Source organism: Gorilla gorilla, chromosome 1, assembly GCF_029281585.2.
Source record: "Gorilla gorilla gorilla isolate KB3781 chromosome 1, NHGRI_mGorGor1-v2.1_pri, whole genome shotgun sequence".
Taxonomy (NCBI): Eukaryota; Metazoa; Chordata; class Mammalia; order Primates; family Hominidae; genus Gorilla; species Gorilla gorilla.
Genome location: NC_073224.2, coordinates 220,043,185 through 220,328,691, shown reverse-complemented (window position 1 = coordinate 220,328,691; position 285,507 = coordinate 220,043,185). Strand labels below are relative to the sequence as shown.

Here is a 285,507-nt window from a genome sequence, read left to right as displayed (position 1 = left end):
AAGCGAGGCATTTATACTCCCTCTTGGACCAGTCATTGGATGTAGGATGCCTTTGGGAAGGGCACTCGATCTTGGACAAAGCAACACTCTTTGGCTGAGCTGGGGTAGTGAGTGCCTCAGCCGCTGACGCAGGGGATCTGCGAGACTATCACAGCATCCTCCACAGAGTCTGTCTTTTTCGTAGTGATGTGCAGGCATTCCCTATACATTTTATTTATTTATTTATTTATTTTTTTGAGATGGAGTTTCACTCTTATTCCCCAGGCTAGAGTGCAATGGCGTAATCTCGGCTCACTTCAACCTCTGCCTCCCGGGTTCAAGCAATTCTTCTTCCTCAGCCTCCCGAGGAGCTGGGATTACAGGCGCCCGCCACCATGCCCAGCTAATTTTTTGTATTTTTAGTAGGTATGGGATTTCTCTATGATGGCCAGGCTGGTCTTGAACTCCTGACTTCAGACGATCTGCCTGCCTTGGCCTTCCAAAGTGCTGGGATTACAGGTGTGAGCCACCGTGCCCAGACTCCTATGCATTTTAAATATTAGCTTCTTGTCAGTTTTAGACATTGTGAATATCCTCCTTCAATCTGTCATCAGCCTGTTAGCTTTCTCTTAGTGTTATTTCTTGGAGCAGAATTCCTTAATTTTGATGTAGCCAAGTTAATCAATTTTCCTCCTTAAGGATTTATGCTTTGAGAGGTTTGTTTAAAAGATCCATCTCAGGCCGGGTATGGTGGCTCACGCCTGTAATCCCAACACTGCGGGAGGCCAAGGTGGGTGGATCATTTGAGGTCAGGAGTTTAAGACCAGCCTGACCAACATGGTGAAACCCTGTCTCTACTAAAATACAAAAATTAGCCAGATATGGTGGTTGGTGTTTGTAATCTTAGCTACTCCGGAGGCTAAGGCAGGAGAATCCCTTGAACCCAGGAGGTGGAGGTTGCAGTGAGCTGAGATCAAGCCTCTGCACTCCAGCCTGGGTGACAGAGGGAGACTCTGTTTCCAAAAAAAAAAAAAAAAAAAAAAAAAAAAATCCATCTCCATTCTTTAGGCCACAAATATATTCTCCTACATTATGTCCTTGCTTTGAACACATTTTTACCTTTCACATTTAGGTCTTTAATCCTTCTGGAGCCCACTTTGAATGTGGGTGTTAGCCAATTTTCTTCTCTTTTCCTGTGTTATGAACCAGTTTTCTGTACTTGTCTTGAACCCTCTGCTCTCTGGTTTCTGCTTCACCACTGTCTTAAGATACTACATCTGCAGAGAATTGCATCCTCTTAATATTCTTATTCCATGGCTTTAAAAAAACTCTCCTTCATCTCTCCCCGTCTGCAGTATGGGGCACATTCGACCATCTCCCTTTCTTGCAACTCTGTGTGCAGTGCCCTTTCTGAACTTATTATCCTTGTTTGCTTTTTCTTCTTTTATCTCTTCCTCCTCTTTCACCCCTAGGGCTTTCCTGGCTTAACTTTCTCTTGCAGCTCCTAACAATCGGTGAAATTTAAGACTATGCTTGTCTTTCTTTTTATCCCTCAAAACTCCATCGTCTCTAAGAAATTCTCAAAATTTCAGTCTCTCTAGGTGGGTGATTTCCCTATTAGTAAATCCAGCCCTGACCTCTCTTGTGAATGCTAGTGACCATTTAAAAAAAAATACTTTAGTTTTTACTTTATCATTTTATTATTATTATTATTTTGAGACGGAGTCTCACTCTGTCACTCAAGCAGGAGTGTGATGGCATGGTCTCAGCTCACTGCAACCTCTGCCTCCTGGGTTCAAGCAGTTCTCCCACCTCAGCCTCCTGAGTAGCTGGGACTACAGGTGTGTGCCACCACACTTGGCTAATTTTTGTATTTTTAGTAGAGACGGAGTTTCACTATGTTGGCCAGGCTGGTCTCGATCTCCTGACCTCGTGATCCACCCGCCTCAGCCTCCCAAAGTGCTGGGATTACTAGCGTAAGCCACTGCACCTGGCCTAAAATACTTTATTTTTTAAGAGCAGTTTGGGGTTCACAGGAAAATTAAGCAGAAGATGGCCAGGAACAGTGGCTTATGCCTGTAATCCCAGCACTTTGGGAGGCTGAGACGGGAGGCTTGCTCGAGCCCAGAAGTTCAAGACCAGCCTGGACAACAAAGTGAGACCCAGTCTCTACAAAAAATCAAAAAGTTATCCAGCTGTGGTGGCACATGCCTGCAGTCCCAGCTACACGGGAGACTGAGGCAGGAGGATCACTTGAACCCAGGATCCTGGTTGAGGCTGCAGTGAGCCAACATCCCAAGATTGTGCCATTGAACTACAGCCTGGGCCACAGAGTGAGACCGTGTCTCAAAAGTTTAAAAAATAATTTTAAAAAACAAACAAAAAAAAGCAGAAGAAACTGAGATTTCCCATATACCCCCTTCCCCAACACATGCACAGTGCTCCCCATTATCAACATCCGCCACCAGAGCAGTACATACACTACAATTGATGAATCCACGTTGACACATCATTATCACCCAAAGTCCATAGGTCACATTTGGATTCACTCTAGATGTTGTACATTCTGTGGGTTTGGACAAATGTATAATGACGGCCAGATGCAGTGGCTCACACCTGTAATCCCAGCACTTTGGGAGGCCAAGGTGGGTGGATCACTTGAGCCCAGGAGTTCGAGACCAGCCTGAGCAACATGGCAAAACCCATCTCTACTAAAAACTACAAAAATTAGCCGGGTGTGGTGGTGTGTGCCTGTAATCCCAGCTGCTTGGGAGGCTAAGGCAGGAGAATCACTCAAACCCAGGAGACAGAGGTTGCAGTGAGCCGAGATTGCACCACTGCACTCCAGCCTCGGCAACAGAGTGAGACTCTGTCTAAAAAAAAAGTATAATGAAATGTATCCACCATAAAAGTGTCATACAGACCATTTTCACTGTCCTAAAATCCTCTGTGCTCTGCCAATTCTTCCCTCCCTCCCTGCAACACCTGGACACCACTGATCTTTTTACTGCCTCTGTCGTTTTATTGTTTTGTTTTGTTTTGTTTTTGAGACAAAGTCTCGCTCTGTTGTCCAGGCTGGAGTACAGTGGCACGATCTCGGCTCACTGCAATCTCCACCTCCGGTGTTCGAGCAATTCTTCCTGCCTCAGTCTCCTGAGTCGCTGGGATTACAGGCGCCTGCCACCACGCCTGGCTAAATGTTGTATTTTTTAGTAGAGATGGGATTTCGCCATGTTGGCCAGGCTGGTCTTGGACTCCTGACCTCAGGTGATCCACCCACTTCAGCCTCCCAAAGTGCTGGAATTATATGCATGAGCCACCGTGCCCAGCCTGCCTCTGTAGTTTTTTTGCCTTTTCCAGGATATCATATAGTTGAAATCATATACTATGCAACTTTTGCAGATTGGCTTCTTTCATTTAGTAACATGCATTTAAGCTTCTTGCATTCAGCTTTAAGCTAAAGACAGATGTGTCTGAGCCTCAGGATAAACAGTCCCTTTTAGGAGCATCCTGCACAGCCAAGGGGGAAAGTCAGGCTGAAGGTCTCATTAATCCACACAGCATCCCTATGCATCTGTAAAATAGGTGGAGAGAATTGCAGTTGTCTTCTCTTTACAGATAAAGAATTTGAAGTACCAAGCACCATCGCAAGAACATCAAATGAGTACTTCCTATAGCTTTACAGTTTACAAAGGCTCAGAACTCAGGCTTTCCTGAAGGGGGCTTACTCCTCACTTTAGAGATGGCCAGTGGAGGATATAGCATCAGGCCGTTCGACCACCACAATCCCCTGAAATGACCTGAGCAGCATATTCAAGTTAGCACAGGGGTGAGATTTAAAGTTGCCACAAGAGACCCAGAACTGTGGCTCATGCCTGTAATCCCAGCACTTTGGGAGGCCGAGTCAGGAGGATCACCTGAGGCCAGGAGTTCAAGACCAGCCTGGTCAACATGGCAAAACGCCATCTCTACTAAAAATACAAAAAAAAAAAAAAATAGCCGGGCGTGGTAGCGTGTGCATGTAGTCCCAGCTACTCGGGAAGCTGAGGCAGGAGAATTGCTTGAACCCGGGAGGCAGAGGTTGCAGTGAGCCGAGACTGCACCACTGCACTCCAGTCTGGGTGACAGAGTGAGATTTCATCTCAAAAAAATAAAAAAATAAAGTTGCCACAAGCATCCCCAGTTTGTCTCTGGAATCCTCCCAGACTACCTCCTTGTTTTTCCACCCTGCTACTCCTTGTTCATAAATTTCTTGGTTCTCAGCTGACTTTGTTTTGGCTTTACATTATGGTTTCTATCCTCCACCCATGTCTTTGCTGGATGATCTGCTGGGCTTGACTCATTCTTCTGGCTCTCAACAACCATATGGATCCACGCCACTGCCTTTGGTCTTTGTTCTTCAATCCCCCACATTGCTCCCAAAGGGAAGAAGCAGTTCATCTGTGGGATCCACTTGATGTGTCTCACTTCTCACCAGGACCACGAGGGGTGTGGGGGCCTGCCAGCTTCAAGATGGCACAATAAAGGCATTTCTGCTACCGTCTTTTAAAATCACTCCAAAATAAGCAGTACAATAAATTTTAAAATATGTATATTATTTAGGAAACCAGGAGACAACAGCAGCCCCTAATCATACTAATTGAACTAGAGAGGGAAAGGGCAACGCACACCAGGTGGTTCTGATAATGGTGGGTGTTAGGGTATTTAGACTAGACCTTGAAGATAGAGAGTTCTTCAGTGTTTCTTTATTCCCAGAGCTTAGCATAGAACCTGGCCAAATCAAGTCCTCATCAAATACTTGTTGAGTGAATTACATCATTATATATACTTATATCCTATAACAGTTATCAGCACATGAAAACATTTTACTATAAGGAGAACTGTTAGAAATGTTTGCTACATTGCTAAGCTGGGCTTCCGTTCTTTCTCTTGGAGAGAGGACCCTTCTACATCCATAGACTGAGGAAGAGAACTCTGACTAATACCTTTGCCCTGATGATTAGCATTTCATTGCTTCAATTTTTAAAACATTCACAAAATCTGCTCTTTCATTGGCTCTGTTTCAGTCGTTCATTATTTTAATGTGAACTTGGCTCTTATGGAGGTCAGGACTTGATAATTGCATTCAGCCCTTTGCAATTATTGGTAAGAAACCAGGTAAGAAACCACTGACATTTAATATTTAATTGTTTTTGATCAGCATTAATTAGTCACAGATGCACACCAGATTCCCATTTAATTAAATACTCTTGGGAACATATTTTGGGCTCAGGGATTCTAACCACATCAAAAAATAAGTGTTCAACTTTAAAAGTTGGGCCCCAGAGACCCAGGCATCCATGGAGAGGAAATTCCAGATGTCTAGCATTCTCCCTTTTCTTAGAAATAAACCTACTTCTAGCCCTCTGGAATAGAAAGTCTCGGCATTTCTTTTCTCTTTTATTTTATTTATTTATTTTTTGAGATGGAGTCTCACTCTGTCACCCAGGCTGGAGTGCAGTGGCACGATCTCGGCTCACTGCAACCTCCACCTCCCAGGTTCAAGCGATTCTCCTTCCTCAGCCTCCCAAGTAGCTGGGACTACAAGCATGCACCACCATGCCCGGCTAATTTTTGTATTTTTAGTAGAGATGGGGTTTCACCATGTTGGCCAGGCTGGTCTCAAACTCTTGACCTCATGATCCACCCATCTTGGCCTCCCAAAGTGCTGGGATTACAGGCGTGAGCCACCAGGCCCGGCCTCTTTTATCCTTTTTTTGTTTGTTTGTTTGTTTGAGACAGAGTCTTCCTCTGTCGCCCAGGCTGGAGTGCAGTGGTGCGATCTCAGCTCACTGCAGCCTCTGCCTTCTGGGTTCAAGTGATTCTCCTGCCTCAGCCTCCCAAGTAGCTGGGATTACAGGCACTTGCCACCACGCTCAGCTCATTTTTGTATTATTAGTAGAGACGGGGTGTCACCATGTTGGCCAGGCTGGTCTTGAACTCCTGACCTCAAGTGATCCACCCGCCTCGGCCTCCCAAGGTGCTGGGATTACAGGCATGAGCCACGGTGCCTGGCCCTCCTCTCTCTTCTTGCATCATCAGTTTTACCCTCTTTACTGAATCATTCCCATCCACATACACACATGAGCGAGTTCTCCTATTCTAAAAAACCCGCTGTCAACCCCACCCCTTCTCAAACTATTGCCCTTTTTCTTTGTCCCTCTTTGGAAATAAACTTCTAGAGAAGACTGTGTGCACTTGCTGCCTCCAGCCCCTCTCCTCCTAGTCTCTCTCAAACACACTGCATTTGGACTTTGGCTCCAACTACTCCATGGAGACCATCCTTGTCAATGTCTCTAAAATTACCTTCCTGATGTTAAGACCAATGGCCACATCTCCACCCTCTTTCATTTGGCCCAGTTAATCATGTTGTCTTTCTTGAAACACTTCATTTGGCTTCCAGGAGACCATTTTTTTCTTGGTTTTCCTCCTGTCCATGTTCCTTCCTTCTCATTTTTCTTTGCTGATTTACCCTGATCTCCCTAGCCTCTAAATGTTAGGTGGTTTTAGCAATGCTTTTAACTTCCATTTGACCTCCCTATTTACTCTGCATTTCCACTTGAATGTTGGCTTAGCCTGGGTTCCTTAGACATCAGAGCCTGAGGCAAAGCTTACACACTCTTGCTCTATTGGAGAAGAAGGAGAGAAAAGGAAAGAAGGCAGGGAGTGAGGGAAAGTAAGGTGCATTGTTGAGCGAGCCAAACATTCACAAGAAAACACAGCTAGTCACTTGGTCACACAGGAACATCTCCAGAGAGGCGAGTGGAACCATAACACCTCGATGCTGCTGCATCTTGGGAAGGAGAAAGTTGATTTCTGGCCTGCAGAAGAAAATGGAATTCATCTGTTGGCTCCTCCTCTCCTGTCTTTCAATGTTAGAAGTTTACCTCTGCACTTCTAAGTTGTGTTCTCCGGCCTCTTTGGGCTGCACTGGGGATAACAGCTCTCTCAGCCCTGGTTGAGAATTTAATCTGGGCTCAGAAACAGTGGGAAGACCTGTAGCCTTTGCAGTCTAATCCCCGGAGCATTATGCACTTCCTGTTGCAGCTTACGATGGGGTCAAGCTGGGCTGGCGCTCACCCTGGGAAAGACTGAGGCAGCCTTCCATCTCAGCAGAGGAGGCACTTGACTGTGCTGGCCACAGCTCACAGCTTTTCTTCTTCTTCTTCTTCTTCTTCTTTTTTTTTTTTTTTTTTGAGAGAGAGTTTTGCTCTTGTTTCTCAGGCTGGAGTGCAATGGCACAATCTTGTCTCACCGCAATCTCTGCCTCCTGGGTTCCAGCGATTCTCCTGTCTCAGCCTCCCGAGTAGCTGGAATTACATGGATGTGCCACCACACCTGTCTAATTTTTGTATTTTTAGTAGAGATGGGGTTTCACCATATTGGCCAGGCTGGTCTTGAACTCCTGACCTCAGGTGATCTGCTTGCCTCAGCTTCCCAATGTGCTGGAATTACAGGCGTGAGCCACCACGCCCGGCCTCAGGGTTCTTCTTTGAGTAAACAGTCAAGGGAGAGTCCAGGCTTGGGGCAGCAGAGAGGATTGAGGGAAGATGGGGTAGCATATAAACTGGGTCTAACAGGCATCTCCAAACTTAACCTACCTAAAATTGAACTGATTCCAACCCCTCCCATCCAAACTTTTTTCTCCTAGTTTTTCCCATCTCAGTGTCAACTCCATCTTTCCATTGTCTCACACCAAAAACCTTAAAATCATCCTTAACTCCTCTTTCTTTATTCTTAAACCTCACATCCAACGTATCAGCAAATCCCATCAGCTCTACCTTCAAAGTATATCCAGAAGCCAGCCTCTCCTTACCACCTCCTTTCCCATCATTCTTGGATCATTATAAGGGTCTTCTATTTGGCTCTCTTGCCTTTGCCCCCAACATTCTATTCTCAATGCCATGGTCAGAGCTGTTCTTGTAAAAAAAATTAATAAAATAAGAGAGATGGTGTCATTCCCCCTCCTGAAACACTCTAGGGCCTTCCCCTCTCACTCAGAGTTAAACCAAAGTCTTTGGCATGGCCTACAAGGCCCTACACTATCTGAGTCTATCACACCTCTAACTTTATCTCCTGCTGGTGCACTCTGGCCATCCACTGTGCCTCTAAAGGGCCAAACAGCCTCCCACCCAAGGGCCATTGCACTTGCTCCTCTCTGTGCCTGCAAGACTGTCTCTCCAGTTAGCTACAAGGCTTGCTTCCTTAATCCTTCCGAGCCCTTAACCTCTATGCTTCAATGCTTTTTTTTTTTTTTTTTTTGAGACAGAGTCTTGCTCTGTTGCCCAGGCTGGAATGCAATGGTGCAATCTCGGCTCACTGCAACCTCTGCCTCCCGGGCTCAAGCGATTCTCCTGCCTTAGTCTCCAGAGTAGCTGGGGCTACAGGTGCACGCCATCATGCCTGGCTGCTTTTTTGTATTTTTAGTAGAGATGGGGCTTCATCATGTTAGCCAGGCTGGTCTCAATCTCCTGACCTCAGGTGATCTGCCCACCTTCGTCTCCCAAAGTGCTGGGATTACAGGCATGAGCCATCATAACCAGCCCTCCACTGCTTCTTTTCAGTCAGAAAAGGCTCAATGGCGGAAGAAGAAACTGAAGGATGGGAAAGAGAATGAAAACAGGAAGGAAGGAGTAACCTCTTCAAGAGCTTTTTGGAAAGCCCAAAGCTTTCCAGAAACAGTTTTGCCAAGATGGAGACTTTATGAGTGGGAGAGTAACAAAAGAGATAAGAAGAAAGTGAAACCATTCTTAAAAGTTGAGGAGCTGGCCGGGCGCGGTGGCTCATGCCTGTAATCCCAGTGCTTTGGGAGGCTGAGGCAGGTGGATCACCTGGGGTCAGGAGTTCGAGATCAGCCTGACCAACATGGAGAAACTCCGTCTCTACTAAAAAATACAAAATTAGCTGGGCACAGTGGCACATGTCTGTAATCCCAGCTACTCGGGAGGCTGAGGCAAGAGAATCGCTTGAACCAGGGAGGCAGAGGTTGCGGTGAGCCGAGATCGTGCCACTGCAATCCAGCCTGGGCAACAAGAGCAAAACTCCACCTCAAAAGAAAAAAATGTTGAAGAGCTAGGGTGTTTATTCTATGGGTATGGGTTATCCAACTGAGAATCAAAGTTAGTTCACTCAAATTTCCACTGAAAAAATGTCTTCCAACCAGGACCTATGGATCAACGGTAGTCCTGGTGGCCTAAACATGTTCTTGAAAGAAGCAAGAGAAATCAAGATTGACCAAGGAGCAACAAAGCTTGGAAAGATATTTGTCTCTGGGAAGAATCTTCCAGGCCCTTTTAGGAAGTTGAAGGGAGAAGGTGATCTTTCTCAGAGCCACTGCTTGAGCGCTTATGCATCCCATGGTGTGGTAACTGGGGTTGAAAATGGGATCTCAAAACCAACCCAACAGGAAGGGCAGGGGAAGGTCTGAGTTGCCTTTTGGTGCCCTTGGGTCAGGTCTACCTGGCTCAACCTCTCCAAGCTCTTGATAACCAGTATTACAAGGTCAAGGAGGTCGGTGAATGTGGGCGCCACTGCCCTCTGCTGGAGGGACTGGCATCCTCCCAAGACCTGTATTTGGCTCCTGGTCAATGGGTCTTTACCTTTGTACCTGCGTCCCTTTGAGAAGCTGAAGAAAGCTATGGAGTCAAAGCAAAAACAATACGCACTCATGTATAAGATTTGTGTGGAGTTTCAGGGATTCACGGACAGACCCTCTGAAACCCATCCATCCACCTCCCAGGTAAAGGTGTGGCTTTAGAAGCAGATAGACCTAAGTGCCACTTCAGAACTGAGATACCTACCCTTCCTCTGTAAGACAGAAAAAAATTCAAGAAGAGGCTACCCAACCTATTTCTTGCCAAGAATGCCCTTCCCCCTACTTGAACCCCATGTTTAGAAATATTTTCTATACCTGTAGCCTCAGCAGTTTGGGAGGCTGAGGTGGGATGATCGCTAGGGCTTAGGAATTTGAGACCAGCCTGGGCAACAAAGCGAAACCCTGTCTCTATAAAAAAAAAAAAGATACAAAAATTAGCCACATATGGTGGTGTGCACCTGTAGTCCCCGCTACTCAGGAGCCTCAGGTGGGAGCATCCCTTAAGCCCAGGAAGTTGAGGCTGCAGTGAGCTGAGAAGGTGCTACTGCACTCCAGCCTGGGAGACAGAGTGAGACTCTGTCCCAAATATACATATATATATTTTATGGAGTGCAGTGGTGCAATCTTGGCTCACTGCAACCTCTGCCTCCTAGATTCAAGTGATTCTCTGGCCTCAGCCACCCAAGTTAGCTGGGAGTGCAGGCACGTGCCACCACACCTGGCTAATTTTTGTATTTTTAATAGAGATGGGGTTTCACCACCTTGGCCAGGCTGGTCTCAAACTCCTGACCTCAAGTGACCCGCCTGCCTTGGCCTCCCAAAGTGCTGGGATTACAGGTGTGAGCCACTGCCTGGCCGCTCTAATTTTTGTTTATTTATTTTATGTATTTATGTATGTATTTGTTTATTTTTAGAGACGGAATCTTGCTGTGTTGCTGAGGCTGGAGCGCAGTAGTTATTCACAGATGGGATCGAAGTTCCCTACAGCCTAAAACTCCTGGGCTCAAGCAATCCTCCTGTCTCTCAGTTTCCTGAGTAGCTAGGACGACAGACACATGCCACTGTGCTGGCTTTCTAATTTGTTGTTGTTGTTGTTGAGACAGTGTCTTGCTCTATCACCCAGGCTGAAGTGCAGTGGTGCCATCATAGCTCACTACAGCTTCCACCTCCTAGGCTCAAGCAATCCTCCCACCTCAGCCTCCTGCATAACTGGGACCACAGGCACTTGCCACCACTCCCAGCTAATATTTTTTATTTTTTGTAGGGACAGGGTTTCTCATGTTGCCCAGGCTGGTCTTGGATTCCTGGGCTCAAGCAATCTGCCCACCTCAGCCTGTCAAAGTGCTGGGATTACAGGCATGAGCCACCGAGCCCAGCCTCTAATTTTTTTTTTTTTTTAATGCGAGTCTTGCACTTTCAGCCAGGCTGGAGTGCAGTGGCACGATCTCAGCTCACTGCAACCTCCACCTCCCAAGTTCAAGCAGTTCTCCTGCCTCAGCCTCCCAAGTAGCTGGTATTACAGGCATGCACGACCATGCCCAGCTGATATTTTTATTTTTAGTAGAGATGAGGTTTCACCATGTTGGCCGGGCTGGTCTGGAACTCCCGACCTCAAGTGATCCACCCACCTAGGCCTCCCAAAGTGCTGGGATACAAGCGTGAGTCACCAAGCAGAGCCTCTAATTTTTAATTAACCAAACAGAACCAGGCAAGCAATAACCAGTTACTCCATCAAGGCTGAGTTCATATAATCCAGATAAAAATCAAAGCTAACTTGACTGCAGTGGCTCATGCCTGTAATCTCAGCACTTTGGGAGGCTGAGGCGGGAGGATCCCTTGAGCCCAGGAGTTTGACACCAGCCTGGGCAACATGGAGAAACCCTGTCTCTACAAAAAATACAAAAATTAGCCAGGTATGATGGCACGTACCTGTAGTTCCAGCTACTTGAGGGGTTGAGGCGAGAGGATCACCTGAGCCTGGGAGGTCAGGGCTGCAGTGAGCTGTGATTGTGCCACTGCACTCCAGCCTGGGCAACACAGTGAGACCATCTTAAAAAAAAAAAAAAAGCCTGGGATTGCTCTGTTGTAGACACATATACAGGGTTTGGGCTGGACTTTGAAGTATTCATACTCAAGCTTTAATGTTGTTTGTTTGTTTGTTTGTTTTGAGACAGGCTCTGCCTTTGCCACCCAGGCTGGAGTGCAGTGGCACCATTTCAGCTCACTTCAACCTCTGCCTCCTGGGCTGAAGCGATCCTCCCACCTCAGCCTCCCAAGTAGTTGAGAGTACAGGTGCACACCACCATGCCTGGCTAATTTTTGTGCTTTTTTGTAGAGATGGGGTTTTGCCATCTTGACCAGGCTGATCTGGAACTCGTGAACTCAAGCAATCCTCCTGCCTCGGCCTCCCAAAGTGCTGGGATTACAGGCGTGAGCCACTGCGCCTGGCCTCAAGGTATAATGTTTAAACTTTCACTGACTTACTCTAAAGCTCACATACTTAAATCTAAACTAATTCAGTGATGCTATTTGCCTCAAACTCATGCTGTCTCACAAATCTATTTATGTGCACCTTTAAATGTGGGTAAATGAGAAATTCCACCTTCAAACACACCTTTCCAAGCATTTCCTCAGCTCAAACTCTCTCTAAGGTTAATTTAAACACATACTGTACATGAGGCCACATTTAAACTCACTTTGGTTCTAACTCAAGCTTGTGTCCTACACTGAGACCTTCTGGCCGCAAGGGTAGGGCCATGTGAGAACATAGAACATCAGTTGAAGCTGGGCACAATGGCTCATGCCTGTAATCCCAGCACTTTGGGAGGCCGAGATGGGTGGATCTCTTGAGGTCAGGAGTTCAAGACCAGCCAGGCCAACATGGTGAAACCCCATCTCTACTAAAAATACAAAAATTAGCCGGCTGTGGTGATGTGCACCTGTAATCCCAGCGACTTGGGAGGCTGAGGCAGGAGAACTGCTTGAACCCGGGAAGCGGAGGTTGCAGTGAGCTGAGATCACACCACTTCACTCCAGCCTGGCTGACAAAGCAAGACTGTCTAAACAAACAAACAAACCAAAAAACCACATCAGTTAAGCATCACTGAATACCTGCCATGGCTAATACTAAAGATGTAAAAAATATAGAATTCCTGCTCCCAATTCATTCATTCAAGAAATATTGATTAAATGCCTACAATGTACCAGACACTGCAAGGAACTAGGAATATAATGATAACAGAACTGATGAAGTCCCTGCCTTCATGGAGCTTACAGTCTAGAGGGAGAAACAGCGGGTGTGGGAGGAATAACAAATAGACGAGATAATTGGAAACTGTGGTATGTAACATGAAGGAAACAGAGGGGAGTGGGGCTAGGGAGGGAATGGGGCAGGGCAAGGACCTCTCATAGATGTAGCAGTCAGGGTCCTGACAGGAAACAGGTGGCACATTCAAACTGGGAAGTATTCATCCCTGAAGGGCATGGGAGAAGAAACATAAATACATCCATTAATAAATATTTAAAAACACAAAGGAAATGGAGGAGAGGCAGGGCACAGTGGCTCACACTTGTAATCCTGGCACTTTGGGAGGCCAAGGCAGGAGGATCACTTGAGTCCAGGAATTCGAGACCAGTCTCGGCAACATAAGGAGACCCAGCCTCTACAAAAAAATAAAAACAAAAAAATTAGCCTGGGGTGGTGGCTTGCACCTGTGGTCCCAGCTACTCAGAAGGCTGAAGTCGGAGGATCATTGAGCCAGGGAGGTTGAGGCTGCAGTGAGCCAGGATTGCACCACTGCACTCCAATCTGGGTAGATAGAGTGAGACCCTGTCTCAATAGATATAGATAGATGATAGATAGATAGATAGATAGATAGATAGATAGATAGATAGATAGATAGATAGGCCGGGTATGGTGGCTCACACCTGTAATTCCAGCACTTTGGGAGGCCAAGGCGGGCAGATCAACTGAGGTCAGGAGTTTAAGACAAGCCTGGCCAACATGGTGAAACCCTACTAAAAAATTAAAAAAAAATTAGCCAGGCATGGTGGCGTGCACCTGCAGTCCCAGCTACTCAGGAGGCTGAGGCAGGAGAATCGCTTGAACTTGGGAGGTGGAGGTTGCAGTGAGCCAAGATGGTGCCACTGGTGCCACTGCACTTCAGCCTGGGTGATGAAGTAAGACTCCATCTCAAAAAAAAAAAAAAAAAGATAAAAGGAAAAATGGATGAGAGTTTAATAAAAGGGCTATTTACAAGCAGCGAGGAATGGTGCAGTACCCTAGAGTTAGTAACAGTGGGAGCCCTTCCCAGCCTTAGGCCCGAAGGTCCAAGGGGAGGCAGCAAGCACAGTCATGAGTCACTTAAACACAGGGATACATGCTGAGAAACACGCTGTTAGGCGACCTTGTCGTCATGCAAACATCATGGAGTGTACTTCATGCTCCAGCCTACTACACACCTAGGCTATGGCAGAGCCTATTGCTCCTAGGCTGCAAACCGGTACAACGTGTTACTGTACTGAATACTGCAGGCAATTATAGCACAATAGAAAGTGTGTACCTAAACATATCTAAACATAGAAAAAGTACAGTAAAAATACAGTTTTGTTTGTTTTTTTGTTTGTTTTGAGACAGAGTCTCACTCAGTCGCCCAGGCTGGAGTACAGTGGCACCATCTCTACTCACTGCAACCTCCACCTCCTGGGTTCAAGTGATTCTCCTGCCTCAGCCTCCCGAGTAGCTGGGATTATAGGCATGCACCACCACGACTGGCTAATTTTTGTATTTTTAGTAAAGACAGGTTTTCACCATGTTGACCAGGCTGGTCTCGAACTCCTGACCTCAGGTGATCCACCTGCCATGGCCTCCCAAAGTGCTGGGATTACAGGCGTGAGCCACCACGCTTGGCCATAAACATATATAAACACAGAAAAAGTACAGTACAAATACAGTATTATAATCTTATGGGACCACCATTAGATTGCAGATGACAGAAACGGCATTATGCGGTACATGACTTACTATACAAGAATCTGAAGAGGCTGGGCTTGGTGGCTCATGCCTATAATCCCAGCACTTTGGAAGGCTGAGGCAGGGGGATCACTTGAGCCCAGCCTGGGCAACATGACAAAATACGGTCTCCACAAAAAAAAAAAAAAAGTCAGGTGTGGTGGTGGCTTATGCCTGTAATCCCAGCTACTCAGGAGGCTGAGGTGGGAGAATTGCTTGAGCCTGGAAAGCGGAGGTTGCAGAGAGCCAAGATCATGCCACTGCACTCCAGCCTGAGCAACAGAGTGAGACTCTGACTTAAAAAAAAAAAAAAGAAAGAAAGAATCTAAAGAGGTGAGTCCACAGAAAGGCCCACCTGGTAAGACAGGCATGACTACATGTGCAGAACCAGCAGTTAACGGCAGAGTGGAGACTGGGGTGCAGCTCTCATGATCTTCAATCCAGTGTGCTCCCTGCTGTGTTAGTTCTCTCACGATGTCATAACAAAGGACCACAAACTGGGTGGCTTTGAAACAACAGAATTAGAGTGTTTCTCAGTTCCAAAGGCTGGAAGGCCAAAGTCAAGGTGTCAGCAGGACTGATTCCTTTCAGGGGACTCAGAGAGAGCATCCGTTCCATGCCTTTCTTCTGGCGCCTGGTGCTTGCTGGCGATCCGTGGTCTTCCTTGGCTTATATCCACATAAGCCAAATTGTCTGCCTGTGTTGTCACAGGGTCATCTTCTCTGTTTTTGTGTTTCTTCTTCTTTTCTTATGGGGACACCAGTGTTTTTGGTTTAGTGTGCATCTCACTCCAGTATGAGCTAATCTTTTTTTTTTTTTTTTTGAGACAGGGTCTCACTATCGCCAGGCTGGAGTGCAGTAGTAGTGGTGTGATCTTAGCTCACTGCAGCCCTTGCCTCCTGGGCTCCAGTGATCCTCCCACCTCAGCTTCCCAAGAAGCTGGGACTATAGGCATGCACCACCACGCCTGGCTAATTTTTAACACTTTTTGTACAAACAAGGTCTCACTATATTGCCCAGGCTGGTCTCAAACTCCTGGACTCAAGTGATCCTCCCACTTTGGCCTCCCAAAGTGCTGGGATTATAGGTGTGAGCCACAGCACCTGGCCTAATTTTAACTAATTACTTTTTTTTTTTTTTGACACAGAGTTTTGCTTTTGTCATCCAGGATGGAGTACAGTGGTGCAGTCTCGGCTCACTACAACCTCTGCCTCCTGGGTTCATGCGATTCTTCTGCCTCAGCCTCCCTAGTAGCTGGGATTACAGGCGCCTGCCACCATGCCGAGCTAATTTTTATATTTTTAGTAGAGAGGAGTTTCATCATGTTGGCCAGGCTGGTCTCGAACTCCTGACCTCAGGTGATCTGCCCGCCTCGGCCTCTCAAAGTGCTGAGATTACAGGCATGAGCCATCGCACCCAGCCAACTAATTACATTTTCAACAACCCTATTTCCAAATGAGGCCACACTGTGAGGTTCTAGGAAGGACATCAATTTGGGGGGACACTACTGAACCCAGCACACCTTCTTCAAGTTGGCAAGGCATCACTTTAGCAAAATGTCTCTGTCAATTTCCCTACTCTTTCAGGGCCTCTTTGATTTGATTGGAATCCCCCAGTCCTGCTACATTATATATTCAGAGTACATGACTAGTAGCTCACTCACAGGAAAGAGCAAGCACTACCCCAATGAGATACTGGCATACACCTACCAGACTGGCAACAATACTAAAGTATCATTACAGCCTAACTGTTGGTGAGGACATGGAGTAACAGGAATGGTCATATGCTGCTGGGGACAATGTAAATTGGTACAATCACTTTGGGATAAAGTTTGGCAGTATCAACTGAAGCTGAAGGTATACATACCCTATCGCCCTCCTGACTTACATATTCTATAAAAATATATGCCCATTGAGCCGGGCGTGGTGGCTCACACCTGTAATCCCAGCACTTTGGGAGGCTGAGAATGGTGGATCCCTTGAGCCCAGGAATTCGAGACCAGCCTGGGCAACACAGCAAAACCATGTCTCCACAAAAAAAAAATGTAAAAATTAGACAGGGATGGTGGCATGCACCCCTGTGGTTCCAGCTACTTGGGAGGCTGAGGCAGGAGGATTGCCTGAGCCTGAGGGGTTGAGGCTGCAGTAAGCCTACTATGCCACTGCACTGCAGCATGGGTAACAGAATGAGATCCTGCCTATATGTATATAAATGCCAGTGTATATCAGGATATTCATAGAAGAATGAGAAGACTTGTTGGCAACAGTCTCAAGCTGAGACCAGGCACAGTGGCTCATGTCTGTAATTCCAGCACTTTGGGAGGCCGAGGCGGGCAGATCACTTGAGGTCAAGAGTTTGAGACCAGCCTGGCCAACATAGCTGAACTGTGTCTCTACTAAAAATACAAAAATTAGCTGGGTGTGGTGGTGGGCACCTGTAGTCCCAGCTATTCAGGAGGCTGAGGCAGGAGAATCACTTGAACCTGGGAGGCGGAGGTTGTAGTGAGCTGAGGTCATGCCACTGCACTCCAGCCTGGGCAACAGAAGGAGACTCAGTCTCAAAAAAAAAAAAAAGCCTCAAGCTGGAAACAACCCAAATATCCATGGACAGTAGACTAAATACATTGTGGACAGCATATAATGGAATATGATATAGCAACGAAAAAGAACGAACTATAGTTACATACAGAAGCATGGATACTAATGAGGAAAAGAAGCTGAATACCATAACATACAGACTGTACGATTCCAGTGAAGCAAAGTTCAAAATTAGGCAAAATTAAACTATATTGTTTAAGGATATATAACCAGGTAGTAACACTTAAAGAAAAACAAGGAAATGAATAACATAGAAGTCAAGATATACCAGGTGCTGTGGCTTACTTCTATAATCCCAGCACTTTGGGAGGTTGAAATGGGAGGATCACTTGAGCCCGGGAATTCATGACCAGCCTGGGCAATACAGCAAGTCCCTGTCTCTACAAAAAGTAAAAAGCAAAAAATTAGCCAGGCATGCTGGCACATGCCTGTAGCCCCAGCTACTTGGGAGTTGGAGGCAGGAGGCTTCGAGGCTGCAGTGAGCCTTGATTGCACCACTGCACTCCAACCTGGGCAACAGAGTGATACTCTGTCTGGGGAAAAAAAAAAAAAAGTCGAGATAGTGGTTATGCTATCCTGCCTTGGCAAGGAGGGAGCAGTTTGGATCTGCTGAAGGAAATGCAGAGAAGGGTCTTCTGGGGTGCTAGTCATGTTCATTTTGCAACAATTTGTTAAGCTGTATTTATGTTTTCTTTTGAGATAGGGTCAAGCTCTGTTGCTCAGGCTGAAGTGCAGTGGCGTGATCATAACTCATTGCAACCTTGAACTCTTTTACTCAAGCAATCCTCTGGACTCAGCCTCCTGAGTAGCTGAGACTACAGCAACTCGTCACCACACCTTACTAATTTTTAATTAATTAATGTATTTATTATTATTATTTTTTGAGGCAGGGTCTCATTCTGTCACCCAGGCAGGAGTGCTGTGATGTGATGTGATCACGGCTTATTGCAGCCTCAACCTCCTGGTTCAAGCTATCCTCCCTTCTCCAAGCTATCCTCCTGCCTCTTTTTTTGATTTTTTTGTAGAGACAAGGTCTCACTATGTTGCTCAGGCTGGTCTCAAACTCCTGGACTCAAGAGATCTTCCAACTTTGGCCTCCCAAAGTGTTGGGATTATAGGCGTGAGCCACCGCACCTGGCCATGTTCTTAGCACTTTTCCGAATGCTTGGAATATTTCATACATACACATACATTAAAAAGGGGAGGGGGTCCCTGGGCTTTGGAACCAAACAAAGCAGCTATGTAGATTTTGACTCTGAACACGTTCCTGAAGGGACAAAATGATATAGGACCCCTCTTGGAAAAAGAAGATATGAAATACAACAAAAAAATGTGACTCTTCTTTAAGAAAGGAATTAGAGGGTTTTTTTTCCTTTTCTTTTCTCTTTTTTTTTTTTTTTTTTTTTTTGACAGGGTCTTGCTCTGTCACCCAGGCTGGAATGCTGTGGCATGATCACAGCTCACTACAACCCAGACCTCCTGGGCTCAAGTGATCCTCCTGCCTCAGCCTCCCAACTAGCTGGGACTCTAGGTGTGCACTACCACACTCAGCTATATGTTTTTATTATTTGTAGAGACAGAGTCTCCCTATGTTGCCCAGGTCGGTGTTGAACTCCTGGGCTCAAGTGATCCTCCCACCTCGGCCTCCCAAAGCGCTCAGATTACAGGCGTGAGCCACTGCACCCAGCCTAAGAAATTAGTTTTTAATTGAAGAGAAACCATGAAGAAAATCACTGGCATCTAAAGGCCCTTTATTTATGCAGGTGCTGTGGTACAGAACATTCTAATCTGCGACGTTAAGGAAGCTGAATTTACAACCTAGTAAACTAAACAAAGAGTTTATGTTTAGTTGATTAACCAGTTGAGGCTAAAGTCTAGCCTATTCAAGTGACAGTCTTTGGTTTTTTATTTTTCTTCAATACAGTGTAAAAAGATATTGGCTCTCTTCCTCTCACAGGAGTCTGTCTTTATTCATTTGAAATGTAAACTTCTATCTTTGTGAAACCTGCTCCAGACAATTAAGAGCAGTGCTATAATAATAATGAATTACAGAATTCCAATTAGGAGCCAAGCACTATTTTAGGCAGTTTGTAGTTACTAAATCAGTTTGGGCTGGGCGCAGTGGCTCACACCTATAACCTCAGCAGTTTGGAAGGCCAAGGTGAGAAGACTGCTTGAGCTCAGGAGTTCGAGACCAGCCTGGGCAATATGGTGAAACCCCATCTCTACAAAACATACAAAAATCAGCCAGATGTGATGGTGTGCACCTGTAGTCCCAGCTACTTGGGAGGCTGAGGTAGGAGGATCACTTGAGCCTGGGAGGTAGAGCTTGCAGTGAGCGAGATTACGCCACTGCATTCCAGCCTGGGTGACAGAGACAGACTCTGTCTCAAATAATAATAATAATAATAATAATAATAATAATAATAATAATAATAATGATAAAATAAAATAGCAGGCCAGGTGGTATGTGCCTGTTGTCCTAACTACTTGGGAGGCTGAGGTGGGAGGATTGCTTGAGCCCAGGAGTTCGAGGCTGCAGTGATCTATGATAGTGTCACTGCACTCCAGTCTGAGCAACAGAATGATATTTTGTCTCTAAATAACATAAGTAAATAAAATACTTCGACATGTCACTATCATCCTCTGAGTACTTTCTTATCTTTATTATATTAAATACTATGAGGTCATACTGACACCTTCAATTCCAATCCAACAGCATACAGTTCTTTGCAGCTTTCCTCCTTTCCATGTTTGTAACCCCAGCAATAAGAAACCTATTTTTAACCATTTTGAATGTAACTAAGTTTATAATGAGTGTATTGCTGGGTTTTTTTAAAAAATATTTTTCCCCACTTGTATTAATCTTTGTTCTTCAAGAAGTACAAAAACTCCAGAGTTTTCATTCATCTTATTCATTCAACCAACAAATATTTATCAAGCAGACACTATGTGTGAGATAATCTTATAGGGCTAGGGATATAGCAGTGAACAAAACATTGTATTGGGGAAGGAATGGTGGGAAAACAGAACAATAGAAAGAAGGCTAGGAAATGGGAAAGCTGGGATCTGCACCCAGAGAGCCTGGCTCCAGATTCATGCTATCACATCTGCCTCTGATTGCTTTTGTAATTTGCTCTCTACCTTTTGCAAGAGTTTACAACTCTCTTGAATCCAATAAAAATGCCTTTGTCAATTTTAAATCTACACAACGTGGAGCTTTGTGCATCTTCTGTGTTGCTTAACTTCTTGGAGACTCAGTTTCCAAATCTGAAAATGAAGATGCTAATCTTGACCTGCTGTGAGAATAAATGAAATTATGCGAAGTGCCTGCAGCTATTTATGACACACCATAGGTATTATTTATTTAGAGACAGGGTCTCGCTCTGTCACCCAGGCTGGAGTGCAGTGGCAACATCACGGCTCACTACAGCCTTGACCTCCTGGGCTCAAGTGATCCTCCTGCCTCGGCCTCCCAAAGTGGATTACAGGAATGAGCCACTGCACCCAGCCATGTGATAGGTATTTTAGTGAAGTTTATTTTCCTTTCTTTTTCAACAGAAATGTTACACTACACAGTTTCCCCAGAACAGGGACTTTTTCTCTTTCTGATTAATTAAATCATTTGTTCATATATTTATTCTTTTTTTTTTTTTTTTGAGACAGAGTCTTGCTCTGTCGCCCAGGCCAGAGTGCAGTGGCGCCATCTTGGCTCACTGCCAGCTCTGCCTCCCGGGTTCACACCATTCTCCTTCCTCAGCCTCCCGAGTAGCTGGGACTACAGGCGCCCGCCACCATGCCCAGCTAATTTTTTGTATTTTTAGTAGAGACAGGGTTTCACCGTGTTAGCCAGGATGGTCTCAATCTCCTGACCTTGTGAGCTACCCGCCTCGGCCTCCCAAAGTGCTGGGATTACAGGCGTGAGACACCGTGCCTGGCCTTATTTATTAATTTTTATGTCCATTCGACAAGCATTTATTGAGAATCCAATATATACCAAGCTCTCTGCTAAGCATTAGGGATACAGAAATGGCACGGCCTCCATTCTCAATTTGCTCACAGTCAAAATCCAAAAGACACACAAATAATTGTTAAAATTACAAATAATTATTAAAAACACAAATCATCTGATAAGTAGCTGTGATGAGAATTAGAAGGGGCCGGGCATGGTGGTTCATGCCTATAATCCTACTACTCTGGGAGGACAAAGTGGGAGGATGGCTTGAGCCCAGGAGTTCGAGACCAGCCTGGGCAGCATAGCAAAACCTCACCTCTATAAAAAAGGAAAAGCAAAGAAAAATTTAAAGAATAGGAATAATAGGGCTGGGCACGATGGCTCACGCCTGTAATCCCAGCACTTTGGGAGGCTGAGGTGGGTGGTTCACCTGAGGTCAGGAGTTCAAGACCAGCTTCGCCAACATGGTGAAACCCCAACTTTACTAAAAATACAAAAATTAGCTGGGGGTGGTGGCACATGCCTGTAATCCCAACTACTCAGGTGGCTAAGACAGGAGAATTTCTTGAACCTGGGAGGCAGAGGTTGCAGTGAGCCAAGATCATGCCACTGCACTCCAGCCTGGGTGACAGAGCAAGACTCTGTCTCAAAAAAAAAAAAAAAAGAAAGAATAATTTAAAAAAATAGAGAACTAGGAGAAGGGAAGGGTGGTCATAGAAGTTATCTTGAAGGAAGAGGCTGTCGTAGCAAGATCTGATACAACAGAGTTTTGCTGTCATAGTTGCAAATAATAAATAGTTGAACGATGCCTGTAATCCCAGCACTTTGGGAGGCCAAGGTGGGTGGATCACTTGAGGCCAGGAGTCAAGACCAGCCTGGCCAATATGGCGAAACCCCATCTCTACTAAAAAAATACAAAAAGTTAGCCAGGCATGGTGGTGGGCGCCTGTAATCCCAGCTATTTTGGAGGCTGAGGCAGAAGAATTGCTCGAACCCAGTAGGCGGAGGTTGCAGTGAGCCGAGATCACGCCACTGCACTCCAGCCTGGGCGACAGAGCGCGACTCTCTCTCAACAAATAAATAAACAAATAAATAGGTGAATAAATTCAATTCAGTTCAACAAATATTTCATAGAAGACCCTACTATCCAAGGCATTGTGCTCTGACTGGAAGTATGAAGACGAAGGGGCAACTTCTAGTTCTACTAGCAGATAATATCTACAACCAGATGTTTCAGTATTAGATAGAGAAATCAATGTGGGTAGGCAGAGTAGTGGGACAATGAGAAGGGGAAGGCAGCTCTAAGCTCTGACTAGGCTTCCTAGAATCAGTGCAGTGTTGAAGCTTGGATAGATCCAGTGTATGAATGGGAGTCACTGACAGCTTTTTTTTTTTTTTCTTTTGCGATAGGGTATCACTCTGATGCCCAGGCTGGAGTGCAGTGGCATGAACATGGCTCAGTGTAGCCTCCACTTCCCAGGCTCAAGTGATCTTCCCACCTCAGCCTCCTAAGTAGCTGGGACTAAAGGCACACATCACATTAGCCTGGCTAATTTTTTAAATTTTTTGTAGAGACAGGAGTCTCACTATGCTGCCTAGGCTGGTCTTGAACTACTGGCCTCAAACAATCCTCCCGCCTCAGCCTCCCAGAGTGTTGGGATTACAGGTGTGAGCCACTGCTCTCGGCCTTCATTGACAGCTTCTAATCAGAGGCATAACGTGGTCAGATTTCTATTTGTTGGTAGGATGGAAGACTAAAATCAATGACACTAGCCAGCAGGCTGGATATACAATCTCTCTTGATAACTGTGGGCATTTGGTTTCAGGATCTTGCAGTTACCAAAATGCAGGATGCTCAAGTCCCATATATAAAATGGCGTGGTATTTGCATACAACCTACACACATGCTCACATATCCTTTTTAAAAATTACTTATTTTTTTTAAGAGATGAAGTCGAACTCCTAGTCTCAAGCAATCCTCCCATCTCAGCCTCCCAAGTAGCTGGGACTACGGTCGCATGCCACTGCGCTGGCTCCCATATACTTTAAATCATCTCTAGATTACTTATAATACCTAATACAATGTAAATCCTAGGTAAATAGTTGTACTGTATTTTAAATTTTGCATTATTTTTTATTTGATTCAAAAATGTTTCTGGTCCATGGTGGGTTAAATCCATGGATGCAAAACTCACAGATACAGAGGGCACTCTGTGTATGTATGTGTGTGTGTGTGTGTGTGTGTGGGTGGGTGTGTAAATATATACATGGATAGGAGGCCTGAGGTAGACGTTTTACCTGGAGATATAATTTGGCAGTGTTTGCAATTACTCAGGGAGAGTCTGTACAGTGAAAAGAGAATTGATGGAAGCTTGCGAACCAACAGTCCTTAAACAGCTGGCAGAGAAAAGGCAGCCCTGGGGGAAACCAACAGACAACAGCAGATGGGGAGAAGAGGAAAGAGTGGCGTTACCGGGAGTGAAACGAATAGAGGAGCCAGGGAGGATCAGAGGGAGGGAAAATTGTGTGGAATGCGGTACAGAGGTCAGAAAAGCGTCCATTTGATTTGGCGGTAGGTAATCTTTCCCAGAGCAGTTTCGGTGTTAGTGGTTCAGGCGGGAATTCCAGTGCAAGAAACCAGTGAACGAATGAGAGAGTGAGTAGGGAAAGTGAAGGTGAGTACGTTGATGAATGAATAAATCAAGTCTGTACCCTCTCTTGCCCGGGGGATCTCCAGGGCCAATGTCGCACTTTGGTGCGGAGGAAAGGCCTGGTCACGGCTTGGGGTGACGCCTAGGAAACTGTCAGCCTCGCAACCCATAGGCGCAGCCCCAAGGTCAGGGTCACCTCGAGCCTCCAGGCAACTCGTCACCTTGACGACCAACTGAAAAAACCGGAAGGGATGGAAGCAGCGGATCATCTCGCGATATCTGGAGCGTCTTCGCCGGCCTTCCTGACCTGGGACTTGTTTGCAGCTCTCGCGAGACTTGCAGGGGTCGGAGCGCGGGGGCAGGCCGAGAGGAAAGCTGGAGGCGCGGGTGGGGAACATGTCTGAGTCGGAGCTCGGCAGGAAGTGGGACCGGTGCCTGGCGGATGCGGTCGTGAAGATAGGTAAGGGGCTTTTCGCCCCAGCCGGCCCGGCCGGTGCAGAGCTGCTGGCTCCAGGCTGCGCTGCCCAGGAGGAAGGAAGGGAAGCCCCACGGGAGGTCAGGCCTCTCGGCCTTTTCCGGCCCCTCCGGCCAGGGCGAGCCGCCCGGGCCCCGGCGGGAGGTCACTCGGGCGGCGGGCACAGACCCGAGGAGCCGGAGCAGCAGCCCGGGTGCGGGGTGGAGTTGCAGCCCGGAGGAGGTGGTCGGGGTTGGCAGGTGGCAGGAGAGTCGCAGAGCTCTTGAGTGGAAGACAGTGTCGGGGCACACCCTCGTGCCGGAGCCGCGGGGTTCTCCTCCCGGGTGGTGCATCCCCCGGCGCGCGGCGGGGAACCGGCTCAGGAGGCCACGCTGCTCCCCGGCGGAAACCAAAGTGCCTTCTGGAGAAGGTCACCTGGAGCATTTCATAGACACCGCCAGGCCCTGATGCGAGTTGCTGTCATTCCCGACTTGCCACCTGATTTATTTGAATCAGAGTAGTCTGGGGCCTGAACTTAGAGGGGTGATGATCTGGAATGAGAATTGCGCTGGAAAGTAAGAAGTTGTTCACGTTAAGTTTTTCTGCGTAGTCCTTTAACACGTGCTCAGTGACGGCACAAATTATGAAGTCACTGTATGGTGGGGAGGAGAAAGGAAACTCGTTTATTGAGCGTATATTGTCTTCATTATGCGAAATAATCTTTTTACAGGCCGTGAAATGGAGAGTCAGGTGAAGGAATTTGCCCACGGTCACAGCTAACAAATGGCAAAATTAGGGATTTTACCCAGGTTTTCTGGGGTCAAGTCCCATGTTCCTTCTTCGATACTGATTTTTGTTACCCAAATGTGATATTTTTGTGTGGTAATCTTAGGGTGTTTAAGAGGATTTAGGATTGTGTCTTTGAATGAAAACATTGAGGAATAAGATTGTAAGCTCCATGAGAGCAGGGATGTTTTCTGGTTTAGTCACTGCCCCATCCCCAGCCCCTAAAAGAGTGCTTAATAAAAATTGTTGAGAGTGAGTTAATAAATGAAACAATTTATCAGTTACCATTTCACCTCTGAATTCAGCACTTACAGTCAAGTGATTTGGGGCAAGTTATTTAACTTTTCTGTGCCTGATTCCTATTTGGAAATCGGCAGTAATAATTATTACTATCTCATAGAGTCGTTGGGAGGATTAAATGAGTTAGTTTGTGTAAAGGCTTGAATATGGATCACTTAGGAATGGGTTATTTTGGAAGCGACTAAACAGTCACTTTTGTTTTGTTACTGTTAACAGCTTGCAGTTCAGAGAGAAGACTTAACACCTAGCTACGAAATGACCAAAGTAGTTACTAGACAATGTCATATAGTTAAGAAAGGGCTTTGAGCTGGACGAAGTGGCTCAGGCCTGTAATCCCAGCACTTTGGGAGGCCGAGGCGGGAGGATCGCCTGAGATCAGGAGTTGGAGACCAGCCTGGGAAACAAAGTGAGACCCTTCCCTTAAAAAAAAAAAAAAAGAAGAAGAAGAAGAAGGGACTTTGGAGGTAGACAGAGCTGAGTTCGAATCATCCACTCTCACTCTTCTCACCCATCCTTACTAATTTTGTAGCTTTGGGTAAAGTCTCTTTCTCAACTACGAAATGGTGATAAAAAGAGATTTACCTGGAAGTATTAAAAAAAGTAAAGGAAAGAAAAATACATAAGCTACTTAGCACAGTGCCTGGTGCTTTATGTATACAGTAATGGTAGTCATAATAACTGGCTTTTAAAATTTTTTAATGTATTTATATTTATTTTTAATTAACTTATTTTTTTTATACAGGCAGGGTCTCCCTATGTTGCCCAGGTTGGTCTTTTAACTCCTGGGCTCAAGCGATCCTCCTGCCTCAGCCTCCCAAAATGCCAGGATTACAGGCACGAGCCAATGTGCCACACTCGTAGTTGTTTTTTATTTTTTGAAATAGGGTCTCGCTCTGTCACACAGGCTGGAGTGTAGTGGTGGGATCTCGGCTCACTGCAACCTCTGTCTCCTTGGGCTCAAGTGATCCTCCCACCTCAGCCTCCTGAGTAGCTGGGACTATAGGTGTGTGCCACTATGCTCAACTATTTTTGTATTTTTTGGTAGGACGGTGTTTTGCCATATTCCTCAGGCCGGTCTCAAACTTCTGGGCTTAAGTGATCCATCCTCCTCAGCCTCCCAAAGTGCTGGCATTACAAGCTTGAGCCACTGCACCCAGCCAATAGTTGTTGATATTAATATTATTGTGCTACTGAAGACCACGTGAGGCAGTGAATAGTGTCACTCTGTCTCTCATGCGTAGAACGTTGATAGGGGTGCGGCATATACATGTGGAGTAATCAAATGAGGCAAGGTGATGTACGATCTCAGGTATAAGTTAAAATGAGTGATTCAGACTCTTTTGCTGTAGGGTTGTATATTAAGTGACTGAAGGGATGAGCTGAGGTCATTCAATAAGAGTGTGGAAGGGCCTTCAACTGACCTTTGTAGAATGGCTTGGGATTGAATAGTCAGGTAGGATGGAAGAAGAACTTAAGCAAAGGTCAAGTTGGATTTTTATGAGGAGTAAATCGAAGCGCAGAGAGGTTAAATAGCCAGAAGTGGAGGAGCTGGGGTTAGAACCCAGGCATCCTAATTTCAGTGCAAAGAGGCTGGTTTAGGTGGAGTCAGAACTGTGAAATGTCTTAGAGAGATTCCATTTTATCTTGGAGGTGTTTGAGTTGCCTGTTGACTTTTTCACATGCTTTCTGCATATTCAACAGCTCTGCCTTAAAAATCTATTGCTTCCAGGGCTCACTAGGCATAGGCTGGTGGGTAATCATGGGATGGTTTCAAGCAACAAATATTTATTGAGCTGTGGGTCAGTCAGTGGGCAAATAGAGAAGCATAAGACATTTCACTGCCCTCAACAGGGAATTGATGTAATATATTAGGTTGCCATTAAAAAAAAAATTGGCAAAGACCACAGTTACTTTTGCACCAACCTAGTAAATGAAATTTTAGTATGATTGTTCTGGCAGAATGAATTTGGAACAGAGGAAACTAGCAGTACTGTGATTGTGAGGTGATAAAAGTCTGACCTGTTAGACTGGAATAAATGGGCATATTTGAGAAATTTCAAACTTTTTCCCATCTGTGAAATAAGGGAGTTGTCCTGTTGGTGATGGGCTGAGAGAGAGGGTGGAAGAGAGAAGAAGTAAGGGAGGCTTTAGTCTGAGTCGTCTTTGAAACCATGAAGGTTTACGCTCTTCTGTAGTGAGCATGTTGCTTCCTGTTTTCTCTGGGTAGTGAGGTTCTGGAACTCTTTAAACCTCATTGGCTGCTTGTTTTTCTGGTATTTCAAAATGGAGATGGAGACTCAGGGAATGGCAGCCTGTCATAAGATAGGTAAGAGGTTTGGTGGAAGATATAGACAGGAAGAAAAGGCCAATGCAGGCTTTCAGCTCCATCTTGATAATTTCACTGTGGGTTTTTGTTGTTTTTAAGACAAGGTCTCACTCTGTCACCCAGTCTGAAGTGCAGTGGTGCAATCACAGCTCACCACAGCCTTGACCTTCAGAGCTCAGGCGATCCTCCCACCTCAGCCTCCTGAGTAGCTGGGACTGTGGGTACGTACCACCATACCCATCTAACTTTTGTATTTTTTGTAGAGATGGGGTTTCACCATGTTGCCCAGGCTGTCTTGAACTCAGGGTCCAAACGATCCACCTACCTTGGCCTCCCAACGTGCCGGGATTACAGGCATGAGCCACCACACCTGGTCCATCTTGATAATTTCATACTCTGGCTTGGCAAAGACTGAAGGGAAGCCATGGTGAATGCACAGCAACTTCTGTGAGTCCTTCTCTGTTTGGTTGTCTTATACCTAAAGTGTTTTGCTTCCAGGGTTCACCAGGGTTATTTTCCCACCTGTTTGCTGTAAGATGACTATTATAATCACTCGTGTTTAGCATAGGTGTTGTATAGCTGAGTTAAATAGCTTACTTAAGCCTGTACTTTAGGCAGTGGTCCTTTAAAAAAGTAATCTTCAAGGATCTTTTCACCCTGAGGCTTGAGTAATATCTTAATAGAAAATTATCATATGATTTTGTCCTGTAGGAAGAGACATTTATTTATAAATACCCTTGCCCCCATTACTATCTTAAGAAAAGCAGTTCTAGGCCAGGCACAGTGGCTCATGCCTGTAATCCCAGCACTTTGGGAGTCTAAGGTGGGAGGATCACTTGAGCCCAAGAGGTCGAGACCAGCCTGGGCAACATAGTTAGACCCCATTGCAGCAAAAAATATATATATTAGCTGGGTGTGGTGGCATACGCCTGTGGTACCAGCTACTTGGGAGGCTGAGGTGGGAGGATCTCTTGAGCCTAGAGGTTGAGGCTGCAGTGTGCTGTGATTGCACCACTGCACTCCAGCCCGGATGACAGAGCAAGACCCTTTCTCAAAAAAAAAAAAAAAAAAAAAAAAAAAGAAAAAGGAAAAAAAAGAAAAGCAGTTATATTTTACCTGCTTATTCGGGTTTTAAAACCTCTATTTATTTTGTATCAAATAGTGTGGAAGAATAGGTGATTTCTAGTATGGTTTGAACTGATAAATTAAGCCCATGGATCTAAAAACAATAGCAAAAATTAAAACCCATCTTTCTCTTGGAAGGGAGCTCTGAGTGATGGGCACAGTGGGCCCTTACTTGTTACACATCCACTTCTCTTTTTTCCACTCTTTTAGCCCTTGTTCCTTTCTTTTTCTTTATTCCTGTCACATTTTTACACTTCTTTTTGACCTCTATTCTTATTCCTGCCACTGCCACTACATACATTGCCTAGTTCATCTATAAAGTTTGACATTGATAGGTCTTTTTTCCTTAGTAACCCTGTTAGCATTTAAGAAGTTCCTAGGTATTCTATTTATTCTTTATCACATCATTTTTCTTAATAGCATGTTTCACCATTTGAAATTTGTAATTGGTTTCTTTACTTGATTGTTCCTTCTCCCTGGAATGTAAACTTCATAAGAACCAGAGGCTGTTGTGTTCACTGTTGATCCCCTAACCCCAGGTTTAGAGGAGGCGTACAATAATTATTGTTAAATGAATGACATGTATTGCTGAGAATTTTGTAGACCGTTCTCTGCCCATATTTGCTTCTCAGAGTATGTTTATTAACTGAATGAATTAGTATTTAACTGAAAAACTCCAAGTAAAGTAGATTTCTGCCCGTTCACATGTTTGATCGTGTATCCTTGTGTTCTTGGGACTTATACCAACTTTTAATTTTATCTGGGAATGTGAATTACTGTCAGTAGATCTTAATAATAAAGTAGTATTAAAAATGTTTGGGAATAGTCAACTGAGAAACATAAACCAGAGAGCACTTTTGTATTTAAACAAGTAGAGGGATGATGTTGGCTTAAGTGGTAGTGCCAAAGCCTTATTGCAGGAAATTAAAAAGGAGTGAAGAATATTACATTTTATGAATGGCATGTTCCGTTAGTTTTATGTAAATGCGTCATTAATGGGTTTTGCTTATTTTATGGATTTATTTTTAAGTTCTATCAGATTTATTAAATGCTCTGGCTTTCTTTATCCACTCAGTTCAAGGGCTGTGGTGTTTATTTTCCTTGTTTGTATGGGTAATCTGTCTTAGTACCCGTGAGCATGAATAAGTCACACATTTCTTGTTAGTGAGACTAGAAGGCATAGTGTCTTATCAACCTAGGAGACTTTAAATCGTTCTGGTCTCCACAGAGCCGATGTCCTCAGCTTGGGCTTGTCACCCTGGACTGGATGAGAGCTTATGTCTGTTTTCAATTTCCCAAGGAAAATAAGATTTTAGGAGATGAGAAAAGTCATAGACTTCCAGGGGCTGCTTCCCTGTGGTTTGAGAATTTATGAGCCCTACAAGTGTGGGTCACAGAAGCACTAGGCCGGGCGCACTCGCTCATGCCTGTAATCCCAGCACTTTGGGAGGCCGAGGTAGGCAGATCCTCTGAGGTCAGGAGTTCGAGACCAGCCTGGACAACATGGCGAAACCCCATCTCTACTAAAAATACAAAAAATTAGCCGGGCATGGTGGTGCATGCCTGTAATCTCAGCTACTGGGAGGCTGAGGCAGGAGAATGGCTTGAACCCGGGAGGTGGAGGTTGCAGTGAGCCAGTATCCTGCCATTGCACCCCAGCTTGGGCAACAGGATCAAAACTCCATCTCAAAACAAACAAACAAACAAACAGAAGCAGAAACACTGTCATTGCCTCAGAATTGTGTTACAACTTACTCTTCTTGAATGCCGAAGGCTCGCACCAGCAGGCTGTGGACCTTTTGACCAAGTTGATGTTGCTTGTGTGACAGTGGCCAGTCCTCAGACTATGGATTTGCCAGAGCACGCTTTGAGGAAAATCTGATTCCGGCACTTCCTGGATTCATACGGAGGTCCTGGGAATCCCTAGTGTGACTTGGATAGCTTTAAAATTGGCTGTGTCCGTTTTCTCTTTGTTTTGCTCCAATGTGAGACCACAGTAAGGAATATCTAGTCTTACTAATCCATGTATTGGTTTAGAATTCTAGTTTATTCTAAAAGAAGTCAGGTTGTATGGCAACTCTGTATTTTAGCATTTGAAGAAATTCATTGAATGGTAAGCTGAAGAGTGACATGGTTGAATTTTTGATTTCAGAAAAATCATTGATGAGAATGAATCAGAGGGCTGGCTAGGATGAAGGCAGGGAGGAGATGTCATGGTGGAGGGAGAGGTCCCAAAGCTGGAGAGTTTCCTGGAAAAGACTGTCCTGGCAAGCCAGGTGTGTCAAGCACAACAATGATTTCCATTAGTAGCAAGAAAAAAGGCAAGCCATGGACATTTACAAGCAGCCCCTAGAATGTATTCAGTTCAGTGAACTGTAGTGGCATACACAGTCATTTTGTTTTTCTTTTCCGCATTTTTTTCATTCAAAATTAATGTACCAGTAAATACCTCACAGCCTCAGTTTTCTTATCTATAAAATGATAGTACTTGCCCCAGAGGGTTGTTGCATGTGAGGATAAAATGAGATAATCTCTAGAGCAGTCAGGACGTTGCCTGTACTTACTAAATATTATTAACTGGAGGCTGGGTGCGGTGGCTCATGCCTATAGTCCCAACACTTTGGGAGGCTGAGGTGGGTGGATCGCTTGAGGCCAGGAGTTTGAGACCAGCCTGGCCAACAATGGCGAAACCCAGTCTCTACTAGACATACAAAAAATTAGCCAGGTGTGGTGGTACGCACCTGTAGTCCCAGCTACTCGAGAAGCTGAGGCATGAGAATCACTGGAACCCGGGAGTTGCAGGTTGCAGTGAGCTAAGATGCAGCCACTGCACTCCAGCCTGGGCAACAGAGCGAGACTTGGTCTCAAATAAATAAATAAAAACTGGAGGCTGTCGCTGAAGAGTAGAGGTAAAAGAGTTAAAATGATTAACACATTTACCCTGATCTTTGCTATTGTGGGTCGTAGGTGGGTCTTATTGTGGGTCATGGCTATTGCAGGTCTGACAATCAATATTCCTGTTTATATATGTAATAGTAATCCTTAATGTGTACTTCTTGAAACAATTTGGTACCAGGTATTGTGGTAAGCCTTGGCAGGGGGTGGCACAGAGGTGAATAGGCACTGGCCCTACCCTCGAGGGGCTTACTACCTTGAGGAATGTGAAAAGGATGAGGGACATTTGACCCCCATTTTGGAAAACATGCAGACATTTAATAGGTGGACCAGGTGGAGGAGTGTGTTTCACTCCTTGAAGGTGTCCCAAAGGAGAGGGATACTTTGGTTCCTTCTGGGAATGATGAGAATGACCATCACTTATTGAGCACTTAACCGCATGCCAGGCACAGTGCTGAGCATGTTATATTTTACATCATTATCTCATATCCTTGTAAGATACTTCTCCATTTTTACAATGGAAGCTCATGGTGGCAGAATCCCTCCTTTAGGATCACAGGCTACAGCTGCAAGGGTAGGAAGGTGAACCCCATTCTTGTAGCTATCACATGTTAATGCAGGAGATTTTATCCTTTAGGGGTTAAAGGATTTACGTGGGGAGGGGCAAAAGATGAGGCAGGAAAGGTGGAAGGGTGTAGGAAGTTGTGGAGATTTTTTAAACTACTTTGTTGAGATATATTTCATGGCATACATTTTCCTATTTAAAGTGTACAATTTTAGTTTGTTCACCAAATTGTGCAATTATCACAATCTAATTTTAGAATATTTTTAGCTTCCCCCAAAAGAAACACTGGATGCAGCTGCTCCTATTCCCAAACTCTCACCCCTACCTTAGCCCCAAGCAACCACCAATTTACTTTTTGTCTCTGTGGAATCTCCTATGCTGGACATTTTACATAAACAGAGTTATATAATATGTAGTCGTTTGTATCGGCTTATTTGACTTAGGTAGTGTTTTCAGTATTCATCCATGTTGTTGCATTTATCTGTTCATCATTCTTTTTTGTTAACAAATAATGTTGTGTGGTGTATTTGTACTACATCTTGTTTATCCATTTGTCAGTTGGTGGACATTTAGTTTGTTTACACTTTTAAATTTTATGAATAATGCTGCTGTGATCAAGTGTACACGTTTTTGTTTTGTTTTGAGATGGGGTCTGTGTTGCCCAGGCTCGTCTCAAATTCCTGGGCTCAAGTGATCCTCCTGCCTCAGCCTCCTGAATAGCTTGGATTACAGATGCATACCGCAGTGCTCAGCCCCCCAATTTTTATGTGGACATGTTTTCATCTCTCTTGTATATATAGCTAGGAGTGGAATTGCTTGGTTGTGTGGCAATTCTATGTTTAGCATTCGAAGAAATTCATTGAATGGTAAGCTGAAAAGCGACATGGTTGAATTTCTGATTTCAGAAAGATCACTGATGTGATGAGAATGAATCACTCTCTGGAGTGCTAGGATGTGGGGGCAGGGAGCTAGCTTAGTATATTATTGCAAAATCTTGCCAAAGATGAGCTGATCAAATGAGAGGAAGCATGAACTAAGATGGGAGCAGCAGGAGTGGAAAAGAGAGATATAATGATGCTAGGGCAGAGGTTATATTTACAGAACTTGAAATGCAGGCTCAGGAGTGGGAGCAGTCAGGTGGTGCCAAGCCTACATAAATGAGCATGGTGTTGCTTTTGACAAATAGGAGAGGCAAAGAGGGGAATAACATTTTGTAGTTTCTTAATTTCTAGTATGTCTTGAGATAGGTCTCTAATTATATGCAGCTCAGTTAACAGATGAAAGTTATTGGTTTGTCATGCATTCATCTTTATGAAAAGAAAGGATTTGGCCTTGCTTCTTCCTTGTTACGAAAGTATGGCCAGGGCTGGGTACGGTGGCTCACACCTGTAATCCCAGCGCTTTGGGAGGCTGAGGAGGGTGGGTCACCTGAGGTCAGGAGTTTGAGACCAGCCTGGGCAATATGGTGAAACCCCATCTCTACTAAAAATATAAAAATTGGCTGAGTGTGGTGGCGCATGCCTGTAATCCCAGCTACTCAGGAGGCTGAGGCAGGAGAATCGCTTGAACCTGGGAAGGGGAGGTTGCAGTGAGCCAAGATCAGGCCATTGCACTCCAACCTGGGCGACAGAACAAGAAGGCTCTGTCTCCAAAAAAAAAAAGAAAGAAAAAAAGTAGGACAGTAAAAGACTTAGCAGCTGACTTGCCTTAGAATTAAAGTTAACCAGCAGATTTTGTGTATTCATTCAATAATCAAGTCTAGTTAAATTGCTTGAAGCCATTTTAATGTTTAAAAAAATACTAAAAGAGGCCATTGAATAGTCATGGAAAAAGAAAGCAAATTATTGTTTTTCTTTAAGTATCAGTTCATCTGATAGATGTGGGTTACCACAAAGCATTGGTGGCTCACCAAAAATTGCCTGTTGGTAGCCTGTGTTTGCAAACTGATACCTCTCTATTTCATGGAGTGATATCAATTAGGTTATACTTAAATACTTCAAAGGCTTTTGGTTGTTTATTGGTTTGGGTTTTAAATTAGTACATGTTAATTGTTGAATTGGGTAGCCACATTTTGTTTGTTTTATGTATATTTAAACAATGTGACGAAAAATACTTTTTCCATTTGCGGCAGCAATGTGAATAATGGAACATTGTGACCTTCTAGATTCTGTTAGTATTACAGAATAATGTAATTAGGCGCTATATGGAACTTGAAAACATACTTAAATTTTTGTTCTGGCTGTGGTTTTATGCTTTGCTAAAATGTGGCCTGTAACAGTTTATTAGTAAATATGCTGAATTGCTTTCTTTGGCAAGTGCATTTCAGTATTGAATCCAACTAAAAACACAAATATTTACTTATAAAAGTCATTTGGTGTAGTAATATTTTTACTATGGCCACTGACCCACTAGTGCAACGTTAGGGCATTGCTAGATTGGATCCTGTTTATTTAAAGGCCGAGAGAGAGAGAAAGAGAAAGCTAACATTAATTGAATGCCTATTAATGTGCCATCATATTTGGTACACTATTATCTCTTTTTTGCTTTCCCAGCAACTCAGGAAGTTTATATTATCTCTGTTTTTCCAGCAAGAAAAGTAGCTCTCAAAGAAATTTATAGAAATTGAGAAGTTGATTTTTAAACTCTGAAAATGTAAACAATCCAAAATTGTCAAACCAATTTTTAAAAAGAACAAAGTTGAGATTCTTGTATTAGCTGATTTTAAGACTTACAGTAAAGCTACAAGACAGTGTGGTGTTGGAGAAGAGCTGCACATATAAATCAGTAGAGTAGGATAAAGTCCAGAAATAGACCCATACATACATGGTCAATTCGTTTTTGACAAGGCAATTTAATGGAGAAAGGAAAATCTTTTCAACAAACCATGCTAAAACGACTAGGTTTCCATATAGAGAAAAAAATGAGCCTCGCTTAAAAGGGTCGTAGACCTAAATATAAAAGCTAAAACTATAAAACCTATAAGAGCTTTCCCGTGTGGAGTCTGGAGACGACGTGCAGAAATGGCACCTGGAAAGGGGAAGGAAAAGAAGGAAGAACAGGTCATCAACCTCGGACCTCAGGTGGCTGAAGGGGAGAATGTATTTGGTGTCTGCCATGTCTTTGCATCCTTCAATGACACTTTTGTCCATGTCACGGATCTTTCTGGCAAACAAACCATCTGCCGTGTGACTGGTGGGATGAAGGTGAAGGCAGACCGAGATGAATCCTCGCCATATGCTGCTATGTTGACCACCCAGGATGTGTCCCAGAGGTGCAAGGAGCTGGGTATCATTGCCCTACACATCGAACTCCAGGCCACAGGAGGAAATAGGACCAAGACCCTTGGACCTGGGGCCCAGTCGGCCCTCAGAGCCCTTGCCTGCTCGGGTATGAAGATCGGGAGGATTGAGGACGTCACCCCCATCCCCTCTGACAGCACTCTCAGGAAGGGGGTCGCCGTGGTCACCGTCTGTGAACAAGATTCCTCAAAATATTTTCTGTTAATAAATTGCCTTCATGTAAAAAATAAATTAAAAAAGTGAAACCTGTAAGAGAAAATCCTTTGTGACCTTGGAGTCAGAAAAGATTTTGGGGAATACAAAAAGCAAGTTTCAAAGAAAACTGATATACTGGATTTGATAAAAATTAAAAACTTTTGCTCTTTGAATGGCACCATTAAGAAAACAAAAAGGCAAGCCGCAGAATGGGAGAAAATATTTGTAATACACATATCTGATAAAGGGCTTAGAATACATAAAAATCTCTTAATTTTAAGGTCCCCCCCCCCCCCCCCATAGACTCAGGGTCTCACATGTTGCTCAGGCTACTACTTCTGGCCTCGAGCAATCCTCCTGCCCCAGTGTCCCAAGATTCTGCAATTTAAGATGTGAGCCACTTTTCCCAGCTTTTTTTTTTTTTTTTTTTTTTTTTTGAGATGGGATCTCACTCTCGCTCTGGCTGGAGTGCAGTGGCACAGTCACGGGAGCCTCAGCCTCCTGGACTCATGATCCTCCCACATCAGCCTCCTAAGTAGCTAGGACTACAGGTGCATGCTACCACATCAGGCTAATTAAAAAAAAATTTGTTTTTAATCATAGGAAGACAACACATGGGTAAAATTATACCAGTGGCAGATAGGCACATGAAAAGATACTTAACATCAGTGGCTGTTAGGGAAAAGCAAATTAAAATCATGAGATATACCTACACACCCATTAAAATAGCTAAAATTTTTAAAAACTGCCAATACTAAGTGTTGATTAAGCTGTGGAACAACTGGGACTCTTATACACTGTTCATGGGAATGGGAAATGGTAGAACCACTTTGGAACACTGTTTGGCCATTTATTATAAAGTTAAACATATGATATAGCCATTCTACTCCTAGATATTTACCAAAGAGAAATGAAAACGTGTCCACACAAAGACTTACACATGCGTGTTCATAGCAGCTTTATTTGTAAGAGTTAAAAAACTAGAAACAACTGAGATATCCATCAGCTGGTTAATGGAAAAACAAAATGTGGACTGTCCTTAAAGTGGAGTATCTGTAATAAAAGGAAACCAACTATTGTTATATAAAACAACATGAATACATTTCAGAATCATTTTGTTGAGTGATAGAAGCTGGACTCAAAAGAATACATACTGTATGATTCTATTTACATATTTACATACAAATTTGTAGGAAATACAAACCAATCTAATGAAGTTGAAGGAAAGGGGGGAAAAACAGAATAATTAAAATGACTAAAGAAAGCATAGCCTGGCTGGGCTCGGTGGCTCATGCCTGTAATCCCAGCACTTTGGGTAGCCGAGGTGGGCAGATCACGAGGTCAAGAGATGAGACCATCCTGGCCAACATGGGGAAACCCCGTCTCTACTAAAAATAAAAATATTAGCTGGGTGTGGTGGTGTGCGCCTGTAATCCCAGCTACTCGGGAGGGTGAGGCAGGAGAATCTCTTGAACTCGGGAGGCAGAGGTTGCAGTTAGCTGAGAGCGCTCCACTGCACTCCAGCCTGGGGACAGAGTGAGACTCCATTTCAAAAAGAAAAAAAAAAGCATAGCCCATAATTCTTAGGTCTTATAAACTTGTCATTTTTAAAAATAGAAGGCAGAGATTGTTTTAAAATGCCCTTTAGATAGACAGCATGAAAGGGAAAGAAAGGGTAAATGAGTACAAATCAGAAAAAATGTTGGAGGCTCTAGATAAATGAGGAGGTGATCTAAGAAGACAGCAAATCAAAGTCACCCCTTCCCCCCAACCCCCACCCCCCGGCTTTTTTTTTTTTTTTTTTGGGAGACAAGGCCTTACTCTTGCCCAGGCTGGAGTACAGTGACACAATCGTGGCTCACTGCAACTTCTGCCTCCTGGGCTCAAGCGATCCTGCTGCCTCAGCCTCCTGAGCAGCTGGGATTACAGGCTCGTACCACCATGCCCACTAACAGATTGATCTTAACGGATACTGAGAGACAAGGTATATTTGGAAGGAGTCGAAATCTAGTGCTTTTACTTCAGTTTTCTTTATCCAATCTAAGCCATTAGGATGCTTAGGATAATTTATAGTTATTGTAACACTCTGACATAATTGTCGACAGATTTGTAGACTTACCTTACTTTGATAAATGTTTACAAGTTAGAACAAATGTTTCTGATTGTCAGAACCTGCACATATAAACCACTCAGAATTCCTGTTTGATAGATTTTAAATGATTAACTAAAGCAACTGATTTAAGCAACATAATTCACTTTTTACTAGGAAGGTAGTCTTAAGAAAGCTGCTAGTTTCTTGGCATCATTTCAGATGACTAAATTGAAATTCATTAGCTGTAGGAATTTTTTATTTATTTCTCTTTTTTTTTTTTTTGAGACAGGGTCTCACTGTCGCCCAGGCTGGAAGGCTGGAGTGCAGTGGCACGATCTTGGCTCACTGCAACCTCCACTTCCCGGGTTCAAGCAATTCTCCTTCCTCAGCCTCCCAAGTAGCTGGGATTATAGGCGCCCACCACCACACCTGGCCACTTTTTGTATTTTTAGTAGAGACAGGGTTTCACCATATTGGCCAGGCTGGTCTCGAACTCCTGACCTCAAGTGATCCCCCAACTTCAGCCTCCCAAAGCGCTGGGATTACAGGTGCAAGCCACTGCGCCCGGTCAAAATTTTTAATTTCTTTACCATTTCAGCATAGTCCTGTATGTAAGAAACCATGAGCTTGTTAGCTTATAAATATCCTATTCTGATTAGATGCAAAAACATATTACTGTTTCAATCACATATTTTGTCTTGACACTAAAATAAATGCTACTAATTCTATGTATTCCCAGAAAAGATTATGAAGAACTTATCTTTCTCTTTATTCCAGTTGCAACTTGATTTTTTTTTTTTTTTTTTGAGACAGGGTCTTCCTTTGTCACCCAGGCTGGGGTGCAGTGGCACAATCACATCTCACTGCAGCCTTGACCTCCTGGACTCCAGTGACTTCCTGCCTGGGCCTCTCAAAGTGCTGGAATTACAGGTGTGAGCCACCATACCCGGTCTCAACTTGAAATTTATTTTAGCTCATAACTTCTACTTTAGAAGATGTTTTAAGGCCAGGCGCGGTGGCTCACACCTATAATCCCAGCACTTTGGGAGGCCGAGGCAGGCGGATCACTTGAGGTCAGGAGTTCAAGACCAGCCTGGCCAACATGGTGAAACCCTGTCTCTACTAAAAATACAAAAATTAGCTGGGCGTGGTGGCATGCGCCTGTAGTCCCAGCTATTTGGGAGGTTGAGGCAGGAGAATCGCTTGAACCTGGAAGGTAGAGGTTGCAGTGAACCAAGATCACGCCAGTGTATTGTAGTCTGGTGACAGAGTGAGGCTCCATCTCAAAAAAAAAAGATTTTTTTTTCTTCACTCATTTTATGAGAAATAAATTCTTAGGTTTTTAAATTTTATTATTCATTTATTTATTTGAGACGGAGTCTCTGTCACCCAGGATGGAGTGCAGTGGCGCGATCTCCACTCACTGCAAGCTCTGCCTTCTGGGTTCACGCCATTCTCCTGCCTCAGCCTCCCAAGTAGTTGGGACTACAGGCGCCCACCACCACGCCTGGCTAATTTTTTATTTTTTTTATTTTTTTTATTTTTAGTAGAGACGGGGTTTCACCATGTTAGCCAGGATGGTCTCCATCTCCTGACCTCGTGATCCACCTGCCTCAGCCTCCCAAAGTGCTGTAGGTGTGAGCCACGTGCCAGGCCAATTCTTAGTTTTATAATGTATGCAAGTCCAGGGATTTGGAGAGGTTTTTTATGGGGCTTGGTAGAGTAGTGCAGCCTTTAAGAAAGACTCTAGCCAGGCGTGGTGGGTCATGTCTGTAATCCCAGCACTTTGGGAGGCTGAGGCAGGTGGATCACCTGAGGTCAGGAATTCGAGACCAGCCTGGCCAACATGGTGGAACCCCACCTCCATTAAAAATACAAAAATTAACTAGGTGTGGGGGTATGTGCCTGTAATCCCAGCTACTTGGGAGGCTGAGGCACGAGAATCACTTGAACCCAGGAAACAGATGTTGCAGTGAGCCAAGGTAGCTCCACTGCACTCCAGCCTGGGCAACACAGTGCCGCTGTACTATCATGTCAGCTGGGTGCTGCTTCCTGGCCGTACTGTCCTTGCCAGATTTTAGCAGGCTCTCAGAAGGCCTGAAACTCAGGCACATTCTTTCAACACCTTTTCAGATGCTGACTTCGGATATCATCATTTGTATCAACACATCCTAAATGCAGAAACATGGGTGTACTTAGAAATATTCGACTGCCTTTTCTGTTTATCTTTGTCCATGAGGCTTTTTAATATACTCTTTCCTACAGATCCCTGACCTATGAATTGTCGTTAAGTGTGGTCACTTCCCCCTTCTCAGAAGTTCCTAGTCCTGGTCAAACCCTTGCCTTTGCCTGTACTGGTTGTCTTCCATACCATCTCTTTCATTTCTGCCTATCATGGAATACAGGAAAGGTGGAGAGAGGGCTGTTGAGAGACCACAGGATGCAAGGTGGTAACATTACCAGTCAGATGAGCTGAGAAGGGTCTGAAGTCTGGACCTTAGCTCCCACTTGCAGTTGCTTTGGGGCTGCAGAAGCCAACTGGTATTTTCACCTCTGATGGCGGCTTCTTCAGATCTGTCCTCATTGCTCCCAGAGTGAACTACATAAAGTACACATCTGATGTATAGCTTCTCTACTTAATTCCCTCTGTTGCTTCCTTATTGCTTAAAGGGTAGAGGCCACGATCCTTAGCATGGATGGCATAAAAGGTTGTCGTTCTTTATCTCCTACCTTACACTTGATAATTTGGCAGCAAGGAGCTTGCTGTAGCTCCTGTCTCTTGCCACCTTACTTCCCACTTCCTTCTCTAACCCTCCTGGACAGTTTGGGTATCCTCAGTGCGCCTAGTACATCCTGTTTCTGTCATTGTACCCTGTACTTTGTGGGTCTGATTATCAGTTGGCTCCAACACTGAAACAGTGAACATAGTGCGCGAACTTATCATTCCCCAGGGCGCGGCATAGTACCTGGTACACGGTAGGTACACGGTTTGTATAATTAAGGAAATGCCCACACATAATGTTGGCCAGAAAGAAGTTTGGAGGATGTTTAGTTTTCCCGTGGTGGGTTTAAAATGTATTATAATAGCTTCATACGTCTGTGAGAAGGCTGCACTGGGAGCAGTATAGTGTGGGGATGAAGCACCACGCCTCTGGAGTCAGGCTGCCTGGCTCACATCTCACATGTCTGACCTGAGGCAAGTGACTTCACCTTTCTGTGCCTCAGTATCTCTATAAAATGGAGCTCATAAAATAAGTTTATTGTGAAGATTAGATGAGAAAATTTAATCCTTGAGCATAAGTGCTTAGTGAATGCTATTCCCTTTATTTACTATTCCAGAAAACAATGTAGATGTTTTTATAAATCAAGTTAAATTATATTTTTTTTTATTTATTTATTTTTGAGACAGAGTCCTGCTCTGTCACTCAGGCTGGAGTGTGGTGGCGTGATCTCAGCTCACTGCAACCTCCGCCTCCTGGGTTCAAGAATCAAGTTATATTTTAGATTGATTAAGGGAATTTAGTGTTAAAAGATTATCTGATGCCTGTTATAAGTAGCATCATTGTTTTTATAATTATCTGGGTAGAAGTTCTCAGCTTTTTCTTTGGCAGCCTTCCCCCATTCACCTCCCTTATAAAAAAAAGCCCAGATACACACACACCTGCACACATACACACCCACTCTCTCTTTCACACACACACACTCTCTCACACACACACTTTCACACACACACACACTCACTCTCCTCTCTCTGTTAGACACACACACCACTCACTCACTTTAATTATTTTTTTTTTTTTTGTATTTTTAGTAGAGACGGGGTTTCACTGTGTTAGCCAGGATGGTCTCGATCTCCTGACCTCGTGATCCGCCCGCCTCGGCCTCCCAAAGTGCTGGGATTACAGGTGTGAGCTACCGCGCCCAGCCACCACTCACTCTCTTAATCAGTTGTTAAGTCCTGTGAATTCTGCCAGCAAAATGCTCTTCCTTTCCAAGCAATCCTACACACCTTAGAAGAGTCTTCCTAGAGCAGAGCTTCAGTCATGTTATTCCTTCTAAAACATTCTTCAGGGAAGCCAACTGCTGACTGAGTGAAGTGCTGCAGACCCAGCTTCTGGTGCCTTCTGCAGAATGGCCCAAGATTCCTTTGTAGCCTCCTCTCCTGCTGTCCTCCTGGATGTGCCTTATGCTTCAGCTGGATTGGGCCACTCCTCAGTTCCCTGCACAGCCCTGCTTTTCTGCCACTGAGTGGAGTGCGTTCCCGTCTCCACAAACTCTGGCTGTTAAATGTCTGCCTTTCTGAGACAACTCAGGTGCCACCTTCTTGAAAACTTAAAAAAAAATCTTCCTAGCCAAATGTATTCCCATCCTCCTTCTCTGGACCCACAGAACACTGTCCTTTCATGGCACTGAGGTTCTGCTTTTGGACAGTTTTCTGGGTAAGATGGACTTCTTTCTGACTTCTTACCCTTCTTGATCACAAGCTCCCCAGGGAAGAGACTGTCTTATTTCTCTCTGACCCTTGCTGAAGCCAGTACTCTTGCCCTTTAGTGCTCAGTAAATATTTGGACTTTCGATTTGTTCTTGAAATGTTTTTTTGTGGAGGAAGAAGGTGAACCACAGTTACTATGTGCAGTGTACTAGTCTTCCAAGTGTTTTACACATCTCCTGTGGTTTCATCCTCACTATTCCCCAGTTGCAGAAAGGCACTGTTAGTGTTCTTCTTTGCCATATGCAGAAACTGAAACATAGAGAAGTTACATAGTTTGCCCAAGGACTGAGACACACAGCTAGTAAATAATCTAATAGTATTCACAATCGTTTTAACCTGTCTTACCCCAAATCCACATAACCTCAAAACTGAAGAATAATCATTGTACAACACTTTCCTCTTTTACCCCCAAGACAGAGTCTCGCTTTGTTGCCCAGGCTGGAGTGCAGTGGCACAATCAGGGGTCACTGCAGCCTTGACCTCCCAGGCTCAAGTGATCCTCCCACCTCAGCCCCCCACCGCCCCCGAGTAGAGCTGGGACTACAGGCGTGCGCCACCACACCCTGCTGAACTTTCCATTTTTCAAAGAATAAACACTCTATACTGGACTGAGATTCTCCAAGGATAAAGGAAATCTTCCCCGGTGCCTTTTACTTAATAAATGTTAATAAATGTTGATCAAGTCAGTGTGTGTAAGGGAAATACATTAATGATACTGTTTCTCCATTGAATTTTTTTTTTTTTAATTTTTATTTTTTAGACGGAGTCTTGCTCTGTCGCCCAGGCTGGAGTGCAGTTGGCATTATCTTCGTTTACTGCAATCTTCGCCTCCCAGGTTCAAGTGATTCTCCTGCCTCAGCCTCCCGAGTAGCTGGGACTACAGGCGCGTGCCACCGCCCAGCTAATTTTTGTATTTTTAGTGGAGATGGGGTTCACCACGTTGGCCAGGCTGGTCTCGAACTCCTGACCTCAGGTGATCCGCCTGCCTCGGCCTTCCAAAGTGCTGGGATTATAGGTGTGAGCTGCTGCACCCGGCCACTTTCCATTGAATTTTTTATTTGAATCATAGGAATAGGCAGCAACACAATAGCTATAATGATGTATAAATAGGATATAATGAATCCCTGATTCTTATATTTAATTTCACAAGGATGAGAATCCAGTTACTGTTGGTACAGATGAGGAAGAGCTGGAGATATTGGAGATGTTAGGGAAAAAGGGAGTCCATAGAAATACCCTTTTCAGCAGTTTATAGGCCTCAGCACATTTGGATTCATTGTATCTCCAGCCAGTGCACAGAGGGAAGGAAAGTATTCTCTGGCTTGATTTGTTGCAATTTCTCATTGATTCTAAGTAATTCAGGTTTTGTTACCACTCCTGTAAGTCAAACATCTATGGTTTCTGTTTCCTTGAGGGGCTGCAGAGTAACATAGTCATAAATTAACCATGGATAGTGTTAAAATCCAGAAAAACACATTGTTGTCGTATGTAACAAGAGACAGTCACCTTGCTGCTCTGCTGACCTCTCCATGAGGTCTATCCCTTTGTGTAGGAAAGAGCCATGACTCGGAGTCAGACAGCCTGGGTTTGAATTCTACTTTTTATAGGTTTTCATAAGGTTTCATTATAATATGAGGTTTTCATAATAAACTTTATAATGTGGTACACTGCCTGACGCTTTGTAGGTGTTAGTACCTCCAAAGCACACCCCCCATAAATGTGATCTGTCTTTAATGTGTTTATCTAAACTTGGCAATTTTGTATCTTTTTTTCTCAGCTTCCCTTTAATAATTAATCTTCAGAGCTGCTTCTCATTTTCCTACATACTGTATCCACATGTGCATTAACTAATTATATTTTGGTAAAATGTCTCCAGCTATGTTTCTTGTTTTATGCATTCTTGGGAGCTGTATGGCTGTCAGCATTCTGAAAGTTGAACTAAGTGCTGTACACATTCATTTAAAAGGACCCCTTTTTGAGTTTGGATTTTCTTGAAGCAGAGCACACCAGTAATGACTCCACATTTACCTTTCATATCTTTGTTTCTTTCCGTTGCCTGGTTTGTTTGCTTGTTCTAATCAGAATCCTGGTAATTGATGTCCACCTGAGAAATCCCTGCAGATGTTCCAGCCTCTGTCTAGTCCAGATAGCCACAGGAAGGGTAAGGTCTTGTAAAATAGCCACCTTCTTAGTATGTTTCCTAAATGCTCTTTGTCAGTGTTGACTTTTGAGAAGCTGATTAATACAGACTAAATTCACCATCTCTGGGTCCTTGGTCTGGCACTTTCCTGGTTAATTCACATGAATGGCATTTACATGTGGACACCTGGGACAATCTGTCTTTTCCTCAAAGGATTAAGTAACACAGTTTGAAGCTGACTTATTTTTTCCCTCATTAATGGGGCCCTGAGCATCTTTCATAAATCAGGAATGTGTCTTGGAAATGTAATTCTCACTAAACTCAGTTCCAAGGGTATTTTCTATAAAAGCACATTCTTGTTTGTTCTGTCATAACACATGCATTTGATGATTGTAATAGCGTTGACAGAAACACGATTGAACAGGAAGCACGGCCATTATAAATAGGTCAGTTTGATATAAATTCATGTTCAAAGCACAAATACAGCTTTATTAGACACAAGACAACTCTAGGAAAATATTGATTACATTTTAAAGCAAAATGGTCTAGTTAAGCACTAAGTCTGAAAGGATCCTCTATTAAAATATATATATATATGTGTATATATACACATACACACACACCAAAGCCTGATGTGTCATATAAACAATTACTGATGTCAATGAAATACAGTCGACTGTGCAAAGGGTAGGAAAAAACTGGTTCTGATTTTCAGCTGTAGCTTATCCACAGTGTGATCCTACGCAGCCAGTGAGTTGTATTTTAATAAAGGATTAGCTATTATACTACACTTTTTTTTTTTTTTGGCAAGGTCTCACTCTGTTGTACAGGCTGCAATACAGTGGTATGATCATGGCTCACTGCAGCCTCAACTCCCAGGCTAAAGTGATCCTCCCACCCAAGCCTCCTGAGTAGCTGGGAGCACAGGCATGCACCATCATGCCTGGCTGATTTTTATTTATTTATTTATTATTATTATTATTATTTTGTTTTGTTTTTGTTTTTGTAGAGATGCAGTCTGACTGTGTTGCCCAGGCTGGTTTCAAACTCCTAGGCTCAAGCGATCCTCCCATCTTGGCCTCCTAACGTGCTGGGATTACAGGCATGAGCTGCTGCACGCAGCCTGTATTACACCTCTGAAATCTTTTATCAGGGAGGTGGCAGAACTTACTACCACTTAGTGTATTCCATGTCAGACACTATTAGAGACTTTCCATTTTTCTAATGTAGCAACCCTGTAAGGTTGTTTTCACTCTACAGATGAGCAGGTTGAGGCTGGGTAGGGTTGACTAATTGGCCTGGGGTCAGAGAGCTGACTTGTAGGGACTGGAGCAGCGGTTTGGGCCCGGCCTGTCTTGCTGCAGCATCAGTGCTCTAGCCACTCACTCAGCAGGAGAGTACATCCAGCATTTATTTAGAAATTGGATCCTTTCTTTCAGACATGTAAGAATGAAGAAGTTGTCTGGCACAAGGCTTCTAGGATCTTAAAGACTGGTAATTCCTGTAGCTTCTCATATTTGTGAACTGCCAGTTGAATATGGTACTTAAGTTTTTGCTCATGCATCTTGATGTAAGTTATACAAAATAAAATGGAGTTACTTTGCTATTTTAACTAATCTTTTAGATGTAGATTAAAATGTAGCACTGACAACTATACCTTAGGCTTATGAATATAGGAGCCTTGTTGAAAATGTTACATGTAAGCTGGAGTGAGGTCTTAATAATTGCCATAAGTTATTGATAGATGAAATGGGTCTATAGTCTTTTTTCCCCTGTGATCTATTATAGAAATATTTCAAAGTGAATTTCTGTTTCTGTTCCTCTTCAGTGAGTTGTTCTTCCTTCATTGAAAGTCCATAGGCAATTGGAACTTTTGTGAAGTTGGTCGTACAGGAGCATATATGACTACAGCTCATTCTGTTAGGGGCTAACATCCAAAATACCTTGCTGCCCAAAGACTGCAATCAGATTATATAGCCTACTTGTTAATTCCTGCTGATTATGTTTGCTTCTAATTATCTGCAGTGAGGTAAAGCTTTATGATCTGTGGCATGGTGAGAACAAAGATTTTTCTAAATGTAAAATACAGTTGCATTGAGGAACTAGAAATTGTCCATAACTGTAATGGACAACAACATACATTTTCCCCCTTTTATTACCAAAAGGTGGCTTAAGGTGTACATTGCTGCACCTCCATTGGTTGTTCTCCTTTTAAATTTGTTGTAAAATCCTCTTAGGCATAAGATAAGGCCTATTATTTTATGTATCTGATCAGTATTGTATTTATAGTTCATGGGCGCAGAGTTTTCTGTTCTTTTTACTGTTAAAATATCATCCGATGAAATGTTAAGGAATTGCTCCTTCTTAGAAATGTGTGTTTATCTACTAGCCTTTTTTATGATGTTCTGTTGGGCACTAGGCATGCATTAAATTGCATGGTTAGATTGATTCAGAGTAATTTCATTTTAGAGGTGTATGTGCCAATTCTTTTTCCTCTCCAAAAGGCATGGTTTCAGAGCATGGCCCTGTGCCTAATGTTAATTCCATAAGGCTCCTTTGTTATGTTCCCCACCCCCTACCACACACCCGCAACTGGCCTTTGCCATGAGGAAGATGTGTACCTATAATCAGGCATTTCTTTACTTTAGGGTTATTTGTCATTTCAGACAGCATGGACTTTTGAGAACAGGCTTAAGCTAGGGAAGGCAAAGTTATATAAACTGTATTCATTGTTAAATATTTGCTTCCAGGGAAGGTGAAAAATGCTTTGTACTTTTTCCTTTGGCTTTTTTCCCTCAAAAGAGCTTGTCATGCAACAGCAACAAAAAGTGGCCAAAGGCAGAGAAAACTCTTCTCTTTTCCATGTTGGTTTGTTTTTATTGTAAGACAGACCTTTCATGTTTTATTGTTATGAAGTTTAAACCTGGCCTAGAGGTGCCAGTCTTTAGTGGAAACAGCTGCAGAGTTGGTGTCCCCCGATCAGGTGGGACTTCTTTGAAGCAACATGTTGCCTTTTAAAAGAGAATTGTGCATGTGAGAACTTGAATCTGTAAAACTCATCAGCGGTTCCACCATTGTTTATCTTTTAAGTAACTGAGATAGCTAACTTGAAGTAAAACATTGCAATTAAAAATCATTTTCTGAATTATTTTTTTTCTGAAGAGAATAGTCTTATTACTTTTTGTCTTAAAAATACAGAAATGAGGGAAAAATCACCTTTAAGAATTGAAGATACAGCAGCCCAGTTGAACTAAGACCATAGAGCACATTCTTTGATAACTCCTTTTTGCTGGTCTGAACTGTTGATTCTTACTTCATATTTATACTTGCAGATAAATGCCTATAATAGGAGCAAAACTGGGTGGTTGGGCATATGTCTGAATTCTAGAGATTAAAGATTTTCTACTTGATATTGATTGATGTGGAAGCATTGCTCATCTTTTTGATTGAGTGGTACTGTTAGCAATGGAGTCGGCATCATTCTTGGTCTACTGCTAGGAAAAGTTGAGCATCAGAGAGCTTTTTCTCCTTGGGGGAAAATAGAAGAGACAGGCATGGAGTCAGAGGGACAAGAAAAATGCTGAAATATTTTCCTTTGGGGCTTTTGATTTCTTTGCCAAAAAATTGCCTCCAGATGGAGAAGAGCAAAAGCTCTTGATTGTAAGCCATTATGTTTTTACTGGCCTATCTCCCCATTCCGTTGCCTGGTTTGGAATCTGTAAGCTAGTCCAAATCCTTTACCTCATTTTCTAGTACCAATTTACTGTCTTACTCATCTTCCAGCTGCAAGGAGTGAGGCAAGTCGCCTTAAAATTGAACCCTGTACCATTTTATAAACCAAGCAACAGCAGAGTCTTGCCAAGGAATATCAGTATCAATGGCTTCCATGTCCCTGAGGTTCTTGAATCACACCTACCAGGTCAACTTCTTGTGTCTGTGACTTGTGTGGTAGGATTGGTCTGGGAATGAATCTAACAGGCCCTTTTGGCTTTGTGAAGACTTGTTACTACCCAGGTTGTCTAGCATTCTGAGCTATATGGGGAGCACAGTCATGTTTTGGCTGTATTTCACTGGCAGTAGAAATCTTGACATTCCAATTTCCCTTGAGGGGTAGTAATTGTTTAGGGGTTGAAACTGGAGAGGGATCCAACATCTGGACATGGCGGGTACAGTAGCTTTGGAATCTGGCAGACTTAAGCCCAGATGACTGTTCCGCAACTAACTAAACAATATCCTTGGGCAAGTCATTTTCTTCATCTGGGGCTCTGTAGGGCCGTCTTTTTCTTCTGCCTAGATATTCTGGCTTGTGTGATAGCTCAGCCTTTAGGAATTGTTCTGGATTACTGCTTTTTATCTTCCTCAAAAAGTAGCCATCACTCCAAGTGCCGAGGTGACAAGGGGAGCGTCCTGTTGGCACTATCTCATGTTTTGGCTGTGGTGTCCCTCTTTGAGGTGGGTAGGAGAGCCCAGGATGCTGGAGGCTCCTTGCCAGCAGTGTAGAGAGGGTCCACTCTAGAACAGTCTCCTGGCTTGTTCCCCTGCCCCACACCCCGCAACTTGTCCAGAGAGAACAGGGAGTCAAGTTTTTATTTCATGTTGGGCAGGAGAACCAAAGGCATCTGTAAAACCTCTGACAAATAAAGACGGTTAGAAATTAGAAAATTAATTCTCTACCAAATTATGAAAAAAAATCTGTTTGACGATGTTCACATTTAAGAAATGTTAATGTTATCTTTGTGAAGTTACTGCTATGAGATTTAGCATGTTTTTTCTCCCTCTTTGTAGGTACTGGTTTTGGATTAGGAATTGTTTTCTCACTTACCTTCTTTAAAAGTAAGTGTCATTCTGTCTTTTCAACATAATGTGGTAGTGTATACATATACGTAGCAGAGACACTTCCAGAGGACACATTGGAACCCATCAATTTGTGGGTTGCCAACCCATCCATTTATGGGGTTAGGTAGCCCATTATAAAATGAATTAGATAAAGAATGTGGACTTGAAAGAGGTCAAAATGGGTTAGGCATCTCCAGCATTCCCCTGGGCACTGAGGCAGGGTGCCTGTTATCCTAAATATGATATCATTGCAAAAGCCTGTACTTGATGCCAGTGAGTCATTTGGCCAAGTCTACACGCTCAGATATTTCTAATTAATTGTAATTTTTTCTAGAGGAATTGAAAATGAGAATCCTGCTGGTAATAGAAACAAGTAGACCAGAAATACACACACTTCTTGGTCAAAAATTATCCTAAGCAAAGGGCAGGCAATATTCTTTTCATTCTGTGGAAGAACTTCTGAAGTTTGGATACCGAATAGATGCCAGAGGGATCCTTTTGACCTCTTTCCGTGAAGAACCAGTGGGAAATACTTGACTAGAGAATCATAATTAACACATAATGCTGATATGAAAGAATCACTTACAGAGTGGCTTAAATAAACCCCATGACTTACTACTACAATCAAAGCATGTAAATATCAGTAAAATGCTTACATCTTTTTGGAATCCATGCATCTTACTGGCTAAGATATTAGTTAAACTGAGCAGATGATTAGAACTGATATAGAGAAGTTAAAAGGTTTATCTAGTGTTTTCGTATTTTACTACTTTTTTTTTTTTTTTTTTTTTTTTTTGAGATGGAGTCTTGCTCTGTCGCCAGGCTGGAGTGCAGTGGTGCGATCTCAGCTCACTGCAACCTCCGCCTCCCTGGTTCAAGCGATTCCCCTGCCTCAGCCTCCCAAGTAGCTGGGATTACAGGCACACGCCACCATGCCTGGCTAATTTTTTGTATTTTAGTAGAGACAGGGTTTCACCATGTTGGCTAAGACGGTCTCGATCTCCTGACCTCCTGATCCGCCCGCCTAGGCCTCCCAAAGTGCTGGGATTACAGTCGTGAGCCACCGCGCCTGGCCTTTACTACTTATTTTCCTCAAACTTATCAGCATAGGCACTTAACAAGTATTTGCTAAATTAATAACTTCACTAATTTACACCTCTTTTTTGGGGCCATTGTGAAACATTGATAAAAATGTATGGTTATTATAGTCATTAGTATGATTCACGTTGAATATTTATTGAACCCTAAGTAAATGTATTTAAGAGGATGGGGAGCTTTATCTTCTCTTAATAATTCCCTATTGGGATTTTCCCTTTTTTGCTCGCTAGGAAGAATGTGGCCATTAGCCTTCGGTTCTGGCATGGGATTAGGAATGGCTTATTCCAACTGTCAGCATGATTTCCAGGCTCCATATCTTCTACACGGAAAATATGTCAAAGTATGTACAGAATATATATTTCTCTTTCCTTCAGAAGAAAAAGATTTCTCCTGAGCCCCTGAAGAATTCTTTAGACTGTTTGTAATGAGTAAACCATGTGTGTCATTGTGGCACCGCTCTCAGATACTAATTGCTCTTTGGCCTTCAGTGATGTTATCACTGCTTTGGTGCTAAAGTCTCCCCTGTGCCTTCAGATGCATATGTACGTTCAGATATATACTCATGTGCTAGCCGATTGGAATTAAGGAGCCTGCTTGAATGTTTATCATCAATGGTAAGGTAGATTGTGTTAACTATCTGTAAGTAGCACTTTTCGTTTAAGAGCTCAGAGTGCCCTGTAAACATCTCATGTATACTTAAGCTAAACCCAGAGACTTCCGGGACTCAGCCATGATTCTGCTTTTTATTAATTTGTTTTATTTTTTTGAGACGGAGTCTTGCTTTGTCGCCCAGGCGGGAGTGCAGTGGTGCCATCTTGGCTCACTGCAACCGGGTTCAAGTGATACTCCTGCCTCAGCTTCCTGAGTAGCTGGGATTACAGGCACCTGCCACCACGCCTGGCTGATTTTTGTATTTTAGTAGAGACGGAGCTTCACCGTGTTGGCCAGGCCGTGGTTCTGCTTTTTAATTGAAGAAGGCAGTCTGGACTGTAAGTCTCACATTCTGCTGAAGTCCTGTCTTCAGGTGGATTTTTATTTTTATTTTATTTTATTTTATTTATTTTGTGGGGATGGAGTATCACTCTGCCACCAAGGTTGGAGTGCAGTGGCACAATCTTGGCTCACTGCGACCTCCGCCTCCCGGGTTCAAGCGATTCTTCTGCCTCAGCCTCCCGAGTAGCCGGGATTACAGGCACGAGCCACTCACGCCCGGCTAATTTTTGTATTTTTAGTAGATGTGGGGTTTCACCATGTTGGCCAGGCTGGTTTCGAACTCCTGACCTCAGGTGATCCACCCGTCTCGGCCTCCCAAAGTGCTGGGATTATAGGTGTGAGCCACTGCACCTGGCCTTCAGGTGGATTTTTAATGCTGCACACAAGCTGGGAACTTCTTACCCACACCTCCAAAGGGAAGAGGGCAGCAGGCTTCCTCAGGGCTTCGTGTGTAGCAGTATTTTCTTTACTTGATGATTAGTTACTGTGGGGTTTAAGTGACAGGAACATTGGAGGCTGGGTGCCCAAGGACAGAGGTGGCACTTACTTTGTATTCCCAGGGCCTGAAACAAAATAGGCACTCAAATAAATGTAAAATGAATGAATGAGGTAAATTATTCTATTAGAGGTAAGTGCTGATGGCCTCAGGCTTACTAAGGCATAACCTTTGTAGCAGCACAATTTTCAGTGAACAACTTCACATTCCCTGCGTGCACAGAAGCCTCAGCTTTCCAGGTTACTCTTGGGCTAGAATCACTGTGAACAGGGCAGCAGTGGGGCTAGTGGAAAGGGCACAGAAGCCAGGAGACCTGGGTGCAAGCCTGTCACTTGCTTCTTGTGTGATCTTAAGTTGTTTCACTTCTGAGCTTCCATTTTCCTCCATAAAATGAGGGTAATAATTTCTACCTATAGTGTTGTTGTGAGATTTAGACACAAAATGTTTTTAAGCTGTGAAGTATGAAATATATAAAAACATTGGTTATTATAGATGAGGCCAGCCCAAAAAGGGTGATTGACTTGTCCATTGTTCCACTGTAATAACAAGTAGAGTGGAAAATGTGGTACAAATGCATGTCCTAATTCTAGTCAGGAGCTGTGGCCACAAGGGCCACCAAATCTGAAGTAGCAGTATCCTGCCACGGCCCCTGCACCTGCCATTTTAGAACCTGCTCAAACCGTCAGCTGCCTGCAGCCAGCCCATGTCTGCTGGAGAGATGGGAGTAGGGGAGCCATCTCTGCACCAAAGCAAGAGTGAGGTCATCACAGGGACCATGCAAGAAGAGGCGCAGCTGTGTGGCACTGAAGCCGGCAGCCGGCCTTTTCCACCACTCCCTGGCTCCTCGCTTTCCTGGCACCAGAGCTGATTGTGGGGAGAACCGAAAGGAGCAGACAGAGAAGCTTCAGGTCTTTTGCTTAAAACATTTCCATTGTTCCAAACTGAGTTGTCAGGGATAATGGCTCAGGGGTGATTATATGCATATTATGTATTTAATGGCTGGGAGTTCCTGTGGAAAATATTGTTCCATTTTTTACATTTGTGTGTCCTGCTCCAAAATGGCCTTGTAACTTTATCTGGACTTGAGTCTGTGCCTCGATGTTGTCATCCTCCATTCCCTGAAAAATGGAGCAAAATCCCAACCTGGGCTTATTCAGTGTAGTCCTATTGTAATAACTGCCTCCTGAGTGCCCAATCTGCCCCCAGGACCATCCTGGGTGCTTTATCTTTAATAATCTTTCCCTCTAGACCTGCCAGTGGATTTGTGAGAGATGTTACTATCCTCATTCAGCTGATGAGAAAGCAGACTCTTACCGGGGTTGAGAAACTTGGCAAGGCCATGTAGTTCGTAGGCTGATGAGAACCATGCTCTCCCCACTCCCCTGGGACGCCTTCGACAGGTTTTAGGAATTGTTATCCAGGTCATGATGGTTTGGCCCTGTTCCACTCACTTCCCACTCTTCTCCCTGGAAGATTGGGGCTGGGGGGCACTCTTAGGAACCTAGGTAGGGTGTACATAGTCCTGTTGTGAGACAGTTTTAACGTAAACAGTGTGATAAGGTTTTGGCCTCTGGCCCTTTGGGTCTGACCTGATACAGCAATTAGAGAGGGTTGTCAGAATGCCGTCTGCACAGTTTTAAGCTGAATGTCCTTGCTTTATAGGAGCAGGAGCAGTGACTTCACCTGAGAACATCCCAGCGGGAGGACAAGAGAAATCATGTTTATTCCTCAGGAATACTGAAGTGCCCTGGAGTAAGCTGCCATTCTTCTGTAACAATGTTATCAGTAATGCTTTAAACTCCAGCACCTGGTTATGCATTTGAAACCAAGTCTGTTTCTTGTTTTGTATTTTCTCTCTGGAAGTTGTAAGGAGGTGGTCTTAAATAAATTAAACAAAAATAGGAAGTCCATTGCATGGCCTTTGTTTCTTCACCTTTGGTCTCTGAGCATGAGGAGGACTGTGTGTGAACTGCCAGCAGCTGTAGCCACCTGCTCACAGCCTCTCTGAGAACCCCCTGAAACCAGTTGTTGGGTATCCTTCCCACTTGCCCCCTCACGCGTAGTTTTCAGAACTGCTTCCACCTCGTAATCAGAAGTTGAAGATTGCTGCTGCATGGCCTGATGGAGATGACTGATGTCTTAAGGCGCCTTTCCTTCTGTGGCACCTCTTTGTGTGTTCTCACCTGGGGACCTGGCAGGGCACATCTCCGCTGTGCCTACTGCAAGGCGGTCCCACTGCTGCTGTATTAGCAGGGGAAGAATCCTGGCTGTGTGGATGGCCCACTCCATTGAAGTCAAGTCCTGCAGCTTCATAGAGCTTGAGACAGTCCAAGCTTCAGCTCTGGAGGGCGGAGGAAAGCTCATGGCATACCCACCTGGCCGGAGGAGCCCGATTGGGGTTAATTTTATCTTCACGTAGCAGCTGAAGTTTGAGGACAAAAGGGCCACTTCTGATGCCCCTCTGAGTTTGTTCCTGTGGTTTCACTTGAACCAGGGATGCTAGATGCAAAAGTCATATTTTAGCAATTTCTTCAGACAATATACAGAACCCCAGAGCTCAGCCGTTCTTATTTCTTTTTCCTTATCGTAGAATTAAGATAGGGAGAGCCCGATCCCACTTGCCCCTGTATCCTGTAAATGTTGATTTATCATCTACTGTAAGCGAGGCACTGTTGTAAGCAGCAGAGATAAATGGATAAAAAGACACAGGCTTCTGCCTTCAAGGAGCTTAGAGTCTGATGGAAAGACAGACATGCAAACACAACTCTGAAAGAAGTGTTTTAATGGAGAAGAGAGGTGTAGGCAAAGTACATTGAGAACAAAGGAGAAGGAGCAACTACATCTCCCTAGGATGGCCCCACAGGCGACGGAATGCCTGCGCTGAGACCCGAAGTTGACTGGGAATCCCAGACAGAAGGAGGGTAGCCTCTGTGTTTGCTCAGGATCATGTAATGCATATTATAGCTGGGAAATCACAAGTAGTTCAGCATAGCCAGGGTGTGTAGGGGCAGGGGAAAGGCATGGAGGGGGAGGCTGGGCAATAGGGTACAACTCATGTCTGACTCCAGTTCTGGAACATTGATTAGACCTTAGTTCTTACAAGTGCTATAGTGAGTACATTCAGGGTAGCAAATACCCTCCCTCAGCCTCCCCACTCCCTTTTCCAGAAAGGTCTGCTAGGCTCTGCCCTACAAACTGTCCAGGCTCCTCTGCCCTCTGGGCTTGTTTTCCTCTTTATTGCTACTTGGCTGTTTTTCACTTGGTCCTCTTCATTCTATGATTAAGGCAACCCATGTAATTGAAAGAAAAATAATGTGCAGCCTGTTTCAGTCCTTCCACTTGTTTTCTTAACTATTTATTTATTTATTTCTGAGATGGAGTTTTGCTCTTGTTGCCCAGGCTGGAGTGCAATGGTGGGGATCTTGGCGTGCTGCAACCTCTGCTTCCTGGGTTCAAGCGATTCTCCTGCCTCAGCCTCCCAAGTAGCTGGGATTACAGGCATGCGCCATCACACCTGGCTAATTTTGTATTTTTAGTAGAGACGGTGTTTCTCCTTGGTCATGCTGGTCTCAAACTCCCGACCTCAGGTGATCCTCCCGCCTCGGCCTCCCAAAGTGCTGGGATTACAGGCGTGAGCCACCGCACCCAGCCGCCTATTTGCTTTAAAAGTAATTTCGTGGCCGGATGCGGTGGCTTACGCCTGTAATCCCAGCACTTTGGGAGGCCAAGGTGGGTGGATCACGAGGTCAAGAGATCAAGACCATCCTGGCCAACATTGTAAAACCCTGTCTCTACTAAAAATATAAAAATCAGCTGGGTGTGGTGGCGCACACCTGTAGTCCCAGCTACTCAGGAGGTTGAGGCAGGAGAATCATTTGAACCCGGGAGGCAGAGGTTGCGGTGAGCCAAGATCGCACCACTGCACTCCAGCCTGGCGACAGAGCGAGAATCTGTCTCAAAAAAAAAAAAAAAAAAAAAAAAGCATTTTCCTTCCCCAATTTTTCTGTCATTTTCCCATCCTCATTCAAGCAGAGAGAAGAATAGCATGCCCCCTTCCAAAAAAGACAAAACACAAGGTAGCCACAAATTCCCTAGACACATTAGAAAAATAGGGAGTGGAGAGGGGCATTGGAATGAAAGTTCTCTATCTCATTAGCTGTTAGGCTTTAGGCATTTATTTGGATGGATCCCTTTGGCACCTTGGAAGCACTACTGAAGTGCTCTGAGAAAGGGGTCAGCTGTCTGAGGGAATAGTTCTGGATGGAGGCCACAGGAAGCACTGGCCAGTTGCTTTAGTTCTAGAGAGCTTTGTATTCCCGCCTTGTCGCCCTTAGCAGAGGCTGGCCCAAAGCACACTTGATCTTGTCCCCACTCCCTGCCCCCATCTCAGATCAACCTTCAGAAAGTCCCGGCTTGTTGGCAAAGGCACACATTCTGTGTTACTCTTAAGTTTCATTAGAAATTCAAGTCCTCTGGGGCCCTGTTCCCTTGTGGGCTTGTGCAACTGACTGTTTCTTGTCTGCCTTTCTGGAACCAAATCCAAGGAAATTCATGGGTTTGGGGAGACAGCGATGGGAACCCAGCAGGGCACAGGATGCTAGGATAAAGCTGTGGCGCCCCAAAAGTGGCCTGCTCTGCCAACATACATAAATACATACAGTCTGAGCTTGACACTGTATAATTTGGCCCAGAACAATATGTATTTTGAGCTCATTTAGGTGAATGACTTTGGCATTCCATGTACCCACTAGGGGAGGCTTTATCAGGCTGCATTTGCCTTATGCAGAAGTATGCCTTTGTTCTGAGAAATGGCCTCAGAACACACTGTTGAGCTGTCTCCTTTAGTGAGTGTCATCCTCTCATCCATTTCAAAAGATCGCAGTACCGTCTTGAAGTCCTGCTTGTAAGAAATGCAGGGGTTGGGAATGGAGGAGATGACGATGTAGTTTTGCTTTTAGTTTTCCCAAACCTCACTGTTTACATTTTTTAAAAATGTAACCAACCCATAATTGCATTTTACTTGTCGTGGTTCGATCTGATTGTATTGTCGAAGGACTATTTTTGAACCTGTCCAAATAAACTCTGCAAAGTATTTCCACAAGGATGTGACTCCATGGCGCTTGGACAGCCTTCATCCTGAATGGTACTGAGACACAAATGGTTTCCTGTTGCGTGCTTTCTAATTACCTAAATGCAAACGGGGTGGAAGGGAGAAAGTGGAAATTCTAAGTACCAAAAGGAATGTTAAATTTAGAATAATAAGCTCATCTGGAAGCTATCACCACTTTTTTCTTTAAGTGCGCTGCAAGGATTGCTTCCCCTTGGACACCAAATCATGGTATTGGGGTAAAGACAGACTTGGGCAGGAGCAGGGGAGAAGCCCCATGTCATAATGAGCGGCCTCTGTGTGGAACAAGAGTGACAACTGTTCTGCTGTCAAGTGCCCTGACAAAGAAGAACCAAGGGAGAGGCAGGGCTGTAAATGATTTGGAGTCAGGGGACTGGATCTAAGTTCCCACTCTACCACTTATTTGCCAGGTGACCACGGGGAGTTTCCTTAACCTAAGGGGTTGTTGCAGGCTGGGCACAGTGGATCACACCTGTAACCCCAGCACTTTGGGAGGCTGAGGCAGGTGGATTGCTTGAGCCCAGGAGTTCCAGACCAGCCTGGGCAACATAGCAGGACCCCATCTCTACAAAAAACACAAAAATTAGCCAGGGATGGTGGCATGCACCTGTTGTCCCAGCTACTTGGGAGGCTGAGGAGGGAAGATCACTTGAGCTCAGGAGGTTGAGGCTGCAGTGAGCCATGATCATGACACTACACTTCAGCCTGGGTGACAGAGTGAGACCCTGTCTTAAAAAAAAATAAAAAACCACACACACACACACACACACACACACACACACACACACACACACACACATTTACTGAGCACATGGTCTTTGAGCTAGGCTAGGAGGGGAGAAGGGAAAAAGACACTGAAGAAAGAGAACTCTAGGAGCTTCTGCCCAGGTAGGAACATAGAACTATTACTGGGCATTTGCATTCAGGATAATTGGCTTCAATTGTTTGACCCTCACTTAAGGAGTTCAGAGCCAGAAGGTGGAGGTGGAGGAAGATGTCAAGAATTCTTGAAGGAGGCGTGGGCAGGTGATGAATCTTTAACGGGGAAGAAATTGGGGCTAGAAAAAAAGAGCTCATTATCAACTGTCAATCAAGTCATCTTTATTCCTGGTCCATCCAGTTTGAGCTAGGCAGAACATATATCACGAGGCTTACTTTTTACAAGCTTATGATAGAAGTACTATTATCCTCATTTTATGGATGAAGAAACAGATTTTGGAAGGGCAAATTAACTTGCCCAAGGACAAGTAGGTGAGACGATGCAGGTGGAATCTGAACCCGATTCCGGAGGCCAGACTCTTACCTACTTTCTATGCTGGTCAAAAGCTGTTTAAAGTGAGGAGGGTCATTTCAAAGGAAAGCAGTTTGATCCAGTTTAAACCTGATTTGAGATACTTAAACTAGTTGAAATGGATCAGAGCCAGTTTCACTGAGTTTAAATTAGTAAGAATAAGTTGATCCAATTTGAAGTCAGCTATATTTGTTTAAAAAAGTAATTCCTATGTCTATTTTCTATTAATCAGAAACATAATTATCAATCAGAGCTTTGGGTCAGCGTTGCTGATGAGTTTGGCTAAGTCCTTGCAAATGTAACAAAGCATCGTGACATTTTATTGGAGTAGGCATCTTAAAATCTATACACTTTTCAATTAGATAATTAGATTTCTTTTTCTTTTTGTCCTTTTTTTTTTTTTTTTTTTTGAGACAGGGTCTTACTCTGTTGCCCATGTTAGACAATTTTGGCTCACTGCAGCCTTGATATCCAGGACTCAGGTGTTTCTCCCACCTCAGCCTCCTGAGTAGCTGGGACTACAGGTGCATGCCACCATGCCTGGCTAATTTTTTGTATTTTTTGTAGAGATGGGGTTTCACTATGTTGCCCAGGCTGGTCTTGAACTCCTGGGCTCAAGCGATCCACCTGCCTCAGCCTCCCAAAGTGCTGGGATTACAGGCATGAACAACTGCTTCTGGTCCTAAATTTATTATTTCTTATTACGTGGCATTCTATAGAGAGAACGTTCCCTTCTCCCTCATTTATTTTGTCATTTATCTATATCAGTGTGGACTCATGGATTCTCATTTTATTCAACTGATTACAATCCATTATTATTAATATTTAACTCAAATTGTCTAGATTTGTCCAGTAGGGTCTCTTTCAAATGGTATCTGTATCCCTTTGACATAACCATTCCATTCTTTGAACACGAGCTATTGCAGACTCTTCTTGTATTTGCCCCACCCAGCTCTGGAATCAGCAATTTCTCCAAGGAGCCCTGGTTCCATTGAGTGGGGAGTAGTAGTTAGAAACCAAGCTCTCTAGGTGTGCTTGCTGCTGTTGGTGTGCCATTGCTTAGACACACCAAAAGCTTTGTCCACCTCTTAGCCGACATACTAGAAAATGTGTGTGTGTGTGTGTGTGTGTGTGTGTGTGTGTGTGTGTGTGTGTGTGTATGTGACCTTGAGTTCATGCTATCTTAAGTCTAAAACCTAGGATTTAGTCTAGCCTTCCTTCCATCCATATTTGTAACTCCCTTATCTAATAGTGAGAAATGTGGCTCTAGGGATTTGATTTTGAAGGAGCAGTATCTATAAATTAGGTCTACTTGGCTTCTGTGTGTGTGTATATGAGTATAAATGTGCTGTGATTCCCTCTCCAGTCTCTCCGTCTTTGTCTATCTGCACATGTATATGTCTTCCAGTTTCCATCACTGTTTGCCCTCTAGTTTTTCTGCTGTCTGTATCTCTGAAGAGTACTTTTTTTTGTTTGTTTGTTTGCCTGGTATTTATTTTTTATTTTTTATTATTATTATACTTTAAGTTTTAGGGTACATGTGCACAATGTGCAGGTTAGTTACATATGTATACATGTGCCATGCTGGTGCGCTGCACCCACCAACTTTTTTTTTTTTTTTTTTGAGACAGAGTCTCACCATGTCACTTAGACTGGAGGGCAGTGGCGTGATCTCAGCTCACTGCAAACTCCGCCTCTCGGGTTCAAGCGATTCTCCTGCCTCAGCCTCCCAGGTAGCTGGAATTACAGGCGCCTGCCACCACACCTGGCTAATTTTTGTATTTTTAGTAGAAACGGGGTTTTGCCATGTTGGCCAGGCTGATCTTGAACTCCCAACCTCAGGTAATCCACCCACCTCGGCCTCCCGAAGTGCTCGGATTACAGGCGTGAGCCACCTCACCCAGCCTAGAGTACATTTTTATTATAATAGTTATGGAATAGTTTTATTCTTACTATTTTTCAGTTAGGTAGTTGAGTTTAATGCTTTCTATATTTTTATTTTTTATTAGTTATTATAAGTAATGTTTGCTATATTTTTAAAGCCCTTAAATTAACTTGCTTTTTAAGTGGGTGCCTCTGACTGACTGATCCTTCCGTGGGTCAGTGACTTTCAATCAGAAGAAAGGCTTCCCCAAATTCTTACTATAGAGCATCCACTGTTCTCATCGGAGCGTCCCTGGGTCACTGTGTAATCATGAGAAAGTCACTTGATCTCTCTGGGCCTCATTGTAAGATGGTTTTAATGATCCTTTTCCCTTCCTGCCACATGGTCCAGATGTGAGGTCAGGCACACTTATTGAGGAGAGAAGGAAAACCAGCTAAAGAGTTCATTTTTTAACATAATCAATTATATAATAAATTATGATGGAAAGAATCATCTCCCGTCTACATGGGAGTATATCCATTATAATACCGCATGATAGACTCTTCATACCACAGAAATTAAAGACTCGCCACTGTTCCAGACATGACTTCGTCTTCTCCCCATGGAAGCAGACTTCATGGATAAAACCCAAATCCTACTCGGTTTATAGGAGAAGTCTTCCTGTCAAGGAATAGAAAGATGATTATAGATCTTCTCTTCATCAATTTGGATACCTCTCTTGAAGATTAGGAGATAAAGTCACAGAAGGTAACACTAGAATTTGTCAGTCAGGAGCCACATCTATTAGGGTTTCCTGAATCCTCTCCCTGGGTCCCCAAAACCAACCATAAAACTTCTTTCTGGTCTGGACCTGTTATCTGTAAAGCCTCAGTTTGATTGAGGATGGGGAACCTTGGGGAATTTCTTTGACCTTGCCAGAATCTCTGCAAGTCTTCCAAATGGACTCCCGGCTTTCCATCTCTCCCTCTCCAACCAGTCTTAACAATATTTTATGCATGTTGTTTTCTGCTCAGAAATCTTCAGTAGCTCCCCAATAAGCACAAAATATAGGTCCCAATTTCTTAGCCTAGCCTTCAAAGCCGCTTAACTCCTATCTCCACCTCATCCCATGTGGAGCAGGATAGGGGCTAAGAGCAGGGGGCTCTGGAATAGATCTGCAGGGTTTGAATTCCAATTCTTCCACTTATTATCTGTGGGGCCTTGGAAGTTGTTTACTCTGTCCATGCCTCAGTTTCCTCATCCACAAATGGGAACAATGTTAATAATACCTACCTCAAAAGGTTATTACCTACATGATAATTAATTAATATATAAAAAGGCCCCTTCATCAGTACTTGACATATAGTAATGTTAGACCGTTGCTCCCCGACACACCCTTTTTAATCTAGTCTCCACACGGCAGCCAGTGTTAAACATAAATTGGATTATATAATTTCTCTGCTCAGAATTCCCCAATGGCTTCTCATCCCATTTGGAGAAAAAGTCAAAGTGGATACAGTGGACTGTAGGACTCTACAAGACCTGGCCCTCTTGGTACGTCTCTGACCTCGTCTCCCACCCACCCCTCCCTTGCTCCTCCGGTCCCGTCCTCCTGTCATTGCTGTTCCTGCACACACGGGCCCATTCCCACCCCCGGGCCTCCGTTGTACTTGCTTTTCTTTCTTTCTTTCTTTCTTTTCTTTTTTTTTTTTTATTTTGAGATGGAGTCTCGCTCTGTCACCAGGCTGGAGTGCAGTGGTGAAATCTCGACTCACTGCAACCTCCAACTCCCTGGTTCAAACAATTCTCTTGTCTCAGCCTCCTGAGTAGCTGGGACTACAGGCATGTGCCATCACGTATTTTTTTTTTTTTTTTTTTGGTAGAGACGGGGTTTCACCATGTTGGCCAGGATGGTCTCAATCTCTTGACCTCGTGGTCTGCCCGCCTCAGCCTCCCAAATTGTGGGGATAACAGGTGTGAGCCACTGCGTCCGGCCTGTGGTTGCTCTTCTCTGCATAGACCGCTCTTCCCCTAGAGATCCATGCAATCCGCTCCTTCGTCTCCTTCAAGCTTTGGCTCAAATGTCACCTTTGCTGGGCATGGTGGCTCATGCCTGTAATCCCAGCACTTTGGGAGGCTGAGGTGGGAGGATCACTTGAGCCCAGGAGGTCAAGACCAGCCTGGGCAACATGGTGAAACCCCACCTCTACAAAACTTACAAAAATTAGCCGCACACGGTGGCATGCGCCTGTAGTTCCAGCTACTGGGTGTGGGGTCCAGAGAGGCTGAGATGGGAAGATCGCTTGGGTTGCAATGAGCCAAGGTCGCACCACTGCACTCCAGCCTGGGCGACAAAGTGAGATCCTGTCTCAAAAAAAAAAAAAAAAAAAAAGTTGCCTCCTCAGGGAGACCTTCCCTGAACACTCCAGTTTTTGTAACCCTCCCCCTGTCTCGACACACACAGACTCTAACTCCCTTTCCTGCTTTCTTTTTCTCTATGGCATTATATTTACCTATCTATTTTGTTGGTTGTCTGTCTTCTCCCACTGGAATGTAAACTCCCTGAAGGCAGAGAATTTCATTGGTTTTTTCCACTGCTATATCCTTAGCGCCTACACAGAGCCTGGTACATGGTAGGCACTCAGTAACCATTTGCTGAGTAACTGAATATTAGTATACTAACTGTATTTCTTTTTTTTTTTTTTTTTGAGATGGAGTCTCGCTCTGTCGCCCAGGCTGGAGTGCAGTGGCACGATCTCGGCTCACTGCAAGCTCCGCCTCCTGGGTTCACGCCATTCTCCTGCCTCAGCCTCCCGGGTAGCTGGGACTACAGGCTCCTGCCACCATGCCCGGCTAATTTTTTGTATTTTTAGTAGAGATGGGGTTTCACTGTGTTAGCCAGGATGGTCTCTATCTCCTGACCTCGTGATCTGCCTGCCTTGGCCTCCCAAAGTGCTAGGATTACAGGCGTGAGCCACTGTGCCCGGCCAACTCTATTTCAATCAAACTACTTATTGATTTATGAAACATCCCTTTCCTAGGGGTGACAAATGCATTCAAACAAGGAAGTTCCTTTTTTTTTTTTTTTTTCTTTTGAGACAGAGTCTCACTCTGTTGGCCAGGCTAGAGTGCAGTGGTGCCATCTCGGCTCACTGCAACTTCCATCTCCCGGGCTCAAGCAATTCTCCTGCCTCAGCCTCCGAAGTAGCTGGTATTACAGGCATGTGCCACCATGCCCGGCTAATTTTCGTATTTTTAGTAGAGACAGGGTTTCACCATGTTGGCCAGGCTGGTCTCAAACTCCTGACCTCAGGTGATCTGCCCGCTTCGGCCTCCCAGAGTGCTGGGATTACAGGCATGAGCCACCATAACCTGTGGAAGTTCCATTTCTTAGCGTGGGCTGCTTTCTTGACGTGCCAAGTCTTGCTCATATCTCAAGCCCCTGCTCAAATAACACCTCCTCCAGCAAGCTTTTTCTTTTCTTTTCTTTTGTTTTTTTGAGACAGAGTCTTGCTCTGTCACCCAGGCTGGAGTGCAGTGGTACAATTTTGGCTCACTGCAACCTCCCTGTTCCCGGTTCAAGTGATTCTCCTGCCTCAGCCTCTCAAGTAGCTGAGACTACAGGCATGCACCACCATGCCCGGTTAATTTTTATTTATTATTATTATTATTATTATTTGTATTTTTGTATTTTTAGAAGAATTGGCCAGTCTGGTCTTGAACTCCTGACTTCAAGTGATCTGCCCGCCTTGGACTCCCAAAGTGCTGGGATTACAGATGTGGGCCACTGTGCCCGGCCCAGCAAGCCTTCTCTAGCCATGCCAGCCCCCTGGGAGTTCTTCCTTCTCTGAGCCCCCATGGCCCTCATGCCTGGGCACCCTCCTTGGCAATAAGCCTTCCCTTTGCTGATTCATATGCTGGTCCTTTTCCCTTAAAGGGCAGCTCATATGCCTTATCCTATCTGTAATAGCTTGCACTGTGCTGGACACTTAGCAAGTAGTCTAAAAATCACTGTTGCTTTAGTCAAAATGTTTTAGGAGGCAAGTAACACACTCCTTCAAGTCAGCTTGAGATCGTGAGATCCTGGAGAAGCTCATAGAATCCAAGGTAAAGCAGAACATTGAGGATACACTGGCAAGAACCAAACCCTTGTCAGCTCCTTCAGCAGCCAGAGTTCTCGAAAATTCTGCCCTTATGGGTTGCAGTTCTCCCACATGGGCACTATGCCCCTCAGTTCAGAAAGATAGTTTGATAGGCTCAGCCTGGGTCAGGCATCCTCTCTGTTCCAATCCCCTGTGTCCAGGAGGGCAGGTTGGTGGAGAACAAGCATGGCTGCTGGATGCCCTGTGTGTATCTGTGTGTATCTGTGCACGTGGTTGGAGACCGGCTCTCTAGTAGAACGGCTGGGCAGATACAGAGATTCTTTTGTGCCTTCTTTTTCTCCAACTCCCATGTTCCTAAAAACATGATTTTTTTCAACAAATGTATCTGGAGCACAAAAATCTCAAGAAAAAATATTGCTATAGAAGAGGATAAACCTATCAATTCTGCTACTGAATAGAAAAACCTATTAAAATTTTCATATCTGTGGCATATTAAATATTCACAGAAGGGCCCACTCTTGGCCAGGCGCAGTGGCTCATGCCTGTAATTCCAGCACTTTGGGAGGCCTAGGTGGGAGGATCACCTAAGGTCAGGAGTTCCAGACCAGCCTGGCCAACATGGTGAAACCCTGTCTCTACTAAAAATACAAAAATTAGCCGGGCATGGTGGTGAGTGCCTGTAATCTCAGTTACTCAGGAGGCTGAGGCATGAGAATGGCTTGAACCCGGGAGGCGGAGGTTGCAGTGAGCTGAGATCGCACCACTGCATTCCAGCCTAGGTGAAAGAGTGCAACTCTGTCAAAAAAAAAAAAAAAAAAAAAAAAAGCTGGTGAGGGCTGCTCTTGAGGAGGGAGAAAAATTCTTCTCCCACTCACTGTGGATATGTGTGGGCCACGGGGAGCTGAGAAATGGAAGGAACAATATAGGGGAAAAAAAAACCTGGAACCATGACATTGTAATATTTTTACAGATTTGCCGAGGCCGGGCACGGTGGCTCACGCCTGTGATCCCAGCACTTTGGGAGGCCGAGGTGGGTGGATCATGAGGTCAGGAGTTCGAGACCAGCCTGGCCAACATGGTGAAACCCTGTCTCTACTAAAAATACAAAAATTAGCCGGGTGTGGTGGCACGCACCTGTAATTCCAGCTACTCAGGAGGCTGAGGCAGGAGAATTGCTTGAACCTGGAAGGTGGAGGTTGCAGCAAGCTGAGATCACGTCATTGCTCTCCAGCCTGGGCAACAAGAGCAAAACTCCATCTTAAAAAAAAAAAAAAAAAAAAAAAAAAGACGCCGGGCGTGGTGGCTTACGCCTGTAATCCCAGCACTTCGGGAGGCCGGGGCGGGTGGATCTCGAGGTCAGGAGATCAAGACCATCCTGGCTAACATGGTGAAACCCTGTCTCTACTAAAAATACAAAAAAAATTAGCCAGGCTTGGTGGCAGGCACCTGTAGTCCCAGCTACTCGGGAGGCTGAGGCAGGAGAATGGTGTGAACCTGGGAGGTAGAGCTTGCAGTGAGCCGAGATCGTGCCACTTCACTCCACCCTGGGCAACAGAGCGAGACTCCATCTCAAGAAAAAAAAAAAAAGAAAAAGAAAAAGAAAAAGAAAAAGAATTGATTTGCCTAACCTCTAGCCCTATGTATCGATTAAGAAGAGAACCCAGGGCTACCCATCACCATGGCAGCCTTGTTCACCATATTTACCATGGGGGCCAGGGTGCTGGCAACGGCTTTGTGGAGGACCTGCAGGCATTAGGCCCTTTCCTGAGAGCCCCGTCCTGGTGCTGTCACATGGAGGCTGTGTCTGTTACCGTGGGGTCAGACAACCACAGCTGAAGGAAACAGTGAATTCAGCTTGGCAGCATGTGGGGAGTCACAGGAAAGAAGAAAACAAGTGAGGAGTGAAGTGCCTTGATCTCCCTTCTTGATTCTTGGTGTCTCACCCTACCTACAAATAGTATTTTATTATTTTATTTTATTTTGTTTATTTATTTATTGAGATAGGTTCTTTCTCTGTCACCCAGGCTGGAGTGCAGTGGTAAAATCATAGCTCACTGCAGCCTCTAACTCCTGGGCTCAAGAGATCCTCCAACCTCAGCCTCCCACGTAGCTGGGACTACAGGCCACATGCCGCCACACCAGGCTAATTTTTAGTTTTTTTCTTTTTTTTCTTAGAGTGTCTTTCTATGTTGTCCAGGCTGGTCTCGAACTCTTGGATTCAAGTGATCCTCCTGCCTTGACCTCCCAAAGTGCTGGGATTATAGGCATGAGCCACTGTATCTGGACCTACAAAGAACATTTTACATTTTTCCATGGGGCCAAGGACCCATGGAGTCCTTGGGGCCTCATTCCTGCTCTCCCGTCCAGGCCAAGACCCTCTGCAATCCTTGAGAGGACAGGCCCCGTACTGTGGAACTCACAGTGCATGGCCACCTTCTCCTTCTGAGTCTTCTGAGTCCAAGATGGGGCCCAAGGTTTCCTGAGCCCACCAGCAGGGAGGAAGAGGCTAGAGGACACAGCCCAGGTGGATGGGCTCAAAGTCAGAACACCTGTTTCTGGTCCTGGATGTTCTGCTGACTTGCTGAGTGGATCTGGGCAAATCCTTTTTTCCTTTATGAAGAAGGATAATATAGCTGAGCTCAGTGGCTCATGCCTGTAATCCCAGCACTTTGGGTGGCTGAGGTGGGCAGATTGCCTGAGGTCAGGAGTTTGAGACCAGCCTGGCCAACATGGTAAAACCCCATCTCTACTAAAAATACAAAAATTAGCCAAGCATAGTGGCACACGCCTGTAGTCCCAGCTATTCAGGAGGCTGAGGTGGGAGGATAGCATGAGCCTGGGAGGTGGAGGTTGCAGTGGGTGGAGATCACACCACTGCACTCCAACCTGGGTGACAGAGCAAGAGTCCATCTCAGACAAACAAACAACCCACCATAGTAACTACCACTTCCTGAGAGCCAAGCGTGTGCCGGCTCTGTGCCTCACATTCACGTCTCTCAGTGAATTCTGGGTGATCCTGGGGATGGGTCCTATTACAATTCCTGTTTTCCAGATGAGGAAACTGAGGCTCAAGAGATGCATTACTGGAGTAAGGTGAAAAAGCTTTGTGCTGAATCCTGGATTTGATCCAGGGCATCTGACTCCAGCGCCTTTCCTGGCTATATATATGAAACCTCCCTGAAATAGCTTTCATTTTATGGAGCACGTGCTATTTTCCAGGAACTGTGCCGAGAGCTTTGCATCCATTTATCTCCTTGAATCCTGGCTCCATCTCATTATAATCTCACCTTAAGTGTCACCTCTTTGCGACGTTTTCTGAGGCTTCTCAGTGAGTTCATACCTCCCCCACCACATCGCCCACTCTGGCTTAGTTCGTTCATAATGCTTTTTCTCCTTTTTTTCTTTTTTTTTTTTCTGGAGACAGAGTCTCGCTCTGTCACCCAGGCTGGAGTGCAATGGTGCGATCTCGGCTCGCTGCAACCTCTGCCTCCCAGGTAGCTGGGATTACAGGCACGCACCACCACACCCAGCTAATTTTGTATTTTTGGTAGAGATGGGGTTTCACTGTGTTGGCCAAGCTGGTCTTGAACTCCTGACCTCAGGTGATCCACCTGCCTCAGCCTCCCAAAGTGCTGAGATTACAGGCATGAGCCACCGCGCCTGGCCTCTCCTTTTTTTCTTTTCAATAAATATTATTATGATGATTATTTTTCGAGACAGAATCTCACTCCATCACCCAGGCTGGAGTGCTCTGGCATGATCTCGGTTCACTGCAACCTCCGCCTCCCAGGTTCAAGCAATTATCCTGCCTTAGCCTCCCAAATAGCTGGGATTACAGGCACGTACCACCACACCGGGCTGATTTTTGTCTTTTTATTAGAGACGGGGTTTCACCATGTTGGCCAGGCTGGTCTTGAACTCCTGACCTCAAATGATCCACCCACCTTGGCCTCCTAAAGTGCTGGGATTGCAGGCGTGAGCCATCACGCCTGGCTCTTTTAAATAAATATTAAACAACTGAACCTGGAACCTTCAGAACACATTGGTTATGTGAGATCCACTCATCTGTTTATCTGTTGCACAATCTGCCTGGGTGTGGCAGAACATGAGCTCCTTGGAGGCTGGGACCTTATTGGTCTAGTCTGTTGTTGTGTCCTCAACACCTCTGTGCATGTCTAGCGCGTAACAGGCACAATAAATATTTGTTGGATAAATGAATGACTCCAGACAACAAATCTATGGAGTACATAGCACTACTAACTGCATTTTACAGATAAGGAAACCAAGGCCCAGGTGTGAAACAACTAGCACAGAGTCAGAGGGCAATGCAGGAACAATGTAAACCCTGAGCCTCCCCTGATGAGTCTGAATGGCTCCTCCCAGCTCCAAACCTGGAGGTGTGAATGCTCTCATCTTTATCGTAAAAAGAGAGGGACTGTGTACCAACCCTCTGTTCAGTGGGCTGGACTGGGAAGACAGGCCTTTTGCTTGTTTTCATTCTATTTCTCCAGCGAGAGTGCAGAGGTTTGGACCCCCGTTGAGGCCAGACTGACAGGATTAGAGGAAACAGCTGGGCTGAGTCCGTGCCCTGCAGGAGGGAGCTCACATTCCCGGGCTCTGGGAGAGAGCAGCTCCCCACAGCTCAGTCACATTCCAGGTCGGTCATTTTCCTGAGCCCAGATGTTTGCTAATGAGCTGGGGAGAGGGGCTTTTAGCCCTGAGCCCCAGCTCTGGGCCCCACATTACCTCGGCCCCAAGAGGCTGGCCCAGGGCCAGGAGGCTCTGGCCTCAGGCCCATGCCCTGTGCCAGCCAGGCCTGTAGGGGCAGCTGGAACACCACTGCCAACCAGGTGCATCTGCTCGAGCTGGGACACTCTGACGTGACAGGTTCTGCCTTTCCCGCTGGGGGCCCTGGGGTCCATCATCAGTGCAGCATCCCTGCTGCAGCCTGATGGGGAGGAGCACTGAGGCAGCCGAGAGGGTGGAGAGGGTGTGGTGGGCACGGAAGCATGGACTTTGGTGTTGAGAGGTCTGGGCTCAAATCCAGGCTTTGTTAATCACTAGCAATGTGGTCTTGAGCAGGTAATGACGCATTTTGGTGCCTCGATTTTTCTTACCTGTAAAATGGGAACAATGATGGGACTGTGGTAAGGATTAGAGGAGATGAAGCAGACAGAGTGACCAGCATAATGCCTGGCACAAAATGGGTAGATATTACTACCAAGTTACTGCCCAGGCCCCCTGCCCACACTGTAGCTTTCCCGTCACCAGACAGATGGTGACTCAACTCCAAACCCTTTGTCCCTGATTAGGGGGTTGGTGTTGTTCTTGCACCTCCCCGTGTTTGAGAGATGGCGGGCTGCCCTGTCAAGGGCACTGGCTGGAAGCTGTGGCTTCTACTCCTGGCTCTATGTGTGATCTGACCAGCTCATCAGGCTCCACAATCAGCTTTCTGCAACGTGGGAGTGGATTCTTACAACATGTAGAACTCTACTTTCTACCCTGCTCAGGGTCTGCGTGAAAGATGGCGGGGGTAAGCTTTGGCTGCAAAATGGTAAATATTTCCTGAGTGTCTACTGTGTACAGTGCAGTGAGGCTGGTTTCTGCAGTACATGGTATATAGTTATCCAACAGACACTAGCTGGCATGGGCTCTTACTGTGTGACTTTAGGCGAGTTACTTAACCTTTCTCTTGACGTTCCTTTTTTCACTTTTTTTTTTTTTTTTTTTTTTTTTGAGACAAGGCCTTGCTGGAGTGACAAGCTCATTAGGTTCCACAATTAGCCTTCTGCAATGTTGTCCAGGCTGGAGTACAGTGGCACAATCATAGCTCACTGCAGCCTCAAACTCCTGGGATCAAGTGATCCTCCAGCCTCGGGATTTTTTTCACTTTTATTATTTTATTTTATTTGTTTGTTTGTTTATTTATTTATTTATTTGAGATGGAGTCTCACTCTGTCTCCCAGGCTGGAGTGCAGTGGTGCAATCTCGGCTCACTGCAACCTCCGCCTCTCAGGTTCAAGTGATTCTCCTGCCTCAGCCTCCCGAGTAGCTGGGACTACAGGCACACGCCACCACACCTGGCTGATTTTTGTATTTTTAGTAGAGAGAGGGTGTCACCATATTGGCCAGGCTGGTCTTGAACTCCTGACCTCAAGTGGTCCTCCTGCCTTGGCCTCCCAAAGTGCTGGCATTACAAGCATGAGCCACTGCGCCTGGCACTTTTAAAACAGAGACAATACTTACCTCAGGTTTATTGTGAGAGTGGCAACAGCTTGCAATGGGATGAGGCACATGGTAAGGTGCTCAATATGTGTGAACTATTATAACGGTCATAGTTACCATTAAGGGAAGACCTATCTGTGCTACATTAATGGGGGATAATAATTACTTCATTCGCTGGGCATGGTGGTTCATGCCTATAATCCCAACACTTTGGGAGGCCGAGGCGGGAGGATCACTTGAGGCCAGGAGTTGGAGACTAGCCTGGGCAACAGGGCAAAACCCCATCTCTACTAAAAATACAAAAACTAGCTGGGCGTGGTGGTGGGCGTCTGTAATCCCAGCTACTCGGGAGGCTGAGAATTGCTGGAACCCAGGAGGCAGAGGTTGCAGTGAGCCGAGATCACGCCATTGCATTTCAGCCAGGGCAACAAGAGCAAAATTCTGTCTCTAATAATAATAATAATAATAATAATAATAATAATAATAATAACTTCATTCAACCAAATACATTGTACATCTCTCACCTGGCCTGCCCATAAGCAATGGAGACACTGAAATAAACACGATTCCTGCCCTCAAGGTCTAATGGAGGAAAGAGATGTACACAGCTATTCTAGAGGGAAATTGACATGAACAGAAGTTCTCATCCTGTGCTCCAGGATCACACTGGAGGAGGGAGATACTCCCAGAGGGTCTTGGGAAGGCTTTCCAATCTGGAGCTGGAAGAATGTTTGCCAGAGATGAAAGGAGGGGAAGGGAATTCCGGGCAGAGGGAAGGGCGCAGGCAACAGCTAGGAGGCACAGATGCAGGCTGGGTGTGGAGGGTGCGAGTAGGCTGGAGTACACCAGGGAGTTCCCAGCAGGCCACTAGGAGCCACCCAGGATGCTCGGCAACCTCATGAGTCAGACGAGCAGGGCTGTCTAGCTGGAAGTTTCCAGCCAAGCTAGGTAAAACACATGGACACAGGTAACTATGCTGTAAAGCAAAATCCCCAAGTCCTACAATCGTGTCCCAGTGGTGTCCCTGGGCCACCACTTTCCAGAAGCAAAGTTATTTTCTCACCCCGTTGTTAAGCACACAGAATAGAGAAGGTACGGCCGCAATCCACCCAAGTGCCCACTGATTAGATAGGAACCCCCGAGGTGAGGCTGGAAGCTGGGGCCAGGAGCTCCACTCTTCCCAGGAGTCAGAGAAGTGAGTTCATTTGCTGGCTTTTTAGTTCCTAATAGTCCCTGGGGCTTTTCGGGATGCTTAAGCCAAGGGCGTGGGGCCGAGAGCGACACTAGCATAACACCAGGCAAGGCTGAGCAACCCAGGCTACCAACAGCACGGACTTGAACCGGGTCGCATGCCGGAGCGGACGGGATGGGGTGCACCGCAGAACTGGGGACTCCTGGTGCCGGGACGCGGCGGGCTGGGGCGCCCCACTCTCGGGGCAAGTCTGCAATGCCCGGTGCCCACAAAAAGGACACATCCATCTTTGTCACCCCGAGGCCTGGCACGGCCTGACGGCCCAGGCTCGGTAAAAGTCGGGCGGAGAGAGTGGAAGCGCAGAGAAACCCGGGGAGGGCGCTTAAGAACGGGCCAGGGCGCCCGGCTGGGCTGCCCTGCCTCTCGGGCGCCGGCCAGGCGTCCCGGCCGCCCCACCATGCCGTCGGAGCGCGCCGAAGCTCAGCCCGGGGCGGGCGGGCCGGGAGAGGGCCCGGGGCCCCTGCCGCTGCGGCGCCCCCTCCTGCGCACCCGGAGGGAGAGGCCGCGCGCGCCCGCCCGCTCTTTCTGCGCGCGGCCCTCCCCGCTGCCCCCGCCCTCGCGCCCTGTTTGGAGGGAGCCACCCTGACGTCGGAGCCGCTCCCCCGCGCCGCGCGCCCGCCCGGGGCCGCAGACAGCGCGCAGCGCAGCCCAGCCGAGCGTCGCGGGGCCGCCCCCCAGCCCTGCCGGCCGCCTCGCCGAGCCTCCTGGGGCGCCCGGGCCCGCGACCCCCGCACCCAGCTCCGCAGGACCCGGCGGGCGCGCGCGGTAAGTCCCGCCCGGGCCGGCATGCGGGCGCCCGGCTTCCAGAGGCTTCGGTCGCGGGGGCAGTGCCGCGCCCCCAGCCCGGAGCTGCGTCCCCCGGCGCGTCCGGCGGCCGCGGGCACCGGGTGGAGGCGCCGCCGCCGAGCTCAGGAGCCCTGGGGGACCTGGCGGGCGCCTCCGGACGCCGGCGCTGGGGACGTGGGCGCGGCACGGGGTGGCCGGGGGGCACCGCCGCGTCCGGAGCCCGTCCCCAGACTCGCCCCGGGGTTCCGTTTCTGGATCGGAGTTTCCGCGGCCGGGAGAGAGAGGGAGTGAGGGAGGGAGATGCGTGGCCGGGCGGGCCGGGCTCGCATGTCCCCCGGCCGTGCCCGGGCCTCGCCGCGCCGCGCCTCTCGGCTCTGGACGTTTCCGCCTCCCGCAGCCCCCTCTGCTTCGGTCCCCACGTCCGTGTGTCTGTCTCTCCGTCGCTCCGTTTCCGCCGCTCACTTTCCCCTGGTCTGCCCGTCTCTTTCCGTTCCCCGCCTGCCTCCGTGTTCGGCTGCCCGCGTTTGTGTCTCTGCCTCTGGCTTTTCTCTCCCTCTCTCTGTCTCTGCGCTGCCCTCTGTGGGGGTCTCGCCCTGTGTCTGCGCCTCTCCCTGGTCCCCCGCCCTCCGATCCAGACAATCCCCCCAGTGTCGGAGGCTCGCCTTCCCCCAGCAGGGTTCACGAATAGTTTCCTAGACCGGGTGCGGCAAACCCTCCCCCTGCCTCCCGCCGGCCCCGAGGCCTGGCCCGGGTCATCTCCCTGGAATTGAGTCTGGGGCAGGGAGAGCCAGCCTTTCCGGGGGCTCAGTTTTCTTAAGAATTCCACCCCCGCGAGGCCGGCTGGACGACAGGCCCTGCTGCGGGCCACCTGCCCGGCCCGCTCCCAGGGCGGGGCGATTCTGATCGTTTACAAGCGGCGGCAAAGGGGGCAGCCGCCTGCCTTGGCGTGGCCGGAGGTTGGCGGGCATCAAGGGAGAAGGCCACACTTCCAGGCTTTCGGAGGCCCTCGCTCCCCAAGCTGGACGCCACCGGCCTGTAACTAGGGGCACCCCAGGAAAACAGAGGTCAGGGCTGGAGGCCAAAGACCGGGCGCTGGCGGGGAAGCAATTTGTCAACAAGGAGCCCCTCACCCTTTGTTACTGCGGAATGGGGCCTCCCTAGACTCCCCCAGATGCTGGGACTGCTTGGGCGTGGTTTGCCTTGAGTTGGGGCCAAAGAAAAGGCGAGGCTGCAGCGTTTCCTCGGTGACCCCCACCCCTGCAAGCTGGACCTCTCTCCCGGGCCTGTGTTTTGGAGGGGTGGACAGGGGAGTAGGTGTTCTGCATCGGCCAGGGATATCGCCTCATTATTTTAAAGTGAAATTTCAGGCTGAGTTTAGCTGCTTCCCCCACCCACAACCCCAAGGGTCGGAGGCTGCCGGAGCGGGCAGGGTTGTTGGTGAGGTCTGCAGTGGAACTTCTGCTGAGCAGATGTGCAGCCTGGCCCTGCAGCAGCTCATTAGCATGGATTTGTTTTGGAGGCTGTTTTTGGTTTGCGGGCAGGAGGGTCTGCGGTAAGGAGGGCCGTGGCCTGGGTTGGGGGGCTGGCACAGAGGTGGCCAGGGCTGGAAGGTGCAGGCAGGCCTGGGTGGCACGGGGTCGGCCCTGTGTGTCCGCCCCCTGGACAGTTGACTCATGCTCTCCCCAGTGCTGAAGGAAGGAAGGAAAAGCCACCCTGCCGTGAGACTGGGGTCGTGGAATCACAGTGGCCTTAAGCAGTATGCTGGAGCGAGGCTCCTCCCTGGGGGATCTGCTGAAATGGAAGTTCCCAGGCCAGGCTGCCCATTTTACAGGTTGCAAACGTGAAGCTTAGAGAGGGGAAGCAAATGGTCAGTGGCTCGAGCTGTAACCATTAGACTCTCCTGACTCCAGGCACACAGAGAGCCAATGTATGAGCTTTGGCCAGAACTCATCCTCAAACCCCAGGGTGAGCCCAGGAAACCCGGTTGGGCTGACCAGAGTCGGGGCCTGACCTGGGTGCGCAGGGAGCCCCAGGCCTGACACTGCCTTGCCCCTTCATAGAGCAACAATTTCAGTTGCACCATTCAAGGAAGTCCCTGTGCTCATTTCAAGACCTGGAGCGATCGCCCCGCCCTTGCCAAGCCCCAAGCCTAGGGCTGCAGCCCAGCCACCCTCCACACCCTCTGCACCCAGCAGCATGCTCAGCCTGGCAGTGGGGCACAGCCTGTTTACTTGAAGTTGGATTCTGGAGGAGGCTGGTGTCTCCACGACCCTGTCTTAGAGTCTGAGTGGGATCTTCCTCCCAGTTCCCACCTTAGATAGGGAATCATGTTGGGTGGCCCTTGACAGTTTCTAAAATCCATTCCCAGCTGTCATCCCACTTGCTTGAGTTTCACCTCAAGGTTTTCCCTAAATCCAGTTTCACTGGGGCAGATGCAGCTCAGACTGAAATAGCCTCAGGACCTGCCGAGGATCCTGTAGGAGCGAGAGGCCGAAGGGAGCAGGCAGAGGCCAGGGAGGATAAGAGGCCCAAGCTAGCACTTAAAGTGCCATGGACTGAGGGATTAACTATGATGGGCGATCTCTCCAGAGGTTTCCATGTATTCTTCAGTTTAATTCTCACAGCTGTCCTGTGAGCTGGATATTAGCACTGTCCCCACTTTGCAGATGAGGAAACCGGCCCAAGCTAGCACTTAAAGTGCCATGGACTGAGGAATTAACTATGATGGGCGATCTCTCCAGAGGTTTCCATGTATTCTTCAGTTTAATTCTCACAGCTGTCCTGTGAGCTGGATATTAGCACTGTCCCCACTTTGCAGATGAGGAAACCGGCCCAAGCTAGCACTTAAAGTGCCATGGACTGAGGAATTAACTATGATGGGCGATCTCTCCAGAGGTTTCCATGTATTCTTCAGTTTAATTCTCACAGCTGTCCTGTGAGCTGGATATTAGCACTGTCCCCACTTTGCAGATGAGGAAACTGAGGTACAGAAAGGTTAAAATGGGGCCAAGCGATCCTAGTGCTTTGGGAGGCTGAAGTGGGAGTTCAAGACCAGCCTGGTCAACAAAGGGAGACCTTGTCTCTCCAAAAAATACAAAAAATTAGCTGGGCATGGTGGTGTATGCCTGTAGTACCAGCTATTCTGGAGGCTGAGGTGGGAGGATCACTTGAGCCCCAGAGTTTGAGGCTGCCGTGAGCTATGATTGTGCCACCGCGCTCCAGCCTGGGTAACAGAGTGAGATCCTGTTACAAATAAAAACATAAAGATAGAAAGAGAAATATTAGAATAGCTGAGCTAAGATTTGAAGCCCAGTCTGTCATAATTGTGGAGAATGGAGGAGGAGAGCCAGACCCTGCCCTTAGTGAGTGTGGGGGGAGAGGAAAGGTGGGAGAGGCAGGGGAAGGGGAGCATCTGGTTTGAAAGCCACCAGCCACAAACGCTGCGTGCTCGTTGTGCATGCGGACTGTGGTGTCACCTGAATGCTGAGCCCACAGGTAGAATTGTCCATCCCCATCAGCTGGGGCCAAGTGTGGGGAGGTTCCCAGAGGAGGTTCTGGAAGCAGGAGGTGAAGATGGGGAGGGAGAGCCCTGCCTTTCCACCGAGGATTTGTCAGCCCTGCCCTCCACGGCTCTGCACCGAGTGGTTGCTGGAACCGGTAACAGGAAAGGCCTGGGGGGTGCGTGTGTGTGTGCGCGCGTGTGTGCATGCTTGTGCGGGTGTGCATTTTCTTGTGCATATATAGGCATGCTTATATATGCGTCTGTGTGTTCTGCGTTCATAGGGGGCGCAGGTGGTTTGGGGTATGCCTGCTTTTGTGTGTGTGTGGGTCTGGGGTGAGTGGATACACTCTACCTTGAAAATCCTGGTATATCTGGCCTTGAGTGACCTTGAATATTCAGACTTAACCCAGAAGAGGAATTGGGGAGGATGGTTCACTTGTTATACCAAAGCTAATCCACTCTACAAAGGGTTCTGCGGTGGGCGGGAGTCAGGAAGAAGTAAGTGTTCCTTGAAATCTAGGCCACTCCCGTGTATTTAGGGTGCATTTAGGATGCCTTTCCAGGTACTGGAATCCAGGCAGTGGGGCTGGGGGGCCTCAGCGGCAGTGCTGTTAATCGAAGCCCCTTTCCTGGGGGCTGGGAGGCCGTTGCTCCTGGCCTGGCTGGGCCTCAGAGTCCCGTGGGGAGCACATTCAGGTGCCCAGGCCGTGCCTCATACCTGGGGGGTCACACGAGGAGGGCCGGGCCCCGGCGTCTCAGTTTTGGCAGGCATCTCAGGAAAGAGGTTTCACAGGCCTGACCCCGAAGCTGGCCTTCCTGGGGGACCCTCTGGACCAAGACTTCCAGGAAAGCAACCAGGGCAGGGCTGCTGTGTTTGTTCCCTGCCCTCTTCCCCGGAGTGGGAGCTATGGGTGGGTCACTTCCTTGACCTGTGCCTCAGTTTCCACAGTGCCAGAATGGGTCTGCTGTTGTCACCTCCCGGGGAATTTCCTTTCTGTGTGGGCGGCAGCTCAGAATATACCAGGCATTGGCAGAGGGCCGCTGAGGAAGTGGAGGGCTTGGATTTGGGAGTGGTGGGTGGGTGGGGTTGGGAAGACACTCACCTGTACTAAGGGCACCTCCTTTAAAGCCTCACAGCGCCCCCATGAGGGAGGATCGTGTCACACATACCTTTACCAGGGCTCCAAGAGCCAGGGTCAGCCATGGCCACAAGACGGTTGGCTAGGGAGTCAGGAATGGGATTTGAACTCTGGTCTGTGGAGCCCCCAAGCTTCCAGTCCAGGCAGTGGCTGAACGCTAGGGTGTTAACAGGAATGAGAGGCACAGTCGGCTGGGGCAGTGGTGGGAGCTCCAGGCCTCATCCTGACTCCAGATTCCATCGTTTCTTGCTTCTTTCTCTTCAGTGAACCTTTTCACCTGCAAGGGTAGCCGGGGGTTAACCTGCTACCCTCCAGGTTCAAATCCCGGTTCTCCTGTTTACTAACAGTGTAAGCCCAAGCAGATTTCTTGGCCTCTCTGTGCCTCAGTTTCTTCATCTAAAAATGGGGGAAAGAATAGGATCAGGCAGTTATTGTAGGACAGAATAAATTAATATCCAGTCACACACCACATAATGATGAACCACATACACAATGGTGCTGCCATAAAATTATTATTATTATTATTATTATTATTATTATTTTGAGATGGAGTCTCGCTCTGTCCCCCAGGCTGGAGTGCAGTGGTGCAATCTTGGCTCACTGCAACCTCTGCCTCCCGGGTTCAAGTGATTCTCCTGCCTCAGCCTCCTGAGTAGCTGGGACTACAGGCATGTGCCACCACACCCGGCTAGTTTTTGTATTTTTAGTAGAGACGGGGTTTCGCCATGTTGGCCAGGCTGGTCTCGAACTCCTGACCTCAAGTGATCTGCCCACCTCGATCTCCCAAAATGCTGGGATTACAGGCGTGAGCCACTGCACCTGGCCTCCCATAGAATTATAATACCGTATTTTTACTACACCTTTTCTTTCTTTCATGATTGTGTAGTGGCACGATCCTGGCTCACTGCAGCCTCAACCTCCCAGGCCCGAGTGAACCTCTCACTTCAGCCTCCCAAGTAACTGGGACCACAGGCATGCACCACCACGCCTGGCTAGTTTTTAAATTTTTGTAGAGATGGGATCGTCTTATGTTGCCCAGGCTGGTCTTGAATTCCTGAGCTCAAGCAATTCTCTCACCTTGGCCTCCCAAAGTGCTGGGATTACAGGTGTGAGCCACCATGCTTAGCCTACTTTACGTTTTCTTTTCTTTTCTTTTTTTTTTTTTTTGAGACAGAGTCTCTCTTTGTCGCCCAGGCTGGAGTGCAGTGGCGTGATCTCGGCTCACTGCAAGCTCCGCCTCCCGGGTTCACGCCATTCTCCTGCCTCAGCCTCCGTGTGTGTTACAGTGACCTACAGTATTTAGTACAGTCACATGTGGTCCAGATTTGTAGCCTAGGAGCAATGGGCTATGCCATATAGCCTAGGTTTGTAATAGACTAGACTATTCAGGTTTGAGTTCACTCTATCACCTAATGGCACATTTCTCAGAGTGCATCCCCATGGCTAAGTGACGCATGACTATAATTGCGCTCTTATATTTAGTTCAGAATTCAGAACCTCTGCTTCCCTCCTGAGAGCCATCTCTGACTGTGCCAACTCAAAACAACTGCCCCCTTTTTACCCACGTCCCTGGACCTCCCCTCAGGGGAGTGTCTGAGTGGGCATAGGGTCTGTGCCCCCAGCTCCCTGCCCTCACCCTTGCCTTTCTCCCCACCCTCCTAGAAGTGAGTGAGTGTGGAACTGCAGGGCCCTGAACGGCCCAGGGCAGGGCATTGCTTTGCCTGACTTGCTGGGGGCCTTGGGACAGCCCCTTGCAGAGCAGGGAGACTTGGCTGGGAGATCTCCAACTTTCCTTCCCGCCCTCGCTTTTGGGGAGTCCCATGACTTGCTGTGTGACCTTCAGGGCGGGAGGAAGGGTTGAGAATCTGGGTGAGGCTCTCAAGGCTCAGGAAGGAAAGTACGATCGCTGCTTAAAAAAAAAAAATAGATGAGTTGCTGCTTGAAAAAACAAAAAAGCATAAACCAACAAAAAAAGAAAACTTGCTAGCCAAGAGCCCACCCCACCGGTAGGGGCAGCCTGGGCTCTTCGGGACTGGGCAGGAGGGTGGGCGGAGGCAGGTGTGTCTGGATGACAGCCGTGTGTGGGAGAGACTTCATCTGGCATCCTCGCTGCCTCCTGTTCCAGCCCAGCCTTGGCTCTGATGCTGGCCCAGCCTTTCCCATGATCCCCTGGGGGGAAGAGAGCTGACCTTAGTGGGTGCCTCCTAGGTGCCGAGTACCTTCATTTACTCCTCCCAGTTATTCTCCAGGGAAGGTGCAATGCTTCCCATGTTAGGGTTGAGAAGGGCAGTTTCTGAGGAGTGAACTTATTTCTGGAGTCACACAGCTCCTAAGGGGAGGGGCTGCAGTTCAAACACTGGGGACTCCAGGGTCCACGCTTCCAGGGGGAGCCCGGGGAAAATGCTGGAGCTCCACGCTGCTGGCCCGGGGAGGCCAAGGCCCCAGCGCCCTGCGGAGAGCCTGCTAGGGCCTGGTGGGTTGGGTTATAGCACCCCTCTGTGGACACAGCTGGCCCTGTGATAACCTCAGCTGTGCACTGGAAAGGGTGGGAGGTAAGGAGGGGGCCTTCTGCCTCAGTTCGTCTCATTTCTCCTAACCTCTGCCCCAGCCTGACGCTGATAACCAGTTCCTGATCTCTGGGCCTGCAACCTCTTCCAAAAAGTCACCATTACCCCATTTCCCAGTAAGCCTCCATTAGCCTCAACCCCAGTCTCAACACTCGGCTTCAGCCTAGTTGTGACCCACAGCCTCAGTTGTGACCTCTCCTAATTCCAACTCCAAGTGCTCACCCCAGCCTCCCTCCCTCCCTCTTTTCTTTCCTGTCCTTTTTTTCCCTTTCCTTTTTGACAGGTTCTTGCTCTGTCACCCAGTCTGGAGTGCAGGGACGCAATCATGGCTCACTGCAGCCCCAAGCCTGGTCTCAAGCCATCCTCCCGCCTCAGCTTCCCACATAGCTGGACTACAGGTGCATATCACAATGCATAATGTGATAATAAAAAATGTGTTATCACAGTGTGATAATAAAAAATATTTTATTTTATTTTATTTTATTTTGAGACCAAGTCTCACTTTGCTTCCCAGGCTAGTCTTGGACTCCTGAGCTCAAGTGGTCCTCCCGCTTTGGCCTCCCAAAGTGCTGGAATTACAGGTGTGAGCCACCATGCCTGGCCCAGGCTACTTGCATTACAACCCCAGTCTCAATTCCAAATCCACATCACTTTCTGCCCCAGTCACCTCCCTGGCCCCCTGTGACCTGTTGTTCCTGAGGAAGCAAGATGGGGTCAGATATAGGAGGACAAGAGTCCCTGGACCTCTCCTAAGGGTCTAGGGGGCCAGTCCAGCCCAGGGAGCCCTGGCCTTAAATGGACCTCCAGGACCCTTCAGGTGTGCTGTGGGCAGACCCTGACTCAGGAGTGAGGAAGCCTCCTGCATGCCAGGCTTGTTGAAAAATTCACTGGGTTGCCAGTTAGGGAGGAATCCATTCTATTTTGTTAGGATGTGGTTGTACTGGAAACATGGGCTTTGTCAGCGAGACCGGAAATGCGTGGGTGAGGGCCTGGATCGTGACAGGAACTCATCTGGGAGGCAGCGGGGGGGCAGCCTGTCCGACCTCACTTCCAGCTGCCCTTCCTCCCCAGTGGGCTGGGAGTGGGGCTTATCCCGCCATTGGGGTCCCCTGAGATGGAGACCTGCAGGAGAGGGGCAGGAGCTGGGGGAACTTGCTGGATGGGGAGCGGAGTGCTTGGAGGGGGTCACAGCCCTGCAGGAGCCCCGCTCAGCCAGCCCTCCTCTAGACCCCTGCTCCCCAGACACTTTATAAAGTACTTGGCTCTGGGCTGGGCGCAGTGGCTCACACCTGTAATCCCAGCACTTTGGGAGGCCGAGGTGGGCAGATCACTTGAGGTCAGGAGTTTGAGACCAGCCTGGCCAACCTGATGAAACCCCATCTCTACTAAAAATACAAAAATCAGCCAGGTGTGGTGGCGAATGCCTGTAATTCCAGCTACTCTGGAGGCTGAGGCAGGAGAATCACTTGAACCCGGGAGGCGGAGGTTGCAGTGAGCCAAGATCATGCCATGACACTCCAGCCTGGGCGACAGAGTGAGACTCTGTCTCAAAAAAATAGATAAGTAAGGCCGGGCGCAGTGGCTCACACCTGTAATCCCAGCACTTTGGGAGGCTGAGGCGGGCGGATCACGAGGTCAGGAGATTGAGACCATCCTGGCTAACACGGTGAAACCCCGTCTCTACTGAAAATACAAAAAATTAGCAGGGCATGGTGGTGGGCGCCTGCAGTCCCAGCTACACGGGAGGCTGAGGCAGGAGAATGGCGTGAACCCGGGAGGCGGAGCTTGCAGTGAGCAGAGATCGTGCCACTGCACTCCAGCCTGGGCAACAGAGCGAGACTCCGTCTCAAAAAAAAAAAAAAAAAAAAAAAAAGTACCTGGCTCTGCCATCTCCATGGCCCATGGTAGGATTGTCCTAAATGGGATGCCCAGTCCCAAGCCACCTGACTCCTGGTGCTGGGCTTCTGTGGGGCCACTGGGACCAGGACTTGTCCCCTCTTCCTCCTGATTTAGCCTCACCCAGGCCCTTCTAGGGACTGTCCCAAGGTAAAGAATCCCTGACTGAGCGCATAGCTGCCTAGGAAGCCTGATCAAAACGCAGACTCCTACCCACCCTAGAACTTTTACTCCACAAGTTCCTAGGGAATTCTGATCATTTGTCAGGTTTGGGAACCACTGGCCTGGCTCACTGCGCTCATTTTACAGGTGGTGGGGAAACAGGTCTGAGTGTCCCGGTCACCCAGCACACGTGGACCCATGCCCTTTCTCGGCTGTGCCGTCCTCCGAGGGTTTGGGGGCCTCCTTGAAGAAGGCACTGCCCTCATCTCTGAAGCCTCCCTCCCCCGTGCTTTTTGCACTGGGGGGCATGGGTGAAACTTACCTGGGGCGAGTCTCCTGCAAGCGGAATCCTTTGACACAGACTGCCCTGCAGCGCCACCTTTTGGCAGATTCTGGTATTGTTTTAGTATCTCGCTCCATCCTATAGCAGGGGAATTTGCAAATGGCCAAGTGCTTAGCTTTGATTGGCTCCCGCTTGACTCACGTGTTAGAATGGGGCTGGGGACAGTGATCTGTGTAGAGCCCTTGTGGATTCGAGTTTCTGGTGAGGCATCTTAGAGATCAAAACTGTCTGGTTCAGGGTCAGTTTTTTTGCCTGAGGTCTGGCCAGCCAAGGTGGCCCAGGAATTCACTGCAGACCAGGTGCGGTGGCTCACGCCTGTAATCCCAGCACTTTGGAATGCTGAAGCAGGAAGATCGCTTGAGCCCCAGGAGTTTGAGACCAGCCTGGGCAACACGGCGAAACCTGGTCTTTACAGAAGTTAGCCAGGTGTGGTGGCGGACGCCTGTAGTCCCAGCAACTCGGGAGGCTGAGGTGGGGGGATCACCTGAGCCCAGGGAAGTCGAGGCTTCAGTGAGCCGTGATCATGCCACTGCACTCCAGCGTGGGTGACCGAGTGAGATCTTTTCTCAAAAAACAAAACCAAAAAGAAATCACAGCAACGTGAAGGTTAAGGCTAACTTTTCAAACATCAGAATCCTGACAATGGTTGCAGTAGCTTTCAAGGAGACATGGTGTGTGGCCAGCCCCTCCAGGGCTGTGTGGACAGCTTTTTGTGTATTTTCCTGGATGACTCACAGCATCAAAGGGAGAAAGGAGGTAGTAATTATTCAGCACTTGACATGTGCTTGAACACTTCGTAATTGCAATCCTGTGCCAGGCAGTGGCACCATCTCCCCTTTTTAGATGAAGAAACCGAGGCACTGAGATAAAAAGTAACTTGCTCAAGGCAATTTAGGAAGTTGTAAAACCAACCAACACATATGGAATGTGTATTATCTGCTAGCCTCATTTAATATCTCATCTGACCTTCCAGATACCCATCTGATGTAGGTACCACTCCCAGCTCCAATTGTGAGATTCAGAGGGGAGAAATAACTTGTCCAAAGTTGCACTTGGTTAGTAAGTGGGAGAGCTGGGGTTGCGCCAAGGAGTCGGATGCCAGAGCCCATGCTGTAACACCACTGCCCGGCCCCCTGCACCTTGCTGTGCCTCACCTGGCACCTGTGCTCCGTTCTAGGGCTCTGGAGGCCACGGGCATGATGCTTCGGGTCCTGGTGGGGGCTGTCCTCCCTGCCATGCTACTGGCTGCCCCACCGCCCATCAACAAGCTGGCACTGTTCCCAGATAAGAGTGCCTGGTGCGAAGCCAAGAACATCACCCAGATCGTGGGCCACAGCGGCTGTGAGGCCAAGTCCATCCAGAACAGGTGGGACCCAAGTGATGGGTGGGGGGATGCGGACAGGGGCCCAAGGAGGGAGGAAGAGGACCAGGGCTGCCCATCCCTGCCTCCCCAACAGTGACACGGGCATGGTGACCTCTCCTCCCACAGGGCGTGCCTAGGACAGTGCTTCAGCTACAGCGTCCCCAACACCTTCCCGCAGTCCACAGAGTCCCTGGTTCACTGTGACTCCTGCATGCCAGCCCAGTCCATGTGGGAGATTGTGAGTACTGCCTGCCTGCCCCATCCAATCTCGGCCCGGAGCCTGCCCCAGCCTTGGCCTTTCTCCCCGGGCTCCTGTATTCCAGCAGATGGCCACAGGGCCTTAGAAAGGCCCCACTGTGTGCAGGGTGAAGGGCTTGTGCTGGGGATACAAGTGTGGGCCTCCCCCACAGGATGGCTCAGAAGTCTGACACCAACTTGTACAGGACAGGGATGTTCCCGAAGTTCCATTCTGATGTCTCTCATGGGCTGAAGTCCTTTCAGGGGCTTCCTGTTGTTATAGGATGAGACCAAAATCTTTGCCCTGTCCCGATAACCTGGCATGGCCTGGCTCAGTGGCCTTTCCAGCCTCCTCCTGCTTCCTGCCTTCCTTAGTAGCTTGACGCTTAACACAGCCACCTTCTTTCAGTGCCTCGCACCTGCTCCGTTCGCTTCTACCCCAGGGCCCTTGCACCTGTTCTTTTCCCTGTTTGGAACACCACCTCTGTCCCCTTTCTCTAGTTCACTTCTATTCATTCTTCTGCCCTTGGCCCAAGCAGCGTTTCCTCAGGGCCCCTTTCCAGGCCCCCTGACTGGGGCACACCCCGGTACCGTTGGCTCTCAGAGCACAGTATGCCTCCGCTTCAAGCATCTTTCACACCTGCAGTCTTCCATCTGCATCCGGGTGATTTTGACAGATCTGTTTCCCCCACTAGACTCTGATTTCCTTGAAGGAAATGTGTCTTTGTGTCCCCAGAGCTGGCACAGGGTAGGCGCTCTGTGGAAGGGAGGAAGGAAGAGAGGAAGGGAGGAAGAAGGAAAAAAGGTACTTAGATGGGTGATGATAGGGGCAGAGTAGGAGGTAGATGGGGTTCCTGCAGGGTGAGCCTCAGCTGGGCTGGGCTTTGGGGTGGGGCTCTTTTGAGGAAGTGAAGTCTGAGCTCAGACCCAAAGGCGCAGTTTAGGGCATGTGGTAGTTGGTGGGGGTAGGGGGGTGGGTGGGGGGAACCTTCCAGGCAAAGGGAACAGCATGTGCAGAGTCCCTGAGGCAGAGCCCAAGCACGGGATTGGTAAGAGTGGTGCAGGGTCAGGGGTAGGGGGGCCAGCCAGCTGGTGGCACCTGAAGGTCCTGGGTGGCCTTAGTGAGGGGTCAGGGTTTGTCTCCAAGTGCAGGGGGATCGCGGCGGTGGGGGCGATTTTAGCAGGGGCAGGCCACACTGGTGGCTGCTGGTGGGGAATGGGTGGGAAGGTGGCAGGACTGGATGTGAGGAGACAGCTCTGGTGGCTTGTGCAGGGGTTCAATTTCCCCCTCCCCATGGGACCCCAGAGCTAACTGGGCATCACAGGTGGGCTCTGGGATTCTTGATCCCATGAGGAAGTATTACCCTAGGGGCTGCCTTACCTGCGCCAGGCCTTTGGGAACATGCCTCTGCTTCTCTCTTGCCCTCTGCAGGTGACGCTGGAGTGCCCGGGCCACGAGGAGGTGCCCAGGGTGGACAAGCTGGTGGAGAAGATCCTGCACTGTAGCTGCCAGGCCTGCGGCAAGGAGCCTAGTCACGAGGGGCTGAGCGTCTATGTGCAGGGCGAGGATGGGCCGGGATCCCAGCCCGGCACCCACCCTCACCCCCATCCCCACCCCCATCCTGGCGGGCAGACCCCTGAGCCCGAGGACCCCCCTGGGGCCCCCCACACGGAGGAAGAGGGGGCTGAGGACTGAGGCCCCCCAACTCTTCCTCCCCTCTCATCCCCCTGTGGAATGTTGGGTCTCACTCTCTGGGGAAGAGTCAGGGGAGAAGCTGAAGCCCCCCTTTGGCACTGGATGGACTTGGCTTCAGACTCGGACTTGGAATGCTGCCCGGTTGCCATGGAGATCTGAAGGGGTGGGGTTAGAGCCAAGCTGCACAATTTAATATATTCCAGAGTGGGGGGAGGAAGCAGAGGTCTTCAGGGCTCTTTTTTTGGGGGGGGGGTGGTCTCTTCCTGTCTGGCTTCTAGAGATGTGCCTGTGGGAGGGGGAGGAAGTTGGCTGAGCCATTGAGTGCTGGGGGAGGCCATCCAAGATGGCATGAATCGGGCTAAGGTCCCTGGGGGTGCAGATGGTACTGCTGAGGTCCCGGGCTTAGGGTGAGCATCTTGCCAGCCTCAGGCTTGAGGGAGGGCTGGGCTAGAAAGACCACTGGCAGAAACAGGAGGCTCCGGCCCCACAGGTTTCCCCAAGGCCTCTCACCCCACTTCCCATCTCCAGGGAAGCATCGCCCCAGTGGCACTGAAGTGGCCCTCCCTCAGTGGAGGGGTTTGGGAGTCAGGCCTGGGCAGGACCCTGCTGACTCGTGGTGCGGGAGCTGGGAGCCAGGCTCTCCGGGCCTTTCTCTGGCTTCCTTGGCTTGCCTGGTGGGGGAAGGGGAGGAGGGGAAGAAGGAAAGGGAAGAGTCTTCCAAGGCCAGAGGGAGGGGGACAACCCCCCAAGACCATCCCTGAAGACGAGCATCCCCCTCCTCTCCCTGTTAGAAATGTTAGCGCCCCGCACTGTGCCCCAAGTTCTAGGCCCCCCAGAAAGCTGCCAGAGCCGGCCGCCCTCTCCCCTCTCCCAGGGATGCTCTTTGTAAATATCGGATGGGTGTGGGAGTGAGGGGTTACCTCCCTCGCCCCAAGGTTCCAGAGGCCCTAGGTGGGATGGGCTCGCTGAACCTCGAGGAACTCCAGGACGAGGAGGACATGGGACTCGCGTGGACAGCCAGGGTTCACTTGGGCTCTCTCTAGCTCCCCAATTCTGCCTGCCTCCTCCCTCCTAGCTGCACTTTAACCCTAGAAGGTGGGGACCTGGGGGGAGGGACAGGGCAGGCGGGCCCATGAAGAAAGCCCCTCGTTGCCCAGCACTGTCTGCGTCTGCTCTTCTGTGCCCAGGGTGGCTGCCAGCCCACTGCCTCCTGCCTGGGGTGGCCTGGCCCTCCTGGCTGTTGCGACGCGGGCTTCTGGAGCTTGTCACCATTGGACAGTCTCCCTGACGGACCCTCAGTCTTCTCATGAATAAATTCCTTCAGCGCCTGTGTTGTCCTCCTCACTGACTGGCTCTGCCGACCCATTTTCTCCGGAAGTGCCGGCAGCGAGGCCCAGGGGCAGCAGGGCCTGGGCTCAGGCAGTGGGGTGCTGAGCAGGCCTGCCTGGCCCCCATGCGGCACCACTGTCTCTGCATCCTTGTGGCCCTCTCCCTGTCTTGCCCTGTGCACCCCTGGCTCCTGATCCTCTTGTCTCCCCAGCTTTCACGTCTTTCCTTGGGTGCCAGTTTCTGGCCTCGCATACACCTTGGGTGGGCCTCCAGAACTGGGCTTCATGGATTTTGGCCCCTGGTCTCCTGGGCTTGCCTCATGCCATCTCTTCACCCACACAATGGCCCAGGATCAGCCCTTGCCTGGGCCTGGCCTGCCTGGCCCCCTGGGAGAAGGGGAAACAGACAAAAGTATTGGTTACAGATTAATATATAAGGCTGGGCCCTGTGCGGGGTCCTCGCCCAGTCCGCACCACCTCCCAGTGATGCGGATATTGTCCTCAATCTGTAGATGAGGCATCTGAAGAGCAGGTGCTAGTAAGTTTCCCAGGGTTATGCAGTGAAGAAATGGCAGCAGGACTGGAACCCAGGCATTGGCTCAGGGCCCACACCAAGCTTGGGCATGCCAGCACTCATTTGATCATTGAACAAGTCCATAGTAGGACATTTCACCTTTGTTCTACGGAGTGGGAAACTGGGGGTCTGGAAGCACAGGTGACTCATATAAACTCGCAGTTCCCTTGACTCCTGACCTCACACCTGGACACTTAATGGCGGCACAGTCTTGGGCAGGACCTGCCTTCATCCTGTGTCTGGAACAAAGCTGGGTGTATGTTCATAGATAAATAAGGGCTGGGCACAGTGGCTCACGCCTGTTATCCTAGCACTTTGGGAGGCCGAGGCAGGAGGATTGCCTGAGCAACAAAAAGTGAGACCCTGTCTCTATAAAAAATCAAAAAATTAGCCAGGTGTGGTGGTACGCGTCTGTATTCCCAGCTACATGGGAGGTTGAGGCCGGAGGATTGCTTGATCTCTGGAGGTCAAGGCTGCACTGAGTCATGTTTGTGTCACTACACTCCAGCCTGGGCAATAGAGTGAGAACCTGTCTCAAAAAAAAAAAAAAAAAAAAAAGGGAGGAAAGGAAGGGGAAGGGGAAGAAGAGAAAGGAAGGAAGAAAAAAGAAGCTTGTAAGGGTCTGCTGGAAATAAAGCAATAAAGCAAGAAGGTGAGTTGGCCTGGCTGGCGCAGCCTGGAATGCTAGCCAGAGTTCAGACTTCATTCTCATTGCATTGAGGCGCCCTAGAGGCGTCTGCAAAGCTGGGTTTCAGGAGACTAAGCTAGGTTGGAGGAGGGAGATGCTGGGGCTATCAGCGGGGACTGCAAGGCTGCAGGCGGGAGAGGATGGGGCCAGTTATGTCAGGCCGTGGGGTTGGAAAGGCAGGGCCGTGAGAAGCGCTGCTGATTGGATGTGGGATCCCAGAGAGGGAGTAGCCTGGCTGGAGAGACGTCAATTGAGAAGCATCTCTTGGTGTGCCACCTTCCGGGGATGGAGGGAGTTGCATCCTGCATCCTCCCCCTAGTGAGGAGGGACTTAAAAGTTTTTGTTTTTGTTTTTGTTTTGAGACGGAGTCTGGCTGTGTCGCCAGGCTGGAGTGCAGTGGCGCGATCTCGGATCACTGCAACCTCCGCCTTGCGGGTTCAAGTGATTCTCCTGCCTCAGCCTCCCGAGTAGCTGGGACTACAGGCGCCCGCCACCATACCCGGCTAATTTTTTTGTATTTTTAGTAGAGATGGGGTTTCACTGTGTTAGCCAGGATGGTCTTGATCTCCTGACCTCATGATCCGCCCACCTCAGCCTCCCAAAGTCTTGGGATTACAGGCGTGAGCCACTGCGCCTGGCCAACCCTGAAATGTTAAGAGGTCTAGGACTTCGTTATTTCATGGCCCAAATGACAGTTACAGGAGAGCACACACGAAGCGTCTATAAAGGTCTCAGCCAGGTGCGGGCCTCATGCCTGTAACTCTAGTGCTTTGAGAGGCTGAGGCAGGAGGATCAGTTGAGGCCAGGAGTTTGAGACCAGCCTGGGCAATACAGCAAGACCTTGTCTCTACAAAAAACTTAAAAAATTTAGCTGGGTGTGGTAGCGCACACCTCTAGTCCTACCTACTTGGGAGGCTGAGGGGGGAAGGTACCTTGAACACAGGAGTGCAAGGTTACACTGAGCTATGATAGCATCGCTGCCTCCAGCCTGGGCCACAGAAGGAGACTCTTGTCTCTAAAAAAGAAAAAAAAGTCTCAAGTTCAAGATAATAACAGTATGGCCGCAAGGTGGCACCATAACCCTGGCCCAATCTTAAAATAAAATTTTAAATTTTAGCACAGAGCGCATTATAACAAACATCAGTGGATCCATCACCCAGAATGAACAAATGTTAAAGTTATTGCCAGGTTTTCTTTAGTTTGTTTGTTTGTTTGTTTGAGACACTGTCACCCAGGCTGAAGTTCAGTGGCTATTCACACGTGTGATCATAGCTCACTGCAGCCTTGAACACTTGGCCTCAAGCAATCCTCTCACCTCAGTCTCACAAGTAGCTGAAACTAGAGTCATGCACCACCACGCTCGGCTAATCTTTAGGTGTTTTTTTAAAATAAAAGATATCAAGTATTGTGGGAAAAGTGAAAGCAGAAAGACTAATATTCTATGCACTACCTACAGATTTTTACAAAGCAACATTTATCAGGCAAAATTTTTTACTCATCTCATTCACAGCTCCACTGCCTTGGTTTCATAGCAGCAGAGAATTTAAGAGGCTTTGCACAACTTCACAGAGCAAGTGGCAGACTCTGGATGATGAACCCGGGTTGCTGGGCTCCAAAATCCTTCCACACAGCACCTCTCAGGGTTGCAGCTGTCCACGTCAGAAATCCCTGGGCTCAAGGAGTTAGCACAGAGCTGAATGCATTATGATTGTGCTGATGGGAACACTAAGGCCAAGAGCTAGCTTTTTTTTTTTTTTTTTTTTTTTTTTTTAGATGGAGTTTCGCTGTTTTTGCCCAGGCCAGAGTGCAGTGGTGTGATCTCAGCTCACTGCAACCTCTGCCTCGTGGGTTCAAGTGATTCTCCTGCCTCAGCCTCCTGAGTAGCTGGGATTATGGGCGTGCATCACTACACCTGGCTAATTTTGTATTTTTAGTAGAGACGGGGTTTCATCATATTGATCAGGCTGGTCTCGAACTCCTGACCTCAGGTGATCTGCCCGCCTTGGCCTCCCAAAGTGTTGGGATTACAGGCGTGAGCCACTGCACCCGGCCAGCTAGTGTTAACATAGTATCAAAGACACAGATTACATCAGTGTCATTTAATCCCCTCAGCTACTCTGTGAGGTGGGTGCCATATTGTTCTGCTAACTATTACAGAAGAGAAAGCTGTGACCCAAGGAGATGGAGCCACTGGCCCTGTAATCCCAGAGCTGGGATGGAGTGGGGATCCCAAGCCAGGTGTTTCTGACTCTCTGCCCAGGCTTGCTGTACTACGTTCTGTTCCTTGGGGGCATGGCAGAAATCGTCACAGCGGTGCAGTGTGGTGGCAAGGAGGAAGGACAGGCCTCCTCTAGCTGCTTAAAAGATGCTTCTGTGGGCAAGGCTGGGGCTTTGAGCACCAAATAGCAGCTTAGAGTTGGCCGGTGGGTGCTGCAGGCTCTGAGGTGCCTGAGGGGAGGTTTTTGACCATCTGTAATGGGCTCTCTTTGCCATGGGCATCGAGCAGATCTGGGTTTCAGTTCCACTTCACCACTTGCTGCTGGTGATCTGGGGCAAGACCCTTGGCCTCTCTGAACCCCAGTTTAACGTCTACCTCTCAGCATTATTGTAGGGGTCGGAATAAATAACTGGAGGAGTAGGAACCGTACAACAAAGCCCCTGGGGACATCGCAGGAGCCTTCGATTTGGAAAGTATTATTTTTCTGTTTCTGTGGAGAAAAAATGATCCCACCCCGTTCTCTTTATACTACATTTTCTTTTTCTCTTTCTCTTCTTTCTCTTTCTTTTCTTTCTCTCTCTTTCTTTCTTTCTTTCCTTTTTTTTTTTTTTTTTTTGACAGAGTCTTGCTCTGTCACCCAGGCTGGAGTGTGCAGTGGCACAATCTTGGCTCACTGGAACCTCTGCCTCCCAGGTTCAAGCGATTCTCCTGCCTCAGCCTCCCGAATAGCTGGGATTACAGGCGCCCGCCACCACGCCCAGCTAATTTTTGTATTTTTGATAGAGACGGGGTTTTACCATGTTGGTCAGGCTGGTCTCGAACTCCTGACCTCAGGTGATCTGCCCGCCTCCGCCTCCCAAAGTGCTGGGATTACAGGCGTGAGCCACCGCGCCGGGCCCACTTTCTCTGTTGATTATGCTTATTGTTTATTGTCTGTTTCTTCCACTAGAATGTAAGCTCCATGGAGGTGCGGATCTTTGTTTTGGCCACTGTAGTGTCCTGATGGGTCAGAACAGTGCCTGACATCTAGTGGATGCGCCTTAAAAGATGCATTGAAATATCTGTTCAATGAATGAATGAATAACAGTATTAACCTGCACAGCAGTGTTAGGCAGAGACTCTTCTCAGCCAGAGGGGAGAGGTACAGAGGGAGGTCACACCCAGGGGAAACCACACCCCACGCCTCTGCCTGCAGCGACTCTAACACACCTGGCCTGGGGATTCTCAAATCTGTTCACACTCTGTTAGACTAGGAGCGCCAACAGCTCAGGGACTTCATCCTTAGTACCTGGCCCCTTTGGGGATCGGGATGGTTTCTGCGGGAAAGACCCTGAGGAAGGTTAGCTTCTTGCTCAAACTAACGGTGAAGAATGCCCAGAATTACTAACCCATTTTACAGATATGGCAACTGAGGCCCAGAGGGGTGTCAGGCGATTTGTCCAATATTTCCCAACTCCTGGCTCCCCTGAAAGCCCGGTGACCCCGTTGTGAGTGGGCAGGCATCCATTAGGGAGCAGCCCCTGGATAAGGGCAGGTCACAGCCCCCTGCTCCGAGTTCCGCCTGCGCCGCCGCCACGTGCGGGTTGGGAGGGGCATCTGAGGGTGTGGGGACTGCCACAGCCCGGGAGGTGACCCCGCGCAGCTGGGGCGCTCTGATCTTCGGCCCACAGGCCCAGGGTGCCGGGACCCCGCCCGCCTGCAGGGCCAGGGCTCGGCTCTCCCCGCCCACCGCGAGGCGGGGCGCACGCTCCGCGGCGCGGGGACCGCGCGCTCCAGGCTGCACCCGGCCTCTCCTCCGCGCGTGCGGGCCCCTCGCGGCGCCTCCCGGGCTCGGGAGACCCGGGCCCGCCGCCCGCCCGGCCCGCGGCCGCCTCTTTCTCTCGCAGCCCGGCGGCGCTTGCCGCAGTCGCAGGCGGCGGAGCAGCCAGAGCGCCCCAGGTACCAGTGCGGGCGGGAGACGGAGGCGACCCTGCGGCCGGGTGGGGAGGGGGCGCCGCGCGGCCGCTGCCCTCCTCTTCCCGCCGGGCCTGGCGGCCCCGCCGAACCCCCGCGCCGCACAGGCCGTGTGCGCCGGATCCCGGTGCCTCCGCGCCGGATCCCGGTGCCTCCGCGCCGGCGCCAGCTGAGACCTGCCTTTCCCAGGGGGGGCTTTGCTCCGGCCCCTAGGCCCCCGCCCTGCGGACCCCGCCCTGGCACCACACACACCCACCGGCCGCGGGGAGCCTGCTCCGGCCCGAGAGCCTCCATTCACCCCCCTCACCCACCTCCCCGCGTTCCCACTTCCCCGCACTCTGACCCGGCCGGACGCCCCTCCCCTATCTTGCCGCCCGCCCCCTCCAGGGGGCTCTGCTCTCACCTCAGGGAGCCCATCCGACCTCTGCTTGACTTCCCACCGCTTCCTTCAGGGGCCTCGGCTCATCGGGTCCCCCTCCCCAAACTTCCAACCGGTTTGCTCCAGGAGTTCCTGCCCCATCCCCGAGGGCGCCCAAATAGCCACACAGCGTCCTCCTGTAGTCGCTGCCCCCTGACCTAGCGCGACCCAGCGCCCCCGCCCATGTCCCCCCACTCACCTCCCCGGGGGGGCGTGGTGAGTCGCGGTCTGTTCTCACCGACGGTCCCCGTCCAGCCTGCGCTTCGCCGGGGCCCTCATCTGCTTTCCCGCCACCCTATCACTCCCTTGCCCTCCACCCTCGGTCCTCATGGTCCCAGAGCCGGGCCCCACCGCCAATAGCACCCCGGCCTGGGGGACAGGGCCGCCGTCGGCCCCGGGGGGCAGCGGCTGGGTGGCGGCCGCGCTGTGCGTGGTCATCGCGCTGACGGCGGCGGCCAACTCGCTGCTGATCGCGCTCATCTGCACTCAGCCCGCGCTGCGCAACACGTCCAACTTCTTCCTGGTGTCGCTCTTCACATCTGACCTGATGGTGGGGCTGGTGGTGATGCCGCCGGCCATGCTGAACGCGCTGTACGGGCGCTGGGTGCTGGCGCGCGGCCTCTGCCTGCTCTGGACCGCCTTCGACGTGATGTGCTGCAGCGCCTCCATCCTCAACCTCTGCCTCATCAGCCTGGACCGCTACCTGCTCATCCTCTCGCCGCTGCGCTACAAGCTGCGCATGACGCCCCCGCGTGCCCTGGCGCTAGTCCTGGGCGCCTGGAGCCTCGCCGCTCTCGCCTCCTTCCTGCCCCTGCTGCTGGGCTGGCACGAGCTGGGCCACGCACGGCCACCCGTCCCTGGCCAGTGCCGCCTGCTGGCCAGCCTGCCTTTTGTCCTCGTGGCGTCGGGCCTCACCTTCTTCCTGCCCTCGGGTGCCATATGCTTCACCTACTGCAGGATCCTGCTGGCTGCCCGCAAGCAGGCCGTGCAGGTGGCGTCCCTCACCACCGGCATGGCCAGTCAGGCCTCGGAGACGCTGCAGGTACCTGGGGTGCGCAGGGAGACCCGGGCTGTGGGATAGAGAGGAATGAGCAGCCCCTGGGGACCCCCTGGGCATCCCCACTCAGCACACATTTGCTCATGGCCCTGCGTGGCTGTTGTGAGCGCCCACCTTTCTTCTGAACTCCAGAGCCAACGCCTGACCCACCCACCACAGGATAGCTCCGTCAGGATTTGGGGGCAGGCTTCTCCCAGGTACCATGTACAACAGGGAATTTATGGTGCCCCAACTCTCCCCATCTTTGCCTCCCTGGTCTTCCCCATCATGGCAAATGGCACCATTGCGGCATCACATGCCAGGAACTTAGGAATACTTTTCTCCCTCACCCTCATGCCATTCATTAGCGAGACCTGTTGGCGCTGCTCTAAACAGGTGCCATCTCCCCTGCCACTTCCTACCAGGCAGGCTGTGTAGACTTCTCCTGGCTCCCCTGCTTCTGCCGCAGACCCAGTACTCTCCATCTTCTGCTTAGAAGCTGGAGCACTTAAAAAAGAAGTGATCATGTCGCTCCCCTGCTTCAGACTCTTCAGGCTTCCCACTGTGTTCCAGATAAAGAAAACCTGTCTCAGGATCTGGCCTCAGGATCTCACACTGCCATCCTCTCCAGTGTCACCTCCCCTCTCCCTCTCTCTTACTCTGCAACAGCCTTGTGGCCTTTCTCACGGTTCTAGAAGGCACTGGGCTTACTTCTGTGCCCAGGTCTTTGCACTTGCTGTTCCCTGTGCCTGGAATGTTCTTCCCCCGGCTGCCTTCTTCCCAGGGGCCATCTTTGACCACCCTGTCTGCAGGCCCATCTGCACTCTCCATCCCTGTTATTCTCCATAAGAACAAGTCATAAAAGTGACTTGTTCATTCTGCCTCCCTGACTTGAATATAAGCTCCAGGAGGGTCACACATATTGAGATCAGTTTTTTTGTTTTTTTTTTTTTGAGACGGAGTCTCACTCTGTTGCCCAGGCTGGAGGGCAGTGGCACGATCTTGGCTCACTGCAACCTCCGCCTCATGGGTTTAAGCTATTCTTCTGCCTCAGCCTCCTGAGTAGCTGGGATTACAGGCACCCACCACTATACCAGGCTAACTTTTGTATTTTTGGTAGAGACGGAGTTTCACCATATTGGCCAGGCTGGTCTTGAACTCCTGATCAAGGTCAGTTTTGATCCCCACTGTGCATAGTAGGTCTCATCTTGTTTCAGTGCCTGGGAATGGGGTAGGTGCTCTTAGCTCAAGGCCTTGCATTGTCTATAAGTGAGTGCCTGCTCTTGCCATCCAGGCCACAGTGCACCTGACTCCTGTTGTCCCCCCTGGAGGGGTGGGTGTGTAGACCGACCGGGCCTGAGACCCAGTGACTTAGGTCGCAGGTCTTGAGGAAAGTCCCAGCTGGGCTCTTTTGGTGTAGCCCTGAGTGGTGAAAGCTCTAGGAGGGTGGGGGTTGCATTGGAGGTCACTGGGCACATGGGGACTTGGCAGAGGGGTGAAAGGCTAACACCCTCCTTGGCAGTCCCCCAGACAAGCTTGCCTGTCCCACCCAGGTGGGTGAGGCCCAAAGTTGCCCCTGCCTATCACCTGGGGTGGGGGCAGGGTCCCACATGGACTCGGAGTCCTGGCTGCCGCCCTGCTCCTTCTCCCTATCCATGCTCCCTGTAGAATATTCTTGAGTCTTGGCAGGTGGCTGGGACTCTGACTTGCTTCTTCAGGGGTGGGATGGCTGCCTTAGCTCATATACCCTGGGTTCTTGCTTTTTGTTGTTGTTATTGTTGTTTTTTAAGAGACAGGGTCTTGCTCTGTCACCCAGGCTGGAGGGCTGGAATGTAGTGGCGTGATTATAGCTCACTGCAGCTTAGAATTGATCATAGCTCATTCCAGCCTGAAGAGCTGGAATGCACTGGCCCGATCATAACTCACTGAACTCTTGGGCTCAAGCGATCCTCCTGTCTTGGCCTCCCAAAGTGCTAGGGTTACAGGCGTCCCTGGGTTCTTGCAAAGGAGTGTTTCACAAGCTTCAGGCATTCAAGAACTGCCTGCGGATATCTTCCTTAATGCCTCTTCCACCACCACCTCCACACCTTAAGCCACTTAATTCACATGCACTTGGCATTTTATTTATTTATTTATTAGACACAGGGTCTCCCTATATTGCCCAGGCTGGCCTCGAGCTCCCACTTCAGCATCCCGAGTAGCTGGAATTGCAGGTGCATGCCCCCGTGCCTGGCATTCTTATCATTTTCTTTAAATCATCTCTTTTATCTTTTTACTTCCATGAATTTGTGTAGAAAGAAAACTTCGTATCTCCTCTAGAAATGGAAAATCTGTATCCCTTGCCATAAATAGAAGGTGATCACAAACACCACTTCAGTGAAACTGAAGAAGCTCCAGCCCTATCACTGAAATGCAGCTTGGTGTGGTTGAGGTGATGAGCCTAGGGCCTGCTTTCTCTTTGTAGCGTGCTAGAAGGTATTACAAACATGGTAGCATCAACGTGGGACTTTCTCTTGACGCACCTAGAAGAGCTGGAAGACAGCTGTAATGGGCTGACGTGCTCACTCTGTGATTCACTCATTTTATGGGGTGTCCCTTTACCATCTAAAATCATCTCCATTCCCACAGTTCAGGAAGCTCTGCTCTCGTGACTAAGGATGTGAGAAGTTGGCTGGTCTGGGTGAGGTTGGGGCGGGAGAGATCAGGATTCCTAGTTGCAGTGGTTCCAGTACCACACAGATTTTCTTTCCATGAATCTCGCTGGCTGGCACTAGGATTGAACCTGAGTCTGTGGTCTTGGAACCTGGGCAGGGGTCTCCCAGGTGCTAACAGCTGCAGCCCCACAATCTGTGAGCACTCACTCTGTACCAGGCACTGAGCTAAAGTTATTAATCCCCCAAACACCCAATGAGTCAAGTACTACCAGCACCCCTGTTAGACAGGTGGGGAAACTGAGGCTCAGAGCGAGAGGTGACTTGCCCAAGATTGCACAGTTGGTAAGTGAGGTTTAAGCTTGGATCTGGCTGGTGCCATCGCCCTGTGCTGGTGTGCTGCCTGTGGGCAGTGATGCTCTTGAAATGCTTTGCTCAGGGACCCCACACCTTGCCCCTTTTCTTCTCTGTGCCTTCTGGTCTTCTCTGTTGGGTCCTCCTGATCCGCCTGAGCCATGGCATCCCTAGTCCTCAGTCCTCGGAGCATCTCGTCCTTTTTCCACATGTGCTCCGTTAGTGACCTCATCTTGTCTCGTAACTGAAAATACCACCCACACGCTGATGACTTCCTACCTGGGCTGCTTACAGGCACGTGCTGCCACGCCCAGCTAATTTTTGTATTTTTAGTAGAGACAGGGTTTCACCATGTTGGCCAGGCTGGTCTCGAACTCCTGACCTTACGTGATCTGCTAGCCTCGGCCTCCCAAAGTGCTGGGATTACAGGCGTGAGCCACTGCGCCTGGCCCTGACTTCCTGATTCCGTTCTTGCTCCCTTTCAACCTTCCGCAGTGGCCCCAATGATCCCCTTTACGATGCAGTTCCTGCCGCATCATTCCTCTGCTCTGGCAGCCTTGTGTCTCACGTCACCTGGCCCTCTGACCCTATCTGGCCTCCTCTCCTTCTGTAATCCTGCTTGTTTCTTCTCTTTCAGCCATACTGGCCTCCTTGCTGTTCCTTGAACACACCAAGCCTGTTCTGCCTCACTTGCGGTTGCTTCTGCTTGGAGTGCCCTTTCTTCAGGTCTCCACCCTGTTCTCCCACTAATTTCCATCATTTCCTTCCAGCCTCTGTTGAATTGCCTCCCCTAATCCCTCTCTCAAGAGTAGCACCTCTCACCCTCCCCAGGTCCTCTCCAGTCCTCATTTCCTAAGTTATTTCTCTCAGCAGCACCTCCTACCCCCTGACGTGTTCTATACCTACCCATTTTTATTTATTTACTGTTTATTTCCTTCTTCTAGAATTTAGGCCTATGAGGGTGGGGAACTTGTTTTTCTGCCTTTTTTTTTTTTTTTCTTTTGAGACAGAATCTCACTCTCTCGCCCAGGCTGGAGTGCAGTGGTGTGATCTTGGCCCACTGCAACCTCCGCTTCCCAGGTTCAAGCAATTCTCCTGCCTCAGCCTCCCGAGTAGCTGGGCTATAGGTGCACATCGCCACACCGGGCTAATTTTTTGTATTTTAGTAGAGATGGGGTTTCACTGTGTTGCCCAGGCTGGTCTTGAACCCCTGAGCTCAGGCAATCCACCTGCCTTGGCTTTCCAAAGTGCTAGGATTACAGGCGTGAGCTACCATGCCTGGCCTGTCTTTCTGTTTTCCCCCATGGTCCCAGGAATTAGGGGCACCTGGCACATCATGGGTGCTCAGTATGTATTGATGGAAGGAATGCAGTGTACACAGTGCTTCAGGGAGCCTGGTATTCCAGCCCTGTTTGTGCGGTTGCCTGTTTTCTCATGCCTTTCAGAGTCACTTCTTGAGTGTCATGATCCTGAACTTTTTATCGTGTGAATTCATTTGCTTGTGCTTCACCTGCTTTGCACAGCAGCTGTTCTAGGCTGTGTATGTAGTGGTGAACGAGACCAACAGTGCCTGCCCTCTTGAAATCTGTTCTAGTTAGGAGTACAGACATTAATCATCAAACTGTACCACGATGAGGATTATGGAGCTTATAGGAGCGATGCTTCACCCAGCAAACATTCAAAATCTATTATTCACTGTGTATGTTTGAAGATGAAAGCAAAGCACTCACACCAAGCCCTGAAGTGAAAGGCTGGAGGGGTCTTCATGGGTTGGTTAGGCCAGCGCCTTACTTCTAAGGCAGAGTGACTCAGGGGCCTCTCAAGCCAGAAATGTGTCTGTTCTAATCCCCCCGCTTTCTGGAAAGCCCATTCTCTTGGTTTGAACATGACGTGTGCAAACTCTGCCTCTGTTCCTGCTTTCAAATCCACTCGGCTCCTTAAGCAAGCCTCCTGCAGGCCGTTTTCCTGATTGCCTGGTGAACGGCCTGCACTTTGGGAAAATGCATCTGAGAAATTGCATTGGCCCTCCTGGGTCACCGCCTCTTTCTTCCCACCAGAGCTGGCCTGGAGGTGGAGGCCCCCTCAATGTTTGGACCTAAAGGAAGTGATGAGAATGAATCAGATGTGGGTGTCTTGGACCCCTTCCCTTTTCCTGTGCCCAGCCCCACTTAGCCTTGGCTTCCTGCCCCATTCCAGTCTCTAGCTTCCCTGCAGAGGGAAAGGAGCTGGGCATAGGTCTCGAGGCCCCAGTTCTTCTGGGGTCAGAACAAGGGAGCTGGTCAGCCTTGAGCATTTCATCCCCTCTCCATATGTCTATTTATGGAAACGGGCTTTTAAAAGGCCACTGGTTGGCTTAGTGATTTCCACTAGGTCTTCCCACCACCTCAGGGCTGGGAGGAAGGGGTCCTGCTTAGCACTGTGGCGGGGAGTGTGGGCTGGGGATGGAGGAAGAGCCGTGGGGCAGAGTGAGGAGCTACCAGGGCAGGGGAGTGTGTGTGTTGGGAGCAGGGTGGAAGGTGGGGGCCTGGATATGGGTGGCACTGAGCCATCCTTGGGAGATTGTGGAGGGTCCAGAGTGTTAGGGGCAGTTTCAGAGATGCAGCATGGGCCATTGGCTTGAGGGAGAGCCCAGCAGGAGAGGCCCAGCCTCCTCCTCTTCCTGGCAGGATTTCTGGGTCTCTGTGGCCCATAACCTCATCCCATCTCTACACCTCACCTTCCTCCCCACTCCCATCCATCCTTCTCTCCTTCAGTTCCCATGTCTTCCTTCTGTGTGCCCCGTCTTCCCCTCCCCCTTCTCCTGTCCCATCAATTTCTCCCGCTTTTCCTCCTCCCCCTCCTTTTTTCGCCCTCTCTCACCCAACTAAGCGTCATTCTGTCTTAGTGATCCATCTTCCCTTCCATCTCTGTCTTTCCTCCTCCTCAGAGGAGGAGGCTGTGATCACAGAAATATCTGTGAGGGGGAGGAGGGGGCTGAGCCAGGGAGAGGCTGGCAGAGTGACACTGCCGAGCATGGCAGGCTTGGCTGCTGCTCAGAGCCAGGCAGCCTGGTGCAGCCAGGGCTGGAGCAGGAGCTTGGGGGTCTGGCTGGTCAGGGTTCAAGCCCTGCCTCTTTTGCCTCATAGCTGGACGACCTTGGGCAAGGCATTTTACCTCCTTATGCCCCAGGGGTCATGACATCTATCACACAAGTCTGTTTGAAGAGTCAATTAGATAATATACATAAAATACCAGGCACATAGTAAGTGCTCAACAAATTTCAGCTAGGCAGTGACTCACAACTGTAATCCTAACATTTTGGGAGGCCAAGGCAGGAGGATCCTTTGAAGCTAGGAGTTCGAGACCAGCCCGGGCAACTAGCGAGCTCCTGTCTCTAAAAATATATATAAAAAATTAGCCAGGCCTGGTGGCACATACCTTTAGTTACAGCTATTCGAAGAGGCTGAGGTGAGAGGATTGCTTGAGCCCAGGAGTTTGAGGCTGCAGTGAGGTATGGTCGTGCCATTGCATTCCAGCCCAGGCAACAGAGCAAGACCCCATCTTTAAAAACAACAACAATAGTTGTTCGTGCCTCTCTTTTCCTGTTGTTGGTAAAATATATGTTTCTGGGGAGCTCACCACCTTGACGCTTTCTAAGGAAAAACATCACTGCTGTCGCCAGCACCATCACCATCATTATCAAACAGCTGGGCCAGAGACTAATAACGACAACCATAGCTAACACTTCTATGGGACTTCCTACGTGCTGGCACTGTTCTAACTTTCAGTGTATTATTTTATTTTATCCTTATTATAATCCTATGAGGTAGATGCTGTTTTAATGCCATTTTACAGAACAGAAAGTGGAAGCATAGATGAAGTAACTTGTTTAAGGTCACTCCACTAGTTTGTAACAGAGCCAGGATTTGAAACCAGGCAGTCTGGCTCCAGAGTCTGTCTTGTAACTCTCACACTATGATCAGATGATGGTGAAAAAATTTAATTGTGGGCTGGGCATGGTGGCTCACGCCTGTAATCCCAGCACTTTGGGAGGCCGAGGTGGGCGGATCACCTGAGATCGGGAGTTTGAGACTAACATGGAGAAACCCCATCTCTACTAAGGTACAAAATTAGATGGGCATGGTGGTGCACACCTGTAGTCCCAGCTACTTGGGAGGCTGAGGCAGGAGAATCGCTTGAACCTGGGAGGCAGAGGTTGTGGTGAGCCGAGATCGCGCCATTGCACTCCAGCCTGGGCAACAAGAGCGAGACTTCGTCTCAAAAAATAAATAAATAAATAAATAAAATTAATTGCATAAAGGAATACATAAATACACTTTAAAAATTCAACAATAGGGATGAAGGAAAAGACCTCCAAATTCCAGCTAATCACCTTTCACTCCCAGGGACATGCATCAATTTAGGATATGTCCTTCTAGGTCTTTTTTTTTTTTTTTTTTCCTGTTAGGACAGGGTGTCACTCTGTCACCCAGGCTGGAGTGCAGTGGTACAACCACGGCTCACTGCAGCCTTGACCTCTTCTGACTCAGGTGATCCTCCCACCTCAACCTCCGGAGTAGCTGGAGCTACAGATGCACATCACCATGCCTGGCTAATTTTTGTATTTTTTGTAGAGATGGGGTTTCACCATGTTGCCCAGGCTGGTCTTGAACTCCTGGACTCAAGCAATCCACCTGCCTCGGCCTCCCAAAGTGCTGGGATTACAGGTGTGAGCCACTGCACCTGGCCCTTCCGGGTCATTTTCTATGTGCTTATGTATTTATACAGGTACTTAAAGAAACTTGGTGCTTTGTGTTGGATATTGTTTTTTAGACAAATAGGATCATGCTGTATCTATTACTTTGCAACCTGCTATTATAATTTAATAATCATGGAGATCTTTTCATTTGATTGATTCATTCTTTTAAAACATCTGTGTAGTATTCTGTAGTGGGAATTCACCGTGGTTTATGTAAGCCACTCTGCTCTTTTTTTTTTTTTGAGACAAACTCTCACTCTGTCACCCAGGCTGGAGTGTGGTGGTGTGATCTCGGCTCACTGCAGCCTCCACCTCCTGGGTTCAAGTGATTCTCCTGCCTCAGCCTCCTGAGTAGTGGGACTACAGGCATGCACCACCACACCTGGCTAATTTTTGTAATTTTAGTAGATACAGGGTTTTGCCATGTTGGCCAGGCTGGTCTCGAACTACTGACCTCAAGTGATCTGCCCACCTTGGCCTCCCAAAGGACTGAGATTATAGGCGTGAGCCACTGTGCCCAGCCTAAACCACTCTTCTTTTGATGGACATTAAGGCTGTTTCCAATTTTTTCCTGTCACAAGTAGTGCTGTGGGACACATTCTTGGATATATCAAGCGTGCAGACATGAATGTAGGTGTTGGCTGGAAGCTGTACGTGCGATTGTTGGCTGGAAGGGCCCTGGATTGTCCCTCAGGAAGCTGCCCTCTGACACTGATACAGAAGGGAGATGCAAATGACAGGACATGGCCCCGAGGGGCTGCGAGGTGCTTACGGGGGAGAGAGAATCCAGAAGGGTGATGCCAGCATCAGCCAGATGCCGGGGTGTGGACTAGTGACAGCCATTGGCTTCTGCTCCATGAGGGCCTCTTGCTGACAGTGGTGGGGTTTCTGTAACCCCACCTGACTGGGCCCCTGGATGCCATCTCCAAAGGTGGAAGCATCTTGGTGAAGTGGGCAGAGTGGTGTTCCTGAGGCCAGAAATGATGGAATCCCTAACTCAACTCTTAACTGCTGTGTGACTTCTGGCAAGTCATTTTGCCTCTCCGAGCCTCAGTTGTCTCATCTGCAAAATGGGGATGACAATGCCTACCTCTCATAAAGACTGAATGACCTAATGACTATCAAATACTGATGTGTAGTAAGTGCTCAAGAAATGGGGATGATAATGCTGATTTGTTCAGGGCCACTCAGGTTTTGGTTGGAGGCCTTGTACTGGAACAGTGTGACCTTGGGAAGGGTAGAGTGTCCTCTACCCTTTCTGAGCCTCAGTTTCCTTCTCTCTTTCCTCTTGCCTGTGCTCTTGAGTCAACTCTCTGGAAAGCAGAGGAGAAAGAAAAACCTGGAGTTGTTCCCAGGGAGACTAGAAAGGGAATCTCAGTTCATCTTCACCCCATTCTCTGGAGCTCCTTCCCCCAATGATTGACCTGAGATATTCCCCCTAGTGCCTCAGTTTCCCCCATGCCCTAGAGCTCTGATAAGATCAGGGCTACCTCCTGTCCCCTGCCCTCCTCAGGTCACTAAGGGTCAGAGTGATGCCTGGATGAGACAGTGTCTCATCCCTCTCCATGCCGTCTATTCCCATTGATGGCAGCAATTTGAAGGTGTGGCAGGTCTTAGGAGATTCTTTTGGGGAAGCAGGAGCCTCTTCCTCCAGGCTGACCATGGTGTGGTCACAAAAGCCATATAGAGTCCGCTCTGGAGGAGAGAAAACTAGAAGAGGAGAGAGGAGAGTAAAACCCTCTTTTACTCCCTTGCTAACTTGGAATGACTTTGGAGCAGACTTGTGTATGATGGGGTGGAGTCGGAGGAGAGCATCCTCTAGTCATAGCATCTGAGCCGCAGCGTGGTGACTCAGAGCATTTGTCTTGGTGTCTGTGCTGCTTTGGGGAGGCCAGAGCTGCTGGCAGAAGGACAGGCTCCCCAACAGTGCTCAAAATCACCCCAACCTCAGAACACATATCACTGAAACAGCAACATGGCTACCAGGTATTTAGCACCTACTCAACGTCAGACACTTTGCATGCATTTATTATCCACAGCTTCACAGCGACGCCGTACGCTGAGTATCATTTCTCCCATTTTGCAGATGTGGAAACAGAGGCTCTCTCAAGATCACAGAGCGAGTAAGTGGTAGAGGCATGATTTGAAGCCAGATCACCTGTCTTAAAAGCCCGGCTTTTGCCTCTGTACAACGCTGTCTCACCAAGACAGAAGGGAGAAACCAAGGCCTCTGTTGTGAATTTGTATAACCTTGATATTTGTACAACCAGATTTCATGTGAAGAAACACGTTGAGGGGTGGGGATTACGATGTGCTTCGTCTCCCTGCCCCAGCAACCTCCTTGCCATTTCAGAATTAGAATTCCAGCTTCTATGAAAAGACCGCGTGTAGTTGGGGTTTCAGCACCATGGACAAGACACCAACTCTGGAGGCCGAGAAAGAGCAGGGGCTGGAGGAGAGGGCATGCGCAGCAGAGTGGGGTGGGGTGTTGGCTTTGGTGCTCCCTGGAGTTGACACATCTTGGCTTTGCCTCCTCCGCCTTTCCATCTGCGGAAGGTTGCCTAGGAATCTGGCTCTGCTCCTGCCTCCTTCTGACCTCATCTCCCCACATCCAACCCACCTCTGGCCTAGAGAACTAAGCAGGGCTCTCACGCAATTTAGGAACTGGACAAATCCCAGTGCCGGGAAAATCCCTGGCTGTCAAAGCCCAGATGTGTTCACAGACAGCAAACACACCCTTTGCGTAGCTCATGATGAATTGTGCACACCACTGCCCACGGGCATTAAATAGTAAATAGAGGTGGGCCTAATTTTGTGGAAATCTAATATATGAAAATCCACATTGATTACAGAAACACATGGTTTAGAGGAGGGCTTCACATCCCAGCTTTCACGGACTCCTAGGGGTTTCTGGTGGAAACCTAGAGACTTCAAGGTCATCTCTGAACCTTCTGGAAGTGTGAAACGTTGTTTTCTTGTCTGTGTGTGTGTGTGTGTAAAAATTTACAAGCCTTTTATTTTCTGGGGAGAGGTTTGTGTGTGTGTGTGTGTGTGTGTGTGTGAGTAGATTTCATTAGCTTTTCAAAGGGCTCATGGAGTTTAACAAGTGAAGAGCACTGCTGAGCTAAAGAGTCATCCAGCTCAGAGAGCCCTTTGGGACTGTGAGGACCAGTTTGCAAAGTCAAATTCTAACCTCCCCGGGCCCATGCCTTCCTTTCAGTGGCTGCTGGGAAGTAGCTTCTTTCTCCTCCTCCCTCCTACCCCTTCCTGCTCTTCCTGTCCACTTTTGAGAATGGAGATGCCTGCCAGTTCGCAGTATAATTGAGCTATAAAATGCCAAGGTCACCAGCATCCTTAGGAACCTATAAGAGATTTAGCTGCAAACATTGGCTTTGTGCACACATTCTCAAAAAAGCCTTTCTATTTTGTGGGGCTCAAGAGTAATTGCCCAGGCAAGACTATTGCTCCCAAATGTGAAGAGAATCCACATACAAAGCAATTGCCAAGCTCTGGACAGTAACAGGTCCTCTTTTTCAAGTACTGTTCAATTGCAATTGATTTTGTGTGTGTCTGTGTGTGTGTGACAGAGTCTCGCTGTGTCACCCAGGCTTGGAGTGCAGTGATGTGAGCTTGGCTCACTGCAACCTCCACCTCCTGGGTTCAAGCAATTCTCCTGCCTCAGTCTCCTGAGTAGCTGGAGATTACAGGTGCCTGCCACCACGCCTGGCTAATTTTTGTATTTTTAGTAGAGGCAAGGTTTCACCCTGTTGGCCAGGCTGGTCTCAAACTCCTGACCTCAAGTGATCTGCCTGCCTCGGCCTCCCAAAGTGCTGGGATTACAGGCGTGAGCCACCGTGCCCAGTCAATTGCAATTGATTTCTGTAGCGCTAAAGGCTTTGGAAGGTGCTGGGCTCATTGTAATGTGTGTGTTGGCCTGTGTCACGTATTGTCTTTGCAGGGATGGTTGTTCTGAACCATCTGATTTGTGTTTCAGGTATTGCTCTGTCTCACTGCACTTCCTAGAGCTCCTTATGAAATTCTGGGTCAGGGTGAGGGCTCAGTGTGGGACCAGGATCAGAGCTCAGTCTAGGTCCACGGTTGAGGCTTGGTTTGAGAACTTGGTTATGTAGGGCTTTATGGTAGGTGTCAGGGTTCAGTGGGGGGCCAAGGTCAGGGCTTGGTTTATTGCTGATGTCAGGGCTTGGCCTGAAGTCAGGGTCAGGGCTCAGTCTAGGACTCTAGTTGGGACTCAGTCAAGGAACAGGGCCCAGTTTAATCCTGGCACTAGGGCTCAGTCTAGAATTAGGATTGAAGCTCAGTCTGTGGCTAGGATCAGGGTCAGACGGGGGCCCTTTCTCAACAGACTCATGTGGCCTTCCTTTCCGCAGGTGCCCAGGACCCCACGCCCAGGGGTGGAGTCTGCTGACAGCAGGCGTCTAGCCACGAAGCACAGCAGGAAGGCCCTGAAGGCCAGCCTGACGCTGGGCATCCTGCTGGGCATGTTCTTTGTGACCTGGTTGCCCTTCTTTGTGGCCAACATAGTCCAGGTAATGCCACGGCAGGGGGCAGGTGAGTCCGGCCCTTGCAGGAGAGGCCCTGGATCCCAGCCCAGGCATGGGGACAGGGGAGGGCAGGCTGCCTCTCGTGGTGCGTGTGTGTGTGTCTGCTCCATCCATGCTGGGAAGGGTGGCCTGGGTCCCTGCCCTGGGACCAGGCATGATGCATCCCCTCCCCCCAGGCCGTGTGCGACTGCATCTCCCCAGGCCTCTTCGATGTCCTCACATGGCTGGGTTACTGTAACAGCACCATGAACCCCATCATCTACCCACTCTTCATGCGGGACTTCAAGCGGGCGCTGGGCAGGTTCCTGCCATGTCCACACTGTCCCCGGGAGCGCCAGGCCAGCCTGGCCTCGCCATCACTGCGCACCTCTCACAGCGGCCCCCGGCCCGGCCTTAGCCTACAGCAGGTGTTGCCGCTGCCCCTGCCGCCGGATTCAGACTCGGACTCAGACGCAGGCTCAGGCGGCTCCTCAGGCCTGCAGCTCACGGCCCAGCTGCTGCTTCCTGGCGAGGCCACCCGGGACCCCCCGCTGCCCACCAGGGCCGCTGCCGCCGTCAATTTCTTCAACATCGACCCCGTGGAGCCCAAGCTGCGGCCGCATCCACTTGGCATCCCCACGAACTGACCCGGGCTTGGGGCTGGCCAATGGGGAGCTGGATTGAGCAGAACCCAGACCCTGAGTCCTTGGGCCAGCTCTTGGCTAAGACCAGGAGGCTGCAGGTCTCCTAGAAGCCCTCTGAGCTCCAGAGGGGTGCGCAGAGCTGACCCCTGCTGCCATCTCCAGGCCCCTTACCTGCAGGGATCATAGCTGACTCAGATATCGTTTTCTGAAGGATGCTCCACTGTTGAGTGTAACTTGTGTGTGCAGAGGATGGGCTGGAGGACTCTGGATGTTGGGGAGAAGGACCTCTTGGTTCAGGTTAGGATGAAAACAATTATGACCTTTGCCCATTCTGTCAGGCTGGACGGGAGGGAATGCCCCCACCTGCAGGCGTGGATTAATGCTGGGCTGAACCCCTTGCTACTCACAGTGTAGTCCATGGACAATTGGCATTGCCATCACCTTTGGGAGTTTGTGAAAAATGCACATCTCTGCCCCTGCCCAGACCTGCTGAATCAGAACTGCATGTTACCAAGATCCCAGGTGAATCACGTGCCCATTACAGTTTGAGATGTGCTGCCTTAGATCATCTTTAACCCTCAGAATGATTTGCTGGAGGGTTTTTGGACCTGCCAGTCTCCCCTCCCTGGTATATATGTGGCAGCAGCTGCACCTGAGAGGCAGGCAGGCATGTATGTGGGCCTCTGCTCTACCACCTATGAGCTCTGGGGCTTGACACGAGTTACTTAACCTCTCTGAGCCTCGGTTATCCCATGTGTAAGGTAGAGAAATGATGCCTATCTTGCAGGTTGTCTTGAGAATTAAGACAATGTGTGCCCAGCACCCAGTACATGGTCAGTTAATTGGTACGTTCTGTTGTTACGACCCCGGCTATCCAGCCCCCTGGCCTCTCTGGCTGTGTGTCAGGAAGGGCTCTTTGCTCCCGTTGTTCTCTTTCCATTTGCCTCCCCCTCTTCAGCCCTGGCATAGCCTCCCAAAGCCTGACTCTGGTTCCCCAACTCCCTGTTCTGGCTCCTGGGTGGGGACCCCATCTCTCAGGGACCCTCCCAGCTCCCAAGCTGCTGCATTGCCTCTCCTGGGGGCAAAAGGGGCAGGTGGCAGTTTCTTTTTTCAGCCTCAGGACTGGTTTTCCTCAATCCTGGGGGGTCCTTGGACCTAGAAGGGAACAACTGATGGGGATAAACCCAGCCCCTTGCCCACCTGCCTCTGGCCTTCCCTGGGGTCAGTGAGAGAAATGGGAATGGTAGCTACTTGGGTCAGCAGAGCAGAGTCGAAGAGCTGTTCCTGGTGTGGGGTGGGGCCCATGAGGCAGGCAGGTGGACTCTGGCACAGGGGCCTTGGTTTCTGGGGGCAGGGGGTTGGGGAACTCTTGGTCGCCAGTTTACCTGCCATAGGTCCCTTTTCAGCCCTGCCTCCCCCAAGTTCCATCAACACAAACTCCCAGGGGGTCCTCCATGCCTGGCCTGGCCCTCTCCTTGGTGCTGATGAGACACAACTCTGGCCCCAGCCGCTGGCCTCTGAGGGGCCATGGTGCTTGCGGGGCTTCCCCTATCCCCCAGGCCTGCCCAAGGGGACTCTCAATAAACTCTAGCTGAAGGCAGTGGCTGTGGTGTGGACTGGATTCAACTGAGGGGCCACTCGGGGCTTGAGAAGCAGCTGGTGTCATGGGGAGGCCTGGGTGTAGGTGTCCTGGGTTCTGGTCCAGATTCTGCCCCTTCAATCTGGGACCCCAGAAAAATCCTTTCCCCTTTCAGAGCCTCCATTTCCCATGTATGACATGAGCAGCTTAGTTTAAAAGCAACAAGAGTTGCATAAATACTTGTTTTTAAATTTTGTGTTTTAAGAGTTGGAGTTGGCTGGGCATGGTGGCTCATGCCTGTAATCCCAGCACTTTGGAAGGCTGAGGCGGGTGGATCATCTGAGGTCAGGAGTTGGAGACCAGTATGGCCAATATGGTGAAACCCCATCTCTACTAAAAATTACAAAAAATTAGCTAGGCGTGGTGGCAGGTGCCTTAATCCCAGCTACTCAGGAGGCTGAGGCAGGAGAATCTCTTGAACCTGGCAGGTGGAGGTTGCAGTGAGCTGAGATCATGCCATTGCACTCTAGCCTGGTGACAAGACAAGACTCCGTCTCAAAAAAAAAAAAAAAAAAAAAAGAGTCAGAGTCTCACACTGTCACCCAGGCTGGAGTGCTGTGGCACAATCATAGCTCACTGCAGCCTCGAGCTCCTGGGCTCAGGTAATCCTCCTGCCTCAGCCTCCTGAGTAGTTGGCAGTGGCTAATTTTTTTATTTTAATTTTTTGTCAAGACTGGGTCTTGCTATGTTGCCCAGGCTGATCTCCAACTCCTGGCCTCAAGCAGTCCTCCCACTTTGGCCTCCCAAAGTGCTGAGATTACAGGCGTGAGCCATAAATGTGTGTTGAATGAATACACACGCACCTGAGCAGGGATCTGGCTCCTATGTTCTACGACTCTAATTTCTGCTGCCCTCCTCCCACCTCCCCCGGAGCTTGTCAATCCTTCCTCTGCCTGGGCCTTGATTTCTCCATCTGCACAACAAGGGTGCATTATCTCTGGCCCTGCCATTCAGGGACTGTGGGAGGAACAAAGAGGAAGGCTCTCACGGATGCAGACCCAGTGGCTTGGGACTTGGGCATTGGAGTCTGACATACAGGGGCCTGGAACTTGGCTCCATCATTAACCAGCTGTTTGGCCTTCAGCAGGTTACCTGATCTCTCTGAGCCTCAGTTTCCCCAAATATAAAATGAAGATAATAATAGTCCCTACCTCATAGGATTGCTGTGAATGCCAACTGACACAACCCAGGCAACCACTTGGTATGTGGTACATGCTCAAGAAGTGGTAGCTTCTTCTTCTTATTATTATTTATTGCTGTTGTTATCCCCTCTGTTCCTGCTACAGGAAATTCTTTCCATGTAAAATTCATTCTTGTCCCCAGGCCTAGTTCACAGCCATACTGAATGCAATTCAGCATGTATTCACCATGCTCTGTTAGTTGTGTCCAGATGTTGCATGATGGGGGAGCACACTCACATTGTGTCTGTGTGACTCATGTCCCTGGAGTTGTGCAGTGCACAGCCTACATTGGCTGTACAGGGCAGATCTGATTGGATCTCCTAAGAGCAGGAGTGAGCTGCCTTCTTTGTACCTGCGCCTGCTCTGTTGCTGCCAGTTGATGGTGCGCAGCCCTGGAGTGTGGATGGAAGAACAGGCATGCACCTGGTTTTATTGAGGCCAGGGGAGAGCTGGTGTGGGAGCCTCAGGCCCCAGAGAGCCCTCGGGACCTCCTGATGGACAGCCAGACTCCAAAGCTATGAGAAGTACAGAAAGCCCACAGTTGGTTTCCAGTCCTGGGACTCTAACCTGTGCTTGGTTGACTCTGCAGGTCTCTGATGAGGGGGCAGCTGCTCCCTGGTGGGGCTCCTCTGGGGACAGGCAGCTTCCCAAGGGTGGGCGTGTTCTCTCCTCCAAATTCCCCTTCCTTCCATTTCCTTTCCCTTTCAGTTCCAATTCCTTCCATTTAGGAAAGAGGCCTGTGGAAATCCTGCACCTCCAGAGCTCCTGGGAGGAACCCGAGGGTATAAGAGAGAGCTGCATATGGAGACTGGGGAAGACGGCTCAGGTCCCCTGCTGTGGTCAGTCCAGCCCCGTGCTGGGGCCCTGGGTCTTGCAGGCACAATCGGGGCAGCCCAGTGGGTTGGGGTCCATGCCATGGCTGCAGATGGGGGGCCTTTCAGGGCTGGCAGCAGCAGGAAGGGAGGCCCCTTCAGACTGGTCCAGCCCTACCGGCACCTGGGCTTGGCTGGGGTCTGTGGACATGGCCAATTTGGAGGTGTCTCCGGATGTGGGACCCTGGGTTTGCCCACCCTGGTGGGGGGTCTCGCCTGATGAGGCAGCGGCTGCTGCCTGGTGAGGCTCCTCGGAGGGCAGGCAGCCTGGGGCCAGCAAGAGCCCCTTCTCATCCCAGCCTGGCTTGGTGCGGATGCCCACGGCCTTCAGGATGGCATCCATCTGCTTGGCATAGTCCAGGTGGCCGCTGACCTGCAGGAGACAGTAAGTGAGCACCACGGTGGGTGTGCAGAGCCCAGCCCTCCCCAGGGACCTCCGGCCAAACTTCTGGGCCTCAGCCTTGCCCTGAGCATCCACAGCCAACCAATCACCAAACCCATGACTCCATCCCTCAGTGGCTCTCAAATCCAGAGTGGGTGGGAAGGCTCTATGTTCAAAGCTGTTCTAGAATTTATTAAATTAAGATGAAGGATGTTTCTCTAAAAAATCTGGATCCTTTTGGGGCAGGAAGGAATCTCCTGATAAACAGAAAGGTGGAGTAGAAGCTCTCATTCTTTCTCTGAATCTTTTTTTTTTTTTTTTTTTTTTTGAGACAGAGTCTTGCCCAGGCTGGAGTGCCGTGGTGCAATCTTGGCTCACTGCAACCTCCACCTCCCAGGTTCAAGTGATCTTCTTGCCTCAGCCTCCTGAGTAGCTGGGATTATAGGCGTGTGCCACCATGCCAGTAATTTTTTGTATCTTTTGTAGAGAAGGGGTTTCACCATATTGGCCAGGCTGGTCTCGAACTCCTGGCCTCAAGTGATCCACTGGCCTTAGCCTCCCAAAGTGTTGGGATTACAGGCGTGAGCCACTGTGCCCGGCAGCTTTTTTTTTTTTTTTTTTAAGGGATGGGCTTTTTGTTAAAATAGCATGAGAAAAAAGAAAAATGAAGAGAGAGAGAGAGAGAGAGAGAGAGAGAGAGAGAGATGGGTTCTCTCTCTCTCGTCCAGGCTGGAGTGCAGTGGTACAACCATAGCTCACTGCAGCCTTGACCTCTTGGGCTCTAGTGATTCTCCCACCTCAGCCTCCTGAGTAGCTGGGATTACACGTGCATGCTACCATGCCTGGCTACTTTTTAAATGTTTTTTAGAGATGGGTTCTCCTATGTTGCCCAGGTCTTGAACTCTTGGCCTCAAGAAATCCTGCTGTCTCAGCCTCCCAAAGTGCTGGGATTACAGGCCTGAGGCAGTGTGCCCAGCTGATGCCTGCAGCTCTAGGCTACTCCAGAAGGGCTCTGCTGCTCACTAGTTGTGACACCTTGGTCAGGCCCCTCTACCCCTCTACCCCTCTGGCTCTCAATTTCCTCCGCTGTAAAAAGGGGAACACAAGGGTAGTTTCACCAGAGGTTGGCTGTGAGGATTTTCCCTGGAAAAGTCCTCAAATTGGAAAGAAAGCTACAGCATAGACTGCAAGGTGCTGGCTACAACTCACTCTCCCATTTATTCTTTAGTCACAAGGACTCACATTTATAGCTGGGCACACTCCCCAGTCTTCCTTGCAGCTAGGAATAGCACTGTGACTAGTTTTGGCCCATGAGTTGAAGCAGTAGTGTGATGTGGTGTTCCTTGGAATTCTCTTTAAGAGGAGGAGTGCTCTTCTTCCCTCATGTCCTCTTTCCTGCTGGCTGGAATTCAGACGAGATGGCCAGAGCTTGAGCAGCCATCTTGGGCCATGAGTCAGCCCACTAAGGAAGGCAGAACAAGCAGCAAGAGGGAAATTTGGTCCTTGAAGACTGTGGAGTGGCACACCAGCCCTAAATGGCCTATTCTGATTTCTTTTATGTGACAGAATCAACCCTAGTGTATTTAAGACAATTAGGCCAGGCACAGTGGCTCACCTCTATAATCCCAGCACTTTGGGAGGCCAAGGTGGGAAAATCACTTGAGCCCAGGATTTTGAGACCAGCCTGGGCAACATGGGGAAACCCTGTCTCTACAAAAAAATACAAAAATTAGCTGGGCATGGTGGCGTGTGCCTGTAATTCCAGTGACTAGGTAGGCTGAAGTAGGAGGATGGCCTAAGCATGGGAGGCTGAGGCTGCAGTGAGCCCTGATTGTGCCGCTGCACTCCAGTTTGGGTGACAGAGCAAGACCCTGTCTCCAGAAAAAATAAACAAACAAACAAAAAACACAAAACATTAGCAGGACCTCTGTTATATGGGTCTGCATCTTAACTAAGACAAAGGCCAAGAACTCAGAAGTGGCCACCCCCTTCGTCAGAGTCATACGTTCATCCCATTTTTGTGTTGGGATATGTTGGTGAGTGACAAGTAGGGGTGTGATTGAAATGCCTGATGCCTAGATGTAATAATGGACAATGCCTGACACGTAGTAAGTCCTTAATACATTGCAGCAAATAAGCTTCTTGGATATACTCCTTTGCTAGGTGTCGGCTGCTCACTGTAGATGAAATTGAGCCCCAGGGAGGTAAAGTGACTTACCCAAGGTCACACAGCTAGAACATGGCAGGGCTGGCATTTGAATCCAGGCCTGTTTCTTTTTTTTTTTTTTTTTTTTTTTGAGACAGTCTCGCTCTGTTGCCCAGGCTGGAGTGCAATGGTGCAGTCTTGGCTCACTGCAAGCTCTGCCTCCTAGGTTCATGCCATTCTCCTGTCTCAGCCTCCCGAGTAGCAGGGACTACAGGCATCCGCCACGGTGCCCGCTACCACGCCCGGCTAATTTTTTTTGTATTTTTAGTAGAGACAGGGTTTCACCACGTTAGCCAGGATGGTCTTGGTCTCCTGACTTCATGATCCGCCCGCCTCGGCCTCCCAAAGTGCTGGGATTACAGGCGTGAGCCACTGCGCCCGGCCATCCAGGCCTGTTTCTAAAGCCTGTTCTCTTCAGAGAAAATCAGCTGGGGAAGGAAGGAAGGTTAAAAATCATCCTCACTTTACAGAGAAGGGCAACAAAGCCCAGAGAGGGGTGGCGGTTTGCTTAATGACACACAGCGCATGAACAGCACAGTCTGGTGCTGAGCCTGAGATGCTGCCTGCAGAAGCTGCTCAGCCTGGATCTGCCCCTGAGATGGAGTCTCACGTTATCCCCAGCCAGTCGAGGGGGCCTGCTTTAGTGCCAAAGATGCGCACGAGACCGGACTTTCCTTTAAGGCTGAAGGGGAAGGCTTTCTTTTTAAAAAAAGGACAGGAAAAACACCAGGGAGGCTGTTGTTGGGAATCTCAGAAAACAGCACAAAGACACTGCTGGTAACATCTGCATTTCCATTTGAATTGCAAATCACACTGTATTATTCAAATGATTTTTCAAAAACACGAAAAGACAATTCCCTGTACAGTTTTGTTATTTTCTCACCACTAGAATCTGCCCACCTCTCGTTCCTTTCCTCACGAATGCTTTTAAACAGATTCCAGGGAAAATACACACACGTGTATTCACACATCTAAGTGGGTTTCAGGGTCCTGGGCTCAGGGTGGTTGTCAAGGCACAGCCAGTGCCCCTCTGCAGCAGGACACATATTTAGTGGCTGCAGGGCCTGAGAAGGAACCTAAGTTTGGACTCTCTGAAAAGCTGGGGTACCAGCCTTGGCTCTGTCTCTTACCAGTAACTGGGCCAGTCCTCACAATTTCCTGAACCACAGCTTCCCCATCTGTAAAATGAGAGTCATGACCTTGAATGATTGCTATAAGGAGTTCAAGGGCCTGGCACTTCATAGGAACTCAGAGAATGCTAGCTTTTGATATTATGTTCCTATATGATCCAAAACACTTTTTGTTTTTCTTAATTTTTTTTTTTTTTTTTGAGACGGAGTCTTGCTCTGTTGCCCAGGCTGGAGTGCAATGGCATGATCTTGGATTACTGCAACCTCTGCCTTCCAGGTGCAAACTATTTTCGTGCCTCAGCCTCCCAAGTAGCTGGGATTACAGATGTGCACCACCACGCCTGGCTAATTTTTGTATTTTTAGTAGAGACAGTATTTCACCATGTTGGCCGGGCTGGTCTCAGACTCCCAACCTCAGGTGATCTGCCTTCCTTGGCCTCCCAAAGTGCTTGGGATTACAGGCGTGAGCCACTGCACCTGGCCTTTTAAATTTTAAATGTAGAGATGGGGACTTCTTATGTTGTCCAGGCTGGTCTCAAACTCCTGGGCTCAAGAGATCCTCCTGCTTCAGCGTCCTAAATTGCTGAGACTATAGGCATAAGCCACAATGCCCTGCCCCAAACACTTTTAAAGAGACATCATGCAATTTGAGTTAGTGATACCTACCTAAAGGAGTTGCTGGGAAGAAATAATGCAAACCATGAAGCACAGTGCCTGGCACCCCAGGAGGTACTCTGTAAATATGAGTTCCCTTACCTTAGTTTCCTACAAGTGGGGGATGGAGAGTAGAGAGTTAGCTGGGCTGATCCATTTGGGAGCCCAAGATGGCTGCTCAAGCTCCAGCCATCACATCTGAATTCCAGCCAGCAGAAACTTCAGACCCACAGGGACAAGTGATAACTGCCTCTCTAAGGACAAACAAGAACTGCCTCCCTATACCTTTTTAATGTTGTAGATGGCTGGTGCCAGTGCTGGGTAGAAACAGGCCAGGAAGGAAGGGAGGTGTTGGTACCCACTGGCTGCAGCTGATACCAGATGGAAATTCCACTGAGCGCTGTCCTAGAACACACAGCTCTGGCCCTCCTCGACTACAAGTTGGTCTGGGTCTCAGGCAACCCTAGTCCCTGAGCCACCCCTCTGCAAAGACCCAGGGGAGCAGTTGCTGGGCAGAGCTCTGGTTTTACAGTTAGCTGGAAAGATGAGAGAAGAGGGGTGAGGCAGGTTGGGAAAGAGCCTCTTCTCAGCACCAGAAAGTTCTGGTGTAGCCGATACTGCATGAAGATTCAGCCCCTGACCATCTCCCAGCCTGTCTTGATTGAATCTGCCAGCCGCCTGGATACACGCCGGATGTGACTGGCGTGCAGAAGCCTTCCGTGGCTTCCCGTGCTGGCAGGGGCCTCTGTGGACACCCTGTGATGGCACTCAAAACCTGTCATCGTCACATGCTCATGAGGTTGCGTTCCCTGATAAACTGTGAGCGCAGGGGAGCAGGGACCACTTCTCACTCACCTCTGTGCCCCACAGCCAGCCCCGCACATCGTGGGGGCTCCGTGGGAACCAGATCCCCGCAGGTACAAATGGGGCCCAGCCCTTCCTGTTTCCTGCCTCAAAATACACCCCAACTTACCCAAACAGAGGCTGCCATCACGCACCTCCATCTGCCCCAGTGACTCCTTCCAAGCCCATCAGGCCCCTTTGGGTTCTTTCACTTCTTGGACCTCAATTTCCTCATGTATAAAATGAAGCTAATAAAGAGACCTATACCACGTGGGCTGGCTGTGTGGCTTTGATGAGATAATACATGTAACAGGCTAATTGGCACAGGGTTAGGGGCCACTACCAGAAGCTACAGAGATGTGTGAATGCAGGCAGTACTGAAGCAGTGGTTAACAGCCCAGGTTCATCCGGCTCTACCACTCACATGCCATGGCACCGCCTGCAGCCTCAGTTTTCACACCTGTACAACGGGTTACTACCACTATGCAGGACCTCTATGAGGATCAAATGACTTACCCCGTAAAACATGTGAGTTGTTGGCTACTGTGGTTATTATCGAGTATCTACTTTGTGCCAAGCCTTTTGCTAAGTTCTAGGCCACCTGGCATTTCTGCTGGGACATGGAGAATCTTGCCGTGGGTTGGATCTCTGTGCCCCAGAAGCCTCATGAGTTGGTCCCTGGGGTGGCAAATCCCCCACCCACTGTAACCCTGTCCCTGTGAGGAGAGACTGAGGGGCAGGAGGGCAGCTCCATTCACCCCAGAGATGCGCCCTGCCTGCGACAGGGCCAGCCCAGTGGGATGATCACAAAGGGCCCCGCTGCGTGGTTGGTCCAGCATGGAGAAGACAGGTCCTGTGGGTCTCTGTTGGGAGCAGAGGGTGGCCAGCATTTCCCCAACAGCAGTAATGAAACCTCCCTTCCAGCAACTTCTCCAGCAAAGCATTTTCAAGGAAAACAGGAGGCCAGCACAAAGGCAGTGCTAATTACCTCTAATTACCCAGAAGAGGAAAGCACTGTTTTTTGTGATGTACTCCTAATGTGATAAAGAGCTATTATTAGGCAGGAGCTGGGAAGCTGCCACGAAGACAGTCTGAGGAGGGAGCGGAGTCTCCAAAACTGCTGGTCCCAGAGGCAAACAAACTGGGGGTGGTGGCAGGGGCAGGCCAGGAGGGACTAGGATTAAAGGAGGGCCTACTATGCGCCAAGCATCTTACATGCGCTGCCCTGGAAGTTAGGTGTTTCCACCATTTCCTAGATGAGGACACTGAGACACAGAGAGGTTAAGTAACTGGCCCAAGGTCACACAGCCAGTAAACCAGTGGCAGAGCCAGGATTCTAAGCCATGCCTCTCTGGTGCCAAAGGCTGTGCTCTTCCTACCATATCCCATTCCCAGTAGAAATCAGATCTTGTGAGGGCTTTGCAGCATTAAAAGCTACTTTCTTCAGCAGATGCTTTTTATCTCTGATTCTTCTGGCAAAGGGAGACTCCTGCGGTGCCGAGGCACAAAGTCCCTGCTCCCTTTCATCCCATTCAGGGTGCAGGCACCTTGAATAGGAGAGCCCTGGACATGGGTCAGGAGGCATCAGCTCTGAGCCCTGTTGATGGTGACAGGAGGCAGCCAAATGCCTAGGCAGACAGGGGTGGGTCCCTGGTGAAACCCCACCTTCAAGCCAAAAAAACAGCCTGAAGGCTGAAAGACTGGACTGCTGGTCCCACATGAAATCTGTGACCCAGAGTGAGAACTTCTGTTCCTGTTTGCCCACACTTCCCCTATTCTGAGCCCATAAAAACCCCAGACTCAGCCACATTGTGGGGGCTTTCCTGCCTTTGGGTAGGGGAACCATCCACTCATCCCCTCTCTGCAAAAAGCTGTTTCATCACTCAATAAAACTCCCCGCCTTGCTCACTCTTCAATTATCAGCGTGTCCTCATTCTTCTTGGATGCTAGACAAGAGCTTGGGACCCACTGAGTGCGGGTACCCAGAAAGGCTGTCATACTGGCCTTTTGCCCTCATCAGTGGAGGGCAGCTGCCCCACATGATGGGGTCAGGGGCCGACTGAGCTGTTAACACACCACCGTCTATTGGGCCGTCAATGGTGGAACTAAAACAGCTAATTAGCACACTAACGCCCCCTCTGGGGCTTCAGGGTTGTGGGTACCCCTGCCCAGGTGCTGCCACTTTCCCCTCGAGGCAACACGCCTGGTCTGGCCACAGGCCCAGCATGGAGCTTGCTCTTGTGTTAGTGTTTGGAGTGGTCAGCCAGACCCCACACTTGCTCATTCATGTGCTTCCTCCTGCAAGGGGCTGAGTGTGGTGGACCGAGTAGATGGGGCGCCCCTGCTGCAAGTGTGGCCGAGGGGCTGAGAGAAAATTCCTGTCACTGTGGTTTGCTGGTCTTGTGACTCAGCTTACCTCATTCCCACAGAGAAGTGGGCAGCACAGCTTCCAAGCTGGGCTCAGAGTCCAGACCTACAACTCTGGCTTTGATTCCATGCTCCCAAGTCTCAGTTTCCCAATCTATGATCTGGGGATGCTTAATACCTCCTCTAGGGAGTTGTGAGGTTTACAGCATGTGAGCCAAGTCTATCTGTGAAGACTCTTTTTTTTTTTTTGAAACAGAGTCTTGCTCTGTCACCTAGGCTGGAGTGCAGTGGTACCATCTCGGCTCACTGCAAGCTCCACCTCCTGGGGTCATGCCATTCTCCTGCCTCAGCCTCCCGAGTAGCTGGGACTACAGGTGCCCACCGCCACGCCTGGCTAATTTTTTGTATTTTTAGTACAGACGGAGTTTCACTGTGTTAGCCAGGATGGTCTCGATCTCCCGACCTTGTGATCTGCTCGCCTTGGCCTCCCAAAGTGCTGGGATTACAGGCATGAGTCACCGCACCCGGCCCCTGTGAAGACTCTTTAACCAGGAGCAACCAGTTTCATAAATGGATAAGTCTAGAAATGACTCTTATTCTACCCCAGCCCCCAAAGCTCCCAGTTAGGAAGGCACAGGGTGGCTTCATTTGTGATCCTCTGGTGGGTTAGGAATTTTTTCTTAAGGCCCTGGAAGTTTAGGGGTGAAGATACAAGTGAACTGGCCCCAGCGACCTGGTGTCAGGCCAGGTGAGAGGCCCAGGTGACCTCTGGGCAGGGACATGGCTGACAGACTTTATGGACAGCAGCACCTGGTGAAGTTTTGATTTTGTTTTTTTGTGCAATAATTCCCCCATGTTATCAAATGCTCAGTCAAGTCTCAAAACACATGCAGCCCAGTGTGAGCCACACTGTGGTGGCAGGGGTGGGTCTGGGGCCTAGCTTCATCGGCCATTGAGATGCAGTGGTGGAGTGATCAGAACAGACAGCTGCCGATCCTGAATGGGGAAGCCAGAATGCCCCTCAAACCAGGGGATTTTTAGATGCCCAGAAAGGAGTCTAGTCTGTCTGCAGGAAGCAGCTGCTCAAACAACCATGAGTGGAAACTGGGTGATATGGTTTAACTGTGTCCCCACCCAAATCTCATCTTGAATTGTACTCTCATAAATCCCATGTGTTGTGGGAGGGACCCAGTGGGAGATAATTGAATCATAGGGGTGGTTTCCCCCAACCTGTTCTCATGGTAGTGAATACGTCTCCTGAGATCCAATGGTTTTATAAGGGGAAACCCCTTTCACTTGGTTCTCATTCTCTGTCATGCCTGCTGCCATGTAAGACGTGCCTTTCACCTTCCGCCATGATTGTGAGGCCTCCCCAGCCACGTGAAATTGAGTCCATTAAACCTCTTTTTCTTTATAAATTACCCAGTCTTGGTATGTCTCTATCAGCCGTGTGAAAATGGACTAATACACTGGGTTACATGTGGGAAGCACTTGACACTTGATAAATGGCAGCCAACAACATAATAACTAGAAACCAAAGATTTTGTTCTCAGGGTCCCCTGATTGCTGAAGTCGGCTTGTGCTTGTAGTTACAGCTTATTCCTTATTCCTCCCCTCCCTGCCTCCCCCTATGGAGCACCTCTCCCACTGTTTCTCATATCTACCTGGGCTGGGGCTACATCTATTGGCTTCAGACCTGGGTTTGAGTCCTGCTTTGCCATGTTTCAGCGGTGTGACCCTGGAACGTCTCTAAGCCTCAGTGACCTTGTCTGTACAATGGGGACAGTAATGTCTGTAAAAGGCTTAGGGCAGGCCGGGTGTGGTGGCTCATGCCTATAATCCCAGCACTTTGGGAGGCTGAGGCAGGCAGATCACCTGAGGTCAGGAGTGCAAGACCAGCCTGAGTAACATGGTGAAACCCCATCTCTACTAAAAATACAAAAATTAGCCGGGCATAGTGGCAGGCACCTGTAATCCCCGCTACTCGGGACACTGAGGCAGGAGAATGGCTTGAACTGGGGAGGTGGAGGTTGCAGTGAGCTGAGATCACACCAATGCACTCCAGACTGGGCAACAGAGTGAGACCCCATCTCAAACAAAAAGAAAAAGAAAAAGAAAAGAAATTCAAGTTGGGTTTGTGTGGCTGCCCAGCAGGTGCCCTCCCACCCCATTCACTGCAAGAATTCTTTCTGACCATCTGCCCTTGCACCCCAGCCTAGTTTTAGCTGCATGGGAACCCTTAGGAGTATGTTTAAAATGTGGACTCATGGCTCTGCCCCTAGAGACTGATGTAGAAGTTTTGGGCAGTGGGGCCCTGGGCTCTGCATTTTAAAGATTCCCCAGATGTCTTGCTCTGCATCCCATCTTTCCACAGCCTAGCAGGCAGGTGCTTCTGCTTTTGGTCTAGCCTAAAGCCCTCCACCTGTGTCCCCTGCTTGCTCCAGCTGCTTCTCGCAGAAACATACAGTCCTGACTAGTGAGCTGAGATGGGGCTGTTGGGGAACCCTGGGTCGGGGGGACTCGGGAGTGGGGAATGGCAGTAATACAGGAGCAAGAGTGAGGGTTCTGGAGGTTCAAATCCAATCCTGGTCCTGTTAATTGATAGTTGTATATCTGTGTGTGTTTTTGCTTTTGAGAGACAGGGTTGTGCTCTGATGCCCAGGCTGCAATGCAATGGCACGATCACAGCTCACTGCAGCCTCCATCTCCTGGGCTCAAGTGATCCTCCCACCTCAGCCTCCCAAGAAGCTGGGACTACAGGCATGCACAACCATGCCCAGATAATTTAAAAATTTTTTATAGAGATAGGGTTTTGCCATGTCGCCCAGGCTGGTCTCAAATTCCTGGGCTCAAGGGATCTGCCCTCCTGGGCCTCCCGAAGTGCCGGGATTACAGGCATGAGCCACTGCACCTGGCTCCAAATAAATTCTTATGATCTTTCTCCTGTGGCGTGGAACAGGCTGGGGCCACTGTCTCCAGGGGACGGGGTGGCTGGGCTGGAGCAACTAAGCAAACGCAAAACCCCAGGAGGAACAGGCCGACACTCACCACAGAGGTCAGGTCCACGTTCTCCACCCTCCTGTCCTGCAGCAGCACGGGCTGTAGGCCGGCGACACGGAGCTGCACCGAGGATGTGCGGTACATGAAACTCAGCAGCCAGTCTCCCCTGTGGGAGGGTAGAGAAGCATGTGAACATTAGCACCAGCCTCGGACAGCCCAAGGACAGGACGGGCCAGGCTGCCTCCTGGGGAAGCCAGGTGGGAATGGAGCTTCTGGGGGAAATCAGGGCCCCTGATTGCACGGTGGGGATGGAAGATGAAGCAGCCACAGCTGATGCTTTTGGAGCCTGGCCTGGGTGCCAGGCATGGTGCGCAGGGCTATGCACAAGCACCAGGTAGCTCCATGAAGGCGGTCTGCTTTGTTCCCAGCTGGGTCTCCAGAGCTAAGAACAGTGTCTGGCATGCAGTAGAGGAATATCTGCTGAATGAATGAATGAATGAGGAATCTGGATAAAGTTCTCAAAAAGTCACCATGTGGCTCAGGAGAGCTACTCCCAGCTCGGCAAAGGTGGCTTGTCCAGGGCTCCCTGGAAAAAGAAAAGCAGAGAAGGTCCACCTGTGAGGAGGGGAGGAGCTCTGGGGTCTAGGCGACCTATCTGTGAGCTGGAGGGACCAGCTAGGCCTTCCCAGGACAGGCTCAGCCCAGGCTGCAGGTCTCCCTGCCCTCAGGCAGCAGAGGAGGCGAGGGTGGTTGTCCAGGCAGTCACAGCGCTGGGAACATTCCTCTACTTTCAGGGGTGCTGTGACCCCACTCCGTGAACCCGGCCCCAGCCAAACACTGCCCCTACACTATCCAGAAGAAATGACCTCGGATCCTCTGCTGCCCATTGCTTCAGGTGCAATGAGCACTGTCTACAGAGGACATGGTCTGAGGGGCCCCTTGAAGCAGCCTTCCCTCGCAAACCCTTGAACTGTCTTGGGATGCAGCTGGGCCATCCCAGAGCCATGCCCTTGGGCCTTGCCGCCCAGCAAGTCTGCGCACAGGCAAGCTTCTGTTCTCCCCTCTGCACCCCAGGCTCAGATCCAACTCAGCCCATTCTGCTGTCTTTTATGTGGACTAAATACATGGTGTTATTTTTGCACACTTGTTGATCTGAAAGAAGGGTCCTCCCTCACTGTAGAGGGGTAAGAATGGCTGAGAGATAGGAGGCTGGGGCTGGAATCCTGGTGGCCCTGTCTATGTGCCCTGCTGTCTGACCACAGGCAAGTCCCCCACCTGTCTGGGACACAGGGCATGGTGGTGCTCTCTAGGCTCCTCCAAGCTCTGACCCTCTGTGGTCTCTGAGCACCTGGGTTTGTGAGTGGGTACCACTCTGAAAACCCCCAGGAGGACTGGGTCCCTGAGCTAAGGGGTCCTCTACAGACTCTCCTGCTGTGTCCCGAAGTGAGATCATCCGTCCCTAACTCCTTCCCCACTGTCATCTGCCCAGTCCTTCAAGTAGAAACCAATGTCTTGGGTGCCTCCTCCCTATGGCCAACGTATCAGAGTCCTCCCAATTCTTCCTCCCCTCTCCCCTCCAATACCTGCCCCTTGTGGTCAAGCCCTGAGAGCAGGCAATCCTCCCTCCCTGCCCCATGGATGAATGCAACGGCCTCCTCACCCCACTCCCTGCTCCTGGCCTCACCTACCTTGAGCCACTGGAGTCTTCCTAAAACACCCATCTGACCACTGTGCTCCCTTAGAAGCAGACCATGGCTCTCCATTACCTATGGGCTTGCTCATCTAGACAATTCCTTCAGTCTCTCCAGAGAGCAGTGCTTTCAGGTACTGATGATTATCTTAATATTGAGGGTCCAAGAAGCACTGTCTAAGAATAGATGGTTGCAGGGCGCGGTGGCTCACGCCTGTAATCCCAGCATTTTGGGAGGCTGAGGTGGGAGGATTGCTTGGGCCCAGGCATTTGAGACCAGCCTAGGCAACACAGGGAGACCCCATCTCTACAAAACACACAAAAATTAGCTGGGCGTGGTGGTGTGTGCCTGTGGTCCCAGCTACTTGGGAGGCTGAGGCAGGAGGATCATCTAAGCCCAAGGCAGTTGAGGCTGCAGTGAGCCATGGTTGTACCACTGCACTTCAGCCTGGGCAACAGAGTGAGACCTTGTCTCAAAAAACAAAAAACAAAAAACTAAAATAAAAAAAAATTTAAAAAAAAGGATGGCTAGAGGGAGAAAAGGGAGATCAATTCAAGTTATTTTATTGAACTATTTATAAGAATCCAGTGCATCAAATACTGGATATGAGGATGGTCAGGAAATGTTTCCAATACAGCTGGGTATAAATGAGCAAAGATAGTATCATTCCTCCAAAATTATTTCTGTTGTAATTATGACAACATTTCAGTTAAAATGTGAATTACATGTATTTATACACAGGTAGGGGCAGAGCAGGAACACAGATTAGAAGGTTCTGTACCCTCTCACTGTGCTGAGCAAACCATGGGCCTTCACTGGCATTCAAGACCTTCTCCACCCGGCTCTGGACCACACAGAGCCAGGTTCATTTCCTGCCTTGTCAATTATGAGCTGTGTGACCTTGGACAGGTTGCTTGACCTTTCTGAGCCTCAGTCTCCTCAGGTTATCTTAGCTCTCAGCATTGGCGGGAGCATTAACTGAGGCGGGACATGTATACACAGGTGTTCAGGGAGCCTCAGGCATGACTATTAGCGTCTGTGCTGGATGTGTGTGTGCTGTGCCGCCTCTCTCTGGTTCAGTCTGTGCTTCCAGTCTCTGATGGGTTCCTACAGCCATCCTTTCAAAATTCACCTTGGACATCCCCTCCTCCAGGGAGTGCCCCTGGGCCTCTCCACCCAGTACTATATATATACGTTTTGAGACAGGGTCTTGCTCTGTTGCTCAGGCTGGAGTGCAGTGGCATGATCTTGGCTCATTGCAGCCTCTGCCTCCTGGGCTCAAGCCATCCTCCCACCTCAGGCTCCCAGCTCCCAAGTAGCTGGGACTACAGGTATGAGTCACCATGCCTGGCTAATTTTTGCATTTTTTTGTTTTTGTTTTTGTTTTTGAGACATAGTCTCGCTCTGTTGCCCAGGCTGGAATGCAGTGGCACAATCTTGGCTCACTGCAGCCTCTGCCTCCTAGGGTCAAGCCATCCTCCCATCTCAGCCTCCCAAGTAGCTGGGACTACAGGCATGAGCCACCATGCCTGGTTAACTTTTGTATTTTCTTTTGAGACATAGTCTCGCTCTGTTGCTCAGGCTGGAGTGCAGTTGCATGATCTTGGCTCATTGTACCTACCCTCTACCTCCTGGGCTCAAGCCATCCTCCCACCTCAGCTTCCCAAGTAGCTGGGACTACAGATGTGCGCCACCATGCCTGGCTAATTTTTTTTTTTTTTTTTTTGTGGAGACAGGTTTTGCCATGTTGTTCAGGCTGGTCTTGAACTCCTCCCTGGGCTCAAGCGATCCTCCTGCCTTGGCCTCCCAAAGTGCTGGGATTACAGGTGCGAGCCACTGTGCCTGTCCTCCATCCAAAATGATTAATCATTCACCCCTTGTGTGCCTGGTACTTCTTCCTTTTATGATGTTTGCCACACATCTCCTGTGTTTCCCCTTTTCTAGAAAAGCAGAGAGCTCCCTGAGGGCAGGCCTGTGCCTTAGTCATCCCTGTATCCTGAGCTGAACCGGGAACTCGCTGCCACTCTCTCCCAGGCCCTCCAGCCAATGCTGATATGCAAGCCCCAGGCTGAACAACTGCCACCTGCTGAAGGCAGACATGGCTCACTCACCAGGCCTCGAGCCACCTGTGGGCAGGGGTCCTCCCTGCTCCTTCTTCTGTCATCCCTTCCTCACACGGCACCTGGGGCAGAGCCCACAGGGTGGCCTCTTGTCCTGGGTTACAAGGAGCCCGCCTAAGGACTCCGAATGTAGCCCTCTCACGGTGGGGTGAGACAGGCCTGAGCTCATATCCTGGGTCTGCCTGTGGGTCCCTGGGCAAGTCACTTGCCCCTTTTTGAGTTTCACTTCCTCAGGGATGTGACAGGCAGCAGTGCTATCACCCCAGCTAGCTTCCAGAAGGTTCGTGAATAGCCCAGGTAAGGGAGTGGATTTACAAAGAGCTTTATTCATGGAAATTACACATGAGTAAACTTGTGTAGTTGGGTAGGGTTGGCCTGAATCCCCATCCCTCTTACCCTCCATGTTTATGTTCTCAGCAACTAAAAGGCCTTTGGAGGCCAAGAATCTGAACTCTTGGCTGATGCTTAATTTAACCAAAGAACTACAGTTGTTTTGATCTACACTCTCTCTCCCCTTCCCTCCTTCCCTTTCTTCTTCCTTCTCTTTCTCCTTTCTCTCCATAAAGAGACGGCCCAGGGTCTCACAAAATAATTGAAAACCAAGTTATGCACCTCAGGTTCTCAACAGAACAGATGGGTTTAATAAGATTTTGCTGTGTTCCCACTGCACACATGCAATTTTAATTCTTTCCCTTGCTGTTTATAAAAAGTACTAAAAAATCATGTGCAGCGGGGTGCAGTGGCTCACGCCTGTAATCCCAGCGCTTTGGGAGGCTGAGACGGGTGGAGCACGAGGTCAGGAGATTGAGACCATCCTGGCTAACACGGTGAAACCCCATCTCTACTAAAAAATACAATAAATTAGCTGGGCGTGGTGGCATGCGCCTGTAGTCCCAGCTACTCGGGAGGCTGAGGCAGGAAAATGGCATGAACCTGGCGGGTGGAGCTTGCAGTGAGCTGAGATTGCAACACTGCACTCCAGCCTGAGTGACAATGTGAGACTCCGTTTCAAAAAAAAAAAAAAAAAAAAAAAGGCATGTGCTATGTGAGTATGCCAAGTAATAAACATTATAACTGTTATCATTTATTGGGCACCTACTAAGTGCCAGTTCTTCTGCTTCATAATGTCATTTAATCTTCCCAGAACCTCTGTACAGGAGGGACTATTATTCCTATTTTATAGGTGGGGACACTGAATTCAGGGAAGTTGTTTGTCTAAACCCATTCAAAAGGTAAATGGCAGAGGCAAGATTTTAACCTAGGACTGTCTCGCATCAAAGTCTTTGTCCATTCCTTATTTTTTCATATATATATATATATATATATATTTTTTTTTTTTTTTTTTTTTTTTTTTTTTTGAGATGGAGTCTTGCTCTTGTTGCCCAGGCTGGAGTACAGTGGTGCGATCTTAGCTCACTGCAACCTCCGCCTCCCAGGTTCAAGCGATTGTCCTGCCTCAGCCTCCCACCATGCTGCCTGGCCTACGTTTGGTGCTCACTGAATTTGCTGAATATCCCAAGTGATTGACAATGACGAATGAAAAAATTGGTGACATCACCTGTCATTCACAAAGCATGTATGTACCATGCACACACATACACACATGTACACATGGACAATCATGTGCATGAGCATGTACATATATGCAAACACACACAACATTCAGCTCTGTAAATCCTTCAAGCATCATCACAACTCTGAGGGCAGTTGCTACCAGTATCCCTCTTTTACTGATGGAGAAACGAAGGTGGGCATCAGAACCCAGGCCTGTGTGCTTCCAAATCAAGAGCCTTAAACACTGTTGCTCTGAAAACACGTTTGCTTCATCCAGAGGCTGGATGGATGGGGCTTCTACTCAGGCCAATCTTAGAGGGCTCAGTTTTGGGTTTCATCTTCCCTCCTGCCCCAAAGTCTGAGTCACAGCTTTGGCTGAAACCCCGCAGGTCCTCCTTCTCAAACCCCAAAGGGTTGCTTCCTTTCTAGCCCTGCAGCCGCCAGCCTTCACGGGCCCCCTCCTCTGGCTGGAGGGTCTGTCACCCTGTTTGGGTACAGGCTCCTGCACGCTGGCGGCCTCCTGTTCTAGCACCCTGCCCTGTCTCCAAGGCAGCACTCAGAAAGCTCAGCCTAGGCCCCTCCAGCCCCTCCCTCCACCACCAAAGACTAACACAGAAGCCTCTCAGACCTTGTTCAAAGACCTCCCTGTGGCCCAATCCTTGTTTTTCAGTCTGTGTTCCACTCGCCCATGTCCCTTCCCCCAGCTCCAACCAGGCCAAGCCGCCCCAGCCTCTCCTGTCATCCTGCTGCTCTCAGGCCTGACACAGAAACATCTTCTCAGAATCCCCCCTTCTGTCCATCATGCTACTGGAGGGCCACTTCCCAGATCAGATCACCAGGCCTGGGCCTGCTCCTAACAGGGCCGGTGCCCGGCCGGTTCCTGGGATCTTCCAGGACAGGGATTAGGTCTCAAATATGTGTCCCCAACACAGAGCCTGGGCATACTAAGTGCTCCGTAAGCATTGTCACTTCCCCGCTGGCACGAGGTTTGGACAGACCTGCAGTAGCCGTTGATGATCCTCCCGGACACCACCTTCCGGAAAGGCTCCCAATGCTTGGCTTCTCCCTCCACAGGTGCACCCAGCAGGATGACGTCCTCGATGATTCCTTGGCAATCTGGCAAAAGACCCCAGAAAAGGCCGTCAGTGTCCCTGGCCACAGTGGGTGCTGGGAGGGACTCCAACAGCAGTGGAGGAGATGAATGTCACACACATACACATGCACACACGTGAACGTGGACAATCATGTGCAAATGTGCATGTACACACATGCAAACACACAAACACATGCATGGATAGGCATGGAGGCTTCTACCTACTGAGTTCCAGAACCTGAATCAAGCCTTTTATATTTCTAATCTATTCCTTCAAAGGATCATTACACCATTTTATTTATTTTATTTTATTAATTATTTATTTTTTGAGGTGGAGTCTCACTCTGTTGCCCAGGCTGGAGTGCAGTGGCATGATCTCAGCTCACTGCAACCTCCGCCTCCTGGGTTCAAACAATTCTCCTGTCTCAGTCTCCCAAGTAGCTGGGATTACAGGCACGTGCCACCATGCCTGGCTAATTTTTTGTATTTTTAGTAGAGATGGGGTTTTACCATGTTGGCCAGTCTGGTCTCCAACTCCTGACCTCAGGTGATCCACCCGCCTTGGCCTCCCAAAGTACTGGGATTACAAGCATGAGCCACCACAGCCAGCCTCATTTTCCCCATTTTAGAGTTAAGGAAAACCAAAGATATCTGCAAGATCACATGGCTAATAAGTTCCAACATAGCCTGGGTTGGAACCCAGGTCTCTCTCCACCACCCACGAAGCTCACACCAGCCGTGGACTATGGATGGATGTCTTCCTTTAGAAGAGACTAATGGGCCCCGCATCATCTTGCATGCCAGGCGGGAGACACCAGTATCTTCCTCTGCAAAAGGTTCCCTGGGACCTGGGCAGACTGGTGGGAAGAGGGGGGTGAAGAGGAGATGGGGCGAGTAGGTCCTGGGGTCAGGGAGTGCACTCGTCAGCTGCATCGATCTAATGATTTAGGAAATATTTCAGGTCAGGGCTATTCAAAGTGCAGTCTGGGCAGGGGGCGGTGGTTCACCTAGTGTCGGTAATCTCAGCATTTTGGGAAGCCAAGGCATAAGGATTGCTTCAGCCCAGGAGTTCAAGACCAGCTTGGGCAACATAGTGAGACCCTTGTCTTTTATTTATTTATTTTTTTGAGACAGAGTCTCGCTCTGTAGCCCAGGCTGGAGTGCAGTGGCACGATCTCGGCTCACTGCAAGGTCCGCCTCCCGGGTTCACACCATTCTCCTGCTTCAGTCTCCCGAGTAGCTGGGACTATAGGTGCCCACCACCACACCCGGCTAATCTTTTGTAATTTTTAGTAGAGACAGGGTTTCACTGTGTTAGCCAGGATGGTCCCGATCTCCTGACCTCGTGATCTGCCCGCCTCGGCCTCCCAAAGTGCTGGGATTACAGGCGTGAGCCACCATGCCTGGCCGAGACTCTTGTCTTTACAAAAAAAAAAAAAAAAGTCAGGGCCCGGCACAGTCGCTTATGCCTGTAATCCCAGCATTTTGGGAAGCCAAGGTGGGTGGACCACTTAAGGCCAGGATTTAGAGACTAGCCTTGCCAGCATGGCAAAATCCTGTCTCTACTAAAAATACAAAAATTAGCTGGGTGTGGTGGCAAACGCCTGTAATCCCAGCTATTTGGGAGGCTGAGGCGCGAAAATTGCTTGAGCCCGGAGGCAGAGGTTGCAGTGAGCTGAGAATGGGCCACTGCACTCCAGCCTGGGCCACAGATTGAGATTCTGTCTCAAAAAGAAAGGAAATTTAGCTGGGTATGGTGGTGCACACCTGTAGTCCCAGCTACTGCTACCTGGGAGGCTGAGGCAGGGAGATTGCTTGAGCCCAGGAGTTTGAGGCCACAGTGAGCTATGATCACACCACTGCACACCAGCCTGGGTGACAGAGCCAGACCTTGTCCCAAAACAAACAAGCAAACAAACACCAAAGTGCAATCCAATTGTTCTGTAAGTACAGAAATAGAGAAGCAACATGTCTTTTAAAATCTTGCTGCAGATTGGAAACCAGTAGTTCCCAGATGGGCATGTGGACCAGGCTTGGAGAAACACTGCTCTGGACAAACAAGAGGTGCAAATGCACCCCTCCCTCAGCCTCTATCCCATCCTCTGCTTTATTTTTCTCCTTGTCACAGATTATTGTCTATCACCTGTCTCCTCCTCTAACATGGAGGTTCAATGAGGGCAGGCACTCCAGTGCCTTATTCACAGCAGTGTGGCAGGGCCCAGAACAGCACCGGTTACAGATTTGGTGCTCAATAAAGATTTGAATGAATGAATGAATCAGTAAATAAATGTCTGTCTGTATCAGGAAAACCAGTTTACAGGCTTTGACATCAGGTTCAAATCCCAGCTTAGCCACTTCCGAGCTATGTGACTTGAACCAAATCATGTAACTTCTCCAAGCCTAAAAGAGGATGATGATGCTGGCCTTATAGGGTCTTTATGAGGATTAAGTCACATGGGAAAAACCCCAGCATAGTGAATGCACAGTGGGAGTTCGTGCGCCCCACTGGCCTGTCTGGCCCCCTGCCTCCCCCTTGTGGCACTCTCTTCCCTTCCCTTCCCTTTTTCTTTCCCTTCCCTTTCCTTCCCTGCCTTCCTTCCTTCCCTCCTTCCTTCCTTCCCTCCTTCTCTCCTTTCTTTCCTTTCTCCCTCCCTCCTTCTTTTCTTTTCTTTCTTTCTTTTTCTTTTCTTCTTTTTTTTTTTTTTTTGACAGAGTCTCACTCTCACCCAGGCTAGAGTGCAGTGGTGCAATCTTGGCTCACTGCAACTTCCACCTCCCAGGTTCAAGCGATCCTCCTGCCTCAGCCTCCCAAGTAGCTGGGACTACAGGCATGTACCATCATGCCTGGCTAATTTTTGTATTTTTAGTAGAGATGGGGTTTCACCATGTTGGCCAGGCTGGTCTCAAACTCCTGACCTCAGGTGATCCATCTGCCTCGGCCTCCCAAAGTGCTGGGATTACAGGCATGAACCACCACGCCCGTCCAGCTCTTTCTTACGGTCTGAGTTCCCTCACACACCAGGAAGCCGCACACTCAGTTCCTTGCTGGGAAATGTTCCCGGCTGGGACAGCTTCAACCAGTTCTGCTACTCTTTTGCTGAGCGACACAGGACAGACAGACACAGACAGAGACAGCTTCCTCTCTCTGGGCTCCAGTTTCTAACCAGAGTGCTTTCAGTGGTTTTCCTTTTGGGCTTCCATGTCAGAGTTTGTCTGAATACAGGGTTCCAGGCTGATAAGAGTTTGAAAACCCTTGTAGTACCAAGCTCTCTGAGTTCCCCTCTGGCTCTGAGGTTAAAAGACTCCATAGCACAGAACTCTGATTTTGCTCCTTTTGTTTCCAGGACAATGATAATCTGGCAGAAGAATTTAAAACTTCAGTAAGCTGACAGTTTGTGGTGAATAGCAAGGATGGCTCAGATATCCCTCCAACATAAAGGATACTTCAGGTACCTTTGTTGTTGGCAAGGCTGTTGCTGAAAAGGCCCTTAGAGATCAACGCGATTTCCCTTGGAAGACGAGGAAACAGGGTCAGAGAGGGGATGGGGCTTGCCCAAGGTCACACAGCCAATGAAAATAAGCCTGGGACCAGAACGCAGACTGCACGCAGAGCTGCTGGTCCCTGGGGCCTTTCTCTCTGCTGTCTGCAATAACAACGTGCACAGTGATCATATGCGGGTTATCGTTGCTCCTACAGTGCCAAATGGTTGTGGACCCAGGGATAACCATGAGCTCAGCAGCTTTCTCTGGGGGCCGGCCATTCAGGGCGCCTTCTCTGCCCGGCAGAGTCTGTCCTGCTAAGAGCTGGGGCTGCTTTTCGAGCCTTGGTGCGGCTGCCTGCAGGGCTGGGACCCCTTGTGGCCCGCGGTGGTAATAGCAGCATTCCTGAGCCACAGTCAGGATCCACGGACAGCTGAGCTTCAGGAAAACCTAAAAAGGGAGTTGCCTATGACCTTGAACTGAGACTCGTAGTTGAACCCCATAAAATAGTCCTGAGCACAGCCAAACCAAGCTGGCAACACATTTACCCATCTCTGAAGCTGGGCTGGCAGCTGCCTAGCTGGGCCCCTCCCCCTTTCCTCCTTAGACCACTGCCACGCCCAGATGTACCCTTAGATTTTAAAGATTTGCTCTCTGCGTCGCTGCTGACCTGGAGATAAGCTACGTGGCAGGCTCTCAGCAATGCATGGTGTTAGCTAAGGGCGTTTGGCAAGAACCACCTTAGACCAGGGGTGTCCAATCTTTTGGCTTCCGTGGGCCACACTGGAAGAATTGACTTGAGCCACACATAAAATACACTAACACTAGGCGGGCACCGTGGCTCACACCTGTAATCCCAGCACTTTGGGAGGCTGAGGCGGATGGATCACCTGAGGTCAGGAGTTTGAGACCAGCCTGGCCCACATGGCGAAACCCCCCTCTACTAAAAATACAAAAATTAGCCGGGCGTGGTGGTGGGTGCCTGTAATCCCAGCTACTCGGGAGGCTGAGGTAGGGGAATCGCTTGAACCCAGGAGGCAGAGATTGCAGTGAGCCAAGATGGCGCCACTGCACTCCAGCCTGGGCGACAGAGACAGACTCCATCTCAAAAATAAATAAACAAATAAATAAAAATATATTAACACTAACAATAGTCGATGAGATAAATAAAAAAAGAATTGCAAAAAAAAACTCATAATGTTTTAAGAACGTTACTAATTTGTGTTGAGCTGCATTCAAAGCCATCCTAGGTGGCATGTGGCCAGCAGGCCACTGGTTGGACAAGCTTGCCTTAGACCCACCCAAGGGAGATGTGGATAGGCAGTCAGAGCCCATTACCACCTGACTGTTCCTAGAACGGGATGGTGTAGGAGGGGAAACCTATTTAGGTTAGGAAAAAGACAATACTGGCTGCTGTCATAGCTGCTGGAAAGGAAAAAAAAACAGTCAAAATCCACTGTTTGGTTCAAAACCTTATAATACTAGAATAATTCAGACTTCCAGGTAAACTATGGAAAATCCTCACTCGGGTACCACTTTTTAATTTAATTTAAATTTTGAGACAGGGTCTCCCTCTGTTGCCCAGGCTGGAGTGCTGTGGTGCAATTGTGGCTCACTGCAGCCTCGACCTCACAGGCTCAAGTGATTCTCCTACCTCTGCCTCCCAAGTAGCTGGGACTACAGGTGTCTGTCATCACACCTGGCTGATTTTTTAAATTTTAGTAGAGATGAGGTCTTGCTATGTTGCCCAGGCTGGTCTCAAACTCCTGGACTCAGGTAATCCTCCCACCTTAGCCTCCTAAAGTGCTGGGATTTACAAGAGTGAGCCACCGCATCTGGCCCAGGTACCACTTGCAGTGTCAAGCAAGTCCCTTCCACAGGGACAGAAAATCCTTCAGATTATCATGTGGATTCAGTGTAGAATGCCCCCAGTTTTCAAGACCAACAAAAGAAACTGAGATGTAAACATTTCAATAATAATGGATATGAGAAGACCTCACTGCCCTTTTACTGCATGGACAATGAGTGTTTGCTGAAACATGTTTGGGATTTATTCCTACTGCTACCATCAGCTTTTCTTCTTGTAAATTTTCAAGACATTAGGAGAGCCCTATATAGCTTTAGAAATATTCAGACTTTTTATGTAAAAGAGGGCAGGGATTAACTTCAAGTTCAGGAGTCGAGTCATAGACATGTAGAGCGTTTATGCTTGCATTTCTCATTTTTAAACAGTTCTTGCTAAGTTATTAATATCCTATTTTTACTGTGAGAGCTGAAGGCCTTTCATCCTATTATAACTTTGGCATTAAGGCAGTTCCAAACCTGCAGTAGTTGGAAAAGCTTCATCAGTCATGTCTTTACCCCTCAGCTCTTAGAACTTATTGTCATTCACATGTGCCGTGAAAAAAATGTTTCTTTCCAACACTTTCTTTGCCTCTACCTCTTATTGCTATTTTAAACACAGGAGCCCAGCTGATCCCTTTACATTGTAAGTCATAGGCATGAGATGTCTTTTTAGGTTGATGGAAGTGTTCTAAAATTGGATTTGGTGATGATTGCACAGCTCTATATATGTCCTAAAAATCATTAAATTGTGCATTTAAAATGGGTGGGTCTTGTGGTACATAAATTATACTGCGGTGAAGTCAGATCATGTCACCTTTGTGCTTAAAAACCTCCCAGGGGACCCATCTCTCATGGAGTCAAAGTTAAAGTCATTGCAACGGCCTCGAAGCCCTGCCTGACCTTCCCTTCATTCTCTGTGCTCCAGCCACACTGGCCTTGCTGTTCCCTCTTTGAAACGGTTTGGACGTTTGTCCCCTCCAGATTTCATGCTGAAATGTGATGTGGAGCCTGGTGGGAGGTGTTTGGGTCATGGGGGTGGATCCTTCATAAATGGCTTGGTGCCCTTCTCTTGGTGATGGGTGAGATCTCAGTTTATTAGTTCACGAAAGATCTGATTACTTAGAGTCTGGCAGCTGGGCACGGTGGCTCACACCTGTATTCCCAGCACTTTGGGAGGCCAAGGTCGGTGGATTGCTTGAGGCCAGCAGTTTGACACCAGTCTGGCCAACATGGCAAAACCCAGTCTCTACTAAAAACACAAAAATTATCCTGGGGTGGTGGCACATGCCTGTAATCCCAACTTCTTGGGAGGCTGAGGCAGGAGAATCACTTGAACCTGGGAGGCGGAGGTTGCAGTGAGCCGAGATCGCACCACTGTACTCCAGCCTGGGCACCAAGAGTGAGACTCTATCTCAGAAAATATATAACCCCTCGAAGTCTGCCTGGGCACATGCCACATGCAGGTTTAGGTGCACGCCTAGTCTTCTCGGTTGTATTAGTCCATTTTCACACTGCTAGAAAGACCTACCTGAGACTGGGTAATTTATGAAGAAGAGAGGTTTAATTGACTCACAGTTCCGCAGGCTTAACAGGAAGCATGACTGGGAGGCCTCAGGAAACTTATAATCACGGCGGAAGGTGAAGGGGAAGCAAGCTTGTCTTCCCATGGTGGAGCAGGAGAGAGAGTGAAGGGGAAGTGTGACACACCTTTAAGCAACCAGATCTCGTGAGAACTCACTATCATGAGAACAGCATGGGGAAATCTGTCACTATAATCTAATCACCAATCGCCTCCCATCAGGCCTCTCCTTCAACACAGCAGGATTACAACGCCACATGAGATTTGGGTGGGGACACAGAGCCAAACCATATCACTTGTATAAGGGTAAACTATTCTACTCTGGGGGTTTGGGACAGCCTAGTTTTGTTAGAGGCTATTGTAGGGAAGCCTACGATGGTACTGTCACATGCTGAACCATTCTGAATGCTTCCAGACAGCATCCTCAGAAGAGGAAACAGAAAGTTCAAAGGTCAAAGACCCCCAGAATTTAGATAATTCAGTTTCTATCTTGTGAATTGCTCTTGTCATGTTTTCAGCAGCTCACACTGGACTCCTGAGATGGTGCTTTACCACTTGGTACCCCTAAAAGTCTGGAAATTATCTTAGCTTTTTAAAAAAAAAATTAATTAATTAAAAAAAAACCGAAGAGCTGAGAATGGACAGCTTCATCACAGCAGCAAACTTCAGCTCACACTAGAGCCTTGATCTCAAAAATTAAATTAAGTTTTTTGTGAAACTAAACATTCTTAAAATGCACAAAGTGGGGCCAGCCCCTCCAAAGGGCCCCACAGAGAACACTTTCGGACAGTGTGGGGCCTTTGCCAGTGGGAATCAGGTGAAGGTCCCAGCTTCACCTTTGTCATTTCCCCCTTTCCACACAGCGAGCTTCCTTAAAGTGAGGCAAACCCTCGCAGAGCTTTCTGTTATCCCAGGGCCTGCTCCTTTAGCTGCCACTCAGAAATCTCATCAAACAGCTGGGAAGGCAGCACCTCTCACTCCCACATGCCTGTCATGCTGTCAGTAATGAGATTCTGCTGGGCTGCAAAGACCAAAGAATCACAAGTTCAAGAAGCAAAAAAGAAGGATTTTCTCCCTCCTGGTGGGGGTTCGTGTGTGCAGCGAGTGATAAGGTAGGAAACCGAGGAGAAATTTATTTCCTGACTGTGGGTCCAGTAAAAAGACCTTGAAGGAAACACTATGAACTGCACTAACACAAATGAAATCCATTCCAAAGATACACACGTGCGCATGATAGACACATAGAGAGAGGCCACAGAAGGGAGGGGGGACCAAGAAAGGAGAAAGGGCGGCTTTGACTGTACCCCCAAGCCCCGCAGTGGAATGAGGTTCACACTGGAAAGAATTGCTTAAAGGAGCCTGTTTGGACATATACCAGGATTTGGGATGAATTCTTTAAGGGAATGACTAAACCTTCATCTCTGCTCTTTGATTCCCATCTCTTTTATTTGGTCATGCAAAGTGATAAGGCTATTACTAACATCCCGGGGAGGGAGGGTACCCTAAAAATTAATCTGCACTGCCTGACCTCCCCTCCTTCTCCCCTCCCCCCACCCCAGGGGGACTAAAGCTGGGTTTGTCTGAGAATAAAGCAACTGGTGGATACAATCCGTGGAAGGGAAATAAATCACATCAAATGTAATGTCTGCTGTCTGCTATCATGGAGATGAAAGAGCCAGCTGACCGAGTGACAGTCTATTCTGCATTTCAGCTGATATCTAGTGACAGCCCAGACATAATTTTCAGCCAAGTAAGAATCTGGGGACTCAAGGGTCAGGATGTTTAAATGTATCTTTGTGAGCACATTGACAAACTCTTTGGCTTTGGTTTTATCTTGCAAACATCATGGGCAATAATGTTGGCCTAACTTCATAGGGGCAGGGAATGAAACTGGAGATTTTGCTGCAAGGGTTTTTTGTTTCTGTTTGTTTTTTTTTTAATAAAAACAAACAAACAAAAAAAGCTCTGGAATTCTATTTTTTTTTTCTTTTCTTTCTTTTTTTTTTTTTTAGACAGAATTTCGCTCTTGTTGCCCAGGCTGGAGTGCAATGGCGTGGTCTCGGTTCACTGCAACCTCCACCTCCTGGGTTCAAGTGATTATCCTGCCTCAGCCTCCCGAGTAGCTGGGATTACAGGCATGTGCCACCATGCCCGGTTAATTTTGTATTTTTAGTACAGATGGGGTTTCTCCATGTTGGTCAGCCTGGTCTTGAACTCTCGACCTCAGGTGTTCTGCCCGCTTCAGCCTCCCAAAGTGCTAGGATTACAGGTGTGAGCCACCGTGCCCAGCCTGGAATTCTATTTTTTTTAATTTATTTTATTTTTTATATTTTGAGACCAGGTCTTGCTCTGTTGCCCAGGATGGAGTGCAAGTGGTGTGATCATAGCTCACTGCAGCCTCAACCTCCCAGGCTCAAGCCACCCTCCTGCCTCAGTGTCCCAAGTAACTGGGACTACAGGTGTGTGTTACCATGCCCCCATTTTTTTTTTTTGGATTTTTAGTAGAGATGGGATCTCACTATGTTGCCCAGGTGGGTATCGAACTCCTGAGCTCAAGCAATCTTCCTGCCTCAGCCTCCCAAAGTGCTGGGATTCCATCGCACCTGGCTGGAATTCCATTTCTTAATCCTCATCCTCCTCTTCCTCTTCTTTATCATCATCAGCTCAGTTTATTTCAGGGTAGGCTCAGGACTAAGTGCTTCATACATCAATTAATTTCCTTTACTCTTCACAACAATCCTAGGAGGTAAGCATGACCGCTTCCATTTAACGATGGGAAGCCTAGCCTCAGACACGCCAAGTAATTTGTCCAAGATCACACAGTAAGTAAGTGGCATGGTGGAATTTGGTTATTCCTATATTTTCCCTCCTACTCTTCTGTCCCACTTCCCTTTGCAATCAAATAAAACCTTGAACCAAAATACATGTCTTCTGACACCTGACATCTTTCAAAATTGTGTATGAAAGCCAGAACACACACACCTGTGAAGGTGAACATTTCCGATTTTGTTGATTCAAGGGACACACTAGCAGGCTAGAATTTCCTAAAAGATTAATACCCCGATGTATAGACCCGGCCAAGAGCATGTGGCCTTTTGCTTTGGTAATCTCTAGCACATGTGCCAAAGTGGAGGTGGGTGAACAGATACTGCTATGAAAAAGAACAGGGGCCATGTGAAACACGACACACTTTCTAGTCTTTGATGGAGAGTTAGGCAATTGGCCCACATCCTGCTACGGGAACTCAATTTTTCCATCAGAAAGATGAGTTTGAGTTAACAATAGAACTTTGAGAAATATAGCTGCTGGTAAGCTGCAGGTGGTAAGCCAGTAGAGAACAAGAAGTTTCATTCTACGTGTACCACACATGCCTCATTTTATTGCATTTTGCTTACTGCACTTCACAATATTACGTGTTTTACAAATTGAAGGTTTGTGGCAGCCCTGCTTCAACTAAGTCTGTTGGTGCTATTTTCCCACACTCTGTGATCACTGGAGCAGCATTTTTAATTTCCTACAGGAAGCTTTCCTTTGCATTCACAATTTGGCTGTTTGATGCAAGACGCCTGGCTTTTGGTTTGTCTCACTTTCAACATGCCTCTCTTACTCAGCTTAATCATTTCTAGCTTTTGATTTAAAGTGAGAAATGTGTGATGTTTCCTTTCACTTGAACACTTAGAGGTCATTGTAGGGAGATTTATTTGATTGTGTTTCAGACAGGGTCTCGCTCTGTCACCCAGGCTGGAGTGCAATGGCGCAATCACGGCTCACTGCAGCCTCGACTTCCCAGGCTCAAGTGATTCTCCCACCTCAGCCTCCTGAGAAGCTGGGATTACAGACACACACCACCATGCTGGGCTAATTTTTTGCTTTTTTTTTTTGAGACGGAGTTTTGCTCTTGTTGCCTAGGCTGGATTGCAATGGCGTGATCTCAGCTCACCGCAACCTCCACCTCCTGGTTTCAAGTGATTCTCCTGCCTCAGCCTCCTGAGTAGCTGGGATTACAGGCATGCACCACCATGCCTGGCTAATTTTGTATTTTTAGTAGAGATGGGGTTTCTCCATGTTGGTCAGGCTGGTCTCGAACTTCCGACCTCAGGTGATCCACCCACCTTGGCCTCCAAAAGTCCTGGGATTACAGGCATGAGCCATGGTGCCCGGTAAATTTTTTGCTAGTTTTTTGGTAGAGACAGGGTTTCACCATGTGGCCCAGGCTGGTCTCACACTCCTTGGCTCAAGCAGTCCTCCCACCTCTGCATCCCAAAGCGCTGGGATTACAGGCATGAGCCACTGGGCCCAGCTATCCATCATGTAGGGCTATTAATTGGCCTAATTTCAATACTGTTGTGTCTCAGGGAATAGGAAGGCTGGAGGAGAGGGAGAGAGGTGGGGAACAGCCAGTTGGTGGAGCATCGGAACACACACAACATTTACTAAGTTCACCCTCTTATATGGACAATGTTTGTGGTGCCCCAAAACAATTACAATAGTAACATCAAACATCACTGATCACCATAACAGATACAATAATAATGAAAAGGCTTGGCTGGGTGCGGTGGCTCTCACCTGTAATCCCAGCACTTTGGGAGGCTGAGGCAGGTGGATCATGAGGTCAGGCGTTCGAGACCAGCCTGGCCAACATGGTGAAACCCTGTCTCTACTAAAAATACAAAAAATTAGCCAGGCGTGGTGGCAGGTGCCTGTAATCCCAACTACTCGGGAGGCTGAGGCAGGAGAATCGCTTGAACCTGAGATGCAGAGGTTGCAGTGAGCTGAGACCATGCCACTGCACTCCAGCCTGGGCAACAGAGCGAGACTCCGTCTCAAAAAAAAAAAAAAAAAAAAAAAAGAAAAGGCTTGAAATATTGTGAGAATTACCAAATGTGTCACAGAGGCTTAAGGTGAGCACATGTACTAGTGAAAAGGTTTGAAATATTGCAAGAATTATCAAAATGTGACACAGGGACATAGAAGGCCATATGTCTTCTACCAGTTAGCTATTGGCGTGTGACAAACCATCCCAGAACTCAGTGGCTTAAAATAATCAGTGATTATTTCCCATGAGCCTACAAATTGGCCGGGCAATTCTGCTAAAATCATCCAGGCATGGCTGATCCCACTGGGTGCACTCATGTGTCTGCAGCCAGCTGGCAGCTAGGCTGAGGCTGGGTGGGATGAGCCAGCTTTGCTCGGTGGGGTCTCTCATCCCCCCAGGAACTAACCTGGGCCCATTCTTATGGTGAGGTTCTAGGAGAGAGTGGAATTCACGTGCAAGGCCTCCTGAGGCCTAGGTTTGAAAATGGCATGATGTGATTTCCTGTGCCTTCTATGGGCCAGTGCAAGTCACAAGGCCAGCCCAGATTCAAGGGGTGGGGAAACAGACTACACTTCTTGATGGGAGGGGTTTCAAGGTCACATTGTAAAGTGTGTGGATACAGGCAGGGGTGGGAATTATGGCCGTTTTTTGCCATCAGTCTACCACAGATGTACACAATATATCTGAAACACTGCAACATACTGATGGCTCATGTGTAATGGGCAACAGGTTAAATCCATTTAGACACTAGTTCAGGATGAATCTTTCTCCAAATTCTCACCCAGGAAAAAGGGGAAGGGGTGGGGGAAACACTGGGAATGATGGCAGGCTGTTGGCAAGTGGCTGGCTTTTGGGGATGTGGTTTTGGGAGTCCTGGGCTAAGGCAGGATCCACATAAAGAACTGGAGGAGTGAGCCCAGGTAGAATCCTTTAGGCAAGATCAAGGTGGGCATGGTGGTGTGCACCTGTGGTCCCAGCTACTCAGGAGGTTGAGGCAGGAGGATGGCTTGAGCCCAGGAGTTCAAGGCTGTAGTGAGCTATGGCTGTACCACTGCACTCCAGCCTGGATGAGAGTGAGACCCTGTCTCTAAAAAAATATCAACAACAACAACAACAACAAAAAAAAAAAAAACAAAAAAATGCTCCTTGAAGCTCAGAGATTCATTCTGGAAAATTCTCAGCCAATAAATTATCTCTCTCCCCTATTCTCTTTTTCTTGGGGATTTCTATAAGCAAATGTCAAACTTTAATTTATTTCCTATTTTCCATCTCTTTATCTCTCCATGATGCATTGTGGTTAATTTCTTCAAATCAGTCTTCCAGTTCATTATCATTATTATTATTTTTGAGACAGAGTCTCTCTCTGTCACCCAGACTGGAGTGCAGTGGTGTGATCTCAGCTCACTGCAACTTCTACCTCCCAGGTTCAAGTGACTCTTGTGCCTCAGCCTCCCAAGTAGTTGGGATTACAGGCATACACCACCACATCCAACTAATTTTTATATTTTTAGTAGAAACGGGTTTTCACCATGTTGGCCAGAGTGGTCTCAAACTCCTGGCCTCAACTGATCCACCCGCCTTGGCCTCCCAAAGTGCTGGGATTGCAGGTGTGAGCCACCACACCCAGCCAGTTCATTATTTTTCTCTTTAGTTTTGTCTAAACCACTTTAATTTATCCAGTATTCATTGTAATGACTCTATTTTTTTATTTCTACAAGATACATTTGATTATTTTGAGATCTCCCTATTCTTTTTTTTCAATGTCTTGTTCCTTCCACTTATTTTCAAAGTTTAAATTTATGTCTTTAAAAACTGTAACATACTTAGGGGGTGGGGGGGCTTCTTCAGATCATTCTGCTGGGCACTAACGGTCTAATTCTGATTGCGTTGTTTCTGCAACCTTTCTTCATGGTGGTTTTATAAGACTGGATTGAAAACTCATCTTTACAGCTGCTCATACATGGGAATCTGTGTAGCCTAGATTGAGAACCTATTTTCTCCAGAGCAGTTTTCTCTTTTAAAAAATCATTTAGGCTGGGTGCAGTGGCTCACGCCTGTAATCCCACCACTTTGGGCGGCTGAGGCAAGCTGGTCACCTGAGGCCAGGGGTTCGGGACCAGCCTGACAAACATGGTGAAACCCCGTCTCTATTAAAAATACAAAAATTAGCTGGGCATGGTGGTGGGCACCTGTAATTCCAGTTACTCAGGAAGCTGAGGGAGGAGAATAGCTTGAATCCAGGAGGTGGAGGTTGCAGTAAGCCCAGATCGCGCCACTGCACTCCAGCCTGGGTGACAAGAGTGAAACTTCATCTCAAAATAAATAAATAAATAAATAAATAAAAAATAAAAAGTATGGCCAGGTGCAGTGGCTCATGCATGTAACCCCAGCAATTTTGGAGGCCGAGGTGGCAGGATCACTTGAGCCAGGAGCATGAGACCAGCCTGGGCAACGTAGGAAGTCCCCACCTCTACAAAAAGAATTTGAAAATTAGCCAGGCACACCTACAGTCCCAGCTACTTGGGGGTGCTGAGGTGGGATCACTTCAGCCCGGAGGGGGTCGAGGCTGCAGAGGGTGGTGTTCGTGTCACTGTACTCCATCCTGGGTGACGGAATGAGACTGTCTCAAAACAAATTATTTATTTATTTATTCATGTTAAAGACAGGGTCTCACTGTATATAACCCAGGCTGGAGTACAGTGGCACAATCATAGCTCACTGCAGCCTTGAACTCCTGGGCTCAAGTGATCCTTCCACCTCAGCCTCCCAAGTTGCTGGGATTACAGGCACAGGTTACCAGGCATGGCTAATTAAAAACAATTGTTTTTAGAGACTGGTTTTCATTAGGAAGGTTCTGTGAGATGATGTCTAGAATCACCTGTCACAGCGAGTATCTGATAAATATTAGTTCCTTCCCCTCTTTGTATATTTGGTGCCTAATAAATGCTTATCAAGTCAAATGAAAATAAGAAGGATATAACTGACGACATGAAAATTTCTCAGGATATAGGAGCAGCTGCCAAGTTCTGCACAAGCCCTCAAGGAAAGGCAGTCGGTAACTCTCCCCAGCAAGCACCCTCTGGACACGCCCCCTGGGCTGGGATTGGAGGAGGGATGGCTGCAGAAATGGCCGTGAAGTGGCCTTTTCCTCTATGAAGTGTGCACACCAGAGAGCTGCCACCAGGTGGTGCTGTGGTGACCATGTAAGCCCCGGGCTTCTGCCCCTGGCAGAACCCTACCCCAAGAGCTTCCTACAATGCGATTCCCATTAGAGAGGGAGGTAGCGCCCTGGGAGTGGGGTCTGATCACATCCTAGAGCGCCCGCCCCTCCCTGGAGTCCCTGAGATGGAGCCATGAGTGTGGGACTCTGGGCTTAGCCCTGCCTGGAGGGCAAGGCCATTTGGGTAAACCCTCAACTATAGAATTAAAGGGACAGGCCGGGTGCACTGGATCATACCTGGAATCACAGCATTATGGGAGGCTGAGGCAGGAGGATTGCTTGAGTCCAGGAGTTTGAGACCAGCCTGGGCAAAATAGTGAGACCTCTTCTATTTTATTTTTATTTTATTATTATTATTATTATTATTGTTATTATTATTATTATTATTATTTTGAGATGGAGTCTCACACTGTTGTCCAGGCTGGAGTGCAGTGGCACAGTCTCTGCTCACTGCAACCTCTGCCTCCCAGGTTCAAGCGATTCTCCTGCCTCAGCCTCCTCAGTAGCTGGGATTACAGGTGCCTGCCACTATGCCTGGCTATTTTTTTTTCTTTCTTTTCTTTCTTTTTTTTTTTTTTGCATTTTTAGTAGAGATAGGGTTTCACTATGTCGGCCAGGCTGGCCTTGAACTCCTCCTGACCTCGTGATCTGCCTTCCTCGGCCTCCCAAAGTGCTGGGATTACAGGCGTGAGCCACCGCGCCTGGCCAATTTTTTTGTTTTGTTTTGTTTTGTTTTTTTAATTAAAGGGACAGATAAAGGGTCAGTAGAAAGAACCCTGGTGTGGGTGTCAGACAGGTAAGCGGCCCTCCCTCGGCTCCATCACTTACAAGCTGAGTGACCATGAACAAATCTCCTGGGCTCCCTGCACCTGCTCTCTCGAAAAACAGGGACTGTTCTGGTGTCCTCCCTCCAGGCTGGCTGTGCAGATGGAGGAGACACCACTTGCAAAGGGCCCGACCTGAAAATGGTACTTCATCCTTCTCTTGGTGCAGTTCAACAGGTATCCATGGAGGCCCTGTCCCTGGGCATCCATGCTGGAGCTGCCAGCCTCAAGGAAGCTGAGCGGGCGAGAAAAGAGGAATCCAGGGCCGGGCGCGGTGGCTCAAGCCTATAATCCCAGCACATTGGAGGCCGAGGTGGGTGGATCACCTGAGGCCAGGAGTTCGAGACCAGCCTGGCCAACATGGTGAAACCCCATCTCTACTAAAAATACAAAAATCAGCCGGGATGGTGGTAGGCGCCTATAATCCCAGCTACTTGGGAGGCTGAGGCAGGAGAACTGCTTGAACTTGGGAGGCAGAGGTTGCAGTGACCCGAGATTGCGCCATTGCACTCCAGCCTGGGCAACATGAGCGAAACTCCATCTCAAATAAATAAAATTAATTAATGAAATTAAATTTTTAAAAAGAGGAATCCAGGACTAGAAGGTGTGTGGCTTCCCCAGCTGCAGGGAGGACTGGCTGAAGGATGGGGTGTTCAGGAGGAGGTCCCTTCCCCTCTGAGATCACACCTGGTAGAAATGGGGTCTGCCTGATTGCTGTTCCCTCTGCACCCTGCACAGGTCCTGGGATGTCATGGCGTAGGTCCCAGGAGACATTTGCTGGCTGACAGATCGATTAACTACATCAAGTGAAAATGCTACTACTGAAGGTTCGAGTCAGGGCCTGAGTCCAGGTCTCTGCTTTCTGCTGGACGGGCCAAGCCCTGCATATTGGACCCTGTTCATCTCTTCAGCCTTGTTTCTCACAACTTCCTGGCAGAAACCTTGGCTGCAGTCACTGGCCCTTCCCAGCACATGCACCTTCCTGCCTCTGGACTTTGGGTATTGCCAGTCCTGGGCCCTCCAGCCTTCCGCCTGCCTCGAAGCCTCTCGAGGCTTACCTGTCCTTCAAAGCCTGCCCTCTCCTCCCTGGCGCCTTCCCTGCCTTCTGGAAGGAAAGGCTCCTCCTTTGAACTGCTGCAGCCCTTAAAGTCTAGGCCCTTGAGATGCAGCATTTGGTTCTGTTATTCACCTGCTTTAAGCCTGGCATCTTATTTTCTTAACTAGGTTGTAGGCTCTTTGAGGGCAGCAAGCTTGTCGGAAAAGGCAGCATAAAAGAAGGGTTAACAGGAAATGGTTTAGACATACATGAATTAGAATCCCAGGCTTGCTAATTACTGGCTGGGTGCCCTTGGAGAAGTCACCTAACCTCCCTGGGCTTCAGGTTTCCCATTTTCAAAAATGGAAAATGGGCCAGGCGCGGTGACTCATGCCTATAATCGTAGCACTTTGGGAGGCTAAGGCAGGTGGATCACCTGAGGTCAGGAGTTCAAGACCAGCCTGGCCAACATGGTGAAACCCCTCTCTACTAAAAACACAAAAAAATTAACTGGGCATGGTGGTGGGCACCTGTAATCCCAGCTACTCGAGAGGCTGAGGCAGGAGAATCGCTTGAACTCGGGAGGCGGAGGTTGCAGTGAGCCAAGATCACACCACTGCACTCCAGCCTGGGCAACAGAGTGAGACTCCATCTCAAAATAAATAAATAAATTAATTAATAAAAATAAAAATGGAAAATGAAGCCATGTGCCGTGTCTTATCCCAGCACTTTGGGAGGTCGAGGTGGGAGGATCGCTTGAGGCCAGGAGTTTGAGACTAGCCTGGACAACATAGCGAGGCCCTGTTTCTACAAAAAATTAAAAAATTAGCCAGGTGTGGTGGCATGCGCCTGTATTCCCAGCTATTTGGGAGGCTGCAGTGGGAGGCATTTGAGCCCAGCAGTCTGAGACTGCAGTGAGCTATGATGGTACCACTGCACTCCAGCCTGGGTAACAGAATGAGACCGTCTCTCAAAAAAAAAAAAAAAAAAAAAAGAGAGAGAGAAAATGCAACACCTGGTTGCCAGTGTCATAATGCCCACACCTTCCAAGGTGACTGGGAAGAAGAACGAGATGGACTCTGTTCCAGTCTGGCACACAGTAGGTGCTCAATACACACCAGCTCCCTGGTGTATTTCTTAGTTTGGAGAGGAGCAGGTATTCTCCATCAAATTTCTGCCGAGGAATGCGGCGGCACCAACTAAAAATCATGCTTCCCATTGCTCCCTGAGCCTGAGATCCAGGTACAACAACAATCCCATGAAGCAACTGCTAAATACACACAACGTAAAACCACTCAAACGAAAATCCAACTTGAGACTCGCCACCTAGTTGTAACTTCCAAGTACCCCGGTACTCATCAAAGCTGAAGAGATCATTAGCTCCAATCTGGGTTCTGAAGAAGTCGCTGCTGCAGCCTTCCTGACACATCTCTGTTCAATCAGGCAGGCACCTTATAAAGATTATTCCCAGCCATGGCATTCTCCTCATGGTCCAGGTTTGTAAGCTCTAGCCCTGACCCTTCCAGCTAGCCCAAGGCAGAGACATCCGAGGCTCTGTTGGCTAATTATGTTTGAACCTGAGTTCACTTCTCAAAATGAGAGGGTGCGACTCTCAGACAGAAGAAGTCAGGTTGAGATGGAAGGTCTCACTACAGGTGCAGCTGGCATCACTATATACCCTCACAGACAGGAGAAATATGCAGTCAACTTTTTCTGTTTTTGCTTTGATTGCTGGGAAGCTAATAGTTCAGTTACAGCACTGGGTAATAACAGATAAACACAATAACCATAACAGTAATAAAACAGTGGCTACTGAATGCCTATTACTTGTGAGCCATTCTGCTAAGTGCTTTATTTATTGATTCATTGATTTAGAGACAGGGTCTCCCTCTGTCACCCAGGCTAGAGTACAGTGGTGCGATCATAGCTTGCTGCAACCTTGAGCTCCTGGGCTCAAATGATCCTCTGGACTCAGTCTCCCAAGCAGCTGGGGCTACAGATGTGTACCACCACGTCTGGCTAATTAAAAAAAAATTTTGGGCTGGGTGCAGTGGCTCACACCTGTAATCCCAGCATTTTGGGAGGCCAAGGTAGATGGATGACTTAAGTCAGGAGTTCAAGACCAGCCTGGCTAACATGGCAAAACCCCGTCCCTACTAAAACTACAAAAATTAGCCAGGCTTGGTGGCAGGCACCTGTAGTCCCAGCTACTTGGGAGGCTGAGGCAGTAGAATCGTTTGAACCCAGTAGGTGGAGATGCAGTGTGCCAAGATCACACCACTGCACTCCAGCCTGGACGACAGAGAGAGACTCCTTCTCAAAAAGGAAAATATATATATATATATATATATATTTTTTTTTTGTAGAGATGGCATCTTGTTTTGTTGTCCAGGCTGGTCTTAAACTCCTAGGCTCAAGCGATCAATCCTCCTGCCTTGGCCTCCCAAGGCACTGGGATTACAGGTATGGACTACCAGGTCTGGCCCTGATTAAATTTTTACATTTTATTTATTTATTTAATAGAGACAGGGATCTTGCTATGCTGGCCATGGTGGTCTCAAACTTCTGACCTCAAGGAGTCCTCCCGCCTCGGCCTTCCAAAGTGCCGGGATTACATGTGTGAGCCACCACACCTGGCTCCACTTAATTCTTTCAATTGTCCTATGAAGAAAGTATTACTAGACCCATTTCTCAGGCGAGAGGACTGAGGTGTAGAGACTAAGTACACGGGGTCTGTTTGCTCAGCTGGTAAGTGGCAGAGCTGGAATTCAGATCCAGGCCTGGCTGCAGATGCCTTCTGCTCCAGGCCTGCCTCCCTTGCATTGGATCTTCCCAATGGGCTTAGAGCTCCTGTTCCTATTTGTTTTTCTCTGGGTCCTGATGTTTTATATTTGCCCATAAGTTGTTGCTTTAGTGGCTGTATTTCCTGAAATGCCTGAAAATCTTTTGGGGGAAGAATGATGGGGCCTTGCATAAATCAATCAATCAATCAATAAATAAATAAATAAATACGTGTCTAAGAAAACGAGTTAACAAAAGATAGAAAAAATAAAGAACAATGAAGGCCTAGTAGAGACCCGAAAGGTCAGAGTTCACACATGAACACCCTGTGCTAGGGTGGCAAAGACAGGGTCCCCAAAACTCAGGGTCTGTCATTAAATCACAGGTACTGGGTATGCACTGACCCACAGGCAGAAACATTTTTATCTTCTGCTCTGCAAAACAGGCCTGGCAATTTTCTAAAAGACAAGTTTTGACAACACTGACAATGCAGGCTTGATGATCAGGGAATCTTAGATACAAGGAAAGAAAAAAAAAAAGACAGTTTCCATTACAGAGTGCTGGGAACTGAGATGATTAATTAACATGTAAGTTAATGAGACTGGGGTGTTTTCTTCTCTGGTTGGAATTCTCTCCAACCTCAGAGGAATGCTCCTTTGCTGCAGAGGGTCTGGATTCTTCTGTTGTTGTTATGGACTGAGACTCAATGCATGGGACCTGGTTATGCAGAATTCTGAGTGAGGGGGAGGCCTGGGAAGGAAGGAAACTGAGAATGGTCCCCAGAGAGGGGATCTCCTTCTGAGACTCAGACAGCCATCAGGGCTCACTGTGGGGGCCAGGAAAAGATACGCTCCTGCAGACTATTCTCTCCATACAGCTGTGCTCGCCACAGAAACTTCAGCAGAGAATTTGTTTCCCTGGAGCTTAGGCAGACAGTGTGGGCACGTGCTCCATTGCTTGAGAGTGGCAGTTACTGCTGGACCTCGAGAAAGCAGGATTCAGTTTGCAACACTGTCTCCTGTGAGTTTTCCTAATGGGACTGCTCAGCTCTGGGTGCAAAATAGATAAAATTATATTTAGTGGCCAGGCGCGGGGGCTCATGCCTGTAATCCTAGCACTTTGGGAGGCCGAGGTGAGTGGATCGCTCAAGCTCAGGAGTTCGAGACCAATCTAGGCAACATGGCGAAACCCTGTCTCTTCAGAAAATGCAAAAATGAGCCAGGCATGGTGGCACATGCCTGTAGTCCCAGCTACTTGGGAGGCTGAGGTGGGAGGATGGCTTGGGCCCAGGGGAAAGAGGCTGCAGTGAGTTGAAATCGTGCCACTGCACTCCAGCCTGGGTGACAGAGGGAGACCCTGTCTCAGACAAAACACAACACAACACACACACACACACACACACACACACACACACACACACACACACACACACACACGTTTTGGAAAAGTCCAGGGCCAAACCTGGAAATATGCTGACCCTCCAGGTACTACTAACCTTGGGACTCTATCTGAGGGGCCAGCGGCCTCCCTGGACATGGCTCATCTCATTGCACATTCAAACACCAATAGCCTTAACAGATTCTCTGGGCAGGGCTTGATGTTTCACAATTTACAAGCAACTGACTCCATGATTAAATTGATCAGTCCTCTAAATTCCTGACTTACTACCCTTCACAGAGTAGTCAGTTTCCTATCACTAGAAGCAACTAAGCAGAGGCTAGTAGACAGATGGATGATGTCAAGGGGATCCTGTACAGTGTGGAGGTTTGTTTGAACCAGACGATTTCAAACGTCTGTTGGAACCCTGAGTCTAGGAGTCCACAATCGCATGTTCATGGGACGAAAGAATGAAATGAGGCCCAGCATATCAGCCCCGATAAGATGTTCTAGCAGTGCCTTCTGGATCATTATCCTTCAACTGAGTGTTAAGTGCCCTTTACAGGAGTCAATGCTCTCAAGGCTGCAAGCCACCTACTGTACGACAGTCTTAGCCAATCACTCAGTATGTACTATGTGCCAGGCTCTGTGCTAAGAGCTTAGATGCGCTATTTTATTTTCCTTAAGAGGTGGATATCATTTGATCTACATTAATAATAAGGAAAACTTGAAGAATGTAGGGGACTTGCACAGGGTCATACCGTTCCCATGATCTTAACCTCATGGCATGGAGAATTGTGGCCTTCTGGGTAATTATGAGCACCCAACTCTTTACTCTGCATATACTTTATAGTTTAGGAGTAGAAAGTGTGTCTGCAAATGGCTACAGCAGGTGGTAGGAAAGACAGGCTAGGGAGACACAGTCCTGGAAGAAAGAACCCCTGGGGCACTTTCGTACAAGGGTTTCCCTGGTTCCAAGGGAGCACTGCTGGTCTGGAGGTGGTGGGATGTCTGGCACAAGCTCTGACCCTGGGGCAAGGGGGCTGGGGGTGCATCCAGTGTCAGTGGCAGGAACACTGGGATCCTCAGCCTCTCCTCCTTCCGTGCCTGTGTTTCTCTCTGCCAACCTTCTTCCCAGGCCTCCTCCTATTGCTCCTATGGGAAGAGGGGGTGCTGGCCTCATTAGTCAAGTGTGAGGACACTGATGGGACACATGTACTAGTGGGCAGGTTGCTGTACATCAGGAAGCCGGACTGCAGGCTCTCCTCCCTCCTCTGAGCAAGGCAAGTCGCTGGAGGAGGTTAGGGCCACCTTCTCTCTCTCTGGCCCTTATCTGAAATGCGTGGGACCAGAAGTATTTTGGATTTCAGATTTTGGAATATTTGCATTATTCTTATTGGTTGAGCATCCCAAATCCGAAAATCTGAAATGCTGCATTGAGCATTTCCTCGGAGTATCATGTTGCTGCTCAAAAAGTTTTGGAATCTGGAGCATTTTGGATTTTGAATTTTTGGATTTGGGATGCCCAACCTGTATTCATCTCATATGGGGGATAGTCTCTTCTTTGTCTTCCTGCCTCCTTTCTCCTTCGATGCCACTGGCCAGGACCCCATAGGCCCCCAGATCCAGGGCTGGAGCTTTTGGGTGGCTGAGCCTGCTGTGTGACCAGCACAGCTTCTTCCCTGGGGGTTACTGGGTCCTAGCTTAGGTGGCGTTGAAGTGGTGGGTGCCCCAGTCATCATGTAGCTAAAGTCTGCATGCTCATCTCTCTCAGAGACCCTGTGGGAAGAAGGAAGTAATTTCCAAGGCTAGTATCTGGGCATTTCTGGATTCCTCCAGTCACAGCAACCAACTTCCAACACCAACACCAATCATCACTGCGTTTCAGGGTGCAGACCCTCTTGGTCTCCTTTCCTCACCTGTAAATTGAAGGTTTGGACAATGTGATTTCTGGAGGCTCTTCCAGCTCTGAGCTGGGGCCCTGGAAGCTAAGTGGATTTATCTAGTAGACAATGGGGGCTGGTGGCCAATCTGTGAGAGGAAGGTGAAGCGGGTCACCTGGTGACAATGCCCTGTGGGTTAACAGTGAAGCAGAGAGGTCTGACCCCAGAGGCGAGGCTGGAGCAAGCCCCCAAATTCCTGCCTTCTTTAAATAACAGAGACAACCCACATTCAAGGTGAGATCAAATGCATTTTAGCCGGTGGCAACTGCTAAGGTCAAGGGTGCCTGCATTCCCAGAGGGAATCAAATGCCTTTGAAAGGGAGTCGGCAGGCTAAGAGTCTTGGAAAGAGCCTGGGGGTTGGTTGGCCTTTAGTTTAGATTAAAGCAGAGATTAAATGAATCCCACTTCTGTAACTCACTCCCCTGAGAGCTGCCAGTTGGGCTAAAGACATTACTGCTACATTAGTGAGCTCAGAGACAGTTAGTACCACAGCCTTGGAAAAATCCATTTGGATAAACTAATGGAGAATAAGAAAGGAACACTTACTTGTTGGGAGTCTACTATGTGCCAAGCATTGTGCTGTTACATCCACCATATAAAAAGGCCAGCTTTGTGGTTGGACAGGCTGGAGGTGAACCCAGGTCCACTATTTGTAAATTGCTGCAGCTCTTTGCTGTGCCAAGTCCCATGCTAGGTGCCGATGACACAGGGCAGAATGAAACGGACACAGTCCCTGCCATCAATCTCCTTATAGGCAAAATGGGAAAATCAATAACTATATCTTAGAGTTGTTTGTATATTAGATGAGGGAAAACAGGCAAAGCCCTTAGCATATCACTTGGCATATAGTAGGTGTTCAATAAATGGTAGTTATTAAATCCTAGAATAACCCCCAGAGGGATCAATATCCCAATTTTACTAATTAGTCTGAAGCCCAGAGAGGTGAAGTGACTTGCCCAAGGGTACCCAGACAGTAACTAGTGGAGTCTGGGTTTGAACTGATGTTTCTAGACTCTAAGTTCAGTGCTCCTTCTTTTGTTTTTCTTTTTTCTTTTTTGAGATGGAGTCTTGCTCTGTCACCCAGGCTGGAGTGCAGTGGCACAATCTCTGCTCACTGCAACCTCCGCCTCCCAGGTTCAAGCAATTCTCCTGCCTCAGCCTCCTGAGTAGCTGGGACTACAGGCGCACACCACAACACCCAGCTAATTTTTGTATTTTTAGTAGAGACGGGGTTTCACCATGTTGGCCACGATGGTCTCAATCTCCTGACCTTGTGATGCACCCGCCTTGGCCTCCCAAAGTGCTGGGATTACAGGCGTGAGTGCTCCTTCTTTCATGTCATTCTCAGCTGGTTGCAATGATCCTTGCATCTTGAAGACACTAGGAAAAGTGATCAAATTGAGCCCGCTTACAGATGGCAAACGGATGGGGGAGCCAGGATTGACTAATGGACCCTAGGGCCCAGAGTGAAGCAGGTCCTGCAGGCTCTATGGTGCTGAATGAAGACACCTGTAGGCAGGCTGGCTCAGCTCAGGGTGTCTTGTCAACTGCATGGACAGGCCCACAGGGCACAGGCAATATGCAATATGTTGAATTAATTCCCTTCAAAGCCTTTTGGATGCAGAGGAGAATAAATGCATAAATAACCTGAAGCAGCAATTGATTTCCTATGGCCATTTCTCAGCTCAGCCAGCTACTACAAGTCAGTTGGAATTGAGTTTGCTTTCCAACTACTTAATTTTTCAAAGACTTTTAAAAGCAAAAATATAGAAAAGATGAATGCCCCCTTGTGATCAGGGCCCAGGGTCCCACAGTGAGTGCTCAGATGCTGGCCGTTCCTGGCGGCAGGCACCACCTCCCTGCCCTTGGCACGCACCGGGGTCAGAAATACCCTTGGGGAGGGGGTCAGTCACTCCCAAAGCAAATTCATGCCCTATGCTGGGACTTGGACTGTCGCTAGAGGGGGGTTGTTCATTGCTAGGAATTCTGACTATGCTGGTTTCCTGATCAAAGGCACAATCATTTGGGAGGTGCATGTTTTGTCTTGGTTTTGAGTGGGCAGAGTCGTTACCCAGGCTGTGTGTGTGTGCCAGCCGATCAAGCCCGATGGACAGTCTGGAATGGAGTGGGCTGAGCACAGCGTGGTCACTGGGAAGTTTGGGCAATAGATCAACCAGCTGGCCCAGGCCTTGGGGGCTGAGGAGTCCACTTTGCCAAGGCAGTTCGAGCCTTGCCGCACCCAAAGGCCTCGAGCATGGTCCCCTGCAAGAAGCCCTCACAGCAAACTTCATGGCTGCCTTTGTGTCCCTCATGAGTGAATCAGCTCCTAACATGTACTGGGCACCTCTACATGCCAAGGCCTGAGCCAGGGGCTGGTGACACAGAGGGGACAAAACAGACAGTGCCTGGTGATCGTGAGTGTGTGTTTTCCCTTTAAGCATCAGCCACATTCTAGCAGGGGAGAGAGACCTGTGGGCAGATGCATTGTAACCCAACGTGGTGAGCTTGGAAACAAAGATGGGCAAAGCACCGAGAGGGAGCAGGGAGGCAGCTGAACACAGTGCTATGACCCAGGTGTGGGTGATGGCCCTGGGTGTGACGCCTGGCTCGGCCACCTTCCAGCTCTGACTCTGGGCAAATCCCTTCGGCTCTCTGAGCTTAAACCTGGGAGGTGGAGGTTGCAGTGAGCCGAAGAACACGGGTCAGCCATTGCAGCTCCACATTCCAGCTTCATCATGCTAGTCCTGTAACTATGCACTAGTTATTCCACCTCTGTAAGCCTTAGTTTCCTCATCTGTAAAATGGGGATAATTAAAACCTCAGAGGATTATTGCAAGGATTAAATAAGGCATGTGAAGTGTTTAACTGTGCCTGGCACACACTAAGTGCTCAGCAAGGCTCCCAGCCTCCTCTGCTCCTCCCACACCTCCACGCAGGCGGTCTGGGTTTGCAGAAAACAATAATTGTGAGCTGGCCAGAGGAGGAGGAGGATGAAGATAAGGAATCAGTTGATCTTACAAGCAGGTAGTAGGGATCTCAGTAAATGCCAGTTGAATTTGGGCCTGTTTGTGTTTGAAGAGAAGATTCCTCAGCTACATGATGCACTTAAAATACTCATCCAGAAGGCCAGGGATTCCCACGGGAGATCAGCCCTTCCCCGTCCTGTGGGGCACATCTGAACATGTGGCGGGACTGCTCTGAGAATCTCAATAACAATTGGGAAAATCTCCTCAGACGCCTTACAGATCTCTAGGATGACGCATGGTAGAGCTGGGTTCAGCCCCGGATGGGTTTCTGCAAACCCAAACTGCCTGCCTGGAGGCGTGGGAGGAGCAGAGGAGGCTGGGTTCAGCCCCGGATGGGTTTCTGCAAACCCAAACTGCCTGCCTGGAGGCGTGGGAGGAGCAGAGGTGGCTGGGTTCAGCCCCGGATGGGTTTCTGCAAACCCAAACTGCCTGCCTGGAGGCGTGGGAGGAGCAGAGGAGGCTGGGAGGCTTGCTGAGCATCTGCCTTTATGTCCTGGTGGGCCAGCTTCTGCGACTCCTTCTGTTTCCTAAGCCAAGTGCTCTCGGGTTTGGAGTGGTAGAGATGGTCTCCATGTTAGGACAGGACGTGCAGACAAAGGGATGTCAGTGCCACCCAGGGGGCTGCCCTTGAACCTGGCATGAAAGAGCAGTAAGAACTTCCTTTACCAAGCACCTACTATGTGCCAGGTGCTCCGTGGGATGACTGATGTACACCACTGCTGATCCCCACACCACTCTGCAAAACCCAACTCATGTCTTTGGAAGGGTAGTTTCTTCAACATAAGCTCTGTGAGGCTGGTGCTATATCTATTAGCTGTCAACTCCCTAAAGCCTAGTCTAGTGCTTAGCACACAGTAAGTGCTTAACAAATACGAGCTAGTAGAGTGAATTTGATTTTGAATAATTCTCTCTTTAGAAGGTCTCATATGGTATATTGCTTTGATTGAAAACATCCAACCAGGAGGGGCTGAAATATTGTAAGATAAAAATAGGAGCTCTGCTAAAAATAGAACTACCATTCAACCCATTAATCCCATTAAAGGGTATATACCCAAAGGAAGATAAATCGTTTTAAAGATACATACATCTGTATGTTCACTGCAGCACTATTCACAATAGCAAAGACATGGAGTCAACCTAAATGCCCATCAATGGTAGACTGGATAAAGAAAATGTGGTACATATATACCATGGAATATGATGCAGCCATAAAAATGAATGAGATCATGCCCTCTGCAGAAACATGGAAGGAACCGGAAGCCATTATCCTTAGCAAACTAATGCAGGTACAGAAAACCAAATACCACACATTCTCATTTATAAGTGGGAGCTAAATGATGAGAACGCATAAACACAAAGAGGGGAACAACAGACACTGGTGCTTACTCGAAGGTGGAGGATGAGAGGAGGGAAAGGATCAGAAACAGTAACTATTGTACTAGGCTTAGTAGCTGGGTGATAAAATAATCTGCACAACAAACCCCAGTAACATGAGTTTACCTACATAACAAGCCTGCACATGTACCCCAGAACCTAAAATAAAAGGTTTTAAGTAGGAGCTCTGGAGTTGGAAAAAGATATGTCAAAATCCTCATTCTAGGGAGAGCTACTCCACCTTTCTCTAAATCCACTCTTCTCATCTGAAACTGGAGGCAGAACTACCGGCCCCATGGGGTGGTTGTGAGGGTGGAAGAGAATGTACATAAAACTGTGCAAAAACTGGGCAGAGAGCTAGGCCTTCATAGATGGTGGCTATTACTACACTACTATTGCTGTGACAATGATTATTATGTCATTCCCATTTACGGGCAGCTCTGATTTTCAAGGCATTTTCACCAGGTCATCTCCTCTGACTCTCTGGGCACTGGGCAAGGTCTGAGGCCAATTGCTGTCAAGGAGCCCAGAGCTTTGGCCCAGATCTGCTTGGGCCCTGCTCCCTGCCTGGCTGGATCCAGGGATCTGTACTGGCCTTGGCTCTGTTGATTAGCTGGGAAACGTGCTGGGTGCCATTCCTACCTCTGTCTGCATGAAGGCCCCTTGGCGAAGCTCCTGGGTTCCCGGGCACCATCCAACACTGGGGTTCTCACCCAAGCACCCTCAGAGCCTGCCCCACTCTGCCTTTCCATCAAGATATACTTCTAGCCTCCAAGCAGTAATGTGAGGGAAAGTAGGGGAAGAGAGGAATGTCCCTGTTTTGCAGATAAGGAGACAGGGTCAGTGAGAATGGTGCCTTGGCTGAGATCTTAGCTGAGGATTAATTACAGAGGCCAGAATCCAACTATGGCCTTCTGGCTGCTAATTGACCACGAAGTTCTAATATGTGTTCAGGAAATAGAAGCTGCCATTTAGTGGTATCCTTAGGGAACCATGAGGCCCCCATGGTGGATACAGAATAAGCTGTGGGGATAGTTACTAGGTACAACGAGTAGTTAGAAAGAGTGAATAAGACCTAGTATTTGATAGCACAACAGGGTGACTACAGTCAATAATAATTTTGTTTTTTTTGAGACAGAATCTTGCTGTGTCACCTAGGCTAGAGTACAGTGGCCCAATCTCGGCTCACTGCAACCTCTGCCTCCTGGGTTCAAGCGATTCTCATGCCTCCGCCTCCCAAGTAGCGGGCAATACAGGCATGCCACCACGCCTGGCTAATTTTTGTATTTTTAGTAGAGACAGGGTTTTGCCATGTAGTCCAGGCTGGTCTCAAACTCCTGGCCTCAAGCGATCTGCCCACCTTGGTCTCCCAAAGTGCTGGGACTATAGGTGTGAGCCACAGTGCCAAGCCAATAATTTAATTGTACATTTAGAAATAACTAAAAAAGCCCTGGCGCGGTGGCTCACACCTGTAATCCCAGCACTTTGGGAGGCTGAGGTGGGCAGATCACCTGAGGTCAGGAGTTTGAGACCAGCCTGGCCAACATGGTGAAACCCCGTCTCTACCAAAAATACAAAAATTAGCCAGGTATGGTGGTGTGCACCTGTAATCCCAGCTATTTGGGAGGCTGAGGTATGAGAATTGCTTGAACCGGGAGGTGGAGGTTGCAGTAAGCTGAGATTGCACCACTGCACTCCAGCTAGGGTGACAGGGTGAGACTCTGTTTCAAAAAATAAATAAATAAACACATAAGTAAATAAAAAATAAGAGTATGATTTTATTGTTCATAACACAAAGGATAAAAGCTTGAGGTGATGGATACCCCATTTTCCATGATGTGATTATTATGCATTGCATGCCTGTATCAAAATATCCCACATATCCCATAAATATATTTGCCTACTATGTACCCATACACATACACACAAAAACCACAAGCAAAAAATAGTGCCTACTTCACGGGCTCTTGTGAGAATTAAAAAAATAATGTCAGTAAAAATGTTTAGCATGGAGAGAAAAAGGTAAAAAGCTGTTTACCAAATGGTTCTAGCTCTCTGTCTCTGACCACATGGTAGGAAGACATTTACTGGCCCCTCCTTCATGTGAGGAATGTCTCCATGACTTGCTTTGGCCAATGAAATGTTTGTAAAAGTCACATGTGTTACTTATGGGTGAAGGTGCTTTAAGGGCCAGTGCATAAGTCACCACATTCTGTCTCCTACTGAGGAACCATACGTTGATATGAAGCTCCCTCGACCTGGGCATCTACAACAACCAGAGTTCCCCTGGGTACCCAGACTGCATGAGTGAGAAATGAACCTTTGTTGTATCACACCTCTGCAATATTGGGGATGTTTGTCACTGCGGCATAACCTAGGCTGTCCTGACTGACACACTGTGAATGCTGATAACATTCAACTTCAAGTTCCATTTACTTATAGAGCATGTACTCTCTATTGGCATTATTCCAGGTACAGGAAGCACAGAGGTGAGTCACACACAATCCCTGCCCTCAAGGGGCCTGCAGTCTCAACACTTATTTGAAAAGAAGTTGACCGCACTGAGCTTGAGGGAAGGGCAGGCTGGGCTGTAAGGGGCACCTTGGGAAGGGTGGTGATCCCTAGAGGAGCCACCCCTGGTGTTTGCAGAATCACCCCAAAAGGGAGAGGAAGCTGTGAAGACAGTTAATTCTACAGGCAGCTTTTCCTGGGGAAGGGGAAGGAAGGACAAGTTTTGTTAGGGGCAGTGGAGAGTGGAGGCTGGTGGAAGGATTATGTGCTCTGGGTGACTCTAGGATTTACTGCTCTATTTTGTTACTAGCTCTCAGGGGACTCCAGAAAACAATTAGTGGATTCAAATGCATTAGGGTAATTCCTCTTTTACATCCCTTAACTCAGATAATGACAGCTATCCTGCAATTAGGAGAGGGTCTTCTCAGTGTGCAGATTAATTGGGTGTTAAACAGCAGGGCTGCCTGAAACCAGGCAGTGCAGCTGGGAGGAATGAGATGTGAAACAGCAGCCCTCGGCAAAGGGTGAAGAATTCATTGACGATCTCGACCATCTGGAGATGTGAAGATGCCCCACTGGTAATACAAGGGCAAGGACTTGGGAGGGGAATGGTTGAGGAAGAGGGTAGGAGGCGCTGTGGCCATGAGAAGGAGTGGAAACTGGAGGCTCTGACCCTGTGGGAGGCCAATTATTCCTCAACTAGGTCCAGGGTCCATGCCATCCATCAGGGAGGGATTGCTATAGTAGGACATGCCTACTCCCATTTATTAACAGTTTCTAGGAAATTATCAATGCTCAGCGAGTACTTCTGGGTTCTTATTACAGGCCAGCATTTATATGCATTATTGCCTATAACGTAATCCTCCTAAAAACCTGTTGTAGATACTATTATTGGCTATGTCTCACATAAGTGGAGTTCAGAGAGGTTACATGACTGGGTGCGTGGTGGGTTTGGAATTCAAACCAGAGGCCCTGACTCCAGAGCTCACACACTTGTAGCAAGTAAGCTGGCAGCTTCTCAGCGGAGAAGAGCCCTGTGGCCCATCATCTGTGATGGCAGAGGCCTGTACCTTGCCGCGTCCTGCAAGCGCCTGGTGCTGGGCCAGGCCCCGAGTGTGTGTGTATTTTTGTGATCACAAGTATGTCCCTATGTCCCTGTTTTGATTTGTTCTGCTTTGTGCTTTGTGGGGTGAGTTAAAGCAGTCTGGCGAGAAGGGCTCTGCTCTGGTCCCCACCAGCTTCCTTGGCCTCAGGTCCCCAAAGCTGGGAGGTCACACTCGAGTGCTTGGCTCTCGGGATCAGGACCTTTCTATTCCCCTCTGCAGTGGGTGATCTTTTGTTTCCAACTCCCCATTTCTATGAACCATCAGGAGTTCCCTTACACTCTGGAAAGAAAAAGGAAAACTGGGGATATAAATGGCTTTGAGATCTTGCATCAGAGAGATCTCCCTTCCAGCTGGAGTTGTTGTGAAGGCCGGCATGGGCAGTGGGGGTTTTAAACTGAGCGGGGCCTGTGCACCCAGCTGCATGGGAGGAGCTGCCTTCTGTCCCACAGAGAGAGCTGGCTACATGTCTGTGAATGTGCGCACACCTGCTGCTCACATTTGGAATAAGCTATGGCTAACTAAGGGACAGACCCCTCTCAGTGTGGCTTTTGCTCTGTCACCCAGGCTGGAGTGCAGTGGCACGATCATGGCTCACTGCATCTTCAACCTCCTGGGCTCAAGTGATCCTCCTGCCTCAGCCTCCCAAGTAGCTGGGGCTACATGCACGTGCCACCATGCCTGGCTAATTTTAAAATTTTTTGTAGAGGCAAATTATGTTGCCCAGGCTGGTCTTGAACTCCTGGGCTCAAGCAATCCTCCCACCTCAGCCTCCCAAAGTGTTGGGATTACAGGCATGAGCCACTGGACCTGGCCTCAGTGTGTTCTTGACCAAAGTCAAGGCAGAGGATGACCAGCGTCCTTTCTCACCTCCTGTCTAGATGATGAATGAGGCAGGGATGGGATGTTATGAAATAAGGCGGGAAACTATCAGGCTGATTAATAACAAAGACGGTGAGGGCCGGGCATGGTGGCTCATGCCTGTAACCCCAGTGCTGTGGGAAGCTGAAGCAGGAGGATTGCTTGAGACCAGGAGTTCGAGACCAGCCTGGGCAACACAGGGAGACCCTGTCTTTAAAAAAATAAAGAATGTGTTTAGAGTTTTCTGGGCCCAAGTTCTTTTTTCTGAAGGTGACTATGGGGGGAAAATGCCAGCTGCACTTTTGTCCACCGGGTTCATCTTGGAGTCAGATTCCTATCAGATTCTTGTTATTTGGAAGGCTTCGGATCCTAGTTTCTTCTTCTTTTAAAATGTAGAGGTTTTCTTTTTTTCTTTCTTCTCGTTTTTCTTTTTTGCTGACTACCTACTCATCTGTCAATATAGAAGTTTTCTAGGCCAGGCATGGTGGCTCATGCCTGTAATGCCAGCACTTTGGGAGGCCGAGGTGGGTGGATCACTTGAGGTCAGGAGTTTGGGACCAGCCTGGCCAACATGGTGAAACCCCGACTCTACTAAAAATACAAAAAATTAGCTGGGCATCGTGGCGGGCACCTGTAATCCCAGCTACTTGGGAGGCTGAGGCAGGAGAATTGCTCGAACCTGGGAGGCAGAGGTTGCAGTGAGCTGAGATGGCGCCACTGCACTCCAGTCTGGGTGACAGAGTGAAACTCCGTCTCAAAAAAAATTTTTTTTCTTGATAAAATATTGAAGACCTGTGGTGCCCATGTTAAAAGGACTCCCTTCTACCCTCAAATGTTTGTCTACATCTGTGCCAAGCACTGGGGACACACACGGCTGAGCAGGGCATGCACTGCCCCTGACACACAGAATCAATTCCTTTACTTGGCTCATGGGTCATGTGTCCATCAAGCACCTAGTATGTCCCAGGCACTGTGACAGGCTAGGGATACAGTGACAAGAAGGAGAAACAGGGCCCCTGCCCACCTTCACCCTGTGCGTGGGCTGGGCTGCACACCAGAATTGCCCAGTGGAGCTATTTCCAAAATAGGGGTGCCTGATCCCTTCCATATAGGGGCCTCATATATATATTTTGGGAAAACAATTGCCCATGTGCTGCTGATGTGTACCTCTAGGTGACAATTACTGGTAGACTGGAAAGACAGATGAGCAAGCAGGGAGGTATAACAGGGAGACAGGCCAGCACTGGGAAAGATGTTCAGGGAAGAATGGAGTGTGGCTTGGAGAGACAGCCTAGCGTAGGATGAAGATCGCACAATCTCCAGCCAGACTGCCTGCTCTGCCACCTCCTAGCCGTGTGATTCAGGCAAATCCCTACACTCTGCATTTCTCTTTCCTCCTCTGTAAAATGGATGTGATAATTGTACCTACTTCACAGAGCTGTTGGAAGGACTCCATGAAATAATACATATGATGAGCTTAGAATTGTATCTGGTGCATGAAAACGCAGTGTATTCCATAAGTGTGTGCTGTGTGGTTACTACTACTACTATTATTATCATTATTATTGGAGGGAAAGCTTCCAGACACAGTGAGACCTGAGAAATGAGTAGGAATTATCTAGAAAAGGAGACAGAGAGGACGGACCAAGAGGGAACAATGGAAATAGAGCTTGGTCTGCTGGAGCCCGGCATGTGAGGTGGAGAGAGGCGGGGGAAGGTGCTGAAGGCAGATCATGAGTGGGGCCCTGTGAGTCATGCTGGGACATTCGCACTGATCTAGAGAACAGCGGGGGCATTAGAGGCCCTTGGGGTCTGCCGAGTTGCTGCCGTGTGAGTGTGTGCAGATGCGTGTATGAATGTGTGCAGGTGTGTGTGTGTGAGTGTGCATATGTGTGCATGTGTGTGAACTGTAGGGTGCCCAGCACCAGTGCCCCCAGGTCCTCCTTGGCAGGATCCACTCAGTTACTCATTCACTCCACAGTTTAAAGAGCTCAATCTTTCCCCAGCGTTGAACCAGTTGTTTCCAACTCCTTAGCCTGGCACAGTGCCAGGCTCCCACCCTGACCTATTAGCATTTCCCACCAACCCACCTGGGGGGCCTCTTACGTGGGCTGCAGAGACACCAGATACCACCGTTTCTAGACACCCCTGAGAGCCCCACCTTTGCCCATGCTGGCCGACCCTCTGGGATGCCCTGTCCTGGTCCACCTGCCGTCTGCCAAATACAGCATAGTGGTTAGGAGTGAGGGCTCCAGGGCCAGACTCCCTGGGCCTGAATCCTGGCTCTGGCACTTAGGATTCTTGTGGCTTCACCTCTCAGCCTCAGTTTTCTCATCTGAAGCAGGGAGACTGGTGGAACCTCCCTCCTGTGGCTGCAGTGAGGAAGGAATGTGATCACACTTGCAAGTGCTTGGAACACAGACTGGCACTCGGTGGATCTGCACTAGCTCGTGGGCACAGCAGCACGTGCCTGATTCCCTCGCCCAAAGTCCAGCTCCTTCATCTTCCTGACCACTCACAGTGCACTGGGCACTGTGCTGGGCACTAGTGGGGCGGCAGGGCTCAAGGCAGACCCTGCCTACCTGGACTTCACATCTAATGTGAGGCTGGAGAGCGGACACAAAATGACAAGTTCTGACATCTACACAACACTCACCACAGTTCCCTGTGCACAGTAGGTCCTCAGGTTGGAATTCAGAGGACATTTACTGAGTGTACCCAAATTGGGGCCAGGAATTCTCACATTCGTTATGTCATCCCCCCATGATCCTTTGAGATAAGTGTACAAAGCTCATATCCTTTGAGGAAGCTGAGGCCCAGAGAGGTTAAGTGACTAGCCCAAGGTCCGACAGCCAGTCAGTGGCAAAGCTAGGAGCCAAATCCAGGTCTGCCTAATATCAAAACCCAAAATCTCACCTATGGGCCATGAGGATCCAGGGGTGGGAGCAGCGAGCAGGAAAGACGCTGGAAGGAAGCTGCTTTGGGAACCATCCCCCAAAAGGCTGTAGTGTAGGAACTTCCCAGTGTCACACTAACCAGCCCTGTCACCAAGAGGCCACCTGCCTCCCTCTTCCCTCTTTCCAGTTTCCAGCCTCACATTCTGGGGACAGCTGATAGTCGACCTCACTTCCGGTTACCACAGCCAAATGGTTCATGGTAATTAATTCAATTTGTTTGGCAGGGGAATTAAAGGCTTGCCTGTACTAACGATCTTAAGTTAACATAGCATTTATGCTAACTGGAGGCAGAGACATGCCCTCTGAATGAAGAATTGGTTCTATTAATAAGACTACATCTCTCTAGGTAAGGAGCCTGGCAGATAGACGGTTTGCTGCCAGAGAGGGAAAGATGACAAGGAAAGAAGCAAAATGATGACAGCAGAGAGGATGGCAACTTTTCAAAGGCTTCCCTGGGAGAAGTAGATTTGGAGAGCAGGGAGGAGTCTGCATTGGCCGACAACCAGCACCGATGGCCAGATACACGAATGAGGCCAACTTGGACCTCCTGGGTGTTCCAGCTCTGACTACAACTGTATGACTAAGCCCAGGCAGGAGAGGCAAATGGTCTTGTCAACTCATAGAATTGTGAGAAATGATCAGTTATTGCTGCTTTTGGCCACCGTGTTTGGAGAGGCCGTTTTGCAGCAACAAATAACAATCATGGTGGAAGGCAAAGGAGAAGTAAAGGCACGTCGTACACGGTGGCAGGCAAGAGAACGCGTGCAGGGGAACTGCCCTTTATAAAACCATCAGATCTCATGAGACTTATTCACTATCATGGAAACAGCATGGGGAAAACCCACCCCCCTGATTCAATTACCTCCCACCGGGTCCCTCCCATGACCCGTGTGGATTATGGGAGCCACAATTCAAGATGAGATTGGGATGAGGACACAACCAAATCATATTAAGCTCCAACCCTTCTCTCCCATCCACCCTCCACTCCCAGGTTCAACAATTTCTCTCTGAGTTCCTTCTCTTGCCTTCAGAGTCCTGCCGCTGCTACCTTCCACTGAGAGGAGGTGAGCCCATGTTCCAGGAGCAGTGAACCACTCCAAGTGCCCCAGGCTCAGCAACTCACTCTCCCAACCAGCCCCTCCACAGGCAGCCCCTGCTGACAGATCTGTCCAAAACCAGCATTCTGCCCTGGAGACCTCACCTACCCAAGGCCAGGAGCAGCATCCCTCAAGCTTTTCACTGCCTTGCACAGAAAGGATGACACTGGAGGCATGACACACTCCCAAAGGTGTCTGTGTGTGGTTGAATGGTGAACCCCCAGAGGATATGTCCACCCAGAACCTGTGAATGTGACCTCATCTGGTAAAAGGGTCTTTGCAGATATAATTAAGTAAATGATCTTGACATGGGATCACCCTGGATGAGAGTGGGCCCTAAATCCAATGACTCTGTCTGTCCTTATGAGAGAAGAGAAGACAACAGGCAGAGACTGGAATGACATGTCTACAAGCCAAGGAATGCTAAGGACTGCTGGCAGCCACAAGAAGTTGGAAGAGACAGGAAAAATCCTCCACTAGAGCCTTCAGAGGGAAAGTGCACCTGCCAACACCTTGATTTTGAATTTCTTGTCCCCCTCATTCCCACTTGAGAAAGTGCATTAGAACACAAAAGCCAGTGTCATTATTACAGGATGGTCCATCTTGCATCTACTCTAATGTATGTACAAAAAATCATTTCCCCAAGGTTGATGACGATTTTTCTTGATTTTTAAACTATTTTTAACTTTTAACTATTATTTCTAAGAACTGGGAACACATTTTGCAAGGCTCATGGCCCCTGGCCCAGAACCTCTGTCCCTGGGAACAAGCTTGTGAAGGGTTTCCGTCTGTGACAATAATCCATGCTCACCTTTCTCCTGAGCCATCTCCTGCAGACAGAAGTAGATGACTCTGGCTCCCAGGCTGAAGCCAATCAAGGTGACAGGTCGTCGGCCCTGAAGGGAAAAAGGACACAGGTGTCTGGAGGGAATACAGCCAGTTCTAGCAAAACATCAGGCCTGAGGAGGGCAGCCTTGGCACATTCCTTACCACCTAATTCTCATCTAATGAATCATGCATATGCTGTTCTAGTCCCTGAGCGCTGATGTCTTAATCAGCAGAGTCAGGACCCTCATTTATGCAGGAGTGCACCTGCTGCCGGAATTGGCTTCCTCCAAGGCCAACAGGCAGCCCCCGGCTGGGTTAATTCCCTTTCATCTCAAACCATTATCCAGCCACCGTCTCATCTTCCCCAGGAGACAGGGCTAGTCAATTACAAGAGCAACTTCCCTTGCACTGATCTGCCTTGCGGCAAATGGCTGCAGTACTGCGGGACCCCTTCCGGAGCTGGGGAGATTAGACAGAAGGCACCCCCAGGTGTGAGGGGTAAAAAGGCAAGAGTGACAAGGGAGGGACAACAGTTCAGTTTCTAGATAGGAAGGTGGGGCACAAAATATTGGCTCTAAGTGATAAGGTAGTAAGTCAGATGGAAAGAGGAATTTTCTGACTCAAGGACTTGTAAGAAAAGGTAACTGATTATGTCAAGACTCTAAAGAAAATGAAAGTTATCTGGGGGTGTTTGGGTACAAGCTTACACGGAAGGAGAGGAGGGGAGTGGATGAGCTCTGGAGGCCCAGCCTGGTTTTACCACTCTATTCCTTTTCCTTGGTTTTGTGCCAATACACGTATTCCACACCCCCACACCACTCCACTTACCACAGTAGAAAATCCTCTGTTAAACAGTATTCGAATCCTGCAGGAGCTTTGTGCCAACCCTGCTGGCCACTGCCCAATATCATTCTCCCCTTTGTCCTTAACTCCTGAGTTTGACTGGGCACGCGGCCACCCAGCCAAAGACGAAGTTTCCCTGACTCCTCTGTAGCTTGAGGTGGCCACAGGGCTGAGACTTAGCACAGGTCAAGGAAAGGGGATCCTCCCTAAGGCATGCATTTTTGCCTTTTGACCTCCAGAGCTGTAAAATAGTACATTTGTTTTCGGCTGGTAAATTTGTGGTAATTTGTAAGAGTGGCAGCAGGAAACTAACACATCATCTTGCTCCAGATATTGACACCCAGACTGTTACTTGGGAGAGAACAAAATTCTATCTTGTCTAAGCCAATGCCACTTTGGCCTTTGCCTTAGAGTCAAGCCTGCTGAAGGACTTTTCTGTTTCTTTTGACAAAGACGCAGGGATTGAAGGGGGTGGCCAGTTTCTCAAGCAGTTTAGCTGCATGGCAGAAACTGCTAGTTGTCATCCCTCAATATCCATCCTCCCTTTTTTCCATAGTAATTGAATTTCAGCTGGGTTCATCATCACTCAGAACAAGTACTGTATTTCCCAGCTTCTGTGGCAGCTAGGAATGGTCATGTGACTAGGCTCTGGCCAGTGAGTAACCAACTGAAATGTTGTAAGGCTTTGCTGTTTCTTCTTCAGTTCTTCCTTTCTCCTGCTCCCTGGAGCTCGGATGATGCCATCTTTGATACAAGGTCAAGACCCCAGAGCAACAAGGTAGCAGGAACCTGGGCCTCTGCACCATGGAAGGCTATTAGACAACCTTGCTAGGCTTCTCTAGGAAAATAAATTTCTACCTTGTTTAAGCCACTGTTATTTTGGGTTTTCTCCCACTTCCAGCCAAAACAAATCCTGACAATGCAGTCATTTCTGGTACTGCTTCTCAAGCTTTTGTCTCCATTCACTCAAGTTTTATTTTGAAGGGGATGGTTTTATTCTCTTGGTAAGTACATCTTTACTAGATTCAAATTTTAAAAGTATTATGATGATGTGTCTTCCTAACCATTTTACATGGCATTTAGACCACCAAAGATGACCTCATAAAGTAGCTTTACACTTCTGGGAAGGAACACCAGGCCACCAGCATGTGGGAATTCCATTGGTGGCCAGCTGAAGCACCTGGTCTCATTCACTTTACTGGCTTCACTGCAAACTGAGTCAGAGGTTTCCACTGAAATATCACCCAAATGAGCCCAGTGATTATCCTAAACACTTGAATGAAGAGCTGATACATAGGAGTTGATACAGAGTCCCCCAGACTTGTTCCTACCTGCAGATGCCCCTGTTATTCAATCCTTACCTAAATACCTGCTAGAGCTGCAGAGTCTATAATTCTTACTGTTCATCCTAGGACACATTCATTACTTGAACTGGAGAGGCAGCAAGGACTGCCCACACCCCCAAAACCATTGAGTTATCTCCAAGTAGCCTTGCCTCTAAGGCTGATATCTGTGAACAAGTCAGCACCTGACTCCCCCTCTTGCTCAATGCCATGCCCACACAGCCATTCCCAGGTACCTGCTGCCGGGAAAGCAGGATGTGGGCCAGGTGCTTGCCAACCTCTGCTGATCGATGGAGACACACCCCCCAGGGGTTGTCGATGACATTGGCGACACTGAGGAGTGAGGCTGGCCAGGTCAGGGCAGCCACAATGCCTGGGGAGGTGAGATAGTGATGAAGGGAATGGCCCCCGTCCTAGGGTCCTACCAGAGAAGTGACTGGCTAACAGATGCTCAAATAAATGCATGCAGTCTCCAACTTGGACCTGCAAGTTTGCCAATCAAACTGCTAAAGAGCAAAGAAATCCGAAACTCATGAATTTCTGATATATGGACTCAATCCCTTCTGCTCAAGCCCTTGTCACATGTGAGATGGCCCCAATTCGTCTCCACACCCTGTACCCTCCCACTTTGCTTCATAACTCTGCAGTGGGGACCCCTGCCCTGCCCATCCCCTCTAGACTCAGCCATGTGACTTGCTTTTGCCAAAGACATTAATAGATGTGAGGCTTGAAATGGATTTGTGCATCAGGGCTAGCCTCTTGCGCTTCTATCATTGACATGGGCTTGCCTGCTCATCCCAGGAGGATGAGAGACAAATGGAGCAGAGCTGAGTTGCCCCAGACAAGGCTAGCATTGATCGGTGGACGGCTGGCTGACCCACAGGTCTAGCTAAGATCCGCCAACTCCAGCCTCCTGAGCTATTACAGTAAACATCCCATGGAGTTTTGAGGTAGCTTGTCGCGCAGCAATAGCTAACAGACAGATCATGTGATTGGCTGTTTACCTGTCTTCTCTCCATAGGGATCATAAACTTCCTCCAGACAGGAATGCGGCCTTAACCTCTCTGTGTTCCTAGGGTCCAGCACGGTGCCTGCCCTGGGGGCTTTGGGCATGCAAAACTATGGTACCACTGTGGTGGGATGAAGGCAGTGGGCAAGCTCTTGTTGGGGGGCAGATGGGGGCACTTACCAGACAACACTGTGTACTTTAGGGCCTCCTGGGCCACCATGTTGGCGAGACCACTGAGGATGGTCTCCAGGGCATTGCCGAGCTCCATCAGGTACTTGGCTTCCCAGGCCAGGCAGTACTGCTCACGGCTGTGGGCCAGGGCAGCCCACGGGGCACTGAAGGTGCCTGGGGAGATCACAGGTAGGTGAAGTCTCTCTTGTCTATGGCAGAGGATGCCCCACCCCAGTACCCTAGACAAGGAGCACCAGGACCACTCACCCTTGTGTGGAAGACAAGAGGCCCACCCCCTGCCAATGAGTGGCAGCTGTCAGCAGAGCTAGCGGAGCTCTGTGCAGCCCAGTGAGTCAGCAGGCTGGGCTGGAATCCCAGCTCCTGCATTCACTAGAAGCCAGGTGACCCTGGGCACATCACTATCCCACCTTGTGCCTCACTTTGCTTCTATGTGAAGTGGGGAGATGGTTTATCTCCCTTCATAGGGTAGGTATAAGAATGAAGTGTGTTTGAACTATGATATATGTAAAGGGTTATTTTCTCTAATGCTGAAATAATTCTGGCATTAAGCTGCTAATGACATACAACGAGAGCACACAATGGGACAAGCAGCACAGCGCTGTGAGTCTGCTGCATCTTGATTTAACAAACATGGCCTGGGAGATAGCTAGAAATTTGGGGAAGAGATGTTTGAGCCCGGCTCTGTTATGATCTTGCTGGGTCATCCAATTTTTCTGAGCCTCAATTTTCTCACTGAGGAAATATATCAAATGACCCACGGAAGGAGGATGAGATGGCACCACTGTAGCGGCCGATGCCAAGTCGGAAAGTATAACTGTGACACCTGCCTCCCTCATCCCCTCCTTCCTTGCCCACCTGGCTGCCTTCAGGATAGGAGCACAGAGGGGCACCTAATCTGGCCCCCATGCATTTCTGCTTGTGGCCCAAGTGGCTTTTCTTTTCTTTCTTTCTTTTTTTTTTTTTTTGAGACAGAGTTTTGCTTTGTTTCCCAGGCTGGAGTGCAGTGGCACAATCTCGGTTCACTGCAACCTCCGCCTCCCAGGTTCAAGTGATTCTCCTGCCTCAGCCTCCTGAGTAGCTGGAATTACAGGCACCCACCACCAAACCTGGCTAATTTTTGTGTATTTTCAGTAGAGACGGGGTTTCATCATATTGGCCAGGCTGGTCTCGAACTCCTGACCTCAAGTGATCCACCCGCCTCGGCCTCCCAAAGTGCTGGAATTATAGGCGTGAACCACTGCGCCCGTCGCAAGTGACTTTTTCAAAACACAAATCTTCTCCCACTCCTGCCTAAAACCCTTCATGAGCTCCCGGATCGTACATCAGTTCCCCTAGATCACTACCACTTGCCCTTGAGATTCCAGTCCAATCGCCTCTTCCATGGGGAAGCCTTCCCGGCTCCTCTGACAAAACAAATGCACCCTCCACTTTTCCCCATAAGTTCTTATCACAGTCTGCAATTATTCGCTATTTATGCATCCTGTTTGACGTGTGCCTCTCCTACAGTCTGCTTTGCCAAACACTGTATTCCCAAAGCCTGGTGATGTGATGTACAGTAAGTGCTCATTAAACACCATGTGGGAATGGAGGGGTGGAGACAGCTTCCCGGGGCAGCCTGCAGGTTCTGAGCATCAACCTCAGGCCTCCACCTGCCTGCTCCAAAGCTCATCCTTACCTGCAGGGTACCACGTCCGCACAAGGACAATACTACAGCTGCTCCCCTCCCTCTGTGGGGACCCTGTCTCAGCTCTGCAACAACTTGGGGATCAACTGCCTCTAATTATGGATAAGGTGATAGTCAGCCCCAAGACAGGAGATGGGCACAGGACAGCGAGAAGCACAGGCTTGATGTCAGCCTGGGTTCCAAACCCAGCTCGATGGCTTCCACGGGTGTGACTCACAGCAAGGCACCGTGCCCTTCTGACCCTTGGTTTCCACATTTGTAAGGATGGAATAATAACATCTGACTCAGGTGTGGTGGGGATCACATGAGATGCTGCATAAAAGGTGTTGTATACTTTGGGAGGCCGAGGCGGGTGGATCATGAGGTGAAGAGATCAAGACCATCCTGGCCAACGTGGTGAAACCCCGTCTCTACTAAAAATACAAAAACTAGCTGGGCGTGGTGGCACATGCCTGTAATCCCAGCTACTCTCGAGGCTGAGGCAGGAGAATCGCTAGAACCTGGGAGGCGGAGGTTGCAGAGAGCCAAGATCGCGCCACTGCACTCCAGCCTGGTGATACAGCAAGACTCTGTCTCCAAAAAAAAAATAAAAATAAAAAAATAAAAAGGCGTTGTATAAACTGTAAAGTGCTCTACTGCATTGTGCTGTCCTATGGCCAAGAATATGGGCTGTGGAGCCAGATAGAATGGGGGTGAATCCTGCCCCTGCCCCTGACTAGCTGGGTGACCCTGGGTACCCCTTATAAGCCTCAGTTTCCTCATCTGGAAAAGGGGAGTGCGAATGACAGCCACTTCCCTGGACTGAAGTGAGGAGCTAAATGAGCCAGTGCATAGGAAGGGCTTGGTGGTTGGCTACCAAGTTTTTATCTTTATTGTACATAATCAAGATTAATAAAGGGGTGGGCCAAAGAAAGTCCGGTCATTCCTATCACATGGAAAAAGCAATCAGGTGATGATAAGGCTTCTTTTCCTGGCTCTCAAGGAGGTAGGAATATGTGATATTTTTTCCTTCTGAAACTTTCTCTAGCTTGGTTGTATTTCTTTCACCCAGCCCTTTCCCTGAGTGTCCCACACTAGACAGCTAGAGATCAATAAAGACTTTCCTCACCCCCAAATGAACTTGACCTTTAACCCGGGGCAAACTGAACAAATGGGGGCAAAATGAAGAAAGGAGTTTGCTTTCCATGCCGGCCAGACTTGCAAATTCCTTTACCTGGGCTCTTGTTCTTGCTCCTTCCTGTAGCACGATAAAATGAAAACAAATGAAAAACCCTGGGCATTGGATCAGGAGACCTGGGTTTGAATTCTGCATCTGCTACTCCCCTGCCAGGGTTCCTCTTCCAACAGATCAGGGTCAGAACAGCCCCACCTTGGAGGGTGGAAATGAGGTTTCTAGGAGGTAACCATACCAAGTTCCTACTGTGCTGGTAAAATGCCAGACTCAGGGTAGGTGTGAACGAGGCGCTCACTGAACGCTAGTGACCTCTGTGCATGGGTGGCACCCGGCGGTCACACACCAATAAGACCCTGGCGCCTGGTGACACCTCTAAATGTTTCTCACTGGCTTTCTTCTGTGTGGTTTGGCAGATCTGTGACTTCTGCCCTCAGGTCAGAGACTTGGGAACCCAGGAGGCTCTGGGCAGGCGTGCCTGAGTGGTCAGGTTGGGATGTTTAGGATTCCCGCACCCACCCTGCTCTTTTTCTAAGGGATGCACTGTTTGTTGTTTGTTGAGCCTCTCGCTGGGCACTTGCAGGGGTCAAGTAACAAGTGGACCATGGTGTGAGTCCTCAATGCCATCCTGGCTAGCATCCCCCAAAATATGCATGTTCAAATGAGAACAGCAAAGGGAACTAATGTTTGTGTCACACCAACGAGAAACCACGTGATGTTCCTCACTTAATCTTTGCAGCATCCTGAAAAGGTGGCAGTAATTTGTTCCACTTTACAAATGAAGTAGCTGAGATACAGAGAAGTTACGTAACTTGCTGAGGTCATGTAGCCAACACATACTGATCTCTCACTCACATGCTGAAAGTCCTTTGCTCTCTTCCACTTGCTCTGAGGACAAATTCAAACTTCTTGCCACAGCTCACATGCTCCTGTGTGGTCTAGCTCCACCCATATTCCTGCCTTCTGCCTCCCTGCTGCAGCCATCCTGTGCTCTTTTGGTTCTTTCAAACCACTGGGCCTTTGCACCTGATGTCCCTTTGCTTGGAATACACTTTCTGCTCCTGGTTTATCGGGCTAACTCCCAGCTAGCCCTTAGCCTAATGTCACTTCCTTCAGAACCTTCCCCAGAAACACCCTGTGCTTCCCCTATTGTGCCATCCATAAAGCTCCCATTTAGTTACTCGGTCTGTCTTCTATCTTGGGCTGTATGTTCTGTGGGAGTAGAGGCCATGGCTGTGCTGCTCACCACTGAATTCCTAAGACCTGGTTCAGTATATGACACATGGTAAGTACAGCACTTTATAAATACCGCTACATGGACAGATAGGTGGATGGGTGGATGGATGAACAGATGGGTGGGCAGACAGGTGGGTGAATGGACAGACAGGTGGGTGGGTGGATGGGTGGATAGGTAGAAGGGTGGATGGATGAATGGATGGGTGGGTGCGTGGATAGATAGGTAGAAGTGTGGATGGATGCATGGGTTCATGGGTGGGTAGACAGGTGAGTGGGTGGACAGGTAGACAGGTAGAAGAGTAGATGGATGGATGGATAGATAGAAGGGTGGTTAAATGGGTGGGTAGATGGATGAACAGGTGGGTGGATGGATGGGCATACAGGTAAAAGGGTGGGTGGGTGGGTGGGTAGGTGGATGGGTGGATGGACAGGTGGGTAGGTGGTTGGGTAGGTGGATAGATGGATGGCGAGATGATGGGCAGGTGGACAGATGTAAGATGAAGTTGCCTCACCTCTCTGAGCCTCAGTTTCTTCCTCTGCGAAATGGGGCTCCGTATACCTGCTCCCTAGCCCAGGTAAAAACCTAGCCCAGGGTCTGGCCCAGGCCACCACTGCCCACCCCCCTCCACTTCTGGTCCTCCTGGTCCTCACGGTATTTGCCAGAAGCGAGCCACCCCGTGACGGCGATGGTGATGTGCAGCTGCCTGCCCTCTGTCAGAGGCAGAAACGTGAACTCTTCAATGGCTCCCACTCGCTTCTTCATCTTGTATCCTAAAGACCCAGATCCGAGAAAGAGAATGGAGGTGACTGGGGCCCTGGGGAACATCAGGGTGGCTGTATGTTCTCACACACGCACACAGTGAGCACCATCTGTGTGCCCTGCCCCTGGAAAAACACATTTTGTGTTTGAACTCATTAAGGTAGGTGCCACTATTGTCCCCGATTACAGACGAAAGCAAGAAGCTGCTTCTGAGGCTGGCCAGCCCCGGAGCGGTAGAGCTGGTTTGGACCTCAGAGCCCAGGCTCTCACCCATTGCTCTGCCCTGGTTCTGTTTCTTTTCTCCTGCTCATACACCGCAGGGGTAGAACACGCTCCACTTAGTAACAGCGAATCAAACAGACCAAGAGTCTCATCAGGGGAGCAAACTTCTCTTGGGGAGTTGAACAGGAATGTCTGTGCATGATGAGGTTGGAGGAGTGGGAGGGGGGCTGCTGCTGACAGATATCATTTGGAAAAACTCCCCCAGGTGATGCTGCTCAGGGAAGGGCAGCCATGTTCCCTCCAAACACGAGGAAGCCCAAGCATGGAAACTTCTGGATGGTGGAAGCAGGTTCCATTGGGGCCTTTCTCAGGAACTACACACAAGGTGGATGGGGAAAAAGCCAGCTTCTCAAACTCAGCCCTTACCCTGACCCATGCGAGCTCTGGGAAGGCTGGGACCCAGAGTGAGAAAAGCCACGTCTCCTCTGTCTCCCAGGGAGTCACTGCTGGTGAGGATCCAGGCATGTCCTTTTAGGAACTGGGCCACCCTGGCTGAAAATTCCTCTGAACTGATCATTCCTTTTGAACCTTACCTGTCAGGCCAGCTCCAGCTGCACCAAACAGGGAGGTCATGATGGCTATGCCGGCTGCTGAGCCCAGAGCCGCTGCCCCGGCGCTGCCAATAATCGTCGCTGCTCCAGCGGCAACAAGGGGTGCAGCTAGACCTCCAGTCACACCTGTGGGAAAAGCAGCAGTTTCAGGTGGGAGTAAAAATGTGGTGGCTGGACGCGGTGGCTCACGCCTGTAATCCCAGCACTTTGGGAGGCCGAGGTGGGCGGATCACGAGGTCAGGAGATCGAGACTATCCTGGCTAACATGGTGAAACCTCGTCTCTAGTAAAAATACAAAAAATTAGCCGGGCATGGTGGCAGGCGCCTGTAATCCCAGCTACTCGGGAGGCTGAGGCAGGAGAATGGCATGAACCTCGGAGGCGGAGCTTGCAGTGAGCCGAGATTGTGCCACTGCACTCCAGCCTGGGCGACACAGCAAGATACTGTCTCAAAAGAAAAAAAAAAAAAAAGTGGCTTGATGAGTTTTTACCCCTCAGCTACCTACTGCCTCCCATGGAAGCTTCTGACAGTGCTGATGAGCACACTGACTACTCACTGACTACCTACCACATGCCAGGGGCCACCTCCCAGCTGAGCCCCTGCACTCTCCACTCTCACCCGCAGCCTGGCATCATTTCTCTGTCTACAAAACCCAGACGTGTGCCACCATCTCTAGCTGGACTCACCGATCACCGTTCCACCTCCGACAGTCGCCAGGCCTATCAGGAGATAACGCTTCCATTTCCTCCGGTTTTCTTTCTTCTTCCGGGATGCCTCGGCCATTCTGAGGGAAAAGAGGCTGGTCTTTAGGGCCAGCTGTGCCCAGGATCCCTTGAGACATCCCCACCACACCAACCCTCAAACAGGGGCCAATGCTGGGTAGCTACTCTGCCACTCAGAGTAAGGCACCAAAGTCACCCTGAGCCCACTGATGGTTTAAAAAGCTGAAAACATTCTAAAACCCAGCCGGGGAATCTCAGTGTATGGGATGTACTACTTACCCAATGGATCCATCCTAACAGGGTTGCAATTTGAATAATAAAAAGACAAAAAATAATAATAGCAAGAGAAGCACAAAAAAGATCTTTAAACAGATGGACCCAGAAGAAGCACAAAATAGATAATCACAGACTCCATCACCTCCCTCCACCCCTCCCTTCTTCCCCAACCTGCCATCTGATCCCACCTCCCTCTGGGATATTTGGAAACCAGTTTCCTCCAAAATGATCATTTTGAAGATGGGAGACCCTGGCCTTGGAGTAGTAGCTAGACTTGTTCAGACTTGAAATGGAAATGCTAGAAAATCTAGCAAAAGGAAAACATTTAGAGTGAATTGGGGTCAGGTGTGCCCTGAGAACTGCCGTTGTGAGCACTCAAGAGTCAGGAAGCCCAATTTTCCTATTGGACATTCAGCCCTGAGCCCCTTTGCTGCGGCTGGGATGGAGAGGTTATTAAGTAGGAACTCTGAACTGAGGTTGGAGTCTGAACAATAACTCAGTGTGGAGTGATAGCAAAGCATGGTGATAATCAAAGAAGAAAAATGGTTAATCTTTACCAAGGGCTTCTTATATCTCAGCCACTGGGCTTTGCACTTCACAGGGTTAATCTTATCATAAGAAGCAGTATGGTTATTGTACCCATATTATAGATGAATTAAGGGATAACAGTCACTACCTCCCCATGAACTGTGAGGATCCAGAAATAGATTATCTGTAAAGCATTTAGCACGGCGGCGGGCACACTGCAAGTGCTCAGTGCAACTGGGGCTGATGTCATCACGATGCTGCATCTCCCCAAGCCTCAGTTTCCTCTTTTGTCAAAAGGCGGACACTAATTTCTACCTCATAAAGTTGTTGGCTTGTAAGGATTAAATTCATTCCTTCTTCGTCCATTCAGTCAATAAAGTTATATTGAGAATGGATGGCATGCTGTGCTTTTCCATCTCCTTGAGCAGAAAAATGTATGTGCTCAACCAGTACCTGTTTCCTTCCCATCTCCCTCCTTGTGAACCATACATTTTATTGAGAAATAGTTCCTTCTCCAGTCATCTAAAAGAAATGGGATTTGGCCAGGTATGGTGGCTCACACCTGTAGCCCCAGCACTTTGGGAGGCTGAGGCAGGTGGATCACCTGAGGTCAGGAGTTTGAGACCAGCCTGGCCAATATGGTGAAACCCCATCTCTACTAAAAACACAAAAATTAGCCAGGCGTGGGGGCAGGCGCCTGTAATTCCAGCTACTCAGGAGGCTGAGGCAGGAGAATTACTTGAACCCAGGAGGAGGAGGTTGCAGAGAGCTGAGATCCCACCACTGCACTCCAGCCTGGGAACAGAGTGAGACCCTGTCTCGAATGAATGAATGAATGAATGAATGAAATAAAATACATAAATAAACAAAATGGGATTTCAGTTGGGCATCTGGGGACCTGCTGTGCTTTTTGGTTCCCTGCCAGTTCACCTCAACAGGTTTTTTTCCTAAGCATCTCCTGGGTGTAAAGCCCAGTGTTTCTCAGTCACTTCATTACACAGAAGCAGAAAGCAACAGTAAAAATATCTGTGCATATCATGATACTGGTTTTCCACAACTGAAATTCATGTCATCAGTGGTGTGGGATGAGGCTGAACCATGTGCATCTAGCACAGTGGGAGGCAGGAGGGCCATCAAGATTGAGGGTTCTAATGTCAGGATTCAAACTCTGTGGATGTAGGCATGAATCCTAGCTCTGCTGTTGTGGTAGCTGTATCACCATTCACCACATATTCAGTTATCCCTCTCTACAGAAAGATTATGCATCCCTGCCCTATCGAACTGAGTGGTCATAGGACCAGCTTTAGCCAAATGTAGGTGGAGGTGATATGTGTCACTTCTGGCAGAATCTTTTTTTTTTTTTTTTTCCTTTCTTTTTTTGAGACAAGGTCTGGCTCTGTCACCCAAGCTGGAGTGCACTGGTGGGATCTTGGCTCACTGCAACCTCTACCTCTCAGGTTCAAGTGGTCCTCCCACCTCGGCCTCCCAAGTAGCTGGGATTATAGGTATGCACCACCACGCTTGGGTAATTTTTGTACTTTTTGTAGACATGGGGTTTTGCCACGTTGCCCAGGCTGGGCTCAAACTCCTGGGCTCAAGTGATCCACCTGCCTCAGCCTCCCAAAGTGCTGGGACTACAGGTGTGAGCCACCGTGCCGGGACAACTGGTAGACTCTTTAAAGCCAGTGCAGGAAAGTGATTCATCTTCTTTCTCTCTGCCCCAAAACCAGCGATAATCTAGATAGGGTCACTCTGTCAGCCTGGGACCCAGAACCAGTACAATGTGAATTCAAGCTACAGCCAATCTGCAATGGACACAAAGTATGAACAAGAAATACACCTTTAATCCTGTAAGCTGCTGAGACTTATTTGGGGGTCACTTGTTATGGCAGCAAAACCTAGCCTATCCCCACAATGGACAGAACCACTTAATACCTTTGTGACTATGCACAAATTATTTGTCACATCTGAGTTTCCTCAACCAACAAATGGGGATAAAAACAGTACTGAATTTCCAGGGGTATTATGAGGACTAAATGAGACAGAGACACTGAGACATAGTGACTACCATCCTGTAATTATTCAATATGTTTAATGCTATTATCACTCTTTTCATTATTATTGTAATAATTTCCTCCTCAACACAGGCTGGAGATATACTTTGACCCTGAACTGCCTTGACCCTTAATTGATAACTCTTAAGTCAGTTCCAAGTGGAAGGCTGAAGATTACTGACTTTGGGCAGAGTTCAAGGCCGAAGAAAACATTCAAGTCACTGACGATATACGATGGGAACGTGCAACTAGACAAGCGATGTGGCGCTGAGTCAGCGGCATCTTGATTCAACAAACACAGCCTGGAAATAGTCTGGAAATTTGGGGAAGAGGTGTTTGAGCTCAGCTCTGCCATGAACTTGCTGGATCATCTAATTTTTCTGAGTGTTGATTTTCTCACTTAGGAAATGTAACTATCAAATGACCCATGGACAGATGATGAGATGGCACCACTGCAGCAGCCAATGCCAAGTATTAATAGAAAAATATGACCATGACTACCTGCCTCTCTCTCCTCTTCCCTCCTTGCCTGCCTGGCTGCCTTCAGGACACTGTCATCTCTCCCCGATGTGACACTTACGCCCTCTGTGTCCTGATCCCTCTCTCCCCTCTAACACTCATCAATTCCTCACTGACACATCACCCTTGGGAAATACTGAGCTGCCTCCAGTCACCTTCTGGCCCCTGGCCATCAGGGACCTTCCCACCTTCCTGTGACTAGTTCAACATTACTCAACCTTCAGGAGTCAGCTGAGATGGGACATATCCTCCAGGAAGACTGGCCAAAACCCCAAGGTTGCTGAGATGCCCTGACTCTGGGCCCCTTAACCCTCTGTGCCACATTATCCTGGAATTCTACACCAGTGATTTTCAGAGGGTGGGCACCAGAATCACCAGGAGGTACCTGTTAAAAACACAGCTTCCTGGGGCAGAATCTCTGGGTCTAAGGACAAAGATTCTGTATCGTTAACAAGTTCCTCCTCCAGGGATTCTGCTGTAACTCAAGTTTGAAAATTGCTGAGCTAAGCTCTCACAGCACGGACCAAGCCATTTCCAACTCCCCATCCTCAGCAGCTTGCCCTGGGCTTGGAAACTGGAGGGTACTCAGGAAATCTTTCTTGTAAAGAGCCTAATTATTCCAACAAGAATTGGAGGTGACCACCTTGCTGCAGTGATATACTCCCCTACTCACTGTCCACATCTCTGAAAACCAGAGAGGTACAGGATGGACATGTTGGCTAAATAAAAATATATAGGCTGGGCATGGTGGCTCATGCCCGTAATCCTAGCACTTCGGGAGGCTGTGGTGGGAGGATCCCTTCAGCCCAGGAGTTCCAGAATAGCCTGGGCAACAGGGTGAAATGCTGTCCCTAGAAAAATAAAAAAATTAGCCGGGCATGGTGGTGCACACCTGTGGTCCACTATACTTGGAAGGTTGAGGTGGGAGGATCGCTTGAACCTGCGAGGTCAAGGCTGCAGTGAGCCTCTGCTGCAGTGATCATGCCACTGCACTCTGTCTGGGTGACAGAGTAAGACTCTGTCTCCCCCATCTCCCTCACAAAAAGTTTGTAAGCATTTGTTGATTTGAAACAAAGATATTTTTTCCTAAAGTTACTTGGCTAAGGCACTCTCTCCTAATGTTCAGCTGAATGGCCAATCTATTTCCCTGTTTAAGTATTTGCATGTTCTTAATAATTGTTTTGGGGGCCGGGCGTGGTGGCTCGCGCCTGTGGTCCCGGCACTTTGGGAGGCCAAGGCGGGCGGATCACGAGGTCAGGAGATCGAGACCATCCTGGCTAACATGGTGAAACCCTGTCTCTACTAAAAATACAAAAAATTAGCCGGGCGTGGTGGCGGGCATCTGTAGTCCCGGCTACTTGGGAGGCTGAGGCAGGAGAATGGCGTGAACCCAGGAGGCGGAGCTTGCAGTGAGCCGAGATGGCGCCACTGCACTCCAGCCTGGGTGACACAGTGAGACTTTGTCTCAAAAAAAAAAAAATTTTTTTTTGTACATAAAATAGCTTTCCCAGACATCGTTCATTATTGCAGCACTATACTCTTGCAATTACTTCAATTGTCTGATTGAATCTCAACATTGAAAGCAAAGGGGAGATGTTTGCTCTGAGTCACATTTACAATGCTTCCTTCCCTTTTCTTGGAAGTGAACACTCAGAGAACAACACTAAATCCGAATGACAGCCTTGTTGTCATCACTGACTGCCTGTTGATTAGATATGACAGCAACCCACACCGTCATACAGTCACGGTCATGCTGAAAAGGCAGAAGCGAACCTGAGTTGCCGTTTCCATGTCAGCTGCCCAAAGACAAAGGCTGAAACCACATGCAGATTTGGGCTAAATCCCAGGCTGAAGCCAGAGATACCTCCTGAAGAGCAAGACGCCCGCATTGCCCATCTCATAGATCCACAAATCGGTCTTACTCTCTGTCATCTTATCTCCCGTAAGAGGGTGTTTTCTGTCCTTATCCTCACCACCACCTTCTGTTTTTAAATCACTTTTTTTTGTGCTGACAGATAGACAGAGCTAATCACTAAGAGGTCTACAGACACTTTCCTAGTAATGGCCTGGATGGCCCCATAAAATCATTATCTTTCTTGTTTTCTTCAGAATTAAGGAGAAACCCTGCCACTGCCAGCCAGGCCTTGAAGGACACAGTGAGAGCCATTCAGCCTGGACATCGTGGTCAAATCAGATGCTGCTGGCCAGCCATGTGACCTTGGCTGAGTTATGCCACCCCTCTGACTTTATTTCTTTATTTGTGAAACACTTAGGGGGCTGTTATGAGGATCGAGTGAGATGGCATCTTGTGCCTGCATCTAGTAGGCATTCAGGAAAAATCTGATGCTGGCAACGTTCTTACGATGTGAGTGGTATCTTTCTTTCTTTATTTTTAATTGTAATTTTTTTTTTTTGAGATGGAGTTTCACTCTTGTTGCCCAGGCTGGAGTGCAATGGCATGATCTCGGCTCACTGCAACCTCCGCCTCCTGGGTTCAAGCAATTCTCCTGCCTCAGCCTCCCAAGTAGCTGGGATTACAGGCATACGCCATCACACCCAGCTAATTTTTGTATTTTTAGTAGAGACGCGGTTTCACCATGTTGGTCAGGCTGGTCTCGAACTCCTGACCTCTGGTGATCCACCCGCCTCGGCCTCCCAAAGTGCTGGGATTACAGGTGTGAGCCACCGCGCCTGGCCTATGTGAGCAGTATCAACCCCAGCAGCTCATGAGCTCACATCTTCTGAGACTCTACTATGTGCCAAGCACGGGTCCCAGCTTTCGATATGTGTTAAGTAATTTAATCCTCTCAACGCTGATGGCGATACTACAATTATCCTCATGTGAGAGATGAAGAAATGAGGCACAGAGAGGAGAGGTGAAGTCACTAAACAAGTGAGGGAAGCCAGGTGGCCTTAGGGCTCAGACAGGGACCCAGGAGCAGACGGGTGGTACGGGTGGTACGTCACACTCTAGACCTCAGCTGCAGAGTCACCTTGGTCAGCCCAGTGATGAACTCACCTCCCAGAAACACAAAACCTTACAGTCAAGAGAAATTTACGTATCATTCAATCCCTTAATTGTATAGGTAAAAAAAGAAAATGGGTGCTGGTGTCCAGGGAGGGAAAGACACGTGCCTAAGGCCACACAGAGGGTTAGTAGCAGAATCAAACTGAGAGCCAGGTCTCCTGGCTGAACAGTTGCTATGGCTTCCCTGGGTCTCGGATCCTTCCAGAGACCACAGAATCTGAGAGTCCCTAACGTTGCATAAACAATTACATGTGTGAAGCCTTTTCCTGGGGAAAAAGTCTACATATAGACTACAATAGGGTCTATAATAGTTTATAAAAGGGTCTATAATAACACAATTAGAACAGTATTGTTAACAACAGCAAATAATATTTATGGACTAGTTACTCTGTCCCAGGCTCACTTGAAACACTTCACATATATATGAACTCATCTGGGCCCCACGGGAACTCTGTGAGGAGGGCGCTACTATTATCCCCATTTTACAGGTGAGGAAGTTGAAGCTCAGAGAAGTTAAATAATGCCCAGATTCACATGGCTGGTAAGTGGCAGAACTGGCCTGTATTAGACCTTCTGGTTTATATCTTCCCTGACCTGGGGTTACTGGTATCATCAGAACAAATTGCTCCGGGTAATAAGTTTCTCTCTGATAATAAGATTTCCAAATAATAACTGAGAGTTTCCTTAATTTCAAGGCATATAAGATCCTATAAATTCCCGACATATCCAAAGAACCTAGGATGCCCTCGTGATTATGGTAATTGGCATGGATCCAGGTATTTCTATACTGACACAACTCTGGGAGTCAAAGCTAGTATGTCTACAGGTTATTTCAACAAACCAAGTTTCCTCCTTTCTCAAGGAAATACCCCTTTTCTTTGCTCCACTAACTGTGGCATGAGGGTGGCTCTGGGTCTCAATTTGGCTTTAGGATTAAATTCCCAGGTGGGCTGACCTCGTGTAACCTGGCTGGTCAAAGAACACCACGGCAGCTAAAAAAAACCCAGACCTGGGAGACGTGCCTGGTGCCAGGAGCCTGGGATTAGGCTGTGACTGAAATTGATTTATTGCTCTGGGATTAGATCCTGTGTAAAGTGTTCTGCAAAGAGCTGAGCACCGGCCAGGTTACCAGGATTATTTCCTTCTACACATTCTTGACCATATATAGACAGCAAAGCAACTCTACAACTGATGGGTCTGGGACATGTCTGGGAAGGGGAGGATTCACATCTACCAAGCACTTGCTGTGTGCCAGCCCTGGGCCGGGCATTTTATAATGCGCAGACATTCATTCTTTCTAATGATCCTGGGAGGGCACTATCCTTATTCCTGTTTCACAGATAAGAACATTGCAGCTTAAAAAAGCAAGGCCACCCGCCCAATGTCAAGCAGTGGACAGGTATCAGAAACGGGAATTGAATCCAGGTCAATTGTGCCTGTGAACCAGGTGCCATAAGAGCCTGAGGTGGAACAGGGTGTCAGGGCCCCAGGATGTTAAAGTCACAGATTCAAGGCCCTTAGCAATCATTCATTCCATCTTTTCTTTTCTTTTCTTTTCTTTTTTGAGACAAGAGTCTCACTCTGTCACCCACACTGGAGTGCAGTGGCACAATCTTGGCTCACTGCAACCTCCGCCTCCCTGTTTCAAGTGATTCTCCTGGCTCAGCCTCCCGAGTAGCTGGGATTACAGGCACATGCCACCGTGCCCGGCTAATTTTTGTATTTTTAGTAGAGATGGGGTTTTATCACGTTGGCCAGGCTGGTCTCGAACTCCTGACCTCAAGTGATCCACCTGCAGGGTGCTGGGATTACAGGCGTAAGCCACCATGCCTGGCACATTTCATCTTTTCTTCTTGCAAATGAAGTCAGAGGCCCAGAGAGGGCAAGTAGCTTGCTAAGGCCACACAGCGAGTCAGGGCTACAGCTGGGACTCTGTCCAGGGCTCCTTCCACCTCACTACACCATCTCTTAAAGGGAGAAGGGGACTCTGTTATCTGCAAAGTACACTGAAGTGGAAATCCTTGGATCCTGATGGGGGTCGCGGGGCTCTCTTACTCAGATTCCTCCTCTTTGATTTCCTTCAGGCTCTCCAGGAACGTCTCTTCAAGGACATCCAGCTCCTCCAAGGGCACTTGGAGCAGGGAGGTCATGTGGCAAACGAGGACTCTGGCCCGGGCATCATAGTGCCCTCGAAAGACAGAAACAACACCGGAAAAGAGTCAGTTTAGGTTTTAAGAACAGTGATGTTAGCAGTGTAACTGATAAAACCCACACTGGAAACAGCCTAAATGTACAACCCCATGGGAGCCAGTCAATGAAAAAAACGACACAGTTGCCTGGACAGAATACTACACAACTATTAAAATATTCAGCAAAAGCAAGGTGGGGCTGGGTGCGGTGGCTCACTCCTGTAATCCCAGCACTTCGCGGGGCTGAGGCAGGCGGATCGCTTGAGTCCAGGAGTTCAAGACCAGCCTGGGCAACACAGTGAGACCCCCTCACCTCTACAAAAAAATACAAAAATTAGCCAGGCATTGTGGTGCATGCCTGTGGTCCTAGCTACTCAGGAGGCTGATGTAGGAGGATCATGGGCCTGGGAGGTTGAGGCTGCAGTGAGCCGTGATCATGTCACTGCACTCCAGCCTGGGCGACAGAGTGAGACCTTGTCTCAAAAAAGAAAAAAGGAAGGTGGTATTTCTCACCAGTCAAATGCGCAAAGATCAGTTTTTAAAATTTCACAGCTGTGAAGGAGATGATAAAAATGGATGCCCAAAGACATTGCTGGTGGAAGCATGCACTGGTATAAACTTTCTGGAGGGCAACTGGACAATACGTATCAACAACTTAAAAAAAAATACATCCCCTTTGCCCCAGGAATTCCATTTCTGGAATTGTAATCTTAAGAAAACAACCGTAAATGCAGATGATATTTAGTAAATAAAGGCACTATGCTGTATTTATAATATGAAATTGGAAACAACCTGGAGATTTCCAACATCAGGAAATTAGTTAAATAACCCACACCCATCCAGCCGAAAACCAAGCGGCCATAAAAAATGATTCCTAAGAAAAGTATGTAATAACTTTCAAAAATAAGTTCTTACCCAGAAGAATTTATGGCTAAGAGAATTTATGGCTAAGTGGTGGTGTGTGCCTATAATCCTAGCTACTTTGGAAGCTGATGGGGGAGGATCACTTGAGCGCAGGAGCTCGAGATCAGCCTGGGCAACATAGCAAGATCTCATCTCAGTAATTGAAAAAAAGGAATAAAAAAGATACAGTTCTGTTTGCATATTATAAATAAAGAAAAAAGGGAAAATAAATGCTTATATAATGAAACAAAATTTTTAATGCATAGAAGAGTGACTTGATAATACGTCATGGGGTCCCAACTAAGAAACAAAACAAAAAACAAATACCACACAGGAAAAAAAAGTGAAGGAGGTCGGGCGCCTGTAATCCCAGCACTTTGGGACGCTGAGGTGGGCAGATCACTTGAAGCCAGGAGTTCGAGACCAGCCTGGCCAACATGGTGAAACTCCATCTCTACTAAAAATACAAAAATTAGCCAGACGTGGTGGTGGTGGGGGGGGGGCGGCGCCTGTAATTTCCAGCAACTTGGGAGGCTGAGGCGTGAGCCACTGCACCTGGCTGACAATTCAAATTTAGCATCTTACGGTTCTGATGGCCGGATATTCTAAAATCACAGTGTTAGCAAGGAGAGAATCTGTTTTCTTGCTTTTCCCAGCCTGCTTTCCTTGGCTTGTGGCCCCTCCCTCCAGTCACTCCAGCCTCTGCTCCCATGGTTACATGTCCCGCTCTGACTTAGATCCTCATGTCTCCCTTTTATGAAGACCTTGTGATTGCATTAGGCCTATCTGGAAAGCCCAGGATAGTTTCCCCATCCCAAGATTCTTAATGTAATCACACCTGCAAAGTCCCTTTTGCCATGTAGGGTAACATATTCACAGTTGCCAGGGATTAGGATGTGAACATCTTTGGGGGCCATTATTCTATCACTTAACCCTTGACCTGGCTCAACCATCACCTCCTCTCTGAACCCTCTCTGCATCACTCCTTCCTTTGGGGGTCTGTGATCGCTTACACAGACCTCTCAGTATCTTCCCCATTTGATTGTACTCATCATATCTTACGAGACTGTAAGCTTAGTCATCTGTTTTTCCAACTGCTGTACCTACCTGGGGTGTGACACTTAATAAGAACTCAAAAAATGTTTATGCAGTGAATGAACCAATGAATAAACTCTTCCGAATTTTAGGTCAAATTCTTTGTGACTCAAGTACTATGACATGCTTCCAAATTGAATGTTTTTGACAGAGAAAATCACAAGGACCTGGCATTCAGCTACTCCGCACTCACCTTCCCTGTGTGCCCTGGCCCTGTGAAGACACGAGTTGTCTAAAACGCTAATTCCCCAGTCCAGCTGCCTATTAGCATGACCTGAGAAGCTTGCCGAAAATAGGGTTTCCTGAGTACCGGTATAGGGGACACTCCTTTCCCTGGCCTCATGTTTCCATGTGAGGGACCATTTACCATGACACAGTTCCTGAAGTCTTGAAGTTTGAGGTTTCGGCTTCTGCAAAAGAAATCAGTTCCTTCCTTGACCCAGGGTCCCCAGAGTGAAACAGGGTCTCTCGGGGCTGCCCTGCTGTCTCCCGGGATGAGGAGCTGTCTACGTGCTGGGGACAGACACCACATGCTGTGGCTTGGGGTTATTAGATTCAGTAAACTTCCATGGAAAAAAGGAGCTCCTTCCTTCCCCCATAGGAGCAAAGACTACTGTGCCCATGTGATAATCGGGTTGTAGAAATCAAGCTTTGGCCATGATGATTAATTGGTGGCAATGATAATTACTTGCTAATACATACTCCACTGGTCAAGGCTGCAGTGATTCACCTTCCAGCATGCAGGCTGCTGGGTGCCTGTGTGATTAACATTCCTGTGGTAATCTCAGGCACGGGGCTTTGTATCTCAGCCTTGTGTATAGGTCATTTCAAGGACTTGGTGGCAGGGATGCTGGTCTTGGAGCCAGGGTTCGTAGTTTAAGGCTTGTTCCTTCTGGAAGCTCTAGGAGCAAATCTCCTCGTCTAGAAGGCAGTAGGGAGGGGCAGAGTCCTGGGCTACCCAGGATATTGGCATTCTCTGGCCCAGGCTCTACTGCCAACTTGCCAGGGGGCCAATTTGCTCCTTGAGAGCCTGTCCCAATGAAAGGTGCCCCACAGGCCAGGCGCGGTGGCTCACGCCTGTGCCTGTAATTCCAGCACTTTGGGAGGCCGAGGTGGGCCAATCACTTGAGGTCAGGAGTTCAAGACCAGCATGGCCAACATGGTGAAACCCCTTCTCTACTACAAAATACAAAAATTAGCCAGGTATGGTGGCACACGTTTGTAATCCCAGCTACTCGGGAGGCTAAGGCAGGATAATTGCTTGAACCTGGGAGGCAGATTTTGTAGTGAGCCAAGATCATGCCACTGCACTCCAGCCTGGGCAACAGAGGGAGACTCGGTCTCAAGAAAAAAAAAAAAAAAAAAAGTGCTCAAGTGCTCCATCCACCCTGGGGCTCAGACCACAAGCCTGGGCATTGCTCTTAGTTCTTGTTTCCCTGTCCCGACATGCAACCCAACAGCTGATGCTGACAGCTGCACCTGCAAAACATATCCTGGGTTTGACCACTTCACTCCTTCTCCACTGCCACCGCCACAGCCCTCGCTCTCCAACCACCAGCCGCCTCACTGTTCTCATCTTTCACTCTTGCCTCTGCACTCCATTTGCCAAACAGCAGCCACTGAGCTTCTTTAAAATCATCAATCCGGTCGTGTTCTCTCCCTGGCTTAGAGCTCTCTGACAGCTCCCCAGTGCACTTAGAATAAAGTCCACATTTCTTTCCATGGTCTGCAAGACTGCACATTATCCAGCCCCTTCCTGCCATCCTCTCCAACCTCACCTTCTACCCGGCCCTACTTCAGGCACCAGCAGCTCAAGAAGCCAAGCTCACGGCTGCCTTGGGGCCTTTGCACTTGCTGTTCTTGATATCTGGGAAGTTCCTGCCCCAGATCTCTGCTCAGCTGCCCTTTCCCATCAGTCAGGTCTCCACTTAAATATCACTTCCTTAGAGAAGCCAGCGGCTCCTGAATCAGAACAGCTCAGCCCCCAGTCACTCCATCTCCATTACCCCATTTCCCTGTATAGGTTTATTGTCTGGCTTTCCCCATCGGAATGTCTGTCCCACAAGGGCAGCGACATTTACTTTGTTCCTTGCTGTTCTCCCAGTGCTTGGGACAATGCCTGGCAGTTAGTAGGTGCGTAGTTAAGATGTGTTGAGTCATTAGCTGACCAAAGTTCTCTCTTGCCTGCCAGGGTTCTGTGCTGTGGCCACCTGCCCCAGACAGCACAAAAGACCTTTCTCTGCCTCCCACCTCCACTGAGACTCCCTCTCCCTCTCTAGTACCCTCCAAGTCCTGCTCCCCCAGGGGACTAGGGGAGAGTGGATTAATGGGTTAAGGCCTCTCTCCTCCTCTCAGTGGGGTCTTCTCTTACAGTGGTGAATTATTCTTAAATGTCATAGTCTTTTTTTTTTCTTTTTTAAGAGACGGGGATCTTGCTATGTTGCCCAGGCTGGTCTCAAACTCCTAGCCTCAAGCAATCCTCCCAGCCTCAAGCAATCCTCCCACGTTGGCCTCCCAAGTAGCTGGGACTACAGGCACATGCCACAAATATCAGAGGCTTGACTATGCCTGGAACACTCAGTTCCTTCCTCAAATGCACCTTCTTGGAGAAGCCCTCCCTGACCCAGTCCACTGCTTCCTAGTCTCTTACCATGAGTTATTTCTTCGTATCTTTTTCTTTTCTTTTCTTTTTTTTTTTTTTTTGAGACAGGGTCTCACTGTCACCCAGGATGGAGTGCAGTGGTATGATCTTGGCTCACTGCAGCCTCAACCTCCTGGGCTCAAGTGAGCCCTTACCTCAGCCTCCTGAGTAGTTGGGACTACAGGCATGTGCTTCCATATATATTATCAGAGGATAATATATATATCTCTCCAGCAATCCACCCACCTTTGCCTCCCAAAGTGCGTGGTGGGATTAAAGGCATGAGCCACTGTGACCAGCCATTTCTTCTTATCACCATTTAAAACAACTATATATATATTTTATTTGCTTACTTGTTTATTTTGTCTCCTCTTCTTCTAGAATATAAAATATAAGCTCCAAATCCACTGTGCATCCCTAGTACCTCGGCCCATGCCAAAAACAAAGCAGAGGTTTAATAATCTTTGTATGTAAGAGGAATGGAATATTTGTAGAAATGAATGAATGACTGAGTGGCTGGAACTCTGTTGGGAGAGATCCAAATGCGGGGGACAGTTCTGCTGGATGAGATGTATATCCCCTTTCGGCAGAAACATCCTATGACCAATAATCCTATTAATCTGGAAGCTTCATTTATCACCTACTCATCTAGATCAGATTCTGCGCTACACTCTCTGCACGTATTGGCTTATTGAATCCTTATGACCCTCTGAAGTGGCAGGTACTATAGAAACTCCATCTTCTCAAAGAGGAAAGTGAGGTGCAGAGAGCTTAGGCCAGTGGCCAGGTTCACCCGGCCAGTAAGTAGTAAAGTGGCAGCCTGGGTGCAGAGGCTGTGCACCTGACCGCCACCCATTCCCCGCACCATGAAGTGGGAAGGAGGGCCACGAGCTAGCAGAACACTGTCTTCCAGCCACACACCTCTCCCCCAAGCCCGCCCATGCTTCCAGCCTGCACTCCTTCCTCACGGCCTCCTTCTAAATCAGCCCATGATCAATGGGTGCTTCGACATCCCCCCCTATTGCTCCTGATAGATGTGCAGATTCCAGTCCAGTGCCCAGGCCCAGGCTTTTGGATCCTGCCGGAAGGACCAAAGGAGCTGGTATCCAGAGGTCCTTTCCAGCTCAGAGATCTGAGGGTCAGCCTCAGGGTACCTGTTCCTCCTCACAAGGAGAGACCTTTAAAGCCCAAGGTCAAATGGACTTGAAACAGCCCAACAGCAACAGGGTCATGTGGAGACTTCAAAGTCACAGCGGGACAGTGGTTCTTAGAGTTTAGGGAACATCAAGGTCCCAGAGAGCTTGTGGAATTTCAGCTTCCTCGGTCCCAAATGCAGGAGATCTGGGGTAGGGCTTAGGAATCTGTACTTTTAACAACAGTCCCCACTCCCCACTCCCAGTGATTCTGAAACAGATGACTCCTACCCCAGGAAACACAGCAGTGGGCTCCCCTCTTGCAAATGAGCTCCTCCCAGTCTGAGATGGTCTGGATGTGCTCATGCCTGGAGGCAGAGCGTGATGCTCCTCCCGCCACCTCTGCAGGGAAGGGAACCCGGCATCCCTGGCCTGCTCCTAAGCAGCAGGCATCATGGCAGGAGCTTGCATTTGTAATTGCTGATCCTCCCAATGGTCCTAGGAGGTTGTCACTATGATGTCGCATTTTGCAAATGAGGAAAGAACAGGTGCAGAGTGGATAAGAAACTTTCTCAAAGGCACACAGTTTAGAGAGTGCTGGAGCTTGGATTATAATCCAAATTATATGATGCCAACATTCCTGCTCATTCCACTATGAGTGCCTTTTAAAGGCAAATGCCTTACTCTTGAGTGAGTTTGGTGTCCTAGGACAATCTCGTTTGGCCAGCTGTGAATCCTATATTTTATGCACATGGGGTATACATACAATCTCAGGGGCAGCCCTAGATCATGGGCCACAGGCACACCTAAAAGTTACGTATCTCGGGATAACAGTTCTTTGGAAAGATGGGGGATTGGGGAGGGTGACCGAGGGATCTCGGCTCTGCCACCAGAGGGCAGAAGTGTGCCAGACACCCAGAACTGTGGGATTAGCCCTGGTGCCCACCCCAGACACACAACCACATACTGTGGGAGCCCCTGGAGCCAACTGGTCCCCCTGCTTCAACAAGAGCAAGGGGCATGTCCAGAGCCAGGCTGTGTGTTCATGATGGGACTCCTTCACCCACCAGCATTTCTCAGTACAGAAGCAGCTGCGTTTCGTACTTCATTATCTAACACTCTCATGCATCAAAGGATAGCAGCACCCTGGGAACTTGGCCCTAAATGCCAGTTGCACCCGCAAGTTGTGATAACAATCCTGACTCTCCCCACGTTTCCAAATCCCCCAAATCAGGAGCGGGTGGCAGGACAGCCTCCTGTTGTAAGGCATTGAACCAGCCTATTCCCAGTAATGACTCCATCTCTGAGCATGGAGGCAGGGATGGTGGGTTGGGGCTGACCTCATACCTGCTGGGAGAGCCCACACCTTTGGGAAGAGATCATGGTCAATCCCCGCCCTTTGGGGGCTGCCCTCCAGACCAAAGCGAAGGAACCCAGAGGCAGAAACTTTAGCCTTTGTCAAACAGACCTGGGTTTAAATCTTGATCTAAGTTCCTACTAGCTGAATGGGTTCAGTAAGTCTCTTAACCTCTCTGAGCCTCAGTTTCTTCATCTGCAAAAGGGGAATAAGAATATCTTTTTCTTTTTTTCTTTTTTTTTTTGAGATGGAGTTTCACTCTGTCACCCAGGCTGGAGTGCAGTGGCACGATCTTGGCTCACTGTAATCTCCGTCTCCAGGGTTCAAGCGATTCTTGTTCCTCAGCCTCCCGAGTAGCTGGGATCACAGGCACCCACCACCATGCCTGGTTAATTTTTGTATTTTTAGTACTGATGGGGTTTCACCATGTTGCCCAGGCTGGTCTCGAACTCCTGACCTCAAGTGATCTGCCTGCCTCGGCCTCCCAAGTGCTGGGATTGTTACAGGCGTGAGCCACCACGCCCGGCCAAGAATATCTTTTTGATCTGGCTTTTGTTGAGGGGCAATAAGAGGATGGATGTGGTGAGCTTGGCTGGCACCTGGGACACAGTAAGTGCCTGATACAGGGTGGCTGATATTACTTCATGGGAAATTGTCATGTTTCCTCCTTCCTGTACCTGTTAAGAAGCCACTCTCTGAGCCAGGGTGCCAGGGTGAGGCTGTGGGCTGCCTGCTGCTGTGCCAGGGCAGGGGACCTTTGTCTCTCTTCTCCCTGGGTCCAAGAACACACCTCACAGGTCACACTCATATAACTGCTAACCTCACCCACCACCCTACTATCCCTTGATTCACCAACTTTTCTAATTACATACTTTTTCTAGAATATTTATTACGTAGCCCCATTTTTATCCTAAATGAATTATTTTCCATATAAAGAAGAAACTACACAGTATTCCAGTCCCATACACCCTGTCCATTGCTGTGCACTGGGTTGAAGCCCCGTTGTGTGCCCAGGGTCCCCATTTTGAGAGGCTGAGCCTGGCTGCAGAGCCCTCACAGGGCAGTCTAACTCAGGACATCTTGGGGATGATTCTTGCCTTTTGTCCTCACGGCTTAGGACGATTAAGGGCATTAAGGCGGCGACAAGCTTACTTCAAGACGAGTGGTCTTGGAGCAGAGGGGAGAGAGGAGGGGTTGCTTCTGAGACCCTCCCATCTCCACCTTCTTGGATGCAGGATCAGTAAGAGAAGCAGCTCCTCTGGTTCCTGCTGCATGGGCACCCGCCCTTCATTCAGGCCTCATCCAATCCTCTTAAAGTCAGCTTCAGGGGTAAGGTCTCCACTTATCTCCATGTGGGAGGTGGAACAGCAGGTAAGAGGTGGACTCAGGAGCCCCGGGGCCTGGCTGGAATCCTAACTCCTCACTTTCCAGCTTGGGCAGGCATTTCATTCTGCTGCAGTTTCCTCTGCTGTAAAATGGGAACAGTAACAGCATCTACCTCCAAGGGTCATTGTGGGGTTTCAATGAATTGGTTCCTATAAAGAAAGCACTTAGCTCAGAGCCAGGCATACAGTAGGCACTCAATGAGCATCTGCTATTAGAGTTACTCTCAGTGCCTCACATGGGGCCGGGCATACACAGCAGGTGTCAGTTCTTATTTGCGGAATAGATGGACCAGGCTGTTTGGATACGGATTATAAACTGTATGAATCTCAAGGATGTTGGGCTGGGCGTGGTGGTGGCTCACGCCTGTAATCCCAGCACTTTGGGAGGCCAAGGCAGGCAGGTCAGGAGTTCGAGACCAGCCTGACCAACATGGAGAAACCCTGTCTCTACTAAAAATACACAAAAATTAGCCAGGTGTGGTGGCACATGCCTGTAATCCCAGCTAGTCGGGAGGCTGAGGCAGGAGAATTGCTTGAACCCGGGAGGTGGAGGTTGCAGTGAGCCAAGATTGTGCCATTGCACTCAAGAGTGAAACTCTGTCTCAAAAAAAAAAGATGTTGATGGAGAACCCAGCAGCCAGGTGACAATATTTGCATTTTACCACAACCTAGGACTAACACCTCAAGCCTTTCTGATTCATCAGGGAGGCAGGGTTTGCAATCCAGTAATAAATACTAGGCCAGAAAGCAGAGCCACGTCTGCGGTAGAGAGTGCCGTGGCTCAAGTGTGTGTGTCTCCTGCAGTTCCAGGGCCTAGAGGTGATCCTCCCTTTGGATTCAGAGATCAGAGGGCAAAAATCATGACGCAGTTTAAGTCTCCCAGGGACCAATACAGAGTTCACGGTGAGATTCACTTGGCCTTAAATGGAGTTTTGAAACTTACTTTGAAATGTAATCCTGGGCTACTCACTTAACCTGCAGAACCTTCATTTTCTCCCCTGTAAGAGCAGGTTAACAGTACCAGTCTCAGCAGCAGATCTGATGATCATCTACTCTGCAATAACTCAGAATCTATGTAAGCGGCTTAGAAGAGCAACTAGAAGAACTTAGGAAGATTACCAAATGCAAGTAAACCAGCCCCACCTGAGATGGCCGTATTTTCAGTTTTGCAACCTAGAGGACATTGGCAATGTCTGGAGCCATTTTTGGTTACCGCAGCTCAGGAATGTCTATTGGCACCTAGTGGGTAGAGGCCAGGGATGTGGCTAAGCAGCCCATGGCACACAGAATAGCCCCCCACAACAGAATGATGCAGCCTCAAACATCAATTGTGTGGAGGTTGAGAGTTATCAGCTCAGATTTAGTTTAACTTTCATCACGTAAAAGACTTATTTTTTCGGTTGTGTGGGCAAAGCGCTTCGTGGGTTGCTACTAGATGAGGAGAAGGAAATGATTAGCATGCACAAAAAATTCCGCCCAGCTGCCAATATGGCATCGTTCGGTGACTAAGATCCCAAAACTCTCAGTAAAGGTCAACCTTCCAGGAAGTTCTGAGAAATGCAGCTTTTCATGCTAATTTCCTGGGCTGACTCCGTGACTAATCAGCCCGTCTCACACCCAGGGAGAAATCCTGCAGCACAGACAGCCTCCTCCTCTGCCCCCATCAATCTCTGTAGAAGGAAGACATTCAGCAAATCATGCTGCTCAGCATCTAAGCTCATTCTCCAAAGAAGGGTCGCCCACCCATCCTTCTATTGCTCCCGCCCTCCTTCTCTCCATCCAACAAGTACCAAGTGTCCACCATGCATCCGTCAGAAGACATTCAGCAAATCATGCTGCTCAGCATCTAAGCTCATTCTCCAAAGAAGCGTCGTCCACCCATCCTTCTATTGCACCCTCCTTTTTTCCCTCCATCCAACAAATACTAATGCCCACCATGCGTCCATCCGTGTTGCACTTGCTGGGATGCAAAGGTAAACAGGCCCAACAAGGGCACTGCCCTCATGGAGCTCACGAGGAAGGACCTGGACAACTGGCCCATCCACGACACCAACCTTTTCCTTACAAGATCCTTGTAAGGATCTTGACATGCTTTACAAGATCATGTTCTTAGAACCCAAGACAGTTTTTAAAAATCGTGTTTTTATGGAACATTTGGCTCTTGCCCCTTATTTGTACTTGAAATTGCAGTTCAGAGAGGTTAAGCGACTTGATCAAGGTCACACACAAGAGTCTCAAGAGACAGGATGAAAATCCAGGTTCCCTGACTCCAGGGTTTTCCCATTTCACCATGGCCACCATCACCCCAGCAACACTCACAGCCCGTGCCCTGCCTGCCAACTCCATGCTGGGCACTCTACATGGATTCGCTCATGTAATCCTCACCGCCACCCTATTAGGTAGAGACTACTGTTACTCCCTTGGACACCTGGGGAAACCAAGGCACAGAGACATTCAGTAACTTGCCAAGGTGGGGCTTGAACTGTAATACAATCAATCCCCAAAATACTCCCCATTCTTGGTCCCTGGTTATTCGTTAGGACAGATAAAGAGGTCAGACATGACAATCGTCAGCAAACCCCTCCCCCCTCTAGGCCTCAGTTTCCCCATCTACATAAGAGGGTGGTCTAGGTGATTTGAGGGTCTACCTACCTCTGATCTCTGGGGACCTTTGGGGCCCTGGCACCTGCTCCCATTGGGTCCCAGTGTGCCACTGAAGCTGTTCCTCTTACCTGCTGGCACCTGTTGAGGCTATCGGATAAACCAAAGGCACCTCCCAGGCATTATCAAAGCCTGATATTATTTAGATATGAGGTATTATTATATTCCCATGGGGATGCCTCAATTCCCTAATTCCTGAGGGTAAAATCTGCCAACGTTCTGACTAACAGCAGTTGTTTTAGAGTGTCCAGCTCTGCCACTTACTAGCTTAGGCAATTACTTCACTTCTATGGGCCTCGGTTTGCTCATCTGTAAAGTGGGAATGCCTACATTTAAAGGATGGCTGTGAGGATGAAATGAAACAGTGATTGACAAGAGCCAGGTAAGGTCACCAGCATCTAACGGGTGCTGAATAAGTGGTAGTCATTCTCAATGGAAATTTTAAGAGTGATGCTGGTTTAGATGTTGCCTATAATGAGAACGTGCCTGGGTGGGCATGAAGCACCAGGCAATGACATAAGACAGGCTGTTTTAAACCCACTGAATTCTTCTGCCAGAGCCAGCTCCAAGGTCACAAACAGCAGAGAAGAGTCAGTGGAGATGTCTTAGGTGCCCAAGATGGTTTGGGGTTTGCAGGGGTGGGGTGCAGAAAGAGGTGGTGGAATGCATATGACTCTCTCTGGGTGAGGAAAGAGGGAAAGTTAGATTCCGGGGCCAAGGCTGCTTCTCTTTCTACTTGATGAAGAAGCAATGAGAGAAAGGAAGGGCTGACCCAGGAGGCTGGAGAACTGCTTCTGACTCCCAGTCTACCTCTGCCGCTGTGCGTCCGTAAGGAAGCCCCTTCCCCTCTCTGGGCCTCAGTCTCTCCACCTGTGAAAATGAGAGGATTGCCGGGCACGGTGGCTCATGCCTGTAATCTCAACACTTTGGGAGGCCGAGGTGGGTGGATCACTTGTGGTCAGGAGTTCGAGACCAGCCTGGCCGACATGGTGAAACCCCATCTCTACCAAAAATACAAAAATTAGCCAGGCGTGATGGCACATGCCTGTAATCCCAGCTACTCAGGAGGCTGAGACAAGAGAATCGCTTGAACCCGGGAGGCAGAGGTTGCAGTGAGCTAAGATCATGCCACCTGTACTCCAGCCTGGCGGACAAGAGCGAAACTTCATCTCAAAAAAAAAAAAAAAAAAAAAGAGGATCATCCAAGTTGACCTTGATGTGTGAGATTCAGGTCTGCAAGATGGGGGCAACTGCCTTAAACCACCTCACTGGAGGACGAGAGATGAAATGCCAGCACAAGCCCTTAGTGCCATGCCTGCCGCGCAGCTAGGACTTGGCACATGGCGGCTTTGCCATTACACTGATTCCAATATTAGATTCTATGTGCTGAGCTGCTGCCCTGATCTCCAGCAGCCCGAGTCTCAGACCACCATGCAACTCAGCCTTTCTCTCCAAGGGAGTCCAGGAGGATCAGATACTATTATTCTTCCCTCACTTCTGTTAAAAAAATAAAGTGACACAATCGCTCTGTAATGAAATATATGACAACTCCTGAGACTGCCTGGCCCTGGAAATGTAAGCTCCAGGGGGTGCAGACAGAAAATGCCCCACATTCAGAGTCCAGTGACCGAAGCAATGTTCTCAGGTCAACCCTGCCACTCCCTTGGGGGCCGCCTGGCTGTCTCTGCTACATAAAGTATTACCGAAGGCCTCACCTGCCTCAAAGCAGAGGCTGGCCTGGTCACCCGTGGAGAGCCCTTTCAGCTCCACGATATGGAATTAAAATGCTTTGGATACACTAGGCCCAAACACACTCTTTGGAGCCTTAGAGCAGCGCTCCTCTAAGTAGAAAGCACTCGGGAATTGCCTGGATTCCACGCAGATCCCAATCAGCGGGTCTGGGCGGGGGCTGAGACTCTGTATTTCTCACAAACCTCCCAGCAGTGCCGATGCTGCTGGGTCCACATACCACACTGAGAGTAGCAAGGGCTTAGAGGTCTTTTTTAAAAAACAGTAAAGAAAGTTTATTATGCTAATAACAAGAATCCCCAAGGTAGGGTGACCTACATGTCCTGCCACCCCAGCAGGCACTGACTGCACTAAACACACATGCATGGCCAAGCATTCATGAGAAAGCAGCTCATCCGCCCTGCTGCGTGGGCTTCAGCAAGCCTCAGCACCCTCCTCTTTTAGGGTTCCTGACTACCACCTGCCCTGAAAGGGTCACTGGAGACAAACGTCAGGATTCCTGAGACAGAGTCCCAGTCCCCTTGCAGCTGGCACCAGACCACCAGAATCTGAGGGCTGAGATGTCACTTCTGAGCCCTCTCCCTTCTATTCTCTGTACCTGGTCTGCAGCAGTTCTGCAGCATGAAGAATGGTACCGGGGGGAGCCCCTCACCCCTCCTCTCTCCGCTCTCCTTGCTAAGGCCGGCCATCTGCATACCTGCCCAGGTGAAATCCATCCCACTCTCCCTCCTCAGGCTTCCAACTGGCCCAAAGCCCGCCCACTGCACAGCTGCCCTGCTGACCTTCCCCTGCGGCTCCTTCCCACTATGAAATTCTGCTCTTCCTCCTCCTCCTTCCACTAGGAGGGTTCCAGTGGGGAGCCAGGCAAAAGTTTCCCTATTACAGGGTTTGGAGGATGCTGGCAATTTCTTCTATGTTGTGTTTCCTCCCTGCTTGCCATCAGAATAAACATCAGAGGTCACTGCATAAAAGCGTCTCCCCAGTTTAGAGAACAGAAGAAGCCACTTATGCAATAATAGGGAAGCCCTGGCAGAGAGGAGCTGGTGGGAAGAAGTTGGACGGGAGCTGTGGGGGTGGGGAGGGGCTCAGGAGGCAGCCCGCATAGTGGTTTAATGCAGGCATCCTGGAGTGGTAGACAGCAGTGGTCTCCAACCTTTTTGGCACTAGGGACCAGTTTTGGGGAAGACAGTTTTACCATGGACCAGTGTGGGGGCCGGGGGGATGGTTTCGGGATGATTCAAGTGCATTACATTTATCGTGCACTTTATTTCTATTATTATTACACTGTGATATATAATGAGATAATTATACAACTCACCAAAGTGTAGAATCAGTGGTAGCCCTGAGCTTGTTTTCCTGCAACTAGAAGGTCCCATCTGGGGGTGATGGGAGACGGTGACAGGTCATCAGGTATTAGACTTTCATAAGGAGCACGCAACCTAGATCCCTTGCCTGTGCAGTTTACAATAGAGTTCGCGCTCCTGCGAGAATCTAATGCCGCCGCTGATCTGAGAGGAGGTGGAGCTTAGGCAGCCATGCCAGCAATGGAGAGCGGCTGAAAATACAGATGAAGCTTCATTCACTTGCCCACTGCTCACTTCCTGCTTTTGTGGCCCAGTTTCTAACAGTCCATGAACTGGTACCAGTCCGTGGCCTGGGGGGGTTGGGGAATCCTGGTATAGAGGGCTGAAGAGTGCACCACACCCCAACCCAACCAACACAAAAAAGATACATCTGTGTCCCAGAACCTGTATATGTGACCTTATTTGGAAAAAGAGTCTTTGCAGATATAATTAAGTTAAAAATCTCGAAATGAGATTACCCTACACAAGAGTTCTCATAAAAGACACACAGAGGAGAGGAAAGGGGGAAGGACGAGGCCACAGGCAGAAGAAGGCAAAGACTGAAGTGAGGGAGCCACAAACCAGGCACACCTGGAGTCAACAGAAGCTAGAAGAGGCACAGTGGATTCTCCCCTGCAGCCTTCAGAGGGGGTGTGATCCGCTGATGCCTTGATTCCAGACTCCTGGCCAAGAGCACTGCGAGGGAAGAGATTCCTGTTGCTTTAAGCTGCCCAGTTTGTGGGAATTTGTTACAGCAGTCCTAAGAAGCCAACACAGGGAGTCCCGCACTGCCGTGTACTGAGCAACCTCAGGTAAATTGCCTAACCTCTTTGAACTGACTTCCTGATCCATAAGATGGGGCCATAAGATCTATTTCATTAATTCATTCAACAGATATTTACCAAGTGTGTGTGATGTGCCAGGTGCTGGGTCAAGCCCTGGAAGTGAACAAAACCAGACACAGACCCTGCCTAAATGGCACCGTGTGGTCTCGTGGGAAGCCAGTTACCAGTCAAAGAATCATGTAACTAGGGGCACAGCTGTGACCATGGTCGATGTGGTGCTGGGAGTGTGCAAGTCAGGAGACCCAGAAGGCTTCCCCTGGGAGGTGATGACTGAGCGAAGGGATGAAGGAAAGGTCAAAAGTAAGTAGGCAAAGGGGGGCAAGAGATTTCCAGCCAGAGGAAGGGTGTGTGCAAAGATGCCGCTGTACACAAAGCACATGTGCCCAGGGGTGCATGCAAAGCCGCAAAGCATACGTGCCCTGGGGTGCGTGCAAAGCCGCACTTTGCACACATGCTCAGGGGTGCATGCAAAGCCGCAAAGCACACGTGCTCAGGGGTGTGTGCAAAGCCGCAAAGCACACATGCTCAGGGAGCTGCCGGAGGCCGGCATGGCTGAAAGCCCCACTGCAGGGGGACTGAAAGCAGAGGTGAGGCTGGAGCAGGACAAGGGTCAGCCCACCAGGGCCTGAGAGCCACACCAGAGGGGCTGATTTTTTTCTCCTGAGTGCAGAGGGAGCCACTTCGAGGCAGTTAGCAGGGAGGTGGCGTGGTCATGTGGGCCTTTGAAAAGAACACTCTAGCTGCAGAGTGGGGAGAAAACTGCTGGCCAGAGTGGTGGCAGGAAGGCCAGTGAGAAGGCCCTGCTGTTATCCAGGAGGGGCGACAGTGGCTTAGACCAGGGGCCTGGGTGGAGAGGGGAAGGAACCAGATTCGAGAGTTACTTAGGAGGTAAAACCATAGGCCTATTGTGAGGAATAAGTGAAATAAACTCTGAGAAGCACCACACAGTCCTGGCATGAATGAAGGGCTCACCAGCTCACCAATGACATCAGGTTCCTTTCCTTCCTGAAGTCAAAAGACCACGGGGGACCCGGCCCCAGGTGGTGGCACCTCTCACTGGCTTTGCTAGCCAAGGGTGCAGATGGGTACCCACCATTTACAGAGCTTAGAAAATCAACTTACCATCCTTGAGTGAGAAGCTCAGAAGGTCCTGAGGGAGAAGACAACAGGCATCAATGACAAAGCTGATATACGATACGGCGCGCTCATTTGACAAATATTGACTCCTACCAAGTGGCAGAACAAGACAGACAAAAAGCCACTGCCCTAGATTCTAGACGTGAGCCAGATGATAAACAGGCAAGCGAAGAAAGAAATACATGAGGATTTCAGGTAGTGAGATAAGGAGGGGAAGGGGCTATTTTAAATCCACGTACTTTCCCTACCAACAGTCTGTGTCACAAGCTTCTATCTGCTTTAACTGCAGGCATAGCTGGTGAGTGACATGCTCAAGGGCACACAGTGAAGCTTCTGCTTCTGAAAAGAGGTGCCACAGCTTAGAAGAATGTGGGCTCTGGAGTCAGACTACCAAGGTTGAAATCCTGGCTCCACCACTTATCAGCTGTGTGACCTTGGGCAAGTTACTTAACCTCTCTGTGTCTCAGTTTTCTCAACTATGAAATGGGGATGGCCCTACCACTTACCTCATAAAGTCACTTCGAGAATTAGATGAGTTAGTTTTTGAAAAGGTACCAGCACATAATCAGCATTAAGTCCAGAGTAAATATTCAATAATGATAATTCAACATCAGCTATGATCATGATATGATATTATGATGACATATTTTATCTTCCAACTGCTCCACCCCACTAGAAGTGATTTTTTAGGCTAACATTGAAAGAAAATGATTTGTTCTACTGTCCCCAGCAGCCACCACCAGGTGTTGGGTGTACCTGAGTGATCACCGTCGGGTCGTCCTTCAAGATGGGGTCCTTCAGTAAAATTTGAACAAACACATCTGCTCCTTCACCTCCCAGGCCGCTCGCAAAAGCAGTCATGGTTGGCAAGACAGCTTCAGACAACTCCAGCCACTTCACCAGGCCTGCCATGAACTCTGTGCAGAAGGAGCTGAAAGGCAGACATGGCTTAGTTCTCCAGGATCCTCAGAGCTCAGCCTCCACTGGGCAGTGTAGATTAGTTGTGGTCACGGATGTGAACGGCTGGCACGTGCATGACTTACTGACTGTGATCCCTCAAATACAGAGGCAGTCAAAGACCTCATCTTGGGTGATGTGAATTTTGTTTTTTGTTTTTGTTTTGAGATGGAGTTTCGCTCTTGTTGCCCAGGCTGGAGTTCAGTTGTGCAATCTTGGCTCATCCCAACCTCTGCCTCCTGGGTTCAAGTGATTCTCCTGCCTCAGCCTCCCGAGTAGCTGGGACTATAGGTGCCCACCACCACGCTCGGCTATTTTTTTGTATTTTTAGTAGAGACAGGATTTCACCATGTTGGCCAGGCTGGTCTTGAACTCCTGACCTCAGGTGATCCACCCGCCCCGGCCTCCCAAAGTGCTGGGATTACAAGCGTGAGACACCATGCCCAGCCTGGGTGATGTGGATTTTGGTTTCTTCTCTCACCAAAATGTTTATCAAAGAGGCTGATAAGCCACAGCAATGACAGCAATGGATGGTGACTGGTTGCACGCCTTGGGCCTGGGCTGTGCCAGGGGCGACGAATAAAGGTGAAAAACCTGGTATCTGAGGAAGCTCACAGCAGGGTGGATGCTCAAGTAACCAAGTGACTCTAGAGCCGTGTGGTACCCTAGGACAGAGGTGGAGATCAGTTCAGCGCAGCCCACAGAGGGAGCCCCGGATCCACCTGCAGAAGTGACGGCAGCCACCAGAAAAGGCTTCCCAGAGAAGGCCATCTGCTCTCCTGGATGCTGCCAAGGACGTGCTTTCTGGAAAACGCTGGCTGCTGCAAAAGTGGAAGAAGTGAAGGGAAGAGTGCCCTCCACGTGCACTGCCACCGCCAGTCTCTGTCCATAGTGGGCATTTGAGTGCAGTCCTACAGGAGTCCCCAGGGGAGGATGGGATGGGGCCGCTCTAGGGGAGAAGGAAGCCTTTGAGCTGAGACACAGAGGTGGGAAGCCCAGAGCATTTGGGGGGATCATGGCAGAGTCCACACCAGACTTCTGACACAGCCACCTCTGTGGAGCAGGTGTGAGCCGGGTGGCAGGTGGGCCAGGAGAGTCACTTAGAAGGTGATTATACCACTCCCGGGAAAGGGCTGACACCCAGAAGCCAGGTCTGTCTCCAAAGTCAGAGTCCCAGCCTGCCTCAAACCACATTGCCTTGGGACTCCAACACTGGGTTCTGCCCTGTAGGGCAGAGGCTGCACTCAGGTCTCTCAGAAACAAGCAGAGCTCCCGGGTGGTAGAGGCAATGTCAGGAGCCCCCTGCCCTTGCACCACATGGCCCAGCTATCACATTCCTTAGAGTGGGACCGAGACCTTGATGGGAGTTGTGAGGAACTTGGGTTTAAATCCTAGCCTCAGCCGGGCGCAGTGGCTCATGCCTGTAATCCCAGCGCTTTGAGAAGTGGGGCTGGGTGGATCACCTGAGGTCAGGAGTTCGAGACCAGCCTGGCCAACATGGTGAAATCCCGTCTCTACTAAAAGTACAAAAATTAGCTGGGCGTGGTGGCATGTACCTGTAGTCCCATATATTCAGGAGGCTGAGGCACAAGAGTCGCTTGAACCCAGGGGCGGCGGTTGCAGTGAACTGACATCGCACCATTGCACTCCAGCCTGGGTGACAGAGTGAGACTCTGTCTCAAAAATAAATAAAAATAAAAAAAATAAACTAAATCCCGGCCTCACCACTGTTACGGTCGGGTTCCTGGGAAGCTGCCCTGAAATGAGATGATTAGGGCTCCCCTTGGGATCAACACCTTGGGGAGGGAAGGGAGGAAGCAGGGCTGGGCAGAGGAGGCAGCTGAGCTATGATACAATCTCAAGGGAGGTCTCAGCAGCCCCTGCAGGGAGTTCTAAAGATGGGATGACACTTCGGAACTGTCTCCAGCGGGGTGAGAGGGCCAGGCCTTTACTGCTGTGCATCAGCCAGTTACCGGATGCAGGTGCCCCAGGGAAGGGACAGAACCTCGGGCAACGTGGCTCCCTTCAGCTGAGGCAGGCCCAAAAAGGTACAGACAGCTCAGGGCTGTGCTGGCAGCCTTGCCAGCAGCTGGAGGTGAAAGGCCTTCATTCTTGAAGAGGAATCTTAGCAGAGAGCATCTTGGGAAAGTGTAATGGCCTCTCTGTGCCTCAGCGTCCTTATCTGCAAAATGGGTTCAAGAGACCAACTTCATAAGGTTGGTTGAGGATGAAGTGAGATGATAAATATAAAGGGCCGAAAGTGAGCCTGGCGTGTAGTAGAGGCTCAACTACATGAGACTAAAAACGATGTTAGCTAGTATCGTTATTTTTATTTACAAGGTGGCAGAAGGAGGCAGTGGAGGATGGGGTTAAGAGTCGGACTCTGAAGTCCAACCACCTGGGGGAGTCCTGGTTCCCCTGGAAATTGGCTTTGTGTCCTCACTTTACCTCTCAGCTTCATTTTCCTCTGAGATAACATGTGGATAATAACAGGACCTGCCTCACAGGTGAGTTGGGCAGATTAAATGGCATGGTAACACTGTCTGGCACCAGTGAACCCTGGATAAATGTTAGCTACTGCTATCACAGTGATTATAATTTGCCCCACTGCAATTTACTGGGATTACCTTGGGGTGGTAATGAGGTATGTATTTGGGGAGGGGATGGCTAAGTGAACCGAAAATTACTTAGAGGCAAATTTATATACAGAAAGGGCTCAGGGCCAAGGGCTACAGCATGGCCTGGCCCTGCTGTCCACGAAGAAAGTTTTGGATATGGAGAAGCAACTCTTAACAAGAGTGCAGGGGCAAAGAGCACAGACTGGTTCAAATCCCAGCTCTGCCTGAGCTGTGTGATCTTGGACAAGTGACTTCATCTCTCTGGGCCTTAGTTTCCTTATCTGTAAAACAGTGGAGATGATGAAACCTATTTCATAGGGTTGTTGAAAGGATTAACTAAGTAAGTATTTGTCATGTGCTTAGAACAATACCTGGCACCTACAAAGCACTAGAGAGTAATGTGTTTCTTTCCATGGACAATTGAATTAAAAAAATATATATGCAAAGTGCCAGCACAGCAATTTACCAAATAACAAGTAGCATTTTAGATCGGCAGGGCCTTGATAATTGCTACTAATGTGTTTGTTGGTCTGGTGGAAATACAGGAAAATCAACAGCAACAATGACAGCAGATAACAATTGTAGAGCAACTGTCCGTCAGTCCCTGTGCTGAGAGCTTCGTACACCTTGAGTTACTTAATTCTCACCATGACCCCATGAGGAAGGGAGGTACTAGTTAAGGGAGGTACTAGTTTACCCTACTCTAGAGATAAGGAATCCTAGATCCAGAGAGGTTAAGTGACAGCTCCAGATTCACACCTACATCTCTGGGACCCCAGAGGCTATGCATACCAGCTGCAGAGGTTACCCCACTCCAGTGGTTATGTCCCTGAGCACCCACCTTGCACGGGCCACTCACTGAGCAAGGGCATCAAACATCCCCTTTCATCCTACCCCATCTTACACAGGGCGCACCTGGCCTGCTGGGTTTGGTTTGTTTGTTTGTTTGTTTGTTTTTGAGACAGAGTTTCACTCTTGTTGCCCAGGCTGGAGTGTAATGGCACGATCTTGGCTCACTGCATCCTCTGCCTCCCAGGTTCAAGCGATTCTCCTGCCTCAGCCTCCCAGGTAGCTGGGATTACAGATGTGCACCACCACGCCCATCTAATTTTGTAATTTTAGTAGAGACAAGGTTTCGCCATGAGGTTTCACCATGTTGGCCAGGCTGGTCTTGAACTCCTGACCTCACGTGATCCACCCGCCTCGGCCTCCCAAAGTGCTGGGACTACAGGCATGAGGCACCATGCCTGGCCAGGACTGCTGGTTAAATGTCTTCTCAAAGTTCTTACAGCAGGGACAGGACAAAGCCTTCCCTGGAATCCAGGCTTCCTGATTCCTAGTCCAAAGCTCCTCCCACTCACCAGGGCTTAGAAAACTGCAGCTAACCAGCCATATCTTGCCTGCAGCCCTTATTTGTGAGTAAAGTTTTATTGAAACACAGCCACATGCATTATTTCACCTACTGTCTGTGGCTGCTTTTGTGCTATCACAGCAAAGGTATGAGTAACTGTGACAGAGACTGCCAGGCCTGCATGCCTAAAATAACTGGCCCTTGGCAGAAGACGTCTGTCCATCCCTGCTGTACCCCATTAATTTCTCCATGTTTGATCAATGGAATTAATTAAAGGGAACAGCATCTGTGATGTTCACAGCACGGAGAAGAAATAAATGTTTTAGAGGGTTGCTTTTATATCCTGTGGGGACAAGAACGGCCACACAGTGTTTTCTAAAGATTACCAAAACCAAGAGCATAACTGGGCTTTAAAAATATTGAGGTATTTATTTATTTATTTATTAGTTTTATTTTTTGAGATGGAGTATCGCTCTGTCGCCCAGGCTGTGGCATGATCTCGACTCACTGCAACCCCCACCTCCCGGATTCAAGCGATTCTTCTACCTCAGCCACCCAAGTAGCTGGGATTACAGGCATATACCACCACATCCGGCTAATCTTTGTATTTTTAGTAGAGACAGGGTTTCACCATGTTGGCCAGGCAGGTCTCAAACTCCTAACCTCAAGTGATCTGCCCGCCTCAGCATCCCAGAGTGCTGGGATTACAGGCATGAACCACCACACTCGGCCAATATTGAGGTTTTTAAAAAACATGTTTTGTGCATCAGAAAACAGAGCAACCATGTGGAAACAACCGGCATACTGAACGGGAAACATTCGAGAAGGAAACACTCCACGGCAAATGCTTATGGCCAGGCAACAGCCACCTGTGTTTATAACAACGCTTGGATATTGTGGAGTGGGGGTGGGAGACACAGGACAGTAACTCACTGCCTTATGTGCCCTCCTAAGTAGCGCCTAGTATGGGCCTGGCACACAGTCCAGATTCATAAACATTTGTTCATGGAAACAAAGTACACAAAGCTCTTCCTTGGCTAGGTACTGGTTTATCAGGTAGGAGTTTCGTTATTAACAACAAGACCAACCAACATTTGCTTGGTAGTAGTTTGGTGTCAGGTTCTGCAAGGGCCATCAACACATACCCTCCTTACAATCACCCTCTTGGATGGTGTTGCCAACAGCTTCTCTGAAACAGTAATTCCCCAGCCCCTTCTTCCTGGCTGGCAGAACTCATCTCCCATGATGGAGGTTGAAAACAGCAAAAGCCAGCCAGCCGCGGTGGCTCACGCCTGTAATCCCAGCACTTTGGAGGCCAAGGTGGGCAGATCACTTGAGGTCAGGAGTTCGAGACTAGCCTGGCCAACACGGACCCCGTCTGTACTAAAAATACAAAAATTAGCCAGGCATGGTGGCGTGCGCCTGTAATCCCAGCTATTCAAGAAGCTGAGGCAAGAGAATTGCTTGAATCCAGGAGGCAGAGGTTGCAGTGAGCCAAGATCACACCACTGCACTCCAGCCTGGGCCACAGAATGAGACACTGTCTCAAAAAAAAAAAAAAAAAAAAAAAAAGGAAAGAAAAGAAAAAAAGAAAACAGCAAAAGCCTCTATTTGTTCCCAGGCTTCCCTGTACCTGTACCTGCAGGTTGGGCACGTGACAGGATCTAGCCAATGACACCAAAGGAAGGCTTCTGGGCTTCTCGGGGTATTTTGGGAAAGATGGCCTCCCTGACGGGAGACTTGGGGAGAATCCCTGCCCTCTTCCTTCCTGCCTTGGGCCTTGTCCAGTGAGGGTGTGATGTATGGAGCTGCAGCAGCTATTTTGTGATCAGGAGGGGAAGGCCAACAGAACTGTTCAGAAGCCAACCCAAAGGCCTTTTTTTTTTTTTTTTTTTTGAGACAGAGTCTCACCCTGTCACCCAGGCAGGAGTGCAGTGGCACGATCACAGCTCACTGCAACCTCTGCTTCCCAGGTTCAAGTGATTCTTGTGGCTCATCTTACCAAGTAGCTGGTATTGTCAGTGTGTACCACTCACGTCTGGCTAATTTTTATATTTTTAATAGATTCGGGGTTCTGCCATGTTGGCCAGGCTGGTCTTGAACTCTTGGCCTCGTGTGATCTACATGCCTCGGCCTCCCAAAGTGTTGGGATTACAGTGTGAGCCACTGCGCCCAGCTCCAAAAACCTCTTGAGGCACTGAATCAACCCTGGAACCTTGGGATTTCTTGTTAAGTGAAAAAAACAAATATCCTGTTGTTTAAATCTCTCTTAGTACTGTGTTCTATTACTTGTAGCCTGACTGCTGGGCATAGTGGCTTGAACCTGTAATCTCAGCTACTTGGGAGGCTGAGATGGGAGGACTGCTTGAGGCCAGCCCAGGCAGCATTGTGAGACTCTGTCTCTAGAAGAATAAAAAGTTAGCCAGGCATGGTGGCATGCATCTGTAGTCCCAGCTACTCAGAAGGCTGGGGTGGGGGAAGACCACTTGGGCCCAGGAGTTTGAGGTTACAGTGAGCTATGTCTGTACCACTGTACTCCAGCCTGGGTGACTGAGACCCCATCTCTAAAAAACAAAAATTAAACAACCAAAAAACCACAAAAATATCCTAAGTGGTAGGAGTAAGTGTGGTATTATCTTCATTTTCTGGATGAAGAAACAACTAGGGCAAAGAAAGTAACTCAGAGATTCAGCAAGCAACCACTACCATTTATTGAGTGCCTACTATGTGCTAGGCACTGTGCTGTGTGCTTTGTCTACATCATCTCATTATTTATATTTATTTATTTATTTATTTTTGAGACAGCGTCTTGCTCTGTTGCCCAGGCTGGAGTGCAGTGGCACGATCTTGGCTCATTGCAACCTCTGCCTCCCAGGTTCAAGCGATTCTCCTGCCTCAGCCTCCTGAGTGGCTGGGACCACAGGTGTGCACCACCATGCCTGGCTAATTTTTGTATTTTTAGTAGAGATGGGGTTTCACCATGTTGACCAGGCTGGTCTCAAACTCCTGAGCACAGGCGATCCACCTGCCAAAAGTGGTAGGATTACAGGCGTGAGCCACTGCACCCGGCTACATCATCTCATTTAATTCCTGCAATCACCCTGCAGCATGGGTATCATTAGCCTCATTCTACGGATAAATAAACTCAGGCTTAGGGAAGTTAAATAAACTGCTCAAGGTCACATGAGACTGGAAAGTGGCAGAGTTAAGATTTGAACCCAGATCTGAGTCCGGAGCCTATGGACCATCTCCTTGTTGACAAAGCCAGCATTAACCTACCTCTTCTTTTCACGAACCTTTACCAGGTATCTTTGCTATGCTGAGCTGTGTGCAAGGCACTGGGAACTCTGAGATGAACAAGGTAGCCCCTGCCCTCCCGAGCTCAGACTGGAGGGGTAGCAGGTATGTAGAGTTCCTGCACAGTGTGGTGGTTGCAGAGATGGGTCGCTGGGCATACAGGTGGAACAATGCCCTAGTCTGGAGGACAGATAAGGGAAGGCTTCCTGGCGGTGACCCCCAAGGAGTTGAGTATGTTCAACTGTTCAGTCCACTGGACAGACAAAGACAGAAAAACAAAAACCCCAAACAGCTAAGACCCAAGGCATGAAGGAAGTTTACTCATGGGGGACCACTGAGTGTATGTGGCGGCTGTGTCTTGAAAACACTGCAGATGCAAGAGCTTCTCACCATCTCCTGGCCGAAGTCTGGTGCTCCCTGTCCTAGTAACGGTATCTCAGTGCTCCTACGCTCTCTTCCCTCTCTGAACCTTTGGAGCCATAGTGAGCTCCTGCCTCTGCCTCACCCGCAACACTCAACCTCTTCCCAAGTCAACTCCGTTCTCCCTGAGAAAAGTCTGTCCCATCTGTGTCCTCTGTCCACCACTCGGTCATTGTCCTCATTACCCTGGATGACTCCGTTGGCCTCCTAACTGGCCCCCTCCTGCCTCCATACTCTCCCCTCTAGAATTTTTTAAGGTCAAAGCCCATGGTCTTAACAGTTCTGCTATTCTGACTCCAAATATGTGATTTAAACACACACATGGGAGATACTGTCGATGATAGAGATGAAATATAACGATGTCATTCTTTTGCTCCCACGACCCCATTTAAACTCATCACAGCACTCACTCATCTGTATCTGTCCCCTGCTACAATCAGCCACCTGGGCACCCCCACCTAGATGTAAGCACCTTGAGGGCAGGAGCTGGGCCTTGCTTCTCTTTGTTTCCTCCACAGGGCCATGTGCTACACCCAGCACATAGTAGGGACTCAACAAATGCATGTTTCATGAATGAATAAATATTAATATCTTATCCGTGCCTGGACGGTGTCCTACTTGATTGGGGGATGGTATCTGTCTCATTCACATTTACCCTCCATGTACTTCAAATCATACCTGGAATACAGTAAGTGCTCAAAAAATGCTCGGTGAAGGTATAAATGAGTGAATAACTGAATGAGGGGATGTCTTATCCCCCCACCAGATTGTGAGTTCCTTAGAGCAGCAGTCCCCAACCTTTTTGGCACCAGGGACTGGTTTCAGGGAAGACAATTTTTCCAGGGACCCGGCGCAGGTAGGGTTCAGGATGAAACTGTTCCACCTCAGATCATCAGGCGTTAGTTAGATTCTCATAAGAAGCGTGCCACCTAGATCCCTCGCGTGCGCAGTTCACGATAGGGTTTGAGCTTCTATGAGAATCTAATGCTGCCACAACTCAACCTCTCTGCGCTTAGATTTCTTCATCTACAGATGGGACCATACAGTATGGACCTGGAAGAGCTGTGTCAGTAGCAAAGGACACAGCCCATGTGGTTTAATATTCATAAAATGCTTAGAACAGGAGGCAGAGGTCAGGCAGTAATTCTCATTCACCCACCGCTCACCTCCTGCTGTGCGGCCAGGTTCCTAACAGGCTACAGACCAGTACTGGTCCACGGCCTGGAGGTTAGAGACCCCTGCCTTAGAGGCAAGGACAATGACTTGCCCCTCTCTGCATTGCCTCATCGTGCCTGGCAGGCTGTTTGGCTGTCCGTAGTTGTTCCCCTGAAGAAGCATGACCTTCCCACTGCAAGACAGAAGAACTCACCTGTGTTCGGGTTCAGGAAATAGCTGGGACAGGGAGATGCCACAGAGGGCAGCATAGGCGAAGCGGTTGGCCTCAGTCAGCTCCCGGCCCGTGGGCAGGTGTGGCTCCCCCTCTGCAGTGGGCTCAGCTACCAGAGGCTGCTGAGGCAGCCTCTGGCATGGCCTGTTCCACATGGCCATTCCCAGCCCTGCAGGAGAAAATTCCCAGTGAGAAATGCTTCCAGAGGTAAGCCAAGGTTACTTAAGCATGACACAGAACTTACAAACCATAAAAGGTTGATAAAGTAGGCATCATTAAAATGAAGAACTTCTTTTCATCACCTTTAGGAGAGTGAGAACACACACTACAGACCAGGATGGAGGGAGGGATCTTCAATATGTCTATCCACAAAGGTCTATACACAGTATCCAAACAACTAACTCCAGTAAGTCATTAAGAAAAAGAAACGAAGCAAATTTAAAAATGGGCAAAAGACTTGAATAGATACTTCATAAAAGAGATTCCACAGTGAGCCGAGATCGCGCCACGGCACTCCAGCCTGGCTGACAGAGCGAGACTCCATCTCAAAAAAAAAAAAAAAAAAAGATATTCCTCAGGCCAGGTATGGTGGCTCATGCCTCTAATCCCAGCACTTTTGGAAGCTGAGGTAGGAGGATTGATTGAGCCCAGGAGTTCAAGACCAGCCTGGGCAACATAGTGAGACTCCATCTCTACAGAAAAATAAAATAAAATAATTAGCTGGGCATGGTGGCACACGCCTGTAGTTCCAGCTACTTAGGAAGCTAAGGTGAGAGGATCGCTTGAGCCTAGGAGTTTAAGGCTGCAATGAGCTATGATCATTGCACTCCAGCCTGGGCTAGAGAATGAAACCCTGTCTCTTAAAAAAAAAAAAAAAAAAAAAAACCCAATAGCCAATAAGTATGAAAAGATGTTCAACATCGTTAGTCATCAGAGAAATGGAAATTAAAATCCCAATGAGACACTAACTCTCACCTATCAGAATAGCTAAAACTAAAAAGACTGAGAATACCAAGTGCTGGTGAGGATGAAGAGCAAACAGAACTTTCTTTTTTTTTTTTTTTTCTTTTGAGATGGAGTCTCGCTCTGTCGCCCAGGCTGGAGTGCAGTGGCGCGATCTTGGCTCACTGCAAGCTCCGCCTCCTGGGTTCACATCATTCTCCTGCCTCAGCCTCCTGCGTAGCTGGGACTACAGGCGCCCACTACCACACCTGGCTAACTTTTTGTATTTTTAGTAGAGACGGGGTTTCACTGTGTTAGCCAGGATGGTCTCGATCTCCTGACCTCGTGATCCGCCCGCCTCGGCCTCCCAAAGTGCTGGGATTACAGGCATGAGCCACCACGCCTGGCTGCAAACAGAACTTTCATACACTGCTGGTGGGAGTGTACATTGGTATAACTATTTGGAAAATGGTTTGACAATATCCACTAAAGCTAAACATATGTCTTCCCTATGCTCTGGCAATTCCACTCCTGAGAAATGAGGACTTAAGTCACGAAAAGACACACACATGAATGCTCACAGCAACTTCATTCACAATAGTCCCAAACTGGCAACAACCCACACGTCTATCACAGTAGAATGGATAAATGGTCATATTCATATTGCGAAACATTACACAGCAATGGAAAGGGAATGAACTACAGCAAACATGAATGAATCTCAGACAAAATGATACAAAGAAAGCCATTCACGAGAGAGTACCTACCATGGGATTCCCTTTATATGAAACTGAAGAATGCTAAACCCAATGTACGGTGATGGAAGTCAGATGAGGGGTTACATGTGGGAGGGAGTATTGGCTCAGAATGGGTACAAAGGAGGTTTCTGGGTGAAGGAAATGATCTCTATCTTGACCTGGGTGGTCACTATATGGGTATAAATATATTTAAAAATTCCCTGAACTGTATAGTTAATATTTACGCACTTTGTGTATGGTATACCTCAAAGGAAGGAAGGAAGAAGGAAAAAAGGGAGGAAGGTCTCCTCTTTGTTCTGCCTCCTTCTTTTCCTTCCCTCCATTCTTTCCTTCCTTCCCAGGGGGAGAAGGGAAAGGGTGCAGAAGAGTAGGAAGAGGAGGGAGAGAAAAGGAGAGAGGGGACACGCCAAAAAGGCATCCAAGAAGCAGAAAGAACCCTGGGAGCCACCAGGAAGGGTACAGGGAAGGGTGCCAGCCTCTACTACAGGGGATCAAGGATATGAATGCAGGCTCAGAACCAGACAGACCTGGGCACGAAAACAAGCACCGCCACTTAGTAGATATGGGACCCTAGGCAACTCAACCTCTCTGTACTTAGATTTCTTCACCTACAGATGGTACCATACAGTATCTACCTAGAAGCGCTGTGTCAGCCCATGTGGCTTAGTACTTGTAAAGCGCCTAGAATACAGCCTGGCACAGGGTTCATGCTATATAAATGCTTGTTTAAAAAATAAAGGCACAAAATGATCAACAAACAAATAAGTAAAATGCTTGGCATGGTGCCTGGCACATAGCAAAGGTTTAATAATAACAAGACCTAACATTACTGAGTTATTACTGGGTGTAGGGCACTGGGGTTGCAATTTTAACATGTACTGTCTCAGCAGACTCTAGAGGCAAGTAGGACTGTAATGTTCAGTTTGCAAATTAGGAAACAGGCTCAGAGAAGTAACTGGGCTCCCCTGATACAGCCAGTCAATGGCAGACAGATAGGGCCCAAAGACAGAACTGTTGGCCACCAACTCTGTTTTAAATATTCATCACATGGCCAGGAGTCTTCTAGTCTAATAACCATACTCCAAACAGTTCTTCATTCATAAGTTTGTTCCCATCTAGCTGAGCAATAAAAATTTTTGTTCTCAAAATATTACTTCTGTAGAGGAGTTATTTAAAAGTCTGTCCACAACTAATATTTCATTTGTTTTCAAAACAACCCTGAGGTAGTTCAAAGCAACAAACCAACACTTTTACAGCACATAACTGTTTACAAAGCATTTTCCAGTCTGCTTGATTCTTATAACTACCATGTAAAGTTAAGTAGGACATGAACCATTACGATTCCCTCTTACAACCGAGGAACAGGCTCAGAAAGACCAAGCAATTTTCCCAAAGTTACACAGTAAGTGATGAGATCCAAACCAGACTTTTGACTCCAAACCTTGAGCTCTTTCCTCTACACCAGCACAGGGATCTTACTTCCCCTGTTTCAGATGGAGAAACGGAGGCCCAGAGAGGTTAAGACCTTGCCCAAAGTCACCCAGCAAGACTGGCCTCAATGGTTGCTCTAGGAACCCACGTTTGAGATTTGCAGCAAATTTCCCTGGCTCAGAGGGTCAGCTCAGACCATGGTGGTGGGAACAGGGGCAACAGAATAAACCATGAACTAAGGGCAGTGCCAAGGGCAGCACTAGCCTGATGTCAGCAGGTCAGCAATTTCCACTACATTTAATCAACTCCACGTGCCACTTGGAGGCTATATTGATCGCACCTATTACTCAGAGGAGCCCAAGGTAGTATTTTACTGAACTGGTATCTGGGAAGCCCCACACCAGTTCTTAGCTCAATAATAAACAGCTTTCTGATCAGGGAAGGGTGAGCTGGCCTGCTTCTAACCACAGAGGTATGAGGATGTGTCTAGAGTACAAAAGGCTAAGCTCAGGCTGGGCGTGGTAGCTCACGCCTGTAATCCCAGCACTTTGGGAGGCCGAGGCGGGTGGATCACTTGAGGTCAAGAGTTTGAGACCAGCCTGGCCAACGTGGTGAAACCCCGTCTCTACTAAAAATACAAAAACTAACTGTGCATGGTTGGGTGTGCCTGTAATCCCAGCTACTCGGGAGGCTGAGGCAGGAGAATCACCTGAATCTGGGAGGCAGAGGTTGCAGTGAGCTGAGATTGTGCCACTGCACTCCAGCCTGGGCAACAGAGCAAGACTCCATCTAACAAAATAATAATAATAATAAAGCTAAACTCAGACCAAATTCATTCATTCATTCAACACAATTTCTCTTGATGCCCTACAATGCATTCTCTACATAGTGGCCTCAGTGACCTTTTTGTCACATAGACCAGTCATGTCACTAGGTTGCTTAAAAGCCTGCAAAAGCCTCCCATCACATCAGGATAAATTCCAATCTTGGTATGATGGCCTAAGAGGGGTGTCCAATCTTTTGGCTTCCTTGGGCGACACTGGAAGAAGAAGAATTGGTTTGGGCCACACATGAAATACACTAACACTAAATGGTAGCTGATGCACTAAAAAAAAAAAAAAAAAAAAAAAATTTCTCAAGACAACCTCATAATGTTTTAAGAAAGTTTACGAATTTGTGTTGGGCCGCATTCAAAGCTGTCCTGGGCTGTATGTGGCCCACAGGCCGAAGATTGGACAAGCTTAAATGTCCTGTGCAATCCGGTTGCTGCCTGCCACTGAACTCCATCTCATGTCCCCACACCAGTCTTGTTCACTACGCTACAGCCACACTGGCTGTCTTTCTGCTCATTCCCTCCAGGCCCTTGCACCTGCCATTCTCCCTGCTGGGACCACCCTTCCCTGACCATCACATCATCTGGCCTCAGCCCAGATGTCACCTCCTCTGAGAGACCTTCCCTGACCACCCAGGCTACAGTATTAGGTTGGTGCAAAAGTAACTGTGGTTTTTGCAATTTAATAGCAAGACCCACAATTACTTTGCACCAACCTAATATCTTTGTCTTCTATCTCAGCACCCCGTTCTATTTTTATACTACTCATTCTTACCTAAAATAATGTTTTTTTGTTTGTTTCTTTTGTTTTGTTTTGTTTTACTTATTTGTTTACCTGTGTGTACGAGGCAGTTCCCTGGTTGTTTTTTCACTGCCACACCCCGAGCTTTCTGGACAGGCTCTGGATCACTGTAGGCATTCAGGAAATACTTGCTGGATGAATGAGGAAGGGGCTACGAAGTGGGAAGCCCTGTTCTGGGCCTTAGGGCAGATCAGAGGATGAAACTGACAAGTTCCCTGCTCTTAAGGGGCTTACATTCTGGTGGGAGACAGGCAATAATATGTCAATACATAATGACAAAGCGACCTAAGTTGGTCAAGGTCACAGAGCTAATAAGCAGTAGAACCAAGACACACACTCAGGAGGTCTGGTTGCAGAATCCATGCCCTCAGCAGCCCACTCAACACATAGCTAACTAAGCATTCCTTCAGGAAGTGGTCAGGGGGAGGAACAGTGAGGCAGGGTGAGGGTATATGAAGTGATGGGGTGAAGCAGGGCTGGCTACTCTATGTGGATGAAAGGTGTCATTCCAGCAGAGGCCTGCAGAAGTCACAGGCTGGGTGGAGAGGTATTCCTTAGAGGAAACAGTATGGTGGTAGAGACAGACAAATACACAGACAATGGCGGCTGGGCACAGTGGCTCACGCCTGTAATCCGAGAGCTTTCGGAGGCTGAGGCAGGAGGACTGCAGGAGCCTGGGCAACAAAGTGAGACCCTGTCTTTACAAAAATAATAATATTTTAAAAATTAGCCAGGCATGGTGGAGCATACCTGTGGTCCCAGCTACTCAAGAGGCTGAGGCAGGAGCATCGCTTAAGCCCAGGAGTCTGAGGAATTTGAGGCTGCAGTGAGCCGTGATCGCACTATTGCCCTCCAGGCTGGTGACAGAGCAAGACCCTGTCTCTCAAAGAAAAATAAACCAGAACAAACAGAAAAAACAGACAACAACAACCCGTGTGATAAACACCATGACAGGGGAAACATGAGAGTCAGAGGGATCCCAAGATGGGGACCCTGAACCCAGCATTGGCTCCCTGGAGAAGGTGATGGTAAAGCTGCGACCTGAACAAGGAGTGAATCAGACAGGGGTGGGGTGGGCACGTCTTTGACAAAGGGAAAAGCATGTGTCAAGACCCAGAGGTAGAGGAGAAACGCTGTTGAAGAACCAAAAAGATGTTTGGTGTGGCCAGGGCTTGGACAACGGGTGGGCGTGAAGAAATGAGGTGGGAGTAGAAGCTGCCAAGGGCTGCCTCAGGCAGGGCCAAGTTCATCTCACTAAGGAATTAGGCTTCCTTGGAAAGGCAACGGCCATGCGGGAGGCTGAATGAGGGTGCATGGAACCTCTTGGTACTATATTTGCAACTTCCTGTGAGCCTATAATTATTTTAAAATAAAAATTTTTTTAAAAAGTAGTCGAACATCTCTAAAGAATTTTAAAAACCTTTTCTTGAGGCAAAAGTAAAACATAAATGAATATTGACCTCTTAACGGGTTAAATGAATCTGATAAACACGTATTAGCCCTACTACAGTGGTGACTAAGACAGGCATATAAAGACCCCCTAATTGGGAGATTATATTCTAGAGAGGGAGACAGAAAATGTGAACTCAGAAAGAAGACCATTTTAAATGGTAACAAGGGGCTTCTGAAGGAAAAGAAACCTTCAATACTTACCCAGATTTCAAGAAACAGCCATGGGCCTCTCTCTGTCTGAAGACAGGCTGCTCAGGTTCTGGATGGTTCTTCGGAGAAATATGCAAATTGCCCTGCGGGAGAAAACCAGAAAAACCAGCGTGTGGGTCCACAGAGTGTGAGATCTGGGGGAGGCTACAGCAGAGGGAGCTGGCTGGTCAGTTAAAGCTCAGGGGAGCCTGGCACTGCACCGTCACTCCCCTGGGCCCTTGCCCTGCATGTTCCTTGACGTGGGGTGCTCTTCTCAATAGGGTGGTAAGGCAGGCAGCTACCACTGCTGAGCACTCACCATGTGCTGGGCATGGCCCTGCCACTTTCCATGGATTGTCTCATTTAATGTCCTTGTTCAACTCTTTGTACCCTGAGCTGTGGTCACTGCATCCAGCTCCTCGGCGGGCACCCTGTCGCCTCCACATCTGTACCTGGTGCCTAACCACAGAGTGGGCGCTCAGAAAATGCCAGTTACATGAATCGAGGAATGAACTAGCTTTCAGGCTTAAGCAAGAGCTAGATTTTCCTATTTTTCTCCCTAAAGGCACTCCCTTTCTCACATGCCAATGGAGCATCAGATGGGGAAAGGAGATGGAAGAAGGGCCAAGCATCTGGAATTACCCAAAGGAGGTCTCAGGACCCAAAACCGCAACTTCAAACCAAAACTTCAAAACCAAAACCTCAACTAATTTGAGCTTCATCCTTAGTGCCATTTTCTTTTTCTTTTCTTTCTTTTTGAGACAGTTTTGCTCTGTCGCCCAGGCTGGAGTGCAGTGGTGCAATCTCAGCTCACTGCAACCTCCGCCTCCCGGGTTCAAGTGATTCTTGTGCCTCAGCCTCCTGAGTAGCTGGGATTACAGGCACGCACCACCATGCCTGGCTAATTTTTCATATTTTTAGTAGAGACGGGGTTTTGCCATGTTGCCCAGGCTGGTCTGGAACTCCTGAGCTCAGGCAATCTGCCCGCCTCAGCCTCCCAAAGTGCTAGGATTACAGGCGTGAGCCACTGCACCCAGCCCTTAGTGCCATTTTCAATGCTAGTGAAAACAATACTTTTTACCTCTTTAAGCTTCAGTGGGGTTTTTATTAAATTATCAGTGGGAACACCCTTCTCCTGGATGTTGCGTTCCTCCCCGGCATGAGAACGTACCTGTACTGTGCCTAAAAACTGAATATTCACACCATGAGTCCAGTCGTGTTAAAGCAATGGAGAGGAGAAAAATGACTGGAAGAACGTCCTCCAAAATTATCTCTGAGTTGCCATTCACAGATATCAGAGACTTTTCTGTATTTCCCCCAAATTTTCTGCCATAAATTTGTATCGCTTCTGAACTCTCTAGAAAGTTATTTTGTGTAGGTCTCTATCCATAGAGAGGGTACTGTTAGGACATGCACCAGGATGCTAGCAGTGGCTATCTCCAGGTAGGCAGGGACCCGGATGGGATTCTGGATGATTTTAATTTTTTTTATATATCTGTGTTTTATGAATTATTAACAAGTGTCGATTTTGAGATCAGAAAAAAAAATAATTTAAAATTACAACATGCTGCACTGGAGCCAGCTCATACTGGCTGGTGACAATCAGTTCTGTGCTTCTCCTTCCAAGCCTGTGTCCAGTGACACTGGCAGCCCGAAATTGGAATGTTGGGAATATTTACATCACAGAAATTGGCAAATGCTACAAATCAGGGATAATTTTGTTCTAGAGAGGTAGTAGAACAGAATTCGACTGAATATACAATATGACTCTAGTTATGTTTTTAAAACATGTTTCAGCAGGGTACGGTAGCCTGTAGGGTGCCTGTAATTTCCAACATTTTGGGAAGCTGAGGCAGGTGGATCAGGAGGTCAGGAGATCGAGACCATCCTGGCTAACACGGTGAAACCCCATCTCTACTAAAAATACAACAAATTAGCCGGGCGTGGTGGTACGCGCCTGTAGTCCCAGCTACTCGGGAGGCTGAGGCAGGAGAATGGCGTGAACCCGGGAGGCGGAGCTTGCAGTGAGCCACGCCTGTAATCCCAGCACTTTGGGAGGCTGAGGCAGGCAGATCACCTGAGTTGAGAAGCTCGAGACCAGCCTGGCCAACATGGCGAAACCGCATCTCTACTAAAAATACGAAAATTAGCTGGGTGTGCTGGTGCATGCCTGTAACCCCAGCTATTCAGGAGGCTGAGGCAGGAGAATTGCTAGAGCCCAGGAGGCAGAGAATGCAGTGAGCCAAGTATGCTCTTGAATGCACTGTACTCCAGCCTGGGCGACACAGTGAGACTCTGCCTCAAATAAATAAATAAATAATAAAACATCTTTCACAGAGCAAAAAGATCAGAAGGAAATACATCAAAATGTTTATGATCATTGTCTCTTGGTTGGTGGGGCTGAGGGATTAGAGGTGATTGGTTTCTGTTCTATTTTTCTATATTTTCAGCATTTCTGTCATGAGCTTATTGGTGCTTTTATAATGTAGAAAAAAAAAAACCTTTTAATTAGAACTAATTCTGCCTCTTGATCCTTAGAAGGGGAGTGTGTTTTATCTCAGAAAGCCCTGGGCCCATGTGGCCCAGCCAAGCCAGTGGGGATGAGTTCACAGTTAAGTCCCATACATTTGACCAATAGGTCTTGTCAGTAAGAAAAAGAGGCCGGGTGCAGTGGCTCACGCCTGTAATCCCAACACTTTGGGAGGCCGAGGCAGGTGGATCTCTTGAGCCCAGGAGTTCGAGACCAGCCTGAGCAACATGGCAAAACCCCACCTCTTCAACAAATACAAAAATTAGCCAGGCATGATGGTGAGTACCTGCAGTCCCAGCTACTCGGGAGGGTGAGGTGGGAGAATCACTTGAGTCTTGGGGGTCGAGGCTGCAGTGAGCTGAGATCCTGCCACTGGACTCCAGCCTGGGTGACAACAGAGTGAGACTCTGCCTCAGAAAAAAAAAAAAAAAAAAGAGATTCCCTATTTAGTAAATGATGCTGGGAGAACTGGCTAGTCATATGCAGAAAATTGAAACTAGACCCCTTCCTTACACCGTATACAAAAATTAACTGAAGATGGATTAAAGACTTAAAACCTAAAACTATAAAAACCCTAGAAGAACATCTAGGCAATACCATTCAGGACATAGGCACGGGCACAGATGTTATGACGAAATCACCAAAAGCAAGTGCCACAAAAGCAAAAACTGACAAATGGGATCTGATTAAACTAAAGAGCTTCTGCACAGCAAAAGAAACTATCATCAGAGTGAACAGGCAACCTACAGAGTGGGAGAAAGTTTTCACAATCTATCCATCTGATAAATGTCTAATATCAAGGAACGTAAGCAAGTTTACAAGAAACACACAAACAACCCCATTAAAAAGTAGGCAAAGGACATGAACAGACACTTCTCAAAAGATACTCATGTTGCCAAGAAACATATGAAAAAAAAAGCTCAACATCACTGATCATTAGAGACATGCAAATCAAAACCACAGTGAGATACCATCTCATGCCAGTCAGAACGGCAATTATTAAAAAGTCAGGAAACAACAGATGTCTGTGAGGCTGCAGAGAAATAGGAACACTCTTACACTGTTGGTGGGAATGTAAATTACTTCAACCATCGTTGAAGATGGTGTGATGATTCCTCAAAGATCTAGAACCGGAAATACCATTTGACCCAGCAATCTCACTACTGGGTACATACCCAAAGGAATGTAAATCATTCTATTACAAAGATACCTGCACGTGTATGTTCAATGCAGCACTATTCACAATAGCAAAGACATGGAATCAGCCCAAATGCCCATTGATGATAGATTGGATAAAGAAAATGTGGTACATATACACCATGGAATACTATGCAGCCATAAAAAGGAATGAGATCATATCCTTTGCAGGGATATGGATGGAGCTGGGAGCCATTATCCTCAGCAAACTAATTCAGCAACAGAAAACCAAACACCACATGTTCTCACTTATAAGTGGGAGCTGAACAATGAGCACACATGGACACAGGAAGGAGAACACACACTGGGGCCTGTCAGCGGGTGGGATGCGAGGAGAGAGAGCATTAGGAAAAACAGCTAATGCATGCTTGGCTCAATACCTAGGTGATGGGCTGCTAAGTGCAGCAAACCATCATGGCACATGTTTACCTATGTAACAAAACTGCACATCCTGTACATGTATCCCAGAACTTAAAATTAAAATTAAAATAAAAAAAAAAAAGGAAAAGAAAATAGCAAGTGTTGGTGGGACAGACAGCGCAATTCTCAGCTTCTCAGCTCTCCATGATGCTGGAATGGGGGAGCCCATGGTTCCAACTCTATGGATTGTCTAACTGGACAGGCTGGGACCCCAAACTCTTCCAGCTGCACAAGCGCGGGGACAGCTGTGGTGTGGGAATGCGCCAGCTGCTGTGTATACTGGTTCTTGGGGGCCTCCACCCCTTGATCTAATTTGGGATCAGGATCCAGTCCAAAATAAAACTGGATCTCAAGTGTGTCTCAGAAGCTACACTGATTCCAAGAGAGTGCTGGATTCCTGTGACGAGAAAAAGCCCCTTCTGTCAGGACCAGCAGTACCTCGGTGCCCTGGGGTCACCTAAGACACACAGGGCTGGTCCAGCAGCGCCCTGGGGCTCAGGAGTCACTGACGGAAGGAGGAGCTCCCAGCTCCTGGTAGCCTCCTGAGGTTCTTGTCCCGGGTACTGTGAAGACACAAAATGATATAGTTTGGCTGTGTCCCCACCCAAAACTCACCTTGAATTATAGCTCCCACAATTCCCACATGTCGTGGGAGGGACTTGGTGGGAGGTAACTGAATCATGGGGGTGAGTCTTTCCTGTGCTGTTCTCGTGAGAGTGAATAAGTCTCAGGAGATCTGATGATTTTTCGCTCGGTCCTCACTTCTCTCTCGTCTGCCATCATGTAAGACGTGCCTTTCACCTACCGCCATGATTGTGAGGCCTCCTCAATCACATGGAACTATGTGTCCATTAAACATCTTTTTCTTTATAAATTACCCAGTCTCAGGTACGTCTTCATCAGCAGCATGAAAATGGACTAATACACCAAGGAACTCCAAGAAAGACCCATACTTAACCTAGAAGAGGATGCGATCTCCAGGGAAACAATATAGATATAGAGTGAGAATAACAGGGCAAACCCATGCCAACAGCTCGGCTGCACAGCCCAGACCCGGGATGGACAGGGGTCCTTCTGGAATGGGACCTCGTTTTGATAAGCTACGATTATGACTTTTGTCTAGCCAGTCACATCATCTGTCACCAAAGAAAATGCTGACTGGGTCATTTTTGTCAGTAGTAGGGGCAGAGAGACATTCCATAAATATCTGACCTCAGCTCCACAAGCACCCACAGTAGGCACTCTGAATATTTGTTGACTGATGCCATAAACAATACCATTGGATTTCTTCTTGGAGAGGTGAAAAATTCTAAAGATAGCACCAAGGAGAAAATCAAATACGGTCAATACCATCTTTGAAAATCCTTTAAATTGTCCTTAAAATTCCATGACGTGGGCCTTTAGAAGATCACATGCAAGAATGAACTTTTGTTTTTCTTTACATGCCAGCCAGCTATGGCCTTTTTTCTCCCCCTTGGAGCAGTCAGTGAAGGTCAAGGTCAATTTTTTTTTGTTTGTTTTAGACAAAGTCTTGTTCTGTTTCCCAAGCTGGAGTGCAGTGGTGCAATCTGGGCTCACTGCAACCTCCACTTCCTGGGTTCAAGCAATTCTCCTGTCTCAGCCACCCAAGTAGCTAGGATTTACAGGTGCACACCATGATGCCTGGCCAAGTTTTGTATCTTTAGTAGAGACAGGGTTTCACCATGTTGGCCAGGCTGGTCTTGAACACCTGGCTCAAGTGATCCTGTCACCTCGGCCTCCCAAAGTTCTAGGATTACAGGTGTGAGCCACCACGCCTGGCCTCAATGTCAAATTTGATGTGACTATATGAGTGTAGGTAAGTGACTATATTAGTGTGCCGCCTCTCCCATGCTGCTCCAGCCATACCCTCCTCCTTGCAGCTCCTGGACCCCACCAGGCTTTCTCTCTCTCTCCTTTTTCTGATTGCAGTTGAGTTTTTAAATGATTCTGCAGTGCAATAAAATAAGCATTAATATGGAGATGGCTACAGCGTCATGGGAAGGCTGAAGACTAATTATTCTGGGGCCAAGGAGAAAGAAAAGCATTTGGCTAAGAAAACATTTACAACACATAAAGCTACAGCACCATCCTTAGGCCAGAAATGCTAAAGATCATAGTTGAAGGTTACAATACACACACACACCACACCCAAAATAAGACAATCCTGAGATGCTCCTAGCAGGGCAGAGTCTAGGCAGGCCCAGGTCAGCACCCTCTGCAGCCATTTAGAAGAGATACCCATTGATTCTACACCTCTATCTGAAGTCAAATTGGAAGCTAGAGGTCAGTGAGGCATCTCAAGAGGTCTCCATGGCAACAGTTCCAACGTAGAAGAACCCAGAGGGTTTTGGACAATCACACTGCAGACGAGAAGAAAACAGAGATGCTGGCATGGAAGGAAAGCTCCCCTCCCACCCTCGCTTCAGCAGTCTGGAGGAGGGGCAGGAGGGTGGGGTGGGGTGACCGTGCCATTGGGGTGGATACCCAGGCCCTGTGATGTGTGCCTACATTTCCCACTGCTCTCTTCCTTCTCCTGCCTGGTATTAACCACCGTCACCTCTTACTGGGTCACGCCTCTCCACACATCTGCTTTTTTTCTGCCCTCACCCCAGCTGTTCAAGCACAGCACCCAGAGAGTGCCATCTCAGAGTCAGGCCATGCCCTTCCTCTGCTCCAAACCCTCCAAGACTCCCTTCTCAAAGTCAAGGTCCTTACAATGATGATGGGGCCGCTGCAATCTGGCCTGAATTGCCTCTCTGCCCCCCACCCCTGCTGCCTCTCCCATGCTGCTCTAGCCACACCCTCCTCCCTGCAGCTCCTGGACCCCACCAGGCATGCTCCCACCTCACACAGCCTTTGCATTGGCCATTCCCACGGCTGGGAATGCTTATCCCCCAGATAAGGACACAGCCAACTCCCTCACCTCCTTCTGTCTGTGCTCAAATCTCACACTTCAGTGCAGCCACCCTGCCCACTGCCTATCCTAGCCCCTTTACCCAGCTGCTCCACTTTGTCCACAGCACACAAACACCAGCCTCCCAATTCTGTATCAGCTACTTGTTTATATTGATCGCTTATCTTCTATCTCCCTCTGCTCACAGTTAAGCACAGTGGGAACTCAGCAACATTTGTTGACTGAGTGGTGGTTTCCACTTGGGATAATTAAAAAATAATTACAGCGACAAATGTGCCTGAGAAGGAAGTGGCAGAAATGGCAAAGTTTGTAATAGTCCATTTGACCCACTGGTTTTCAAACTGCCCCCCAGAGCCCCAGAGTGATGGGCAAGATGAAACACAGGGGGGAACGCTCAATACCCCACCTTCAAATTATAACAGCACATGTGCCAGCAACGCCACTTCTGGGTATATATGCAAAATAATTGAAAGCTGGGTCTCAAAAAGATATTTGTACGCCCATGTTTACAGAATTATTCACAATAGCCGAGAGTTGGAAGCAACCCAAATGCCCATCTACAGATGAATAGATCAACAAAATATGATATATACACACAGTGGAACATTATTCAGTCTTAAAAAAGGAAGGAAATTCTGACACATGTTACAACATGAATGAACCTTGAAAAGTTATGAAATAAGCCAGTCACAAAAAGATAAAATGCTGTACAATTCCACTTAAGTGAGGTATGAGGAGTAGTCAAATTCATAGAGATAGAAAGTAGAATGAATGGTGGTTGCCAGGGGCTGTGGGGAGGAGGAACAGGGGAGGGAAGTGGTTGTTTAATGGATGTGGAGTTTCAGATCTGCTAGTTGGAAAGTTCTAGAGATTTGTTGCACAACGATGTGAATATACTTGACATTACTGAACTACACACTTAAAATGGTTACGATCGTAAATTTCATGGTATGTGTATTTTATCGCCATTTTTACATTAAAAAAAAAAAATAGGGGCCGGACACAGTGGCTCACGCCTGTAATCCCAGCACTCTGGGAGGCTGAGGTTGGTGGATCACCTGAGGTCAGGAGTTCGAGACTACCTGGACAACATGGTGAAACCCCGTCTCTACTAAAAATACACAAAAATTAGCTGGGCGTGGTGGCGAGCACCTGTAGTCCCAGCTACTCAGGAGGCTGAGGCAGGAGAATCACTTGAATCCAGGAGGCGAAGGTTGTAGTGAGCCGAGATTGCGCCATTGCACTCCAGCCTGGGTGATAAGAGCAAAACTCTGTCTCAAAAAGTAAATAAATAAAAAATAAATTAAAAATTAAAAATTAAAAAAATTTTTAAAAATTTAAACATTTAAAAATCACAACAGTAAATGCTTGGGAAATGTTAGCCACGTGTCACCTCTTTCTACATATCATCTCATTTTCTCTCAACAATCCTACAAGGTGGGTGCTATTATCACCCTTCCACAGATGGGGACAGAGAGGCCCTGAGAATTGAAGGTCAAGGTCACTGGACGAGTCATGTGGTATTTCAACTTGTGCCTGGGTCTTAGGCCATGGGCAGCCATCTTCACAATGATGCTGTTCTACCTCTCTGGTCTGGTTTACACCCTGGCCAAAGATTTCCAACACAATTTGAAAACCAGCAAATTGGATGAATCTGACCAGCTCCCATGTATCCACAGGCTCACATCCCACTTCTGAGCCCCAAGCACCTGTGGACGGGCCTAACCTGCCTTTCCTGCTTTGTTTTCTTTCACTCCCTGCTTCCAGCTCATCCTCAGCTAAACTGCACTCCCCTGCTTCCAGCCCACACTGGGATACCACCTCAGGCCTCAGCTCAGGCTGTTCTCTCTGTCTGGGTCCCCCTGTCCAAACGGTGCCCTTTCCAAAAGCACAGTTAAATAATAAAATCAGCTTAGATTTTCTGGGGCCTACTTCCATGATCCCACTTCAGCTTCCCAACAACCTTATGAAGAAGAGACAATCGCTGTCCCCATTTTACAGATGAGAAAACTGAGACTCACAGAAGCGGAGGTCACACAGCTGGCAAGTCCTAGGATGCTCCTTCCAGGCCTGTGTGACCTCAAACCCCAAGTCCTTCTCCACTTTACTAAGGTTGGGGGTCAGGGGTTGCCACGCACTTCCCTGGATTTCTCCAGCGAATGTGGGGCCTGCCAACTCTGAAGCCCCAAAGACTTCGTCTGGGCCCCTCCACCTCTTCTTGGACATAATGGCCGGTTGCTAATGTGTCTGTCTCCCTGACCAGGAGGGTCAGGGTGAGAGTGGATGAAGCCCAGGGCACCAGGGATTCGCAATTAATATTTTGGTTGTTCATTCCAGTGTAAGACAGCTGGCCCCTCCACTCCCGCCTCTAACCCGACCCTTTGTGATTTTTATTTTTTTAATTTTATTTTTTTGAGATGGAGTCTTGCTCTGCCGCCAGGCTGGAGTGCAGTAGCTCCATCTCGGCTCACTGCAACCTCCGCCTCCCGGATTCAAGTGATTCTCCTGCCTCAGCCTCCCGAGTAGCTGGGACTACAGGTGCATGCCACCATTCCCAGCTAATTTTTGTATTTTTAGTAGAGACAGGGTTTCACCATGTTGGCCAGGACGGTCTCAATCTCTTGACCTCGTAATCTGCCCTCCTTGGCCTCCCAAAATGATGGGATTACAGGTGTGAGCCACCGCGCCCGGCCTGTGATTTTTCTTTATCAAATTTATCACCACCTGACAACGTATTATAGGTTTATTTATGGTCTATCTCCCTCATTAGAGGAAGCTCAGAAAAGCAGTGGCTTTTGAGTCACATTCCCTGATATATCCTAGGACAGCACCTGGCAGAGCAGGGGTTCAATCCCTGTGTGCTGAATGAAACAACCCACAACTGAAAAATAACTTCAGCAGATTTTTTTGAAGGACAATATCATTTTATATAAAGTGAGGTCCCCAATATGCTCAAGAGGGCCTCCCTATAGGTGGACGTCATTATTGAGCACCTACTAAGCAAACTTAGCCGTGGTCCTGGAGGTCACAGGGGTTACAGTCAGGGTGGTGTACAGGGTACAGGCAGGAATTAATCCCAGCAATGAGAGTATAATTCCACCCTGAACTTAACCTCTGACATACCAGTAGAAGTCTTGTGGCCTGGGCATTTGGAGTATAAGTCTGGCTAGGGCTAAAATGTGAAGAATGAGATGTTACCTGGGAAAAGGGAGGCAGGGGGTAGAAGTGGCCTGGAAGAGCAGGTGCAAAGGTCCCAAGGAGGGAGGGGTGGCATGCCTGGGCACAGAGGGCTGTTGATAAGTGGTCTGAGATGCGGCTGGAGGTGTAGGCCAGGGGACAGTGGTGCATAGCCTTCTGGTCCATGTAAAAGGTTTTTGCTCTTTTCGTTAAGAAAGTGGGAAGCCAAGGCCAGGCGCGGTGGCTCACGCCTGTAATCCCAGTACTTTGGGAGGCTGAGGTGGGCGGATCACGAGGTCAGGAGTTCAAGACCAGCCCAATATGGTGAGACCCCATCTCTACTAAAATACAAAAATCAGCCGGGCATGATGGTGGGCACCTGTAGTTCCAGCTACTTGGAAGCCTGAGGCAGGAGAACCGCTTGAACCTGGGAGGCGGAGGTTGCAGTGAGCTGAAATTGCATCACTGCACTCCAGCCTGGGTGACAGAGTGAGACTCTGTCCAAAAAAAAAAAGGGAAGAAAGAAAGAGAGAGAGAGAGAGGGAGGGAGAGAGGGAGGGAGGGAGAGAGAGAGAGCGAGAGCGAGAGAGAGAGAAAAGAAAAGAAAAGAAGAAAGAAGAAAATGGGAAGCCAGAGCGGGGTTTTAGGCAGAGGGTGGTACGATGGTATCAGGGCAGCTTGAAGCGGAGGTCGGCTAAATGGAAAGTGGATTGGATTTCACTCTCACCCCTTCTGCCTGCTGTCACACGTTCCAGAGAGCCAGTTCCCCACTCCTCATCAGCAGCCCCGGTTTATAATGTACAACACTGTTTACAAAACACACAGGCCAAAAGAGAACACAATGAGAAACCACCCACTGACGTTTCTTAGGTCCCACGTTAGCCAGCCCTGGTGGCTGATCAGCCTTTGTAGCCCTGTGGTACCAGAGTAGAGAGAGATGGTCTGAGCCTTATGAGGAACTCTCCAGACCCCAGCTTTTGTGGGAGCTACATGCTGAGCTATGACAACCTAATCGATGAACTCCTCCTGTCCAACTCCTCCTTGGGCCTTAGGACTAACAAGTATAAAGTCTCCCAAAGTGTCAGATACTGCACTGGGCCTTTTGTGGCTTCAGCTCCTTTAATTTTCACAACAACCTTGGAGACAGGTCATTTAACTTGCCTGATCCCACTCAGTTACAAAGCTGCAAAGCTAGCACTTGAGCCCATCTCTGTCTGATGCTGCACACGAGGGCTTCAGGCCACTCTAATACCGATCTCTTCTGCTGTCTTCATGTACTTCACAGTTGGGGAAACGCCAGTGGTCTCCCCTGTGCCCAGCCCTCCCTCCCCAGGCTGAAGGGCAGGGCTTTATTCCACCCTCTGGAGTGTACTTTCTGAGGGCAGCGCTCCTTTTGTTCACTGCTGTATCCTCGTTGCCTAAACAATGCACACAGTAGGTGCTCAACAAATATTTGGTGAATGAACAAATGGATGTTCCCAAAGCTTAAAAGAGTTTCATATTTTCTGCAATGAACACTGAGTTAGGAAAAAGGGGGCTCATGTGCTGACTCCTACTTCGAGTTAGGTAGTAGTCTGGGATTCTAGCCTGGCCCTGCTCCTAATTCCCAGTGCAACCCCAGGGAAGGGCCAGGCTGGTCAGGGCAAAGGCATTGTGGAGGCCAACTCTGTGCGAAGCACTGGGTCAGGCTCTCCAGGCAGGTAGCCCAGGTTTTTATCTCTTGCTTCCTAGCTGTGTGGTCTTGGGGAAGTTACCTCACCTCTCTGAGCCTCAGTTTACCCAGCTGTAAAATCCACTCAAAAGTCAGCAGCAGTAATTCTTCCCTCCTGTAACTTCAGGCATGGGCACCAGAAGACATGGCCTCCTTGTAACATGAGGAGCCTGGTTTTTCTCCAGAGGCTCCCCAAGCCCTCCTGGAATTCTCTGTTTGAGAGTCTGCGGGGGGACAGGGAGACAGGAGGCGAGGGAGTCCTAGAGGCCTTCCTGACGCGGGCGTGGAGGGGCCACGTGGGGCAAGGGGAAGCACAGGGACCTCTTGTGACCTTGGGCAAGCCCCCTTCCTCTCTGACCTTGACCAGCATCCTCATTTGTCAAGGGAGCGGCTGGGTGACCTCTAAGAACTCGGAGGCCGAGGCCAGAGTCGCCCGAGTGCTCCGCCCAGCCTCAGTTTCCCCCTCTGCCGCCCCCACAAGATTTCTAAAAGCACTTCCGGCTCTGAAAACAAACCAACCACCAGCAGGCGGCCTGGGCTTAGGGCAGGCAGAGCGCCAGGGAGCGCGCGGCCGCTTCCTGGTGGGTCCAGTGTCCCCGGGGTGGAGGGCGGGGCGCAGGGCAAAGGGCCCCGGGGCTGGGCCGGGCTCCGAGTGCCCCGCGTGGGCTCGGCGGGGAGTGGCCCAGCGAGGTGCGCGCCACCGTGGCCTGGCGGCTCCTCCGGGGCCCCCTTACCTGGAAGCGGCTGCGAAGGCGAAGGCGAAGGCCGAGGCGGCAAAACCGGCGAGCGGCTCCTCCCGCCCGGCCCCTCCCCTCCCCTCCGCGTCCCGGCCCCGGTCCCGGCCCGTCCCGCCGCCTGCCCCGAGCGCGCCTGGTCGCCACCGGCCGGGCGGAGCACTTGGGAGCGTGGCGCGGGGGCGCGGGGCCTTCCAGGCTGTGACTCGCCAGCTGTGGGTCCCGACCTGGCTCGTCCCACCTCTGCCCCACCTCCACCACCCATCGCGACAGGGGTGCCGGCCTCTGCAGGCGACCGGCCAGCCCGCGGCGCCACATCTGTGTGTGGGTCCATTTACCCTCCAGGAAGCAGCGAGACAACGCGGCGCGGGAAAAGGGCCCTGCAGGGTTGGACTTTGCAGAAACTGCCCGCGAAGGACTCGGCCCCGAGAGTGGCATGCCCCAAAGCCACATTTTGAAGACAAAGTCTTCAAAAATGTATAATGTAAACAAAGAACCAGCCACAGAAACCGCCTTCCCGCACGTGTATGCAGCACTTTGTAGTTTGCAAAGTGTTCAGATATCTAAGTTCTTCCTGATTCTACTTTCATTTTCCCTAACGCTAAGTTTGGTCCTGTCTCAGGGCCTCTGCCTGGAGGCTCCCGTGCCTGGGACTCTCTGCCTTCAGACCTCCCTTTCCCCCAGTCCATTTCCTGCTTTCCATTCTGGTCTCTCGGGATGGGATCTGAGAGTCTTCCCTGAGCACCCAGCACATTCAGTCATTGAACACATTTACTGAGCACCTACTACGCGCCAGGTACAGTTCTTTTTTTTTTTTTTTTTGAGATAAGAGTCTCGCTCTGTCACCCAGGCTGGAGTGCAGTGGCCCGATCTCAGCTGACTGCAACCTCCGCCTCCCGGATTTAAGCGATTCTCCTGCCTCAGGCTCCCTGGTAGCTGGGACTACAGGCGCGTGCCACCACACCCGGCTAATTTTTGTATTTTTAGTAGAAACGGGGTTTTGCTATGTTGGCCAGGCTGGTCTCGAACTCCTGACCTCAGGTGACCCACCCGCCTCGGCCTCCCAAAGTGCTGGGATTACAGGCGTGAGCCACCGCGCAGCCCCAACTAGACTTTAAAAGGCCTGGAGGTGGGCGGGTTTAGGCTGCCTTGCTCTCGGCTGTGTGCCCAGCCCCAGGGACTGTGCCTAGCACTTGTAGGTGCTCAAAAGAAGCACTTAATGAATGGATCTCTTTCCCCTAGCAACCCTGTGAAATTTCATCACACCCACTCTGAAGGAGAGGAAACCGAGGCTCAGGTCCAGACAGTGCAGAAGCCACAGAGCTAATGAGTGCCAGAGCTAGAGCATGAATCATCGTGGCCTCAGAAGCTGTTGCCCTTACTCCCAGTGAAGACAGTCTAGGGTTATGGGAGGAAAAGGTACCGATGGGGGTCAGAGACCAGCATCCCAGCTCTGAGCCTGGGACTCACGCACCTTGTGAAATGTTCCTTCCTCCATCTGCTCATCTCCCCACTGGCCAATCAGGACTAAGAAGCCCAGCTCTACCCACCCATGAAGTTATTGTGAGGGTCAAATGGGTCAATCATGTGCAGGCTTTAGGGGAATAAGGGGTTATATCTGAGCGTGTGAGCTTTGTCAAGACTGAGAACTTCAGCCAGCCCTCCTCTTAATGTCTGGCAGCCCCTTCCAGCAGATCAGCTTTGTGGGACCAGGCACCACTCTGCACTCCCCTGCTTTGCCCTGTCTCTAATTTGGTTAGAGACCTTGTTTTGAACACACTTGTCTTTGGGTATTGGACCCTGTTCAGCCATTGCCCAGCACCCAACCCTCACCCTAGTCGCCCCCACTGCACACAGTTCCTGATCCCATCATTGAGGCTATGGGTGGGAAAGATGGAGAAAATGTGTTTACCCCTTTTGGTGTATGCTTTTGAGATTTTTTTAGGTTTGGTATTGGACATTGAAGAATTTCGTCTCCTCTAAGTAACTCTCCCCCAAAGGAATGTTTAGGGAGTTGTGGAAGGGGAAGCTTTCTAATGAACCATTGACTAATTCAACCAGGATGTGTGGAGTGGCTGGTGGGGTTCTAGATGTTGAGGGTATAGCAGGAGAATCAAAGTGTTTCCAGCAAAATCATGGAGCTTACATTCTGGTTTGGGGGATGGGTGGAGGGAGATGGACAAGAATCCAACTGATTTTATTTTATTTTATTATTATATTTTATTTTTTATTGAGACGGAGCCTCGCTCTGTCGCCTAGGCTGGAGTGCAATGGCACAATCTCAGCTCACTGCAACCTCCACTACCTGGGTTCAAGTGATTCTCACGCCTCAGCCTCCTGAGTAGCTGGGTCTACAGGTGCGCACCACCATGCCTGGCTAATTTTTTTGTATTTTTAGTAGAGACGGGGTTTCACCATGTTGGCCAGGCTGGTCTTGAACTCTTGAACTTGACCTCTCAAAGTGCTGGGATCACAGGCGTGGGCCACCGCACCTGGCAAACAAACTGATTTTAATCTGTTTTACAGAAAAAGTAAAGCAGGGAGGTCACGCTATAGAAGATGAAGCAGTCAGGGAACCGCTGCAGGCGATCTTTGAGGAGGCTATCAGGTTACAGGGCACAGCATCCAAGGTAGACCCAGCAACTGCAAAGGTCTTGAGGTGGGAGTGTGGTTGGCCCTTGTAAGAAAATGGTGTGAGAGGAGAGTGGAGAGTGCTGGGGGAGAGTCCTGGATGAGATGAGATCAGACAGGTAGTGGGGGTCGTATCACTGTGAGCTTTTAAGAAATGCTGATGAGGGCTGGGTGCAGCGGCTCCCGCCTGTAATCCCAGGACTTTGGGAGGCCAAGACGGGTAAGTCACTTTAGCCCAGGAGTTTGAGACCAGCCTGGGCAACATGGTGAAACCCCGTCTCTACTAAAAATCCAAAAATTAGCCGGGCATAATAGGGCAAGCCTGTAGTCCCAGCTTCGTGGAGGGCGGAGGTTGCAGTGAGCCGTGTTTGCACCACTGGACTCTAGCCTGGGCAACAGAGGGAAACTGTCTCGAAATTTAAAAAAATACATACATATATATATATATATATATTTGCTGATGCTTAGGCTAGGGTTGCCAGATTTAGCAAATGAAAATAGAGGACTCTCTGTTTTATTTCAATTTCAGATAGACAATGGATAATTGTTTAATATGAGTATGTCCCAATACTGCACAGGATATACTTATATTAAACAATTACTTATTGTGTATCTGAAATTTAAGTATAGCTGGGTGTCCTGTATTTTATCTGGTAACCCTATTTGGGCCCCACTCTCAGAGATTCTGATTCCATTGGTCTGGGATCTGGCCAGGCATATGTGTTGTTCAGAAGCCCACAGGTATTTCTTTTCTTTTCTTTTTTTTTTTTTAAACAAAAAACAAAACAAAAAAACCTGGCCAGGAGTGGTGGCTCACGCCAGTAATCCCAACACTTTGGGAGGCTAAGGTGGGCGGATCACCTGAGGTCAGGAGTTCAAGAACAGCCTGTCCAACATGGCAAAACCCCGTCTCTACCAAAAATACAAAAAAAAAAAAAAAAAAGCCGGGTGTGGTGGCGGGTGCCTGTAGTCCCAGCTACTGGGGAGACTGAGGCAGGAGACTCTCCTGAACCTGAGAGGCGGAGGTTGCAGTGAGCTGTGATGGTACTGCTGCACTCCAGCCTGGGCGACAAAGCAAGACTCTGACTCAAAAAAATTTTTTTTTTAATTTTTAAAAAACTTTAAAAAAAGGTTTTAGGTTTAGGGTACATGTGCAGGTTTGTTATATAGGTAAACTTGTGTCACAGGGGGTCTGTTGTACAGATTCTTTCATCACCCAGGTATTAAGCCTAGTACCCAATAGTTGTTTTTTCTGCTCCTCTCCTTCCTCCCAACCTCCACCCTCAAATAGGTCCCAGCATCTATTGTTCTCTTTTCTGTGTTCATGAGTTCTCATCATTTAGCTCCCACTTATAAGTGGGAACATGAGGTATTTGGTTTTCTTTTCCTGCATTAGTTTGCTAAGGATAATAGCCTCCAGCTACATCCATATTCCTGCAGAAGAAGTGATCTCATTCTTTTTTATGACTGCATAGTATTCCATGGTATATATGTAACACATTTTCTTTATCCAATCTGTCATTGATGGGCATTTAGGTTGATTCCATGTCTTTGCTAGTGGCTCACAGTTATTTCAAATGTGTGAGCAGGTCCAGGAGCCACTGATGTAGGGCCTTGTCTACTCAGTTAGGGGTGTGGATGGACAGTTGTAGAGGGTTGGGGGCAGTGAATTGACATAACCTCACCTTTTAAAAAGATCCCATTGGCTGCTGTGTGGAGGGCAGAGAGAAAAGAGTGGACAGAGGAAGCTGATTAGGAAGCTATTGCAATAGTCCAGGCCGGAAAGAGGTCTGTATTTGTTGAGCACCTACTATGGCTAGGCACAAGAGCGTATAATGGAAACAGAGGTTACTGGGTCCTCTCTTGGCCCTACCCCATTCAGAATTTCTCAGGGATGTGGGAGCCTAGGAATTTGTATTAACACGCTCCTCTGGTGATTCTGATGATCAGTCAGGTTTGGAACAACTAAATTATTGGCTTTAATTTTCCTGGAAATTCTAGCAATCACCATGAATACTGCTTAGGGAGCACTGTCCTTATTGCTGGCTCCATGTGCCTTCCATATATACCTTCTATCCTTCAACCCTATGCAGTATATATGATCATTAGCCCTATTTCTCAGAAGAAGGAACTGAGGCTCAGAGAGGAATAACTTGGCCAGGATCACCGAGCTACAAGGTGGCAGAGTCAGGATTTGAACCCGGGTCTGGCTGATTCTGCTATCCTGCCCTTGATATTTACGCCTAAATATCAATACAAATTAAAGATATTTAGATGAGTTGCGGATAATGGACCCTCAATGGGAGAAGCCTCCTTTGCTATGTCCCGTTGATGTCTCTCCTCCTAGGACCGACATGAGGGCTGGCCTGGCCTGGCCTGGGTGTTTGTTGAGTGGAACTGAATTCTAGGGATGATTTCACTGAGGGCAGCCCATATTCTTTCCCATAGAGGATCCCTGTGATGCTGTTGTGCTGAACTTGAGACTGAATGAGCCAGAAGGCTATTTATGGTCACTTATTTCCTTACCACACTCAGAAATAATCTGAGCTCCCCTGGGGAGGGATTGGATACTCCCTTAGAGGAAGGCCAGGGTGGAGGTAACTTCGGACGGTGTGTGGTTACCATGGATGTGACATTGCTGAGCAATCTCTTGTTTGTGTTTCCAAGCCATCTTTGACCCAAAGAACTGAATAACTTTATGTTAATTGGACCATCAACTGGAATTGGCAGAGCTAAGTCTTGGGGATTTGGAGTCAAAGCCATTTGGGTTAATAATTCCCCTCACTGTTTTCTTTTTTCTTTCTTTGAGACGAAGTCTCAGTTTTTCACCCAGGCTGGAGTGCAGTGGCTCCATCTTGGCTCACTGCAATCTCTGCCTCCTGGGTTCAACTGATTCTCCTGCCTCAGCCTCCTGAGTAGCTGAGATTATAGGCACACGCCACCACGCTCGGCTCATTTTTGTATTTTTAGTAGAGGCGGGTTTTTGCCATGTTGGCCAGGCTGGTCTCGAACTCCTGACCTCAAATGATCTGCTCACCTTGGACTTCCAAAGTGCTGGGATTACAGGTGTGAGCCACCGCACCCGGCCACCCCTCACTGTTTTCATGTGTTAGGTAATAATTTCATAGTCTCCTGCCATATCTCTTACACAGAGGCTTGGGTCATGACCTCTACCTGCTTCTTATCTAAGAATGCTTTGCACTTGCCCCTGGTCTGATATTTTCTAATGTGTGAGACCCATATCACTGGTGGTACATGAGGTACCTCTAGCTGGTACATGAACCTGCATTAAATCACCTTGAATCGCACAGTAAGAAAGCAATTCCCTTCAATCCTTGTTCTGTTGGGATTGTTTGATGCTATTGAATCTTTAAAACTCCTCCAACATTTGCTAGTCTTTCCCTTTTAATGAAGGAAAATAGGCCTCAGCTCAAAGCCTGGCTTTAGACAGCCTCACAGCTATCTAAAATATTGAGTTAGGATTTAATTATGTTGTTTATTTATTTAGTAAACTTTTTATTTTGGAAGGATTTTAGATTGACTGCAAAGAGAGTTACAGAGTTCTTACCTAAGAACCATATACCTTTCACCCTGTTTTTCCCCAGTGTTAGCATCTTACGTAAACATATGGTACATTTGTCAAGACAAACAAACTGGTATTGGGTATTGGTACTTACTGTTAACTAAAGTATGGAATTTATCAGTTTTCCATTAATGTCCTTTTACTGTTCCGGAATCCAATCTAAGACACCACATCGCATTCAGTATTATGTATTTATTTATTGAGACAGGGTCTTCCTCTGTTGCCCAGGGTGGAGTGCAGTGGCACAATCATGGCTCACTGCAGCCTCTACGTCCTGGGCTCAAATGATCCTCCTGCCTCAGCCTCCTGAGCAGCTGGGACTACAGGTGCGCACCAGCGCACCAGCTAATTTTTATATTTTTTTTGTAGAGACACAGTCTCACTAGGTTTGCCAAGGCTGGTCTCAAACTTCTGGACTCAAGTGATCTCCCCATCTCAGCCTCCCAAAGTGTTGGGATTACAGGTGTGAGCCATCGTGTCTGGCCAGCAGGACTTTATTAAGGAATGCTGGGGGCAAGCAGGGAGAAATCAGGCCTAGTATTAAGGAGAAGCCAGGTGCTGGAAGCCTTGCTAAGGAGGGTGTAATTTACCTTGAGGGCAAGGAGGAACCACCAGTTTTAAACAAGGCTGAAATTTGTTCTTTTCTGAAGGCCCCTTTCTGGCTGCAGTGTAGAGAATGAATTTACTGCAGGGCAATGCTGGAGGGAGTAGTGACCAACAGAGCCAGATGAAGGCTTTCTCTCCAGGGCAATTCACAAAGCTCTGAAACCCTCAGCGCAGCAAGTGTGGACAGAGCAGGCATCTCAGCATAAGATTGAACCAGGCCAGGAGCGGTGGCTCAGCACTTTGGGAGGCCAAGGTGGGCAGATCACGAGGTCAAGAGATCGAGACCATCCTGGCCAACATGGTGAAACCCCATCTCTACTAAAAATACAAAAATTAGCTGGGATTGGTAGCGTGCACCTGTAGTCCCAGCTATTCGGGAGGCTGGGGCAGAAGAATTGCTTGAATCTGGGAGATGGAGGTTGCAGTGAGCTGAGATCATGCCACTGCACTCCAGCCTGGTGACAGAGTGAGACTCTGTCTTAAAAAAAAAAAAAAAAAAAGATTGAACCAGATACCAGAGTCTCAGACCAAGCTCTTAGACCCTATAGTATTATTATATTCAGTGTTACTTTTTAAAAGCTATGATGTATGTACAGAAAAAGCACATAGAGGATGTAAGCACTGTTTACAAATAATTATACAGTAAACACCCACCTGTATAACTACCACCTAAGTCAAAAAATAGAACAGGCCAGTGCAGTAGCTCATGCCTGTAATCCCAGCATTTTGAGAGACTGAGGCGGGAGGATCCCTTCAGCCCAGGAGCTCAAGACCAACCTGGACAACACAGCAAGACCTTACTAAAAAAAATAAAAATAAAAAAAATTAGTTGAGTGTGGTGGTGAATTCCCATAGACCCAGCTACTTGGGAGGGTAAGGCAGGAAGATCTCTTGAGCCTGGGATTTCAGGGATGCAGTGAGCTACGATCGCACCACTGCACTCCAGCCTGGGTGACAAAGCAATATCCTATCTTGAAGAAAAAAAAATAGAACATTACCAACATTACCAGTGTCCCAGAAGCCTCTCCCTAATCAGAACCTCCTTCTCCTCCAGAGATACTCTCTTCCATTATTATTCAAGTTTCATTCAGCTTTTTTACTTTAGTAAATATGTGTAGATCTTGTTTCCCCAGGTTGTGTGATGGTGATGGGGGTGGGGGTGGTCAGGAGTGTCCCTTAAATTGTACACCTTCCCAGGCACCTGATAGGCTGATGGGACAGGAGGGCACCCACTCTGTGTTGAGAACAGTGCAGGTATTGTATACGTCATCTAATCAGATTGCCATAAAATCTGTATGAGGCAGGCCTGATGAGCCTACATTTCCCAATTCAGGGAAAGCACATACCATACCCAAGGTCACACAGAGCATAAATTGTAGTTGTTGGTTTTTGTTTTTTTGTTTGTTTGTTTGTTTGTTTGTTTGAGACAAAGTCTCACTCTATCGCCCAACCTGGAATGCACTGGCACGATCTTGGCTCACTGCAACCTTCGCCTCCTGTGTTCAAGCTATTCTCCTGCCTCAGCCTCCCAAATAACTGGGATTACAGGTGCCTGCCACCATGACCAGCTAAATTTTTTTGTATGTATTTTTAGTAGAGAGGGGATTTTGCCATGTTGGCCGGGCTGGTCTTGAACTCCTGACCTCAGGTGATCCACCCACTTTGGCCTCCCAAAGTGCTGGGATTACAGGTGTGAGCCACTGCGTCTGGCCCTAGAAGTTGGTTTTGAACCCAGGTCTGTCTTGACTGAGGGCCCTGTTCTTTCCTTGGCTTGTTCTGATGGGGGTAGGGGAAGGTGAGGAAGGACGGGAATGACACGGAGTGGCAGGGTGATGGTAGGTACGGGGACTAAGAGGGGGCTTTAGAGCCGGACTGGCCTGCCTGACTTCATATCTCAGCCCTGTCCCTCGGGCACATTGCTGACCTTCTCTGACCTTCTCTATGCCTCAGTTTCCTGCCTGAATAGGGGTTTTGTGTTGATTCTACGAGAAAACATGTAAAATGCCCAGCACAATAAATCATCACACTTACCTCATGGGGTTGTTGTGAAGAATACAAGAGTTAAGTTTAGTTCAGGAAGCTTTTAGAACAGAACCTGCTGGGGGGAACCACTCATGAGCATTGGCCACTAATATTGTTGTTCTTTTCCCTTTCCCTCACGTTCATGGGTGTGCACTGAGCTGCAGTTGCTTTGAAATTGCTGCATATACAGTGACTTTGCAGACTGTTTTCTTCTGCAGACTGACTCCAGTGAAGGGCTCTGGCTGGGTGTCTGGAGAACTAGAGCCTGTTTCTTCTGGGGATCATGAGGCCAATGGAGTGGAGGCTGGCCTCCTCTAACAGTGGCGGCCTGAGCTCCACTCCATGTTTCCTGTCTGACCCCACTTGTAGGCAGAGCTAATGTGGGCACCACCCTCTTGGGCCTGACATCAGGACAGCCTCCCTGCAAGGTCAGACTGGCTCTTAGGTGGGAACGTGTGGTAGGAAGACTCCCGACCACCTGGCCTGTGGCATTGCTTCTCCCCTGGCCTTTGGAGGGGCTGAGGCGTATGGTGGGATTTTTCAGCAGCCGGGATCCTGGACAGCTCCTGTATTCAGTCAGGGATATTGGTTGCAAGCAACAGAAACTGATTCGGGCTATCAGAAGAAAAAAAGTGAATTGTAGAGAAGGAATCTGAGACTTCAGTGAATCAACCAGAGGGGAAGCACCAGATGTGGGGATGATCTGGTTTGCTGCAGCAGCTGCTGCAGCCACTTTCAAACAGTCATTTCTCCTTGCATCACCAGCTCCAGATTCAAAGTTCTGGAAAAGAGCATCCGACTGGAATAACTTGGATCAGGGGTTAATAATTGGGAACCCGGCTGCACAGCAGGAGGTGAGTGGCAGGCAAGCGAGTGAAGCTTCATCTGTATTTACAGCCACTCCCCATTGCTCACATTACCACCTGAGCTCCGCCTCCTGTCAGATCAGCAGCTGCATTAGATTCTCATAGGAGCATGAACCATACTGTGAACTGTGCATGCGAGGGATCTACACTGTGCACTCCTTATGAGAATCTAATGCTCAGCATCTATTAATTTCCCTACCTCATCAACTAAGATTGAATATCCTGCTCAGGACCTGGCACAGAGCAGAACCTCAAGAAGTATTTGTTGAATAAAAGAATGGATGGATTCTAGATTCTATGGTGTGGGTTTTTTTGTTGTTGTTCATTTGTTTGTTTGTTTGAGACTGAGTCTTGCTCCGTTGCCCAGGCTGGAGTGCAGTGGCACGATCTTGGCTCACTATAACCTCCGCCTCCCGGGTTCAAGCGATTCTCTTGCCTCAGCCTCCCAAGTAGCTCAGATTACAGGCTCATGCCACCATGCCTGGCTGGTTTTTGTATTTTTAGTAGAGACAGGGTTTCATCATGTTGGCCAGGCTGGTCTCGAACCCCTGACCTCAGGTGATCCGCCCACCTCGGCCTCCCAAAATGCTGGGATTACAGGTGTGAGCCACTGCGCCTGGCCTCCATGGTGTTTTGAATTCTCCATAGAGTTCTCTACTCTGTGGAGTGCTCCCAGAGATACACCCTCCCCCACTTTAAAAAAGTGATTTCAAGATACTCTAACAAAAATATAAAGTTCATGGGAACACCTCCAGGCACATTCAAGAGCTTGGATCTGACTTCTGTTTTTAATGAGCTTGATGCTTTTCCCACAGCCAGAGAAATTGCAGGAAAGTCCTTCCTTCCCAGAACGGCTCTGCTTTGCCACAGATAAAGAATTATTTGTTTTAAGAAAGCTTGAAAAACTTCCTCCAGTCATTTGAAAAGGGGTTCCAACAATGAACAGGAGGTCCCAGCAATAAATCAGGTGAGGCAAGGAAGTGGCTCAGGGAGATGGGACAGGTAGATTCCCACAACCCTCTGTCCCAGGCACCCACTAAATCAGGAAGTTGTCACTGAATGAGAGGATGCCAGTGCTTCTTAATTCTTCAGTCTTAGGGGCAGGTGACCCACATAACTTGATCACTTATGATGTGCTGCAATGTTCCATCTGGTACAGCAAAGCGACTCAAAGCCCAAACTCTGGAGTTAAACTCGTACAGTCTACCCTTGGCCCCACCACTGTCTCACTGTGTGATCTTGGGCATGTTCCTTCACCTCTCTGTGCCTCAAAGTCCTCACTGATAATTTGAGAACAACAATAGTACCTCCTTTATAGCATATGTGATAATATATGTAATACACTTTGCAGGGCGCATTTAGATAATGTCAACAATTATCATATTGTTGAGGATGCTGCTGGTGCTGAGGCTGATCATGGAAAAGGTGAATTCTAGTGCCCAGGTTTATTAAATGTCTGTTCTCATCATTCCCACTAGGGATTTCTAGAACTCAATCCCATCTCTCTGTCTCTCCCTGTCTTCCCCTCCCTTCTTTATCTCCTTAGTGCTCAACCATGGATTATTTCGCTGATTCCCCAGCAACCCTAGCAGGTATGTATCATAACCTCAGTTTCACGGGTAAGAACCTGAGACGTAGAGAGACGAAGGGACTTGTAAGTGGAGAACTGGAATTCAAGCCAGCTATGTCTGCCTCCAAGGCTGCTGCATGGGGACATGGACCTGATGGGAATGAAATTTGGCCTCTCCCCATAATTTCTTTTCATCGTTAGGACCTCCCCCTAGGACCTAGGCTCAGACTTCACTGCCAGACTGGCCTGCCCTGGACAACACTCCACACTCGACTGGCTGCCCCCTGCTGGCTGTCAGGCTGAACAAGCCCCAAGAAACCCATTTACCCAAGGAGGCCAATGGTGGCCGACAAAAGCAGTCCATTAGACAGTGGCTGCTCATCCAGCAGCACCCTGAATCCTCACGGAGGCCCTGGGAAGAGTGTATCCCCCACCTGCCACTTTACAGGTGACCAAACTAAGGCTCGGAGAAGTTCTGTAACTCCCTCCTGTCGCATACCAGGTCAGAGCTTGGCTTTGAGCCCCGGGCTGGCTCTCTGGTTTGTCCAATCACATTCTTTTGCAGGATGTCTATTTCCTCCTCTGTGTCTATTTCCTCTGCTCTCTTCCAGGGTGGCCTGGGTTGATTCTGGCCTCTGGTGCTCTCTGTTCCCATGCCGCCAAGGCCAGAGGATGACTGAGACCAGCTGAGCTTCCAAAAGGCTGGTGATAGCAGTGTCCGAACAACTTTGCCCAGGGGGACGGAGGGCACATTGGTTGGGGGCCTACCACATGCCAGGAATGAGGACAGGAAATCTCACTATTATGAATCACTATTACAAATCTCACTATTTTCTGATTTTCACAATGTGAGATTCAGGGAAGTAAAGAGACCTGCTTAAGGGCAACGATGGGGCAGCTGAGGTCTCAAACCTGAGACTCTAATGTTCCTGCTGGCCTAACTCACTGCAGAGGAGGCTAGAGCTGGGAGGTAGAAGTCTACAGGAGAACCATTCTATTTTTATCATTCTCTTTTTTATCTTTTTATTTTTTAATTTTTTTTGAGATGGAGTCTTGTTTTGTCACCCAGGCTGGAGTGCGATGGGACAATCTCAACTCACTGCAACCTCCACCTCCTGGGCTCAAGTAATTCTCCTGCCTCAGCCTCCTAGGTAGCTGGGATTACAGGTGCCCGCCACCATGCCTGGTTAATTTTTTTGTATTTTCAGTAGAGATGGGGTTTCACCATGTTGGCCAGGCTGGTCTTGAACTACTGACCTCAAGTGATCTGCCCGCCTCAGCCTCCCAAAGTGTTGGGATTACAGGCATGAGCGACCGCGCCTGGCCTATCATTCTCTTTTCTTTTCTTTAGCATGGATGACAGATTCTAAAATTCTCCGGCCTCTCTGTGCAGCTGACTGCTGGAATTTGGAGGCTCCTGAAATTAGTTTCCTGTTCTCCATGCACTTCTCAAAAACCCTCAAGTGGTGACCAGATCCCCACTTATTTGGGAGTTGTACACAAAGGAAGCAGCATCATGAGGCAGAAGGAGCCCTGGGTTATCTCAAGGGAGCTCAGGCATCGACTGTGCAACCTTATGCAGGCGAATTCACCTCTGTGATCCTCAATCTCCTCCTCTGCAAGAGAGAGATAGTAATGGCCTGTACTTCATAAGGTTATTGCGAAGATTAACTAGTGCATGGAAAGCAGTTATTGCAGTACTTGGCACAGAGTAAGTACTGGATAAACAAGTAACCACCATTATTATGGTAGAAATGGTGTCATTAGCAACTGAAACATTGGGGGGAGGTTTTGATCTTGGCGAAGGGTCTGAGAAATATTACAGATCGAATAGAAGTGAAGTGAGTTGGGAGGGAATGTTCCTTGCCTATCCCACTGGCAGCCATCCCAAACTGACATGCCCGGGGCCAGCTCAGGAAATGCCCAGTGACCCTCTTCAGCTTGGGAGACATGGTGTTCTTCAGGCCCACTTGGTCTGGCTTAAAGCCGTGGGTCTGTGCATGCCCACACACACTCATACTGTCTCAGCACCAGTCGCCATTAGGGCCAATGGCATGGGTGTCGGACTTGCCCTGAGACAACAGCACTCCTCTGAGGTTTCAAGAATGTTTCCCACTTATGGGGCTTTTGGAAGGAAATAGTATGTCTCCTCCCATCCTCTGCTCATCTGTACTCCCACATAAACACCCGGCTGAGGCCTGCCCCTGGCAACCATGGAAAGTCGTTTCCCCCAGCCAATGCCTCCCCTGTGTTAAGAAGCAGACATGGTGGAAAGAAGGCACAAAAGAAGCTTGCGACTCGCAGGGTGAGGTGGGAAAAGTGGGGTTATTGGTGAGGACCGTTGCATTTATGGGGCCTCTTATCTTTATGACAAAAGCTTAACTAGTACTTGAGATGCAATAACAAAGACAGTAACATCCATAAAGATCTAGTTCTACCGTGTGGGACTGTGCAATAGATGGGCAGCTGGCCCAGCTGTATGTGGACTGCAGTCCTTGTAACCCCAAGATTTGCTGCTAAGTCAGGGCCTAGTGGCACGGAGTGGGGAACTCCTAGTGAGGATGCTGGGAGCAATTCCCAAACCCTGCCCTCTCCACCCCTCCCCATCTCTGCCAGCTAAATGTGGGACTCCCCCTGCAGCTTCAGAAACACCATCCCTTCACACACATTTTGTCTCCCCAACCCTAGGGTCGACTCCGTGGGATACCTAAACAACCAGGACACTTGCCAAGGCTAGGCTGGGCACGAGATGCTCAGTGTTAGAGGAAGCACAGTGGGACCTCCCCGTGGACTCCAAGCTCCCAGGAGGGAAAATGTGTAACAACGGGAAATGTGAACCAACTGCTGCCCCAAGCCCAAAAAACAAAGGAAAACAAGAAAACAAAACCAGCTACATAAATTGCAAAAAGAATGGAATTCCAGTTCTATTCTACAATAGCATCAATACTGCAATACTTTCATCAAGTTATATAAAGAAAAACCAAGAACATTGGAATAAGAGGAACAGGAGCTTCCCCCACCTTGTCGTGTTCAAGTAGTTTGTGTCCGCTCCCCTAGCCCCCAACAGTTTTAGCTATGCTATCCCAAGGGCAAGTGCAAGCCTGTCATCCAAGCGTGTAATTCTTGACCCAGGCTGGCCATCTCGGTTGTGGCTTGCAAGTCCCGCTGGCATGTGATTTCCCGAAGGAGCCAGTCTTAGTCTGTAACCCCTTACCCTGTTCATTGTGGAAGTCCGGGGGCCCAAGGGCAGAAAAGGCTGCAGGGATAGCCTCATCAGAGGGCACTCAGGCAATGGAAGAGATGTGGCTGTGTTTCTGCTCTCTGCAGAAGAGAGTCCTGGAGGAGGGCCAGCAGCTGCCCCGGGTGCTGGGGACACAGCAGAAGAGGGTGGACATCAGCAGGGCCAGGGCGATGATGAAGGTGAGCACCCATCGTAAGACACCCGGGTAGATGAAGGGCCCGATGAAGATAATGAGCAAGGCCAGTAGGAGTAGGTGCGCGGCCAGGCGCCGGGCTGCCACGTGGTTTGCACTTACTTCATCCTGCCCATCCTCTCCCACCAAGCTGGGGTGTCCTGCTGCCAAGTCAGCAGGATCCACCAGCCCCTGAGGACAGAGCGATACCTCTGTGCATGGCTGGGCCAGCTGCCCCACCACTGCCTCATGGTCGCGCAGGCTGCAGATGAGGCCCCCGGGGACGGCGGTGACCTTGCGGCACAGCGGGCAGGTGATGGACCAGGTGTTGTCCTGCACGCACAGCAGGAGCTTCAGGCAGATGGCGCAGAAGGCATGCTGGCAGGCCAGCAGCTTGGGCAACCGGGGACAGCTGTAGGGCTCCCGGCACACCAGACACTCCAGGTCACATTCTGTGGAGCCAGAATGACCCCCAGCAGGGGCCACAGCGGTGGTGGTTGTGGTGGCTCCTGCGGAGATGGGCTGGGACTGTTGCAGGGTCTTGGTGCAGGCCATTCTGGGCACAGGGACCGGTGGGACACTGTCGCTCAGCACCTGGGCATTGGCAGAGAGTGTCAGCTGGCGCCGCTGGGACTTGGATGGAATCTGCCCCTCCTTTTCACTCTGGCCAGGTGCCTGTTGACAACAGCTGTCTGACACTCCTCTCTCCCAGAGCTGCCCAGCTTGTTTCTTGGCTTACGTTGTCCCTTCAGTTATTATTATTTATTTTCTCAAAACCTAGGGTTAATCAGTAACTTGCGGGTCTGGAGACTTTGAATTGCCTGATAGGAGGGCAAAGTGGGCAGGGTCTAGTGAATCAGGACTTTCCTGTTGGGGCCAAGTACCTGGTGGGTGCCTACAGAACTGTGGCTCAAGCTTTGGAAGGCAGCAGAATCCAACTCTCTCACCCCCACTTCCCAGGTCCCTGAACCTTTTATTAATTTTTTTTATTTAACTTTTTTTTTTTTTTTGAGACGGAGTCTCGTTCTCTCACTCAGATTGGAGTGCAGTGGCGCGATCTCGGCTCACTGGCATCTACAAATCTGCACAATAAACAGACAGCCCTATGAGTCGGACATAGGTGGATTGGTGGACACTGCTTTCTCAGACACAAACTTTTGGATGTCAGAATGAGTGGAAAAAAGTTTGTTTGCACTTGGAGCACATTTACAGGCAGGTGGCCTTGGAAAGAGGAGGGGAGAGGTAAGAAAAGTGAGTGGAAGGAGGACAAAGCCCAACCCAACGCAGAAAAACAAAACCACATACAGCGCACAGGTGTTTGGCACCTGCTACTGTATTCATTTCCTTAGAGCCACAGCTGTTGTATTCACAGTTATGGGTGTATGAACTTCCCATCGGTGCCCTGCTGCGCACTTCACATGCCTAATCACAGGTGTCCTGTTTTGTGCTAGGCATGCTGCGTATCCAGTAGTACTAAGAACAGCTGCCATTTATTTGGGCCTACTCTAAGCCAAGCCCTGTGCCCGGGGTCCCCAGCCCCCATTTCCCGGAACCCTGATACAGCCTTGTAGGGAAGGCTGGGAAACAAGGGCAGGGTGTGGTCAGGGTAGGCTGCTGGCTGCCTGCCAAGGGGCCTTCCATGGGGCAGGACCTTGTGGAATCTACCAGCGTCCAAGGTCTGGTTGAATCAATTTCATTGGTTCATTTGGACACAACTGGCCCCAGCCGGGTGGCGTAGGCTAAGAGGACTCATGTGAGACAGGCAGATATTAGTAACACAGCAGTTAGGAAAACGTGATTTCCTTACTTTGCCCTCAAGGGCAGATGGTGGGGTGGCATGTGCACTCCCTCAAACAAATGTTTCATTCAGGCCACTCTGAACTCAGAAGCCTGTGTGAAGGATCCTTTGGTGCTCATGTCACCTGCCAAGGGCCACACAGAGTCCTGTGCCTCTGATTCAGCTCTTTCCCTTACCCCAGTAGCTGGCACTGCAGGCCACCCTCTGTGTCCTGGAGTCGCCAGCCCCAAAGGGGCTCCCCTCCCTTGTGGGATCGGTAACTCTCTCCTCCCCACTCCCCCTGGGCCCTCTATCTCTGAAATCCAATTCTCTCACCATCCCATCCCATTTCTTCTTTTTTTTTTTTTTTTTTTTTTTTTTATTGATCATTCTTGGGTGTTTCTCGCAGAGGGGGATTTGGCAGGGTTACAGGACAATAGTGGAGGGAAGGTCAGCAGATCAGCAAGTGAACAAAGTTCTCTGGTTTTCCTAGGCAGAGGACCCTGCGGCCTTCCGCAGTGTTTGTGTCCCTGGGTACTTGAGATTAGGGAGTGGTGATGGCTCTTAACGAGCATGCTGCCTTCAAGCATCTGTTTAACAAAGCACATCTTGCACCGGCCCTTAATCCATTCAACCCTGAGTGGATACAGCACATGTTTCAGAGAGCACAGGGTTGGGGGTAGGGTCACAGATCAACAGGATCCCAAGGCAGAAGAATTTTTTCTTAGTACAGAACAAAATGAAAAGTCTCCCATGTCTACCTCTTTCTACACAGACACGGCAACCATCCGATTTCTCAATCTTTTCCCCACCTTTCCCCCCTTTCCATTCCACAAAACCGCCATTGTCATCATGGCCCGCTCTCAACGAGCTGCTGGGCACACCTCCAAGACGGGGTGGTGGCCGGGCAGAGGGGCTCCTCACCCCCCAGCAGGGGCGGCCGGGCAGAGGCGCCCCTCACCTCCCGGACGGGGCGGTCCGAGAGGTGAGGGGCGCCTCTGCCCGGCCGCCCCTACTGGGAAGTGAGGAGCCCCTCAGCCCGGCCAGCCGCCCCGTCCGGGAGGGAGGGGGAGGGTCAGCCCACCGCCCAGCCTGCCGCCCTGTCCGGGAGGGAGGTGGGGGGTCAGCCCCCCGCCTGGCCAGCCGCCCCGTCCGGGAGGGAGGTGGGGGGGTCAGCCCACCGCCCAGCCTGCCGCCCTGTCCGGGAGGGAGGTGGGGGTTCGGCCCCCCGCCTGGCCAGCCGCCCCATCCGGGAGGTGAGGGGCGCCTCTGCCCGGCCGCCCCTACTGGGAAGTGAGGAGCCCCTCTGCCCGGCCAGCCGCCCCGTCCAGGAGGGAGGTGGGGGGGGTCAGCCCCCATCCCTTTTCTTCTCAACCTGTAGCTAGACCATCAGTTACCTCTGTGAAAGGAAAATAAATCGTGGGGCCCCAAAATCACTAAGCCACAAGGGAAAGTCAAGCTGGAAACTGCTTAGGGCCAACCTGCCTCCCATTCTATTCAAAGTCACCTCTCTGCTCACTGAGACAAATGCATATCTGATTGCCTCCTTTGGAGATGCTAATCAGAAACTCAAAAGAATGTAACCATTCTTGTCCACCTATGACCTGGAAGCCCCTTCCCCACTTCAAGTCTTCCTGCCTTTGCTTCAAGTTGCCCCACCTTTTCAGATGGAACCAATGTTCATTTTACATATGTTGATTGATGTCTCATGTCCCTCTAAAACGTATAAAACCAAGCTGTGCTCTCCACCTTGGGCACATGTCGTCAGGACCTCCTGAGGCTGTGTCACGGACGTGTGTCCTCAACCTTGGCAAAATAAACTTTCTAAATTAACTGAGACCTGTCTCAGATACTAAGGTATAGATACACATCTATATCACGTTTTCCCCCAGATTAAGCTGAAGGGGGCCTTGGATCTAGGCATGTTTTTTCCCCCATGCCTAGCATTCTTTCCCCTTTTTTGGGTAACAGTTCTCTGTTTTCACTTTGGGCAACCACTGCTTCCCACTGTCATTCTGTGCTCACGGAGAGGGTGATGTCTGGCTCCAGCTCTCTGGAAGTGGGGCCCTGATACAATTCAGGACAGGCCAGTTAGCATGCTCTGCTCTGCTAGCTGCAGCCATTGGTTTGAGCGTAGGCATATAATTGAAGCCAAGCCAATGAGATTCAATTCTGAGACTTCTGTTGGAGCTCTTGAGAAGTTTCTCTTTCTGCTGGGTTTCCAAGTTAGAGGATGGAACCCTGGGGCTGCCAGGACCACAGTGTGCAGAGAACCTGCTCAAGAGTAAGGTCAGCACAAAAGAAAAATGAGAAAAGAATCAGACAAAGGCCTGATGATGTTATTTGAACACCTGAAGCAGGACACCTAGCATTGGATTTTTTCAAGGATATTAACCTATAAAATCTACCCTGATTTTTATTCTTCAGTCAGTTCAAATTGAACTTCTGTCCCTTGCAAGTGAAAGACCTCTATGTAACACAGCAATGGATGAAGAAAAGAAGCCTTTACTTGCTCTCTGACAAAGGGTCAGGCATTGATGAGACAACCAGACTTTGTACACGGACAAGAGTGACCGAATGCCTGTGTGTTACCATGCTAGAAGAGATTCTGTGTTTTCTCTGCTTTGACTTGCATTGCATAATGTTATTTTCTGTTTGTGAGACCCTAGGATGGGTTAGGGATGAGAGGAGAAAAATGTGTTGAGCCACATTCATTTATAATAAGAATAGAAAATCAGGTGGGCTACACAGTGATGTTGGCTTGGCCAGTGTCCCTCTCACTTTTTTTTTGAGATAGAGTCTCGCTCTGTCTTGCCCAGGCTGGAGTGCAGTGGCACCGTCTTGGTTCACTGTGACCTCTGCCTCCCGGGTTCAAGCGATTCTCTTGTCTCAGCCTCCTGAGTAGCTGGGACTACAGGCGTGTGCCACCACACCCGGCTAATATTGTATTTTTAGTGGAGACGGGCTTTCACTGTGTTGGCCAGATCGGTCTCAAACTCCTGACCTCAGGTGATTCGCCTGCCTCAGCCTCCCAAAATGCTAGGATTACAGGCATGAGCCGCTTCACCCAGCCGGCCAGTGCCTCTCTCTCTAGCCAGCTTAATGGGAAATCAAATTGTCAGAAGGTAGCTGAGTGAGGTTGAAATCAGACCAAGGGAAGTTATTTGGGGTTAGAGCCTAAAAAATAACCTTTTAACATCATTGGGCAACCACCATTAAGAAAACATATTGGCTGGAACAACCCAAGTATTACAGAAATGAAGTAGAATGTGAAAGTTCATCTTACTGCAACCCCTGAGAAATGACCACTGTTAACAGAGCATTCCTTCCTGTTGTCCTCCTCCTACCATCTTGGCTTAGGAACAACTTTGTTTCTCAAAAGTGCCTTGCCTTAACTATCATCAGCACTGACTATAGCTGGAAATCTGGCTCCTGTCACTTTACCAGCTATGTGACCTTGGGCAAGAATTTTAACTTCACTGCAGTTCAGTTTTAAAATTTGATAAAATGGAGGCCGGGCACAGTGGCTCATGCCTGTAATCCCAGCACTTTGGGAAGCAGAGGTGGGTGGATCGCTTGAGCTCAGGAGTTCGAGACCGGCCTGGGCAATGAGGTGCAACCCTGTCTCTACTAAAAATACAAAAAATAGCCGGGCCTGGTGGTGCATACCTGTAGCCCCAGCTACTTGGGAGGCCGAGGCAGGAGGATAGCTTGAGCCTGGGAGGTGGCAGTTGCGTGAGCCAAGATCGTGCCACTGCACTCCAACCTGGGTGACAGAGTGACACTCTGTATTTAAAAAAAAGTAAATAAAATAAAATGGAGACATTAACACTTGAGGAAATTATGGAAGATTATTTAAGCCCTCCACCCCTGACTACAACCTGCTCACAGGAGGCTTAGTAATTTATGTACTTTGGGTTGTAACTGACCTAGATGAAATTGATCTCTTCCAGGGACATGAGATAAGACACTTTGGTGACCGATTTGGCCAATGCTTCTTGAAGAGGAGTGAATATGGGCAGAGTCTGAGGTGTAGCCTGAAGCAGATCTACCCCAGGGGAATTAAAAAGTGTCTCCGGAGACTTAAAATGTTAAATTCATCTAGGTTTCACATTCTTCTCCATGTTATATTTGTGCTTACTGCAACATTAGAATCCCGAAGCATGCACGAATCCTTCCAAATCTCCAAATAAAACATATTTGTTTGTTTTAATTGCTGTACAAATATGAACTCATTAATCTTGAGTAAAGCTTTTTTTTCTTTTTCCATTCGAAATGCAGTTTCTTCCATCTTATGGCTTCTCACTGCCCTGGGGTCATACGCACTCCATCGTGAGAAACACAGTCTCATGTTGGGGTGAAATTTCATGCCTAGCTGCAGGCTGGGGAGCCGGAGCCAGTCCTGTTGAGGAAGATCATCTTGGAAATCACATGTGCAAGGAATCACACACCCATGTACCTTTGCAAAAACATGTCTGATCTGAATTTTAGGCCTCCCGTCAAGTCAGAAAGGAGTCAGATGGCAGCACTGTTCTGAGATCAAACTGTCCACTCATCCTTGGCCTCTGTCCTGATCAGCTGACCCTCACCCCACACTCCAGTGAACACAGGGAGCCAGGTCCCAGCCAAACGCCGCGTTGCTCTCCACTCCTCCTTGCCTTGGGCTGAATGGAAACCATCTCAGCTCACACTCTTGTCCCAGAATTCTCGCCTCTGTGCTCCTTAGAGCATGGCAGCCTCCATCCCTATTTGCAGCCCCCCCACCCCCACCCCCACCCCTCACCAAGAATCTGCGTGTCTGAGGATAGATTGCCAAGGAGACGGAAGAAAGGGATCTGGAACCAAAATAACAATAATGAGAAAATGATGACCGTATAGAGAGAAAGACAATGTAACAGAGATAGTGAATGCCTCAGGCACAAACTGCAGGAAGTTGGAAAACTACACTGTCTTTTTTTTTTTTTTTTTTTTGAGATGGAGGGCACTCACTAGGCTAGAGCTCTGAACTCACCACCGACAGGCAGTCAGTGGCCGAGTCGCTTAACCTCTCTAGGCCTCAGTTCTCTCCGTCTGTGAAATGGACACCTGCCCTGTCTCCTTACTGGGGAGCCAATGAAATGACAGAGGCTTGTGAATGGGGCAGGGGGGCCATTACTACTACTGACCTCACTCCCTGGACTCAAATCTTCCATCTGTCTTTTTTTTTTTTTTTTTTTTGAGATGCAGTTTTGCTCTTGTTTACCAGGCTGGAGTGCAATGGTGCAATCTTGGCTCACTGCAACCTCCGCCTCGCGGGTTCAAGAGATTCTCCTGCCTCAGCCGCTTGAGTACCTGGGACTACAGGCATGTGGCACCATGCCCAGCTAATTTTTTTTTGTATTTTTAGTGGAGACGGTGTTTCACCATGTTGTCCAGGTTGGTCTCGAACTCGTGACCTCAAGTGATCTACCCACCTCAGCCACCCAAAGTGTTGTGATTACAGGCGTGAGCCATTGCGCCCAGCCTAAACTGTCTTTTTTTTCTGTTGTTTAAAAATAATTATATTAAAAAATACATGTTGATTGTAAAAAAAAAAAAGGGATTACTGATGAACAAAAAGAAAAAGACATCCGTAATCAGTAATTTCACAGCCCACAGAGGAGAGTTAATTCTGAATATTTCCTTTTAGACTGCTTTTTTCTTTCTTGTTTTTTTTTTTAGACAAAGTTTCACTCTAGTTGCCCAGGCTGGAGTGCAACGGCAAGATCTCAGCTCATGGCAACCTCCACCTCCCAGGTTCAAGTGATTCTCCTGTCTCAGCCTCCCGAGTAGCTGGGGTTACAGGTGTCCGCCACAACGCCCTGCTAATTTTCGGTAGTTTTAGTAGAGACAGGGTTTCACCATGTTGGCCACGCTGGTCTTGAACTCCTGACCTCAGGTGATCTGCTTGCCTCAGCCTCCCAAAGTGTTGGGATTACAGGCGTGAGCCACCACGCCTGGCCTAGACTGCTTTCTGTGTATACTTCTACAGACTTCCCCCTTACACCCCCGCCCCCACCAAAATGGGAATCTACTATTTACATTTTAGTAATTTATATTTTTACTTAATAGGTTATCAGTACATGTCTTTCCATATTAATAAATACATTTCAAATCATTCCTGAAGGTTGTATAGTATTCCATCATGTGAATGTACCATATTTTAATTCATCAATTCCTATGAGTTAAATATTTAGACTGTTTCCATTTTTCACTGTTATCAACAGTCCTGTGACGGGTATCCTTGGATGTGCACTTTTCATTTTTGGCCTTTTCAAAATTGTATTATGTATGTTATCTTCTTTCTCTGCCTTTTGGACAGTGGTTCAGGTCTTAAAACTTGGATCTGTGATGACCTGTTTATGAACCTGGTTTAAGCCAGAAGTTTGGAATTATTAGCTAAGCAGCAACAGAAACAAATTTTTGTCCAACTCAGAATTGTTACAGTGTACCTACCCCGGAGGTTATAGAAATCAGACAACGAACCTCTAGGACTACATGTTCTTTGAGTTTGGAATAATTCTAGGGTCTGGACCCATTTCCCACTGCCATCTCTAAACTTTCTCATCCCTCCCACCCTTATCTGTGACCTCCTTCTGATTGTTCTCTTAGTTTCTGACCATCTCCTGGGACACATCTGGCCTGTCTTGAAATTCCATTCTTAACTGTTCCCTCAATTCTGTGATCCTGACCCTGACCCTGACCCAGCCCTAACCCCTGGCCCTTTCAACACTGTGATATGTATGTCATCTTCTATCTCTGCCTTTTTGGCAGTAGTGCAGGTGCCAAACTTGGATCTAAGCTTAAGGCTAAGCTAGTGGGCAAAGGGAATCCCACCTTTGCACTTGGCCCAGGCTCCAGTGGGACAGCAGGCTCCCACTTGGCAGAGATGGATCATCTCACCTGGTGTGAGACGTTCTTGTCTTTACCCTCCATAACCTCTTTCCCTCATCCTCCACTGTTTTGATTAAGAATGGGAATCCTGGAAAAGAAGAGTTTTGGGAAGAGTTGTTCTTACTTATTCATGGGAGTAGATGCATGAATAAGATGCATGATATGTCTTTGGCTGACAAATCAAAACATCTGAGGTCTGGGCTTTGTCAGGCACTACTGCCTTAAACCATAGATGATCAACTCTAATCAAACACCTGGCGGAGAGACATTTTTATCTGGAGGAATTTAGCTCATCTGTTCCTCCAGATCAGTACTTCTTAAACTGTGGTTCATGCATCTCTAGTTTTCTGTGAGCTTCTAAAAGGTACTTCTGAAAAAATCTGGGGGTGGGTGAAGAAGAGAGTTCCACAGACAAATCAGTTTGAGAAATAATGCATCCTTCACTTGACCTTGGAGATTCACAATGGGCATTAGAGCATTAAAAGCTTTTAGAAATCCAGCAGTTAAAACACCTGCTTGATTTTGTTTACTCCTGACTTTAACTAATTTGCCTGTGGAACTCTTTTCATACAAAACACTTTTTAATGCTATGTACAACTCTGGGGTTCTGAGAGACACAGTTTAGGAAATGCTGAGGGATCAAGCTAAGCCATTAGAAAGTTGCATTTGACTCTGGGCTTTCTAATCACTCTCACTGAGTTGTATTTTGGGACTATTCTGTTAGCTCCCTTCAAAGGATGCGTTAGGAAATAGGGTTAAGAAAACTGTTACTGCATTCACCTTCAGGATGTGGCCTGGGACGCTATATGACAGTATTCAGTATCACCTAAACAGAGCATGTGAAAATTTTCTTTTGGGGCCAAGTATTGGAAAAAGCTTTTTGCTTTCTCTGACTGCAAATTGTGTCTGTCCTCACTACTCAGATATTCTGAACTACATAATTGACTCTGTTTTCCATTTTTGCTTTGGCCACCAGGAAGCTCAACCATAGCTACAGTGAAATGTCACTTTTTGCATGTGATGCTGCATTCCATCTCCATCCTTTTAGTCTATATTTTCTATCCTAGTTTATAGTTTACCCTCTCCTGGTGCCTGATGTTTGGTTTTTGTATTTATATTTCACTTCAATATATTTCTTTTTATTTTTTTTAAGACAGAGTTTTTCTCTGTCACCCAGGCTGGAGTGCAGTGGCACGATCTCAGCTTACCGTAACCTCCACCTCCTGGGTTCAAGTGATTGTTACGCCTCAGCCTCCCAAGTAGCTGAGATTATAGATGCCCACCACCACACTTGGCTCATTTTTGTATTTTAGTAGAGATGGGATTTCGCCATGTTGGCCAGGCTGATCTCAATCTCCTGGCTTCAAGTAATCTGCCTGCCTCGGCCTCCTAATGTGTTGGGATTACAGGCATGAGCCACCACACCTGGCCTCACTTGTGTATATTTCTTATAAACAATTGTGGAAAGAGGAAAGGTAGAAAAAGAAGAAGAAAATAAATAAAGAAGGCTGGGTGCGGTGGCTCACGCCTGTAATCCCAGCACTTTGGGAGGCTGAGGCGGGTGGATTACCTGAGGTTAGGAGTTCGAGACCAGCCTGGCCAACATGGCAAAACCCTGTCTCTACTAAAAATACAAAAATTAGCTGGGTGTAGTGGCACACACCTGTAATTTCGGCTACTCGGGAGGCTGAGGCAGAAGAATCGCTTGAACCCAGGAGGCGGAGGTTGCAGTGAGCCCAGATAGTGCCACTGCACTCCAGCCTGGGCAACAGAGCAACATTCTGTCTCAAAAAAAAAAAAAAAAAAAAAAAAAAAAGGAAAGAAAAACAAAGAAAAATAAACTCAGAGAAAGAATTAGCAACTATAGGACAGCAGGCAGAGGTAGGGGGAGAGTGTAGGTGTGTAACCTGGCATCCTCGGGCTTTCTCAGGATTAAACCCCTGGGCTTTTGCCTCTTTCGACTCATGCTGTCCTGGATACTGAAAGCTTGGAGACAGCATGTGCCTTTCTGAGAACACTTCTCCACCTGTCCTCTGCTCGTCACATTCCAGGGAGCACAGACCCGGGGTCTGGACCACTGGACCATGTAAAAATTAATCATCCCAAGCATGGTCTGTGATCCATTAAACTGCTATCCATGGTGAAATCAGCCCAAGCACACGAGGTTGCCAAACTGGCCCCTCTTTTTTTCCCAAAATGTCCAGTCTTGGCCTTCCCAGAGTTCTCCTGGGAGGAAGACACTCAACTCAAAATAAGAGAGGGTCCTGAGCTCATGGGCTTTGAGTGGAGGGTGGGAGGCTGTTTTTGAATAGACTAGCATGTTGGACAGACCTGTCTTCAAATCTTAGCTGTGTGTCTTCCAACAACCAACTTATTTTGTTTCTTCATCTGCCTAATGGAGATCAAAATAGCGTTTGTGTCAGGAATCTTATTTTGGTTATAAGAATTGGAAAATTCCACTCAAGCTGGCAGAACCCACAAATAAAGGGCATTTCTTGGCTCATGTGACTGAGAAGTCCAGAGGTGGTTTAGCTTTGGGTGGATTTTGACCACGTGGCTCTTGCAAGAGCTGCCATTTGTTGAGTGCTTCATGGGTTAGTCATTTACTCCCCCTTGGTGAGAGGCGACTTCCTGTGGCTCTTCTGTTGTTTTCTTTCCTGCCTTGATTTCTTTATCTGTAGAAAGGGGATAGTATTGTCTACTTTATAGAATTGCATGAGGCTTGGAGATAATGTGTGGAAAAAGCACTGAACGTAGTGCTTGGAGCATAAGAGTTTCTCAGTCAATGCAAAGTTTCTGTATTATTCAGGATCAAGAAGAAAACTTGAGGGAGGATAGAGACCTCCCTGCCCTAGGTCTTCTACCCTTGTCATCTTGGGTGAAGAGGGGACCATGCTTAGTGTCACAGTGCCTCCCAGAAGCAACGTTCTCAATGGGGGTCTGCATGGAGGACAGCACCCTGAGCTCACTTCTCCTTTAGCCACAAGCCATGAGCATGATCATGTGCCCTCAGGGGTAGAGGGAGCCCCAGACACCCAGCCCTTGCTACTCCCAATACTCCTGGCTCACAATAACCTCAGGACCCCAGACTTCCAGGTCATTCCTCACATTGGGCTTGTGAATCTCCAAAAGGCTCTGTCACGTTCTATTCAGTCCCCTTCCCCACTCCTCCCTGCCAACTTTCCACACTACCCTCTGGAGTTCACCTCGATTATCAGCAAGAATCCCGACATGCTGACTTCTCCCTTCTCCGAGTTCCTTTCACTCTCTGGCTCTCACAGAAGCCCAGGCCCCCTGGGACTCTGGCCTGCTGCCCTCTCCAGCAGAGGCTGCTTTTCCTCTCACAGCGCTGGCACTGCTGGGCCTGCAGGTGGGGCAGGTGCCTTCCTTGCTCCCTTACTGCCATATATAGACCCTTCGCTCTCCCCTTATCCTAAAACCACTCTGCTTGACCCTCGTGTCATCAGATGACACATTCCCCCACTCCTCCTTGTCCTTGTCTTTTTTTTGTTGAGACGAAGTCTCACTCTGTCACCACCTAGGCTGGAGTTCAGTGGTACAATCTAGGCTCACTGCAACCTTTGCCTTCCAGGTTCAAGCGATTCTCCTGCCTCAGTCTCCTGAGTAGCTGGGATTACAGGTGTGCACCACCACGCCCGGCAATTTTTTTTTGTATTTTTAGTACAGACAAGGGTTTCGCCATGTTGGCTAGGCTGGTCTTGAACTCCTGACCGCAAATGATCCGTCTGCCTCGCCCTCCCAAACTGCTGAGATTACAGGTGTGAGCCACTGTACCTGGACTTTGTCCTTGTCTTCTGCTGACTTCTCGCTCATTCTCCCTCATTCTTCCATGGTCTGGGCTCCCAGCTCACCGTTGCTTTCTCCCCTGACTCCAGCCTTAATTCATAATGATTTCACATGTGGGTGATCTCCAAACCCCAGGCCCTCAGTTCTTCCGCATCGCTCCCTCAGTGATCTCAACCTCCACTCAACCTCAGCCCCTTGCTCCAATGAGCATATTTTGTTTTTACCAATAAGTCGTAGTATCAGCTTCATGCATCCAGCTCTCTACCTGCCACTTCCTATCTTTCTAGCCCATTCTCTTTAGTCCTCAAACTCTGACAATCCTTGGACATTGGCACCCCCAGTGTTCCTGTGAGAGTTTCATGGCCCCTCAACCCTCAATGTCCTCATCCCTTGCCTTCTCCAATATTTAATAATCCCAATGATTACGATCACCAACTCTTTGATACAAACCAGTTCTCCACACTTTATTTATTATTTTTGAGAGGCGGTTATTTTTATTATATTAGGTATATATATTTCGAGACAAGATCTTGTTCTATTGTCCAGGCTGGAGTGCAGTGGTGGATCATAGCTCACTGCAACCTCCACTTTCTGGGCTTAAGTGATCTTCCCATCTCAGTCTCCTGAGTAGCTGGGACTGCAGGTACACCTCTGTGCCCAGTTTTTTTATTTTTATTTTTTTCGTAGAGACAGAGTCTCACTGTGTTGCTCGGGCTGGTCTCGAACTGCTGGCCTCCACCTCCCACCTCTGCCACCCAAAGTTTCAGGATGATAGACATGAACCACTGCGCCAGGCTTGGCCTCACTTTCAAATTTCAACTGGGATCTTCCAATGAGCCTTCAATGCTGCTAGGCAAGTACCCACTATGTCCCTACACCATTCACTGTCCCTTCTCCACTTTGTTTTTTCACACCCTCTGCTCTCTCCTCAAAGCCCAACCCCTGAGAAGTAACCCACGAGATAAGAGAAAAAGATGGTGTTCTGGGAGTCAAAGAAAGAAAGAAAGGAGGGCGTGATCAACCAGGTCAAATGCTGTTTCTATTGCATAAGTAAATCAAGGGCTAAAGATTGCCCATTGGATTTAACATGGAGGTCATTGGTGGAATGGTGGGAATTAAAGCCTGATTTAATAATTTTAAGAGAAGAGGAGTGTATACCCAGAATTTGTGCATTTCATCGTATGTAAATTTTGCCGCAAAAGAAAAGAAATATAAACAAATATTGTATAATTGGTATTGACACACATACTAAAGAATTTAAGGAGAAGTGTATTGGTATCTGCAATTTACTTTGAATTACATAAAAAAATAAAATGAGTTGATGAATGGTTAGAAGGATGATTAGATAAGCAATGAAGCAAGTATAATAGAATATTGATGGTAGAATCTAGGCGGTGGATATATTGGTATGCACCATAAACTTCTTCTTCTTCTGTTTTTTTATACACAGTCTTGCTCCATTGAGCAGGCTAGAGTGCAGTGGTGCGATCTCGGCTTACTGCAACCTCCGCCTCCTGGGTTCAAGCGATTCTCCCGCCTCAGCCTCCCGAGCAGCTGGGATTACAGGCATGCACCACCATGCCTGGCTAATTTTTGTATTTTTAGTAGAGATGGGGTTTCACCATGTTGGCCAGGCTGGTCTCAAACTCCTGACCTCAGGTGATCCACCTGCCTCGACCTTCCAAAGTGCTGGGATTACAGGTGTGAGCCACCGCACCCAGCCAAAATTCTTTTACCTTTACAGTATTTTTCTCCTTTTTTATTATGATAAAATATATATAACAGAAAATTTATCATTTTAACCTTTTTTTTTTTTTTTGAGATGGAATTTCGCTCTTGTTGGAGTGCAATGGAGTGCAATGGCACGATCTTGGCTCCCTGCAACCTCCGCCTCCTGGGTTCGAGCGATTCTCCTGCCTCAGCCTCCCGAGTAGCTGGGATTACAGGCATGCGCCACCACATCCGACTAATTTTGTATTTTTAGTAGAGACGGGGTTTCACCATGTTGGTCAGGTTGGTCTCAAACTCCCGACCTCAGGTGATGCGCCCATCTTGGCCTCCCAAAGTGCTAGGATTACAGGCATGAGCCACCGTGCCCAGCCCATTTTAACCATTTTTAAGTGGATAATTCAGTGGTATTAAATGCTTTCATAATATTGTGCAACCCTCACCACCATCCATCTCCATACTCTTCATCTTGCAAAACTGAAACTCTACACCCATTAAACAATAACTCCCCATTCTCCTCTCTCTTAACCCCTGGAACCACCACTTTACTTTCTGTCCATGATTTTGACTATTCTAAGTGCCTTATATATATGGAACCATACAGTATTTATCTTTTTGTGACTGGCTTATTCATTTAGCATAATATCCTCAAGTTTCATCCATGTTGCGGCATATTGCAGAATTTTCTTCCTTTTTGAGGCTGAGTAACATTCCACTGTATGGATATACCACATTTTGCTTCTCTATTCGTCTGATGGACACTTAGGTTGCCTCTCCATTTTAGCTATTATGAATAATGCTGTATGAACACAGGTGTACAAGTATCTCTGCAAGACCCGGCTTTCAATTCTTTTGAGTGTATACCCAGACATGGGATTGCTAGATCACATGGTAATTCTATTTTTTTTCTTTTCTTTCTTTCTTTTTTTTCTTTTTTTTTTTTTAGATTCAGGGTCTTGCTCTGTCACCCAGGTTGGAGTGCAGTTGCACAATCATAGCTTACTGCAGTCTTAAACTCCTGGACTCAAGCAAGCAACCCTCCTCAGCCTCCCGAGTTGTTGAGATTACAGGTGTGAGTCACCATGCCCAGCAGTAATTCTATTCTTAATTTTTTTCAAAGGAAACTCCATACTGTTTTCCACAGCAGATGTATCATTGTACATTCCTACCAACGGTTCCCAAAGGTCTAATTTGTCTATATCCTCACTAACAAGCTGTTTCAGATTTTTTTTTGGATAGCCACCATCCTAATGGGTGTGAGGTGGTATCTCACTGTAGTTTTGATTTACATTTTCTTAATGATTGGTGCTTAACGATTCATTGCCTCCTGACCACCCTCCCCACCCCACCCATCAACCTTGGCAACCTCTGATCTTTTTACCATAATCATAGTTTTGCCTTTTCCAAAATGTAATAAAGTTGGAATCACACACCCTGCAACCTTTTCAGTCTGACTTCTTTCACTTGGTAATATACATTTTAGGTTTCTCCATGTCTTTTCGTGGCTTGATAGTGCATTCCTTTTTAGCACTGAATAATATTTCATTGTCTGGATGTACCACAGTTTGTTTATCCATTCACCTACTAAAGGACATCTTGGTTGCTACCAACTTTTGGCAATTATGAATAAAGCTGCAAAAAACATCTGTGTGCAGGTTTTTGTGTGGACATAAGTTTTCAACTCCTTTGAATAAATACTAAGCAACATGGTTTCTGGATCATGTAGTAAGAGTATGTTTAGTTTTGTAAGAAACTGCCAAACCATCTTCCAAAGTGGTTGTATCATTTTGCCTTCCTACCAGCCATGAGTGAGAGTTCCTGTTGCTTCACATCCTTGTCAGCTTTTGGTGTTGTGAGTGTTTCAGATTTTGGCCATTCTAATAGATGCGTAGTAATATCACATGTTTTGTGTTTCCCTGATGCCATGTGGTATGGAGTATCTTTTTGTATGCTTATTTGCCATCTGTATATCTTCTTTGGTGAGGTATCTGTTAAAGTCTTTGGCCCTTATTTATTTATTTATTTATTTAATTTTTGAGATGGAGTCTTGCTCTGTTGCCCAGGCTGGGTGGGGTGTGGTGGTGTGATCTCGGCTCACTGCAACCTCCGCCTCCCTGGGTTCAAGCTACTCTCTTGCCTCAGCCTCGTGAGTAACTGGGATTACAGGTGTATGCCACCATGCCTGGCTAATTTTTTGTGTTTTTTAGTAGAGACAGGGTTTCACCATGTTGGCCAGGCTGGTCTTGAACTCCTGACCTCAAGTGATCCACACATCTCGGCCTCCCAAAGTGCTGGGATTACAGGCATGAGCCACTGCACCCAACCATTTGGCCCATTTTAAAATCAGGCTGTTTGTTTTCTTATTGGTGAGTTTTAAGGATTCTTTATATATTTTGGATAACAGTCCTCTGTCAGCTATGTCTTTTGTTTTTCTTCCTCCAGTCCATGTTTGTCTTCTCATTCTCTTGACAATGTCTTCCATAGAGCAGATTTTAAAAAATTTTTGTTTGTTTGTTTGTTTTTGTTTTTTGAGATGGAGTCTCACTTTGTTGCCCAGGCTGGAGCGCAGTGGCGCGATCTCGGCTCACTGCAACCTCTGCCTCTTGGGTTCAAGTGATTCTCCTGCCTCAGCCTCCCGAGTAGCTGGAATTACAGGTGTGTGCCACCACACCTGGCTAATTTTTGTATTTTTAGTAGAGACAGGGTTTCACCATGTTGGCCAGGCTGGTCTTGAACCCCCGACCTCAGGTAATCCACCCACCTCAGCCTCCCAAAGTGCTGGAATTACAGGCGTGAGCCACCACGCCCTGCTTTTTTTTTTTTTAATTTTAAGGATGTCCAGCTTATCATTATTTGTTTCACTGATCGTGACTCTGTTCTATCTAAAAAGCCATCGTCATACCCAAGGTTATTTAGGTTTTCTCCTATATTATTTTCTAGGAGTTTTATAGTTATTCTATTTTGAGTCAGTTTTTGTGATAGATAATAAGGTCTGTGTCTAGATTCATTTCAACCTTCCCCTTTTCAGTTGATGACAAGTCCATTCTTCAAGTTGCTCAGGTGAAAAACCTTGGAGTTGTTTTTGATTCTTCTCTTTCTTTCACACTCTATAGCCAATTGGTCAGAAATCTAATTGGCTCTATCTTCAATATATATCCTGAATCTAATTACTTCTCACCATTGCCACTGCTACCACCTTTGTCGAAGCCACCATCATCTCACTCCTGGATTATTGGTGATACCCCCGTGATAGGCCCTCCTGCTACCACCCTTGTCCCCCTACATATTCTCAACTCACCAGATATTAAACAGCAACGATTTAAAAATGGAAGTAAAGACGTTTGAAAATTCTCTCCTCCATAAAAGCAAGAATAAAATAGGCAAAAATATGTCAGAATCAACTCTTCAGAACTTTGGAAATTAACCAAAGGCTTGCAGCAATATGGGGAGTGTTTATTCAAGAAAAATAGCTGAATCTTAATGATAAAAGCAAGCTCTACAGTATTTTAACTTGCACTATTTTCATTACCCTCTCTCTAATGCTGGGGTAGTCATGAAAATCAGCAGCCCACAATGATGGTAAAAACCAGCAGCCAGACAGCCACAAGAAGGGGAAGCTGGGGTTGGAGCTTCTTCAAAATGCCATTCTCAGAGAATTGTCATTATGTGATTTGTGCGGTGGTTCACTGGAAGACCCTCTTTGCAACACTCTCTTTATTTGTCTTGACTTGGAGCTCACCCAATGTTTAAAGCCTTTTTCCCAGAGGTGTTTGGCAGAAACATTTAGAAGAAATTATTTAACTCTGTGGTTGCCTGAAATAGTGGATAACTGTTGGTGTGAACAATAGGCTATTTGAAATGCTTGAAAGGACAAAAAAAATACAGGAAATGAGGTATTCACAGGGGCTATGAAAAACTCTGACATATACCTGAGAACCTAGGAAACCACATGCATGCACACAGCTGTGAGTACGCCAAGGGCTATGCATGTACTCAGGAAAAACGTAGGAAGACTCTACGCTCTTAACTCTGTTTGGCCTTGAGGCTCTGCACAAGTAGGAAGTGAAGACTAAGGCAGAGTTTTCAGCTATCTGGCTGAATGTTGAAAGAATGCCCCAGCACACACACACAGAGCCCCTTGACAAAGATTGGAGAACTTATAAGTTCTTGGTGATTAAGAAAATCTGTGTCCAATGACTGACAGATCGCTAAGCTTACCAAGGAAAGGCTTTAGTGACTATACACAACAAAGAATAAGGCTTTACAGAATTAGTTCAGAAAAGTCATGAAATAGGCAACAACTGCAATAACAACAGACAGCACTACCAACAAACCCTCAGGAGGGAGGAGAAATCTCATGCCCAGCATTGCCACATTATATTGCTTAAAATGTGCAGTTTTAAACATGAATTTATGAGACATACAAAGAGACAATAAAGTACGGCCCATACACAGGAAAAAGGGGCAATCACTAGAATTCTTCCCTGAGGAAAACCCCAGATGCTGAACTTCATAGACAAAGACTTTAAATCAACTATTTAAAATATGTTCAAAGAACTAAAGGAAAACAAGTCTAAAGAAATAAAGTATGGGCCAGGGGTGGGCCCTGGGGGCTCACACCTGTAATCCCTGCACTTTGGGAGGCCGAGGTGGGCGGATCACGAGGTCAGGAGATCAAGACCATCCTGGCTAACATGGTGAAACTCCGTCTCTACTAAAAAAATACAAAAAAATTAGCCGGGTGTGGTGGCAGGTGCCTGTAGTCCCAGCTACTCAGGAGGCTGAGGCAGGAGAATGGCATGAATCCAGGAGGCGGAGCTTGCAGTGAGCCGAGATCGTGCCACTGCACTCCAGCCTGGGCGACACAGCAAGACTCTGTCTCAAAAAAAAAGAAATAAAGGAAAGTATGAGAACAATGTCTCACCAAGTAGAGATTATTAATATAAAGATAGAAATAATAAGAGAAGGAACCAGATAGATATCCCAGTGTTGAAAAGTATAATAACTGAAGTTAAAAATCAATGAGGGATGCTCAACAGCAGATTTGAGCAGGTGGAAGAAAGAATTAGTGACCCTGATGATAGTTCAATTGAGATTACCCATTTGGAGGAACAGAAAGAAAAAAATGAAGAAAAATGAACAGAGCATCAGAGAGCTATGAGACACTATCACATGTACCAATATATGAATAACGAGGGTCCAAGTAGGAGAAAAAAAAAGAGCAGATAAAATATTTGAAGAAAAATGACTGAAAACTTCCCAAATTTGATGAAAAACTAGAATCTACATATCTAAGAAGTTCAATCAACTCCAAGAAGGAGAAACTCAAGGAGTTCCACATCTACACACATCGTAATCAAACTTTTAAAAGACAAGAAGAAAAATATTGAAAGCAGCAAGAGATAAGCTACTCATCATATACAAAGGATCTTCAACAAATTGAACAGCTGATATCTCATCCGAAATCATGGAGGTTAGAAGGTAATGTAATGTACAGAACATTTAAAGTACAAGGAGAAAAAAGACTTGTCAACCAATAACTCTGTATCTAGCACAACTATCATTCAAAATTGAAGGTGAAATTAAATCACTCTTGGCCAGGCATGGTGGCTCATGCCTGTAATCCTAGCACTTTGGGAGGCCAAGGCGGGTGGATCACCTGAGGTCAGGAGTTCGAGACCAGCTTTCCCAACATGGTGAAACCCCCCGTCTCTACTAAAAATACAAAAATTAGCTGGGTGTGGTGGCAGGTGACTGCAATCCCAGCTACTCAGGAGGCTGAGGCAGGAGAATCGCTTGAACCTGGGTGGTGGAGGTCGCAGTGAGCCAAGATCACGCCACTGCACTCCAGCCTGGGCAACAGACTGAGACTCTGTCTCAAAACAAACAAACAAACAGAAAAAGAAAATATCTGGTTAACACAAAAGAAGACAGTAGTAGAGTAGAGGAACAAAAAAGACATGGTGTATAAAAAACAAATAGCAAAATGGCAGATGTAAAGCCTATGTTACTGGCAACTACAATAAATATAAATTGATTAACTGCTCCAATTAAAAAGCAGAGATTGGAAGACTGGATAAAAATATGATTCAACTATATGCTATCTATAAGACATACAATTTAGATTCAAGAGCACAAACAAGTTAAAAGTAAAAGGGTGGAAAAAATTATATACCATGAAATAGTAACTAAAGGAGAGTTGGAATGGCTACACTAATATCTAACCAAATAGACTTTAAGACAGCAGTCATTACTAGAGACAAAGGACATTTTATAATGAGAAAAGAGTCAATCCATTAAGAAGATCTATCAATTATAAACATATGTGCATTAACAACGGAGACCCCAAATATGTGAAGCAACAGCTGCCAGATTGAAGGGAGAAATAGACAATTCAAAAGTAATAGTTGAAGACTCCAAAGCCCCACTTTAAACAATGGATAGAATAATTAGAGGATCAACAAGGAACCAGATGACTTGAATAACACTACAAAGCAAATTAGACCAAACAGACATCTGTAGAAGCCTCCACCCAACAATTGCAGAATATAAATTCTTCTCAAGGGCACGTAAGACACATTCCAGAATAGACCACACATTAGGCCATAAGACAAGTCACCACTTTGAGAGGGCAAAGTGGGAGGACCGCTTGAAGCCAGGAATTTGAGACCAGCCCAGGCAACATAGTGAGACCCTATCTACACAAAAATTTTAAAATAAATTTAGGCTGGGCACAGTGGCTTATGCCTGTAATCCCAACACTTTGGGAGGCCGAGGCGGGTGGATCACCTGAGGTCAGGAGTTCCAGACCAGCCTGGCCAACATGGCGAAACCCTGTCTCTACTAAAAATACAAAAATTAGCCAGGCGTGGTGGCAGGTGCCTGTAATCCCAGCTACTTGGGAAGCTGAGGCAGGAGAATTGCTTGAACCTGGGAGGCGGAGGTTGTAGTGAGCCAAGATCATGCCATTGCATTCCAGCCTGGGCAACAAGAGTGAGACTCCATCCCAAAAAAAAAAAAAAAAAAAAATTTTAGCCAGGTGTGGTGATGTGTACCTGTAATCCTAGACACTCAGGAGATTGGAACTGCTTAAGCCCAGGAGTTTGAGGCTGTAGTGAGCTATGATCATGCCACTGTATTCTAGCCTGTGTGACAGGGCAAGATCCTGTCTCTAAATGACAAATAAACAAAAAACAAAGAAAAGAAAAGAAAAGGCTGGGCGCGGTGGCTCATGCCTGTAATCCCAGTACTTTGGGTGGCTGAGGCAGGTGGATCATGAGGTCAGGAGTTTGAGACCAGCCTGGCCAACATAGTGAAACCCTGTCTCTACTAAAAATACAAAAATTAGCGGACATGGTGGCACACACCTGTAGTCCCAGCTACTCGGGAGGCTGAGGCAGGAGAATTGCTTGAACCCAGGAGGCGGAGGTTGTGATGAGCCAAGATCACGCCACTGCACTCTGGCCTGGGCAACAGAGCAAGACTCTGTCTCAAAAAAAAAAAAAAAGTCACAATAAGTGTAAGAGGTTTGAAATAATAAGTTATGTTCTCTGACCACAATGTAAGAAAATTAAAAATCAATAATAGAAGAAAATTTGGGACATTCACAAATATGTGGTAATTAAGCAATGAATTCTGAAATAGCCAATGAGTCAAAAAAGAAATCACAGAGGAAATTAGGAAATACCTTGAGATGAACGAAAACAAAATCACAACACACTAAAACTAATGGTATGCAGCTAAAGCAGTTGATTAGAAGGACATTTACAGGTGTAAGTGTGTACATTAAACATGAAGAAAAATCTCATGTCAATGACCTAAACTTCCACTTCAAGCAAACAAAAGAGGAAGAGGAAGAAAGAAAAGGAGGAGGAGAAACTAAATCCAAAGAAAGCAGAAGGAAGGAAATCATAAAGATTATAGTAGAAATAAGTAAAATTGAGGCAATAAAATAATAGAGAAAAATTAATGAAATTAAAAGATGCTTCTTTGTAAACATCAACATAATTGACAAACCTTTGTCTAGATTGATCAAGAGAAAAAGAAAGAAGACCTAAATTACTAAAACAATGAATGAAAAAGAGAGCATGACTACTGAACTTACAAAAATAAAAGTAATATGAGGGAATATTATGAACAATTGTATACCAACAAATTAGATAATCTAAATGAAATGGACAATCTCCTAGGAAGACACACATTACTAAGCTGACTCAATAAGAAATAAAAAATCTGAATAGATCTATAACAAGTAAGGAGATTGAATTAATACTTTAAAATATTTCTTATAAAAAAAAATCCAGGAGCAGATGGCTTCACTGATGAATTCTATCAAATGTTTAAAGAAGAATTAACAATTCTTCACAAACTCTTCCAAAAAATAGAAGGGGAGGGAATACTTCCCAACTCATATTTTGAGGCCAGTATTACCCTAATACCAAAACCAGACTGAGATATCACAAGAAAAACGAAACAAAATAGACCAATATTCTTCATGAATATAGATGCAAAATTCCTGAACAAAAAGCCATCAAACCAAATCCAGCAATATATAAAAAGGATTATGCACCACAATCAGGTGGGGTGTATTCCAGGAATGCAAAGTTGGTTCAACGTATCAAAACTCAATTAATGTGATACACTATTTTAATAGAAAAAGACAAAAACTATATGATCATCTCAATAGCTACAGAGAAAGTAGCAAAATCCAACACACTTTCAAGATAGAAAACACTCAAGATGCTGGGCACAGTGGCACGTGCTTGTAGTACCAACTACTCAGGAGGCTGAGATGAGAGGATTGCTTGAGCCCAGGGGTTCAAGTTCAGCTTGGGCAACATAAGGAGACTCTGCCTCGAGAAAACAAAAACAAACACAAACAAACAAAACATTCAGGAAACTAGGGAACTAGAAGGGACCTTCCTAAATCTGATAAAGAGCACCTACCAAAAAAAAAAAAAAAAAAAAGCCAGAGCTAAGATCACAATAATTAAAGACTGAAAGTGTTCTCCCTAACATGAGGAACAAGACAAGCATATTCATTATTGCCCACTCCTTCCTTCTTTTTCCTTCCTTCCTTCCTTCCTTCCTTCCTTCCTTCTTTTCTTCCTTTCTTTCTTTTTCTTCTTTTTTTTTTCCACTCTGTCACCCAAGCTGAAGTGCAATGGCACGACCTTGGCTCACTGCAATCTCAACCTCCTGGGTTCAAGCGATTCTCCTGCCTCAGCCTCAGCCTCCCAAGCAGCTAGGATTACAGGTACCCACCACCATGCCCGGCTAATTTCTATATTTTTAGTAGAGACAGGTTTTCGCCATGTTGGCCAGGCTGGTCTCGAACTCCTGACCTCAAGTGATCTGCCCGCCTCGGCCTCCCAAAGTGCTGGGATTACAGGAGTGAGCAACCGTGCCCAGCCACATTATTGCAATTTCTATTAACATTATTGTGGAAGTTCTAGACAGAGCAGTTAGGAAAAAGAAAAAAAGGAAGAAAGGAAGGAAGAGAGGAAAGAGGAAGGAAAGGAAAGGAGAGGAAAGGCAAAGAAAGTCATGTAGATTGAAAAGGAAGATGTAAAACTATTTCTATTTGCATATTACATGATCTTTTATATAAAATATCCTAAGGAATACATTCCCAGACACTCCCACATACATATTATTACAGCTAATAAATAGGTTCAGCAATACTGAGGATACAAGATCAATATACGAAATCAATTCTATTTTTATACATTAGAAATTAACAACTCCAAAATGAAATTTAAAAAATTCCATTTGTAATAGCATCACAAAAATGAAATATGAATACATTTAGCAGAAGAAGTACAAAATATGTACTCTAAAAACTACAAAACACTGTTGAAGGAAATTAAAGAAAACCTAAATGAATGGAAAGATATCCTATGTTTATGGATTGTAAGATTTAATATTGTTAAAATATCCACACACCCCAAATTAATCTACCAATTCAATGCAATTCCTATAGAAAACATAACTGGCTTTATTTTTGCAGAAATTGACAAGTTAATCTTAAAATTTATATGGAAATTCAAGGGATCCAGAATAGGAAAAACAATTTCGAAAAAGAAGAATAAAATAGGAGAACTCACACTTCCCAATTTCAAAACTTACCACAAGGAGCTGTAGTAGTCAAGACCATGAGGCACTGGTATAAGAATAGATGTATAGATTAACTGAATAGAGTTGGAAGCCCAGAAATAAACTCATACATTTGTCAATTGATTTTCAACAGTGATGCTAACACAATTCAATGAGGGAAAGAATAGTCTTTTCAACAAATGGTGCTGGAATAGCTGGATATCCACATTTAGAAGAAAGAAGTTGGACATAATTTAACAAAATTAGCTCAAAATGGACCAAAGACCTAAATGTAAGAGCTAAAAGTGTAACATTCTTAGAAGAAAACATAGGTGTAAATCTTTATGACCTTGGAATAATCAGTGGCTACTTAGATGTCACACACAAAGCACAAGCAACTGAAAAAAAAAATGACTTCATCAAGATTAAAAATGTTTTTGGGCGCAGTGGCTAACACCTATAATCGTAGGACTTTGGGAGGCCAAGGTGGATGGATCGCATGAGCTCAGGAGTTTGAGACCAGCTGGGGCAACATAGTGAAACCCTGTCTCTACCACAAGAAACACAAAAAATTATCCGGGCATGGTGGCGTGTGCCTGTGGTCCCAGCTACTCGAGGCTAAGGTGGGAGGATGGCTTGCTCCTGGGAGGCAAAGCCTACAGTGAGCCGTGACCACACCATTCCCTTCCAACCTGAATGACAGAGTGAGACTTTGTCTCAAAAATAAATAAATAAATAAAAAAGTTTATGCTCCAAAGGCACTATCACAAAAGTGAAAAAAAAACCCACAGAATGAAAGAAAATATTTGCAAATTCTATAACTGAAAGAGTCTAGTATCCAGAATATATAATAAACTCTTACAATTTAACAGTAAAATACAAATAGCTCAATTTAAAAATGGGCAAAGAATTTGAACAGACATTTCTCCCAAGAAGATATGTAAAAGACCAATAAGCAGGTGAAAAGATGCAAACCCAAACCACAATGAGATATCATTTCCCACCCACCAGAATAACTATCATCAGAAAGACAGACAATAACAGGTGTTGGGGGAAATGTGGAGAAATTGGAACCCTCATATCATACATTATTGGTGAGAAAGCAAAATTATTCAACCACATGATTTGGAAAACATTTTGTCATCTCCTCAAAAAGCTAAAAATGGAATTCTCATATGACTCAGCAATTCCATTCCTAGGTATATACTCAAGAGAATTGAAAACATGTTCATATAAAAACTCATACATGAATGCTCATAGTATCATTATTCATAATAGCTGGAAAGTGGGAACAACCCAAATGTCTATCAACTGATGAATGGATAAACAAAATGTCATCTATCAATACAATGGAATATTATTCAGCTATAAAATGAATGAAGTATGGACACGGGCTACAACATGGATAAACCTTGAAAACATTATACTAACTAGCAGAAGGCAGACACAAAAGACCCACATATATGATCCCATTTATAGTGTCCAGAACAGGCAAATACATAGAGTCAGGAAGTAGATCGGTGGTTCCTGGGGGATTAGTGAATTAGGCTGGAGAGATGTGGGGAGTTATTGCTAATGGGTTTGGGGTTTCTTTTTGGGGTGATGGAAATATTCTGGAATTAGATAGTGATGATGGTTGTACCATCTTGCAAATATACTAAAAAACACCATACGGTATACTTTAAACAGGCGACTTTTATGGTATGTGAATTATGTCTTAATTTTAAAATGGGCCTAATTCTTCACTACTGGAGAAGGAAGAGACAAGTATGGAAAGGGAGAAATCGCTAAGAAACTGGTTCTGAATTGAAATTGGAGATTTGTGCGTGAACTTGTGGCTTTCAATAGACATAGATGGATAAATATGGAAATAAAGACAGATTTAAATGTGTGCATGCAAGTGTGTGTGTACATTCCTTATCACTGTCCACGGGAGCCTGGGAACAGTGACATCAGAAATGAGCACAGAACTTGGTTTCTAAATTCCATTCTTGGCTGGGCGCGGTGGCTCATGCCTATAATCCCAGCAATTTGGCAGGCCGAGGCAGGCAGATCACTTGAGGCCAGGAGTTTGAGACCAGCCTGGCCAACATGGCAAAACCTCATTTCTACTACAAATACAAAAAATTAGCCAGGCATGGTGGCACGCTCCTGTGGTCCCAGCTACTTGCAAGGCTGAGCCAGAAGAATCGCTTGAACCCAGGAGATGGAGGCTGCAGTGAGCCGAGATCGCACCACTGCATTTGAGCCTAGGTGACAGAGTGAGACTCTGCCTCAATAAATAAATAAATAAATAAATTCCATTCTCTACTGAGGATTCTAATAAGGAGTCCAAGGAACCAGGACAACTCAGAAAAATGACTGATTCCAAGGCTAGAGTGGAGACAGTGCATGATGAATCTGAAACATGTGCTAGAAAGTAAGGAAGTACTCAAAGAATTCCGCCCCACTGTTCAAATCAGAGACAATTTGGTATCAAAATAAGTAATGGTAATAATGGATTCAAACTAATGGAATAAAGTAGAAAACCATGAGTCTATACACATGTAAGTCAATAAAATAATACATTGAAAATGTCAGGAGGGGCCAGGCATGGTGGCTCACGCCTGTAATCCCAGCAATTTGGGAGGCTGAGGCAGCGGATCACCTGAGGTCAGGAGTTTGAGACCAGCCTGACCAACATGGCGAAACCCCGTCTCTACTAAAATACAAAATTAGCCGGGCATGGTGGTGCATGCCTGTAATCCCAGCTACTCAGGAGGCCGAGGCAGGAGAATCACTTGAACCTGGGAGACAGAGGTTACAGTGAGCCAAGACTGTGCCACTGCACTCCATTCTGGGCAACAAGAGTGAAGCTCCGTCTTAAAAAGAAATTTAAAAATATCAGGAGGAATAGGGTATTTATGCAGTTTCAAAGTACTTCTCTGCACAATACTTACTAATTACAAAAGGAAAAAGAATAACATCATAGTGGAAAAGTCAGGCAGATAGAAACTTAATAATAATGAACATCATAAATAATGGGATGGATCTAAACACTACTCTACCCAGGCCAGGCACAGTGGCTCACGCTTGTAATCCCAGCACTCTGGGAGGGCGAGGCAGGTAGATCAAGACCACCCTGGCCAACACAGTGAAACCCCGTCTCTACTAAAAATACAAAAATTAGCTGGGCATGGTGGCGGGCACCTGTAATCCCAGCTACTCGGGAGGCTGAGGCAGGAGAATCGCTTGAACCCAGGCGGCAGAGGTTGCAGTGAGCCGAGATCACACCATTGCATGCCAGCTTGGGCGACAGAGCTAGACTCCACCTCAAAAAAAAAAAAAAAGTTACTTCTTCTAAGAGGATGCAAGGAGAAGAACTCAACCTTGCTTCTGTGGCATTCCTGCCAATGATGCAAAACCTCAATAAAATCATAAGGAAACATCGGTCAAACCCAAATTGAGGTACTTTCTATAAATTAACTGACATGCCATCTTCAAAAATGTCATGTCCATGCAAGTCAAGGACAAACTGAGGAACTGCTCCAGGTTTAAGGGGAGTCTAGAGAGACTTTACCACGAAACGCAACGTGAGATGCTGAACTGGATTTTTTTTTTTTTTTTTTACTGTCAAGGACATTGTTGGGACAGTTGGTGAAACTTGCATGAGGCCTCTGGATTAGATGTTTTTCATGTTAATTTCCTGATTTTTCAGGGTTCCTTGTGGTTGTAAGGAATTGTGGAATATCTGTGTTTGTAGGAACTACATACTCTAGTATTTGGGAGTGATGTATCAGGTTGGTAACTTATTCTCAAATGGTTCAGGGAAGAAAGTTATGTGTGTCAGTAGTGCACTGAAGTCAATTATGCTCAACATCTTTCCAACTCTGCGTGCAGTAACCTCATGTTGGCAGCATGAAATTGCCTGTAGTGGGAGTATTGACACCATGGAAATTGGCAAATGTTACAACTCCAGTCTTTTTTCCCTCTGGACAGCCAATTGTTAAACATTCACCAGCACACTGTTCTTTGTACCATCTTTCCAGATTTTTAATAAATTTGTGATTGTTTCAAAAAATTATTAACTTGTCCAAGCATGGTGGTTCATGCCTGTAATCCTAGCACTTTGGGAGGCCGAGGCAGGAGGACTGATTGAGGCCAGGAGATCAAGACCAGCTTGGGCAACATAGTGAGACCCTGTCTCTGTTAAAAATATATTAAACTAAAAAAATAGAAGGAAGTTAATAAGTACCGCTTTAAACCTTCTTTTGAACAAGGTTTACAATAAATGCATAACAGGCATTTGTGTTTTAACCTATCTCTATGCTTTCACTTAATATTCTTTTTTTTTTTGAGATGGAGTCTTGCTTTATTGCCCAGGCTGGAGCGCAGTGGCACAACCTTGGCTCACGCCAACCTCCGCCTCACAGGTTCAAGCCATTCTTCTGCTTCAGCCTCTTGAGTAGCTGGGATTACAGGCACATGCCACCATGCGTGGCTAATTTTTTGTATTTTTAGTAGAGACAGCGTTTCACCGTGTTGGCCAGGCTGGTCTCCAACTCCTGACCTCAAGTGATACACCCACCTCAGAGTCCCAGAGTGCTGGGATTACAGGGGTGAGCTACTGCGCCCAGCCCTATTCTCGATAATCCTGTGAAGTCAAAATTATCACACCCCTTGTAGAGACAAGTAAATGGAGACTTGGATAAATCTCCTGGCGTATTCCTTGGCATGTAATAGTTGCTCAATAAATGATGGCTGACCATCTCCAAGTGGAAAAGGCAAATCGCATACCCAGAATTTATGACTCTAAACCTCATGTACTTGCTTTTTTAAGATTAACTTTTAAACATTAGTTTTAATCACACAAGTACTGCATGAATATATATTCAATCATAAAATGTAACACAGTAGGCCAGGTGCAGTGGCTCATGCCTGTAATCCCAGCACTCTGGGAGGCTGAGGCGGGTAGATCATGAGGTCAGGAATTCAAGACCAGCCTGGCCAAGATAATGAAACCCCGTCTCTACTAAAAATTAGCCAGGCATGGTGGCCCGCACCGGTAATCCCAGCTACTCGGGAGGCTGAGGCAGAGAATTGCTTGAACCTGGGAGGCGAAGGTTGCAGTGAGCTGAGATTACTGCACTCCAGCCTGGGTGACAGAGCAAGACTCTGTCTCAACAATAAATAAATAAGTAAATTTAACACAATAGGCCAGGTGCAGTGGCTCATGACTATAATCTCAGCACTTTGACAGGTTTGAGCTCAAGAGTTTGAGACCAGCCTGGGCAACATGGTGAGACCCTGTCTCTCTAAAAAAAAAAAAAAAAAAAAAATTAATGCGCTGAAGAGAAGCCTAACTTATCCTTTATCACATGTACCCACTTCTCCAACGGCCCAGTCTCAGTCCCCTCTACATGAGCAGTCTTCCTTATCAATCCAGTGTTCTCCTCCAGGCCTTTTTCTATGCATTTTTGTTTTGCTCTGAACCACACTGATGGCAAGTTCATGGCCAGCTTTGATGATCTGGAGCATTAGCATTTTCCCTGGGAATGAGCTCCACCACCTTCTCCCTTTCTTCTATCCTCAGATTGTTGACCTTGATTTTTCTTCCCTCTTTCATAAAAAACACACAAAGTCATTTCACTGGCAATTGAACCACCCTCTTCTGCACAGAGGCCTCGGGAGATTTATTTCCAGCCCAGAGTAAAGTCCTAGGCTGTAGTCTTGGCTCCAGCCTTGGCCCCGTGTTACTGAAAAAAACAAAACAAAACAAACAAACAAAAAAACACAGTTGTTCAGTTTTTCCTTGACAGTGACCTCCTGCTCTAAAATAAACAACCATGACTGAAAAGGGGAGGAAAGAAAGACACAATGTTTTCCAAATGTGATACAGAATTCAAGGGTGAGAGGATGAGAGGGTGAGGGAGTGAGGGGTGGAGCTTGGAATATTTTCCTTTCTTTGTTAATCGTCTGTGGGGACTGTCTTTACTCTATAAAGTCAGCATTACCCATTCATCTCCAAGACATTTGTTTCCTGAAACAACTGAGTCGGCAACGGAGAGACCTTCCTCCAGTGAGTGCTGAGACCTAGGTCAGAGCTCATGGTTGGTAGTATCGGCTTTCTGCCAAAAACACGATTTGCTTGAAAAACGAATGGATCTCTTATTTGTAGTAAGAACACAGAACTAAAGTAGGCCGGGTGCTGTGGCTCATGCTTGTAATCCTAGCAGTTTGAGAGGCCGAGACAGGTGAATCGCCTGGGGTCAGGAGACCAAGACCAGCCTGGCCAACATAGTGAAACTCTGTCTCTACTAAAAATACAAAAATTAGCCGGGCGTGGTAGCACATGCCTATAGTCCCAGCTACATGAGAGGCTGAGGCAGGAGAATCACTTGAACCCAGGAGGAGGTGGTTGCTGTGAGCTGAGATTGCGTCACTGCACCCCAGCCTGGGTGAAAGAGCAAGACTCCATCTCCAAAAAAACAAAAAAAATCAAGTAGAACTCAATCTAAACTAACCTTAAATTATACTTTGTTTAAGGAGTGTGAAGAACCTACTACTTATTGAATGCTCTACAATGAGCATACTACTTGTATATTTTACTGAGATATTAAATTGTATTTTTATTCTCATAATGGCGGTCTCCCCTCCTTCATCCTAAGCAGGTAGCCAGAAGCAGGAGTTTCTAGGACCCCTCAAATCAGAGCCCTCCCCTACCCATGCCTAGGAGTTGGGTTCCCCTGGGTGGCCAGAGTGGGATTGTATGAGAGGGAGCAGGGCTTCAAGGGTTGGAAAAGATGGAACAAGCTGATAAAATCCCTTAGTAGAGAAGGGGGAGAGGAGAAATTTGGGAAAGCTCTCCAGAAAACAGGAAACGTAGAACAGAGAGAAAAGTGGAGCTAGCAGGACCTCTGGTGGGGATGACTGTGGGCTGAGCTGAGGGAATTCTGATCCCAGGCACAGAGATCTCTGGCCTGGGCAAAGACTTCCTGTGCTCCAGTTTGGCTCCAAGGCAGCATAAATACCACCTTCAAGGTAGGCTGGGACAATGGTCCAGTGCGGGCTGCTGATGGGAGGGTCTCAGCACAGGCTTCGGAGGACTTTTGCACAACCCTAGAGAAAGTAGTGCCTCCCAAAATGTGACTGAGTTGGGATTTTCCAACAACCAGGGAGGTGGGGCTCGTTAGCTGTTACAGAGAATGAGCATTTTCTTATACCTGATGGTGAAGGAATTCAATGCACACCCATTATATAAACACCAACTTTGATCCACATAATACTTTTTATGCAACTTTTACTTTCAAATTTTATTTGTATGGGTGTATTCCATTTAATACTTTACAAGAGTCCAATAAAGCCCTTTCACATATAAAACCTCATTTTATCCTCACATCATGCTTTGACAGTGAATACGGTTCATATTGTCTAATTTGCTGAAGCTCAGAGAGAAAGCTGAGCCATGAATGGGTCTTTCGTGCCTCTTTCCTGGGTCCTGGGAGCCCTTGGTTGGGCCCCACGTTATCCCATTCAACCCCAAGGTTGGCTACCAGCACTTCTGGCCTTAACCTTTGCCAAAATTTTGACTCTGTAACTCCCATTCCTTTGATCTGCCTTGCCCTGTGCATACGAGGGAAACCTGTGTCTGTTCTCCATGAATACTCCATGCTTGGCTATGATCCTGGTCAATTATAATCTTCTCAGTATGAGGACACTGCTTTCTTTGTTTCAACTTGTTCAGATTAAAAAACATAGAATGAGCATCTCCCATGTATCAGGTATGTGCAAGGCATTCTCATACAGTCTCTCATTACTCTTATGTAAGAGGTATAACTGTGCCTGGTTTTTGGATGTGGAACCTAAGGTTCAGGAAGGTTAAGGAATGCGCCCAACATCACCCAGCTAGGAAGCAGGAGTACAGGGATTCACACCTTCCTTCTCTGAGTCCAAGTCTCTGCCCTGTGCCTAACTCCACTGGGTTGCCTTACACAGTTTCCAGGTTCTCCATCCATTCCAAGTAGAAAATAAGGTCAATGTTCAAAGAAAAGCTATGCCTCATTTCTCTGAATCCCAAGTTGCATGTTGCTATCTGCCGTGACTTAAAGTCACTCCAGGAGTAAGAACTCAGTTTTGACTGTTATCTTAGATACATTATTAGAACAGCAGCCCTAGGGTTACCGGAAAGGGGTCCAGATCCAGACCCCAAGAGGCGGTTCTTGGATCTTGCGCAAGAAAGAATTCAGGGCGAGTCCGCAGTGGAAAACGAAAGCAAGATTATTAATAAAGTAAAGGAATAAAAGAATGGCTACTCCATAGACAGAGCAGCCCCGAGGGCTGCTGGTTGCCCATTTTTATGGGTTTTTTTTTGATGATATACTAAACAAGGGGTGGATTATTCATGCCTCCTCTTTTTAGACTACATAGGGTAACTTCCTGACGTTACCTGGAGCGCCACTGCACTCCAGCCTGGGTGACTGAGTGAGACCCTGTCTTAAATAAATAAAATAAAATAAAAGTGAAAGAAATAGTTTGACCTTAAAGCATTTAGCAAATCTGATGTTTGACCTTAATTTAGACTAAATGTTTATATTTTAAAGACATTTTATTTTACCAGTAATTTTTAAAACTGTCTTTATTTTTAAGATTACTAAAGTCACTTGAACAAAAAGGCATTAAAGTTTCTATTTTTTGACAAAATATTTGATTTAAGTGCCTATTTTTAACCCAATTAATTAGAGCTTTTTATATATAAACATACAACACATATAAATACACAGACAGAAGATTCAGCACTTGTAAGATTTTTCATTTGCCAGTTTCTTAATTGGATGACTGGCTTCAGGGTGGAGCCCTTGGAAGAACAAGGCTGGGAAAGCTTGGTTTCTAGGGCCAAATAAGCAGCAAATAAGCAGCTGAAGGCAAAGACAGAGTCTTAAAATTAAGGATGCCATTTTACACTGGATCCTGGATCCCCAGAAGGAGGGAAATACTATAGGAGAAGACAGTGCAGTCCTTCTTCTTTGCATTGCACTGCAAGGCAACCCAAAGCCAACTAGCCCATTTTGTAATCAGCCCATCCCTCGTGGGAGTTTTATCTCCCATTGGAGTTGGGAATGTTTCCTTATCTTCCAGGTGGCTAAGAGCATGCTTCTCTGATTTAAGTGTGCAAAGAGTCAAGTCTCCCTCCGTAACTACTATTAGCCATCCCTTAAAGTATATTTCCTATCTGGTTATTATATACCAAAGCTCTCTTATAATGTGAAGTAAATTTTGATTCCCTCAAAACTCAAAACTGTCAGATAACACAATGCAAAACAGAACAGAGCCTTTGATTTTGAGAGGGATCTATCTGCTTTTAATTTCTGGGGTTTCATGAGGAAAACAGAGGCTTTTTTTTCCCAAAACGGGGTCTGTGGTGCCTTCTCTGTTTTTCCCAAGGAGTCCCAGCTACCAGAAGTTATTTTAAGGCCTTTCATGTGTGCATTAAGAGTGGCAAGAAGGCCGTGTGCAGTGGCTCATGCCTGTAATCCCAGCACTTTGGGAGGCCGAGGCGGGCGGATCACTTGAGGTCGGGAGTTCCAGACCAGCCTGACCAACGTGGAGAAACTCCATCTCTACTAAAAATACAAAATTAGCCAGGCATGGTGGCACATGCTTGTAATCCAAGCTACTCAGGAGGTTGAAGCAGGAGAATCGCTTGAACCCGGGAGGCAGAGCTCACGAAGAGCCGAGATCGTGCCATTGCACTCTAGCCTGGGCAAAAAGAGTGAAATTCTGTCTCAAAAAAAAAAAAAAGTGGCAAAAAAAAAATGGAGAAAAATGATTTAGTTGATTGAGAAGAAAAAACTTTTTTTCAGTAAAACAAGTTCCAAGAAGAGAAAAACAGAGGCCTGTTAAGTATATTTATAGCTTTTTAATTCACTTTTAATTAAGCTGACTTTAAACCATAGTGCTCTTTAAAAAATAAATCCTTTTAGATTTCTTCTTACCTGACTTTAGCCATGCCAAGCGGCCAATATTTTTAGCTTTTGAACTTTACCAAAGGTAACCTCCTAGGTGCTTAGAGAAAGGAAAATTTAAGACAGTCCATGGAGAAGAGAATAGACAAGGTCACACAGATATTAAACCAGAAACAACTTACTTTCTAGGTGGGGAATATGAACCTGGACCGCCACTCTGAAAGCGCAAAACCTTGGGTTACTGAGCTACCAGATGGGACAGTTCCCATGTTATTTCCCAGAAGAGGTCTAGAGTACTTAATTTTGAGCTTGCAAAGGCTTTTAACTATTTAATATGATTTTTAGCGCTAAATATGATATGAACCCTAGAATTATTGTTCCCTGAAGCAGAGACCAAAAGAAAGTACTGCCACGTGGTTAAAAGGTCAATCTCCCAAGGGCATAAAACAATGTGGAGACTTCATCCAGTTTCTTGTTTGTTTCAGGGACCTGCAGCCACGTTTGTTACTGACCAACTTGCTGGGTTGTCTTGAAAAGTGGGCTTACAGGTGTTCTTAGCCCATGTTTTATCTTGAAGTTCCCCTTGACGCTGAAAAACGAATTCATAGCACAAAATACACCAGCTTAAGACTAGCCTTAGAATTCTTTTTCACATTAATTAAAACTTTACGGAGGAGATAAACACTGATTTATTTATTTTTTATTTTAATTTAATTGTATTTTATTTTCTTACCATTCATTCAACCATTTGCCCAGAAAGAAAGAAGCCAGAAATTTGACTGGTAAGAAATTCTTACCCTTTTGCTGGCATTCCAGGGTTCTGGGTTCCCTTTCTTTGAGAGGCCCTAGTGATCTGGCTTGCCGCACCATCGTCCTGGGGGCCAAGCCACATTATAAAGGAAATTTTTTTTTCCTTCTGGCCAGAGCAAAATATGTGTGATAAAATATAGACATTAGCCACTTTGCTTAGCACCCAATATTAAACTGGCAAGTCTTAAATTTGCCCACAGATGGGCCTCATCATCTTTAATCCAACCTCCCACTTGGAGTTTCAACACGTGGTCTCTGAGCAAGACGGTTACCTTGAGTAACAGAAAAGATAAAAAAAAAAAAAAAAAAAGAAAAAAAAAAAAAGGAAAGGAGCCGGAGAAATGCATTGCCTGAGGCAGGGTGGGGAAGGTGAAATGATCAGGGAGGCCAGAGAAAGACCCACCCATTGCAGCCACAGTTCAGGAAGCTGCGGCTTTCCAGCCATCCCATTCACTTTCAAGTTTTCCCTTTTAGGGAGGAAAAAGCTCCCCATGTCCCACGATTCTGTACCTGCCTAATCCTGTCACCCATAGCCATCAGCAAAGAGTACAAGGCAGATGACTCCGAAGAGAATAACAGTTAACACCCTGTAGTGGCAAAACTGTTCTTAAAGGGACTTTACCAAGCGGGGGGTCTCTAACCCCCTAAATTTTAGAAGGGACTCTAACCCTCCTAAGTTGGGCCCCTAACCCAAGACTGGTCAAACATTCTTGCCTTTTATTAAGAGGGCCCTCTAACCCACTCTGTCTTAGGAGAGACTCTAACTCCCCTAAGTTGGGCCTTTAACCTAATCTCATTTTTTACCCGGCTACCCCATTACTTACCCAAAGTTGTCCAACCAGTGCTCCAGTCTATCTCCTTTGGGTTGGGGGCTCTCTTTAATATATGTTACAAGACCCCAACACTTGCCCAAAGGTAGCTGTTGGGTCGGGGTTTCTGCACTATAGTTGCGGTCACCAGATATATGTTACAGGAAAGGGGTCCTGATTCAGACTGCAAGAGAGGGTTCTTGGATCTTGTGCAAGAAAGAATTCAGGGCGAGTTCGCAGTGCAAAGTGAAAGCAAGTTTATTTAGAAAGTAAAGGAATAAAAGAATCGCTGCTCCATAGACAGAGCAGCCCCTAGGGCCACTGTTTGCCATTTTTATGGTTATTTTTTGATAATATGCTAAACAAGAGGTGGATTATTCATATCTCCCTTTTTTTTTTTTTTTTTTTTTTTTTTGTGAGATGGAGTTTTGCTCTTATTGCCCAGCTAGAGTGCAGTGGCGCAATCTCGGCTCTCTGCAACCTCCACCTTCTGGTTTCAAGCGATTCTCCTGCCTCAGCCTCCCAAGTTGCTGGGATTACAGGTGCCTGCCACCACGCCCAGCTAATTTTTTTGTATTTTTAGTAGAGACGGGGTTTCATCACGTTGGTCAGGCTGGTCTCGAACTGCTGATCTCATGATCCACCAGCCTCGGCCTCCCAAAGTGCTGGGATTACAGGCGTGAGCCACCGCGCCCGGCATGCCTCCCCTTTTTAGACCATATAGGGTAACTTCCTGATGTTGCCATGGCATTTGTAAACTGTCAGGGTGCTGGTGGGAGTGTAGCAGTGAGGATGACCAGAGGTCAGTCTCATCGCCATTTTGGTTTTGGTGGGTTTTGGCCGGTTCCTTTACAGTAATCTGTTTTATCAGCGAGGTCTTTATATCTTATATTTTGTGGTGACCTCCTATCTTATTCTGTGACTTAGAATGCCCTGACCGTATGGGAATGCAGCCCAGTAGGTTTCAGCCTCATTTTACCCAGCTCCTATTTAAGATGGAGTTGCTCTGGTTCACATGCCTCTGACACTAGTTCTTGCAGCTCAGTCTCCTACAGTGAGTCCCATGGAACAACCATTGCAGGAGATGTTTTGCAAACAAGAGATTCTGTGGGAAAAGACCGGGGAAATGACCCTGTAACAGGATTTGCTACCACATTTCTTCTTACACAAACACATGCATTTGAATTGCCAAGGAGCATGTGGGGTCAATGTGTATTATATTGTTTCCCAAACTTATTTGATCATAGAACCTCCTCTTCCCCTTTTAGGCAGAGCATCTTCCATAGCTAAGTGGAAGCAGAAAGTTTTCAGAAACTCATCTGTTATTTCATTACAGCTGAAGACATTCCAGCTTTTCACCACATGGTTGCTGACCACCACCAGAGTAATCCTGGTCTTTGAAAGCAGCCAAAGGGAAAACTAAGCTGATACACCCTCCCCAGCAGGAAAAATCCCCTTCTTCATAAGTGGAGATGACGGAGTTGACAGGCTGCCATAGGACAATGCAGCTTCAGGATCCTGAGAGATGGCTGGGGCTTCGTATAGAAGGGGAAACTGAGCCCAGGGAGAGAAAATGGCTGTCCTAGTCACCCAGCTAGAGCTACAACTCCTTCTTAAGGCCCAGTACCAAGGGGTTAAGCTTCAGTGAAATCCAGAAACTTTACAAACTTTATCTTGTTTAACTTTTTTCTTTTTTTCTTTTTTTTTTTTTTTTTTTTTGAGACGGAGTTCTGTTTTGTCACCAGGCTGGAGTGCAGTGGCACGATGTCAGCTCACTGCAACCTCCGCCTCCTAGGTTCAAGGGATTTTCCTGCCTCAGCCTCCTGAGTAGCTGGGATTACAGGCGCCCGCCAGCACACCTGGCTAATTTTTGTATTTTTAGTAGAGACGGGGCTCTGCCATTTTGGCCAGGCTGGACTCGAACTCCTGACCTCAGGTGATCCACCTGCCTTGGCCTCCCAAAGTGCTGGGATTATAGGCGTGAGCCACCGTGCCCAGCTATCTTGCTTAACTTTTAAGAAATATATACACACAGAATTTCTGTACTCTTCACTTCATGGCATTAGCAACTGTCTGTAAAAGAAGGGTTGCCAGATGAAATCTAGGGTGGCCAGTTAAATTTAAATTTCAGATAAGCAACAAATAATGCTTATACTAAAAAACTATTCATTTCTTATCTGTATTTTTATTTGCTAAAGCTTACAGTCCTACATGGGTCCAAAGCCCTTAGGAAAAATTTAACCATGGTGTAGTGAAAAGCATGGAAAAGGTTTTTTTGTTTGTTTTGTTTTGTTTTGTTTGAGACAGGATCTCACTTTGTTTCCCAGGCTGGAGTGTAGTGGTGTGATCACGGCTCACTGCAGCCTCAACCTCCCAGGCTCAAGTGATCTTCCCTCCTCAGCCTCCTGAGTAACTGGGACCACAGGCATGCGCCATTACACAAGCTATTTTTTTTTTTTTTTTTTTTTGTAGAGACAGGGTTTTGCTGTGTTGCCTAGGCTGGTCTCGATCTCCTGGCCTCAAGTGATCCTCCCACTTCAGCCTCCCAAAGTGCTGGGATTACAGGTGTGAGCCACTGCGCCCAGGCAAAAAGTTTTGATATCAGGTTAACATTCTAATTTGGCCACTTACAGACTTTGTGACCTTGGACAAGTTACTTAACAACTCTGAGCCACAAAGAGTTGTAATAAAAATTAATTGAAACATATGGGAAAGCTCCTAGCACAGTGTCTGGCATGTAGTTGGCACTCAAAAATGGACAGTTATTATTATTATTATATTATTTTCTTAGACTAACACTCCTGGACAGGCCTTTGTCCTGGTCAAAAAAAAAAAAAACATAAACGTAGATCTTAAGGGAATGAGTTGAAAATGTGCACTTGACTTGGCAACCTGGCCATACACTTTGTTTCCCACTACAACCAGAAAAATCCATAGCAAAATGGAGACTGTGGGCTTCGGCCTGTGTGGCAGGCACTGCTACATGCCCACCTGGGGTAAAATCCAGGTTTTGTGGAACCTGAAATTTATGCATTTTTGAGTGGGTGGGGGGAGAAAAATAATATACAACTAAGTATATACAGTTAGATATAAGGCTGGGCACGGTGGCTCACACCTGTAATCCCAGCACTTTGGGAGTCCGAGGTGGGTGGATCACAAGGTCAGGAGTTCAAGACCAGCCTGGCTAACATGGTGAAACCCTGTCTCTACGAAAAAAATACAAAAATTAGCTGGGTGTGGTGGTGTGCACCTGTAATCCCAGCTGCTCGGGAGGCTGAGGCAGGCCAATTGCTTGAACCCGGGAGGCGGAGGTTGCAGTGAGCCAAGATTGCACCACTGCACTCCAGCCTGGGTGACAGAGCGAGACTCCGTCTCAAAACAAAAACAAAAACAAAAACAAAACAAATGAACAAAAAAACCAATTAGATATAAGGCACTGGAAGGGGGTCTGATAAGCAAGATGCCCTGAAGCTTGAGCTTCATTAGCTTTTCAGTAAACCTACTCTAACACTTACCTAATACCCATTCCCCACTGCTTAATTCTTAACAGAACACAAATTTTATTTGGGTGGCACTGTTTCCAGCTTTAAAATAATAATAAGTAGCCCTCCATTTCCCGGGTTCTCTTGCAGTGAGACATGGCCAAATGACCTACTTCTGGTCCACTCAATGTTAATGAAGTCTATTACAACTTATAGAAAAACAAATGTTTCCCCGATTAAGAGGGACAGGCTCCCCTGGAACTCTCCTTTGCCTTTGCTCTTTCCCTTTCTTCTTTCTTGGAATGACGACAGATTCCAGGAGATGGCAGCCATCTTGGTACCATGAGGACAAAAGCCACAGGTTAATATGGTTTATCAGAAAGATAGAAGGCACATGGATCCCGGGTGGGTGGCATTATGGGGCCACCATACCTGTACTGAATGGCGTATCTCCAGAATTCTTGTTATGTGAGAAAAATAAGCCCCTTTGTTCCAGCCACTATAGTCTGATTTCTGTAACGTGGAGCCAAGTACAATCTGAACTGGTACAGCATCAGACATACCTGGGTTCAAATCATGACTCTAACACTTACTATTTGGGTGACTTTGGGCAAGTTATCCAAATTCTCTGCAATTTAATTGTACTTACAAAACAAGGGTTACTATGATGATTAAATATTAAAATACATTAACATATTAATATTAATGTAATAAATGCATTAAATATTAAATACAGAACTCAGAAGCAGACTTGTTTCTATGAGAGACTGACATATGATAGAAGTGGCTTCACAAATGAGTAGAGAAAGGACAGGTTGGTTATTTAGTAGATGGGGCTGGGAAAACCAACTCACTCTATAAGAGAAAAAGTTGGCACCCTAATTCCTACAATATGAAAAAAAAGTCCTTAAATAGCTTAAAGACCTACCCAAGAAAGATAAAAACTATAAAACTAATAGAAGAAAAATATAAGATCATATCTTGGACATTTTGACATGAGTATGAATTTTAAAAACAAGAGTCCAAAAACACAAATTTTAGGGGAAAAATTAATGGACTCGGCTACATTAAACATTAGCAATCTTTTTTTTTGAGGTGGAGTCTCACTTTGTCACCCCGACTGGAGTGCAATGGCATGATCTCAGCTCACTGCAACCTCTGCCTCTCAGGTTCAAGCAATTATCCTGGCTCAGACTTCCAAGTAGCTGTGATTACAGGTGCCTGCCACCACGCCTGGCTATTTTTTTGTATTTTTAGTAGAAACAGGGTTTTGCCGTTTTGGCCAGGCTAGTCTCAAACTCCTGAACTTGTGCTCCGCCTGCCTCGGCCTCCCAAAGTGCTGAGATTACAGGTGTGAACCACCGTGCCCAGCCTAAAAATTAACATGTTTTTTAAACAAAGGATACCATAGCCAAATTAACAGATGGATGGACCAGAGAAGATATTTTCAACCTAAAACCAATAGGGAATTAATATCTAGAGTTTAGATTCTGGGCCTGCACTGTTCAATATGGTTGCTACCAGCCATATGTAGTATTGAGCACCTTATAATGACACAGTCAAAATTGAGATGTGCTGAAGTGTAAAATATATAACCAAATTTCAATGTCTTAGCATGCACAAAGGACTTTAATGTATCTTAATAATTTTTTGTATTGACTATATGTTGAAACGATAGATTAGACACATTATGTTATGTGAAATATATATATATATATATATATTTTTTTTTTGAGATAAGTTCTCACTCTGTCGCCCAGGCTGGAGTTCAGTGTTGCAATCTCAGCTCACTGCAACCTCCACTTCTTGGGCTCAAGCAATCCTCTTGCCTCAGCTCCACTATGTAGCCGGCACTACAGATGTGAGCCACCATGCCTGGCTAATTTTTGTATTTTTTTGTAGTGACAGGGTTTCACCATGTTGCCCAGGCTGGTCTTGAACTCCTGACCTCAAGCAATCCACCTGCCTCGAACTCCCAAAGTAATAGGATTACAGGCGTGAATCACCATGCCTGGCCAAAATATATTGTTAAAATTAATTGTATGTTTCTTTTTACCTTGTAAATATGGCTATTAGAACATTTGTTATTACATATGTGGTTCACATTATATTTCTATTGGATAGCACTGTTCCAGGCTATATAAGAAACTCCTAAATATCTGCCAGAAGGAAAAAATGGAAATACAAGAGGAAAATGGACAAAATGTATTAACAGATGATTCACAAAAGGGGAAACCTAAATAGCTAATAAGTATATGAAAAATATTCAATCTCATAAATAATCAGAGGACTACAAACAAATGCAATGATGAGATTTATTTGACAGCCAACACATTGGCAAAACTTAAATATAGTTTCAAATGGTAACAAGCATGTGAAAAAAAAGAGGATCTTCATGCAATGCTGACGGGAGTCTAGACCAGCAAAGCCATTCCTGAGTAATTCCAGTTGTACCAATGAAATTATGTTTGTGTGTATGCAAGGCAGATATTCGGTAGGTGTATACCAGTACGGCACACCAGCAACACCTGTTCCAAGTGGTCAGTGCTGCGCCTTGATGGATGTTAAAATTTTTATTTATTTATTTTTTGAGACAGACTCTCGCTCTTGCTGCCTAGTTTGGAGTGTAGTGGTGCAATCTCGGCTTGCTGCAACCTCTGCCTCACGGGTTCAAGTGATTCTCCTGCTTTAGCCTCCTGAGTAGCTGGGATTATAGACATGCCCCACCACACCTGGCTAATTTTTGTATTTTTAGCAGAGATGGGGTTTTGCCATGTTGGCCAGGCTGGTCTCGAACTCCCGACCTAAGGTGATCCGCCCTCCTCGGCCTCCCAAAGTGCTGGGATTATAGGTGTGAGCCACTGCGCCTAGCCAATTGTTAAATATTTTGAATATCACACACATATACTCTATGAAACAGCTATCCCACTTCTGAGAATGTACCCTAGAGAAACTGTCTCACATACATCTGTAAGATAACCAGATAAATATAAATAACTGCAATAATGAGAGATTGACCTGACACCCATCAGATGTGCACACACTTTAACCCAGAATTGTCTGGAACGAGAAGATGGAGGCTACCTAGTTGTCTACCACTGGGGAACTGTTAAGTAAAACCTGGCCTATATATTTGGTGAACTGTTTTGTAAAATCTAGAACTCATGATCCAGATTTACATATCACAACATGAATAGATCTCAGGAAAAAAGTGGAACAGAATGAGATTTATAGTGTGGTTCTATTTGTGTGAATTAAAAAAAAACAAAAATCAATACCACACAGTGAAAGATTTACACATATATCAACATAGACAAATGGAAGTTAAGTTAGATGGACTTAGGTTAAACAGAATCAGTTTGAGTATTTATGGTGGGGAAGAAGGACAGAAGTGGAAATGGAGGGTAAAGAGGAAGAGGAAAAAATAAAATAAAATAAAGCAAAAGGAGGATCATTTACTCAGGTTGCCATGTTTAGCAAATAAAAATATAGGACTCCCAGTTAAATCTGAATATCAGATAAAGAACAGATAGCATTTTAGTATAAGCATGTCACCATACTTAGATATATGTCTATAATATTGACAGTGGTTAAACAAGTGACTAAATTCAAATTTAACTGGGTGTCCTGGATTTTATCTGCCAGCCCTAGACTCATGACATTGGCAGTTCT

General features: G+C 47.8%; 7 protein-coding genes across 21 annotated transcripts; 4 read left to right on the top strand and 3 right to left on the bottom strand.

Annotated features, from left to right (window-relative positions):
- Positions 1 to 18,955: 18,955 nt before the first annotated feature.
- LOC134757786 (uncharacterized) lies at positions 18,956 to 24,225 on the bottom strand. The gene is made up of 2 exons (XM_063702226.1): positions 23,889 to 24,225; positions 18,956 to 19,039 (listed from the first exon to the last, which is right to left on the bottom strand). Exons 1-2 carry the CDS (start codon positions 24,223 to 24,225, stop codon positions 19,005 to 19,007), a joined length of 372 nt encoding a protein of 123 aa, XP_063558296.1. The 3' UTR covers positions 18,956 to 19,004.
- On the top strand, positions 24,163 to 53,824 carry MICOS10 (mitochondrial contact site and cristae organizing system subunit 10). Of its 3 annotated transcripts, none has more exons than XM_019011989.4 (4): positions 24,163 to 24,287; positions 49,282 to 49,329; positions 50,661 to 50,770; positions 53,582 to 53,824. In XM_019011989.4, the coding sequence occupies exons 1-4, from the start codon at positions 24,224 to 24,226 to the stop codon at positions 53,594 to 53,596; spliced, it is 237 nt and encodes a 78-aa protein (XP_018867534.1). In that variant the 5' UTR covers positions 24,163 to 24,223; the 3' UTR covers positions 53,597 to 53,824. The 3 variants fall into 3 exon arrangements, with proteins under 3 accessions (XP_018867534.1, XP_018867539.1, XP_055242294.1); XM_019011994.4 differs by lacking the exon at positions 53,582 to 53,824 and adding an exon at positions 52,587 to 53,559; XM_055386319.2 differs by lacking the exon at positions 49,282 to 49,329 and having other exon boundaries at positions 24,191 to 24,287.
- On the top strand, positions 28,174 to 35,829 carry LOC134757785 (small ribosomal subunit protein uS11-like). Its single transcript, XM_063702225.1, has one exon. The coding sequence runs from the start codon at positions 35,299 to 35,301 to the stop codon at positions 35,818 to 35,820; it is 522 nt and encodes a 173-aa protein (XP_063558295.1). The 5' UTR covers positions 28,174 to 35,298; the 3' UTR covers positions 35,821 to 35,829.
- An 18,563-nt stretch (positions 53,825 to 72,387) lies between the features above and the next one.
- Positions 72,388 to 86,801, top strand: NBL1 (NBL1, DAN family BMP antagonist). Of its 2 annotated transcripts, XM_055386277.2 has the most exons (5): positions 72,410 to 72,547; positions 80,060 to 80,174; positions 83,355 to 83,543; positions 83,667 to 83,778; positions 85,210 to 86,801. In XM_055386277.2, the coding sequence occupies exons 3-5, from the start codon at positions 83,374 to 83,376 to the stop codon at positions 85,471 to 85,473; spliced, it is 546 nt and encodes a 181-aa protein (XP_055242252.1). In that variant the 5' UTR covers positions 72,410 to 72,547; positions 80,060 to 80,174; positions 83,355 to 83,373; the 3' UTR covers positions 85,474 to 86,801. The 2 variants fall into 2 exon arrangements, with proteins under 2 accessions (XP_030863815.1, XP_055242252.1); XM_031007955.3 differs by lacking the exon at positions 80,060 to 80,174 and having other exon boundaries at positions 72,388 to 72,547.
- Positions 86,802 to 91,752: 4,951 nt separating this feature from the next.
- On the top strand, positions 91,753 to 108,449 carry HTR6 (5-hydroxytryptamine receptor 6). The gene is made up of 3 exons (XM_004024803.5): positions 91,753 to 93,694; positions 105,820 to 105,978; positions 106,170 to 108,449. The coding sequence occupies exons 1-3, from the start codon at positions 92,981 to 92,983 to the stop codon at positions 106,617 to 106,619; spliced, it is 1,323 nt and encodes a 440-aa protein (XP_004024852.3). The 5' UTR covers positions 91,753 to 92,980; the 3' UTR covers positions 106,620 to 108,449.
- Positions 108,450 to 109,486: 1,037 nt separating this feature from the next.
- Positions 109,487 to 228,196, bottom strand: TMCO4 (transmembrane and coiled-coil domains 4). Of its 12 annotated transcripts, XM_063703863.1 has the most exons (19): positions 227,784 to 227,855; positions 227,098 to 227,273; positions 226,066 to 226,144; positions 219,665 to 219,789; positions 215,092 to 215,183; positions 208,656 to 208,842; positions 199,400 to 199,574; positions 198,629 to 198,656; positions 182,261 to 182,393; positions 173,765 to 173,862; positions 173,061 to 173,204; positions 172,137 to 172,256; positions 167,383 to 167,547; positions 166,430 to 166,566; positions 163,991 to 164,075; positions 127,254 to 127,371; positions 120,939 to 121,056; positions 114,027 to 114,074; positions 110,628 to 110,681 (listed from the first exon to the last, which is right to left on the bottom strand). In XM_063703863.1, exons 6-18 carry the CDS (start codon positions 208,832 to 208,834, stop codon positions 114,045 to 114,047), a joined length of 1,530 nt encoding a protein of 509 aa, XP_063559933.1. In that variant the 5' UTR covers positions 208,835 to 208,842; positions 215,092 to 215,183; positions 219,665 to 219,789; positions 226,066 to 226,144; positions 227,098 to 227,273; positions 227,784 to 227,855; the 3' UTR covers positions 110,628 to 110,681; positions 114,027 to 114,044. The 12 variants fall into 12 exon arrangements, with proteins under 12 accessions (XP_055242336.2, XP_063559817.1, XP_063559897.1 ...); XM_055386361.2 differs by lacking the exon at positions 114,027 to 114,074 and having other exon boundaries at positions 109,487 to 110,681; XM_063703747.1 differs by lacking the exons at positions 114,027 to 114,074; positions 227,098 to 227,273; positions 227,784 to 227,855 and adding an exon at positions 228,122 to 228,196 and having other exon boundaries at positions 109,487 to 110,681.
- Positions 228,197 to 241,937: 13,741 nt separating this feature from the next.
- On the bottom strand, positions 241,938 to 243,211 carry RNF186 (ring finger protein 186). Its single transcript, XM_004065290.5, has one exon. The coding sequence runs from the start codon at positions 243,027 to 243,029 to the stop codon at positions 242,346 to 242,348; it is 684 nt and encodes a 227-aa protein (XP_004065338.2). The 5' UTR covers positions 243,030 to 243,211; the 3' UTR covers positions 241,938 to 242,345.
- Positions 243,212 to 285,507: the final 42,296 nt, after the last annotated feature.

Excerpts from the sequence above, each read along its gene's own strand:
- MICOS10 (XM_019011994.4), top strand. The coding sequence starts at position 24,224 with ATGTCTGAGTCGGAGCTCGGCAGGAAGTGGGACCGGTGCCTGGCGGAT. Across the intron at positions 49,330-50,660 it reads CTCACTTACCTTCTTTAAAA|GAAGAATGTGGCCATTAGCC; the intron begins GTAAGTGTCATT and ends TTTGCTCGCTAG. Across the intron at positions 50,771-52,586 it reads TACACGGAAAATATGTCAAA|AACCTGCTCAAACCGTCAGC; the intron begins GTATGTACAGAA and ends CTGCCATTTTAG.
- LOC134757786 (XM_063702226.1), bottom strand. The coding sequence starts at position 24,225 with ATGTTCCCCACCCGCGCCTCCAGCTTTCCTCTCGGCCTGCCCCCGCGC. Across the intron at positions 19,040-23,888 it reads GATCCCCCGGGCAAGAGAGG|GTTGTAAATTCAGCTTCCTT; the intron begins GTACAGACTTGA and ends TTAGTTTACTAG.
- LOC134757785 (XM_063702225.1), top strand. The coding sequence starts at position 35,299 with ATGGCACCTGGAAAGGGGAAGGAAAAGAAGGAAGAACAGGTCATCAAC.
- NBL1 (XM_031007955.3), top strand. The coding sequence starts at position 83,374 with ATGATGCTTCGGGTCCTGGTGGGGGCTGTCCTCCCTGCCATGCTACTG. Across the intron at positions 83,544-83,666 it reads GCCAAGTCCATCCAGAACAG|GGCGTGCCTAGGACAGTGCT; the intron begins GTGGGACCCAAG and ends CTCCTCCCACAG. Across the intron at positions 83,779-85,209 it reads CCCAGTCCATGTGGGAGATT|GTGACGCTGGAGTGCCCGGG; the intron begins GTGAGTACTGCC and ends TGCCCTCTGCAG.
- HTR6 (XM_004024803.5), top strand. The coding sequence starts at position 92,981 with ATGGTCCCAGAGCCGGGCCCCACCGCCAATAGCACCCCGGCCTGGGGG. Across the intron at positions 93,695-105,819 it reads AGGCCTCGGAGACGCTGCAG|GTGCCCAGGACCCCACGCCC; the intron begins GTACCTGGGGTG and ends TCCTTTCCGCAG. Across the intron at positions 105,979-106,169 it reads TTGTGGCCAACATAGTCCAG|GCCGTGTGCGACTGCATCTC; the intron begins GTAATGCCACGG and ends CCCTCCCCCCAG.
- TMCO4 (XM_063703747.1), bottom strand. The coding sequence starts at position 208,834 with ATGGCCATGTGGAACAGGCCATGCCAGAGGCTGCCTCAGCAGCCTCTG. Across the intron at positions 172,257-173,060 it reads AGCTGGAGCTGGCCTGACAG|GATACAAGATGAAGAAGCGA; the intron begins GTAAGGTTCAAA and ends CTGGGTCTTTAG. Across the intron at positions 127,372-163,990 it reads GGAGATGGCTCAGGAGAAAG|ATTGCCAAGGAATCATCGAG; the intron begins GTGAGCATGGAT and ends GTCTTTTGCCAG.
- RNF186 (XM_004065290.5), bottom strand. The coding sequence starts at position 243,029 with ATGGCCTGCACCAAGACCCTGCAACAGTCCCAGCCCATCTCCGCAGGA.